The sequence below is a fragment of the Salmo salar genome, chromosome ssa25 (genome assembly GCF_905237065.1).
Source record: "Salmo salar chromosome ssa25, Ssal_v3.1, whole genome shotgun sequence".
NCBI lineage: Eukaryota > Metazoa > Chordata > Actinopteri > Salmoniformes > Salmonidae > Salmo > Salmo salar.
This window is the reverse complement of record NC_059466.1, coordinates 40,034,187-40,300,967: the sequence shown is the minus strand read 5'-3', so window position 1 is coordinate 40,300,967 and position 266,781 is coordinate 40,034,187. Positions and strand designations below refer to the sequence as shown.

Genomic DNA, 266,781 nt, shown 5'->3' with positions numbered 1-266,781 from the left:
GGGCCCCTCCGATGTCCAGGGGGGGCGGGGCGGCCTCCCGCACCTCAGCGTCCTGCAGCGGACCAGCTACCACCGGCCTGAGGAGAGACACATGAAACGAGGGGTTAATACGGTAATATGTAGGAAGTTGTAACCTATAACACACCTCGTTTATTCTCCTCAGGACTTTGAATGGCACCACAAATCGCGGACCCAGCTTCCGGCAGGGCAGGCGGAGGGGCAGGTTCCGGGTCGAGAGCCAGACTCTATCCCCCGGGTTAAACACGGGGGCTTCACTGCGGTGGCGGTCAGCGCTCTCTTTGTGTCGTTCTCCAGCCTTCTTTATACACTCCTGGACCGCCTGCCAGGTCTCCCTAGAGCGCTGGACCCATTCCTCCACCGCAGGAGCCTCTGTCTGGCTCTGTTGCCATGGCACCAGGACCGGCTGATACCCCAACACGACCTGGAAGGGTGACAGGTTAGTAGAGGAGTGGCGCTGAGAATTCTGGGCCATCTCGGCCCAGGGTACGAACCGCGCCCGCTCCCCTGGCCGGTCCTGGCAATATGACCGCAGGAACCTGCCTACATCCTGGTTAATGCGCTCTACCTGCCCATTACTCTCGGGGTGGAAACCCGAGGTCAGGCTGACCGAGACCCCCAGCCTCTCCATAAACGACCTCCACACCCTGGACGTGAACTGGGGACCCCGATCAGATACGATATCCTCGGGCACCCCGTGGTGCCGGAAGACGTGGGTGAATAGGGCCTCCGCGGTCTGTAGGGCCGTAGGAAGACCGGGCAACGGAATCAGACGGCAGGACTTCGAGAACCGATCCACAACAACCAGGATCGTAGTATTTCCCTGAGATGGCGGGAGATCCGTAAGGAAATCCACCGAGAGGTGAGACCAAGGTCGTTGTGGATGGGGAGGGGCTGTAATTTCCCTCGAGGCAGGTGCCTAGGAGCCTTACACTGGGCGCACACCGAACAGGAAGAGACATAGTGTGTTACATCCTCTACCAAGGTGGGCCACCAGTACTTCCCCCTCAGGCCTCGCACTGTCCGTTCCACCCCAGGGTGACCCGAGGAGGGTAGAGTATGGGCCCATCGGATCAAACGATCGCGAACACCCAGCGGAACGAACTTCCGACCCGCGGGACATTGAGGTGGAGTGGGTTCGAGCCGACCCGCCCGCTCGATGTCCGCATCCACCTCCCACACCACCGGCGCCACCAGACAGGACGCAGGGAGTATGGGAGTGGGATCGATGGTCCGCTCCTCGGTGTCGTAGAGACGTGACAGTGCGTCGGCCTTCCGGTTCCGAGAACCCGGGATGTACGAAAGGGTGAACTGAAACCTCATAAAGAACATGGCCCACCTGGCTTGACGAGGATTAAGTCTCCTCGCTGCCCGGATGTACTCCAGGTTACGGTGGTCGGTCCAGATGAGAAAAGGATGACGAGCCCCCTCAAGCCAATGTCTCCACACTGTCAAAGCCTTGACCACGGCTAACAACTCCCTGTCCCCCACATCATAGTTGCGCTCCGCCGGGCTCAGCTTCTTAGAAAAGAAAGCGCAGGGGCGGAGCTTCGGAGGAGCGCCCGAACGCTGCGAAAGCACAGCTCCCACCCCAGCATCGGACGCGTCCACCTCCACTATGAATGGCAAAGAGGGATCTGGATGCGCCAGCACCGGAGCGTTGGTAAACAGAACCTTCAGACGACGGAAGGCTCTGTCCTCCTCTGCCGACCACCGCAATTGCACCGGACCCCCCTTCATCAGTGAGGTAATGGGAGCTGCCACCTGGCCAAAACCCCGGATAAACCTCCGGTAATAATTGGCGAACCCCAAGAACCGCTGCACCTCCTTCACAGTGGTAGGGGTCGGCCAATTACGCACAGCCGTAACGCGGTCATCTTTCATCACCACCCCTGTGGTGGAAATGCGATATCCCAGAAAAGAAACGGCTTGTTGGAAGAACTCACATTTCTCAGCCTTGACGTATAGGTCATGCTCCAGCAGCCGCCCAAGCACTTTACGCACCAGAGCCACATGCGCGGCGCGAGTGGCGGAGTAGATCAAGATGTCATCAATGTACACCACCACCCCCTGCCCGAGCATGTCCCTGAGAACCTCGTCCACAAAGGATTGGAAGACAGCGGGAGCATTCTTTAACCCATATGGCATGACGAGCTACTCATAATGGCCCGATGTGGTACTAAATGCGGTCTTCCGCTCGTCTCCATCTCGGATACGCACCAAGTTATAAGCGCTCCTGAGATCTAATTTGGTGAAAAAGCGCGCCCCGTGAAATGACTCCACGGCCGTAGCAATGAGAGGTAGTGGGTATCTGAACCCCACTGTGATAGAATTTAGACCTCTATAGTCAATGCACGGGCGCAGGCCTCCCACCTTCTTCTTCACAAAAAAAGAAACTCGAGGAGACGGGTGATTTAGATGGCCGAATGTATCCCTGTCTCAAGTATTCAGTGACGTATGTCTCCATTGCCACTGTTTCCTCCTGCGACAGAGGATACACGTGACTTCTAGGAAGGGCCGCGCCAGCCTGGAGGTTTATCACACAATCCTCTTGTCGATGGGGTGGTAATTGAGTCGCCTTCATTTTACTGAAGGCGATAGCCAAATCGGCATATTCAGAGGGAATGTGTACAGTGGAGACTTGGTCTGGACTCTCCACCGTGGTTGCACCGATGGAAACTCCTATACACCTACCTGAGCACTCCCTCGACCACCCCTTAAGAGCCCTCTGCCCCCACGAAATCAGAGGATTGTGAGAGGCTAGCCAGGGAAGTCCCAGCACCACCGGAAACACCGGGGAATCAATAAGGAACAGGCTGATACGTTCCTCATGACCCCCCTGCGTTACCATGACCAGTGGCACTGTTTCCTCCCTCACTTGGCCAGACCCTAGTGGTCGACTATCTAACGCGTGCACGGGGAAGGGTTTGTCCAGTTTATCCAGGGGGATCCCTAACTTATCAGCAACACTTCGGTCCATGAAACTCCCAGCTGCGCCTGAATCGACTAGTGCCTTATACTGGGAGTGAGGGGAAAAACCAAGGAAGAAAACAGAGACATACATGTGGTCGACAGGGGGGTCTGGGTGAGACTGGTGCGGACTCACCTGGGGGGTCGATGGAGTGCTCTGCCTGCCCTCTGAGTTCCCGGGAGAACCTCTCCAGCACCGGTCCGCAGTGTGTCCTCTACGGCCACAGTGGGTGCAGGAGAGCCCCCCCCTCCGGTCCTCCTAGCAGCGGTCCCTCCAAGCTCCATGGGCGTTGGAGCAGGAGGGATGGGAGGTGGAATGAATAGGCCCCGATCGGAACGTCCCCGGGCAGTTAGCAGGTTGTCCAGCCTGATGGACAAATCAATCAACTGGTCCAGAGTGATGGTATGGTCCCGGCAAGCCAGTTCCCGGCGGACGTCCTCACGTAGACTACACCTGTAGTGGTCAATCAGGGCCCACTCATTCCACCCCGATCCGGCGGCTAGAGTCCGAAACTCCAGCGCAAAGTCCTGAGCGCTCCTCGTCTCCTGCCTCAGATGAAATAATCGCTCGCCCGCCGCCTTGCCCTCCGGGGATGATCGAATACCGCCCGGAAGCGGCGAGCGAACTCTGGGTAGTTGTCCTTTGCTGAGTCTGGGCCCTCCCAGACGGCGTTGGCCCATTCCAGGGCTCTACCCGTGAGGCACGAGACGAGGACGCTCACCCTCTCTTCATCGGAGGGAGAGGGCCGGACGGTCGCCAGGTACAGGTCCAACTGGAGCAAAAACCCCTTGCACCCAGCGGCCGTCCCATCGAACTCCCTGGGAGCCATTATCCGTATCCCGCTTGTACTGGGTTCGGTTGGATTCGGTAGGGGCGCAGGGCGATGAATTGGTCCTGGTGGGGGTGATGGAGCGACTCGCTCCCAGCTCTCCAGTCGGGTCAGCACCTGGTCCATGGCCGTGCCCAGTCGCTGGAGGAGACTGGCATGTTGGCCGACTTGTTCCTCCATTGACAATGTTCCTGTCCCTGCTGACTCCATAAGTGGTGCGGGATTCTGTCACGAGCGGAATGAACAGTTTAAGGAGTGAGTCAAACGCAGGAGACTGAGGTCTGTTGGAACAATCTTAATTTAATAAATCCACGGGTAAGTTTCACATACGGCTGGGAGCATAACAGTCAGAAAAATGGACAAAAAAAAGCTCAGTTCAAAAGGCAGACGGGGCGCAGCCCAGCAACCCTAATGCCTAGATAATAAAAGTAACACCACACGTAACAACGAACAAAATCCTAGCTAAACACAGACAGACTAAATAACCCCCCCACTAATGACAAAACACAAAACAGGTGCAAACAAAAACCAGACATAACTAATAGACACTGAAACACAGATCGGTGGCAGCTAGTAGGCCGGCGACAACGACTGCCGAGCGCCGCTCGACCGAGGAGAGGCGCCCCCTTCTGTGGATGTTGTGACAACCAGTCAGTCTGTTGGAAATCCTCCAGTCGTCCACATGGCTGGCTGTGTTTTGCTATCACCGGAAACTTTGGGAAGATTACCCAGAAAACGGCGGCAGTGGGAGAACCTATTGAAGTAAGTAAATATATTTAGAAAATGATAGCAACAGGAACTTTGTGTGCAGGCTAACTCAAATGAGCTGCTGATATAATATATGATGTAGATGTAACGCCCTGGCCATAGAGAGGGGTTTTTTGTTCTTTATTTTGGTTAGGCCAGGGTGTTACATTGGGTGGGCGTTCTATGTTCGTTTTCTAGGTTTTTTGTATTTCTTTGTTTTGGGCCGTGTGTGGCTCCCAATCAGGCACAGCTGAAGTTTTTTGTTGCTGATTGGGAGTCACACATAAGGAGCATGTTTTTCCTTTGGGTTTTGTGGGTAATTGTTTCTGTTAGTGTTTGCACCTGACAGGACTGTTTGGCTGTCAGTTTTCTCGTTTTGTTTTGTATAGTGTTCTTTCTGCTATTAAATATTCAATGATGAACACTAACTCCGCTGCACCTTGATCTACTCTCTCTCACGACAGCCCTTACAGTAGAGAAATTCTGAAAAAGAAATGTTAAACAATAAAACAAAATCTGTTTGGTTTATATTTGTTTTGCTTTCCATTATTTAGATCGATAAATGTTAATGTTTTAATTATTAAGTATTTCGTTCTAGGCTATTAAGTTTCATATCTGACTAATTAAACTAACTGTTCTAGTTTTTCGTTCCCGAGTGCCCTGCCTCAGGCTGACGCATCAGCTGAGATGGCATCAATTAGAGGTTAGTAACAATCACGCCTACCTTATTGGCGGTCTATTCAAGCTGACCAGGTCTTCTCACTCATCCAGCTACTGCTTTCTGTTACTGCTACTGCAGCCACCACCTGTTAGGTTTTGTGTTCCTGTCGGGGGATTGGTATAGCTTACCGCGCTCACTGCCTGTAGGCTATTTTATATTGATGCTTTGCTTGGGCAGCGAGCTACCCTGAAGGAGCAGAGCCTATATCACCAAGACTTGCATTATTCATTGCTTAATGAATGGTTAAACATATTTCTATATTTTCTTTCTGAACTTGCATATATTCAAATACCTTCAAATATTATTTGTTTTTCTGAGACCTGTATTTGAATACCAAAAGAAATAATTGCCAATAATTGACTTTAGTTGATTCTCTATATTCGACTACCTTGAGTCTTTTAAAAGTTGGTATTTTCAAATAATGCCCTGTATTTTTTTTAGAGCCAGGGTGGGGCTCAAGCTGCACCCCTGTCTCACCCCACGGCCTTGAGGAAACACATCTGTGTGTTTATTGCCAATTTTAACTGCACACTTGTTGTTTGTGTCATGGTTTTTCCCCATTACCGCTTTCCATCAATTTGTATAGCAGACACTCATGCCAAATCGAGTCAAAAGCTGGTTTGAAATCAACAAAGCATGTTTGTCAATAAGGGTTTGCAGGGTGTATAGGTGGCCTGTCATTTTGTCAATTTGACATTTGCTCAAAACATTGTTTTCACTGAGGAAATTGCTGTTCAACTGCTGTTGATGATAATGCGGAGGATTTTCAGTGATTGCCGTTGACGCAGATTCCACTGTAATTATTGGGGTCAAATTTGTCTCCACTTTTGTGGATTGGGGTGACCAGATCTTGGTTCCAAATATTGGATTCAGATGCCAGAGCTGAGACTAACCAATTTGAATTTGTATCTGTATATTTTATCATTTAATTTAGTATACCATCAACACCACAGGCCTTTTTGAGTTTGAAAATAAAGGGTATTTTGGAGGGTATTTTCTCCTAAAGCTCATCCAACGTAATTGGAGAGTTCAATGGGTTCTGGTAGTCTTTAATAGCTGATTCTAAGTTTAGTAAATTATCATGTATATTTTTTACTGTTTTCTACATCATAGAATAATAGTGAAGACATCAAAACTATGAAATAACACATATGGAATCATGTAGTAACCAATACAGATTTTAGAATCTTCAAAGTAGCCACCCTTCACCTTGATGACAGCATTGCACACTCTTAGCATTCTTGCAACCAGCTTCACCTGGAATGCTTTTCCAACAGTCTTGAAGGAGTTCCCACAGATGCTGAGCACTTGTTGGCTGCTTTTGCTTCACTCTGAGGTCCAACTCATCCCAAACCATCTCAATTGGGTTGAGGTCGGGTGATTGTGGAGACCAGGTCATCTGAATCAGCACTCCATCACTCTCCTTCTTGGTCAAATAGCCCTTGCACAGCCTGGAGGTGTGTTGGGTCATTGTCCTGTTGAAAAACAAAAGATAGTCCCACTAAGCGCAAGCCACATGGGGTGGCGTATCGCTGCAGAATGCTGTGGTTATCAGGAATCAAGGTAAGACCCAGATGCAGACTGTCGAAGTAACACTGTTTATTGTAGCAACAGGGGCAGGCAAAGACAGGTCAAAGCAGGCAGTGGTCGAAAATCCAGGGTAAGGCAAAGGTACAGGACGGCAGGCGGACTCAGGGTTAGGGACAGGCAGGGTTCACTAATCCAGACGTGGAGCAAAGGTACAGGACAGCAGGCAGGCTCAGGGTCAGGCAGAGAGGTCAGGAGGGCAGCTACAGGGTCAGGACAGGCAAAGGTCAAAACCGGAAGGACTAGGAAAGAGAGGCTGGGAACAGATAGGAGCTGACAGGAAAACGCTGGTAAGTTTGAATGAACAAGACGAACTGGCAACAAACAGACAGAGAACACAGGTATAAATACACAGGGGATAACTGGGAAGATGGGCGACACCTGGAGGGGGGTGGAGCCAAGCACACGGACTGGTGAAACTGATCAGCGGAACAGAGTGTTAGCCAAGCTCGTTAAGTGTGCCTTGAATTCTAAATAAATCCCTGATAGTGTCACCAGCAAAGCACCCCCACACCATCACACCTCCTCCATGCTACACGGTGGGAACTACACATGCGGAGATCATCCATTCACCTACTCAACATCTCACAAAGACAAAAATTTCACATTTGGACTCATCAGACCAAGGGACAGAATTCCACCAGTCTGTCCATTGCTCGTGCTTCTTGGCCAAGTCTCTTCTTCTTATTGGTGTCCTTTAGTAGTGGTTTCTTTGCAGCAATTTGACCATGAAGGCCTGATTCACGTAGTCTCCTCTGAACAGTTGATGTTGAGATGTGTCTGTTACTTGAACTCTGTGAAGCATTTATTTGGGCTGCAATTTCTGAGGCTGGTAACTCTAATGAACTTATCCTCTATATCAGAGGTAACTCTGGGTCTTCCTTTCCTGTGGCTGTCCTCATGAGAGCCAGTATCATCATAGCGCAGGATGGTTTTTGCGACTGCACTTGAAGAAACGTTCAAAGTTCTTGAAATGTTCAGGATTGACTGACTTTCATGTCTTAAAGTAATGATGGACTGTCATTTCTCTTTGCTTATATGAGCTGTTCTTGCCATAATATGGACTTGGTCTTTTACCAAATAGGGCTATCTTCTGTATACCACCCCTAACTTGTCACAACACAACTGACTGGCTCAAATTAAGTGAGGAAAGAAATTCCAAAAATGTGTTTTTAACAAGGCACACCTGTTAATTTAAATGCATTCCAGGTGACTACCTCATGAAGCTGGTTGAGAGAATGGCAAGAGAGTGCAAAGCTGTCATAAAGGCAAAGGGTGGCTACTTTGAAGAATCTCAAATATTAAATATATTTTGATTTGTTTAACACTTTTTTGGTTACTACATGATTCCATTTGTGTTATTTCATAGTTTTGATGTCTTCACTATTATTCTACAATGTAGAAAATGGTAAAAATAAAGAAAAATGAGTGAGTAGGTGTCTGTCGTAGAAATATTGAATCAAATATTTCTCAGATACCGGAGCTTGTGAATTCAAATAGACTTCATTACAAAAGTAACAAAGCCGAGCAATTCCATGTAAGAACTGATCTCTCCATTCTCAGTACTCTGCTTTTATACAGTTTTACTCTTACATAACATAGTCATTCCACTTTATGTAAATTATTAATGCCTTCTAGCCTTGGTCACCCCAATCTTGTTGTCTTGCTTAGTTTCCATTCTCTGATTGGCTCAGACATTAGGGCATAGATTCTATTGGTGGCGTGACACACAGACATGCACACTCCTACTGCAGGTCTAATGGTGCCTATAACTGATTAGCTATTGTTTCTGTCCAAAGGTCTTCACAAGTTCATGCCGATGTTGTCTATGTATGATTAACCCATGTGTATGTCCAGTAGCCTTCACAAGTCAGATCTGTGTTGGTCTACCTTGCCTCATGCATTCTGCTTACACATGTCTAATATTTAACCTTATATTGACTTTACTTTCTACTTCAAAGAAAGCAGTATAGCTACTGTAAAATTACCAGAGGACTGGAGATTCTCCAACATAATCCCCCATATGGAACTTTCAAAGTTTTGACTGGTACTCTGAACCAGCTTTATGAATAATGAGGAAGTTGAGGTGACTAAACTGCTTGGAGTAACCCTGGATTGTAAACTGTCATTGTCAAAACATGTTGATACAACAGTAGCTAAGATCTGTTTTTGCATGTGTAATGGCTAACTCGATGTTGATCCAGCTTTGTACATTCACATGGGTTCAGCCTTCATTCTGCTTACACATGTCTAATATTTAACCTTATATTGACTTTACTTTCTACTTCAAAGAAAGCAGTATAGCTACTGTAAAATTACCAGAGGACTGGAGATTCTCCAACATAATCCCCCATATGGAACTTTCAAAGTTTTGACTGGTACTCTGAACCAGTTTCATGAATAATGAGGAAGTTGAGGTGACTAAACTGCTTGGAGTAACCCTGGATTGTAAACTGTCATTGTCAAAACATGTTGATACAACAGTAGCTAAGCTTTACTATGGAAGTCTGTCCATAGTAAAGCACTGCTCTGCCTTATTAACTTCTTGCGGATTATTGGGATGCAAGAAGAGCGCCAAATTCAAATGAAATTACTATAAATATTAAACTTCCATGAAATCACAAGTGCAATACATCAAAATAAAGCTTAACTTGTTGTTAATCCAGCCACCATGTCAGATTTCAAAAAGGCTTTACGGTGAAAGCAAACCATGCGATTATCTGAGGACAGCGCCCAGCACACAAATGCATAACAAATCATTTTCAACCAGGGAGTTGCGACACAAAAGTCAGAAATAGCGATATAATATATGCCTTACCTTTAGAAGATCTTCTTCTGTTAGCACTCCAAAAGGTCCCAGTTACATTACAAATGGTCCTTTTGTTTGATAAAGTTTTTCAGTCAAAAATCCACTCGGTTTCCCTCCTTCAAAATGCATAAATCAAATCAAAATCAAATCAAATGTATTTATATAGCCCTTCTTACATCAGCTGATATCTCAAAGTGCTGTACAGAAACCCAGCCTAAAACCCCAAACAGCAAGCAATGCAGGTGTAGAAACACGGTGGCTAGGAAAAACTCCCTCGAAAGGCCAAAACCTAGGAAGAAACCTAGAGAGGAACCAGGCTATGAGAGGTGGCCAGTCCTCTTCTGGCTGTGCCGGGTGGAGATTATAACGGCACATGGCCAAGATGTTCAAATGTTCATAAATGACCAGCATGGTCAAATAATAATAATCATAGTAGTTGTCGAGGGTGCAACAAGTCAGCAACTCAAGAGTAAGTGTCAGTTGGCTTTTTCATAGCCAATGTTTGAGAGTATCTCTACCGCTCCTGCTGTCTCTAGAGAGTTGAAAACAGCAGGTCTGGGACAGGTAGCACGTCCGGTGAACAGGTCAGGGTTCCATAGAACAGTTGAAACTGGAGCAGCAGCACGGCCAGGTGGACTGGGGACAGCAAGGAGTCATCATGCCAGGTAGTCCTGAGGCATGGTCCTAGGGCTCAGGTCCTCCGAGAGAGAGAAAGAAAGAAAGAGAGAAAGAGAGAATTAGAGAGAGCATATTTAAATTCACACAGGACACCGGTGTCATGACGTTGGCCTGTGGGTAAGGTTTATGACTCCCCCATAAATACCTTTCTCCCTTCCCCTCCCTTCCCCTCTCTTTCTGACCCTACTGAAGGACTGCTGTCCTGAAGGACTGCTGTCCTGTTAAATATAGAGAGTCTGGGAACATCAAACAAATGGGGAAAGGAACCATATTTTGGTAATAAAACCAGTTGGAAATATGCTTTGGAACGTAATGAGTATGGATGTCAGTTCGGTTGTCATCTGAGACATTATGACTGATGACAGGACGACATAAACTGTACCTGGGAAAGTATACACCCTCTAGTTATCAGAGTCACATGGAATTGTTATGCAATTGAAATGTTTGATATTTAAATTGTTTGTTAGGAGATTAACCTGTTGGGTCTAGGGGGCAGCATTTGCACGTCTGGATAAAAAAAATGTACCCGATTTAATCTGGTTACTAATCCTACCCAGTAACTAGAATATGCATATACTTATTATATATGGATAGAAAACACTCTAAAGTTTCCAAAACTGTTTGAATGGTGTCTGTGAGTATAACAGAACTCATTTGGCAGGCAAAACCCTGAGACATTTTCTGACAGGAAGTGGATACCTGATGTGTTGTATTGACTTTAAACCTATCCCATTGAAAAACACAGGGGTTTAGGAATATTTTGGCACTTCCTATTGCTTCCACTAGATGTCACCAGCCTTTACAAAGTGTTTTGAGTCTTCTGGAGGGAGATCTGACCGAACAAGAGCCATGGAACGGTGATGTCCCATTAGACACCTGGCGCGCTAGTTCATGTTGGGTACCCTCGTTCCAATACGTTATAAAAGAGTATGCATTCGTCCACCTTGAATATTATTCATGTTCTGGTTAAAAAGGCCCTAATGATTTATGCTATACAACGTTTGACATGTTTGAACGAACGGAAATATATTTTTCCCCTCGTTCATGACGAGAAGTCCGGCTGGCTTACATCATGTGCTAACGAGACGGAGATTTTTGGACATAAATGATGAGCTTTTTTGAACAAAACTACATTCGTTATGGACCTGTGATACCTGGAAGTGACATCTGATGAAGAGAATCAAAGGTAATGGATTATTTACATAGTATTTTCGATTTTAGATCTCCCCAACATGACGTCTAGTCTGTATCGCAACGCCGTATTTTTCTGGGCGCAGTGCTCAGATTATTGCAAAGTGTGATTTCCCAGTAAGGTTATTTTTAAATCTGGCAAGTTGATTGCGTTCAAGAGATGTAAATCTATAATTCTTTAAATGACAATATAATATTTTACCAATGTTTTCTAATTTTAATTATTTAATTTCTGACGCTGACTTGACTGCCGGTTATTGGAGGGAAACGATTTCCTCAACATCAATGCCATAGTAAAACGCTGTTTTTGTATATAAATATGAACTTGATAGAACTAAAAATGCATGCATTGTCTAACATAATGTCCTAGGAGTGTCATCTGATGGAGATTGTAAAAGGTTAGTGCATCATTTTAGCTGGTTTTATGGTTTTGGTGACCCTGTCTTTGACTTGACAAAACATTACACACAACTCTTGTAAATGTACTGTCCTAACATACTCTAAATTTATGCTTTCGCCGTAAAACCTTTTTGAAATCGTAAAACGTGGTTAGATTAAGGAGATGTTTATCTTTCAAATGGTGTAACATAGTTGTATTTTTGAAAAATTTGAATTTTGACATTTATTTGGATTCAAATTTGCCGCTCTTGAAATGCACCTGCTGTTGATGGAGTGCACCACGGGTGGCACGCTAGCGTCCCACCTAGCCCCAAGAGGTTAAATGTAATTTTATCTTCCAAATGAGATAATTGGGTTTTCATAAGGAAAGTGCCCTGCTTGATCAGTGGCCCACCCCTGTGAAGAGACAGGGGTTATACACGATGAAACACACCCTTCCCCCTCTCCACTATATAAGCCTTTGACGAAAAGATAACCACATGTTCCAGTACGTGAGGTCTGCAGCCTCTACGTTAGAAGCACACATGTCAAGTACAGAACTAAGCCAACCTCGGCGTGAGCTTTGGTGGCGAATGGTATGAACTTTGAGCTTATTCACTACAGAAGTGACACTTCCTAGCCGTTGAGTTAGCAGCGGCCGCTGTAGACGTGGGCTAGGAAAGGACGGACGACGGATCCAGCCTAACAAACAGACGAAGATACCACCACGTATCCAATTTACCACCAGTGACATTCTTCCGAGGACAGGAAGATCTGTTGGCCAACCCGGCCAGCATCTACGACCAATATACCGAAGCGCAGCTCAGAGTAAATATTTATTGCATTTTCCTTTTCCAAATGGGCGGTAATTTAGAATGCATAAGATAATGTATTTACGATAGCATAGCTGCTGTTTCTTTGCTCCTAAGTCTTCCCGCTCTTTCATTCAAGCCCAACCCCCTTTCCTTTGTGTAACCAGCCATCATACAGGTTCCGTCCACCGGGACGTTTTCTGTATGACATCATTTGTATTCTGTGTATTTGTAATTCTGTGTGATTAGTTTATTTAGTAAATAAATAATTAAACCCAATTTTGTATTGCTGATTCAACTTGTTAGCCAGGGTTCGTGAAGATAGCCAAGAATTTACAACTTTCATTATGAGACTGAAAATAAGATAAGGGTTAATATTGACTGCTATCGATGTAAAATATAAATAGGTCTTTAACTTCTCTAGGGCCAGTGGGACGATTTCGTCCCACCTACGTAACAGCCAGTGGAATCCTGTGGCGCGTTATTCAAATACCTTAGAAATGCTATTACTTCAATTTCTCAAACATATGACTATTTTACACCATTTTAAAGACAAGACTCTCGTTAATCTAACCACACTGTCCGATTTCAAAAAGGCTTTACAACGAAAGCAAAACATTAGATTATGTCAGCAGAGTACCCAGCCAGAAATAATCAGACACCCATTTTTCAAGCTAGCATATAATGTCACAAAAACCCAGAAGACAGCTAAATGCAGCACTAACCTTTGATGACCTTCATCAGATGACACACCTAGGACATTATGTTATACAATACATGCATGTTTTGTTCAATCAAGTTCATATTTATATCAAAAACCAGACTGAAAATAAGATAAGGGTTAATATTGACTTCTACTTCAATAACAAATGTTGGTTTGGTCCCAAATAATCCATAGTTATATCCAAACAGCGGCGTTTTGTTCGTGCGTTCAAGACACTATCCGAAAGGGTAAAGAAGGGTGACGAGCACGACGCATTTCGTGACAAAAAAATTCTAAATATTCCATTACCGTACTTCGAAGCATGTCAACCGCTGTTTAAAATCAATTTTTATGCCATTTTTCTTGTAAAAAAGCGATAATATTCCGACCGGGAATCTGCGTTTAGGTAAAAAGACGAAAGAAAATAAAGCATGGGGTCGACTCATGCACGCGCCTAAGCCCATTGTCCTCTGATCGGCCACTTGCCAAAAGCGCAAATGTGTTTCAGCCTGGGGCTGGAATTACATCATTCAGCTTTTTCCCGCCTTCTGAGAGCCTATGGGAGCCGTAGGAAGTGTCACGTTACAGCAAAGATCCTCAGTCTTCAATAAACAGAGGTAAGGAATCTTCTCAGGTTTCTGCCTGCCATATGAGTTCTGTTATACTCACAGACACCATTCAAACAGTTTTAGAAACTTTAGGGTGTTTTCTATCCAAAGCCAATAATTATATGCATATTCTAGTTTCTGGGCAGTAGTAATAACCAGATTAAATCGGGTACGTTTTTTATCCGGCCGTGTAAATACTGCCCCCTACCCCCAAAAGGTTAAGAGTTTATTCGGAAGATAACGGCTCTATAAACACTCTTCCGTGGTGTCCCGACTTTCTAGTTATTTACATTTACATGATTAGCTTAATCAGGTAATATTAATTACAGAGAAAGAATTTTATAGGTTAGCATGTCATATCACTTAATCCGGCATAGCCAAAGACACGACACCGGATAAGACAAGAGAAATACTCCAGATGTAACAAACTGACCCTAGCCCCCTGACACATAAACTACTGCAGCATAAATACTGGAGGCTGAGACAGGAGGGGTCAGGAGACACTGTGGCCCCATCCGATGAAACCCCCGGACAGGGCCAAACAGGCAGGATATAACCCCACCCACTTTGCCAAAGCACAGCCCCCACACCACTGGAGGGATATCTCCAACCACCAACTTACCATCCTGAGACAAGGCCGAGTATAGCCCACAAAGATCTCCGCCACGGCACAACCCAAGGGGGGGTCGCCAACCCAGACAGGAAGATCACGTAAATGAATCCCAAATGAATCCCAAATGTTACCAATAAACTTATCCAAACAAGTCAATCAACATTTATAATCAAACCTTAGGTACCCTAATATGCAAATAAATGATCAAATTTAAGATGGAGAATCGTTATTGTCTTTACCGGAGAAAAATACCAAAGAACGCGCTCTCATTCACGCGCTTGGAAACACTACAGACAAAATGGGAGCCACCTAGAAAAACAACAATTTCTTGCTCATTTTTCCAAAAACCAGCTTGAAACTCTTTCTAAAGACTGTTGACATCTAGTGGAAGCCCTAGGAACTGCAATCGGGCACGATTTCGCCCTACTATGAAAGTGCCAGCCATTAAAATCAGTGGTGGGATGATTTTCCGCCTGCCATTTCAGTTCTGTTATACTCACAGACATTATTTTAACAGTTTTAGAAACTTTAGAGTGTTTTATATCCAAATCTACCAATTATATGCATATCCTAGCTTCTGGGCCTGAGTAGCAGGCAGTTTACTTTGGGCACGCTTTTCATCCAGACGTCAAAATACCGCCCCCTATCCCAAAGAAGTTAACAACACTATCAACAAGGCAGGTCCCACAGGCCCTAGTTTTGTCACACCTGGACTAATGTTCAGTTGTGTGGTCAGGTGTCAAAAAGAGGGACTTTTACAATTTGCTCAGAACAGGGCAGCCCGGCAGGCCCTTAAATGCAAATGGGAAGCTAACATTAATGATATGCCTGTTAATCTCTCATGGCTTAAAGTGGAGGAGAGATTGACTTCATCACTACTTGTTTTTGTAAGAAGTGTTGACAAGCTGAATGCACCGAACTGTCTGTTTAAAATACTAGCACACACCTCAGACACCCATGCATATCCCACAAGACATACCAACAGAGGTCTCTTCACATTCTCCAAGTCCAGAACAGACTATTTGGATGCGCACAGTATTACATAGAGCCATTACTACATGGAACTCTATTCCACATCAGGTAACTGATGCACGCAGTAGAATCAGATAAAAAACAAAACAAATTAAAATACACCTTATGGAACAGTGTGGACTGTGAAGAGACACACACACACAGGTACAGAAACACGCATATGCACACGGGCGCTAGCACACTCACTCTACACACACATACATTGTGGTATTGTTGTATGGGTTATCGTGCATTTTGTGTTGTGGGTTTCTAGTGGTGTACCTTTCTCTTTGTGTCAAAGTGCTTGTGGAGAAGGTCCATGTAGTTGGTGGAATAGCCCTTTAATTCATGGCTGTTTGCGAGGCTGGGCCATAGCGCTTTAATTAGGTTTGGTGGAAATGTCTGACAGATCTCAACTCATTAAAAGGAGGAAATCGCCACCGCTCGACCTCTCTGCTTTCTCTCCCCCAACTCTGTCTTATCCAGACATTGTGTGCATCCACAAATCAACGTAAATCCACCATATCTCTCATCTGAACTATCTATTTGTGCTCCCGAGTGGCGCAGTGGTCTAAAGCACTGCATCTCAGTGCAAGAGGCGCCACTACAGTCCCTGGTTTGAATCTGGACTGTATCACATCTGGCCATGGTTGGGAGTCCCATAGGACGGCGCACAATTAGCCCAGTGTCATCCAGGTTTGGCCGGGGTAGGCAGTCATTGTAAATAAGAATTTGTTCTTAACTGACTTGCCTAGTTAAATGTAAAAAAAAAATATATATATATATTGCGCTCAGGAGAGCGGGCCATCAGTTATTGTTTATAGTTATTACTGCAGAGTGTGACTTGGAGTGCACGCTTCAAACCTATTATGTTATATTAATGGACAATGATCACGGCACTACAGATCCTCACGGGACAATTATGCCAGTGATATATGGTTAAAATGTAACGAAATGATAGGTACATATGAAGACGAACCTGGAAGTAAGAAATATGAAACGTCATTATTGATTGATGATGCTGAGATCAAACTAATGGAGATTATAGATTGAATAACTGATAGCTGATCGATTTATTTGCATTATTGTTATCAGGATTATGAAGAATGGTTATGATCCTAAATGACTCAATCATACTTCGTATTGGTCCTCCCGAGTGGCTCAGTGGTCTAAGGCACTGCATCGCAGTCCTTGAGGTGTCACTGCAGACGTGGGTTTGATCCATAACCGGGAGTCCCATTAGGGCGGTGCATAATTGGCCCAGCTTTGTCCGGGTTAGGGGAGGGTTTGGCCGGGGGGGCTTTACTTGGCTCATTGCGCTCTAGCGACTTATGTTTTGGAGGACTTATGACTCGACCTTCGCCTCTCCCGAGCCCGTTGGGGAGTTGCAGCGATGAGACAAGATCGTAATTGGATATCACGAAATTGAGAAGAAAAAGGTGGTAAAATACTAACCCAAAAATAAAAAAAATCATGCTTCATATTGAACTGAATTGCTGCATTACTTCATTATGTTAATGATGAGAATTATTTTTATTATGATTTGGCTTTTGTGATTATGGATTTGATTTGATACATGTCATTCTGTGATTTTTGTTATGCATCAGGGTTGGGGTCAATTCCGATTCAATCCAGAAACCAAACTCCAATTGTAATTCAAAATGTTCCTCATTGAAAAGCATTGAAAACCCCAACCCTGCCATGTTGACCCCATGCCATGTTGACCCCAACCCTGCCATGTTCTATCTCAAGGCCATCAGACTGCTAAACAGCAATCACTAACTCAGAGAGGCTGCTGCCTACATTGACTCACTAGTCAATTTAAACAATGGCACTTTAATAATGTTTACATATCTTACATTACTCATCTCATATGTACAATTTTATACTGTATCTTATACCATCTATTGCATCTTGCCTATGCCGCTCGGCCATCGCTCATCCATATATTTATATGTACATACTCTTATTCCATCCCTTTAGATTTGTGTGTATTAGGTAGTTGTTGGGGAATTGTTAGACTACTTGTTAGATACTACTGCTCTGTCGAAACTAGAAGCACAAGCTACACTCGCATTAACATCTGCTAACCATGTGTATGTGACTAATACAATTTGATTTGATGTTGACCCCAACCCTGACTACTAGATGGCCATGCATTACTTTTAGATGGCCATGCTACCAAGGACATGATTGGCTATGTCATCACAACTATTCAATCAAGGACAACTACAACTTGAGGGTTAGGGGTGAGGTTAATTATGGAGTCACCTCTCAATGCTCAGAAGTTTAGAACCCATGAAGAACATTATAAAGAATGCTATAATCCAAGTCAAAATGCTGTTCCTGGTGTCCCTGCCTTCAGCCCATCTTCTAAGAGCCAAACCAGTTGTATCCGGACGGGTGTTGTGTTCAACACTGCTTTGTGACATGTTGACTCAATCAGTGGCGACACGCTAATCAGTGGAAACAGATGGGATGAAATGACCAGGATGACCGCCCAGATAAGATGGCTCCATCGCTATGGAAACGGCTATGCTCCTTTGCGTCGCTAACGGCCCTGATTACAGTGATGGCGAACGGCACGTTGGGATGGATCCGAGCAATGACCAGATGTTCAGAGGATGTTTAGAAACCAAAAATGAAGATGATACACTCCCTGACTCCATTATATGGTCATAATACTGAACAGAAAATTATGATGATGATGATGATGACAACGTTGAGAAAGAGAGCAGGAAGACGAGGACCACAGTAACATTGATGACATACATCAGTTAATGATAATGATGACATAGAGACTAATTCATTAGGAGATTAAAATGGAAACCACATTGGCGACACGCTAATCACACTCTCCTCACCCAAACACTGCTCTACAGCTTCAAAACATCACAGACAGGAAGCTACTGAACTACAGCACCAACGCCATCAGTGAGATGAAGTGAGGAAGCTCATCTGCTAATGAGAGAGGTGATTTCATCTCAAATGGGGGACATGAAAGAAGGAGAGTGTGTCTTTGGTAAGGAGAGTAATTTAAAATGGTGAGGATGAGCACAATCTAAAATGAGGTGAGTAATCTACGATGGTGAGGAGGAGAGAAATGTACGACGGTGAGGAGGAGGAGAGTAATCTAAAATGGTGAGGAGGAGAGTAATCTAAGATGGTGAGGAGGAGAGTAATCTAAGACTGTGACGATGATGAGAATAATCTAAGATTGTGAGGTGAAGTAGAACAATCTAAGATTGTGAGGAGGATGAGAGTCATCTAACATTGTGATGACGATGAGAAAAATCTAAGATTGTGAGGAGGCTGAGAATAATCTAAGATTGTGAGGAGGCTGAGAATAATCTAAGATTGTGATGACGATGAGAATAATCTAAGATTGTGAGGAGGAGGGGAGTAATCTAAAATGGTGATGAGAAGGGTAATATGGAGATGAGGAGAGTAATATGGTGATGAGGAGAGTAATATGTTGATGAGGAGACTAATATGGAGGTGAGGAGAGCAATATGGCGGTGAGGAGAGTAATATGGTGATGAGGAGACTAATATGGAGATGAGGAGAGTAATATGGTGATGAGGAGAGTAATATGGAGACGAGGAGAGTAATATGGAGATGAGGAGAGTAATATGGAGATGAGGAGAGTAATATGGCGGTGAGGAGAGTAATATGGAGATGAGGAGAGCAATATGGCGGTGAGGAGAGCAATATGGAGATGAGGAGAGTAATATGGAGATGAGGAGAGTAATATGGAGATGAGGAGAGTAATATGGAGATGAGGAGAGTAATATGGAGATGAGGAGAGCAATATGGAGATGAGGAGAGCAATATGGAGATGAGGAGAGTAATATGGAGATGAGGAGAGTAATATGGAGATGAGGAGAGCAATATGGAGATGAGGAGAGCAATATGGCGGTGAGGAGAGCAATATGGAGATGAGGAGAGTAATATGGAGATGAGGAGAGTAATATGGAGATGAGGAGAGTAATATGGAGATGAGGAGAGTAATATGGAGATGAGGAGAGTAATATGGAGATGAGGAGAGCAATATGGAGATGAGGAGAGCAATATGGCGGTGAGGAGAGTAATATGGTGATGAGGAGAGTAATATGGAGATGAGGAGAGTAATAAAGAGAATAGGAGAGCAATATGGTGGTGAGGAGAGCAATATGGAGATGAGGAGAGTAATATGGAGATGAGGAGAGTAATATGGCGGTGAGGAGAGTAATATGGAGATGAGGAGAGCAATATGGAGATGAGGAGAGTAATATGGAGATGAGGAGAGTAATATGGAGACGAGGAGAGTAATATGGAGACGAGGAGAGTAATATGGAGATGAGGAGAGTAATATGGAGATGAGGAGAGCAATATGGAGATGAGGAGAGTAATATGGAGATGAGGAGAGTAATATGGCGGTGAGGAGAGTAATATGGCGGTGAAGAGAGTAATATGGAGATGAGGAGAGCAATATGGAGATGAGGAGAGTAATATGGAGATGAGGAGAGTAATATGGAGATGAGGAGAGTAATCTAAGTAATCCAATAGGAGGCCAGATGCAGGTTCAGATGCAGATTCTTAAAGTAACTTAAAGCAGCCGGCCTGGTAAATTTCTATGTTCAAAGAAACGTCTCAGAGGAGTTACTGCATGTTGAAAGGTGAGATATTCTCACACACACACACAGGCGCACGCACACACACACACACACACACACACACACACACACACACACACACACACACACACACACACACACACACACACACACACACACACACACACACACACATCAGCCAATCACTATAATCCAAGCCCGGGTACAAAGGCAGGGATATGACATCTTGGTGATTGACACTCTGTACTGTACATATATGGACACTGGCATACCTGGATAAGATGATGAGCACCTGGTTCAGGAGCTCAGCTACCACACCTGACCTAGGGGTACAGGAGGGGGGAGGAGGAGAAAGAGGGGAGGTGAGAGGTTTCAGGATAGCCTAAGGCAACTTAATATGACTTATATCCTGAAACTGCTTAGGCCATACAGACAATTTACACAGACACACACACACACACTCTCGCTCACTCAGGTGGGAGAGAAGGTGGGAGAGAATTCACACGGTGACAGCTCAGTTGTGACATATGCTCTGAAGTGGTCTGTAGTCTTTGGACATCTATGAGTGTTTGAGTGTGTGTGTGTGCGTCTGTCCGTGCATATGTGTGTGTGTCGGGGGGACGGACTAATCACTCATTCATTTTCAGTAAATAGATCTGTACGTGTGTGTATAAATGGATGTTTCTGTGTAAAGGTTGTGAGTATTAGTGAGTTTTGGTGTTCTGTGATTTTGTGTACGTCAGTCTTTCAGGGCAGCACATCCTCTGTTAGTCCAAGCTGCATGGGTCATCTCTGCAGCTACTATTTATTCATCTATAACATGTTTTTCCTATAGGTCATTGCTGTACGACAATATATTTATTTTATTTAACCTTTATTTAACTAGGCAAGTCAGTTAAGAACAAATTCTTATTTACAATGACGGCCTACCCCGGCCAAACCCAAATATGCTCTAAGCCAGTATACAGTATCTGGTCGGCCCTATACCTGCTAAAACAAAGGTCAAATTAAATAAAAGGTATTGCTCTCTCTTTAAGTCCGATCTCTCTAAGTACATGGCCATCCGGCTGGCCAGCTTCTCTCTGTATAGCTGTGACAGTACATGGCCATCCGGCTGGCCAGCTTCTCTCTGTATAGCTGTGACAGTACATGGCCATCTGGCTGGCCAGCTTTTCTCTGTCTAGTGATTTATTATTCATGGTAATATGTCTGTGTTCTGTTGTAATTGCAGTGTGCTACAGCAGTGGCTGCATCTGATGGAGCACAAATGAATAAATAAATCGGAACGGTGGAGCCATTTGGACGTTTGACATTTACTGATGAGACAATTAAGTGAGCAGCGCACAAACACACAGGCAGCGGTGCAGGAAAACACACACACACACTCCCACAGACAGTTTAAACACACACCCACACTCCCACAGACAGTTTAAACACACACCCACACTCCCACAGACAGTTTAAACACACACCCACACTCCCACAGACAGTTTAAACACACACACACACACACACACACACACATGAAAGATGAACACACACAAACCAATAGTGGAGTTCAAACAAACACACACACGATATACACACAAAAGTACACACACGATGCACACAAAAAAGCACACATAGACGATATACACACAAAAGAGCACACATGATACACACAAAGGCACATACACACAAAAAAGCACACACACACACGATACACACAAAAAAAGCACACACACACTATGCACACAAAAATGCACACACACACGATACACACACAAAAGCACACACACATGATAGACACAGAAAAGCAGACACGATACACACACGATACACACACAAAAGCACACTCGCACACGATACACACGCAAAAGCACACACGACTGCATGCAAACTAATACAAACTATCATGTGATGTCCCCTCGCTAATTTGTACCTTTTTATTTCCCAGGGTCCCGTTCTATTCTGTAAGACACATGGACTCAAAGATATAGGGGCACCAGGTGATGCAGGGGCACCAGGTGATGTAGGGGCACCAGGTGATATAGGGGCACCAGGTGATGTAGGGGCACCAGGTGATGTAGGGGCACCAGGTGATGTAGGGGCACCAGGTGATGTAGGGGCACCAGGTGATGTAGGGGCACCAGGTGATATAGAGGCACCAGGTGATGTAGGGGCACCAGGTGAAATAGGGGCACCAGGTGATGTAGGGGCACCAGGTGATATAGGGGCACCAGGTGATATAGGGGCACCAGGTGATATAGGGGCACCAGGTAAGGTAAGTCTTGGAAAAGTCAGTAAGATACACACACACACAAACACATGCAGCGGCCATGCCTCCCTCCATGGGACTACATATAAATGTGACTTTGCTATTAAGCATCCTAGATATAATATGTATTCATCATGTAAGTGTAGGTCTGAATAATGATTTGACAGATTTAGCAGTCAAGCAAATTAGGCTGCAAGTTTTTCATGAAAGGCTATGAGTTGTCAACACACAAGCAGGCCTATGAGGGAAATATTTAAGTTTCAATTTCCTACATCAAAGCGTATTATTATACATTGAATGTACAAAACATTAAGAACAGCTGCTCTTTCCATCACATAGACCAATGCTTCCCAACCACAGGGGTACTAGGACCCCTGGGGGGTACTTGGCCTATCCACTGGGGGTACTTGAGAAGAGTCATGAGACTCTAGGCCTACTGGTAAAATGCTCTATGAGGGGGTACTACGGGCAAAGCAAAATTCAGTTGGCGGTACAGTAACTGATAAAGGTTGGGAACCACTGACATAGACTGACCAGGTGAATCCAGGTGAAAGCTATGATCCCTTATTGATGTAACTTGTTAAATCCACTTCAATCAGTGTAGATGAAGGTGATGAGACAGGTTAAAGAAGGATTTTTAAGCCCTGAGACAATTGAGATCTATGCCATTCAGATGGTGAATGGACAAGACAAAAGATTTAAGCACCTTTGAACGTGGTATGGTAGTAGGTGGCAAGCGGCCTGGTATGTATCAAGAATTGCAACACTGCTGAGTTTTTCACCCTCAACAGTTTCCCATGTGTATCAAAAATGGTCCACCACCCAAATGACATCCAGCCAACTTGACACAACTGTGGGAAGCATTGGAGTCAACATGGGCCAGCATCCCTGTGAAACGCTTTGGACACCTTGTAGACTCCATGCGCGACGAACTGAGGACAAGGTATTATTCATGTTTAGGAAGGCTTCAAATAAACTCTTGGTTGATCCCAAACACTCAAAGGCGCTATATTTCACGCTAGGTTACAACCTCAAAGCGAAAGAGACATCGAGACTCCACCCACCACTCTCATGCTGAGGCTGCATGAAAAAGGCTTCTGACAATGTGAGACGACACCGAATGTGCAGCTTTCATGAATCTGATTTCAAACAGCGCTGTGAAACCGGACCACTGCCCACACAGCTCGGTTAACGGAGGAAAAAACGGACACTAGCCTGCCTTCTAAAACAATGAAGACTGGCACATTTCCTAGGTAAGGCTTTAATGGCTCCCCGCAGGATTTGCAGGCAGTTGCTCCTCACGCTTCAGAGCGCTTTGTGCTAACAGCCCGCGGTAGACTACATTGTAATGACGAGCAGTCACTTGGCAAAATATGTGGCTACAAGAGATTCAGCCAGCGGTCGATTTGGTTTTTAGAATGGACATATAAATAAAACATAATTAAGCAAGAATATTCAATAGCAAATAAATAGCCTGAACGGTTTAGGTTAACGGGTTTATCTTTGCACGGTCAGAATGATGAAAGGACCATAGCCAACTGCACCGTTAAATTGTTTTTATCCTAGGCTATCAACATCAATCACGAGCACTACTACTTGATAGATTTAGAACAACCTTTGGATCATAAATAAAGCATGCAATACCTCGTGCGACAACATTGTAGCCAAGTCACACATTTAAACCACAGCCTACTTTGTATGGAATCTTTACGTAAATATTTGCCTGTTCATAGCTGTCCAATTGTATTACGCCTTCCTGTGTTTTACTCATTTGAGTTTAACACAGTACTGTTAGCTCATGAAATTAGACAATTTCATTTATTTAGACTGCATGTTAAATGAGCACTATTAGGCCAGAAGTTCCACAAATGTGTGTGTGTGTGTGTGGTGAAACCCTGTCTGTGGCATAAGAAGTACGTTTGATTAAGGAGGACCATACCTTTCTATAATGTGAGATTGGAGGTGTCCTGTCCTCTATCCAACTAACGTTACTAAAATCAAATCAAATTGTATTTGTCACATACACATGGTTAGCAGATGTTAATGCGAGTGTAGCGAAATCCTTGTGCTTCTAGTTCTGACAGTGTAGTAATATCTAACAAGTAATCTAACAATTCCCCAACAACTACCTAATACACACATCTAAAGGGGTGAATGACAATATGTACATGTAAGTATATGGATGAGCGATGGCCGAGCGGCATAGGCAAGGTGCAATAGATGGTATAAAATACAGTATATACATGTGATATGAGTAATGTAAGATATGTACACATTATTAAAGTGGCATTATTTAGAGTGCATTGTTTAAAGTGACTAGTGATCCATTTATTAAAGTGGCCAGTGACTGGGTCTCAATGTAGGCAGCAGCCTCTCTGAGTTAGTGATTGCTGTTTAGAGGTCTGATGGCCTTGAGATAGAAGCTGTTTTTCAGTCTCTCGGTCCCAGCTTTGATGCACCTGTATCGCCATCTGGATGATAGCGGGGTGAACAGGCAGTGGCTTGGGTGGTTGTTGTCCTTGATGATCTTTTCGGCCTTCCTGTGACATCGGGTGCTGTAGGTGTCATGGAGGGCAGGTAGTTTGCCCCCGGTGATGCGTTGTGCAGACCGCACTACCCTCTGGGTGTAATGGCTGTCGTGAGAGAGAGTAGACCAAGGTGCAGCGGAGTTAGTGTTCATCATTGAATATTTATTTAATTGACGAAAGAACACTATACAAAAATAAGAAAACCGACAGCCAAACAGTCCTGTCAAGTGCAAAACACTAACAGAAACAATTACCCACAAAACCCCAACGGAAAAACAGGCACTTATGTGTGATTGTAACGCCCTGGCCATAGATTGGGTTTTTTGTTCTTTATTTTGGTTAGGCCAGGGTGTTACATTGGGTGGGCGTTCTATGTTTTTGTATTTATTTGTTTTGGGCCGTGTGTGGCTCCCAACCAGGCACAGCTGAAGTTCGTTGTTGTTGATTGGGAGTCACACATAAGTGCATGTTTTCCGTTGGGGTTTTGTGGGTAATTGTTTCTGTTTAGTGTTTTGCACCTGACAGGACTGTTTGGCTGTCAGTTTTCTCGTTTTGTTTTGTATAGTGTTCTTTCTGCTATTAAATATTCAATGATGAACACTAACTCCGCTGCACCTTGATCTACTCTCTCTCACGACAGCCCTTACAGTAGAGAAATTCTGAAAAAGAAATGTTAAACAATAAAACAAAATCTGTTTGGTTTATATTTGTTTTGCTTTCCATTATTTAGATGCTAGCTTGAAAAATGGGTGTCTGATTATTTCTGGCTGGATACTCTGCTGACATAATCTAATGTTTTGCTTTCGTTGTAAAGCCTTTTTGAAATTGGACAGTGTGGTTAGATAAAGGAGAGTCTTGTCTTTAAAATGGTGTAAAATAGTCATATGTTTGAAAAATTGAAGTTTTCGGATTTTCGAGGAATTTGTAATTCGCGCCACGCCCTATCATTGGATATTGGAGCGGTGTTCCGCTAGCGGAACATCTAGATGTAAGAGGTTAATATAAGGAATTTGAAATGATTTATACTTTTACTTTTGATACTTATATGTATTTTAGCAATTACATTTACTGTTGATTCTTAAGTATATTTAAAAGCAAATACTTTTACTTGTCATAGTCCCTGTAAGTAGGTGGCAGGGAAGTCAGGCGCAGGAGAAAACAGAGTGGTTAAAAATTGAATATTTATTTACAAAAAAACAACGTAGAAAAATAATCCGGGTAAAACAATAACCCGTCGCACACCGATACAGAAACAACACGTACATAACAAACAAACAATCACCGACAGAGAAATGAGGGGAAGCAGAGGGTTAAATACACAACATATAATTACTGGGATATGAAACAGGTGTGTAAAGAGACCAGACAAAACCAATGGAAAATGAAAAACTGATCAATGGTGGCTAGAAGGCCGGTGACGTCGATCGCCGAACACCACCCGAACAAGGAAAACTTCAGTAGAAGTCGTGACATTACTCTAGTATTTTGCCGGGTGACTTTTACTTGAGTTTACTTGAGGGCTAACTTCAAGTTGGCTTGAAGTTGCTCTATTTTCTGGTCTCGTCCAAGAGGCAAGTGCAATTCCACCCCTGCTGTAAAATGTAGTGAAAGTTATTTATTTTTGTCCTTCATGTATTCTATTGAGTAGCCTTGATTATATCATATCTATAGGGCAAAGAGTGTTTCCTGACACACTATTGGTGTGTCTGCGCCATAATAAATGTAATCTATGGGTGAATGGTTCAAATCAAATTGGATTTGATCTCCTTCATTCAGTTCCGTTCAACACAGTGGCCATGCCAGTCCTGTGGACATTCAATGGGGGTTTGGCAGGCGGTCGTTGGCAGCTCACGCCCATCCTGGGAACCACGCTGTCCGTGCCAGGAGATGGGTGATTCGGACCATTTCAACCGTATCATTATTGGCTTTAACAGTTGTTTGAATCAAACCCAACAGTGTTATGGTCCATTATATTAGACAAATTGAACGAAGTGCCGGTAGTTACGTCATTTTGAGAGAAATTATGAGAAATGAAAGCACACAAGTGCCAAGGACGAAGAGTTTTAGGAATTATCCCCATAAGCTAGCTAACAGTTTTGGTTTGTGTGTGTGTGTGTGTGTGTGTGTGTGTGTGTGTGTGTGTGTGTGTGTGTGGTAGAGGCTTTGAAGTGGTCGAATTCCTTGTTTCTTTGTCTGGGATCTACAGACAGGTCTAGGTTTGTTTTAGAACAGTGAGACATTTTTATTAAATCGTCTAATAAATCAAAACCAAGACTCATCTGAGGTGAGGAATGTAAGAAACATGATTTCAGTGTAATATATTCAGCAGCATACACCAATCTATTTTTGGATCAACCTACAGTCCTTGAACCAACAGCATTTCTAAGGTGATGTGTGATGAATACAAAAACAATGAGTAAAACCCCCATACCAAAACAAAGTGTGAGTCACAGTTACACTCTTTTGAAATGGTGTCCTTCTGCAGCATGGGGAAGGTGAACCCCAGAGGGCTTTTACTGATTGTGGTTGCTGAGGGAACTCTGCTACCTTGGTAGTGTGTTCTTTGTAGTGATGGGGCAAAAAATCAATAGTTCAGTGTCACAATGTTATTTTAGACGATGATATATCAATACTTGTTTCTCATGGCTCACATAACAGTGAGCAATATGTTTGGAACATCGAATCGCATTAAAATCGCAGTATCGGATCACAATACATATTTGTAGAATTGTGATACAAAAATAATTGCAATACAAATTTTATCAGCTACTAAGTATCATGGTAATATTGTATAGTGAGGTCCCTGGCAATTCTCAGCCCAAGTTATTTGTGTGCAGCTGGACAGTTTAATGTGTGTGTCTTTGTATTGTTGATGAATGACAACAGGGGTGTGTCTGTGTTAAATTATAACAGTGGTGGGTGTTTGTAGGTTGTTGAGTTACAACAGTGGTGGGTGTTTGTATTGTTGAGTTATAGCAGTGGTGTGTGTTTGTATTGTTGAGTTATAACAGTGGTGTGTGTTTGTATTGTTGAGTTATAACAGTGGTGTGTGTTTGTATTGTTGAGTTATTGAGTTAGAACAGTGGTGGGTGTTTGTATTGTTGAGTTATAGCAGTGGTGTGTGTTTGTATTGTTGAGTTATAACAGTGGTGGGTGTTTGTATTGTTGAGTTATAGCAGTGGTGTGTGTTTGTATTGTTGAGTTATAACAGTGGTGTGTGTTTGTATTGTTGAGTTATAGCAGTGGTGGGTGTTTGTATTGTTGAGTTATAGCAGTGGTGTGTGTTTGTATTGTTGAGTTATAGCAGTGGTGGGTGTTTGTATTGTTGAGTTATAACAGTGGTGTGTGTTTGTATTGTTGAGTTATAGCAGTGGTGGGTGTTTGTATTGTTGAGTTATAACAGTGGTGTGTGTTTGTAGGTTGTTGAGTTATAACAGTGGTGGGTGTTTGTATTGTTGAGTTATAACAGTGCTGGGTGTTTGTATTGATGAGTTATAACAGTGGTGTGTGTTTGTATTGTTGAGTTATAACAGTGGTGTGTGTTTGTATTGTTGTTGAGTTATAACAGTGGTGTGTGTTTGTATTGTTGTTGAGTTATAACAGTGGTGTGTGTTTGTAGATTGTTGAGTTATAACAGTGGTGTGTGTGTTTTGTATTGTTGAGTTATAGCAGTGGTGTGTGTTTGTATTGTTGAGTTATAACAGTGGTGTGTGTTTGAATCGAACCCACAACCCTGGCGTTGCACACACCATGCTCTACCAACTGAGCCACAGGGGGGCTCAGTTGAGTGATAACAGTGGTGGGTGTTTGTATTGTTGAGTTATAACAGTGGTGTGTGTTTGTATTGTTGAGTTATAGCAGTGGTGTGTGTTTGTATTGTTGAGTTATAACAGTGGTGTGTGTTTGTATTGTTGAGTTATAACAGTGGTGGGTGTTTGTGTTGTTGAGTTATAACAGTGGTGTGTGTTTGTAGGTTGTTGAGTTATAACAGTGGTGTGTGTTTGTATTGTTGAGTTATAGCAGTGGTGTGTGTTTGTATTGTTGAGTTATAACAGTGGTGTGTGTTTGTATTGTTGAGTTATAACAGTGGTGTGTGTTTGTATTGTTGAGTTATAACAGTGGTGTGTGTTTGTATTGTTGAGTTATAGCAGTGGTGTGTGTTTGTATTGTTGAGTTATAGCAGTGGTGTGTGTTTGTATTGTTGAGTGATAGCAGTGGTGTGTGTTTGTATTGTTGAGTGATAGCAGTGGTGTGTGTTTGTGTTGTTGAGTTATAACTAGAGGTCGACTGATTAATTGGCCTGATTAATCAGCCTAGGGACGATTTCAAGTTTTCATAACAATCGGTAATGGGCCTTATGGCCGATTACATTGCAATCCACGAGGAGACTGCATGGCAGGCTGACCCCCTGTTACGCGAGTGCAGCATCTAATGGACCTTGTGGCTGCAAGGAGCCAAGGTAAGTTGCTAGCTTGCATTCATCTTATCTTATGAAAAACAATCAAGGTTTTTATCACAGCCAGACGGTAGCACTGGTTTGACTCATTGATTGATTAACAAGCCTTGTTCAAGATAAGTTTTTATCTTAAATGGGCAAGCACAGACATTACATCCTATGAGTGCCAATACACACAACACCTGATTCATGTTCTTTTAAATCCACAATTTGGATCCCTCCACAGCCTCAGAAGATCTAGATAATTTTTTGAACCTCTCTGGATTACAATCAAATTATGATAATCCATTATGATATTACGTATTGGATCACAAAAAAATAAATATATTTTCCATTACCGTGCAGTTTAACAGCAAAATGGTCTGACAGTAATCATATCCCGAAGGAAATAAATATATTTATATATTTTAATAGAAAGTTATCAGAAATAGATAAGATCTTGCTAGATGGAAAGGGAAATACCTGTCTCTTTGTGGAAAAATCCCTGATTATATCTTTAGTCATTTCCCAGTTTAGCTATTTTCTTATGGCCTGTCACATCCTGACCAGAAAAGGGGTCATTTTGTTATTGTAGTTGGTCAGGACGTGGCAGGGGTGTGTTTGTTTTGTGTGTTTCGGGTTTTTTGGGGTTATATTCTATGTTAATATATTTCTATGTTTGTTCTAGTTCTTATATTTCTATGTTTAGTTTATTGGGCTGACCTTCAATTGGAGCCAGCTGTTCCTCATTGCCTCTAATTGAAGGTCCTATTTAGTAGGGGTGTTTTTCTAAGGGTTTTGTGGGTAGTTGTTACGTGTATAGCTGGTTAGCCTTACAGGACTGTTTTTGTCGTTGTTTGTTATTTTTTGTTCTAAGTGTTCACGTTTATCCAAATAAAAAGGAAGATGAGCACGATACCCGCTGCGCCTTGGTCCACTTTTTACGACAAATGTGACATGGCCCTGCCTACACCTAATGACTTGTTTTTTAAATTATACGAACAAAAAAGATCAAATGTTATTTGGAATAGCAGGCAAGACTAAATTAAATGGGCCTATTTATATAATTAATATTAATTCGGAGGGCAGCAATTATTAAAGCATTAGACTTCTCACTAAAGGCTGCAGTCATACAAAAGCTATACTTAAATCCAAACGGGTTCTCTAGCAGATTAGTAATGGCCCACCCCATGTTCAAGAATGGCCTTTTTCCCTTTATTCAGATTACAACCTCTCACTTTCCATTATTTGAAAAGGAAATAATCTCCAAAATATCGCTATTTTTAAAACAAGCCATAGAAAGTTGGTTGCTATTTCAGTTTAATCCACCAGAAAAGACAGAACAAATATTATAGTAAAACTCAAATATACTAATTGATTTAAAATATTTATATATTTAATATTTTTGTGAAAAAATGTAAAAACGGCAATCTTTTTAAAATATATCATAAATAGGACTAGTGGAGTTGTCACACATGAAGCTAACAAAAATATATGGAAATGTCTCCTCTATCCAAAATGACATCCAACTAATTACATCATTTCTGCAAAAATGGATGAGGCAAGTGGAAGGGGGAAGGAACTTGTTTGTCGGCGCTGTATTAAAGACCAAAACTGGTAAAAGAAAATTGGCATAAATAAAAAAGTATACCAGTTTCACTTAAGGTCCAAAAAATGGACAGCTGTGCCATACAGGTTTCAAAATAGTTCACATTATTCATGTTTCATTCGGAACTATCCGTAATCATGGTAGCATCCATATTAATGTACAAGTGTTTACAAACATATTCTTATTTAGAACAAAAGTGACTCCAAAATGACACAATACATTATTTACCATTCATTTCTATTGGGGGAAAAAAATATCTGAAACACAACCAAAAACAAACAGCATTAGCCATGTCAAAATGCACAAAATTGCAGGAAATTAGCTTTAGCACTGCACAATGTTTTCTCAGCTCCATGTCAAAGGTGTCAAATCACAGGAAAGGTTTTTTAAATCCATAACATTTTCTGTCAGCTCCAAGGCAAAATGTGTAGAATTTCAGAAAAGGTGCTTTAAAAATGCAAACAATTCTCCACAAGGCCAAGCTGGGGGGCCTCTAAAATGTTCTCTAAAATTCAGTCGTGCCAACCGTGCCCATTGCCACGCCCCCTGCCACACCCACCACCTAAGCCCCTTTTTGATCCAGAGAAAACCCTGGAAGATAACAGAACAGAAGACAGACAAGACAAGAGTCCAGGCAGTGCATGGTCTCTCGTGTAATTACGACCTTCACAGCGCACCCTCTCTCTGATAAATCACACATCTTTTAATGACAGCCTTTGGGCTGCGGAGACAGACCGCTGAGTGCTCTCAAACGCAGCCTGGTCAGGAACAAGGTCCTGTGAAAGGATCCCAGCTCTACAGCAGCACTACATCTCCAATTCTGGCCCATAAATACAGGGGCTGGCAGCGGCACAGACATTTGAAGAAGTGGACTGAGTCAACTCACAGGGACACTTAAAGGACACTTCCCCCTGGCCGCTATGCGCCGTTCTCATCGTCCTCTGGAGGGCCATTTGGGAGTAATGACCATAGGAAGGGTGACCATCCGTAAACGCTCTGGGGGACCAGAATATCTCAGGTGACCTCACCCAGGGGAGTGGACTGTCTGGAGGCGATGACAGAGAAAAAAGCTGTTTGTGACAGTAGGAAAATAATGTTATGCCTCCCGAGTGGCGCAGCGGTCTGAGGCACCGCATCGTAGTGAGGTTTGACATTATTATATGTTTGGATAGAAAATGTTTTCAAATCCTGCAACACCGCAGGACAAGACGTCTAAGAAGTTGTCTTAGCCTGGAAGGCTGGGAAACTTAGCCATCTATTTTGATTGACTACGGCCCGTAATAAATTACCACTAATCACAGGACAAGAGACAGTCAATTACATAAGGGGCTTAGACGGGCTCGGATAACCTCTGATAGCCCCGGAGGTGAAGTGCGTGCACACACACACAGGTGCTCAAACATTATGTTCCAGCGAGAAGTTAACAGGATTTGAGCTGATTACATCACAGGCTTTCACATGTTAGGGTTAGCAGACTATACGAGGGTGTGTGGTTTCACTAAACTACGACCACAGAACACGACCGCTGAACTAGGATGCACATCTCTTCTGACAGCTTGACCTCTCTCTGCCAACTAGATGCATCTAGAAAAAGTAGTTTTTCCTGCTCTAGTTGTATTGCCCGAACTGGTCTTTACATAGACAGTATACCACACTGAAAAACAGATGAATTACACCTCCTGTCACCTAATAGAAAGACACAACAGCTAAACAAACGTCCCACTAAAGCTCCTATATGACTTCTCAGGGTGTTTATAACCAATTATTACTGTCTATGGCCCTCATGTCCTCATCCTCCTCCCCTCTCACACATACACAGAGACAGACAGACAGACAGAGTGAGGGCCACAGCTGGTCTTGGTGACTGCAACCCTCCTCCTTTGAAGGCTGGGCTCATATAACCGCTGCTCTTAAACCATAACCCTCCAATTAAGGACAGATATCTCTGCCCGTGTACTTGCACAAATCTTCAGACAAAATAGCCGAATGTTTCCTTTTCTACTGTACAGTGGCCCTGTAGTAACAGCATTATCCTGCTATTCAGAGCTGATGGGGAGGGGAAAGTCATGATAAGGTAATGTGCTGTACTGTAATGTGCTGTACTGTAATGTACTGTACTGTAATGTGCTGTACTGTAATGTAATGTACTGTAATGTGTTGTTCTGTAATGTGCTGTACTGTAATGTTCTGTAATGTACTGTAATGTGCTGTACTGTAATGTTCTGTAATGTAATGTACTGTACTGTAATGTGCTGTACTGTAATGTGCTGTACTGTAATGTACTGTACTGTACTGCATGAGCTATGCTGCGCTGAATATCCTAGTATCACACATCTGTCCCTCAGAGGACATCAGCAAAGAGTGTCCTTCTGTAGTTATACTGGGGGGTTGTGAGGTGGGGTGTGTGTGTGCAGGGGAGAGGTAGCACTGCACACCTGTGGGCTTTACAACACCCCCCCCCCCAGGGGGGAGCGTGGCCCAGCCCGTTCACCCCCATAAATAGCCAGCTACAAAGAGAAAGAGGTGCCAGCCTGCATGCCACTATAATGAGCTAGAAAATATGTTCTGGAACACTAATGCAGATGTTCTGTTGTGGAGATCACAGCCCTTCAGGGGAGCTGCTGCTGCTGTGTGTGTACGTGTGTTAGGGCTGGGCGGTATACCGTATTTTTATTAAATAATGGTATTGATGCACGGACAGGTTTGGGTTTTTACTTTACATTCTATAACAGTATTTCAATGTTTGGTTTGTTAAATGTGATACGCAACACTGACACGTGTCATGTCTGTTTTTATATTTGGTTTGCTACTTCAGTCATCTGTCTCCCTATTTTTCCGGATGCTAAATGCCGCTTACCACACTAAGCCCTGCCCAGTCATTGATGGAGAGAGCAGTTTCTCAACCACAGAGTCACGAGCACTTTATTGCAGTTCACTCTGCATGTAGTGATGGGAAGTGTCTCTTTATACTGACACATATCTTTGACTGGTTCAAGCAAAAAAAAAACAAATGGACTCATTTTGTTAATTTCAGTCAGTGATGCCCAGAGCATGCAGGATCACCCACCGGCGAATGACCAACTGATAACTTGAAAGAGTCATTATTCTACAAGCCTCTCATTCACGTGTCGTTCACCATAAGGGGCTTATTGGAGATGTCATTTGTGACTGAGACTTGTAAAAGTGTGCTTTAAAAGAATGTACATGTGTTGATTGCTACAAATACAGTTATTTCTTGATACATTTGTAACGAGGTCTAGTTTTGGCCGCAACCGGACGAGATTGTGAAAGACTCTTGTCGGAATGCTTCACTGCCATGAGGGTGAGAAACACATATTGTTCCAACTGCAGCGCCCCAAATGATTCGTATGAGTTTGTTGAGCAGAGGCTGTGTGCATGTTTTGATTCTACAAAGCTGTGACCCTCCTAACGTTCTAGAATGAATTGCATTCATTCTGGCACCATGCGATCAATTAGCAGTTGTAAACATGTATTATTCTTCTCTATAGTGAATGAAGCATGATCTATGTTATAGTTGTTGGTCGGAGCACGTCCTTTGGAGCCACTGAGCCGGAGGATGGAGTATTAATCATGCTGTAGTCATTGAGGCCAGCAGGTCAAACGAACTAACGACTAAAATGAACGAGTTACTCAGAAAAACGGATCATGACTCTCGAGTCAGTAAAAAGAGTTGTGCAACTTGCGAACGATTCGTTCTTTTTGAACATCACTATCTGCATGGTCAGATGAATGGAACAAGATGTCGGGGATAAGCTGCTGTCCACAAGTGTTATATAATTACACTGGGGCTGGGCGATATCCAATTCATTTCAATGTATGTTTACGATGTTCCAAATGCCTGTATCGCAAGAAGATTTTCTTTCTATACAATTTTCTTTAGGAGATTTTATATTTTTGGTCTCGTGTCCTTCGCTCTTTCTGTGCTTTGTGCACCTTCCCACTCACTCACAGACACCATAGTGTTAACTTTTCAACAATCCTTTTGAAATCAGAGCAACTACAATTTAACATCAAGAGCAAAATCTGCATTAGAGAAAGTTTGTTTAAATTTTTTTCTCTCGAGATATTGTGATTTGCCCATAAGTTATGAGAGCTGCACATTCTGTCACTGACTGATCGCACAGCTCCATCTCCATCTCTCTCCTCTCTTGGGGCACTGAATAACTGCTGATCCCACATTATAACAGACCCCAAGAGTTTAGATGATTTAAAACACACACACCCTTATTATAACTCAACAATACAAACACACACCACTGCTATAACTCAACAATACAAACACACACCACTGCTATAACTCAACAATACAAACACACACCACTGTTATAACTCAACAATACAAACACACACCACTGTTATAACTCAACAATACAAACACACACCACTGTTATCACTCAACAATACAAACACACACCACTGTTATAACTCAACAATACAAACACACACCACTGTTCTAACTCAACAATACACACACCACTGTTCTAACTCAACAATACAAACACACACCACTGTTCTAACTCAACAATACAAACACCCACCACTGTTATAACTCAACAATACAAACACACACCACTGTTATAACTCAACAATACAAACACACACCACTGCTATAACTCAACAATACAAACACACACCACTGCTATAACTCAACAATACAAACACACACCACTGCTATAACTCAACAATACAAACACACACCACTGCTATAACTCAACAATACAAACACACACCACTGTTCTAACTCAACAATACACACACCACTGTTCTAACTCAACAATACAAACACCCACCACTGTTATAACTCAACAATACAAACACACACCACTGTTATAACTCAACAATACAAACACACACCACTGTTCTAACTCAACAATACACACACCACTGTTCTAACTCAACAATACAAACACCCACCACTGTTATAACTCAACAATACAAACACACACCACTGTTATAACTCAACAATACAAAACACCCACCACTGTTCTAACTCAACAACCTACAAACACACACCACTGTTATAACTCAACAATACAAACACCCACCACTGTTATAACTCAACAATACAAACACACACCACTGCTATAACTCAACAATACAAACACCCACCACCGCTATAACTCAACAACCTACAAACACACACCACTGCTATAACTCAACAACCTACAAACACACACCACTGCTATCACTCAACAATACAAACACCCACCACTGTTATAATTCAACAACCTACAAACACACACCACTGTTATAACTTAATATCAATAATACCGTAAGTCATAACATAACAGTAATAATATAACCATAACAGTAATAAATCATAACATAATAACATCTAACTTTAATAACATAACAGTACAAACACAATACCAGTAATAACAACCATAACAGTAATAATATAACTGTAATAACAGTACTAACATAATAGCAGTAATGTCATAACAGTAATATCCTAACATTACTAACATAACCATAACAGTAATAACAAACACAGTAACAGTAATAACAAACAGTAACAGTACAACAGACCAATAGTAATAACATAACAGTAATAACAGCCGTAATAACCATAATAAGTCGCAAGATAAAAACAGTAATAAGTTAACCATAATAACAGTAACATAACAGCCACAATAACACTAACATAACTATAATGACAGTAACAACATAACAGTACTAAAATATAACAGTAATAATTTTAATATAAATAACATAATTACTATAATAACAGTACTGACCATAATAACAATATCATATCAGTACTAACAGTAATATCATAACAGTAATGACATGATAACCATAATAACAGTAATGACATGATAACCTTAATGACATGATAACCATAATAACAGTAGTAGATCAGCTCATTATGTTAGATCAAATCGCTTTCCTGAAACATCATGAGACCCTACCAGAGATTATGTAACCACATGGATGGGTGTGGGTTTTTCAAAGCAAGAGATGGCGAGTAAGCGTGCACTGCATTCTCTGTGTGTGATTGGAAGTGTGTGTATGTGCACTAGGCTGTGTCTGTGTGTGTGTCTCCTTGTGGCTGGCACCTAGCATGTGGAGCTGAGCTCACACTGCAGGGCACTGAGACCCACAGCTCATTCCAGCCATCACACCGCCTGCCACTCAAACACAGCACATACAGCCTAGTGCACATACGGTGCCTTCAGAAAGTATTGACTTATTCCACCTTTTATTGTTACAGCCTGAATTCAAAATGGCTTAAATGTATTTTTTGCTCACCCATCTACACACAATACCCAATAATGACAAAGCGAAATCATGTATTTACACATTTTTGCAAATCTATTGAAAATAAAATACAGAAATCTAATTTACGTACGGTGCATTCGGAAAGTATTCAGACCCCTTCCCTTTTTCCTCATTTTGTTAAGTTAAAGCTTATTATAACATATATTAAATAGTTTTTTCCCCTCATCAATCTACACACAATACCCCATAATGACAAAGAGAAAACCAGTTTGCACATTTATTAAACCCAAAAAACAGATACCTTATTTACATAAGTATTCAAACCCTTTGCTGTGAGACTTGAAATTGAGCTCTGGTGCATCCTGTTTCCATTGATCATCCTTGATGTTTTTACAACTTGATTGGAGTTCACCTGTGGCAAATTCAATTGATTGTACATTATTTGGTTAGGCACACACCTGTCTATATAAGGTCCCACAGTTGACAGTGCATTTCAGAGCAAAAACCAAGCCATGAGATTGAAGGAATTGTCTGTAGAGCTCCGAGACAGGATTGTGTCGAGGCACAGATCTGGGGAAGGGTACCAAAAAATGGCTGTAGCATTGAAGGTCCCCAGAACACAGTGGCCTCTTAAATGGAAGAAGTTTGGAACCACCAAGATGCTTCCTAGAGCTGGCTGCCCGGCCAAACTGGGCAATCAAGGGAGAAGGAACTTGGTCAGGGAGGTGACCAAGAACCTGATGGTCACTCTGACAGAGCTCTAGAGTTCCTCTGTGGAGATGGAAGAACATTTCAGAAGGACAACCATCTCTGCAGCACTCTACCAATCAGGCGTTTATGGTAGAGGGACCAGACGGAAGCCACTCCTCAGTTAAAGGTACATGACAGCCCGCTTGGAGTTTGCCAAAAGGCACCTAAAGGACTCTCAGACCATGAGAAACAAGATTCTCTGGTCTGATGAAACCAAGATTGAACTCTTTGGCCTGAATGCCAAGCGTTACGTCTGGAGGAAACCTGGCACCATCCCTACGGTGAAGAATGGTGGTGGCAGCTGTGGGGATGTTTTTCAGCGGCAGGGGCTGGGAGACTAGTTAGGATCCAGGGAAAGATAAATGGAGCAAAGTACAGAGAAATCCTTGATGAAAACCTGTTCCAGAGCGCTCAGGACCTCAGACTGGGGCGAAGGTTCACTTTCCAACAGGACAACAACCCTAAGCACAAAGCCAAGACAACGCAGGAGTGGCTTCGGGGCAAGTCTCTGAATGTCCTTGAGTGGTCCAGCCAGAGCCCGGACTTGAACCCGATCGAACATCTCTGGAGAGACCTGAAAACAGCTGTGAAGCGACACTCCCAATCCAACCTGACAGATCTTGGGAGGATCTGCAGAGAAGAATGGGAGAAACTCCCCAAATACAGGTGTGCCAAGCTTGTAGCATCATACTCAAGAAGACTTGAGGCTGTAATCACTGCCAAAGGTGCCAAAACAAATTTCTGAGTGAAGGGTTTGAATACTTATGTAAATGTGATATCATTGTAAAAAAAATGTTTATACATTTGCAGTACAGTCTTACCTGTTTTTGCTTTGTCATTGAAAAAATACAATTTAATCAATTTTAGAATAAGTCTGTAACGTAACAAAATGTGTAAAATGTCAAGGGGTCTGAATGCTTTCGAATGCACTAAGTATTCACACCGCTGAGTCAATACGTTATAATCACAGCTGTGAATCTTTCTGGGTAAGTCTCTAAGAGCTTTGCACACTTGGTACAATATTTGCCCATTTTTCTTTTGAGAATTCTTCAAGCTCTGTCAAATTGTTTGTTGATCATTACTAGCGAACCATTTTAAAGTCTTGCCATAGATTTTCAAGCAGACTTAAGTCAAAACTGTAACTCTGCCACTCTGGAACATTCACTGTCGTCTTGGTAAGCAACTCCAGTGTAGATTTGGCCTTGTGTTTTAGGTTATTGTCCTGCTGAAAGGTGAATCCCGGTTTTCCTCTCTGATTTTGCCTGTGCTTAGCTTAGTTTATTTTTTATCCTGAAACACTCCCTTGTCCTTAATTATTACAAACATGATGTAGCCACCACTATGTTTGAAAATACAGAGAGGGGTACTCAGTATTGTGCTGTATTGGATTTGCCCCAAACATAACACTTTGTACACATTTTTCGCTATATTACTTTATATATATATATATATATATATATATATATATATATTTTTTTTTTTTACTTTTCACTTTGTCAATTAGGTTAGTATTGTGGAGTAACTACAATGTTCTTGATCCATCCTCAGTTTTCTTCTATCACAGCCATTAACCTCTATGGGCTAGGTGGGACGCTTGCGTCCCACCTACTCAACAGCCAGTGTAATCCCGTGGCGCGTTATTCAAATTCCTCAAATGCAAAAACTTCAATTTTTCAAACATATGACTATTTTACACCATTTTAAAGATAAGACTCTCGTTAATCTAACCACACTGTCCGATTTCAAAAAGGCTTTACAACGAAAGCAAAACATTAGATTATGTCAGCAGAGTACCCAGCCAGAAATAATCAGACACCCATTTTTCAAGCTAGCATATAATGTCACATAAACCCAAACCACAGCTAAATGTAGCACTAACCTTTGATGATCTTCATCAGATGACAACCCTAGGACATTATGTTATACAATACATGCATGTTTTGTTCAATCAAGTTCATATTTATATCAAAAACCAGCTTTTTACATTAGCATGTGACTAGCATGTGACTAGCATTCCCACCGAACACTGCCGGTGAATTTACTAAATTACTCACGATAAACGTTCACAAAAAGCATAACAATTATTTTAAGAATTATAGATACAGAACTCCTATATGCACTCGCTATGTCCGATTTTAAAATAGCTTTTCGGTGAAAGCACATTTTGCAATATTCTCAGTAGATAGCCCGGCATCACAGGGCTAGCTATTTAGACACCCAGCAAGTTTAGCACTCACCAAAGTCAGATTTACTATAAGAAAAATTGTATTACCTTGGCTGTCTTCGTCAGAATGCACTTCCATGGACTTCTACTTCAATAACAAATGTTGGTTTGGTTCAAAATAATCCATTGTTATATCCAAATAGCGGCGTTTTGTTCGTGCGTTCAAGACACTATCCGAAAGGGTAAATAAGGGTGACGAGCATGGCGCAATTCGTGACAAAAGATTTCTAAATATTCCATTACCGTACTTCGAAGCATGTCAACCGCTGTTTAAAATCAATTTTTATGCAATTTTTTCTCATAAAAAAGCAATAATATTCCGACCGGGAATCTGCGTTTAGGTAAACAGACGAAAGAAAATAAAGCATGGGGTCGACTCGGGTACGCGCCTAAGCCCATAGTACTCTGATCGGCCACTTGCCAAACGTGATAAAGTGTTTCAGCCAGAGGCTGCCTCGATATCGTTCAGCTTTTTCCCGGGCTCTGAGAGCCTATGGGAGCCGTAGGAAGTGTCACGTTATAGCAAAGATCCTCAGTCTTCAATAAAAAGAGCCAAGATGAAACACAACTTGTCAGACAGGCCACTTCCTGCATGGAATCTTCTCAGGTTTTGGCCTGCCATATGAGTTCTGTTATACTCACAGACACCATTCAAACAGTTTTAGAAACTTTAGGGTGTTTTCTATCCAAAGCCAATAATTATATGCATATTCTAGTTACTGGGCAGGAGTAGTAACCAGATTAAATCGGGTACGTTTTTTATCCGGCCGTGTCAATACTGCCCCCCTAGCCCTAACAGGTTAAACTCTGTAACTGTTTTAAAGTCACCATTGGCCTCACGGTGAAATCCCTCAGTGATTTCCTTCCCCTCCAGCAACTTAGGAAGGATGCCTGTATCTTTGTAGTGACTGAGTGTATTGATACACCATCCAAAGTGTAATTAAAAGCTTCATCATGCTGAAACGGATATTCAATGTCTGCTTTTCTTATTTTTTTTTACCCTTCTACCAATAGGTGCCCTTCATTGTGAGGCATTGGAAACCTCCCTGGTCTTTGTTTTTGAATCTGTTTGAAATTCTCTGCTCGACTGAGGCACCTTAAAGATAATTGTATGTGTGGGGTACAGAGATGAGGTGGTCATTAAAAAAATCATGTTAAACACTATTATTGCACAGAGTGAGTCCACGCAACTTATTATGTGACTTGTTTAGCAAATATTTACTCCTGAACTTATTTAGGCTTGTCATAACCAAGGGGTTGAATACTTATTGATTCAAGACATTTCAGCTTTGATTGTTTTATTCATTTGTAATTTAAAAAACAATACAAACAATTCCACTTTGACATTATGGGGTATTGTGTCACTGGACTACACACATCTCAGTTTCATCCATTTTAAATTCAGGCTCTAACACAACAAAATGTGGAAAAGGTTAAGGGGTATGAATACTTTCTGAAGGCACTACACGCACACACAGAGGCTGTTGAATGCATAAATCTAAGCTTAATCGACTCTCCCCAGCCGCTTCGTCCCACAAGACCCAATAATAACAGGCACTCTGCTGGCCTGTTCCTGTCCTCGCCCTAACCCAGCAGGCTCCCCCAGCCTGAACCTACCCTCAGCTAAAGCTATGTCTCGCTCTCGCTCTCTCTCTCCAGACCCAACCCCAACAAGCTGAGAGCTGCTTCAACTGGTGTTAGGAACATTTGTTTCAAGGAACTGTTAGGCTATATATTTGACCTGTACAGTGTATCTCTGCAATGAAGAAAGAGGATACAAACATACATGCTCACATAAAAACACACCGTTTCCCAGCTATTCTCTTTGGAATCTAGCATTAGACCAGGGTTTCCCAAGCTCGGTCCTGGGGCCCCCCCTGGGGGCACGTTTTGGTTTTTGCCCTAGCACTACACAGCTGATTCAATTAACCAACTCAACATCAAGCTTTTATTATTTGAATCAACTGTGTAGTGGTAGGGCAAAAACCAAAATGTGCACCCAGGGGTGGGCCCAGGACCGAGTTTGGGAAACATATCTTTCCCTCTCTCTTCCTTTTTTTTACCCTTCTGACTGAAACATCAGAAATGTCACTCGTTCAGACCGTTGATGAGATGTGGGAGTTCTACTGTCTCAGTTAAGCCCTTCATTAACTCTTCTCCTCTCAGGTTCATATTGTTGTTCATCCTTCAAGTTTATCTTCAGTTTGGACACACACACACACACACCTGTACACACAAAGTATCAGGGAAGGAAGGAAGTGTTTTTATTCTGAAATAACGCTATTGTTGGCCGATGGATTAAGGTTTTGGCTGAGTGTGTGGGACGGATTTACCCTCCAATGTTTAGCTCATAGGAAGAGGAGGAGGAGGAGGAGGAGGAGATATGAACAACAGATTATCCCTCTCCAGCTGAGATCTGCTGCTCTGCTTCCCTCCATCTCCGTCCCTCAGCATCCCTCTCTTCCTCCTTCATCTCTCTTTCATCTTTCTTTCTCCTCACATCTCTCTCTCCTTCTTTATCTCTTTCTCTCTCTCTTCCTTAGTCTCTCTCTTGTTTTGTTGTATTATTTCCCCTAACCCTGCCACCCTAATTGGAATAAACTAATAGACATCAATACTTAGACTTCTACTTCCAACTTATACATATGCATATTACGGGCACGGAACATTTCACCTTTTAGTTATCCCTCTTTTTCTTTAGTCCCACCCTTCAGCCACCCTCAACCCCTCCCATCTATCTCTGAAAACCATCCAGTTTTGATTTCTATTCACCATCTATTTTTCAACTGTGCTGTGATGTTTCACAGAAGGTCTGAACCTTTCTATTCACATAGTTTCTACAGGTTGGAAATGAAAGATTAACATTTTAAGAGTATTATTATTCAAATGACTATAACTTTTCAGATCACCCAGCACTGCTATTTGCACAGTTTGTTTTAGGTAAATGTTTAGCTTTTTCAGCCATTCCTGAACCTGTGACTAAAAAATAAGCTACATATGGACAGTACCAAAACAAATGATCTAATGATTCTGTCTCTTCACAGCAAAATCTGCAGAACTGGGATGATTGTATCCCCCATATATATATAAATGAGGCAGAGAGAGAGAGAACGATAGGCAGAGAGAGAGAACAATAGGCAGAGAGAGAGAACGATAGGCAGAGAGAGAGAACGAGAGGCAGAGAGAGAGAACGAGAGGCAGAGAGAGAGAACGAGAGGCAGAGAGAGAGAACGAGAGGCAGAGAGAGAGAACGAGAGGCAGAGAGAGAGAACGAGAGGCAGAGAGAGAGAACGAGAGGCAGAGAGAGAGAACGAGAGGCAGAGAGAGAGAGAACGAGAGGCAGAGAGAGAGAGAACGAGAGGCAGAGAGAGAGAGAACGAGAGGCAGAGAGAGAGAACGAGAGGCAGAGAGAGAGACCGAGAGGCAGAGAGAGAGACCGAGAGGCAGAGAGAGAGACCGAGAGGCAGAGAGAGAGACCGAGAGGCAGAGAGAGAGACCGAGAGGCAGAGAGAGAGAGAGAACGAGAGGCAGAGAGAGAGAGAGAGAACGAGAGGCAGAGAGAGAGAGAGAGAACGAGAGGCAGAGAGAGAGAGAGAGAACGAGAGGCAGAGAGAGAGAGAGAGAACGAGAGGCAGAGAGAGAGAGAGAGAACGAGAGGCAGAGAGAGAGAGAGAGAACGAGAGGCAGAGAGAGAGAGAGAGAACGAGAGGCAGAGAGAGAGAGAGAGAACGAGAGGCAGAGAGAGAGAGAGAGAACGAGAGGCAGAGAGAGAGAGAACGAGAGGCAGAGAGAGAGAGAACGAGAGGCAGAGAGAGAGAGAACGAGAGGCAGAGAGAGAGAGAACGAGAGGCAGAGAGAGAGAGAACGAGAGGCAGAGAGAGAGACTGAGAGGCAGAGAGAGAGACCGAGAGGCAGAGAGAGAGACCGAGAGGCAGAGAGAGAGACCGAGAGGCAGAGAGAGAGACCGAGAGGCAGAGAGAGAGACCGAGAGGCAGAGAGAGAGACCGAGAGAGAGAACGAGAGGGAGAACGAGACGCAGAGAGACGCAGAGAGAGGGAGAGAGACGCAGAGAGGGAGAGAAACGCAGAGAGGGAGAGAGAACGAGAGGCAGAGAGAACGAGAGGCAGAGAGGGAGAGAGAACGAGAGGCAGAGAGGGAGAGAGAACGAGAGGCAGAGAGGGAGAGAGAACGAGAGGCAGAGAGGGAGAGAGAACGACGCAGAGAGAGAACGACGCAGAGAGAGAGACGCAGAGAGAGAGACGCAGAGAGAGAGACGCAGAGAGAGAGACGCAGAGAGAGAGACGCAGAGAGAGAGAACGAGAGGGAGAACGAGACGCAGAGAACGAGACGCAGAGAGGGAGACGCAGAGAGGGAGACGCAGAGAGGGAGACGCAGAGAGACGGAGAGAGACGCAGAGAGACGCAGAGAGAGGGAGAGAGAGAGAGAGAGAGAACGAGAGGCAGAGAGAGAGAACGAGAGGCAGAGAGAGAGAACGAGAGGCAGAGAGAGAGAGAGAACGAGAGGCAGAGAGAGAGAGAGAACGAGAGGCAGAGAGAGAGAGAACGAGAGGCAGAGCGAGAGAGAGAACGAGAGGCAGAGAGAGAGAGAGAACGAGAGGCAGAGAGAGAGAGAGAACGAGAGGCAGAGAGAGAGAGAGAACGAGAGGCAGAGAGAGAGAGAGAACGAGAGGCAGAGAGAGAGAGAACGAGAGGCAGAGAGAGAGAGAGAACGAGAGGCAGAGAGAGAGAGAGAACGAGAGGCAGAGAGAGAGAGAGAACGAGAGGCAGAGAGAGAACGAGAGGCAGAGAACGAGAGGGAGAACGAGACGCAGAGAGAGAGAGACGCAGAGAGAGAGACGCAGAGAGAGAGACGCAGAGAGAGAGAACGAGAGGCAGAGAGAGAGAACGAGAGGCAGAGAGAGAGAACGAGAGGCAGAGAGAGAGAACGAGAGGCAGAGAGAGAGAACGAGAGGCAGAGAGAGAGAACGAGAGGCAGAGAGAGAGAACGAGGGGGAGAGAGAGAGAACGAGAGAGAGACAGAGAGAGAGAACGAGGGAGAGAGAATGAAAGGCAGAGAGAGAGAGAACGAGAGAGACAGAGAGAACGAGAGGCAGAGAGAGAGAACGAGGGGGAGAGAGAACGAGAGGCAGAGCGAGAGAGAGAACGAGGGAGAGAGAGAACGAAAGGCAGAGCGAGAAAATGAGAGGGAGTGGGCGTGAGCAGGAGATCCATGCATACTTTTTAATTTTTTTACCAAACGGTTCACTTCACCACTCTACCTTATCCTATCCTCTACTATCTAGGAGTAATCCTATTTTAGAACATACTGCTGCTCAATCCATCCCTAATCCAATGGAACAGTCCTACTTTACTATAACCCTTTACATCACTGTACTCTGATGCAGTCCTATGCTATCCTGCGGCAGCTATAGGCAACTTGATGGTAATAGGAGCAAGCAGGGTTGCCAACTCGTACCAACCTCAAACCTGGGGATTATGGGATTTCTTTAACATTGTTTACATTTCAGTTATTTTATATTTCATTCAGGAATATTCCTGAATATCTCCAGGCCAAACTAGGGGGGCAGCATAGCAACCTTCTGAGCTGCCGTTTCCCTCCACTAGCACTCGAACTGGGAGATCCAATATGCCCTTTCAGCAAAATAAACTAAAATGCTAGCAGTTATTAGATACAGTATTGGATATGAGAGTAATATCACCTCTCTGGCCCCTGCAAGTGGAGTAGGGTGAACCTGTTGGTGAGGAGCAGGGAGAGAGTGAAGACGGATGCACTGTTCATGTAGTCTGGCAGGCAGGATATGACCTCATTGATTTATATTCTTCCTGTGCATCTTACCCTTCCTGTGTGACATCTACATTTCTTCCTCTCTCTTTCCTTTCCTCTTTGTTTGCCTACTCCCTCTCTCCACCTCTCTTTCTCTCCATCTCTCTCTTTCTTTATCCCCCTCACCCTCTCTTAATTACATTTATTCCATTCCATCCTTTGCTCGCTGTGATTTGTTAATTTAAATGTTCTAATATCCGAGCAACTCGGGTGTCTGCTCTGCTGTCATATACTGTGAGAGAATCGATACTCATAAAAATGCCTTTGGTCTAATGAAAGTCTGCTGTAATATGAACTCTTAATGTGAATGGATTCCAATATTGCATTATAGTTTTAGTACAAGGCTGCGATGGGTCATAGAACACGATTTGGTTTCAATAGCAATCTTATGACAGTGGCTGTTCCGAAGTGATGACTGGCAAACCTGAGTAGAAATAGTGTTATGTTTTATCTAGCCCTGCCAGACCGACCTAATAGAACAAATAGAACAGTCCCGAAAGTGCAAATTAGTTTAATCAAGTGCACACTGGGTCAATTCATGTCTTGACACCCTTATCTAAGTGACAAAAATGCTGAGGCACAGTGCATTCGGAAAGTATTCAGACCCCTTGACTTTTTCACATTTTGTTACGTTACAGCCTTATTCTAAAATTGATTAAATACAACATTTTCCTCATAGATCTACACACAATACCCCATAATGACAAAGTGAAAACTTATACAAACATTTTTTTAAATACTTTATTTACCTAAGTATTCAGACCCTTTGCTATGAGATTCGAAATTGAGCTCGTGTGCATCCTGTTTACATTGATCATCCTTGAGATGTTTCTACAACTTGATTCCACCTGTGGTAAATTCAATTGATTGGACATGATTTGGAAAGGCACACACCTGTCTATATAAGGTCCCACAGTTGACAGTGCATATCAGAGCAAAAACCAAGTCATGGCCTCCTGAGTGGCTCAGCGGTCTAAGGCACTGCATCGCAGTGTTGCGGCGTCACTACAGCCTGGGGTTTTATCCCAGGCCATGACCGGGAGTCCCATATGGGGGCGCCCAGCATCGTCCAGGTTAGGGGAGGGTTTGGCCGGGGGGTCTTTACTTGGCTCATTGCACTCTAGCGACACTTTGTGGTGGGCAGGGCGCCTGCAGGCTGACTCCGTTTGTCAGTTGAATGGTGTTTCCTCTGACACATTGGTGCAGCAGGTTAAGCGAGTGGATGTTAAGAAGCGTGGCCTGGCCGGTCATGTTTCGGAGGACGCATGACTCGACCTTCGCATCTCCCAAGCCTATTGGGAGTTGCAGCGATGAGACAAGATCTAATCACAAAATTGCGTAGAAAAAGGGGGTACAAAAAAAAAATGCCATGAGGTTGAAGGACTTGTACTAAGAGCTCAGAGACAGGATTGTGCAGAAGCACAGATCTGGGGAAGGGTACCAAAACATTTCCGCAGCATTGAAGGTCCCCAAGAACACAGTGGCCTCCATCTTTCTTTATTGGAAGAAGTTTGGAACCAACAAGACTCTTCCTAGAGCTGGCCGCTCAGCCAAACTGAGCAATCGGGTGAGAAGGGCCTTGAACCCGATGGTCACACTAACAGAGCTCCAGAGTTCCTCTGGAGATGGGAGAACCTTCCAAAAAGACAACCATCTCTTGAGCACTCCACCAATCAGGCCTTTATGGTAGAGTGGCCAGATGGAAGCCACTCCTTGGTAAAAGGCACATGATAGCCCGCTTGGAGTTTGCCAAAAGTCACCTAAAGGACTCTCAGACCATGAGAAACAAGATTCTCTGGTCTGATGAAACCAAGATTGAACTTGAGGCGGTAATCACTACATAAATGTATGCAGTTCTGTCCTTTAGCTGTTCTTGTCTATTGATGTTCTGTATTCTGTTTCATGTTTTGTGTGGACCCCGGGAAGAGTAGCTGCTGCTTTTGCAACAGCTAATGGGGATCCTAATAAAATACCAAATACCAATACCAAAGGTGCTTCAACAAAGTACTGAGTAAAGAGTCTGAATACTTATGTAAATGTAATATTTCAGTTTTTTATGTTTAATATATTTGCAAACATTTCTAAAACCCAGTTTTGTTCTTTGTCATTATGGGGTATTGTGTGTAGATTTGATGAGGAAAAATGTATTTTGTCCATTTTAGAATATGGCTGTAACGTAACAAAATGTGGAAAAAGTCAAGGGGTCAGAACGCTTTCCGAATGCACTGTATATAAAAGGATGTGTAAAGAGAAAGTGAAAGAGTGTCTATTCAGTTATCTAGTCAGTTACACGACTGAATTGCATTCAGAAGAAATGTGTCTTCCACATTTAACCGAAACTCTGAGGAGTTGTTGTGTGGGTTAACTGCATTGCTCAAGGGCAGATGAGGTGATTGGGTGGAGCCTTCCCTGTGGCTCAGTTGGTAGAGCATGGTGTTTGCAAAGCCAGCATGGTGTGTGCAACGCCAGGGTTGTGGGTTCGATTCCCATGGGGGGCCAGTACAAAAAAAAAAAGGTATGTATGTATTCACTACTGTAAGTCGCTCTGGATAAGAGCGTCATGTAAATGTAATCTCAGTTTAACCGGTTTGCGGTTTGAATGGAACTGTGAGCCAAGTGATTTTCCATACAGACTGTTCACATTTAAATCTCTCCCATCTTGGGTTCTTTGTGACTGTAGTTATGTCATGGTTCTTTACATGACTTTGGTACATTTTGGTTAAGTCTTATCAACCAGCTCATCAACTGGTGCAGCGGTCTAAGGCACTGGTTCAATTCCAGGCTGTATCACAACCGGCTGTGATTGGGAGTCCCATAGGGCGGCACACAATTGGCCCAGCGTCGTCCGGGTTTGGCCGGTGTAGGCCGCCATTGTAAATAAGAATTTGTTCTTAACTGACTTGCCTTGTTAAATAAAAAAAATAAAAAGACTGAGAGCCTCGTCTGTCTGTTTGACAGATTTGTATGGGTATATTTGTAGTTCTATATCTGTTGTATCTCGGTTGTATATTTGTCTGTGTGTCTTTTATTCCCTGTCATGCTGCCTTTGTCTTTTGTCTCTTCTCTTTCATTCCCTTGCTCTCCCACACCCTAATCCCCCTCTCTCATCCTAGTTCCTCTTTCTTTCTTTCACTCTCTTTCTCTCTCTTGCTCACCCTTACATACAATAGTCTCTCTCTCTCTCTCTCTCTCTCTCTCTCTCTCTCTCTCTCTCTCTCTCTCTCTCTCTCTCTCTCTCTCTCTCTCTCTCTCTCTCTCTCTCTCTCTCTCTCTCTCTCTCTCTCTCTCTCTCTCTCTCTCTCTCTCTCTCTCTCTATTTCTATTTCAGTATGTGGTTTTGTCTGCCATGTAAAGTAATTACCATGAACCTCCTTGGGCTAAAAGCCTGCTAACGCTTAGGCTAACGGTCTTAACTCTCTCTTTTTTTACTCAATGAGAGATTTTATAAAGTATTAAAAAGATGGTGATGAGCCTATAGCCCTATAGGGATTGGGTGAATGGTGAGAATGCTTCTGTAGATCTGGAACAAAAATGCAGTCCGGAATCCCAAGTGGTGCAGCGGTCCGGCGCCATTACAGCCTGTTGTTCGATCCCAGGCTGTGTCACAGCCGGCCGTGACTGGGAGCCCCATAGGGCGGCGCACAATTGGCCTCATACTTGACTAAAGGTAAAGATACCTTAATAGAAAACTGAAAGTCACCATGTAAAATACTACTTGAGTAAAAGTATTTGGTTTTAAATATACTTAAGTATCAAAAGTAAAAGTACAAATAATAATTAAAAAATACTTTTTTCTTACGGATAGCCAGGGTCACACTCCAACACTCAGACATAATTTAAAAACAAAGCATTTGTGTTTAGTGAGTCCGCCAGATCAGAGGCAGTAGGGATGACCAAAGTACAGAATTTTCTTTAGGAATGTAGTGAAGTAAAAGTCAAAAACATAAATAGTAAAGTGCAGATTCCCCAAAAAATGACCTAAGTAGTACTTTCAAGTATTTGTACTTAAGTTCTTTACACCACTGCAATTAGATGACGTAGTACGAAAAAAACGGGGAACCGTTTTGGCTCGTGAGCACCACTTTCAAAACTACTGGCTGAAAAGTTTTGGAGCATCACTTTAATTGTAAGTAATATGGTGACATTTAACAGGGCCTATCAGAAGACAATGTGAAGAAATGACCTTTCTGTTTAAACAGGTCAGATTTTCTCCCATCAATGAGACTGCACTCACTGTATATAGACTTTTTGTTTTCTTATTTTTCTACTGTATTATTGACTGTATGTTTTGTTTATTCCATGTGTAACTCTGTGTTGTTGTTTGTGTCGAACTGCTTTGCTTTATCTTGGCCAGGTCGCAGTTGCAAATGAGAACTTGTTCTCAACTAGCCTACCTGGTTAAATAAAGGTGAAATAAAAATAAAAAATAAGATAAACTGGGCTAGCTGATAGAGGCTAGGAGTGGATTTGAGGTTGAGCATCCAACAGCATGCTGCCCGCATGGACTGTTGACAGATAAATATTAAAGGAGAAGGGCTTGATGTTTTGGACAGAACACAATGTACTGTCCACCTTCACTTTAGAACACTCAAATAATGTATGAGGAACAAAATGCTTAGCCTGTGCTTTACCTGTGTGTAGTACCATTGATGTATATATACAGTAAAAGGAATTATAAACTGGGTGGTTCCAGCCCTGAATGCTGATTGGCTGACAGCCGCGGTATATCAGATCGTATACCACAGGTATGACAAAACATGTATTTGTACTGCTCTAATGACATTAGTAACCAGTTTTTAGAGCAGTAAGGCACCTCAGGGGTTTGTGATCTGCGTTGCGTTGTGCGTAAGAACAGCCCTTAGCTGTGGTATATTGGCCATATTGCTTAATTATACTCTACATGAAAGCATGTTGGTTTGTCTTTAACCCTCTACTACAGAACTCAACCCTACATTATACTCTTCTACACTCTTCGTCTTTCTTCCTCTCCTTCCTTCCTGTCTGCTTCAAGTCAGTGTTTTTAATGAGAAACCCAAATCTCCTGAGACTTAATTATTCTCTTTTCACTCATTTACAAACCACCACACATCTCTCTTCCACTTCCCACTTAGCGTAGGATACACAGACTCACGGCTGAGGGAGGGTTGGTACTCATAGAGAAGATGCCGTAATCCATGTTAGACTTTTTGAAATGTTTTCCTCATACAGTATTTGGGACCAAGTTCAAACAAACGACAACCCTTTATAAGCCTGTATTGATGCTTATATACAGAAAGGATGCTTCAGAAATCATTCATACGCATACTATATAGCATACATCATACTATATAAAAGCTGGCAAAATGATTATTTGATGATTATACAATATTTGGTAAAGACCACATTTATGGACCTTTTCTATCACCCTTGATGACTTTGCGTATAAATTAATTGTGAAACATCTATGTAGGGCACATGAATGCCCTATTAAGCATTTGTACCTTGGTTTGTTTGAAGTGCGACCCAATTTGGTCAATTATTTCCCCCCTTTCTCATTCTCCACATACGGTAAAAAACAGTAGTTATTTGTGTTAGACAACGGTGAGTGAAGTGTGTGCTTTGCATGTCGGTGGAAGTTCCAACAAAATAATTTACAGCGATGCAATTCACACAGTTTCCCTTCATTGTGTTTACCTGCTAGAGCAGTAGCAGCATGATCTTCCACACAACACGGCTGCCGATAGTAACACATTCTGGATAATCATTGAGCCTTCCAGAGCAGAGACAGAGTTCTACTCCGTATGTGTGATGTTGACCTGACTACTAGGGTCAGTTAATCAGTCCACTGCAGTGATGTGCTGCAGCAGTATTGGCAGGCCAGACAGTGACACCATTGTGGCTTCATAACACCCAGCAGGGGACAGTCCTAGGGCTCTGGCCCACTCTGGGGTGAGGGGATGGGGGTGAGGATGGGGCAATGAGGCGGGGTGGTACAGCAGAAGTGGAAGTTGTTGTGTGTGACCATGCTGGAGTGGGTTTAGCAAGAGAATGTGTCCTTGTAAATACACTAAATGGCAAAAAGTATGTGGACACCCCTTTAAATGAGTTAATTCGGCTATTTCAGCCACACCCGTTGCTGACAGGTGTATAAACTCGAGCACACAGCCATGTAATCTCCTAAGACAAACATTGACAGTAGAATGGCCCGTACTGAAGACCTCAGTGACTTTCAACGTGGCACCGTCATAGGATGCCATCTTTCCAACAAGTCAGTTCGTAAAATTTCTGGCCAGCTAGAGCTGTCCCGGTCAACTGTAAGTGCTGTTATTGTGAAGTGGAAACATCTAGGAGCAACAACGGCTCCTGGTAGGCCACACAAGCTCACAGAATGGGGTGCTGAAGCGTGTAGCGTGTAAAAATCTGAATGCCAAGCGTCGGCTGGAGTGGTGTAAAACTCGCCGCCATTGGAATCTGGAGCAGTGGAAACGTGTTCTCTGGAGTGATGTATCACACTTCACCATGTTGCAGTCCGACGGACAAATCTGGGTTTGGCAGATGCAAGGAAAACGCTACCTGCTCGAATGCATAGTACCAACTGTAAAGTTTGGTGGAGGAGGAAACACTTGACTGGCTTGCACAGAGCCCTGACCTCAACTCCATCGAACACCCCATGTCAGGTGGATGGATTGTCTTGGCAAAGGAAAAATGCTCACTAACAGGGATGTAAAACAATTTGTGCACAATATTTGAGAGAAATAAGCTTTTTGTGTGTATGGAACATTTCTGGGATCTTTTATATCAGGTCATGAAACATGGGACCAACACTTCAGATGTTGGTTTATATTTCTGTTCAGTGTATTTCTTTTAGATACTATTGGCCTAATTCCAATACTTCCAAAGTATAGAGCAAATAAGGGTGTTATTGTCATCATAAAAGGTGAATGATGGGTGTTTTTCAGGCAGAGTTAAAATGCTCGTTCACAGGTCTGATTTATAACTGGTGCCATGCGTATGAATGGAGTGCTCCAAGTTGAAAAATAATGTATAATCATATTTAGTTAAAATTTAACCAACGGTTATGAATGAAAGTCCCTAATGACTAGCCTTTTATTGATGATTGATCTACTAGGACTGCCACTGGCCACTAAGTTTTGTACATTTTCTAAAGCAAAGGTTCCCCTTTCTAACTTCTGCTAACCCTAACGGCTTAACCTTCTCACCCGAACTGTAATGTTGTTCACTGTAGATAGTTATTGCTAACAAACTAACACAAACTCATGTGTGATGTCTCCTCGCTAATTAGTACCTTTTATTTCCCAGTGCCCTGTTTTATTCTGGAAGACACATGGGCTGGGGAATAAAAACTAAAACATTCAGAGGTGGAAACTTTCCGCGGGAATTAATGGGAATATATGGGAATTAACAGGAATATATGGGAATTAACGGAAATATATGCAAATGAATATTAATACCATTTAAATGTAGATGTTTTTTGCATTGGATATATTTACCATATCATATGGAGACAGAAACATAAACCTTTTACCTTATAAGTAGACATAATTGCAAATGATTAAATCCTTCCAATAGAAATAAAAAAAACAATTTAGTTACGAACTTCAATTAAATGAGTTGACTCTTCACATGGGATGGTTTCACTGAACAACAAAAGAAAGGGAATATTGAATGATCCCCAATGATCCATCGCATCTCCCAAAAACGTTTTCAACATACATCTGTAAAATGATAGTCTAGAAACTAAAGCTTTGATTGTCTTCCTCTCAGGCTTCCATGTCTTCTCCCTGGACCTCCTCAATGTCCACCTTTTGAACATCAGACTGAGGCCTCATCTTCACTGTCACTTTCCAACCTTGTTGAGGATGGCTCATTGTCAGCCTCAAATTTGCCCGGATGGCCACCAATTTTTCAACCCTTGTATTGGTCAGCCTGTTGCGTGCTTTGGTGTGTGTGTTCCCAAACAAGGACCAGTTGCGCTCTGAGGTGGCTGATGTTGGTGGGATTTGGAGGATGATGGAGGCAACAGGGGAAAGAGCCTCAGATCCACAAAGTCCCTTCCACCAGTTGGCTGATGAGATATGTTGGCACGACTGCCATATTGTATCTCCATCCCAAAACCCTTGCTTGGAAGTGTACTTCGCTAGACTGCCAAGAACCTTGCCCTCATCCAGGCCAAGGTGGCGAGACACGGTAGTGATGACACCATAGGCCTTGTTGATCTCTGCACCAGACAGGAATGCTCTTGCCAGCATACTTGGGGTCCAACATGTACACTGCGGCATGTGTGGGCTTCAGGCAGAAGTCTTCACACTTTTTGATGTATTTCAGAACTGCAGTTTCCTCTGCTTGGAGCAACAGTGAAGTGGGCAGGGCAGTATGGATTTCTTCTCTTACATCTGCAAGCAGAGTCTGGGTGTGATGTGAGGGTAGGACTCCTCCACTTTAGACCAAGCAGCCTTTAATGTTTGCAGCATTGTCTGTCAACAGTGCAAATACCTTCTGTGGTCCAAGGTCGTTGGTAACAGCCTTCAGCTCATCTGCAATGTAGAGACCGGTGTGTCTGTTGTCCATTGTGTCTGTGCTCTTGTAGAATACTGGTTGAGGGGTGGAGATGATGTAGTTAATTATTCCTTGCCCACGAACATTCAACCACCCATCAAAGATGATTGCAATAGTCTGCTTTCTCTATGATTTGCTTGACCTTCACTTGAACACTGTTGAGCTCTGCGTCCAGCAAATGAGTAGATAAAGCGGGTCTGGTTGGAGGGGTGTATGCTGGGCGAAGAACATTCAGAAATCTCTTCCAATACATATTTCCTGTGAATATCAGAGGTGAACCAGTTGCATACACAGCTCGAGCAAGACATTCATCAGCATTTGTCTGACTACATTTCTCCATTGAGTCAAAAAAACTTCTGATTCCAGGAGGACCATGAGCTGTTGCTATCGATAAGGTGTCATTTTCACCTCAAATAGAAGTAGAAGGACTTTTGTCAGAGGTTGCTTGTTGTGAGCGCTGAGGGAACTTTATGCACTTGGCCAGATGATTCTGCATCTTTGTTGCATTCTCCACATATGATTTGGCAAAGTATTTGCAAATGTACACAGCTTTTCCTTCTACATTAGTTGCAGTGAAATGTCTCCACACATCAGATAGTGCCCGTGGCATTTTCCTCTAAAGATTTGAAAAAAATGAATAAAAAAAACCCAAATACAATTCCATAAATAGTTAGATTAAACAACTCCATTGTAAGATAAATGTTTTAAAATGAAACATGTATGGAAACAGGTGAATTAACACTCCTCAGTTAGCAGGCTCAAGCAAGCTAAAACCCACATGGTAGCAAAAACTAACTAGCAGGAATTGTTAACAAGTTAGAAATTATTTAAGCACACTTTGCTGTAGGCTGCTATTTACTAGTTAACAAAAAATAATGTATGTCATGTAAAATGCATATTCTGCATATTCACCCCACCCAGTATTATAATCAAAACTTACCAGAAAGCATGTAGTCCTTGGCTCAGACAGTGTAGTAGTGTGGGCTCAATAGCATCTCATTAGTGTGCAAGATCTTGAAAATCAGCTGTGATGGAGAATGCACTGTGCATGCAGAGGGTTGCAATTCCATTGAATTGGGGATAGTTTAACCAAAATATGCCACAAGCCCTAGAATTGCCTTATGTGTGTCCCACAAAAAAGGTTCACTGTTATAAGCTAACTTTTTTGGTTAATTTAAGAAAAATTCCCCAAATTCCAGGGCTTAACTTTCCAGAAATGTACCCAGAAAGTTTCCGACCCTTTGCAACCCTAATCACCATAAGTAATGGGAGAAGCGTTGCTTGAACAATCTTCCTTCTACTTTACAAAGTGAAGCAGTATTTATTCCTATAAAAAAAAAAAATCTTAATTGTCAACTTTGTGGTCAGTTATTCAATGTTTGTTTTAAAAGACAATTTGTCCTCAGTCGACATACCCAAGTACTTTAAATGGGGAACTTGCTCAATTTGGGCTTCCTTCAATGTGCCAATATGCATGTCCTCAGGGTCAATATTATGAGACCTAGAGAACAACATACACTTGTTTAATTAGCATTCAGCACTAGTTTAAAATCAGTAAGCAATTTTTGAATTAATTCAAAACCATGCTGAAGGTCATGAATGGCCTGCTGTACTGAGGGGTCACATGAGTAAATAACTGTATCACCCACGTAGAGATGAATGTTGCCGGTTTTAACAGATAGATCAATAGTATTTATACAGTATAAATAGTGAAGAGAACGGAGCCCAAAATTTACCCCTGCGGCACACCTTTCATAATATTGAGGAAAATAAATGTTATACCGTCAGTAAGCACACATTGTGTCCTGTCCGTTAGATCGTTATTGAACCAATTACAAGATGCCTGATCTAGGCCTATTTCAGACATTTGAACAAGTAAGAAATGGTCAACTGTATCAAATAGGTGGCCCGTTGAGGCACAGTGCTTGTTAAAAGCACAACAAACATTCGTCTTATCTGTTATGGGACCAGAGGCTGTCATAACCTGCTGGGGTAATGAGGGGGTGGGGTTTTGTTTCAGAGATTTGACTACCTTCCAGAAGGCAGCTGGATTCCCACAATTCTCAGATACACAGTTCAAGAAGAATATTGATTTAGATTTTCAAATCAAATGTTATTTGTCACATGCGCTGACTACAACAAGTGTAGCCCCTACCGTTAAATGCTTACTTAAAAGCCCTTAACCAACTATGCAGTTTTAAGAAAAATAAGAGTTAAGAAAATATTTACTAAATAAACTAAAGTGACTTTGTATAGATAATAAACTGCGAATAGCAGCAGCAGTGTAAAAAAAAGGGGGGGGGGGGTCAATGCAAATAGTACTGTTCAGTAGTCTTATGGCTTGGGGGTAGAAGCTGTTACAGAGCATTTTGGACCTAGACTTGGCCCTCCGGTACCGCTTGCCTTGCAGTAGCAGAGAGAACAGTCTTTGACTAGGATGGCTGGAGTCTTTGGCAATTTTTAGGGCCTTCTTCTGACATCGCCTGATATAGAGGTTCTGGATGGTAGGAAGTTTGGCCCCAGTGATGTACTGGGCCGCACGCACTACCCTCTGTAACGCCTTGCGGGCGGATGCCGAGCATTTGCCATACCGGGCAGTGATGCAACCAGTCAGGATGCTCTAGATGGTGCAGCTGTAGAACATTTTGAAGATATAAGGACCCATGCCAAAGCTTTTCAGTCTCTTGAGGGGGAATAGGCGTTGTCGTGCCCTCTTCACGACTGTCTGTCGTAGGTGTGCTTGGAACATGATAGTTTGTTGGTGATGTGGACACCAAGAAACTTGGAGCTCTCGACCTGCTCCACTACAGCCTCGTCCATGTGAATGGGGGTTTGCTTGGCCCTCCTTTTCCTGTAGTCCACGATCATCTCCTTTGTCTTGATCACATTGTGGGATAGGTTGTTGTCCTGGCACCACACTGCCAGGTCTCTGACCTCCTCCCTATCGGCTGTCTCATCGTTGTCGGTAATCAGGCCTACCACCATTGTCGCCGGCAAACTTAATGATGGTGTTGGAGTTGTGCTTGGTCACGCAGTTGTGGGTGAACAGGGAGTACAGGAGGGGACTAAGCACGCACCCCTGAGGGGCCCCTGTGTTGAGGATTAGCGTGGCAGATGTTGCTGCCTACCCTTACCACCTGGGGCTGGCCGTCAGGAAATCCAGGATCCAGTTGTAGAGGGAGGTGTTTAGTCCCAGGGTCCTTAACTTAGTGATGAGCTTTGAGCGCACTAAGGTGCTGAAAGCTGAGCTGTAATCAATGAACAGCATTCTCACATAGGTGTTCCTTTTGTCCAGGTGGGAAAGGGCAGTGTGGAGTGCAATACAGATTGTGTCATCTGTGGATCTATTGGGGCGGTATGCGAATTGGAGTGGGTCTAGGGTTTCTGGGATGATGGTGTTGATGTGAGCCATGACCTGCCTTTCAAAGCGCTTCATGGCTACAGACGTGAGTGCTACGGGTCGATAGTCATTTCAGCAGGTTACCATGGCGTTCTTGGGCACATTGACTATGGTGGTCTGCTTGAAACATGTAGGTATTACATACTCGGTCAGGGTCTGCTGGAAAATGTCAGTGAAGACACTTGCAAAACGTCCTGGTAATCTGTCTGGCCCTGCGGACTTGTGAATGTTGACCTTTTTAAAGGTCTTACTCACATCGGCTATGAAGAGCGTGATCACACAGTCATCCAGAACAGTTGGTGCTCTCATGCATGCCTCAGTGTTGCTTGCCTCGAATCGCGCATAAGTCATTTAGCCCGTCTGGAATCCTTGTGTCACTGGGAAGCTCACGGCTGGGCTTCCCTTTGTAGTCCATAATAGTCTGTCCCTTACCCTAAGTTTCTTGAATGGAGCATGCTTATCTGCAATAGAGTGTAGCAAATAAGTAAACCAATTTAGGGCCTGATCCAAGTCAGAGATATCTGACACAACCCCCCCCATTCATACAATCCCAGATCAGACAAGAATTGTTGCTCATTGAAATTACAATAATTTCACTTTGTAATAATGTGAGGCCGAGATTTAGGTAGCTTTCCATCTCTTATGCAGGCAACGGACAATGGTGACTAAACTCATTAGCAAAAATTCCATTGGCTGTATACCTGTAAAGGGCATTTGTCAAAATAATATGTACAGTGGCATGTGAAAGTATTCACCCCCCTTGGCATTTTTCCTATTTTGTTGCCTTACGACCTGGAATTAAAATGGATTTTTGGGGGGTTTGTAACATTTGATTTACAGTCGTGGCCAAAAGTTTTGAGAATGACACAAATATTAATTTCCACAAAGTTTGCTGCTTCAGTGTCTTTAGATATTTTTGTCAGATGTTACTATGGAATACTGAAGTATAATTACAAGCATTTCATACGTGTCAAAGGCTTTTATTGACAATTACATGAAGTTGATGCAAAGAGTCAATATTTGCAGTGTTGACCCTTCTTTTTCAAGACCTCTGCAATCCGCCCTGGCATGCTGTCAATTAACTTCTGGGCCACATCCTGACTGATGGCAGCCCATTCTTGCATAATCAATGCTTGGAGTTTGTCAGAATTTGTGGGTTTTTGTTTGTCCACCCGCCTCTTGAGGATTGACCACAAGTTCTCAATGGGATTAACTTCTCTAGGGCCGGCGGGACGAAACCATCCTACCTACGTAACAGCCAGTGGAATCCTGTGGCGCGTTATTCAAATACCTTAGAAATGCTATTACTTCAATTTCTCAAACATATGACTATTTTACACCATTTTAAAGACAAGACTCTCGTTAACCTCTATGGGCTAGGTGGGACGCTAGCGTGCCACCCGTGGTGCACTCCATCAACAGCAGGTGCATTTCAAGAGCGGCAAATTTGAATCCAAATAAATGTCAAAATTCAAATTTTTCAAACATACAACTATTTTACACCCTTTGAAAGATAAACATCTCCTTAATCTAACCACGTTTTACGATTTCAAAAAGGTTTTACGGCGAAAGCATAAATTTAGAGTATGTTAGGACAGTACATTTACAAGAGTTGTGTGTAATGTTTTGTCAAGTCAAAGACAGGGTCACCAAAACCATAAAACCAGCTAAAATGATGCACTAACCTTTTACAATCTCCATCAGATGACACTCCTAGGACATTATGTTAGACAATGCATGCATTTTTAGTTCTATCAAGTTCATATTTATATCCAAAAACAGCGTTTTACTATGGCATTGATGTTGAGGAAATCGTTTCCCTCCAATAACCGGCAGTCAAGTCAGCGTCACAAATTAAATAATTAAAATTAGAAAACATTGGTAAAATATTATATTGTCATTTAAAGAATTATAGATTTACATCTCTTGAACGCAATCAACTTGCCAGATTTAAAAATAACCTTACTGGGAAATCACACTTTGCAATAATCTGAGCACTGCGCCCAGAAAAATACGCGTTGCGATACAGACTAGACGTCATGTTGGGGAGATCTAAAATCGAAAATACTATGTAAATAATCCATTACCTTTGATTCTCTTCATCAGATGTCACTTCCAGGTATCACAGGTCCATAACGAATGTAGTTTTGTTCAAAAAAGCTCATCATTTATGTCCAAAAATCTCAGTCTTGTTAGCACATGATCTAAGCCAGCCGGACTTCTCGTCATGAACGAGGGGAAAAATATATTTCCGTTCGTTCAAACATGTCAAACGTTGTATAGCATAAATCATTAGGGCCTTTTTAACCAGAACATGAATAATATTCAAGGTGGACGAATGCATACTCTTTTATAACGTATTGGAACGAGGGTACCCAACATGAACTCGCGCGCCAGGTGTCTAATGGGACATCATCGTTCCATGGCTCTTGTTCGGTCAGATCTCCCTCCAGAAGACTCAAAACACTTTGTAAAGGCTGGTGACATCTAGTGGAAGCAATAGGAAGTGCCAAAATATTCCTCAGCCCCTGTGTTTTTCAATGGGATAGGTTTAAAGTCAATACAACACATCAGGTATCCACTTCCTGTCAGAAAATGTCTCAGGGTTTTGCCTGCCAAATGAGTTCTGTTATACTCACAGACACCATTCAAACAGTTTTAGAAACTTTAGAGTGTTTTCTATCCATATATAATAAGTATATGCATATTCTAGTTACTAGGTAGGATTAGTAACCAGATTAAATCGGGTACATTTTTTTTATCCAGACGTGCAAATGCTGCCCCCTAGCCCTAACAGGTTAATCTAACCACACTGTCCGATTTCAAAAAGGCTTTACAATGAAAGCAAAACATTAGATTATGTCAGCAGAGTACCCAGCCAGAAATAATCAGACACCCATTTTTCAAGCTAGCATATAATGTCACAAAAACCCAGAAGATAGCTAAATGCAGCACTAACCTTTGATGATCTTCATCAGATGACACACCTAGGACATTATGTTATACAATACATGCATGTTTTGTTCAATCAAGTTCATATTTATATCAAAAACTAGCTTTTTACATTAGCATGTGACGTTCAGAACTAGCATACCCCCCGCAAACTTCCGGGGAATTTACTAAATTACTCACGATAAACGTTCACAAAAAGCATAACAATTATTTTAAGAATTATAGATACAGAACTCCTCTATGCACTCGATATGTCCGATTTTAAAATAGCTTTTCGGTGAAAGCACATTTTGCAATATTCTGAGTAGATAGCCCGGCATCACAGGGCTAGCTATTTAGACACCCAGCAAGTTTAGCACTCACCAAAGTCAGATTTACTATAAGAAAAATGTTATTACCTTTGGTGTTCTTCGTCAGAATGCACTCCCAGGACTTCTACTTCAATAACAAATGTTGGTTTGGTCCCAAATAATCCATTGTTATATCCAAATAGCGGCGTTTTGTTCGTGCGTTCAAGACACTATCCGAAAGGGTAAAGAAGGGTGACGAGCATGGCGCATTTCGTGACAAAAAAATTCTAAATATTCCATTACCGTACTTTGAAGCATGTCAACCGCTGTTTAAAATCCATTTTTATACCATTTTTCTCGTAAAAAAGCGATAATATTCCGACCGGGAATCTGCATTTAGGTAAACAGACGAAAGAAAATAAAGCATGGGGTCGACTCGGGCACGCGCCTAAGCCCATTGTCCTCTGATCGGCCACTTGCCAAAAGCGTAAATGTGTTTCAGCCTGGGGCTGCCTCGATATCATTCAGCTTTTTCCCGGGCTCTGAGAGCCTATGGGAGCCGTAGGAAGTGTCACGTTACAGCAAAGATCCTCAGTCTTCAATAAAAAGAGCCAAGATGAACAACAACTTGTCAGAAAGGCCACTTCCTGTAAGGAATCTTCTCAGGTTTTTGCCTGCCATATGAGTTCTGTTATACTCACAGACACCATTCAAACAGTTTTAGAAACTTTCGGGTGTTTTCTATCCAAAGCCAATAATTGTATGCATATTCTAGTTACTGGGCAGGATTAGTAACCAGATTAAATCGGGTACGTTTTTTATCCGGCCGTGTCAATACTTAACCCAACAGGTTAAGGTCTGGGGAGTTTCCTGGCCATGGACTCAAAATATCTATGTTTTGTTTCCCGAACCACTTAGTTATCACTTTTGCCTTATGGCAAGGTGCTCCATCATGCTGGGAAAGGCATTGTTCATCACCAAACTGTTCCTGGATGGTTGGGAGAAGTTGCTCTCGGAGGATGTGTTTGTACCATTCTTTATTGATGGCTGTGTTCTTAGGCAAAATTGTGAGTGAGCCCACTCCCTTGGCTGAGAAGCAACCCCACACATGAATGGTCTCAGGATGCTTTACTGTTGGCATGACACAGGACTGATGGTAGCGCTTACCTTGTCTTCTCTGGACAAGCTTTTTTCCGGGTGCCCCAAATAATCGGGAAGGGGATTCATCAGAGAAAATGACTTTAACCCCAGTCCTCAGCAGTCCAATCCCTGTACCTTTTGCAGAATATCAGTCTGTCCCTGATGTTTTTCCTGGAGAGAAGTGGCTTCTTTGCTGCCCTTCTTGACACCAGGCCATCCTCAAAGTCTTTGCCTCACTGTGCGTGCAGATGCACTCACACCTGCCTGCTGCCATTCCTGAGCAAGCTCTGTACTGGTGGTGCCCCGATCCCGCAGTTGAATCAACTTTAGGAGACGGTCCTGGCGCTTGCTGGACTTTCTTGGGCGCCCTGAAGCCTTCTTCACAACAATTGAACCGCTCTCCTTGAAGTTTTTGATGATACGATAAATGGTTGATTTAGGTGCAATCTTACTGGCAGCAATATCCTTGCCTGTGAAGCCCTTTTTGTGCAAAGCAATGATGACGGCATGTGTTTCCTTGCAGGTAACCATGTTTGACAGAGGAAGAACAATGATTCCAAGCACCACCCTCCTTTTGAAGCTTCCAGTCTGTTATTTGAACTCAATCAGCATGACCGAGTGATCTCCAGCCTTGTCCTCGTCAACACTCACACCTGTGTTAACGAGAGAATCACTGACATGATGTCAGCTGGTCCTTTTGTGGCAGGGCTGAAATTCAGTGGAAATGTTTTTGGGGGATTCAGTTCATTTGCATGGCAAAGAGGGACTTTGCAATTAATTGCAATTCATCTGATCACACTTCATAACATTCTGGAGTATATGCAAATTGCCATCATACAAACTGAGGCAGCAGACTGTGAAAATGTATACTTGTTTCATTCTCAAAACTTTTGGCCACGACTGTACACAACATGTGTCACGGTTGTCGTAAGGATTGGACCAAGGTGCAGCGGGAACGTGTATACACATCTTCTTTATTTAATTTAAAAGAAGGAAAAACAAAAGAAATACGTATACAAAAAACAACGAACGACACTAAACAGTCCTGTCAGGTGCACAGACACAAAACAGGAGACAACTACCCACAAATCCCAATACAAAAACACCCCTATACATAGGACCTTCAATCAGAGGCAACGAGGAACAGCTGCCTCCAATTGAAGGTCAATCAAAACCCTAACCATAGAACTAGAAGGACTAGAACATAGAAATATACTAACATAGAACATAAACCAAAAACCCCGGAACACATAAAACAAACACCCCTCTACCTAAGTACATAGCCCAACTAACCCCGAACCACATAAAACAAACGCCCCCTGCCACGTCCTGATAACCCCTTTACTGGTCAGGACGTGACAGTACCCCCCCCCAAAGGTGCAGAACCCGGATGCACCCCAAAAACAAACCAAAAATAAATCCCCAACTAAAGGGAGGGGAAGGAGGGTGGCTACCGTCACGACGGCTCCCTTGCTACACCCCCCCCCTCCCTAATCCTCCAACTATGGAGGTGGCTCAGGCCCCGGCCTTAGTCCCCAACCTAACCTGTCCTCCCCCGCTGAAGACTCAGGGCTAAGGCGCGTCGCTGGAGACCTCGGACCGAAGTGCGTCGCTGGAGACCTCGGACCGAAGTGCGTCGCTGGAGACCTCGGACCGAGGCACGTTGCTGAAGACCTCAGATCGAAGCGCACCGCTGAAGACCTCGGGCCGAGGCGCGTCGCTGGACACCTCGGGCCGATGAGCGTCTCTGGAGGCTCAGGGCCGATGAGCGTCTCTGATGGCTCAGGGCCGATGAGCGTCTCTGCAGGCTCAGGGTTGATGAGCGTCTCTGATGGCTCAGGGATGATGAGCGTCTCTGATGGCTCAGGGCTGATGAGCGTCTCTGATGGCTTAGGGCTGATGAGCGTCTCTGATGGCTCAGGGCTGATGAGCGTCTCTGATGGCTCAGGGCTGATGAGCGTCTCTGGAGTTTCAGGGCTGGAGGGCGACTCTGGCTGCGCCGGTTCCGGACTGTAGGGCGACTCTGGCTGCGCCGGTTCCGGACTGTAGGGCGACTCTGGCTGCGCCGGTTCCGGACTGTGGGCCGTTGCTATCGGTTCCGGACTGTGGGCCGTCGCTGTCTGTTCCGGACTGTGGGCCGTCGCTGTTGGTTCCGGACTGTAAACTATCGCCGGACGCTCTGGACGGGGCACTGTTGCCGGACGCTCTGGATGGGGCACTGTTGCCGGACGCTCTGGACGGGGCACTGATGCCGGACACTCTGGACGGGGCACTGTTGCCGGACACTCTGGACGGGGCACTGTCGTCGGAAGCTCTGGACGGGGACTGCGCACTGAAGGCCTGATGCGTGGGACTGGCTTTGGAGGCGCCAGACTAGGGACACGCACCACAGGGCTAGTGCAAGGAGCAGGAACAGGACGAACTGGACTGGGCTGACGCACTGGAAGCCTGGTGTGTGGGGCTGGTACCAGAGGTACCACACTAGCAACACGCACCACAGGGCTAGTGCGAGGGGCAGGCATAGGACGTACTGGACTGGGCTGACGCACTGGAGGACTGCTACGTGGGGCTGGTACCAGAGGTACCATACTAGCAACACGCACCACAGGGCTAGTGCGAGGGGCAGGAACAGGACGTACTGGACTGGGTTGACGCACTGGAGGCCTGCTGCGTGGGGCTGGTACCAGAGGTATCTAGAAAAAAGAAACGCACACCTTTAAAGGCGAGGTGCTGGCTAGCGGAGTAGAACACTAGAAAATAAAGGAAAGCCGCACACTCTAAGAGCTCAGATGCAAAAATTTAATCACCAACGTTTCGACAGCGAAGCTGTCTTCATCAGGGTATCATCAAACACTGCGAGATGAGTCATTTATATAGTGTCAAGAGACACACAGGTGTTTGTAATCATGGCCAAGTATGGCCTAATATCATTGGTTAACTCAAATATTAAAAAAATGGCATACAAAGAACATACAAAAAGACAAACAAATGGATAGCATACGATCATAGCATTTGTAGTCTAAAATGTATCTAACAAACAATTACAATGGCAAAATCACAATTATCACAAGAATGGCTTCAGATCAAAGTCTATGTTGAGACCGAAGGGAGCAAGGGTCTTTAAATTAAAGATCCAGGCAGCCTCTCGTTTCAACAATAAATTATCAAGGTCACCCCTCTCCTCGGGAGGGTGACATGTTCAATACCAATATAACGCAGAGACGAAATCGGATGGTTTGCTTCCAAAAAGTGGGCCGCAACTGGGTAAGTTAAGTTTTTGCACCTAATGGTGCTACGATGCTCTGAGATACGTACTTTTAATTCACGCTTTGTTTTACCCACATAATTTTTACCACAAGGACAAGTTATAAGATAAATAACTGCCTTAGTGGAACACGTAATAACACCTTTAATTGGGATAGATTTCCCTGTTTGGGGGTGTTTGAAGGATCTACATTTATAAGTGCCATTACATTGAGCACAGCCATTACACTTGTAATTTCCATCCAGTATGGGCGCAAATAGACGTTGTTCAGGAATATCTTGGGGTGGTAAATCAGAGTGTACCAATTGGTCTCTGAGATTTCTTCCCCGCGAGAATACGACCAGGGGAAGATCAGAAAACACATTAACGAGACTATCATCATATTTCAGAATGTGCCAATGTTTGTGAACGATTCCTTTAATTTGTTCAGAGCACTTTGAATAGCGGGTAGTGAGAACGCAAGAATGCGTCTTTTGCGAGACTGACCTTGAAAAAGGTCATGTCTCGTTTTGTTTTGAATTTTCTCAATGGCAATATTAATCTGATCATTGTTGTACCCCCTCTCCTTGAACTTATCCTGAGTCTCAGCCATATTTCTGTCGAAATCTGATTGTTTAATACAAATTCTTTTGATTCGACAGAATTGGCTGTAGGGCAAACTATTTTTCAAGGGCAGTGGGTGACAACTATCAGCCCTCAACAAACTGTTACGATCAGTAGGTTTCCTGTAAAGATCAGTGTATAAAACATTATCTTCACACACGATCAGAAGATCAAGAAAACTAATTTGACGTGTATCAGATTGCATAGTAAATCTCAAATGTTCAGAACAGGAGTTAAGAAAAGCATAAAACGCCTGGAGCAGTTCTGCATCACCCCTCCATAGAACAAAAATATCGTCAATATACCGTTTCCAAATAATGATGTTAGGCAAGAAAACATTTTTGAGAGGGTTGAAAATGGATTGTTTCTCCATGTAACCCACATACAAATTAGCATAGTTAGGAGCCATGGGGGATCCCATAGCAGTACCCTTCGTCTGAATAAAGAAATCATTTAGAAACATGAAGTAGTTATGTGTGAGTACTATTTCAGCCAATTTTACAATGCAGGCACTGGAAGGTAGCTCATTAGGGTCACGTTGCAGAAGAAAATGTTCCATGGCTTCAATACCGCCCTCGTGTGGAATATTTGTGTATAACGACTCAACATCAAAAGTAACTAACAAGGTGTTCTCAGGCAGAGGATCAAGAGATTCAATGATAGAGATCATACTGCTGGTGTCCTTTACAAAGGAGGGGAGCTGTTCTGCAAGTGGTCTAATAAAAAAATCCACAAAAGTAGATAGAGGGGCCGTTACTGCATCAATGCCCGCTACAATAGGGCGCCCTGGAGGGTTTGTAACATTCTTGTGTAATTTTGGCAAAGTATAGAAAGTGGCAATTTTAGGGTGTTGAATGGCCAGAAAGTCATATTCTTTTTTAGTTATCTGACCAGAATTTAAATAACCATCTAGGACAGTAAAGAATTGTTTGTTAGATACATTTTAGACTACAAATGCTATGATCGTATGCTATCCATTTGTTTGTCTTTTTGTATGTTCTTTGTATGCCATTTTTTTTAAATATTTGAGTTAACCAATGATATTAGGCCATACTTGGCCATGATTACAAACACCTGTGTGTCTCTTGACACTATATAAATGACTCATCTCGCAGTGTTTGATGATACCCTGATGAAGAAAGCTTCGCTGTCGAAACGTTGGTGATTACATTTTTGCATCTGAGCTCTTAGAGTGTGCGGCTTTCCTTTATTTCCGCTGGTACCAGAGGTACCATACTAGCAACACACACCACAGGGCTAGTGCGAGGGGCATGAACAGGACGTATTGGACTGGGCTGACGCACTGGAGGCCTGCTGCGTGGTGTTGGTACTGTCTTCACCAGACGGCTAGCACGCACCTCAGGACAAGTATGGAGAGCTGACTCAGGTGACAACAATTCGAGGACACGCTCCGTAGGGCGAATGTCGTGCCTCATGCACCAATACAGCAGCTCTCTCATAGCTCTCTCCTCCAATTTCCCAATCAACTCCTTCACTGTCTCTGCTTCGCTCCCTTCGCTCACCTCCAACTTCACTCCGACTGGCTCTGGTTCCATCCTCGGCTCCGTCGACCTTTCTGTGTGCTCCTTCCCAAAGTTTTCTTGAGGCTGCCTCCCGGTCTCCTCTAGCTTCCTTCGTTTGTCCTCCCAAAATCTTCGTTCATCCGCCCATGTCCATCCTTCTCCCCGGTGCTCCAATCCCCGTGTTCCTGTATAGCGTTCCCGGACCTCTCCAGTCTTCCTCCATGGTCCTTCTCCCGCTAATATCTGCTCCCAAGTCCAAAACTCCTTATAGTCCCTCTGCTGCTCGGTCCGTTGGTGGTGGGTAGTTCTGTCACGGTTGTCGTAAGGATTGGACCAAGGTGCAGCGGGAACGTGTATACACATCTTCTTTATTAAATTTAAAAGAAGGAAAAACAAAAGAAATACGTATACAAAAAACAACGAACGACACTAAACAGTCCTGTCAGGTGCACAGACACAAAACAGGAGACAACTACCCACAAATCCCAATACAAAAACACCCCTATACATAGGACCTTCAATCAGAGGCAACGAGGAACAGCTGCCTCCAATTGAAGGTCAATCCAAACCCTAACCATAGAACTAGAAGGACTAGACTAGAACATAGAAATATACTAACATAGAACATAAACCAAAAAACCACGGAACACATAAAACAAACACCCCTCTACCTAAGTACATAGCCCAACAAACCCCGAACCACATAAAACAAACGCCCCCTGCCACGTCCTGACCAAACTACAATAACAAATAACCCCTTTACTGGTCAGGACGTGACAACATGCTTACCACTTTGAAGATGAAAAATATTTTAAATTGTGAAACAAACAAGAAATAAGACAAAAAAACAGAAAACTTGAGCGTGCATAACTATTCACCCCCCCCCCCCCAAAGTCAATACTTTGTTGAGCCACCTTTTGCTGCAATTACAGCTGCAAGTCTCTTGGAGTATGTCTCTATAAGCTTGGCACATCTAGCCACTGGGATTTTTGCCCATTCTTCAAGGCAGAACTGCTCCAGCTCCTTCAAGTTGGATGGGTTCCGCTGGTGTACATACCACAGATTCTCAATTGGATTGAGGTCTGGGCCTTGACTAGGCCATTCCAAGACATTTAAATGATTCCCCTTAAACCATGCGAGTGTTACTTTAGCAGTATGCTTAGGGTCATTGTCCTGCTCGAAGGTGAACCTCCGTCCCAGTCTCAAATCTCTGGAAGACCAAAACAGGTTTCCCTCAAGAATTTCCCTGTATTTAGCACCATCCATCATTCCTTCAATTCTGACCAGTTTCCCAGTCCCTGCCGATGGAAAAGCATCCCCCCTCATGATGCTGCCACCACCATGCTTCACTGTGGGGATGGTGTTCTCGGGGTGGTGAGAGGTGTTGGGTTCGTGCCAGACAAAGCGTTTTCCTTGATGGCCAAAAAAGAAATTCTCATCTGACAAGAGTACCTTCTTCCATATGTTTGGGGAGTCTCCCACATGCTTTTTGGTGAAGATCAAATGTGTTTGCTTATTTTTTTCTTTAAGCAATGCCTTTTTTCTGTCTACTCTTCCGTAAAGCCCAGCTCTGTGGAGTGTACGGCTTAGTGGTCCTATGGACAGATACTCCATTCTCCGCTGTGGAACTTTGCAGCTCCTTCAGGGTTATCTTTGGTCTCTTTGTTGCCTCTCTGGTTAATGCCCTCCTTCCCTGGTCCGTGAGTATTGGTGGGCGTCCTTCTCTTGGCATGTTTGTTGTGGTGCCATATTCTTTCCAAAAAAATGTATAATGGATTTAATGGTGCTCCGTGGGATGTTCAAAGTTTCTGATATTTTTTTTTATAACCAACCCTGATCTGTACTTCTCCACAACTTTGTCCCTGACCTGTTTGGAGAGCTCCTTGGTCTTCATGGTGCAGCTTGCTTGGTGGTGCACCTTGCTTAGTGGTGTTGCAGACTCTGGGGCCTTTCAGAACAGGTGTGTATATATACTGAGATCATGTGACAGGTCATGTGACACTTAGAAGGCACACAGGTGGAGTTTATTTAACTAATTATTTGACATCTGAAGGTAATTGGTTGCACCAGATCTAATTTAGGGGCTTCATAGCAAAGAGGGTGAATATGTGTGCACATATTTTTTTACAAAATAGGAAAAACTCTAAGGGCGATGAATACTTTTGCAAGGCACTGTAAAATCGTAGATTTTTCCGGGTGTTTAAAGTTGAGGCGGGTTGGTTCAGTTATCAACTGAGGCTGAAAGATATCAGCATATCAGAAACTGACATTAACTAATCCAGATTAATATCACCCAAAATTAATCGTTCAGATTCACCAAGTTAGATAGCAACTCAGACAATTGGCGAAGAGCACATGTTGAAAATGTAAGTTGTCTTTTGCAAATCTGACAACACCTTCACCTCTGCCAGCTCTGTCAGATCTATAACCAGCCAGAGACACATCAGTATCCGACACAGTCTTCTTTAGCCAAGTTTCAGATATTACCAGAATGTCCACATTAGTTTGACAGGCCAGAATTATATATGGGGCACCAGATGGTATAGGGGCACCAGGTGAGGTAAGTCTAGGAAAACACAATAAGATACACACACCAATTCCAAAACATCTGAAAAGACTGGGGATTTATTTTAATCAAAGTCAAAACATTCAGGTCCATTAAGGTGAAGACTAACTGTCACCTTTGACCTCTCACCTCTGCAGGCCCTCCGGCTGTCATCTCTGCTGTGTCCCGGCTTCTGACTGCTGATTGGAGCTGGCCTGGTGTGCGTATAGGTGTGTGAGAGATTGTAAGGAGATGAAGTCCAGTATGCATCAGTGGCGGAGGCTGCTGTTGGTGGGCATGTTGGTGTGGGCCCTCCTTTTCCTGGCTCTGCTCTCCTACTTCCTGGATACCCCCGTGTACAACGAGCCCCTGACCTCGGCCAGCTCCTCGCTCTCCCAGCACCCCGACACACGGCGCCTGGCCTCCATCCAAGGCGCCTCCCACCGGCAGCACCGCTCCATCAGGGGCTCCCAGCCCGAACCAACCTACACCACCTTTACCACAGCCTATCCAGACCTTAACCATTACCCAGACTCAGAGCCTAGCTCCTCCTCCACCAACCCTGAGCCTGGCCTGGAGCTGAGCTACGGGACCAGCCAAGAGACGGAGGGGGGCAGCCGCCAGCAGCAGGACTACCTGGACGCCCAGACCCTGGCTGCCTGGTCCTCCTCTAGCACGGAGAACGTGGGTTCCCACTCCGACCAGACGGTGACTCGAAACAGTGAGAGACCTGCCTGGACTGCCTCCGACGCCAGCCGGGGGCCCAACCAAACCACACGCCGGTCCTCACGTGAGGATGAAAAGGATGAGGAGGGGGTAGAGACGAACAACAGCCACAAGAGGAGGACCACGGTGGGGGATCATGGGGGGGAGAGGCGAGGAAAAGAAGAGGATGGTTTAGAGGAGGACTACTCCTCCAAGTCTGCCTCACTGGTGCAGCGACTCTGGCGGGGAAAAGTGTCCTCTGGGATGCTGTCCCCGCGACTGCAGCACGCCAAGCGGGACTACCTGAGCGCCAACAAGCACCATGTAACCTATAAAGGAGGCCGGCGGGCTGCTCAGAGCTCCAGGGAACTACTGTGTGAGCTGAAGGACCAGGCCCGGCTGAGGACGCTGGACGGGTCCGAGCAGCCTTTCTCTTCACTGGGCTGGGCCCGCCTGGTACCGCGCCTGGCCCTGGAGAAGCTCTACAGACAAGGGGGCCAGAGAGGCTTTAGGAGCTGTGCTGTGGTGACCTCTGCTGGGGCTATTTTGCACTCAGGCCTGGGGAAGGAGATCGGTGAGTGGAGGGTAGAGGGTAGAGGGGTCAGGGAGGGGAGGGAAAAGAGGTAGAGGGGAGCAGAGGAGGGGGAGAGAGAAGGGAGGTAAAGAGATTGAAGACAGGGTGATGGAGGGATGCAGGTTAAATGGAATTAAGGGATTAAAGAGAACTGGGAAACTTTTATCGGTACAGTAGATTAAAAAACAACAACTTTGTTTTCCCTTTACCCAATAGTTAATTAAAGGTTAAATAAAATGTTTTAAAATAATACCCTAATGAATAATACCCTATGTGTTGTGACTGTGTTGTGACTGTGTTGTGACTGTGTTGTGACTGTGTGTCTGAGTGTGAAATACATCATTGATCCTGATCAGCTTTCTCTGTGACAACCCTGTCTCTGTGGCAGTCTGTCTGTGTGAGGGGAGAATGATGACTCTTTACGCCGTGACATCCACAGCATTGATTGGAAAGTCAAATAGTCATGTAACTCTATCGACTTCCCCATTCGCCTCTAGCATAGTATTAGTTTATTGTAGCAGAGAGAGACGTTTTGGCTTGGGCTCTATACTGTCTCTCACACACTGAGTAGCAGACATCTGTCACCCTGTAGTAACAATCTCTGTGATTGGCTGAAATGGCTTTGACATAAGTAATTCAAAGCCAATCAGATCTCCAGAAGGGTCTTGATGAGTTAGTTTGGAGATCCTCTATAGACTTTTGGAATACTTTGGCCGACTGCATTGCGTTATCTGTGTGTGTTTGTGTGTTCTGTTCTCTGTGTTGGAGGCTCTATGGTGCATGGGGAGAGTGTGAACTCGGGGACAGATGGCTCACTTTGGGGGGAAAAAAGCAACCCTTCTGGTAACAAATCAAGTTAGTTCACATCACCCATGTAGATTAGGGATGCAAATTTCGGTAAATTTTGCTGCCGACTAACTGACCCTCATTAACCAGTCAACAAACTGTATTATTTTTTTTATAAAAGTAAAATGACATGACCAACAGAAAATACTATCAGAGATCTGTATATAATGACGAGATGCTTATGTTTCCGCCATTACAATGGGAGTCGTCCCAAGGCGGGAAGGCACAAAATAAGCCCATAAAACCACATTGGACTTATTTTGGACAGATTTTAGCGAGAGTGTAACCTCTCGCATTGCCTTTTCCTCTCTGATACTATGCATGCATACAAGGACAGGACATTTTTCATTAAGAGCTTAATGGAAACATTCAACAATGGGAAGCCTATCGTCTCACAGTCAAAAGGCTGTAACCTAATATTGAACATGCAACTCCTGTAATGAAGAAACGAATAAAACTTATTTTCAAACATTTGCCCAAATGCAATTCACTGGAAATGTCCAATTGTAAACTGCGGTCCTAATGCGAGCAGTTCCATATGTGACAGAGATTAAAATATTATTTCGAAATTTTATAAAACGGGGAATCTAATAGACCCCTTTCTGTTTTTGCAAACATTGCCGCACGAGGACAATACACTCATGTTGGTGGCAGAACTCGGGGGAGTTCTTATACAGTGCATTCGGAAAGTATTCAGACCCCTTTATGTTTTCCGCATTTTGTTACACTACAGCCTTATTCTAAAATGGATTAAATAAATATTTTCCCTCGTCAATCTACACACAATACCCCATAATGACAAAGGGAAAACAGGTTTTTAGACATTTTTGAAAATGTATTAAAAATAAAAAACAAATACCTTATTTACATACGTATTAAGACCTTTTGCTATGAGATTTGAAATTGAGCTCAGGTGCAGCATGCTTCCATTGATAATTCTTGAGATGTTTCTAAAACTTGATTGGATTCTACCTGTGATAAATTCAATTGATTGGACATGATTTGGAAAAGCACACACCTGTCTATATGAGGTCCCACAGTTGACAGTGCATGTCAGAGCAAAAACCAAGCCATGTGATCAAAGGAATTGTCCTTCAGGATTGTGTCGAGGCACATATCTGGGGAAGGGTAAGGAACAATGTCTGCAGCATTGAAGGTCCCAAAGAACACAGTGGCCTCCATCATTCTTCAATGCAAGAAGTTTGGAATCACCTAGACTCTTCTTAGAGCTGGTAAAAAGCGGAAAAACTGAGCAATCGGGGGAGAAGGGCTTTGGTCAGGGACGTGACCAAGAACCCGATGGTCACTCTGACAGAGTCCAGAGTTCCTCTGTGGAGATGGGAGAACCTTCCAGAAGGACAACCATTTCTGTAGCACTCCACCAATCAGGCCTTTATGGTAGAGTGGCCAGATGGAAGCCACTCCTCAGTAAAAGGCACATGACAACCCATTTGGAGTTTGCCAAAAGGCACCTAAAGGACTCTGACCATGAGAAACAAGATTCTCTGGTCTGATGAAACCAAGATTGAACTCTTTGGCCTGAATGCCAAGCGTTACATCTGGAGGAAACGTGGCACCATCCCTACAGTGAAGTATGGTAGTGGCAGCATCATGCTGTGGGGATGTTTTTTAGCGGCAGGGACTGAGAGACTAGTCAGGATCGAGGCAAAGATAAATGGAGCAAAGTACATAGAGATCCTTGATGAAAGCCTGCTCCAGTGCGCTCAGGACCTCAGACTGGGGCGAAGGTTCACCTTCCAACAGGACAATGACCCTAAGCACACAGCCAAGACAATGCAGGAGTGGCTTCTGGACACTGGTCTCTGAATGTCCTTGAGTAGCCCAGCCAAAGCCCGGACTTGAACCCGATCGAACATCTCCTGAGAAACCTAAAAATAGCTGTGCAGCGACACTCCCCATCCAACCTGACAGAGCTTGAGAGGATCTGCAATGAATAATGGGAGAAACTCCCCAAATGCAGGTGTGCCAAGTTTGTAGCGTCATACCCAAGAAGGCTCGAGGCTGTAATCACTGCCAAAGGTGCTTCAAAAAGTACTGAGTAAAGGGTTTGAATACTTATGTAAAAGGCTAATGTAAATGCTTTGCCATTATGGGGTATTGCATAGATTGATGGGATCTGAATACTTTCCAAATGCACCGTAGAACACCAGCAAACACAGCCTCTATTTGCATGTTGCTTATGAGTGCATTTCACACTACTTTTGGATTATAATTGGATTTTAAGGCTCGTATGAATGTCCTGCTTAATATTATGTTTGTGTCATCATCGCAAATCAACTGCACTTAAACTTCAACCAGTAAAATGGCTCTTTGTCTAGCTTTTGCTACAGCCTATGTTAATGAGTGTTAGCATTCTAGCTAACAACTGCTGCATCCAAAATAGTTATTTTGCCAAGATCACAACCAAATCTATGTTGAATGGGCACAGATGGCGATGGCTTTCTTACTGCCGCCAGGAGTCGCGTGTATCTGTGCGTTACGTCAGTGGTTCGTGCCCTGGAAAAGGCTTTATAGCAACTACTATGATGGGTTGCTATTATGACTAGGATTTTGCCTTTGGCTTCTGGACAATGAAAAAAATTTGATATAAAAATCAACAGAGCAGGAGAGAAATGCTGGTTAACCTCTATGGGCTAGGTGGGACGCTTGCGTCCCACCTACTCAACAGCCAGTGTAATCCCGTGGCGCGATATTCAAATACCTCAAAAATGCAAAAACTTCAATTTTTCAAACATATGACTATATTACACCATTTTAAAGACAAGACTCTCATTAATCTAACCACACTGTCCGATTTCAAAAAGGCTTTACAACGAAAGCAAAACATTAGATTATGTCAGCAGAGTACCCAGCCAGAAATAATCAGACACCCATTTTTCAAGCTAGCATAAAATGTCACATAAACCCAAACCACAGCTAAATGCAGCACTAACCTTTGATGATCTTCATCAGATGACACAACTAGGACATTATGTTATACAATACATGCATGTTTTGTTCAATCAAGTTCATATTTATATCAAAACACAGCTTTTTACATTAGCATGTGACTAGCATGTGACTAGCATTCCCACCGAACACTTCCGGTGAATTTACTAAATTACTCACGATAAACGTTCACAAAAAACATAACAATTATTTTAAGAATTATAGATACAGAACTCCTATATGCACTCGCTATGTCCGATTTTAAAATAGCTTTTCGGTGAAAGTACATTTTGCAATATTCTCAGTAGATAGCCCGGCATCACAGGGCTAGCTATTTAGACACCCAGCAAGTTTAGCACTCACCAAAGTCAGATTTACTATAAGAAAATTTTTATTACCTTTGCTGTTCTTCGTCAGAATGCACTCGCAGGACTTCTACTTCAATAACAAATGTTGGTTTGGTCCCAAATAATCCATTGTTATATCCAAATAGCGGCGTTTTGTTCGTGCGTTCAAGACACTATCCGAAAGGGTAAATAAGGGTGACGAGCATGGCGCATTTCGTGACAAAAAAATTCTAAATATTCCATTACCGTACTTCAAAGCATGTCAACCGCTGTTCAAAATAATTTTTTTTGCCATTTTCCTCATAAAAAAGCGATAATATTCCGACCGGGAATCTGCGTTTAGGTAAAAAGAGGAAAGAAAATAAAGCACGGGATCGACTCGTGCACACGCCTAAGCCCATTGTCCTCTGATCGGCCACTTGCCAAACGCGATAATGTGTTTCAGCCAGAGGCTGCCTCGATATCATTCAGCTTTTTCCCGGGCTCTGAGAGCCTATGGGAGCCGTAGGAAGTGTCACGTTACAGCAAAGATCCTCAGTCTTCAATAAAAAGAGCCAAGATGAACAACAACTTGTCAGACAGGTCACTTCCTGTATGGAATCTTCTCAGATTTTTGCCTGCCATATGAGTTCTGTTATACTCACAGACACCATTCAAACAGTTTTAGAAACTTTAGGGTGTTTTCTATCCAAAGCCAATAATTATATGCATATTCTAGTTACTGGGCAGGAGTAGTAACCAGATTAAATCGGGTACGTTTTTTATCCGGCCGTGTCAATACTGCCCCCTAGCCCTAACAGGTTAATGGCACGAGGAAGTCTTTATAAAATCATGGCCTTCACGTTTCTATGGATGGATTTTCTCAAGGCTACTTTGAAGCAAGGTAAGACATGACTCATTATTTGAAGTAAAGTAAATCGTTCAAGTTTCAAACAGTTATACTGCCACAAGCTCCCTTTGCAAAGTGGTGGGTGGAGCGCTGATAGTCAACGGGAGGCAGGTTATAGCCTTTGCATCCGAATCCGAATGGGCGGCGCACTTTACGAGTTGAGATTGAGAAATGAAAATAGCTCCTTTTTGATCGGGGCCACAAGTTTTTTACACTCGATTTGAATTTTGAATTGTTACTTGTTGCACAATTACTGGGCTTACAAAAGCAGGGTTCACTCAAGTAGCCTACAGTCTTTTTGAGGAGCTACTCTTGCGCTGTCTGACAGGTGGTAGGCTATCTGCTCCTCAAACTAGGCTCTGTATGCTGTGCGCGTGATAAATAAAACGCATGAAGACTAACGAAAATACACACGGTCCAATTTAATTCCACAAAATTATGCTAATTAACCTATAGACCGATAAGCATGGCCGGTAAAATGTATTTTCTGCCGGCTAACCGATTTAACATCCGTAATGTAGATTTATACACTCCTTGACCAAAAGTATGTGGACACCTGCTCATTCCAAAACCATGGGCAATTAATTTGGAGTTGGTCCCCCCTTTGCTGCTATAACAGCCTATACTCTTCCGGGGAGGCTTTCCACTAGATGTTGGAACATTGCTGCAGGGACTGACTTCCATTTAGCCACAAGAGCATTTGTGAGTTCGGGCACTGATGTTGGGCGATTAGGCCTGGCTCGCAGTTGGTGTTCCAATTCATCCCAAAGGTGATCGATGGGGTTGAGGTCAGGGCTCTGTGCAGGCCAGATGGTGAAGCGTGATTCATCTCTCCAGAAAACGTGTTTCCACTGCTTCAGAGTCCAATGGCAGGGAACTTGACACCACTCCAGCCGACATTTAAAATCTAATTTTATTAGTCACATGCGCAGAATACAACAACATTTCACCTTACAGTGAAATGCTTACTTACAAGCCCCTAACCAACAATGCAGTTTAAAAAAAATATGAATAAGAATAAGAAATAAAAGTTTACAAGTAGTTAAAGAGCAGCAGTAAAATAACAATAGCAAGACTATATACAGGGGGTACCGGTAGAGAGCCAATGTGCTGTGGCACCGGTTAGTCGAGGTAATTGAGGTAATATGTACATTTAGGTAGAGTTATTAAAGTGACTATGCATAGATGATAACAGAGAGTAGCAGCGGCGTAAAAGGGGGGGGCGAGGGGGCAATGCAAATAGTCTGTGTAGCCATGGCATCTCGCATGGTGATCTTGGGCTTGTGTGCAGCTCTTCAGCCATGGAAGCCATGGAAACCCATTTCATGGTTGGTTGGTCGGTTGGTTGGTGAGTGAGTGAGTGAGTGGGTTGGTTGGTCGGTCGGTGAAACCGGAATCTGGTGACTGTTGTGTTTGTGGTTATCAGTAACCATTGGATGGTCTTATCTCTGCTTTGTCTGTCATAGCAAGAATAGATGTACTGTACATACTGAACATACTGCTGTATATATAGTGTATATGGACACCCCTTCAAATTAGTGGATTCGGCTATTTCAGCCACACCCGTTGCTGACAGGGGTATAAAATCGAGCACACCGCCATGCAATCTCCATAGACAAACATTGGCAGTAGAATGGCCTTACTAATTTAACTAGGCAAGTCAGTTAAGACCAAATTCTTATTTTCAATGACGTCCTAGGAACAGTGGGTTAACTGCCTTGTTCAGGGCAGAACCACAGGTTTTTGTCAGCTCGGGGATTTGATCTTGCAACCTTTCGGTTACCAGTCCAACACTCTAACCACTAGGCTACCTGCCGCCCCACTAAAGAGCACGGTGGCACCGTCATAGGGTGCCACTTTTCCAACAAGTCAGTTCGTCAAATGTCTATCCTACTAGAGCTGCCCCGGGCCAACTGTAAGTGCTGTTATTGTGAAGTGGAAACATCTAGAAGCAACAACGGCCACTCACCAACCGACCAACCAACCAACCAACCAACCGATCTAGGGGGAGCTCCTGCATGATAAAGGCCTTTGTGATGAGCCACATAATAAACTCATTCAGTATTGAACCTCTGTGAGGTTAGAAGAGCCAAACCTTGTTTAATTAACTGTATAGATTGGCGAACAGGAAATCAAACCGCATTGATCTCACTTAGTTACGCCAAATTGAGAGCTTGGAACTAAAAGGTTCTATCTGCTAAAAGAAAATTCTGAGATAGTTGACTTTAATGTTCAGAACCCTCATTGGTTTGAACGGTGTCAGCTATTTTTTAAATCTTATTCTTTTGAACTTAACAACATAAATTAGGGTATTTATAATACTATATAGGTAGAGAACATTGAACGGAATAAGGCTATGTCAATAACTACATTTTGAGCAAAATCTAGATAGAACCTTACAGTCCCAATAGGTGTTTCTGATCTCCTGAGGTGGAAATGCCTTCCTGCCTTCCCATCCTTTCCTTCACGGCAAGGTGTGTGTGTGTGTGTGTGTGTGTGTGTGTGTGTGTGTGTGTGTGTGTGTGTGTGTGTGTGTGTGTGTGTGTGTGTGTGTGTGTGTGTGTGTGTGTACAAGCATGTGAGCGTGTGTTTGGGATTATAGTCTGTAAAGTGAGAGGTTTGTGAATCTGTTGTCATCTGTACTGTTGCTGCCACCATGTTGTGAATTGACTGAATAACACCCTCAACGGCCTTTTATGTTCAAGTCCTCTCACCACCTCACCGCTCTCTCCCTCCACATCTTTCCACCCCCTATCCCACACGTCCTTCTGAATTCCAAATAGACCCCCATTCCTTGGCTATCACTTACCTTTTCCACTATTAGAGCTATTACCATATGCTTTGTACATGGCTGTTCATTTGAAATCTAAGACGTACCTTTTGAGATGAAGACTGTGGATGCAGTAACATTACTCGATCAGGTATAGTCCTGGGACAAATGAATGGTCCCGTCCAGCGGCCGTACGAGCTAGAGGCATGAAGAACAAAACCTACACTTTGAATGTCAATGAGAACTTGGAGTCTGTCCACAGGGGTTAAGCTAAATGTTGATCTACTGAATGCCAATACCCTCCACATGGTTTACTGGTGTCATTGAGGAAGTGGAGGATAGCTTTGCTGTGGAAGCCCATCCTTTGAAGTGTCAGCTCAACCATACATGATCGTTCATCCATGTGTCATGTAGTCCTGCTGAAGTCACAATGGACTGCTCGACCAGTGGAGAGACTGATTAAGAGTGGCTGAGCATAGCCATGAACATCAGTCATAAGTGTGTGTGTGTGTGTGTGTGTGTGTGTGTGTGTGTGTGTGTGTGTGTGTGTGTGTGTGTGTGTGTGTGTGTGTGTGTGTGTGTGTGTGTGTGAATCCTGTTTATTCTAATTCCCCTGAGCCACCACCTTAACCAGCTAAATCATAGTATTTGACCAGAGGAAACAGTGTGGACCAGCTAAATCATAGTATTTGACCAGAGTAAACAGTTTGGATCAGCTAAATCATAGTATTTGACCAGAGTAAACCGTCTGGACCAGCTGAATCATAGTATTTGACCAGAGTAAACCGTCTGGACCAGCTGAATCATAGTTTTTGACCAGAGTAAACAGTGTGGACCAGCTAAATCATAGTATTTGACCAGAGTAAACCGTCTGGACCAGCTGAATCATAGTATTTGACCAGAGTAAACAGTGTGGACCAGCTAAATCATAGTATTTGACCAGAGTAAACCATCTGGACCAGCTGAATCATAGTATTTGACCAGAGTAAACAGTCTGGACCAGCTGAATCATAGTATTTGACCAGAGTAAACAGTCTGGACCAGCTAAATCATAGTATTTGACCAGAGTAAACAGTCTGGACCAGCTGAATCATAGTATTTGACCAGAGTAAACCGTCTGGACCAGCTAAATCATAGTATTTGACCAGACTAAACAGTCTGGACCAGCTGAATCATAGTATTTGACCAGAGTAAACAGTCTGGACCAGCTAAATCATAGTATTTGACCAGACTAAACAGGCTGGACCAGCTAAATCATAGTATTTGACCAGAGTAAACTGTCTGGACCAGCTAAATCATAGTATTTGACCAGAGTAAACAGTCTGGACCAGCTAAATCATAGTATTTGGCCAGAGTAAACAGTGTGGACCAGCTAAATCATAGTATTTGGCCAGAGTAAACCGTCTGGACCAGCTAAATCATAGTATTTGGCCAGAGGAAACAGTCTGGACCAGCTGAATCATAGTATTTGACCAGAGTAAACAGTGTGGACCAGCTAAATCATAGTATTTGACCAGAGTAAACAGTGTGGACCAGCTAAATCATAGTATTTGACCAGAGTAAACAGTGTGGACCAGCTAAATCATAGTATTTGACCAGAGTAAATAGTGTGGACCAGCTAAATCATAGTATTTGACCAGAGTAAATAGTGTGGACCAGCTAAATCATAGTATTTGACCAGAGTAAATAGTGTGGACCAGCTAAATCATAGTATTTGACCAGAGTAAATAGTGTGGACCAGCTAAATCATAGTATTTGACCAGAGTAAACAGTGTGAACCAGCTAAATCATAGTTTTTCGCCAGAGGAAACAGAAGACAGACTGTTGGATGCCATCTAGGAGCTGGTCCTTTGATTGATTGGCCTTCCATATTTCTCTTTGACTTAGTTTAATGACACTTGATTGTCTAAATTGAATGACGCTTGATTTTCCTAGCTGAGTGGCATTTGATTTTCCTAGCTGAGTGGCATTTGATTTTCTTTGCTGAGTGGCATTTGATTTTCTTTGCTGAGTGGCATTTGATTTTCTTTGCTGAGTGGCATTTGATTTTCTTTGCTGAGTGGCATTTGATTTTCTTTGCTGAGTGGCATTTGATTTTCTTTGCTGAGTGGCATTTGATTTTCTTTGCTGAGTGGCATTTGATTTTCTTTGCTGGGTGGCATTTGATTTTCTTTGCTGGGTGGCATTTGATTTTCTTTGCTGAGTGGCATTTGATTTTCTTTGCTGAGTGGCATTTGATTTTCTTTGCTGAGTGGCATTTGATTTTCTTTGCTGAGTGGCATTTGATTTTCTTTGCTGAGTGGCATTTGATTTTCTTTGCTGAGTGGCATTTGATTTTCTTTGCTGAGTGGCATTTGATTTTCTTTGCTGAGTGGCATTTGATTTTCTTTGCTGGGTGGCATTTGATTTTCTTTGCTGAGTGGCATTTGATTTTCTTTGTTCAGTGACATTAAATTGACTTATGTTGTCTTTGTCTATCCCCCAGATTCCCATGATGCAGTTCTGCGGTTCAACACAGCACCTACAGAGGGCTATGAAAGGGACGTGGGGAACAAGACCACCATCCGCATCATTAACTCGCAGGTGTGTGTGTGTGTGTGTGTGTGTGTCAGGGATGAAGGAAGGAGTTTTCACAGGGGTGCATATTATAAAATCATTTAAGCCCAATTGAGATTTTTCTGGTTATCATTTCTGACATTTCTACAGGTTAGAGGTTATAGACCTATAGGTAATATTATATTACTGTACAGGTTAGAGGTTATAGACCTATAGGTAATATTATATTACTCTACAGGTTAGAGGTTATAGACCTATAGGTAATATTATATTACTCTACAGGTTAGAGGTTATAGACCTACAGGTAATATTATATTACTCTACAGGTTAGAGGTTATAGACCTACAGGTAATATTATATTACTCTATGGGCTAGGTGGGACGCTTGCGTCCCACCTACTCAACAGCCAGTGTAATCCTGTGGCGCGATATTCAAATACCTTAGAAATGCTATTACTTCAATTTTTCAAACATATGACTATTTTACACCATTTTAAAGACAAGACTCTCGTTAATCTAACCACACTGTCCGATTTCAAAAAGGCTTTACAATGAAAACAAAACATTAGATTATGTCAGCAGAGTACCCAGCCAGAAATAATCAGACACCCATTTTTCAAGCTAGCATAAAATGTCACATAAACCCAAACCACAGCTAAATGCAGCACTAACCTTTGATGATCTTCATCAGATGACACACCTAGGACATTATGTTATACAATACATGCATGTTTTGTTCAATCAAGTTCATATTTATATCAAAAACCAGCTTTTTACATTAGCATGTGACTAGCATGTGACTAGCATTCCCACCGAACACTTCCGGTGAATTGACTAAATTACTCACGATAAACGTTCACAAAAAACATAACAATTATTTTAAGAATTATAGATACAGAACTCCTATATGCACTCGCTATGTCCGATTTTAAAATAGCTTTTCGGTGAAAGCACATTTTGCAATATTCTGAGTAGATAGCCCGGCATCACAGGGCTAGCTATTTAGACACCCAGCAAGTTTAGCACTCACCAAAGTCAGATTTACTATAAGAAAAATGTTATTACCTTTGCTGTTCTTCATCAGAATGCACTCGCAGGACTTCTACTTCAATAACAAATGTTGGTTTGGTCCCAAATAATCCATAGTTATATCCAAATAGCGGCGTTTTGTTCGTGCGTTCAAGACACTATCCGAAGTGTAAATAAGGGTCACGCGCACGACGCATTTTGTGACAAAAAAATTCTAAATATTCCATTACCGTACTTCGAAGCATGTCAACCGCTGTTTAAAATCAATTTTTATGCAATTTATCTCGTAAAAAAGCGATAATATTCCGACCGAGAATCTCTTTTTCGGCAAACAGAGGAAAAATCACAAAGACGGGGGCGGCCAGGGCACGCGCCTAAGCCCACAGTCCCTTGATCGGCCACTTGAGAAAGGCGATAATGTGTTTCAGCCTGGGGCTGGGATGACGACATTCAGGTTTTTCCCGGGCTCTGAGCGCCCATGGAAGACGTAGGAAGTGTCACGTTAGAGCAGAGATCCTTTGTAAAAGATAGAGATGGCAAAGAAGTTCAAGAAATGGTCAGACAGGCCACTTCCTGTAAAGGAATCTCTCAGGTTTTGACCTGCCATTTGAGTTCTGTTATACTCACAGACACCATTCAAACAGTTTTAGAAACTTTGGAGTGTTTTCTATCCAAAGCCAATAATTATATGCATATTCTAGTTACTGAGCAGGAGTAGTAACCAGATTAAATCGGGTACGTTTTTTATCCTGCCGTGAAAATACTGCCCCCTAGCCATAACAGGTTAAAGACCTACAGGTAATATTATATTACTCTACAGGTTAGAGGTTATAGACCTACAGGTAATATTATATTACTCTACAGGTTAGAGGTTATAGACCTATAGTCAGTTTCCAGATTTCAGTTACTATTCCATTTAGCCCGTCTAAGGTGTGCGGATACCAGGGGGTACGTTCACGCCACAAACCAAGAGGAACGATAACAGGTTTCACAACACAGCATGAATATGTGGCTGCAATCAAGTACCATTTCCAAGCAGTGGTTCAGCAACACAACAACATGCATCCAGTCATATCAGCCGATTTGCATATGAATGACAATGTGATTCAATCTAAGCATGGACACAGGCACGTGTGTGTGTGTGTGTGTGTGTGTGTGTGTGTGTGTGTGTGTGTGTGTGTGTGTGTGTGTGTGTGTGTGTGTGTGTGTGTGTGTGTGTGTGTGTGTGTGTGTGTGTGTGTGTGTGTGTGTGTGTGTGTGTGAACTAGCTGGCCTATTAGGGGGTAAGTGATCACCCTGCTTGATACCAGGGGCATTATGAATAAGGGGGAAATCACCACACTCTCAGCATGGAGTAAACACCTACACACACTCTACTACTGTCAGACTAACAATCAAAGCACCCACAGAGCACATTCCACTGTGGACCCACAGCTACCATAGATAGAGAGATAGAGCTAAAGAGTGAGTGTGTGTGTTTTCACTAGTATGGGCACTGCAATGCTGCATCTAGTTTCCTGTGTCAACTTTGACCCCTCCCCTTAACAGATCCTGACCAATCCTGATCACCGCTTCAACACCAGCTCCCTATATAGGAACGTGACCCTGGTAGCCTGGGACCCTGCTCCGTATGCTGTCAACCTACACAAGGTGTGTGTGTGTCTGTGTGTTTGAAGCAGACACTATTCTCTTACCTTGCCCACTCTGTCTGAGAAGCCCAGTAACGGCATCTAGAAGGCGATATGTAAAGAGCGTCACTCAGCAGAGCCCCAAAGTCCTGTTGAATGGGTGGAGGATGGGCCACGGTTACGATAGTAATGTTAATGAGGACCTGTAGTTGGTCCTCATTGCCTCGTTGGTCTCTCTAACCCACGGCCTGAAGGGACAGAGTGCTACATCATACACCCACACACTGTCTATTTATTACATGTCAACTTTCTATACCACACACTCCTCCTCCGTTCTCTTCTCTCCAATCCCCTCTTTCTTCTCCGCTTTTTATGTTCTTCTTTTGCTCTGACATTGCTTCCCTATTTTTCTTCTCTGCCACCTCTTCTTCCCTCTCTTCTTCCTCTTTTATATATTTTACGGTTCCCTCTTTATCGCCACCTACATGTATGTTAACAGTCATAAGGCTGCTAGTTTTAGGTTTCCCCCTTCTCTCTCTCCCCTCCTTCCCTCTCTCCCCTCCTTTTCTCTCTCTCCCCTCCTTTTCTCTCTCTCCCCTCCTTTTCTCTCTCTCCCCTCCTTCTCTCTCTCTCCCCTCCTTCTCTCTCTCTCCCCTCCTTCTCTCTCTCTCCCCTCCTTTTCTCTCTCTCCCCTCCTTTTCTCTCTCTCCCCTCCTTCTCTCTCTCTCCCCTCCTTCTCTCTCTCTCCCCCTCCTCTCTCTCTCTCCCCTCCTCTCTCTCCCCCTCCTCTCTCTCCCCTCCTTCCCTCTCCCCTCCTTGTCTCTCCCCTCCTTCCCCTCTCCTCTCCTTCTCTCTCCCCTCCTTCTCTCTCCCCTCCTTCTCTCTCTTCCCTCTCTCCCCTCCTTTTCTCGCTCTGCCCTCCTTCTCTCTCCCCCTCCTCTCTCTCCCCTCCTTCCCTCTCTCTCCCCTCCTTCTCTCTCTCTCTCTCTCTCCCTTCCCTCTCTCTCCCCTCCTTCTCTCTCTCTCTCTCTCTCCCTTCCCTCTCTCTCCCCTCCTCTCTCTCTCTCTCTCTCCCCTCCTATCTCTCTCTCTCTCTCCTCCTCTCTCTCCCCTCCTTCTCTCTCTCCCTCCTTCTCTCTCTCCCCTCCTTCTCTCTCCCCTCCTCTCTCTCTCCCCTCCTCTCTCTCTCCCCTCCTCTCTCTCTCCCCTCCTTCACTCTCTCTCCCCTCCTTCTCTCTCTCTCCCCCTCCTTCTCTCTCTCCCCTCCTTCTCTCTCTCCCCTCCTTCTCTCTCTCCCCTCCTTCACTCTCTCTCCCCTCCTTCTCTCTCTCCCCTTCTCTCTCTCTCCTCCCTCTCTCTCTCCCCTCCTTCACTCTCTCTCCCTCCTTCCCTCTCTCCCCTCCTTCTCTCTCCCTCCTCTCTCTCTCTCCCCTCCTTCTCTCTCTCTCCCCCTCCTTCTCTCTCTCTCCCCCTCCTTCTCTCTCTCCCCCTCCTCTCTCTCCCCTCCTTCTCTCTCTCTCTCCCCTCTTTCTCTCCCCTCCTTCTCTCTCTCTCCCCTCCTCTCTCTCTCTCCTCCCTCTCTCCCTCCTTCCCTCTCTCCCCTCCTTCCCTCTCTCCCTCCTTCTCTCTCTCTCCCTCCTTTTCTCTCTCTCTCCCTTCTCTCTCCCCTCCTTCTCTCTCTCCCTCTCTCTCTCCCTTCCTCTCTCTCCCCTCCTTCTCTCTCTCTCTCTCTCCCCTTCCCTCTCTCTCCCCTCCTCTCTCTCTCTCTCTCTCTCCCCTCCTCTCTCTCTCTCTCTCTCCTCCTCTCTCTCTCCTCCTCTCTCTCCTCCTCTCTCTTCTCTCTCTCCCTCCCTCTCTCTCCCCTCCTCTCTCTCTCTCCCCCTCCTCTCTCTCTCCTCCTTCTCTCTCTCTCCCTCCTCTCTCTCTCTCTCCCCCTCCTTCTCTCTCTCTCCCTCCTCTCTCTCTCTCTCCTCCTTCTCTCTCTCCTCCTCCTCTCTCTCCCCTCCTTCTCTCTCTCTCTCCCTCTTTCTCTCCCCTCCTTCTCTCTCTCTCCCCCTCCTCTCTCTCTCCCTCCTCTCTCTCTCCTTCTCTCTCTCTCCCTCCTCTCTCTCTCCCCTCCTCTCTCTCTCCCTCCTTCTCTCTCTCCCCTCCTCTCTCTCTCCCCTCCTCTCTCTCTCCTCCTTCTCTCTCTCCTCCTCTCTCTCTCCCCTCCTCTCTCTCTCTCCCCTCCTCCTCTCTCTCTCCCTCTCTCTCCCCTCCTCTCTCTCTCTCCCTCCTTCTCTCTCTCCCCTCCTTCTCTCTCTCTCCCCTCTCTCTCTCTCTCTCTCCTCCTCTCTCTCTCCCTCCTTCTCTCTCTCTCCCTCCTTTCTCTCTCTCCTCTCCTTCCCTCTCCCCTCCTTCTCTCTCCTTCTCTCTCCCCTCCTTCTCTCTCTCCCCTCCTTCTCTCTCTCCCTCCTTCACTCTCTCCGTCCTTCTCTCTCCCCTCCTGTCTCTCACCTCCTTCTCTCTCTCCCCTCCTTCCCTCTCCCCTCCTTCTCTCTCCCCTCCTTCCCCCTCTCCTCTCCCCTCCTTCTCTCTCTCCCCTCCTTCTCTCTCTCCCCTCCTTCTCTCTCTCCCCTCCTTCTCTCTCTCTCCCCTCCTTCACTCTCTCTCCCCTCCTCTCTCTCTCTCCCTCCTCTCTCTCTCTCCCCTCCTTCTCTCTCTCTCCCCTCCTCTCTCTCTCTCCCCTCCTCTCTCTCTCTCCCTCCTTCTCTCTCTCTCCCCCTCCTCTCTCTCTCTCCCCCTCCTCTCTCTCCCCTCCTCTCTCTCCCCTCCTTCCCTCTCCCCTCCTTGTCTCTCCCTCCTTCCCCCTCTCCTCTCCTTCTCTCTCCCCTCCTTCTCTCTCCCCTCCTTCTCTCTCCCCTCCTTCCCTCTCTCCCCTCCTTCCCTCTCTCCCCTCCTTTTCTCTCTCTCCCCCTCCTTTTCTCTCTCTGCCTCCTTCTCTCTCCCCCTCCTCTCTCTCCCCTCCTTCCCTCTCGCTCCCCTCCTTCTCTCTCTCTCTCTCTCTCCCCTTCCCTCTCTCTCCCCCTCTCTCTCTCTCTCTCTCTCTCCCCTCCTCTCTCTCTCCCCTCCTCTCTCTCTCCCTCCTTCTCTCTCTCCTCTCCTTCACTCTCTCTCCCCTCCTTCACTCTCTCTCCCTCCTTCCTCTCTCCCCTTCTCTCTCTCTCCCTCCTCTCTCTCTCTCCCCTCCTTCACTCTCTCTCCCTCCTCTCTCTCTCTCCTTCCTTCCCTCTCCTCTCCCTCTCTCTCTCTCTCCCCTCCTCTCTCTCTCCCCTCCTCTCTCTCTCCCCTCCTTTTCTCTCTCTCCCCTCCTTCTCTCTCTCCCCTCCTTCTCTCTCTCCCCTCCTTCTCTCTCTCTCCCCTCCTCTCTCTCTCCCCTCCTTTTCTCTCTCTCCCTCCTTCTCTCTCTCCCCTCCTTCTCTCCTCCCTCCTTCTCTCTCTCTCCCTCATTCTCTCTCTCCCCTCCTTCTCTCTCCTCTCCTTCCCTCTCCCCTCCTTCTCTCTCCCTTCTCTCTCCCCTCCTTCACTCTCTCCCGTCCTTCTCTCTCCCCTCCTGTCTCTCACCTCCTTCTCTCTCTCCCCTCCTTCCCTCTCCCCTCCTTCTCTCTCCCCTCCTTCCCCCTCTCCTCTCCCCTCCTTCTCTCTCTCCCCTCCTTCTCTCTCTCCCCTCCTTCTCTCTCTCCCCTCCTTCTCTCTCTCCCCCTCCTTCACTCTCTCTCCCTCCTCTCTCTCTCTCTCCCTCCTCTCTCTCTTCCCCCTCCTTCTCTCTCTCTCCCCCTCCTCTCTCTCTCTCCCCTCTCTCTCTCTCTCCTCCTTCTCTCTCTCTCCCCCTCCTCTCTCTCTCCCCCTCCTCTCTCTCCCCTCCTCTCTCTCCCTCCTTCCCTCTCCCCTCCTTGTCTCTCCCTCCTTCCCCCTCTCCTCTCCTTCTCTCTCCCCTCCTTCTCTCTCCCCTCCTTCTCTCTCTTCCTCTCTCCCCTCCTTCCCTCTCTCCCCTCCTTCCTCCTCCCCTCCTTCCCTCTCTCCCCTCCTTTTCTCTCTCTCCCTCCTTTTCTCTCTCTGCCCTCCTTCTCTCTCCCCCTTCTCTCTCTCTCTCTCTCTCCCCTTCCCCTCTCTCTCCCCTCCTCTCTCTCTCTCTCTCTCTCTCTCCCCTCCTCTCTCTCTCCCCTCCTCTCTCTCTCCCCTCCTTCTCTCTCTCCTCTCCTTCACTCTCTCTCCTCCTTCCTCTCTCTCCCCTCCTTCCTCTCTCCCCTTCTCTCTCTCTCCCCTCCTCTCTCTCTCTCCCCTCCTTCTCTCTCTCTCCCCCTCCTTCTCTCTCTCCCCCTCCTTCTCTCTCTCCCCCTCTCCTCTCTCCCCTCCTTCTCTCTCTCTCTCCCCTCTTTCTCTCCCCCTCCTTTCTCTCTCTCTCCCCTCCTCTCTCTCTCTCTTCCCTCTCTCCCCTCCTTCCCTCTCTCCCCTCCTTCCCTCTCTCCCCTCCTTCTCTCTCCCCCTCCTTCTCTCTCTCCCCTCCTTTTCCTCTCTCTCCCCTCCTTTTCTTCTCGCTCTGCCCTCCTTCTCTCTCCCTCCTCTCTCTCTCCCTCCTCCCTCTCTCTCCCCTCCCTCTCTCTCTCTCTCTCTCTCTCCCCTTCCCTCTCTCTCCTCCTTCTCTCTCTCTCTCTCTCCCCTTCCCTCTCTCCCTCCTCTCTCTCTCTCTCTCTCTCCCTCTCTCTCTCTCTCTCTCTCTCCTCTCTCTCTCCTCCTCTCTCCCCCTCCTTCTCTCTCTCCCCTCCTTCTCTCTCTCCCCTCCTTCTCTCCCCTCCTCTCTCTCTCCCCTCCTCTCTCTCTCCCCTCCTTCACTCTCTCTCCCCTCCTTTTCTCTCTCTCCCCTCCTTCTCTCTCTCCCTCCTCTCTCTCTCCCCTCCTTCTCTCTCTCCTCTCCTTCACTCTCTCCCCTCCTTCACTCTCTCTCCCCTCCTTCACTCTCTCCCCTTCTCTCTCTCTCCCTCCTCTCTCTCTCCCTCCTTCCTCTCTCTCCCTCCTTCCCTCTCTCCCCTCCTTCTCTCTCCCCCTCCTCTCTCTCTCTCCCTCCTCTCTCTCTCTCCCCTCCTTCTCTCTCTCTCCCCCTCCTTCTCTCTCTCTCCCCTCCTTCTCTCTCTCTCTCCCCTCCTCTCTCTCTCTCTCCCCTCCTCTCTCTCTCCCCTCCTTCACTCTCTCTCCCCTTTCATCTCTCTCTCCCTCCTTCACTCTCTCTCCCCTTCTCTCTTCTACCTTCTCTCTTCGCCTCCCCCTCCTCCCTCCCCCTCCTTCTCTCTCTCCCCTCCTCTCTCTCTCCCTTCCTTCCTCTCCTCTCCCCTCCTCTCTCTCTCTCTCTCCCCTCCTCTCTCTCTCTCCCTCCTTTTCTCTCTCTCCCCTCTTTCTCTCTCTCCCTCCTTCTCTCTCTCTCCCTCCTTCTCTCTCTCCCCTCCTTCTCTCCCCTCCCCTCTCTCTCTCCCCTCCTTCACTCTCTCTCCCCTTTCACTCTCTCTCCTTTTCTCTCTCTCTACCCTTCTCTCTCTCTCCCGTCCTCTCTCTCTCCCCTCCTTCTCTCTCTCTCCCTCCTTCTCTCTCTCCCTCCTCTCTCTCTCTTCCTTCCCTCTCCCTCTCCCCTCCTCTCTCTCTCTCTCTCCCCTCCTCTCTCTCTCCCCTCCTTTTCTCTCTCTCCCCTCTTTCTCTCTCTCCCCTCCTTCTTTCTCTCTCCCTCCTTCTCTCTCTCTCCCTTTCACTCTCTCTCCCTCCTTCACTCTCTCTCCCCTTCTCTCTCTCTACCCTTCTCTCTCTCTCCGTCCTCTCTCTCTCCCCTCCTTCTCTCTCTCTCCCTCCTTCTCTCTCTCCCCTTCTCTCTCTCCTTCCTTCCCTCTCCTCTCCCCTCCTCTCTCTCTCTCTCCCCTCCTCTCTCTCTCCCCTCCTTTTCTCTCTCTCCCCTCTTTCTCTCTCCCCTCCTTCTCTCTCTCTCCTCCTTCTCTCTCTCCCTCCTTCTCTCTCTCCCTCCTTCTCTCTCTCCCCTCCTTCTCTCTCTCCCCCTCCTTCTCTCTCTCCCCTCCTTCTCTCTCTCCCCTCCTTCTCTCTCTCCCCTCCCTCTCTCTCTCCCCTCCTTCACTCTCTCCCCTCCTTCTCTCTCCTCTCCTTCCCTCTCCCCCTCCTTCTCTCTCCTTCTCTTCTCCCTCCTTCACTCTCTCTCCCCTCTCTCTCTCTACCCTTCTCTCTCTCTCCCGTCCTCTCTCTCTCCCCTCCTTCTCTCTCTCCCCTCCTTCTCTCTCTCCCCTCCTCTCTCTCTCCCTTCCTTCCCCCTCCTCTCCCCTCCTCTCTCTCTCTCTCTCTCCCCTCCTCTCTCTCTCCCCTCCTTCTCTCTCTCCCCTCTTTCTCTCTCCCTCTCCTTCTCTCTCTCTCCCCTCCTTCTCTCTCTCCCCTCCTTCTCTCTCTCCCCTCCTTCCCTCTCTCCCCTCCTTTTCTCTCTCTCCCCCTCCTCTCTCTCTCTCTCCCCTCCTTCTCTCTCTCCCCTCCTTCTCTCTCTCCCCTCCTTCTCTCTCTCTCCCCTCCTTCTCTCTCCTCTCTCTCTCTCCCTCTCCTCTCTCTCCCCCCTTCCTTCACTCTCTCTCCTCCTTTTCTCTCTCTCCCCTCCTTCTCTCTCTCCCCTCCTCTCTCTCCCCCCTCCTTCTCTCTCTCCTCTCCCTTCCTCTCTCCCCCTCCTTCACTCTCTCTCCCCTCCTTCACTCTCTCCCCTTCTCTCTCTCTCCCCTCCTTCACTCTCTCCCCTCCTTCCCTCTCTCCCCTCCTTCTCTCTCCCCTCCTCTCTCTCTCTCCCTCCTCTCTCTCTCTCCCCTCCTTCTCTCTCTCCCCCCTCCTTCTCTCTCTCTCCCCTCTCTCTCTCCCCTCCTTCTCTCTCTCTCCCCTCCTCTCTCTCTCTCTCCCCTCCCCTCTCTCTCTCCCTCCCTCTCTTCTCTCTCTCTCCCCTCCTTCCTCTCTCTCCCCTCCTTCACTCTCTCTCCCCTTCTCTCTCTCTACCCTTCTCTCTCTCTCCCGTCCTCTCTCTCTCCCCTCCTTCTCTCTCTCTCTCCCCTCCTTCTCTTCTCCCCTCCTCTCTCTCTCTCCTTCCTTCCCTCTCCTCTCCCCTCCCTCTCTCTCTCTCTCCCTCCCCCCCTCTCTCTCTCCCCTCCTTTTCTCTCTCTACCTCCTTCTTCTCTCTCCCCTCCTTCTCTCTCTCTCCCCTCCTTCTCTCTCTCCCCTCCTTCTCTCTCTCTCCCCCTCCTTCTCTCTCTCTCCCCTCCTTCTCTCTCTCTCCCCTCCTTCCTCTCTCCCCTCCTTCTCTCTCCTCTCCTTCCCTCTCCCCTCCTTCTCTCTCCCCTCCTTCCCCCTCTCCCTCTCCCCTCCTTCTCTCTCCCCTCTTTCTCTCTCTCCCCTCCTTCTCTCTCTCCCCTCCTTCCCTCTCTCCCGTCCTTCTCTCTCCCCTCCTGTCTCTTACCTCCTTCACTCTCTCCCCTCCTTCTCTCTCCCCTCCTTCCTCCTCCCCTCCTTCTCTCTCCCCTCCTTCCCCCTCTCCCCTCCTCCCTCTCTCTCTCCTCCTTCTCTCTCTCCCCTCCTTCTCTCTCTCCCCCTCCTTCACTCTGTGTCCCCTCCTTCCCTCTCTCTCTCCCCTCCCTCTCTCAATCCCATCCTTCCTCTCTCCCCCTCCTTCCCTCTCTCCCTCCTTCCCTCTCTCTCCCCTCCTTCTCTCTCTCTCTCCCCTCCCCTCTCTCTCTCCCCTCCTTCTCTCTCTCCCCTCCTTCTCTCTCTCTCCCCTCCTTCACTCTCTCTCCGCTCCTTCACTCTCTCTCCCCTTCTCTCTCTCCCCTCCTCTCTCTCTCTCCTCCCCTCCTTCACTCTTCACTCTCTCTCCCCCTCCTTCCCTCTCCCATCCCTTTCCTCTCCCCCTCCTTCACTCTACCCTCCTTCCCTCTCCCTCTCCTTCTCTCTCCCCTCCTTCCCCCTCTCCTCTCCCCTCCTTCTCTCTCTCCCCTCCTTTTCTCTCTCTCCCCTCCTTTTCTCTCTCTCCCCTCCTTTTCTCTCTCTCCCCTCCTTTTCTCTCTCCCCCTTCTCTCCCCTCCTCTCTCTTCCCTTCTCTCTTCCCCTTCTCTCTCTCCCCTCCTCTCTCTCTCTCCCCTCCTTCACTCTTCACTCTCTCTCCCCTCCTTCCTCTCTCCCATCCTTCTCTCTCCCTCCTTTCTCCCTCCTTCTCTCTCCCCTCCTTCCCCCTTCCTCCCCTCCTTCTCTCTCTCCCCTCCTTTTCTCTCTCTCCCCTCCCTTTCTCTCTCTCTCCCTCCTTTTTCTCTCTCTCCCCTCCTTTTCTCTCTCTCCCCTCTCCTCTCTCTCTCCTCCCCCTCTCTCTCTCTCCCCTCCTCTCTCTCCCCTCCTTTCTCTCTCTCTCCCCCTCCTTCCCTCTCTCTCTCCCCTCCTTCTCTCTCTCTCTCTCCCCCCCTTCTCTCTCTCTCTCTCCCCTCCTTCCCTCTCTCTCCCCCTCCTTTCTCTCTCTCTCTCCCCTCCTTCTCTCTCTCTCTCTCCCCTCCTTCTCTCTCTCTCTCTCTCTCTCTCTCTCCCCCTCCTTCTCTCTCTCTCCCCTCCTTCCCTCTCTCTCCCCTCCTCTCTCTCTCCCCTCCGTCTCTCTCTCTCCCCTCCGTCACTCTCTTCCCTCCTTCTCTTCCCTCCTTCCCTCTCCCCTCCTTCTCTCTCCTCCTTCTCTCTCTCCCCTCCTTCTCTCTCTCCCCTCCTTCTCTCTCTCTCCCGTCCTTCTCTCTCCCCTCCTTCCCTCTCCTCTCCCCTCCTCTCTCTCTCTCTCTCTCCTCTCTCTCTCCCCTCCTTTTCTCTCTCCCCTCCTTCACTCTCTCTCCCCTCCTTCACTCTCTCTCCCCTCCTCTCTCTCTCTCCTCCTCCTCTCTCTCTCTCCCTCCTCTCTCTCTCTCCCCTCCTTCACTCTTCCTCTCTCTCCCTCCTTCTCTCTCCCCTCCTTCACTCTCCCCTCCTTCCCTCTCCCTCCTTCTCTCTCCCCTCCTTCCCCCTCTCCCTCCTCCTTCCTTCTCTCTCCCCTCCTTTTCTCTCTCTCCCCTCCCTTTCTCTCTCTCCCCTCCTTTTCTCTCTCTCCCCTCCTTCTCTCTCTCTCTCCCCTCCTCTCTCTCCCCTCCTCTCTCTCTCTCCCCTCCTCTCTCTCCCCTTCTCTCTCTCCCCTCCTTCCCTCTCCCCTCCTTGTCTCTCCCCTCCTTCCCCCTCTCCTTCTCTCTCCCCTCCTTCTCTCTCTACCCTCTCTCCCCTCCTTCCCTCTCTCCCCTCCTTCCTCTCTCTCCCTCCTTTTCTCTCTCTCCCCTCCTTTTCTCTCTCTCTCCCCTCCTTTTTCTCTCTCTGCCCTCCTTCTCTCTCCCCCTCCTCTCTCTCCCCTCCTTCCCTCTCTCTCCCCTCCTTCTCTCTCTCTCTCTCTCTCTCTCCCTTCCCTCTCTCTCCCCCTCCTCTCTCTCTCTCTCTCCCCTCTCCTCTCTCTCTCTCTCTCTCCCCTCCTGTCTCTCCCCCTCCTTCTCTCTCTCCCCTCCTTTCTCTCTCTCTCCCCTCCTTCTCTCTCCCCTCCTCTCTCTCTCCCCTCCTCTCTCTCTCCCCTCCTCTCTCTCTCCCCTCCTTCACTCTCTCTCCCCTCCTTTTCTCTCTCCCCTCCTCTCTCTCTCCCCTCCTTCTCTCTCTCCTCCCTCCTTCTCTCTCTCCTCCCTCCTTTCTCTCTCTCCCCTCCTTACTTCTCTCCCCTCCTTTTTCTCTCTCTCTCCCTCCTCTCTCTCTCTCTCCTCCCCTTCTTCTCTCTCTCCCCTCCTTCTCTCTCTCCCCTCCTTCTCTCTCTCCCCTCCTTCTCTCTCTCCCCTCCTTCTCTCTCCCCTCCTCTCTCTCTCCCCTCCCTCTCTCTCTCCCCTCCTTCACTCTCTCTCCCCTCCTTTTCTCTCTCTCCCCTCCTTCTCTCTCTCCCCTCCTCTCTCTCTCCCCTCCTTCTCTCTCTCCTCTCCTTCACTCTCTCCCCCCTCCTTCACTCTCTCTCCCCTCCTTCACTCTCTCCCCTTCTCTCTCTCTCCCCTCCTTCACTCTCTCTCCCCTCCTTCCCTCTCTCCCCTCCTTCTCTCTCCCCTCCTCTCTCTCTCTCCCCTCCTCTCTCTCTCTCCCCTCCTTCTCTCTCTCTCCCCCTCCTTCTCTCTCTCTCCTTCTCTCTCTCTCCCCTCCTTCTCTCTCTCTCCCCTCCTCTCTCTCTCTCTCCCCTCCCCTCTCTCTCTCTCTCCCCTCCTCTCTCTCTCCCCTCCTTCACTCTCTCTCCCCTCCTTCTCTCTCTCTCCCCTCTCTCTCTCTACCCTTCTCTCTCTCTCCTCTCTCTCTCTCCCCTCCTTCTCTCTCTCTCCCCTCCTTCTCTCTCTCCCCTCCTCTCTCTCTCCCTTCCTTCCCTCTCCTCTCCCCTCCTCTCTCTCTCTCTCCCTCCCCTCCTCTCTCTCTCCCCTCCTTTTCTCTCTCTCCCCTCCTTCTCTCTCTCCCCTCCTTCTCTCTCTCTCCCCTCCTTCTCTCTCTCCCCTCCTTCTCTCTCTCTCCCCTCCTTCTCTCTCTCTCTCCCCTCCTTCTCTCTCTCTCTCTCCCCTTCATCTCTCCCCCCCTTCTCTCTCCCTCCTTCCTCTCCCCTCTCTCTCTCCCCTCCTTCCCCCCTCTCCTCTCCCCTCCTTCTCTCTCCCCTCCTTCTCTCTCTCCCCTCCTTCTCTCTCTCCCCTCCTTCCCTCTCTCCCGTCCTTCTCTCTCCCCTCCTGTCTCTTACCTCCTTCACTCTCTCCCTCCTTCTCTCTCCCCTCCTTCCCTCTCCCCTCCTTCTCTCTCCCCTCCTCTTCCCCTCTCCCCTCCTTCTCTCTCTCCTCCTTCTCTCTCTCCCTCCTTCTCTCTCTCCCCTCCTTCCTCTGTCTCCCTCCTTCCCTCTCTCTCCCTCCTCTCTCAATCCCATCCTTCCCTCTCTCTCCCCTCCTTCCCTCTCTCTCCCCTCCTTCCCTCTCTCTCTCCCTCCTTCTCTCTCTCTCTCCCCTCCTCTCTCTCTCTCCCCTCCTTCTCTCTCTCTCCCCTCCTTCTCTCTCTCTCCCCTCCTTCACTCTCTCTCCGCTCCTTCACTCTCTCTCCCCTTCTCTCTCTCTCCCCTCCTTCACTCTTCACTCTCTCTCCCCTCCTTCCCTCTCCCATCCTTCTCTCTCCCCTCCTTCACTCTACCCTCCTTCCCTCTCCTCCTTCTCTCTCCCCCTCCTTCCCCCTCTCCTCTCCCCTCCTCTCTCTCCCCTCCTTTTCTCCCTCTCCCTCCCTTTTCTTTCTCTCCCCTCCTTTTCTCTCTCTCCCCTCCTCTCTCCCTTCCCCTTCTCTCTCTCCCTTCTCTCTCTCCCCTCCTCTCTCTCTCTCCCCTCCTTCTCTTCTCTCCCCCCTCCTTCCCTCTCCCATCCTTCTCTCTCCCTCCTCTCCCCTTCTCTCCCTCCTTCCTCTCCCTCCTTCCCCTCTCCCCCTCCCCTTCTCTCTCTCCCTCCTTTTCTCTCTCTCCTCCTTTCTCTCTCTCCCCTCCCTCTCTCTCCCCCTCCTCCTCCCCCCCCCTCTCTCCCCTCCTTCTCTCTCTCTCTCTCCCTCCTTCCCTCTCTCTCTCCCCTCCTTTCTCTCTCTCTCTCCCCCTTCTCTCTCTCTCTCTCCCCTCCTTCCCTCTCTCTCTCCCCTCCTTCTCTCTCTCTCTCCCCTCCTTCTCTCTCTCTCTCTCTCCCCTCCTCTCTCTCCCCTCCTTCTCTCTCTCTCCCCTCCTTCCCTCTCTCTCCCCTCCTCTCTCTCTCCCCTCCAGTCACTCTCTCTCCCCTCCAGTCACTCTCTTCCCTCCTTCACTCTTCCTCCTTCCCTCTCCCCTCCTTCTCTCTCCCCTCCTTCTCTCTCTCCCCTCCTTCTCTCTCCCCTCCTTCTCTCTCTCCCCTCCTTCTCTCTCTCCCCTCCTTCTCTCTCTCTCCCGTCCTTCTCTCTCCCTCCTCTCTCTCTCTCTCCCCTCTCTCTCTCTCTCTCCCCTCCTCTCTCTCTCCCCTCCTTTTCTCTCTCCCCTCCTTCACTCTCTCTCCCCTCCTTCACTCTCTCTCCCCTCCTCTCTCTCTCTCCCCTCTCTCTCTCTCTCCCCTCCTCTCTCTCTCTCCCTCCTTCACTCTTCATCTCTCTCCCCTCCTTTCTCTCCCCTCCTTCTCTCTCCCTCCCTCCCCCTCTCTCCCCTCCTTCTCTCTCTCCCCTCCTTTTCTCTCTCTCCCCTCCTTTCTCTCTCTCCCCTCCTTTTCTCTCTCTCCCCTCCTTCTCTCTCTCTCCCCTCCTCTCTCTCTCCCCTCCTCTCTCTCCCCTCCTTCCCTCTCCCCTCCTTGTCTCTCCCCTCCTTCCCCCTCTCCTTCTCTCTCCCCCCTTCTCTCTCTACCCTCTCTCCCCTCCTTCCCTCTCTCCCCCTCCTTCCCTCTCTCCCCTCCTTTTCTCTCTCTCCCTCCTTTTCTCTCTCTCCCCTCCTTTTCTCTCTCTCCCCTCCTTTTCTCTCTCTGCCCCTTCTCTCTCCCCTCCTCTCTCTCCCCTCCTTCCCTCTCTCTCCCCTCCCTTCTCTCTCTCTCTCTTTCTCTCTCTCCCCTTCCCTCTCTCTCTCCCTCCTCTCTCTCTCTCTCCCCCTCCTCTCTCTCTCTCTCTCTCTCTCCCCTCCTGTCTCTCCCCTCCTTCTCTCTCTCCCCTCCTTCTCTCTCTCTCCCCTCCTTCTCTCTCCCCTCCTCTCTCTCTCCCCTCCTCTCTCTCTCCCCTCCTCTCTCTCTCCCCTCCCTTACCCTCTCTCCCCTCCTTTTCTCTCTCCCCTCCCTCTCTCTCCCCTCCTTCTCTCTCTCCTCCCTCTTTCTCTCTCTCCCCTCCCCCTCCTTCACTCCTTCTCTCTCTCTCCCTCCTCTCTCTCTCTCCCTCCTTCCCTCTCTCCCCTCCTTCTCTCTCTCTCTCTCCCCTCCCTCTCTCTCTCCTTCTCTCTCTTCCCTCCTTCTCTCTCTCCCCCTCCTTCCTCTCTCTCTTCTCCCTCCCTCTCTCTCTCTCCCCTCCTCTCTCTCTCCCCTCCTTCCCTCTCTCCCCTCCTTCTCCTCTCTCTCCCCTCCTTCTCTCTCTCTCTCCCCTCCTTCTCTCTCTCCCCTCCTTCTCTCTCTCTCTCCCCTCCTTCTCTCTCTCTCTCCCTCCTTCTCTCTCTCTCTCTCCCTCCTTCTCTCTCTCTCTCCCTCCTTCTCTCTCTCCCCTCCTTCTCTCTCTCTCCCTCCTTCTCTCTCTCTCCCTCTCCTCCTCTCTCTCTCTCCTCTTTCTCTCTCTCTCCCTCTTTCCTCTTTCCCTCTCTCTCTCCTCCTTCCCTCTCTCTCCTCTCTCTCTCTCTCCTCCCTCTCTCTCTCCCTCCTTCTCTCTCCCCCCTCTCTCTCTCTCCTCCTTCCTCTCTCTCTCCCTCTTCTCTCTCCCCTCCTTCTCTCTTCTCCCCTCTCTCTCTCTCCCCTCCTTCCTCTCTCTCCCTCCTTTCTCTCTCCCTCCTCTCTTCTCTCTCTCCTCTCCCCCTCTCTCTCTCCTCTCCTTCTCTCTCTCCCTCCTTCTTCTCTCCCCTCCTTCCCTCTCTCTCTCCCTCCTCTCTCTTCTCTCTCTCTCCCCCTCTCCCCTCCTTCTCTCTCTCCTCCTCCTCTCTCTCTCCCCTCCTTCTCTCTCTCTCTCCCCTCCTTCTCTCTCTCTCTCCCCTCCTTCTCTCTCTCTCCTCTCCTCTCTCTCTCTCTCCCTCCTTCTCTCTCTCTCTCCCTCCTCTCTCTCTCTCTCCCTTCTCTCCCCCTCCTTCCTCTCCCCTCCTTCCCTCTCTCTCCCCTCCTTCCCTCTCTCTCTCCCCCCTCTCTCTCTCTCCCCCCTCTCTCTCTCTCCCCTCCTTCTCTCTCTCTCTCCCCTCCTCTCTCTCTCTCCCCCTCCTTCTCTCTCTCCCTCCTTCTCTCTCTCTCCCTCTCCCTCTCTCTCTCTCTTCCCTCCTCTCTCTCTCTCTCCTCCTCTCTCTTCTCTCTCCTTCCTCTCTCCTCCTCTCTCTCTCCCCTCCTTCTCTTCTCTCCTCCCCTCCTTCTCTCCCCTCCTCCCTCCCTCCTTCCTCTCCCTCCTTCCCTCTCCCTCCTTCTCTCCCTTCTCCCTCCTTCTCTCTCTCCCCTCTCTCTCTCTCTCCTTTCTCTCTCTCTCCCCTCCTCCTCTCTCTCTCTCTCTCCCCTCCTTCTCTCTCTTCCCCTCCTTCTCCCTCTCTCCCCTCCCCCTCCTTCCCCTCTCCCCTCCTTCCTCTCTCTCCCTCCTTCTCTCTCTCTTTTCCTCTCTCCCCTCTCTCTCTTCTCTCCTCTCCTCCCTCCTCTCTCCCTCCTTCCCTCCCTTCTCCCCTCCTTCTCTCTCTCTCTCTTTCCTCTCTCCCCTCCTTCCCTCTCTCCCTCCTTCTCTCTCTCTCCCCTCCTCTCTCTCTCCCTCCCCCTCTCTCTCTCCCTCTTCTCCCCTTCTCCCCTCCCTCCTCTCTCTCTCTCCCCCTCCTTCACTCTCTCTCCCCTCCTTCCCTCTCTCCCCTCCTTCTCTCTCTCTCTCTCTCTCTCCTCCTCTCTCTCTCCCCTCCTTCTCTCTCTCCTCTCCTTCTCTCTCTCTCCCCCTCCTTCCCTCTCTCTCCCCTCCCTCCCTCTCTCTCCCCTCCTTCTCTCTCTCTCTCTCCCCTCCTTCTCTCTCTCTCTCTCCCTCCTCTCTCTCTCTCCCCTCCTTCTCTCTCTCTCCCCTCCTTCTCTCTCTCTCTCCCCTCCTTCTCTCTCTCTCCCCTCCTTCTCTCTCTCTCTCCCTCCTTCTCTCTCTCTCTCCCCTCCTCTCTCTCTCTCCCTCCTTCCTCTCTCTCCTTCCCTCTCCCCCTTCCCTCTCTCTCCCCTCCTTCCCTCTCTCTCCCCTCCTTCTCTCTCTCTCTCCCCTCTCTCTCTCTCTCTCCTCCTCTCTCTCTCTCCCTCCTCTCTCTCTCTCTCCTCCTCCTTCTCTCTCTCTCCTCTCTTCTCTCTCTCTCTCCCTCTTTCCTCTCTCTCCCCTCCTTCCTCTCTCTCCCTCCTCTTTCTCTCTCTCCCTCCTCTCTCTCCCCCTCTCTCTCTCTCCTCCTTCACTCTCTCTCCCCTCCTCTCTCTCTCCCCTTCTCTCTCTCCCCTTCTCTCTCTCCCCTCCTCTCTCTCTCTCCCCTCCTTTCACTCTTCCTCTCTCTCCCCTCCTTCCCTCTCCCATCCTTCCCTCTCTCCTCCTTCCTCTACCCTCCTTCCCTCTCCCCTCCTTCTCTCTCCCCTCCTTCTCTCTCTCCCTCCTTTTCTCTCTCTCCCTCCTTTTCTCTCTCTCCTCCTTTTCTCTCTCTCCCCTCCCTCTCTCTCTCCCCCTCCTTCTCTCTCTCTCCCCTCCTCTCTCTCCCCTCCTTCTCTCTCTCTCTCTCCCCTCCTTCCCTCTCTCTCTCCCCTCCTTCTCTCTCTCTCTCTCCCCTCCTCTCTCTCTCCCCTCCTCTCTCTCCCCTCCTCTCTCTCTCCCCTCCGTCACTCTCTCTCCCCTCATCTCTCTCTCCCTCCTTCACTCTTCCTCCTTCCCTCTCCCCTCCTTCTCTCTCCCTCCTTCCCCCCCTCTCCTCTCCCCCCTCCTTCTCTCTCTCCCCTCCTTCTCTCTCTCCCCTCCTTCCCTCTCTCCCGTCCTTCTCTCTCTCTCCAGTCCTTCTCTCTCTCTCCCCTCCTTCTCTCTCTCTCCCCTCCTCTCTCTCTCCCTTCCTTCCCTCTTCTCTCCCCTCCTCTCTCTCTCTCTCCCCTCCTCTCTCTCCCCTCCTTTTCTCTCTCTCCCCTCCTTCACTCTCTCTCCACTCCTTCTCTCTCCCCTCCTTCCCCCTCTCTCTCTCCCCTCCTTCTCTCTCCCCTCCTTCTCTCTCTCCCCTCCTTCTCTCTCTCCCTCCTTCCCTCTCTCCCGTCTTCTCTCTTCCCCTCCTGTCTCTCACCTCCTTCACTCTCTCCCCTCCTTCTCTCTTCCCTCCTTCCCTCTCCCCTCCTTCTCTCCCCTCCTTCCCCCTCTCCTCTCCCCTCCTTCTCTCTCTCCCCTCCTTCTCTCTCTCCCCTCCTTCTCTCTCTCTCCCCCTCCTTCACTTTCTCTCCCCTCCTTCCCTATCTCTCTCTCCCCTCCTCTCTCTCTCCCCTCCTTCCCTCTCTCTCCCCTCCTTCCCTCTCTCTCCCCTCCTTCTCTCTCTCTCTCCCCTCCTCTCTCTCTCTCCCCTCCTTCTCTCTCTCTCTCCCCTCCTCTCTCTCTCTCCCCTCCTTCTCTCTCTCTCTCCCCTCCTTCTCTCTCTCTCCCCTCCTTCTCTCTCTCTCCCCTCCTTCACTCTCTCTCCCCTCCTTCACTCTCTCTCCCCTCCTCTCTCTCTCTCCCCTCCTTCACTCTCTCTCCCCTTCTCTCTCTCTCCCCCTTCTCTCTCTCCCCTCCTCTCTCTCTCTCCCCTCCTTCACTCTTCACTCTCTCTCCCCTCCTTCCCTCTCCCATCCTTCTCTCTCCCCTCCTTCACTCTACCCTCCTTCCCTCTCCCCTCCTTCTCTCTCTCCCCTCCTTTTCTCTCTCTCCCCTCCTTTTCTCTCTCTCCCTCCTTCTCTCTCTCCCTCCTTCTCTCTCTCTCCCCTCCTCTCTCTCCCCTTTTTCTCTCTCTCTCTCTCCCCTCCTTCCCTCTCTCTCTCCCCTCCTTCTCTCTCTCTCTCTCCCCTCCTCTCTCTCCCCTCCTCTCTCTCTCCCTCCTTCCCTCTCTCTCCCCTCCTCTCTCTCTCCCCTCTCTCTCTCTCCCCTCCGTCATCTCTCTCTCCCTCCGTCACTCTCTTCACTCCTTCTCTCTTCCCTCCTTCCTTCTCCCCTCCTTCTCTCTCCCCTCCTTCCCCTCTCCTCTCCCCTCCTTCTCTCTCTCCCCTCCTTCTCTCTCCCTCCTTCCTTCTCTCCGTCCTTCTCTCTCTCTCCCGTCCTTCCTCTCTCTCCCCCTCCTTCTCTCTCTCTCCCTCCTTCTCTCTCTCTCCCCTCCTTTCTCTCTCCTTCCTTCCCTCTTCTCTCCCCTCCTTTTCTCTCTCTCCCTCCTTCACTCTCTCTCCCCTCCTTCATCTCTCTCCCCTCCCCTTCTCTCTCTCCCCTCCTCTCTCTCTCTCCCCTCCTTCACTCTTCACTCTCTCTCCCTCCTTCCCTCTCCCCTCCTCTCTCCCCTCCTTCACTCTACCCTCCTTCTCTCTCCCCTCCTTCTCTCTCCCCTCCTTCCCCCTCTCCTCTCCTCCTTCTCTCTCTCCCTCCTTCTCTCTCTCTCCCCCTCCTCTCTCTGCTCCTCTCTCTCCCCCCTTCTCTCTCTCTCTCTCCCCTCCTTCCTCTCTCTCTCTCCCTCCTTCTCTCTCTCTCTCTCTCCCTCCTCTCTCTCTCCCTCCTTCCTCTCTCCCCTCCTCTCTCTCTCCCTCCTCTCTCTCTCCCCTCAGTCACTCTCTCTCCCCTCCGTCACTCTCTTCCCTCCTTCACTCTTCCCTCCTTCCTCTCTCCTCCTTCCCCCTCTCCCTCTCCCCTCCTTCTCTCTCTCCCCTCCTTTCCTCTCTCCCGTCCTTCTCTCTCTCTCCCGTCCTTCTCTCTCTCCGTCCTTCTCTCTCTCTCCCCTCCTTCTCTCTCTCTCCCTCCTTCTCTCTCTCTCCCCTCCTCTTTCTCTCCCCTCCTTCCCTCCTCTCCCCTCCTCTCTCTCTCTCTCCCTCCTCTCTCTCTCCCATCCTTTTCTCTCTCTCCCTCCTTCACTCTCTCTCCCCTCCTTCACTCTCTCTCCCCTCCTTCACTCTCTCTCCCTCCTCTCTCTCTCTCCCCTCCTTCACTCTCTCTCCCCTCCTTCACTCTCTCTCTCCCCTTCTCTCTCTCCCCTCCTCTCTCTCTCTCCCCTCCTTCACTCTTCACTCTCTCTCCCTCCTTCCCTCTCCCTCCTTCTCTCTCCCTCCTTCACTCTCCCCTCCTTCCCTCTCCCTCCTTCTCTCTCCCCTCCTTCCCCTCTCTCTCCCCTCCTTCTCTCTCTCCCTCCTTTTCTCTCTCTCCTCCTTTTCTCTCTCCCTCCTTCTCTCTCTCTCCCCTCCTTCTCTCTCTCTCCCCTCCTCTCTCTCTCCCTCCTCTCTCTCCCCTCCTTCTCTCTCTCTCTCCCCTCCTTCTCTCTCTCTCTCCCCTCCTTCTCTCTCCCCTCCTTCCCTCTCTCTCCCCTCCTCTCTCTCTCTCCTCTCTCTCTCCCCTCCGTCACTCTCTCTCCCCTCCGTCACTCTCTTCCCTCCTTCACTCTTCCCTCCTTCCCTCTCCCCTCCTTCTCTCTCCCCTCCTTCCCCCTCTCCTCTCCCCTCCTTCTCTCTCTCCCTCCTTTTCTCTCTCTCCCTCCTTTTCTCTCTCTCCCCTCCTTCTCTCTCTCTCCCCTCCTTTCTCTCTCTCCCCTCCTTCTCTCTCTCCCCTCCTTCTCTCTCTCTCCCCCTCCTCTCTCTCCCCTCCTCTCTCTCCCCTCCTCTCTCTCTCTCCTTCTCTCTCTCTCTCCCCTCCTTCTCTCTCTCTCTCTCCTCCTCTCTCTCCCCTCCTTCCCTCTCTCTCCCCTCCTCTCTCTCTCTCCTCCTTCACTCTCTCTCCCCTCCTCTCTCTCTCCCCTCCTCTCTCTCCCCTCCGTCACTCTCTCTCCCCTCCGTCACTCTCTTCCCTCCTTCACTCTTCCCTCCTTCCCTCTCTCCTCCTTCTCTCTCCCCTCCTTCCCCTCTCCTCTCCCCTCCTTCTCTCTCTCCCCTCCTTTTCTCTCTCTCCCTCCTTCTCTCTCTCTCCCTCCTTCTCTCTCTCTCCCCTCCTTCTCTCTCTCTCCCCTCCTCTCTCTCTCCCCTCCTTCTCTCTCTCTCTCTCCTCCTCTCTCTCTCCCCTCCTCTCTCTCTCCCTCCTCTCTCTCTCCCCTCCTTCCCCCTCTCCTCTCCTTCTCTCTCTCCCCTCCGTCCCTCTCTCCCGTCCTTCTCTCTCCCCTCCTTCACTCTCTCTCCCCTTCTTCACTCTCTCTCCCCTTCTGTCTCTCTCTCCCCTCCTCTCTCTCTCCCCTCCTTCACTCTCTCTCCCCTCCTTCACTCTCTCTCCCCTCCTTCCTCTCCCCTCCTTCCCCTCCCCTCCTTCCCCCTCTCCTCTCCCCTCCTTCTCTCTCTCCCCTCCTTTTCTCTCTCTCCCCTCCTTTTCTCTCTCTCACCTCCTTCTCTCTCTCCTCCTCCTTCTCTCTCTCCTCCTCTCTCTCTCCCCTCTCTCTCTCTCCCCTCCTCTCTCTCTCTCCCCTCCTTCCCTCTCTCTCCCCTCCTTCTCTCTCTCTCTCCTCTCTCTGTCTCCTCTCCTTCTCTCTCTCTCTCCCTCCTCTCTCTCTCCCTCCTTCCCTCTCTCTCCCTCCTTCTCTCTCTCTCTCTCCCTCCTCTCTCTCTCCCCTCCGTCACTCTCTCTCCCCTCCTTCTCTCTCCCCTCCTTCACTCTTCCCTCCTTCCCTCTCTCCTCCTTCTCTCTCCCCTCCTTCCCTCTCCTCTCTCTCTCCTCCTTCTCTCTCCCCTCCTTCTCTCTCTCCCCTCCTTCTCTCTCTCCCCTCCTTTCTCTCTCTCCCCTCCTTCTCTCTCTCTCCCTCTCCCTTCTCTCTCTCCCCTCCTTATCTCTCTCTCCCCTCCTCTCTCTCCCCTCCTTCTCTCTCTCTCCCCTCCTCTCTCTCCCCTCCTTCTCTCTCTCTCCCCTCCTTCCCTCTCTCTCCCTCCTTCTCTCTCTCTCTCCCTCCGTCTCTCTCTCCTCTCCTCTCTCTCTCCCCTCCTCTCTCTCTCCCTCCTTCACTCTCTCTCCCCTCCTTCTCTCTCCCCTCCTTCACTCTTCCCTCCTTCCCTCTCCCCTCCTTCTCTCTCCCCTCCTTTTTCTCTCCCCTCCTTCCCCCTCTCTCTCCCTCCTTCTCTCTCTCCTCTCCTTCTCTCTCTCCCCTCCTTCTCTCTCTCCCTCCTTCCCTCTCTCCCCTCCTCTCTCTCCCCTCCTTCTCTCTCTCCCCTCCTTTTCTCTCTCTCCCCTCCTCTCTCTCTCTCCCCTCCTCTCTCTCCCCTCCTTTTCTCTCTCTCCCTCCTCTCTCTCTCTCTCCCCTCTTTCTCTCTCCCCTCCTTCCCTCTCTCTCCCCTCCTTATATCTCTCTCTCTCCCCTCCTCTCTCTCCCCTCCTCTCTCTCTCCCCTCCTTCACTCTCTCTCCCCTCCTTCCCTCTCCCCTCCTTCTCTCTCCCCTCCTTCACTCTTCCTCCTTCTCTCTCCCCTCCTTCCCCCTCTCCTCTCCCCTCCTTCTCTCTCTCTCCCTCCTTCTCTCTCTCCCCTCCTTCCCTCTCTCCCTCCTTCCCTCTCTCCCCTCCTTCTCTCTCTTCCCTCCTTCTCTCTCCCCTCCATCTCTCTCTCTCTCCCTCCTTTTCTCTCTCTCCCTCCTCTCTCTCTCCCCTCCTTCCTCTCTCCCCTCCTTCTCTCTCTCTCTCCCTCCTCTCTCTCTCCCTCCTTCACTCTCTCTCCCCTCCTTCACTCTCTCTCCCCTCCTTCCCTCTCCCTCCTTCTCTCTCCCTCCTTCTCTCTCCCCTCCTTTTCTCTCCCCTCCTTCACTCTTCACTCTTCCCTCCTTCCCTCTCCCCTCCTTCTCTCTCCCCTCCTTCCCCCTCTCCTCTCCCCTCCTTCTCTCTTCCCTCCTTCTCTCTCTCCCCTCCTTCTCTCTCCCCTCCTTTTCTCTCCCCTCCTTCACTCTTCCCTCCTTCTCTCTCCCCTCCTTCCCCCTCTCCTCTCCCCTCCTTCTCTCTCTCCCCTCCTTCTCTCTCTCCCCTCCTTCTCTCTCTCTCTTTCCTCATTTCCCCCTCCTCCTGTCACCTCCTCTCTTTATTTCATGACTATTACGTCAGCCGCAGGACCAATCAGCTTCTCTCTCTGATCCTCCTCTTTCTTCATGTACTCCCTCCCTTTATCCCTACCTCTTTCTGAGCTGAGGTGCATGCTCAATAATAAGTCCTGGGGAAAAGGACAAGGCTATGATGATCATTGTGAATCACTGATTAATAGATTTCATGGGACTCCTGGCTCCAGCAGGTTAATCACCCCCCCCCCCCCCCTATTTCTCCCCTCTCCTCTCTTTTCTCCCCTCCTCTCTCTCTCTCTCTCTCTCTCTCTCTGGTGAATACATTTTACAATGGCTGTTAGACTAATACGCTGTTTAATTAAACAGGAGGGAACATAAGTGGAGACGGTTAGCAGGTGTTGCCTGAAATGTTGCAAAACCAACACACAGATCTACATACACTACTTTCAAGGCAGTGTGTGTTTAATAGTTTTACCTCAGTAGAGCCCAGACGTCAAGCTGTTAACTTGCTGACCCGGTCTCTCTCCATCGCTGTGCTGTCTCTCTCCTTCTCTCTGTCTCTGAGAGCTGCCTGCCATTCACCACTCAGCCCTTCTTAATTTAATGAACACTTATCAGCCCACAATTTGTTTAAACATTTATTCACACCACTAAAGTCCTCATAACAATTGTTTTTTCACCCTGCTCCAAATTGGTCTCACTAGAGTCCCAGCCGACAGAAAATAACAGCTGTAAAAGTGTGTGTGTGTGTGTGTGTGTGTGTGTGTGTGTGTGGTACTTGATTGCATGTCTGCTTGCCAGCGTCAAAATGTTTATATATGCATCCAGCTCGCTCTGTTCAATCATTTTAAAAGGCTAATTGATAGCCTTTTAAAATGATAAACTTGGATTAGCTAACACAACGTGCCATTGGAACACAGGAGTGATGGTTGCTGATTATGGGCCTCTGTACGCCTATGTAGATATTCCATTCAAAATCAGCCATTAGAAAACCCTTTTGCAATTATGTTAGCACAGCTGAAAACTGTTCTGATTAAAGAAGCAATAAAACTGGCCTGCTTTAGACTAGTTGAGTATCTGGAGCATCAGCAGTTGTGGGTTCGATTACAGGCTCAAAATGGCCAGAAATAAAGAACTTTCTTCTGAAACTCGTAAGTCTATTCTTGTTCTGAGAAATGAAGGCTATTCCATGCGAGAAATTGCCAAGAAACTGAAGCTCTCATACAACGCTGTGTACTACTCCCTTCACAGAACAGCGCAAACTGGCTCTAATCAGAATAGAAAGAGGAGTGGGAGGCCCCGGTGCACAACTGAGCAAGAGGACAAGTACATTAGACTGTCTAGTTTGAGAAACAGACGCCTCACAAGTCCTCAACTGGCAGCTTCATTAAATAGTACCCGCAAAACACCAGTTTCAACTTCAACAGTGAAGAGGCGACTCCGGGATGCCCATCTTAATCTTTTATTTTTATTGGTCAGTCTGAGATATGGCTTTTTCTTTGCAACTCTGCCAAGAAGGCCAGCATCCCGGAGTCACCTCATCAATGTTGACGTTGAGGACCCAATCGCACAGGGCGGGGCGGGGTTGAGACCCAGGGCTTCCAGCTTAATGATGAGCTTGGAGGGTACTATGGTGTTGAATGCTGAGCTGTAGTCAATGAACAGCGTTCTTACATAGGTATTCCTCTTGTCCAGATGGGATAGGGCAGTGTGATGGCGATTGCATCGTCTGTGGACCAATTGGGGCGTTATGCAAATTGCAGTGAGTCTAGGGTGAAGGTGGAGGTGATATGATATACTAGTCTCTCAAAGCACTTCATGATGACAGAAGTGAGGGCTACGGGACGATAGTCATTCAGTTCAGTTACCTTGGTGGACATCTTGAAGCAAGTGGGCACAGCAGACTGGGATAGGGAGCGATTGAATATGTCCGTAAGCACACCAGCCAGCTGGTCTGCGCATGCTCTGAGGATGCGGCTAGGGATGCCGTCTGGGCCGGCCTTGCGAGGGTTAACATGTTTAAGTGTCTTACTCACGTTGGCCATGGAGAAGAAGAGCCCACAGTTCTTGGTAGCAGACCGCGTCGGTGGCACTGTGCTATCCTCAAAGCGGGCAATTTTCTTTTGTCTGATTTTCTTTTTGTAGTCCGTGATTGTCTGTAGACCCTGCCACATACGTCTCATGTCTGAGCTGTTGAATTGTGACTCCACTTTGTCCTTATGCTGACATTTTGATTGTTTGATTGCCTTGCGGAGAGAATAACTACACTGTTTATATTTGTATGTGACAATCCCAGATGTCTCTCTGGAAAGCAACCCTTGCTCTAATTTCATCTACCTTGTTATCTAGAGACTGGGCATTAGCAAGTAATATACTCGGAAGCGGTGAGTGGTGTGTGCGCCTCCGAAGTCTGACCAGAAGGCCACTCCGTCTACCTCTTCTGTGGCGACGTTGTTTTGGGTAAATTCCTTGAGTGGTTTGAACAAAGGATCCACATAGGGAAGGTCGTATTCTTGGTCGTAGTGCTGGTAAGCTGACGTTGCTCTGATATCCAATACTCCATCATTCTCCTTCTTGGTCAAATAGCCCTTACACAGCCTGGAGGTGTGTTTTGGGTCATTGTCCTGTTGAAAAACAAATGATAGTCCCACTAAGCACAAACCAAAAGGGATGGCGTATCGCTGCAGAATGCAGTGGTAGCCATGCTGGTTAAGTGTGCCTTGAATTCTAAATAAATCACTGACAGTGTTACCAGCAAAGCACACCCACACCTTCACTCCTCCTCCTCCATGCTTCACGGTGAGAACCACACATGCTGAGATAATCCGTTCATCTACTCTGCGTCTCACAAAGACACGGCGGTTGGAACCAAACATCTCAAATTTAGACTCATCAGACCAAAGGACAGATTTCCAGCGGTCTAATGTCCATTGCTCGTGTTTCTTGCCCCAAGCACATCTCTTCTTCTTATTGGTGTCCTTTAGTAGTGGTTTCTTTGCAGCAATTCGACCATGAAGGCCTGATTCACGTAGTCTCCTCTGAACAGTTGATGTTGAGATGTGTCTGTTCCTTGAACTCTGAAGTATTTATTTGAGATGAAATTTCTGAGGCTGGTAACTCTAATGAACTTATCCTCTATATCAGAGGTAACTCCGGGTCTTCCTTTCCTGTGGTGGTCCTCATGAGAGCCAGTTTCATCATAGCGCTTGATGGTTTTTGTGACTGCACTTGAATAAACTTTCAAAGTTCTTGAAATGTTAGCTTAAAAAAAAAAAATCTTTATTTGACTAGGCAATGTTCCGGATTTACTGACCTTCATGTCTTAAAGTAATGATGGACTGTCGTTTATCTTAGCTTATTTTAGCTGTTCTTGCCATAATATGGACTTGGTCTTTTACCAAATAGGGCTATCTTCTGTATACCACCCCTACCTTGTCAAAAAACAACTGATTGGCTCAAATGCATTAAGAATGAAAGAAATTCCACAAATTTTACTTTTAACAAGGCACACCTGATAATTGAAATGCATTCCAGGTGACTACTTCATGAAGCTGGCTGAGAGAATGCCAAGAGTGTGCAAAGCTGTCATCAAGGCTAGGGGTGGCTACTTTGAAGAATCTCAAATATATTTTGATTTGTTTAACACTTTTTTGTTTACTACATGATTCCATATGTGTTATTTCATTGTTTTGATGTTTTCACTATTATTCTACAATGTAGAAAATACTAAAAATAGAAAACCCCTTGAATGAGTAGGTGTGTCCACACTTGTTGACTGGTCCTATATATGTGTGTGTGTGTGTGTGTGTGTGTGTGTGTGTGTGTGTGTGTGTGTGTGTGTGTGTGTGTGTGTGTGTGTGTGTGTGTGTGTGTGTGTGTGTGTGTGTGTGTATGTATGTGTGTATGTATATATATATATATACACACAGTTGAAGTCGGAAGTGTACATACACCTTAGCCAAATACATTTAAACTCAGTTTTTCACTATTCCTGACATTTAATCCTAGTAAAAATGTCCTGTCTGTCACAAGCGTCGTTTTGAACAGACCAAGGCGCAGCGTGTATAGTGCTCATCTTCATTTATTTAGAGAGAAAACTTAAACAAAATAACCAAACGACAAAACAGTACACAGACTAATACGGAAAACAACCACCCACAAAACCCAAAGGAAAACAGGCTGCCTAAGTATGGCTTCCAATCAGAGACAATGAAAGACACCTGCCTCTGATTGGAAACCATACTCGGCCAACCCTGGAAAACGAAACATAGAAAATGAAAACTAGAACACATTCCCCTAGAAACCAACAAACCCCAAAACACACAAAACAACCCCCCCTGCCACGCCCTGACCATTCTACTATGGCAAATGACCCAAATGACCCAGTGTCAGGATGTGACACTGTCGTAGGTCAGTTAAGATCACCACTTTATTTTAAGAATGTGAAATGTCAGAATAATAGTAGAGAATGATTCATTTAATCTTTCATTTCTTTCATCACATTCCCAGTGGGTCAGAAGTTTACATATACTCAATTAGTATTTTGTAGCATTGGCTTTGTTTAACTTGGGTCAAACGTTTCGGGTAGCCTTCCACAAGCTTTCCACAATATGTTGGGTAAATTTTGGCCCATTCCTCCTGACAGCGCTGGTGTAACTGAGTCAGGTTTGTAGGGCTCCTTGCTCGCACACACTTTTTCAGTTCTGCCCACACATTTTCTATAGGATTGAGGTCAGGGCTTTGTGATGGCCACTCCAATACCTTGACTTTGTTGTCCTTAAGCCATTTTGTAACAACTTTGGAAGTATGCTTGGGGTCATTGTCCATTTGGAAGACCCATTTGTGACCAAGCTTTAACTTCCTGACTGATGTATTGAGATGTTGCTTCAATATATCCACATAATTGTCCTGCCTCATGATGCCTTTTATTTTGTGAAGTGCACCAGTCCCTCCTGCAGCAAAGCACCCCCACAACATGATGCTGCCACCCCCGTGCTTCACGGTTGGGATGGTGTTCTTCGGCTTGCATGCCTCCCCCTTTTTCCTGAAAAACATAATGATGGTCATTATGGCCAAACAGTTATATTTTTGTTTCATCAGACCAGAGGACATTTCTCCAAAAAGTATGATCTTTGTCCCCATGTGCTGTGGCGGCTCTCGTTGGTGGTAGAAGTAGACCAAGGCGCAGCGTGGTAAGTGTTCATGATTCGTTTATTCAAGAGACACTAAAACAAAATAACTACAGCAACAAAACGAAAGCGCACAGACACTAAACAGAAAACAAGATCCTACAACCTCAGGTGGAAAACAGGCTGCCTAAGTATGATTCCCGATCAGAGACAACGATAGACAGCTGCCTCTGATTGGGAACCACACTGGCCCAAAAACAAAGAAACAGAAAACATAGAATTTCCCACCCGCGTCACACCCTGATCTAACCAACCATAGAGAATAACAAGGATCTCTAAGGTCAGGGCGTGACATGTGCAGTTGCAAACCGTAGTCTGGCTTTTTTTAATGGCGGTTTTGGAGCAGTGGCTTCTTCCTTGCTGAGCAGCCTTTCAGGTTATGTCGATATAGGACTCGTTTTACTGTGGATATCGATACCTGTGTACCTGTTTCCTCCAGCATCTTCACAAGGTCCTTTGCTGTTGTTCTGGGATTGATTTGCACTTTTCGCACCAAAGTACGTTCATCTCTAGGAGACAGAATGCGTCTCCTTCCTGAGCGGTATGACGGCTGCATGGTCCCATGGTGTTTATACTTGCGTACCATTGTTTGTACAGATGAACGTAGTACCTTCAGGCATTTGGAAATTGCTCCCAAGGATGAACCAGACTTGTGGAGGTCTCCAATTGTTTTTCTGAGTTCTTGGCTGATTTCTTTTGATTTTCCCATGATGTCAAGCAACGAGGCACTGAGTTTGAAGGTAGGCCTTGAAATACATCCACAGGTACACCTCCAATTGACTCAAATGATGTCAATTAGCCTATCAGAAGCTTCTAAAGCCATGACATAATTTTCTGGAATTTTCTAAGCTGTTTAAAGGCACAGTCAACTTAGTGTATTATAACTCAGTGAGTTATAAGTGAAATAATCTGTCTGTAAACAGTTGTTGGGAAAATGACTCGTCATGCACAAAGTAGGTGTCCTAACTGACTTGACAAAACTATAGTTTGTTAACAAGACATTTGTGAAGTGGTTGAAAAACTTGTTTTAATGACTCAAAACTACAATTTGTTAACAAGAAATTAGTGGAGTGGTTGAAAAACTAGTTTTAATGACTCCAACCTAAGTGTATGTAAACTTCCAACTTCAACTGTGTATACACACACACACACACACACACACACACACACACACACACACACACACACACACACACACACACACACACACACACACACACACCTGCAAATGACTGCAGAAGGAAAAGTACTGTCTGTGTCTGTTTGTATGTTTGTCTGTCAGTCTCTGCCTCTCTCTGTCTGTTTGTGTTGGTCTGTCTCTTTTTTTCTTAGGTATGTCAGTCTAGAGTAGACTATAACTACTACCCCCCTCTCTGTCTCCCTCTCTTTCTCTGCCCCCACTCTCAAACCTCTTTCCTTTCTCTATCTTTCACCCTCCCTCTCCCTTTCCCCTCTCTCTCTCGTGCTCTCAAACAGTGGTATGCCAGTCCAGACTATAACCTGTTCAGTCCGTACGTGGAGCACCGGAAGCTCCACCCCACCCAGCCCTTCTACGTCCTCCACCCCAAATATTTGTGGCATCTCTGGGACGTGATCCAGGGCAACACCCAGGAGACCATTCAGCCCAACCCACCCTCCTCTGGGTTTATAGGTGAGACTATGTATGCACACACATGCATACATGCACATACACACGTACAAGTGCACACACACATTACGCACACACACAAAAACACACACTCACACAAGTGTTCTATAAAGCTGGCTCTGTGGTTCTAATGTTAACGTTAGAGAGTCTGAGATGCGGCCAGTCCACTTCTCTATGTTGTGTAATAGAGTGTTGTATTATTTTAAAACAGCCATACAGGACCCGTCCTAAAGCACCACTGATTGGGCTATTCAAATCTAGTGAATGTCGTCATCAGAACAATGTAATTATTATTATATATTATACTCCTCCTGTCACCTCGGGGTCCAGTCGCCATGCCAACAACATAAGTGTGGGAGGGTTGGCATCATGTGCAATTTTCTATGCCCTAGATACAGCAATTATGACCATAGGAAGAGTGTGTGTGTGTGTGTGTGTGTGTGTGTGTGGAGTAGATAATGCAGACTCCAGTGGGTTTTTAATAGCCACAGGAAGTTGACGTGTCTTCTGCTGTAACTCCTCACACTCCCCTTCTCCCGACCTCTTAAGACGAGTTATTTCTGAATAGGTTATGCATGCATAACTGTTACAGGGGTATATTTTGTGTTGCAGTGGGATTTGGGGTGTTGTTTAGGTATACGGTAGTCGTTTAGTCCCATTTGGGGAGAACGATGTCTCAAAGATTTTATTGTCCCCAGTGATGTGGTGGTGTATTGCTGTGTTATATTACATATTGTTTAGGTAATTAGGTCAGTTTGGATTGCTCAGTAGACCAGTGAAACAACAAATCACACAAGAAACACAGAGAGACTGAATTCAGCACTTTCTTTGTACAGGTTTGGATGAAGGGGGGTGGGGGGGGTGGCACAAGACGTGGAGGATGGGGGCACCCCAAACGTCACACATGAATTCATGATTTGAAAGCCAATTCTCCCCAATGAAAATGCTGGCAGGTCTGGCAAAGTCCCATTCCCTGTATTTGAGATCCATGTAGTTCCTCAATAGAAAAGTTCAAGATCACCCACAGTCACCAGATCACCCACAGTCACCAGATCACCCATAGTCACCAGATCACCCACCAGATCTCCCGCAGCTGCCAGATCACCCACAGCCACCAGTGTAGCAGTCACCAGTATCCTCCTGGGCTGAACTGATCTATCTCCTGTAGAAAGTAGTCTTTGTTCTCTTGATAAACTTTCAGTCTTTGTAGCCTTTATCATCTCTTTACTGGATATCCCAATATAATATACCTAATATATCCCATAGCTTATTGCACTTTAGTCAGTGGCTGCATCTTATTCCCCTTACTTCTTTCCAGAGCCTTATGTAGTGCACTACTTTGGGGAATAGGGTGCAATTTGAGACGCAGCCTCAAACTCTCTCATCAGTCTTCACAGCTCGGACAGCACGGAGGCTGGGAGTAGGATACGCACTGGCTGTGTGTGTGTGGAGTGTGTCTGTGTGTGTTTGTTCGAGGCGTGGGGTCGGAGTGTGTGTGTGTGTGTGTGGGGGGGGGAATGTGACAGAGATACACCTTTTCACTTGGGCAGTGCTGTGTGTTTTGTGGTTTGCCAGTGTGTTGAGCGATGGTATTTACACCAAGACAAGCAGACTGTCAATAGAGCAGAGTGACATCAAATGGTACACACACACATAATTCATACACACACACAGATAATTCATACACACACACAATTCATACTCACACACATGCAGTACATATAATTCATGCACACACACACAGAATTCATACATACACACACACATGCACATAATTCATACACACACACACACACACACACACACACACACACACACACAGATAATTCATACACACACACAAAATTCACACACATAATTCTCACACATACAATTCATACACACACACAATTCACACACATGCACAGAATTCATACACACACACACACAGTATTCACACACACACATAATTCATACACACACATACACAGAATTCATAGACACACACAGACACAAAATTCACAGACACACACATAATTTATAAACACACACACACAGATAATTCATACACACACACATACACATAATTCATACACACACATACACAGAATTTATTTACACAGAATTGAACACACACACACACACACACACACACACACACACACACACACACACACACACAGACACACACACACACACACACACAGACACACACACACACACACACACACACACACACACAGAATTCATACACACACACATACACAGAGATACACACACTTCCTCTTATGCATGCAGGACACATGCTCACTATATTACAGCCTCTGCCCCATCCCCCATACACTCACATAAACTTACTTTCTCTTAGACACACATGGACAATTTCTCTCGCACATACACACACATGCACAGGTAAACACAGCGTTCAGTAAACAAATGGAAGTGGCTGGAGAGACCCCCGAGGGGTTTTATGCATGGGGCTTGGAGCGCTCACGTTGTGATGGCCTATTGGTTCACACAGTGCACCGCTCAGCTAGCTAGCTACTGTATCATCATCATCCAACGATCATTCACTCTTCCCCGTTGGTCTTCCCGGCGTGCCTGCTCAGGAAGTGACCTCGGGAGGGTTGTTGCGCTCAGTGGCCGGGGTGCTGCAGCCATGGTTGTGGATACCGGTGGAGATCTGGGCGGTGCACGCCACCGTGTTGCTGTAGACACGCCGGTTGAGCTGGATGACGGTGGTCTTGGAGGGCATGGAGGAGAGGCCGTTCTCCGTGGCGCGCCGTTCACACTGGAACAGGATCAGGAAACACCTGTAGAACTGAGAAAGGGAGGAGATATTAGTTGGGAGGGAGAGATTTGAGGGGGGAACGGGTAGGGCAGATATGGCAGAAGGGAGTGAGGTGAGCAGGACAGAAGGAAGAGGTGGAGGAGAAGGCTGTTGCTACAGCAATGAGAAGCAAAAAACATCATTATCCATCTTCTCTTTTTGCTCATTTTGGTTGCATGAACCAACCAGGACTCATACATGGAGATCCTTTTATCATTTTCTAAGAGCTTCATGTTTCTATTGTTCCATGTTACCATGGCAGCTGATGATTCTATGGCCTGTATCATGCAATGTCTCTGGGTTGTATGAACAGAGTGTTGATATGACGTCACTTCTATCCTTGGCCAATAACACTTCATCTGCACTTTGTTAATTTGGTGGCCTTCTCCGTTTTGTGTCTATAGAAACAACACACACTAGCAAGAGAGGTCGTGGAACGGTCACCCACAGAGTGAGTTGGTGTAACCTTTGCTCCGTCTCCCTCGAGAGGTTGGACAAATGTATCCGTTCCCTGAGTTTGACCTGTCACATTTCTCTCCGTCTCAAAGCTAAACAGGAACTGAGGTAGACGGAGAGGAAAAGCCCCTCTAAGGACCTCACTGCATCAGCAGAATAGCATCAAAGACAGTACAGTATGAAGATAGGCAGAAAGTGCTTCTCCAACAGAATTCCCAGATCACACTTGTTGGCGACGTGATGGCGACGTTACCTAGCTAAGCTCATGCACAGAAACACCTCATTGGGTCCAACGGTCGTGTGGCGCCGAACTCACATGTGCAGGCCGTCAAATCAAAGACGCTATTACGTTGGTTTTGATGATAATTAAAATAAGATAATTAAGATTACTACAAATCTTGTGAAAGTGACAATGACAGTTTCGGCTACTTAAAACTTTGTCTGGAATCTTTGCATTTAGATTTAGAGAAAATGACCAACTAAGGAGTGTGAAAACGGGGATGGATTTGGGGGTATCCAGACTCTAGTCTCTGTGTTGTAGGTGTGTTTGGGACATGTCAATGTAAACACTGTGTCCTGTTTAAATCAAATCAAATCAAATGTATTTATATAGCCCTTCTTACATCAGCTGAAATCACAAAGTGCTGTACAGAAACCCAGCCTAAAACCCCAAACAGCAAGCAATGCATGTATAGAAGCACGGTGGTTAGGAAAAACTCCCTAGAAAGGCCAAAACCTAGGAAGAAACCTAGAGAGGAACCAGGCTATGAGGGGTGGCCAGTCCTCTTCTGGCTGTGCCGGGTGGAGATTATAACAGCACATGGCCTAGATGTTCAAATGTTCATAAATGACCAGCATTGTCAAATAATAATAATCATAGTAGTTGTCGAGGGTGCAACAAGTCAGTAACACAAGAGTAAGTGTCAGTTGGCTTTTTCATAGCCGATGTTTGAGAGTATCTCTACCGCTCCTGCTGTCTCTAGAGAGTTGAAAACAGCAGGTCTGGGACAGGTAGCACGTCCGGTGAATAGGTCAGGGTTCCAGCAGGTCTGGGACAACAGGTCTGGGACAGGTAGCACGTCTGGTGAGCAGGTCAGGGTTCCATAGCTGCAGGCAGAACAGTTGGAACTGGAGCAGCAGCACGGCCAGGTGAACTGGGGACAGCAAGGAGTCATCAAGCCAGGTAGTCCTGAGGCATGGACCTAGGGCTCAGGTCCTCCGAAAGAAAGAAAGAAAGAAAGAAAGAAAGAAAGAATTAGAGAGAGCATATTTAAATTCACACAGGACACCGGAAAAGACAAGAGAAATACTCCAGATGTGACAGACTGAATCTAGCCCCCCGACACATAAACTACTGCAGCATAAATACTGGAGGCTGAGACAGGAGGGGTCAGGAGACACTGTGGCCCCATCCGATGAAAGCCCCGGACAGGGCCAAACAGGTAGGATATAACCCCACCCACTTTGCCAAAGCACAGCCTCCACACCACTGGAGGGATATCTCCAACCACCAACATACCATCCCGGGACAAGGCCGAGTATAGCCCACAAAGATCTCCGCCACGGCACAGCCCAAGGGGGGGCGCCAACCCAGACAGGAAGACCACGTCAGTGACTCAACCCACTCAAGTGATGCACCCCTCCCAGGGACGGCATGGAAGAACACCAGTAAGCCAGTGACTCAGCCCCCGTAATAGGGATAGAGGCAGAGAATCCCAGTGGAAAGAGGGGAAACCAGCCAGGCAGAGACAGCAAGGGCAGTTCGTTGCTCCAGCCTTTCCGTTCACCTTCACACCCCTGGGCCAGACTACACTTAATCATAGGACCTACTGAAGAGATATGTCTTCAGTAAAGACTTAAAGGTTGAGACTGAGTCTGCGTCTCTCACATGGGTAGGCAGACTATTCCATAAAAATGGAGCTCTATAGGAGAAAGCCCTGCCTCCAGCTGTTTGCTTAGAAATTCTAGGAACAATTAGGAGGCCCGCGACTTGTGACCGTAGCGTACGTGTAGGTATGTACGGCAGGACCAAATCAGGCAGATAGGTAGAAGCAAGCCCATGTAATGCTTTGTAGGTTAGCAGTAAAACCTTGAAATCAGCCCTTGCCTTAACAGGAAGCCAGTGTAGGGAGGCTAGCACTGGAGTAATATGATCAAATTTTTTGGTTCTAGTCAGGATCCTAGCAGGCGTATTTAGCAGTAACTGAAGTTTATTTAGTGCTTTATCCGGGTAGCCGGAAAGTAGAGCATTGCAGTAGTCCAACCTAGAAGTAACAAAGGCATGGATTAATTTTTCTGCATCATTTTTGGACAAAGTTTCTGATTTTTGCAATGTTACGTAGATGGAAAAAAGCTGTCCTTGAAACAGTCTTGATATGTTCTTCAAAAGAGAGACCAGGCTCCAGAGTAACGCCGAGGTCCTTCACAGTTTTATTTGAGAGGACTGTACAACCATCCAGATTAATTGTCAGATTCAACAGAAGATCTCTTTGTTTCTTGGGACCTAGAACAAGCATCTCTGTTTTGTCCGAGTTTAAGAGTAGAAAGTTTGCAGCCATCCACTTCCTTATGTCTGAGACACAGGCTTCTAGCGAGGGCAATTTTGGGGCTTCACCATGTTTCATTGAAATGTACAGCTGTGTGTCATCCGCATAGCAGTGAAATTTAACATTATGTTTTCGAATGACATCCCCAAGACGTAAAATATATAGTGAAAACAATAGTGGTGCTAAAACGGAACCTTGAGGAACACCAAAATGTACAGTTGATTTGTCAGAGGACAAACCATTCACTGAGACAAACTGATATCTTTCCGACAGATAAGACCTAAACCAGGCCAGAACTTGTCCATGTAGACCAATTTGGGTTTCCAATCTCTCCAAAAGAATGTTGTGATCGATGGTATCAAAAGCAGCACTAAGATCTAGGAGCACGAGGACAGACGCAGAACCTCTGTCTGACGTCATTAAAAGGTAATTTACCACCTTCACAAGTGCAGTCTCAGTGCTATGTTGGGGTCTAAAACCAGACTGAAGCGTTTCGTGTACATTGTTTGTCTTCAGGAAGGCAGTGAGTTGCTGCGCAACCGCTTTTTCAAAAATGTTTGAGAGGAATGGAAGATTCAATATAGGCCGATAGTTTTTTTTATAATTTCTGGGTCAAGATTTGGCTTTTTCAAGAGAGGCTTTATTACTGCCACTTTTAGTGAGTTTGGTACACATCCGGTGGATAGAGAGCCGTTTATTATGTTCAACATAGGAGGGCCAAGCACAGAAAGCAGCTCTTTCAGTAGTTTAGTTGGAATAGGGTCCAGTATGCAGCTTGAAGGTTTAGAGGCCATGATTATTTTCATCATTGTGTCAAGAGATATAATACTAAAACACTTTAGTGTCTCCCTTGATCCTAGGTCCTGGCAGGGTTGTGCAGACTCAGGACAACGGAGCTTTGGAGGAATACGCAGATTTAAAGAGGAGTCTGTAATTTGCTTTCTAATGATCATGATCTTTTTCTCAAAGAAGTTCATGAATTCATCACTGCTGAAGTGAGAGCCATCCTCTCCTGGGGAATGCTGCTTTTTAAGTTAACTTTGCGACAGTATCAAAAAGAAATTTCGGATTGTTCTTATTTTCCTCAATTAAGTTGGAAAAATAGGATGATCGAGCAGCAGTGAGGGCTCTTCGATACTGCACGGTACTGTCTTTCCAAGCTAGTCGGAAGACTTACAGTTTGGTGTGGCGCCATTTCCATTCCAATTTTCTGGAAGCTTGCTTCAGAGCTCGTGTATTTTCTGTATACCAGGGAGCTAGTTTCTTATGACAAATGTTTTTAGGGGTGCAACTGCATCTAGGGTATTGCGCAAGGTTAAATTGAGTTCCTCGGTTAGGTGGTTAACTGATTTTTGTTCTCTGACGTCCTTGGGTAGGCAGAGGGAGTCTGGAAGGGCATCAACGAATCTTTGGGTTGTCTGAGAATTTATAGCACGACTTTTAATGCTTCTTGGTTGGGATCTGAGCAGATTATTTGTTGCGATTGCGAACGTAATAAAATGGTGGTCCGATAGTCCAGGATTATGAGGAAAAACATTAAGATCCACAACATTTATTCCATGGGACAAAACTAGGTCCAGAGTATGACTGTGGCAGTGAGTAGGTCCAGAGACATGTTGGACAAAACCCACTGAGTCGATGATGGCTCCGAAAGCCTTTTGGAGTGGGTCTGTGGACTTTTCCATGTGAATATTAAAGTCACCAAAAATTTGAATATTATCTGCGATAACTACAAGGTCCGATAGGAATTCAGGGAACTCAGTAAGGAACGCTGCATATGGCCCAGGAGGCCTGTAAACAGTAGCTATAAAAACGTTGTTGTTGTTTTTTTGGGGGTAAATTTAAATTTGCTATCATAAATGTTAGCAACACCTCCGCCTTTGCGGGATGCGCGGGGGATATGGTCACTAGTGTAACCAGGGGGTGAGGCCTCATTTAACACAGTAAATTCATCAGGCTTAAGCCATGTTTCAGTCAGGCCAATCACATCAAGATTATGATCAGTGATTAGTTCATTGACTATAACTGCCTTTGAAGTGAGGGATCTAACATTAAGTAGTCCTATTTTGAGATGTGAGGTATCACAATCTCTTTCAGTAATGACAGGAATGGAGGAGATCTTTATACAAGTGAGATTGCTAAAGCGAACACCGCCATCTTTAATTTTGCCCAACCTAGATCGAGGCACAGACACGGTCTCAATGGGGATAGCTGAGCTGACTACACTGACTGTGCTAGTGGCAGACTCCACTAAGCTGGCAGGCTGGCTAACAGCCTGCTGCCTGGCCTGCACCCTATTTCATTGTGGAGCTAGAGGAGTTAGCTCTCATCTTATCTATGTTCGTAGATAAGATGAGAGCACCCCTCCAGCTAGGATGGAGTCCGTCACTCCTCAACAGGCCAGGCTTGGTCCTGTTTGTGGGTGAGTCCCAGAAAGAGGGCCAATTATCTACAAATTCTATCTTTTGGGAGGGGCAGAAAACAGTTTTCAACCAGCGATTGAGTTGTGAGACTCTGCTGTAGAGCTCATCACTCCCCCTAACTGGGAGGGGGCCAGAGACAATTACTCGATGCCGACACATCTTTCTAGCTGATTTACACGCTGAAGCTATGTTGCGCTTGGTGACCTCTGACTGTTTCATCCTAACATCGTTGGTGCCGACGTGGATAACAATATCTCTATACTCTCTACACTCGCCAGTTTTAGCTTTAGCCAGCACCGTCTTTAGATTAGCCTTAACGTCGGTAGCCCTGCCCCCTGGTAAACAGTGTATGATCGCTGGATGATTCATTTTAAGTCTAATATTGCGGGTAATGGAGTCGCCAATGACTAGGGTTTTCAATTTGTCAGAGCTAATGGTGGGAGGCTTCGGCGTCTCAGACCCCATAACGGGAGGAGCAGAGACCAGAGAACTTTCGGCCTCCGACTCCGACTCGCCTAATGGGGAGAACTGGTTGAAAGTTTCTGTCGGCTGAATAAGCGACACCGGTTGAGCATTCCTACAGCGTTTCCCTCCAGAAGCCATGAGAAAGTTGTCCGGCTGCGGGGACCGTGCGAGGGGATTTATACTAACATTACTATCTGTACTTACTGGTGGCACAGACGCTGTTTCATCCTTTCCTACACTGAAATTACCCTTGCCTAACGATTGCGTCTGAAGCTGGGCTTGCAGCACAGCTATCCTTGCCGTAAGGCGATCGTTCTCCTGTATATTATAAGTACAGCGACTGCCATTAGAAGGCATTATGTTACTTAGCTTCGGCTGTCGGAAGTCCTGACGAACCATGTCCAGATAAAACCTCCGGGGTGAAAAAGTTGAATGAAAAAAGTTGAGTGAGGGAAAAACTAAAAATATACGGTAATGAAAAAGTAAAAAATGTGAAGTAGTCAGGTAGCAAAGTAAGATCGGCAACAAAATGCACAGCAGCACGTAAACAAGTCTGCAATTTGTGACCGGATCACATTTCTTTTCATTTTCCCATGATGTCAAGCAAAGAGTTTACCTGCTGGTTCATGATTTGCCTGGTATCCAGACTGAATGTATGTTCCATTTCACTATAGTTAAGTGAAACAGTGCAACAGAGCTTTTATACTAGACAACTTCATAATTACATAATTCAATGTATGGATTGTAGGGCTGACCCGAATTAGTCCACTGGTGGATTGTTTGGTCGTTAAGCTGTTGGTTGACCAAAATGTATTTTAGTCGATCAGTAGCAAATATATATATATATATATACACACTGCTCAAAAAAATAAAGGGAACACTTAAACAACACAATGTAACTCCAAGTCAATCACACTTCTGTGAAAACAAACTGTCCACTTAGGAAGCAACACTGATTGACAATACATTTCACATGCTGTTGTGCAAATGGAATAGACAACAGGTGGAAATTATAGGCAATTAGCAAGACACCCCCAATAAAGGAGTGGTTCTGCTGGTGGGGACCACAGACCACTTCTCAGTTCCTATGCTTCCTGACTGATGTTTTGGTCACTTCTGAATGCTGGCGGTGCTTTCACTCGAGTGGTAGCATGAGACGGAGTCTACAACCCACACAAGTGGCTCAGGTAGTGCAGCTCATCTAGGATGGCACATCAATGCGAGCTGTGGCAAGAAGGTTTGCTGTGTCTGTCAGCGTAGTGTCCAGAGCATGGAGGCGCTACCAGGAGACAGGCCAGTACATCAGGAGACGTGGAGGAGGTTGTAGGAGGGCAACAACGCAGCAGCAGGACCGCTACCTCCGCCTTTGTGCAAGGAGGAACAGGAGGAGCACTGCCAGAGCCCTGCAAAATGACCTCCAGCATGCCACAAATGTGCATGTGTCTGCTCAAACGGTCTGAAACAGACTCCATGAGGGTGGAATGAGGGCCCGGCGTCCACAGGTGGGGATTGTGCTTACAGCCCAACACCGTGCAGGACGTTTGGCATTTGCCAGAGAACACCAAGATCGGCAAATTCGCCACTGGCACCCTGTGCTCTTCACAGATGAAAGCAGGTTCACACTGAGCACGTGACAGATGTGACAGAGTCTGGAGATACCGTGGACAACGTTCTGCTGCCTGCAACATCCTCCAGCATGACCGATTTGGCGGTGGGTCAGTCATGGTGTGGGGTGGCATTTCTTTGGGGGGCCACACAGCCCTCCATGTGCTCGCCAGAGGTAGCCTGACTGCCATTAGGTACCGAGAAGAGATCCTCAGACCCCTTGTGAGACCATATGCTGGTGCGGTTGGCACTGGGTTCCTCCTCATGCAAGACAATGCTAGACCTCATGTGGCTGGAGTGTGTCAGCAGTTCCTGCAAGAGGAAGGCATTGATGCTATGGACTGGCCCGCCTGTTCCCCAGACCTGAATCCAATTGAGCACATCTGGGACATTATGTCTCGCTCCATCCACCAACGCCACGTTGCACCACAGACTGTCCAGGAGTTGGCGGATGCTTTAGTCCAGGCCTGGGAGGAGATCCCTCAGGAGACCATCCGCCACCTCATCAGGAGCATGCCCAGGCGTTGTAGGGAGGTCATACAGGCACATGGAGGCCACACACACTACTGAGCCTCATTTTGACTTGTTTTAAGAACATTACATCAAAGTTGGATCAGCCTGTAGTGTGGTTTTCCACTTTAATTTTGAGTGTGACTCCAAATCCAGACCTCCATGGGTTGATAAATTGGATTTCCATTGATTTTTTTTGTGTGATTTTGTTGTCAGCACATTCAACTATGTAAAGAAAAAAGTATTTAATAAGATTATTTCTTTCATTCAGATCTAGGATGTGTTGTTTAAGTGTTCCCTTTATTTTTTTGAGCAGTATATATACACTACCGGTCAAAAGTTTTAGAACACCTACTTATTCAAGGGGTTTTATTTTATTTTTACTATTTTCTACATTGTAGAATAGTGAATACATCAAAATTATGAAATAACACATATGGAATCATGTAGTAACCAAGAAAGTGTTAAAACAAATCAAAATATATTTGAGATTCTTCAAATATCCACCCTTTGCCTTGATGACAGCTTTGCACAATCTTGGCATTCTCTGAGCTTCCAGCTTCATTAGGTAGTCACCTGGAATGCATTTCAATTAACCTGTTGGGGGTAGGGGGCAGTATTGACACGGCCGGATAAAAAACGTACCCGATTTAATCTGGTTACTACTCCTGCCCAGTAACCAGAATATGCATATAATTATTGGCTTTGCATAGAAAACTCCCTAAAGTTTCTAAAACTGTTTGAATGGTGTCTGTGAGTATAACAGAACTCATATGGCAGGCAAAAACCTGAGAAGATTCCTTACAGGAAGTGCCCTCTCTGACAAGATCTTGTTCTTCTTGTCTCTGTTTATTGAAGACTGAGGATCTTTGCTGTAACGTGACACTTCCTACGGCTCCCATAGGCTCTCAGAGCCCGGGAAAAAGCTGAATGATATCGAGGCAGCCCCAGGCTGAAACACATTATCACGTTTGGATAGTGGCCGGTCAGAGTACTCTGAGACTCAGGCTCGTGCACCAGGGCACGAGATGTTTTTATTTTCTCTCTCTTTGTACGTATACACGCTTTCCCGGTCGGAATATTATCGCTTTATTACGAGAAAAATTGCATAAAAATTGATTTTAAACAGCGGTTGACATGCTTCGAAGTACGGTAATGGAATATTTAGAATTTATTTGTCACGAAATGCGCCATGCTCGTCACCCTTATTTACCCTTTCGGATAGTGTCTTGAACGCACGAACAAAACGCCGCTATTTGGATATAACAATGGATTATTTGGGACCAAACCAACATTTGTTATTGAAGTAGAAGTCCTGGGAGTGCATTCTGACGAAGAACACCAAAGGTAATCAAACTTTTCTAATAGTAAATCGGAGTTTGGTGAAGGCTAAACTTTCTGGGTGTCTAAATAGCTAGCCCTGTAATGCCGGGCTATCTACTTAGAATATTGCAAAATGTGCTTTCACCGAAAAGCTATTTTAAAATCGGACATATCGAGTGCATAGAGAAGTTCTGTATCTATAATTCTTAAAATAATTGGTATGCTTTTTGTGAACGTTTATCGTGAGTAATTTAGTACATTTTTAGTAAATTCACCGGAAGTTTGCTAGTTCTGAACGTCACATGCTAATGTAAAAAGCTGGTTTTTGATATAAATATGAACTTGATTGAACAAAACATGCATGTATTGTATAACATAATGTCCTAGGGTTGTCATCTGATGAAGATCATCAGAGGTTAGTGCTGCATTTAGCTGTCTTCTGGGTTTTGTGACATTATATGCTAGCTTGAAAAATGGGTGTCTGATTATTTCTGGCTGGGTACTCTGCTGACATAATCTAATGTTTTGCTTTCGTTGTAAAGCCTTTTTAAAATCGGACAGTGTGGTTAGATTAACGAGAGTCTTGTCTTTAAAATGGTGTAAAATAGTCATATGTTTGAGAAAATGAAGTAATAGCATTTCTAAGGTATTTGAATAACGCGCCACGGGATTCCACTGGCTGTTACGTAGGTGGGACGAAATCGTCCCACTGGCCCTAGAGAAGTTAACCTCTCTAGGGAAGGAAATCGTCCCACCCTATTCAACAGCCAGTGAAAAATCAGAGCGCCAGATTTAAAACCACAAAATGTCATAATTCAAAGTTCTCAAACGTAGGACTATTTTACATCATTTTATAGATACACTTCTCCTGAATCGAACCACGTTGTCCGATTTCCAAAAGGCTTTACAGCGAAAGCATTACATTTACATTTAAGTCATTTAGCAGATGCTCTTATCCAGAGCGACTTACAAATTTCCATTGCAAAACATTAGATTATGTTAGGAGAGTACATTGACACAATAACTACACAGCCATTTTCTAAGCAACTAGCATGCATCACAAATACACAAAACACAGCTAAATGAAGCACTAACCTTTGACGATCTTCATCAGATGACACTCCTAGGACATTGTTATACAATACATGCATTTTTTTGTTCGATAAAGTTCATATTTGTATATAAAAACAGCATTTTACATTGCCGCGTGATGTTGAGAAAATATTTTGCCTCCAATACTGCCGGTGAATCAGCACCACAATCTACAAAAATACTCTTCAAAAACATTGATAAAATATTAAACTGTCATTCAAAGAATTATAGATTAACATCTCCTGAATGCAACCGCATTGCCAGATTTCAAAATAACTTTACTGGGAAATCACACTTTGCAATAATCTGAGTACTGAGCTCAGAAAAAAACACTAGGCGATACAGATAGCCGCCATGTTGGAGTCATCTAAATTAATAAATAGTATTAGAAATATTCACTTACCTTTGATGATCTTCATCAGAAGGCACTTCCAGGAATCCCAGGTACTCAACAAATGTTGTTTTGTTCGATAAAAGCCATAATTTATGTCCAAATAACTCCATGTTGTTTGCGCGTTCAGTAAGGTACTCCAAATGTAGGGCGCGCGAGGGAAATGTCACGACGAAAAGTAAAAACATTTTTTATTTACGTTCGTTCAAACATGTAAAACGTTGTAAAACATCAATCTTTAGGGCATATAGAACGTGAAGATTCAGTAATATTTCAACCGGACGGTTCCTGTGTCTTGAAAAAGGTTTTGGAACAAAGCCAACACTCCCATGAATGCGCACCAATGAAGTTATGTCATTCCTTGGGTTACCAACTTCCCAGCCTTCCAGTCGGGTCTCTGTTCATCGTAGACGCCTCAAAAAAGGTTCTAAAGACTGTTGACATCTAGTGGAAGCCAAAATTAATCCTTAGTCACTGTGTGTTCGATTGGCAAGACTTGAAAGGACTACAAGCACCAGAATTCTCACTTCCTGCTTAGATTTTTCTCCGTTTTTTGCCTGCCATATGAGTTCTGTTATACTCACAGACATCATTCAAACAGTTTTAGAAACTTCAGAGTGTTTTCTATCCAAATCTACTAATAATATGCGTATTCCAGTTCCTGGGCCCGAGTAGTAGGCCGTTTAATTTGGGTACATTTTTCATCCGGCCGTGAAAATACTGCCCCCTACCCTAGTGAAGTTAACAGGTGTGCCTTGTTAAAAGTGGAATTCCTTTCCTTCTTAATGCGTTTGAGCTAATCAGTTGGCTCAGTGATTAATGGTATACAGAAGATAGCCCTATTTGGTAAAAGCCCAAGTCCATATTATGGCAAGAACAGCTCAAATAAGCAAAGAAAACAAGAGTCCATCATTACTTTAAGACATGAAGGTCAATCAATACGGAAAATGTAAAGAACTTTGCATTTTTTTTCAAGTGCCGTTGATCCGGAGTTACTGCTGCTGCAGAGGATAAGTTCATTAGAGTTAACGGCATCTCAGACTGCAGCCCAAATAAATGCTTCACAGAGTTCAAGTAACAGACCCATCTCAACATCAACTGTTCAGAGGAGACTGCATGAATCAGGCCTTCATGGGCGAATTGCTGCAAAGAAACCACTACTAAAGAACATTAGACTGGTGGAGATCTGTCCTTTGGTCTGATGAGTCCAAGTTTGAGATTTTTGGTTCCAACGGCCGATTCTTTGAGACTCAGAGAAGGTGAACGGATGGTTCCCACACATGCGAGAATGCCAAGAGTGTGCAAAGCTGTCATCAAGGTAAAGGTTGGCTACTTTGAAGAATCTCAAATATAAAATCGATATTGATTTGTTTAACACCTTTTTTGGTTACATTATTCAATGTGTTATTTCATAGTTTTGCTGTTTTCATTATTATTCTACAATGTAGAAAATAGTAAAACAATAAAGAAAACCCCTTGAATGAGTAGGTGTGTCCAAACTTTTGACTTAATTCCTATCATTTCTAATCTACAATGTTTGTTTGGTTACGGTCATTTCTGTTAATGCATTCAATATATTATTATTCCAGTATTTTACTGTTCTTGTTGTCGGAGGGGACACATTGTTTTTCAGAGCGCACAACCTATGCTACACTTATGAGAAACAAGTTTTGGTTTATTTCATTCGATTTCCAAGTTTTGTCAATGTAGTCATTGTCTTTTGTTTGAAGCGCTTCTGTTGAGTAAGGACACGCCCCTGATTACGCATAGAAGTAAACCTATAGTGTCCATTTGAGGATCTGATGGTATTTCTGATTGGCATAACGCACCACCACTAATGAGCTGTGGAGCTTCTCAAAGTCTGTTTATACATCCATTGAGAATGACATCAGTTCCTCAATGTATTTGAAACATCTTTCCAGCGCTCTCCCTTTCGATAAGCTCTCAGCATGAAAGAGAAAAATGTCATGTTCTGATCCAGTGGAAACATCATAGAACAGGCCTACCTGATGACCTCTTATCCCTTGTGCAATTAGCCTACAGTTGTGTCTGTCCCAAGCTCACTGGCTCAGGAACCTCTGAGGGCCCAGCATATTTTATACAATGTTTCAAGTTAGCTAGCACCAGCTTTAGGCCATACCCAAGTTAATAGTTGATACAATGTTTCATGTTCGTTGCAGACAGGCCATGTGTAGCCAATGTGATTTTAGAGGATATTTATTTTTATCTGCAGTCTGCAATGTTTTTATTTGTTGGCTTTATTGGCTATTTTTACATAGTTGGAAATGGCAATAAGTTACTTTTTAGGTTTGTATCATTTTCATTCATTTTCATGACAATGAATTTGAGATACGAAGACATTATTATAAATTAAATTAAACTGTTCCATGAAAATGTGCACATGAAAACCATAACTGGCACGCAGGGTGGTAGAAATGTTAAGATAAATTGGGATTCCAGGTGAGAAAGGTTGCTGACTCCTCATGCAGCCTATGACCGGCAACTTCAGGAGAGTGAAGGCAGAATCTGTGAAAGCCAGTAGGAGCGGGAGGAGGATAGTCTGGTTAGGTTTTTTTCTTCTGCTTATCTTGATCTTTGGCTCCCTCTTGAGTCATTTGTGTCTTACTTCATCTAACAGTGCGCTTAAAGCATCAGACAAGCTCAATACATATTGCCCTACCCTATGCTTTGACCTCTTTCTCCCCTCTCTCTCCAGATGAAATCTTGCGTCTTGTGACGGCCGGCCGCCCAACAACCTGCCCGCTTGACCCTATCCCCTCCTCTCTTCTCCAGACCATTTCCGGAGACCTTCTCCCTTACCTCACCTCGCTCATCAACTCATCCTTGACCGCTGGCTACGTCCCTTCCGTCTTCAAGAGAGCGAGAGTTGCACCCCTTCTCAAAAAACCTACACTCGATCCCTCCGATGTCAACAACTACAGACCAGTATCCCTTCTTTCTTTTCTCTCCAAAACTTGAACGTGCCGTCCTTGGCCAGCTCTCCTGCTATCTCTCTCAGAATGACCTTCTCGATCCAAATCAGTCAGGTTTCAAGGCTGGTCATTCAACTGAGACTGCTCTTCTCTGTGTCACGGAGGCTCTCCGCACTGCTAAAGCTAACTCTCTCTCCTCTGTTCTCATCCTTCTAGACCTATCTGCTGCCTTTGATACTGTGAACCATCAGATCCTCCTCTCCACCCTCTCCGAGTTGGGTATCTCCGGCGCAGCTCACTCTTGGATTGCGTCCTACCTGACAGGTCGCTCCTACCAGGTGGCGTGGCGAGAATCCGTCTCCGCACCACGTGCTCTCACCACTGGTGTCCCCCAGGGCTCAGTTCTAGGCCCTCTCCTATTCTCGCTATACACCAAGTCACTTGGCTCTGTCATATCCTCACATGGTCTCTCCTATCATTGCTACGCAGACGACACACAATTAATCTTCTCCTTTCCCCCTTCTGATAACCAGGTGGCGAATCGCATCTCTGTATGTCTGGCAGACATATCAGTGTGGATGACGGATCACCACCTCAAGCTGAACCTCGGCAAGACGGAGCTGCTCTTCCTCCCGGGGAAGGACTGCCCGTTCCATGATCTCGCCATCACGGTGGACAACTCCATTGTGTCCTCCTCCCAGAGTGCTAAGAGCCTCGGCGTGACCCTGGACAACACCCTGTCGTTCTCCGCTAACATCAAGGCGGTGACCCGATCCTGTAGGTTCATGCTATACAACATTCTCAGAGTATGACCCTGCCTTACACAGGAAGCGGCGCAGGTCCTAATCCAGGCACTTGTCATCTCCCGTCTGGATTACTGCAACTCGTTGTTGGCGGGGCTCCCTGCCTGTGCCATTAAACCCCTACAACTCATCCAGAACGCCGCAGCCCGTCTGGTGTTCAACCTTCCCAAGTTCTCTCGCGTCACCCCGCTCCTCCGCACACTCCACTGGCTTCCAGGTGAAGCTCGCATCTGCTACAAGACCATGGTGCTTGCCTACGGAGCTGTGAGGGGAACGGCACCTCCGTACCTTCAGGCTCTGATCAGGCCCTACACCCAAACAAGGGCACTGCGTTCATCCACCTCTGGCCTGCTGGCCCCCCTACCTCTGCGGAAGCACAGTTCCTGCTCAGCCCAGTCAAAACTGTTCGCTGCTCTGGCACCCCAATGGTGGAACAAGCTCCCTCACGACGCCAGGACAGCGGAGTCAATCACCACCTTCCGTAGACACCTGAAACCCCACCTCTTTAAGGAATACCTGGGATATGATAAAGTAATCCTTCTAACTCCCCCCCCCCCCCCCAAAAAAAGATATAGATGTACTATTGTAAAGTGGTTGTTCCACTGGATATCATAAGGTGAATGCACCAATTTGTAAGTCGCTCTGGATAAGAGCGTCTGCTAAATGACGTAAATGTAAAATGTAAAAATATATAGTTGATTTTATTAATGTCTATGTATGTAAAAATGCACGTTTTAAAATTCCTGCCAATTGATTCGTTTAAAGAACAGATGACTTTCAGTCAATCAAAAAAAAATGTGTCGGGGACAGCTTAATGGATTGTGTGTTTTGTGGAATGTGTAACTTGTGTGTGTGTAACTTGTGTGTGTGTATGCTAGAATATGTAACACTTCATGCTCTGCCTTGTCGTTGTAATTACAGGCATCCTCCTGATGATGGCGCTGTGCGAAGAGGTCCACGTGTACGAGTACATCCCCTCGCTGCGGCAGACAGACCTGTGCCACTACCACGAGCGCTACTACGACGCTGCATGCACCCTGGGGGCGTACCACCCGCTGCTCTATGAGAAGAGTCTGGTGCAGCGCATCAACACAGGCCCTGTGAGAGACCTGAAGAGGAAGGGCCGTGTCACCCTCCCCGGCTTCAACACCGTCAACTGTGAACTCTGAACTAGGAAGCCACACATGGAACCACCATGACTCCACGCGTCTAAGGGAAAACGGTGCAATAAGAACCCTCTGGACTCTGACCTTAGGGGGAACCCGGAGGCAACCATGTAGAACCACGTAGAACAGTGGAGAACCTAAGCCATAGCCCCTCTGTGTGGGATGGGATCAAACCGGAGGGTACAGCTCTAGTCTAACTACATCTAAGTCAGGATTTATCAACAGAACCCACATCAGTCAAAACCTTGCCTTCCTCACAGGCAGGGTTGGGAACGTTACTTTCCAAATGTAATCAACAGTTACTAGTTACCTGTCAAATTGTAATCAGTAACGTAATTTTTGGGATTACCCAAACTCAGTAACGTAATCTGATTACGCTCAGTTACTTTTGGATTACATAGAAGACAAAAGGATCCATCAAATGCATTTGGTGTGTCATCATAGTGGTCTTTGATTGGTGGTCATCATTTGGTGTATCATCATAGTGGTCTCTGACTTGTGGTCAGACTCGCTCAGGTGGAACAAACTTAAACAACGCTTAATTGAATGTCACTGAGAAAACGGAAAGGTGTCGTAATGTATTTTTTCGCAAACATCCTTTCTAAATTTAAAAGTAATCCAAAAAGTAATGAGCTAGTTTTTCAAAAGTATTTGTAATCTGATGATAGTATTTTTGCTGGTAACGTAACTGATTACAGTTACCAGTTGTTGTAATCAGATTACATGCAATCAGCTACTTTTCAACCCTCCTCAGAGGGTTAACAAGCCCAAGACATGCCCAATGTGACCACCTCTATCTCTGCCATTGCTGAGCCGGAAGAGAGAAGAGCTGTCTAGGGTAGCAATAGAAAAGTGTTTTTAGATAGAGAAACGGTTTTGATATATTTGGATGTTTTTTGCTGTTGTGAAGTGTTGTTTCTCCAGAGCTCTGGTTGCTCTTCTTTCTTAAAAGGACAGTCCACAGTTTTTTAATGGTGGGTGTCTGTGTTTTTTTAATAGCGGGTTATGGCTCTCATGGGGTGGTAAATTAATGTTTGAGAAAATGAGCAGTGGTCCGCACTGAATGTCTCACACACGTCCATATCGAACACACACTTTTGAAAAGATACAAACTCTGCGTACACCAGCCACACACTCCCGACAACATGTAACACACATGAAGTTCTATTGGAAATGTACCTCCATATAACTTCAAAGACAATACATACACAACACACACCCGTACACTGTACATACACAGAGGGGCTATATGTTGCTCCATACAGGCACACTGGAACTACACCAAACCCTCTAAGTATTATCTAACCAAGATGGAGGTACATTGTTTTTGATCTACAACCGTCACATTTTGCTGTATTTGACATTCCTTAAATGTTCTTTTCTATTCTTATTTGTGAAGTCTTATTTGTTGTTGTCAATGATTTTGAGTGCTGTTTTGCTGCTGCTGCGCTTTATGTCACTCCTGTCCAATCCTCAAGCTTGACTGCACCAGACCAGTTGCCAATAAACAGATTGTCACACTCCCCACTTAGCACTTTAAGACTGGCTAATGACAGGCTGGTGACTGCCTGCCATTTCAAGGCTGCCACTTCAAATGCATGTCTGGTGGGTAGTTGGGTACCAAACCCTGGAAAACACATTGGTTGCCCATTCTTAGGTTTAATCCAGTACACCAAATGATGAGAGGCAAGTGGATAGGAGCTAGGGGGTAAGAGAAGGGACTCGCAACACTTTCTGAAAACAGCTATAACCCTGTGCCTAGTGGCCAAACGAACACTGGGTTGCCTTTCAAAACACCCTCAGACTGATCATTCACATATGCCATCCATTTAACTGCAGTGTCATTGTTGAACTTTTTGTTGCTTATTTAATTGTTTAATAGTTGAGATTTAAAGAAGCCTGCTAATCAGCCCATAGCTCAGACCGTCCTGTGTTCTGTTAGTGGCGAGTAGGAGAGATCACTAGTCAAACTCCCATACTGTCCAGTGTCCACCCCATGCCAAAAGGCAATTGAACCAACGCCCTCTCTCTGACGTCTCTTTAAAAGCAGCTGTAGCTACTGCGCTGATTGACCTGTCACTTTGAATGTAATCAAACCTCTCCTTAGGGCCCTTCTGTCTATGAGCACTACTCTGACTGTGTGCCATTTGATGGAGTCAAGAGAATGAGGGGTTCAGTCTGCAGGGTCCAGTAGCTAGACTTCCTCCCAGGCATACAGCAGAGCGTAGTCTAGTTCTACCTTGAAACTATCGTTCATTATGTCTTTACCGTTGTCATTTTGACTCAATAGTCCAATATTGGTCTGAAATTATTATTATGCCTGAGCTTGCAGCAGCCTGCCCTGGTGCGCTGCTGGAGAACATTTCTTATCGTGGCAGGGATTTCAAGCAGTAATATCTCCACACTCACTTTGTGTTTTAATGGCTTTGTTATTTATCCTGACTCTGTGCCAGACTTGCCTACAGTACATTTTAGCTAGCTATCTCGTGTGTGTGTGTGTGTGTGTGTGTGTGTGTGTGTGTGTGTGTGTGTGTGTGTGTGTGTGTGTGTGTGTGTGTGTGTGTGTGTGTGTGTGTGTGTGTGTGTGTGTGTGTGTGTGTGTGCGTGTGCGTGTGTGCGTGTGTGTGTGTGTGTATAAAGGAAAGGAGATGGGGGATTTCTCAGAGACCTATTCTAATAGTGATCCTATAGAATGACATATAGAGCCCTATAGAATGAACTATCTGGCCATGCTGGAATGGACAATGGAGGCTCAGTGGTTTCCAACCACAAATCCGCTTACAACTACTAAGCTTCACCTTGATCCCCAGCTGACCCAATGAAAACAAACAGATCATGTACTTGTCCATCTAACCTATTTGTCACTGTAGTTCTCTCTGTAGCGTCCAGCTAGTGACCATTCCCTGGCCAGGGAAAACATGGAAGGGGTTGACATTGGCAGTCAGTGACAGAACGCAAATAAGAGATGTGTGTTTGTGTATTAGCGTTTGTTATTCTGTAACTTGTTGCTATGCCCTTGCTCCAGGAACCATGCTTAACCAGAGTTGCAGAAAGGAATTTATTCAGTTCTACACATGGCAAACAAACGCTGCTTGGGATAAACCGAGGCAACTGTTGTTGTATTCAGGTGATAGAAGAGAGACCGAACAGGAATACCATTTAGGGTTAGAGCTGTTTTAAATCTGTGATGTGAAGGCTGTGTCGGTATGAGGGGAACTCTGATGGCTCTTTGCAATTTTATGAATTTCTTATAGTATTGTATGTTCTTATTACATTGAATGTTGTAATTGTTTTAATAAATTGTGTTCATGCAGGGCTCCCTTGGATAGAGTCCTTTGTATTCAATGGTACTCCCTGTAGAAATAAAGGTTAAATCAAAATAAATAAAGCCTTGGCAGTAGTTCGGGGAGCTAACGCAAGTTCAGGTCTCAGGCAAGGTTACTCAGCACGCAAGCGTGGTTCCGAATAACTGTTACACCGGCACCCCAGGCAAGCAAAATATCACACTGATGGAAAGAAAATATTGGCTTTGAGGAGCCAGATGCACCTCTGTGTCGCATGATCGCCTAGGGCCAACCTCTCACTGAGAGATCTGAGTGAAACAAGGCTGTTGTGAAGCTGTCTGGAAGAGTCTCTTACACACAGTGTATCAGAAGGCTCATCTCTGATTCATCTCCATGCATTATTATTGATGTTTACAAATCATCAACTTTAACTAGGGTTACAAGGGGAGGGTGCATTACTGGAATCTTTTGAAGTTATCCAGTAAAATACCAGAATTTTGGTATCTTACAAAGATTTTATGTACTCTTTCACAAGATATCTAATGGCCCATTTGGGTATTTCAGATAATATCGGGTGTCTGTAATTATCTCTGGCCCTCTGTGTGGCCTTATCACATGTAAAATATCTAAAATAATGAATTAAGAATTAAATAAGAATAAAAATGATGACAGCTGTAAAACATTATCCTAATTATAAACCATCAACTTGGTGAATACCACACTTTTTTTCTATGTATTTGTTAATGTTTTGGTGTCAAACTGGTGGCAGTTGTGAAAAGTCAATAAATGGCAGAGTTGCAGTTAATTGAAGATAATTCCCTTGTTGCTTAGATTCTTTTTTTCATTAATTGGGCTATTTTCTCTTGAACCTTCTGCTCTATCTACTAGAAACTCATGGATGATGTGGACACAGATATAATAAATGAATGCTATATATGAATACATTTTTACATGGTATAAACTACCAAAGTTACGATTGCCATATTTTCTGTAAATTACCAAAATGACTAAAGATCCAGTAAGTTTGGTAAATTACCGGTAACATTGCAACCCTAACTAACTGTAACTGTTACGCTTGTGATTGTGATTGTGACACAGTGATGGTGCAAAAAAATATGAAATTCATTTGTAATAACTTTGTTTATATTCCAATGGACAGAGCATGCAAGTCTAACCGGAGCAGGGCTAGGAGGTTTCAATTGTCCATGTATACTGTACTTTACTGTACTGCAATTGACTGTACTTTACTGTAATTTAGTATTTAGAGCTCCAAGTAAAAAAAAAGACCATGATGGAAAAATGTCCAATATTTCTACTGGCGCTGTGTATATTGTGTGCGTAGGGAAATTCCATCCAGCTGGAAACAAGAGAGCAGCTATTATTAGCATCTTCATATAGTCTGTAGAAGCACTCCTTGATCAAATGCAATGCTTTTGGCAACGGTAGTGGAATCTTGATACTGTTCCCAATGATTTATTTATTTAACGTTTACTTGCTGATGCAGGTAGGTGGTTGGGTGGAAGGGGGCTCTGTTTGTCTTCTAGCATGTGTTTAGGGGCGATAAAGACGACCAACATCTCTGTATGGACTGGCATGCCAGACATCTCTGTATGGACTGGCATGCCAGACATCTCTGTATGGACTGGCATGCCAGACATCTCTGTATGGACTGGCATGCCAGACATCTCTGTATGGACTGGCATGCCAGACATCTCTGTATGGACTGGCATGCCAGACATCTCTGTATGGACTGGCATGCCAGACATCTCTGTATGGACTGGCATGCCAGACATCTCTGTATGGACTGGCATGCCAGACATCTCTGTATGGACTGGCATGCCAGACATCTCTGTATGGACTGGCATGCCAGACATCTCTGTATGGACTGGCATGCCAGACATCTCGTTATGGACTGGCATGCCAGACATCTCTGTATGGACTGGCATGCCAGACATCTCTGTATGGACTGGCATGCCAGACAACAAAGAGAAAGAGTTTGTTTTGGAGGTCACTGCTTAACTTGATTCCTCCTCCACAGTATGTTTTTGATATCTCTCTCTCTCACTCGCTCGCATCCTTTTCTGTAGGGTGGAGATTCACAGCGCCACAACACTGCCTTTAAAATGGAAACATTTCATGGTTTTTAAGTTGTCCTCAGATTTCCAAGAGGGCTTTGAACAAAGGCTGAGAGGAAAGGGAGAGAGAGAGAGAGTGTGGGTGATTCATCATGACCAAAGTGTTATTGAAAAGCACATCTCATTTTCAGCCTTGGGATAAAAAATGTTATGACTAAAACTTTCCTTTTGATTTGTCATTACAGGTTTTTTACACAAAGGTATTTAAGTTGACTGTTGGTATAAAATTAAATTGTTGTTAATTCATTGTTATTTTTTACCATGTAAATAAAGACATTGTACATGTACAAAGGATTAGTCTGGAGTTATAAAGACTGTCGCTGTCACAATGCGCCATTTGAATGTAATTTCCGTTTGAGCCGGCATCTCCGTGTTTAGCGTAAATGCATTCAGGAACCTTGCCTTTAAAAGACACACTCAACAATGCGCGATCGGATTGAATCCCGGCCTTAGATTACCGACAAAACACACACACACACATTACCAAGCACCACCCAATACACATTACACCCCCCCCCCCCCCCCTCCACAAACACCCCCCGGCTGCCTCACCTGTTTGTTCATGAGGATGTAGATGATGGGGTTGATGACGGTGCTGCTCTTGGCCAGGAGGGAGGGCACGACGGCGGCCACGGGGGTGATGATGCCGGGCCGGCCGAATGTGGCCATCATGGCCACCACACCATAGGGCATCCAGCACAGTATATAACACACCACTGTGGTCAGCACCATAAACAGGATGTGGTGCTCTCGCCGCCGTGCCGCAGTCTTACGGATCTTACCCACCTAGAGACAGGAGAGATGAAAGGACAGTGTGAGTGAGGAGAGAGTGAGTGGGGAGGGGAGAGGAGGAGGAAAGGAGGAGGGGAGAGAGGGAGATAAAAGGGGAGAGGGAGAGGAGAGAGGAGGAAGAGAAGAGGAGGGGAGGGGAGAGAAGGAGAGGAGGGGGAAGAGGAGAGAGGAGTGGAAAAGAGGAGGGTGGAGAGGGGAGAAGAAGGGGGAGGAAGAGGAGAGAGAAGAGAGAAGAGGAGGAGAGAGAACAGCAGAAGAGGAGGGAAGATGAGAGAGAAGAGGAGGAGAGAAAAGGAGGAGGTAGAAGGGGAAAAGGAGAGAGGAGGAGAAGAGAAGAGGAGGAGAGAATGTGTTTTCACCCCTGGGAGAGACTAAAATAGTATTTTGTCCAAATAGACATTTGTTTGCTGTATTTGTTATTGTCAATCCTCTGGACACCACACACACACACCTAATGTAAGGCTCTGGACTCTAATACGTTTGATAAATGTGTAAATATTTGGGAGGGAATAGTATGATGATAGGGAGGGAAAAGGGTGTGTGTGTGTGTGTGTTTGAGCTGAAACAGCATGGTGGTGTTAGAGTTTAATAGATGTCCCTTTAGACACGACAGAGTCCCCGGGGGGTAAACACACAATCTGTTCAGAGCTAATATCTCTTTAACTATCTCACGCTGACAGGTCCCCTCCCTCCTACTCTCCCTCTCTCTGGTTGTGCTCCGTCCCTGCAGTGTGCTCATTGTTCTGCCTGAGGGCTTCTCTCCTAACCCACAGAGAGACAGTGATAATCAGTCCATCCGTTCTGTGCCGCTAACCTCCCATTTCAGCAATGGAATGCCTGACTCTCCATCCATCTCCCCCAGTATCCCTGTCAGCCCAAAGAACGAAAGGGACAGCAGAGAGAGAGATTCTATTCTCCTTCTTCCATTTTAGAGGATTAAGGCACTGTCCCACTCTCTATCCTGTTCGCCGTTCGCCAACATAAAGTGGCTTTTTATGACCAGATTCCCTTGTACCTCCCTGCATCAAATTAATCCAGAGACTGGACGTAATAGGCTACTGTCCCAATAACCTCCATTAGGCCTAAACCGTAGCAAAGGTAAAAAGGTGACATGATGGGAGAACGACTATGGTTTAGTTTCCTCCAAATCATTGATCAGTGATGCTTCGCTAACGGAACCTCAAAATGATAACCTATAGCAAGACTTGATTTGCTCTTTTGCCTGACTCTTTTAGAATGCAAACACATTCTGACCATTCTGATTGGTGCCAGAAACCGATGGGTTGGGCCAGAGCTTCCCTACAGAAATCATGAAACACGTCATTTTGACGTCAGCTCAAAATACTTATAGGATGGCAGGTTCAGATTTATGTATGGAACGATCGATAAAGCAGCGAAAGTAAATTCAGGATGAGTTGCCAGGGGCAATGTAAACACAGCTCTAATACCAGAACAGCTGTATCGGCATGGATTGGTCAGTTCTTCACACCATGCGGTGACCATGACCCTGACGCTCCATAGGGATGCTGTTGAGTAATGCTCTGGACTCAAATTCATTTGTCTATTGAGCCCCACAGTGCAGTGATTGCGTGAGCAAGTCACATTTAGTGAAAGCTACTTATTCTTATCAGAGGAGTCCTAACAGAAGAAAATTATTATTTAGAGGCGGGGGGGTTCAAGCGGAGGCGGGGTTCAAGCGAGGGGTCAGTGACTAACAACAGCGTTGGGGAAGCTACTCTGAAAACATAGTTCACCAAGCTACCAATTACTTCACTCTGGAATTTAAGCTACACTAAAGCTACTCTTAAGAAAAATATAGTTTACTTAACCAAAGTTACTTTGAAAAAGTACTTCACTATATCCCCAAAAAATATCATATGTACATATGAAATTCTAGACTACAAATTGTAATAACAAATTTCACTTTGTGGTCAAATGTTAACAGAATGTGTAATTTTGCCTACTAAACACAAAAACTATGTTCTGAGTGAGAATTAAGCAGGTCTGATGTGGAAAAAGAAATGAATTTCTTGCCTACTTCACCCATATCTTATTGTTTTCTACCACTACAAAGCAAAACAAATAGTAATTAACTGCTGAAAAAATTACCTAGATTTGAATTAAGTTAAACTACAGTACCACCAAGCTACTGCAAAAAAATTGAGTTAATTACTAGTTACCTCAATATAATTCACGACTCCCCAACACTGACTAACACACACTCACAGCAAAAAAGGGAAAGTCACTACAGAGAGTATGTGTGTGTGTATGAAGCACGTACGTTCATGCATGTACATGTTCACATGTTTCTCAGAGCATTTCCCTGCGCTCACTTGGAATGGCGTAGAGCTTTGTGAAAGCTGCTGGTTGTGAGTCCGGGACTCCGAGTCCCACTAAAAACAGATTGGTATTGGGAAATCCAGACAGCACTCAGCTAACCCCCTCATTCACTCATTCCTGGCCCTGGCTCTATCTGAGGGCATTAAAGTGTGATGGGTTGACATCAGGATCGCATACACAGACGTTTCAGCTTAACAGTCTTCTTCAGTACGAACCTACACTGAGAACGGTCCCTTAATCCAAACCCAAACACTCACACATCAACTACACACACTGGCTGAGGCTGGGGCAATATTTACACACTGCAGCAGCTTTACTTTAACATTTGTTTTGGCAGCATTAATCCCCCAGAAATGTGATCTTGGAAGATAATGGAGTATAAAATAACAAGGTTGAAATTAGTGATGGGGAAAAATCGATACAGTTACATATCGCAATATTAGTTTGAACGATATTATATCGATAGTTTGACTCCAAGTATTGATTTGTATAAAAAAATGTATGTATTTAAAAAAAAATCTCGCTGCCGCGGAAAGTAGGGGTTCTGAGGTTGCTGCAGCAACCCTGAAAAATCGGAATAAAAAATGATATATTAATAAAATAAAATATTTAAAAAAATGTTATACTAAAATTCATAAAAATAGTGCACTGGGCCTTTAATGGTGCTGTATTAGCAGCCCAATATAGCTTCTGTAGAGAGGGCAAACATGTTTTTTCAGCACCCCCCCTTGAAAATAAAATAAAAATCTATAAAATATACAGCACCCCCAAACTACTTCCTGCAGCTATGGGAAGTGTTAGTTAGCGCTAGTTGGCTGCACCTGTGCCAAATCCTTTTAAATCCTGAGCCAACAAGTTTTCACCAATTTATTTCCATTACTGATCAAAACTAATTTTCTCATGCTTTCTCTTGTCTCTCTACAGAACACATATAATGAACAATGTTCTGGTAACATAAAATTGCAATAAAATCACAGTATCGAATCTCAATACATATAGAATCGTGAGAATCGCAATACATAATCGGATCAGCACCTAGTATTATGATAATATGGTATCACGAGGTTCCTGGCAATTCCCAGCCCTAGTTGAAACAACCTACTTCTCCAGACTCACTAGGTGTTCTAGCAGGGTGATCTTGGAGTTAATTGACCCCCAGAATAAATTGAATGGGCAGGCGCATGGATCACACTAATCTTGATTAAAACACAATAAGGGTTTAGTTTAGTTGTGAGTATAGTGCTGAAATTGATCTCAATAGTGAGCCAGATTCAATTCAATTTGGAGGGCTCTCTAACACACGCACACATTACCAACTCTTTCACAACTCAGCATTTCGCTACACTCGCAATAATCTGCTAACCATGTGTATGTGACCAATAAAATGTTTTTTTTTTTTTTTACAAACACACATTCTTTCGTTTTCTCTCAGTCTCTCTTTTAGTACATTGTACATCTCTCAATGTCAATACTTTACTCTCTCCGCATCTGTCTCTGTCTCTCTCCCTCTCTCCCTCCCTCCCATCAGTCAACAGTATCTGTGTTCTTCTGGGATGAGGGGTTCCCTCAGCCCCACCCTCTCTCTCTCCATCTATCCTTTTATCCCCCACCCCACCTGTTTGACGGCCCACAGCAGCCGACAGTAGCAGTAGACCATGATGACGATGGGTAGGCCCAGGCAGAAGACGAACAGACAGATGATGTAGGCGTGGGACTGAGCTGTCCTCAGGGTCCAGGACACGGAGCAGCTGGTGCCGGCCCCCTCCAGGTCGTAGCTACTCCAGCCTAGCAGGGGGGGCACCGTCCAGATCAGGGAGTACAGCCAGGAGCCCCCCACGGCCAGCAGGGGCTTGCGGTAGTCGGGACCATGCTTGTTGTACACGGTCAGGGTACTGTAGCGGTCATATGAAAGGACCACCAGGGAGATCAACGACACGATACCTGGGGAGGGAGAGGAGAGGAGTGGGGGAGAGGAGAGGGGGAGCCGGAGAAAGAGTGGTAAAAGCAGCGGGAGAGAGAAAGAGAAGGAGAGAGACATTGGGTGGTAGTGAGGAAGGGAAGAAGGAGAGAAGACAAAAGAACGGAGTGAGGAAGGCAGAAGGGGGAGAAAGAGAGATTCATTGACCAATTATTGGCTGACTAAATGAGAAAGCAGATTGAGTTGAAGAGTTCCACAGATTGATCTATTGGGAGATGAACACACTCATAAAGGGTTAGTAATAAACAGGGCCTTGGGGAGACATGGGCTGCGGTCCAAACACTTCAAAGACGCACCCTATCCCCTCAGCCCTCAAATTAAGTGAACACATCTGATGATGTATCATGACGTCTGATGAGTTTACACTTGCAGGGCAAGGGGCGAGGGAGGAAGGAATGATTTTTAAATGGACCACCCTGGGCCGGGAAATTCGTCACTCGTTCATCGCGCAATGATTGTGTTTTCAGCCACCGGTAGCTTGTGGGTGCTTTATATCCGCTACATTCAATTATGAGTGCATGTCTACTTATACTAAATATATAAATATTAATATACGCCTACTGTATGATAGCTAGCAAATTAATTAGATAAATAACATTAGCCTGCCTAGCTGGAACTTCTGAAGAAGTAAAATGTTTTATTTCTACAATTTCCAAAAGATAACCAAACAAAAACATATTTACTTTTTACGTAGTAGCAAAATTTCGAACTTATTTGCATTCGTTTTTACTTACACTTGTATGCTGACTTCTCCATTGATGTTGTTTTTAAGTTTTCACTGACTTTTCTTAGCGGATGTACTATCGTCACAAATTGAATTATGGGGAGTTTCAGGTCCCGGAGTGAACATAATTGTACACTCGCAAAGCCGACTAAAAACGAGGGCTGAGGGGGTTACGTTGCAAACTTCCCTTGCTTGGCTAATCATTTGGACCACCATCCAATATGGCGATGGGGATTCCTCCAAGGGCATAAGGCGAGGGTAAGCGGACGAGGGTGTGTCTTTTAAGTGTTTGGACCGCAGCCATGGTGACCCTCTAAAGTCAGTGTGTGCACTAAACATAGGAGCTGGATGAGACGACAGATAGGTAGATGTCTGCTCGTTGATCCCTCTGGTGATATTTTAACAGCTCACCTCAATCTCTTTCTGCCCACAGTGATCCCCTAGCATTTTTATTAGCCGCTTTGATAAATCTTGATGTGACTGGCAGCACATCTCTCTACACTTCTTTTTTTTGGTGCTTGAACACATTTGAGGTGTTTTAACACTCAGATAGACAGTAAGGAAATTAGGTGGGGACACAAGCAAGTGGGAGAAATAGTGGATGCTGGGATTGAACCCTGATCTCCAGTGGGGAGTGTTACCACCACAGCTCTGCACAAAGATCTCTATTGGTAACCTCTTTCTACCTACTCTGTGTTTAAAGACAGTTCAGTTTAGACTGAACGTCTACAGACATTGTGAAAATGTTTGTCCCTGCAGGATTCCTTCTACAAAATCAACAACTTCCTGCATATTATGTGAGGGCTTGCAAATTTGAAAAATCACCACACTATTTCCACATAAAATTGTCAAATCATTGCAATATTATTGCATAAAACTGACCCACCACCGCTGTACAAAAAAGAGGGCTTGTATTTTAAACCAATCACACCACATCAATACATTTTCGCAACAAATTCATTGCAAATTGCCTTGCAAATTGTCAGAATTGTCACACCAAAATCAATCATTTTTGCCCGCAAATGTCACTAGAAATCCCCAGTAAATCCTGGCGGGTCTGAATACATAATTTCGTAGTACTTGGTGAAAAATGTGTGTTGTTTCTTCCTGTCTCGAAACGTGGAGGTTCTGCTCTGAATACCAACACCCACAGTTTGAGCTAGACTTTTTAATGAGAAACAAGTGGAAGGGATCACAAGAAGCAACAAATTGGGGACATTGACCATTGCTGTGACACAACTTTATTGGTGGGAGTCTTATGATCAACATTTTTTGATAATGAGCCAATGCTTCCTACATCGTACTGGTGTATTCAAGTCATCAGGTTAACATAAAGTACATTATAACACTATATCCTCCAAACAAAGTTGAAGCAATTTCATCAACATTTGATGTAAGCAGATGAGTGTGTGTGTGTGTGTGTGTGTGTGTGTGTGTGTGTGTGTGTGTGTGTGTGTCTTTAAGTCAAGGGAAACAATGAAAATCTGCAATACTGCTGAGTTTACCACCCCAGCTTTCCCTCTACAGAGAGGTGGGATTGTCTGTAAACTCCATCTAACCTTGGCCTTGGAGGCAGATTCTGCCCTACAGCGAGTGAGGAAGTCTTTCTCTCCCTCTTTTCTCTGCTCTTTTCATATCAGAGAGCTGCCAAATTCACAAATCACTTCTCCAAGAGGCTTTGATCTCAGCCACAGTCTAATCTAGCACAACATTGTGTCTAATTGTAACATCTGAATGTGAAACACATAGAGAGCACATGTAAATGTACTGAATATAAACATTAACAAATTAGCTGTCTCACCTCCATAGTTATGTAACAGTGCTTCTAGGAAGGTTCTGAACTGATTTAATAACCCATAAAGTCTCATATCAACAGAACGCAAGGGGATTCTATTAGGCACATCACTGACTAAACACACGCATACCACAAGCACACACTCTTTCTTTATCTCTCTTTCTCTGTCTCTCTCTCTCTCTCTCTTTCCATCTGTCTCGCTCCATCTTTCTTTCTCTGTCACTCTTTCTCTCTCTCTCTTTGTCTCTCTCTTTGTCTCTCTCAAATCACATTTTATTTGTCACATGCGCCAAATACAACAGGTGTAAATCTCTCTCTCTCTCTCTCTCTCTCTCTCTCTCATTGTGTCTGCCTAGAGAGCTGTCTACTATGGTGTGTCAACGGTAATTTTATGCTTTCTAAATCAATTTTATGTGCAGGCATATTAAAATTACAACATCTAGCCTTTCTGTTATTTTCAACAATGTGGAAATGTTTCTGACTATCATTATTTTAATTGCCTTGTTGACACAGGATTGATTATATCATAAATTACACTTGGGGATATTACAATATGATGATGTCGTGACGACACTGGTAAGGTAGGCAACAATGTGATAATGTCATAGAGACATGGTGAGTTCAGAATGTGATGACGTCATAAAGATTAGGATTATAGAGGTCCTATTAAATTACTAGAGGGTCTGTGTCAAACCCCAAAAGTTCCAGAATGGTCTGAAAATGGCAGCTCTTGTGGTCAGGGACGAAATCCAAAACCAGTGTGAAAGAGAGAGCCACCATGTCTCTGAAAGAGGTGCCAGTTTAGATTATAGTTACAACTGTCCAAGCACCCCGGTTAGAAGACGTAAATGACCAGTAGGAAACAGGGATATAATTCACACTTTATTTCCATAGACCAAACAGAGACACACACGGAAAACAGGAAGAGGAGAGAAGCAGGGCCGTAACTACATATGAGGACACAGAATGTTTGTTCTAATTTGGAAAAAAATATTATGAAAAAATATATTTTGTACACAATAAAGAAGATGAATTACGAGTCAACATGTAAATATTGCTCCCAGCGTAGATCAAAGCTCAGAACGCTTATATTCTTCAACTGACTGAGTTCTAATCGCGGCTACCCTCTTTGCAGGATGAGTGGAATCATGAACAGTGGTTTGTTAGTTATTTTCGCCTGTGTCCCCAGGATTTGCCTTTTTAGCGGCACATTCACCACTCAATTCAATTTCAATTTACGGGGCTTTATTGGCATGGGAAACATATGTTTAGATTGCCAAAGAAAGTTAAACAAATAATGAACAAAAGTGAAATAAACAATAAAAAATGTACAGTAAACATTACACTCACAAAAGCTCTAAAAGAATAAAGACATTTCAAATGACATATTATGTACAAATAAAAAGTACAAAGGGAATATAAATAAACATAAATATGGGTTGTATTTACAATGGTGTTTGTTCTTCACTGGTTTCCCCTTTCTTGTGGCAACAGGTCACAAATCTTGCTGCTGTGATGGCACACTGTGGTATTTCACGCAATAGATATGGGAGTTCATCAAAATTGGGTTTGTTTTCTAATTCTTTGTTGGTCTGTGTAATCTGAGGGAAATATGTGTCTCTAATATGGTCATACATTTGGTAGGAGGTTAGGAAGTGCAGCTCAGTTTCCACCTCATTTTGTGAGCAGTGTGCACATAGCCTGTCTTCTCTTGAGAGCCAGGTCTGCCTACGGCGGCCTTTCTCAATAGCAAGGCTATGCTCACTGAGTCTGTACATAGTCAAAGCTTTCCGTAAGTTTGGGACAGTCACAGTGGTCAGGTATTCTGCCACTGTGTACTCTCTGTTTAGGGCCAAATAGCATTCAAGTTTGCTCAGTTTTTTTGTTAATTGTGTCAGTAATTATCTTTTTGTTTTCTCATGATTTGGTTGGGTCTAATTGTGTTGCTGTCCTGGGGCTCTGTGGGGTCTGTTTGTGTTTGTGAACAGAGGCCCAGACCAGCTTGCTTAGGCGACTCTTCTCCAGGTTCATCTCTCTGTAGGTGATGGCTTTGTTATGGAAGGTTTGGGAATCGCTTCCTTTTAGGTGGTTGTAGAATTTAATGGCTCTTTTCTGGATTTTGATAATGAGTGGGTGTCGGCCTAACACTCTCAAACAGCTAACTCCGCCCTCTCGCAGCCGAGGCCCGAGGGCCCGAGACGTGAAATGTGAAACGAACTATCCCAGCTCGGAGTCGGCTCAATTAAGCAACTAGAGACGCTGCTGACACCGAGTGTTTACGAGATGCCGGACAAATGGCAATTTTAAAACCATCCGGCAATTCCTGACATGTCAACAGAGAATGAGTGTACAACTGGTAAATAAATAGTCGCTTATATGTCAGTCAGTTAGGTGGCTAGCTGCCAGCAGAGACTTCTATTGCGTTAACATTAAAGGGCTCTGGCTAGTATTACCTAGCCAGCTAGAAGGATGAAGTAAAAAGCTAACATTAAACGCAGCCTACCTCAGCAGGGGCAAAAAATAGGCTACTAAGTTCTCATAATAACTTTGCTTTACGGGGGTAGGCTATTAAGACAGACAGAGATGTGGTGCTCAGTGGTGAGGCTGAGGCAGGCTGCATTGCACCGTGGAGCAGGAGCCAGGTGGGGCTCTTCTACATTTTTAGCACAATGTTTATTTTTTTATGAAACATTTTTTGGGTGGGGGGTTTGTCTGTTTTGCATGTTATTTTGGCATTAATACATGTCACATATCAGTTTGCAAACAATGTACAAAATATATATATCATTGAGTTAATAAAGCTGCATACAAACATTGTCTCTTTTTTGTTTTCTTGAGTAAGGCAGCTCCAAAATGCAGGTGTTTCAGCTTAGCTCAGTGCTTTCTGTGGTGGTGGGGAAAGGCAGCAGAAAATACGGAGCGTTGCACAGTGACTCATGTGGACACTACGTCACAGACACTACGTCACAGCCAAGTATAAGGGTAGAGCTAGAAAATTCTAGCCTCTTAGGTGCTGCCATAGAGTTACATTAGAAGTGCCCATCAAAGAAGGCTCATGGTCATTGGCCACAGATAAAATGTAGTCAAATCACGTTATATGTACAGTAGCTTTGATTGGACTGATCATGTCAACATCATACTTTCAAAATATTAGCTAGCAGTCATCATCATGAATCACGTCGACAATCTACTGGCGAATACTTTTTAATCCTTGTCATATGAAGAGAAATAATGAAGAGAAATTATAAATAAAATGTATCGGTGCTCATCGGCCATTGGACACACAAGTTGGAAATCATAAATTCAACAATGAGTGGTTTGGAAGGAATCAGTGACAGTGAGTAACTGCAAGCATTGCAAAGCAATCACTAGCCTGCTATTCAGTGGAGTGGCTGTGTGGTCCCAAATCTGGGATTAAGGAGCTATTTTCCAAGTTTAAAATGATAAACATTCAACATTGGCCATGCTGTCAATGAAGCATGATTTGTGCTGCGCTCAAAACAACCGTTTACTCGGAATTGTGAAAACTGTTTTGGAAAATACGTTTTGAACGGTCATCCAACTCAGAATTATAAATCCGGCCGATTTCTAGAGCTACAACCTGAAGATCAATGACGTCATCATGATTCAACCTTGTTTTTTTCAGAGTTCCCAGTTGTTTTGAAAGCACCATAAATCCAGAGAATGCCAGACTTTGATGACAAAATTTGCCCATGAAGGACCGCCATGCCACATTCCTGTTCAAGTGAGCACAGCACAACAATGTCCAAAAAAATGCATTGTATGCTGCTGCAAAAAAGGATGTAATATGCCAGGGAGATATGTACACTGTAGCTAAGAAAGTAATACTGTGTATGTTGTGTAGTAAGATGTTAGTAGCCCATATGCCTCACCCTAATAATCTGGTCTATTTACCCCACTTAATTTGGCCTACTGTTCTAACTTGGTGGTGCACATGTAGCCTATAACCTGTTTTAGGGAAATGTCACCATCGAATATTGTAAGAGCTTTAATTGTCTGCATATATGCCCCCTTTATTTATCCTACTTGGTGTACAGGGAGAAAACTGTAAGAACGGCCCATGTTCTGAATTCTGTCAGTGTACATTTCAAAAGTGCTGAACAAATAGTTATATTTACTACGTCCGTCCTAGCTCACTCATTAATGTCTTAATTGAAATTACGGATTGCCTCTTATCCGCTCATTGTTCCCTTATGCCATAGTTTGTACATCTCAATTGTCAGTAGAAACCACATTTGTTTAAGTAAGTCAGCCATATCAGCTATGTTTTTTTAAAGGCAGTAAATGAGGCTGAATGAACTGTTTCGCTGCCAGACAAGGCTCCGCTGATAGCCAGGTGTAGCGGTGGTAAGGTGTTGGGATGGCTGTTGGGACAGATTTACGAAGGCCGTTTGTGGGCACCGTTTGTCACCGTTATAGTGCAATTCATGTATTGTTTAATGTTGTGTAATGGCTTTGCTGGCATGCATCCCACTTTTCTTCTTTGCCCCCCCCACAAATCGCCACTGCCGAGGAGGAAGAAGAGGAGACAGACAGAGAGAGAGACAGAGAGAGGAAGCAAGCAGAGAGAGGGTAGTACAGTGGTTCCCAAACTTGGGGTCGGAGCCCATGTTAGGACCCCTGAGAAAATCTGTACTACTCTTTTCAAACAAGTAAGGACATCACTGATATTAATACAGAATAGTAAGTAATATTCGAATAATTCATATTAATGTAATAATACGATCATCTGTGTGCTCCATTGATGTCTGTTTGTGCAGTGCTTGATTAGTAATGACTGGTAATACAAATGTGAACGCTATGTAATTTAAGAAAAGAGAGATCTATGTAAAGAGTTGATGAGCAATTCATCATTACAACTGACTGAGCAACAACTGATGCTACGTGTTAGTGTGATTCATTTATCACATTTCCCCCCTTTCAACTGCATAGCTAATAGGCTGTTTATTATCTATGAATAGTCACTTCACCCCTACCTACACGTACAAATTACCTCGACTAACAGGTACCCCCACATATTGACACAGTACCGGTACCCCCTGTATATAGCCTCGTTATTGTTATTTTGTGTTACTTTTTTATTCTTTTTTACTTTAGTTTATTTGGTAAATATTTTCTTAACTCTATTTCTTGAACTGCATTGTTGGTTTAGGGCTTGTTAGTAAGCATTTCACGGTAAGGTCTACACCTGTTGTATTCGGAGCATGTGACTAATAAAGTTTGATTTGATGTGTTTGTAGATGGACTGAGGTGAATGAACCTACAGCAGCCAAGTTGATAATGGCTGGGGTCATTTTTTCTGTTCTAAAAAAATCACATTTTGACATTCTTTAATTGTATACAAATGCAGTGAATGAGCTTCAACTTGTAAAAATGTCCTCTTCCGGACATCACAAAAACTAAAACAGTGGTTACGGCCCTGGAGAGTAGTAGTGTAAGTGGTTCATGGTCAGCCACGCGTTTATTGCCCATGTGGAAGGGTCCAGCTGATGAGTTGGTGTGGAGCCCTGGAGTTTATAGAGCTGTAGTCAACCTGGGCTCCTGGATGCAACTAAATAATTCAGGTGCAGCTGAAACCCCAGGCTAGGCCACTGATTGGCTAACCGGGTGTCACATGATTCTGGTTACCCATAGCAACAGAGTGTTCCAGGGGAAGAGGCGTGAAAGTTGGGGGCAGAGTGACTGTAGACAATGGAACGCCCATCCCCCCTACCTACATGTAATAAAGTGTCTTAGACTGAGAGTTAGAGAAGGACTCATGTGCAACTGTAAGGGTTTTCTACACAGTCTAATTGGAATGAACAGCAATAGCTTTGACTGATGCAGGAAACATACAATAGAGCATCTGATGCATCAGAAATTGTGTAATAGAGTTATTGTCAACCTAAAATATTGTCATATAATTATAAATACCGTTTATACAGGTTTTATACAATTGTTCTGTATAAATAGCCTCTAAAATATGTGTAACAAACCATAAATGCCTAAATGTTTTGTTTTGTTGGAAAGCTGTGAGTGTTATTATCAACTGACAGCGTATGGCTGTGGATTGACTGCACTTTAATAACTCTACCTACATGTACATATTACCTCAGTTACCTCGACACTGGTGCCCCCGCACAGTGACTCTGTACCTGTACCCCCTTTATATAGCCACACTATTATTATTTTACTGCTGCTCTTTAATTATTTGTTATTCTTATCTTACTTTTTTGTAGGTATTTTCTTACAACTGCATTGTTGGTTAAGGGCTTGTAAGTAAGCATTTCACTGTAAGGCCTGTTGTATTTGGCGCATGTGAGAAATTAAATTTGTTTTGATTTGGTTGAATGGCTTGTTGGCAGTTATTTTGACACAGTACTGGTACCCCCTGTATGTATTAGCTATGCATAGGGAGGGCAGGTAGCCTAGTGGTTAGAGCGTTGGACTAGTAACCGAAAGGTTGCAAGAGTGAATCTCTGAGTTGACAAGGTAAAAATCTGTCGTTCTGCCCCTGAACAAGGCAGTTAACCCACTGTTCCTAGTCTGTCATTGAAAATAAGAATTTGTTCCTAGGTAAATAAAGGTAAAATGGATTTTGAAAAATGTATTGAATAGTCCCAGTAAGTATTAGATAGAACGCCCGCCTGTGGGGAAAACAACCTGTGGTTACCTAGGTTGGCTCACAGCAAAAACTTGACCCCTTTTCAAACAATTTTCTTGTCTGGTTGTTTTAGCAAATTACAAAACTACATTTAAGAAAAGTACACAATTTCTAAAGATACTTTTGAACATTGCCTGCTCCAGAGCGTTCTCACTACTTAGAAATAGAAAAACGTAACATTGTAGGCTTTCCCTCATGCCCCTTTCATGACGGTGCTAGTAGCCATGTGCTAAATAGCTATCGACCAGATCATTAAGCAAGCCAAGACCAACAACACAAACACATGGACTATACAGCTACAAGTAGTGAGTGCAGTTACAAATTGACTATCCTAAACAAATTAAATGTCTTACCTGTGATGAAATGTTTTCTACACACATAGACGTGTACCCTACTTGGCCACTGTGTCCCCACATTTCCCACTCCGAATAGCCTGAAGCCACAGGGCTCTTCTCCCAGGCGTTATTTCCTTACGTGGGAGCATTACGATCCGTAAGTTTGGATTTTTCACCTGGTTACATGTACATTGAACAACACAGCAGCTTTTCAGCATGTTTTGTTATTTCTGTATAACAAAAAAACTATGACCCCCAATTTGTGGGCGTGGTCAAGGGAATTCATTATTACGTGAATATTGACTCAGCATATCGTTCCTCTAAAACTGGCTGGCTAGCTACGTAGCCAACAAACATACAATGCAAATAATCTTCCAGTTCATTGATTTGGGGCGGCAGGGTAGTCTAGTGGTTAGAGCGGACTAATAACCGAAAGGTTGCAAGTTCAAATCCCTGAGCTGACAAATCTGTCGTTCTGCCCATGAACAGGCTGTTCTGCCCCTGAACAGGCTGTTCTGCCCCTGAACCCACTGTTCCTAGGCCCTCATTGAAAATAAAAATTTGTTCTTAACTGACTTTAAATAAAGGTATAAAAATTACAGAATTGGTGATCCATGATTGACCAATTCCCTGACCAACATGGCTGAACTTTTATCCCATCATAAGAAAGTTGATGTCCATTCTAATATTCCTATTCCTAATTCTATGATTAGGATATGATGATATCATAAAGACTGATGTGATGATTTAAAGACTGTTTCTGAAATATGGCAATTTATCAGCAAGCTAAGTGAACTTCCTCAGGATGTTGTTCAGTTTAAATACTGACACCTGTTTGTTAATAGCCAGAGACTGTCATTTATTGAGATACACATTTTGAATAATGAAATAAGATTCCTTAATATGCAAACACACAGCCACCCACCCAACTGCCAGCCCACACACATACCCACACTGTGTCCTCTCCTGCAACAGCAATGACTGTCCTCATTAAAATGCCATTACCTGGGCTGCTGTGTATCCCCAGGAGCAGTGTCCTCATTAAAATGCCATTAGCTGGACTGTTCTGTATCACTAGGCTCAGTGAGGAGTGTCCAAATTAAAAGGCCCTTACCTGGGGTGTTCTGACTGTATCTCCAGGCTAGGTGATCCATAACAACACTTAAACCTGCCTGAAGACAATTGGAGCGTTTGTGTCCAACAGCAAATAAAAATACTTTTAGTGGCTGATACAGATAATTCCCATTCTCCATAAACCTCCATCATTCCCTCACTCTCTCCCCTCTTCTCTCCTTCCTTCAACTTGGCTTTTTTTACAGGAGAAACTGCCAGGAGAACCACTGTGTCACGTACGTCGTAAAGATGGGACCAATGCGCAGCGGGAATGTGAATACTCATCTTCTTTATTAAGATATGAAAAAAAAAAAAAAACACTTCAACAAAACAATGATGAGAAAACAGTCCTGTGAGACATAAAGCTACACATGGAACAACTACCCACAAATCCCATGGGAAAAAAACACCCCTATTAAATAGGATCTTCTATTAAACAACAAATTGACGACGTCTGTTCAATTACTTGAATTCCATTTAGTTCAGGTTTTTGTGAGCCCAACGTGTCGTTTCTCTGTAGAGAAATCAAATAATTCACGACAGAAATCAAGTCAACCATGTGGGACGCTAGGCTGAAGGGAGTTGTAGTTTTCATTAAGCAAATATTCAACCTAGTTCAGCTCAGAAACGTGGTAATTAACTGCAATACCATAATCCATTGACCCATTTTCTTCTGGCTTGGATGGAGATGGATCAGAGAAGAAGAGACGAAACAAGACGTTTTACTCTCGCCAAAATCTGAGCCCAATGCGTTTCTATGGGTTTATTTTGGACCTAAGCTTGTCGCCTGCCTTCCCGCCTTTGGGACAACAACTCCCATTGTTAGGGCGGAGACGTGAGCATATCGTCATTATATACCTGCTACCAAAGATTTTTTACAACTAAACCAAGATAGACCACAGCCAGTTGTTTCCAATGGGAACAATGAGTCATAGTGGGCAGAACAAGCAAGGAGGTGGGCAGAGCCAAGCACGAGCTAGTGAGATCCTATTGGCGCGTTCTAGCATGCATCTGCATATTCCCGTTAGGGAACGCCTGCTCTGTGAAGAGTGCGTGTAACTCAATTCACCTTTGCACTCCTTCTAAACACCATCATTTTTTTTTACTTCTGCAAAGTGTGAAGTCTACAAAACGTAGTCCACTCTGTTCATAACATATTCTAATTTTGGGAATAGAAAACTGTACTGAAATCAAATGTTTCATCGATGAGAAAATGTGCAGAATGTTGGCCAAAATTAATCTTGTTCCATCTTCTTCCACTACCAGCCAGTGGGCTTTCTCTCACTAAGCCAAGTGGATGCTTTTCATTTATGCATCCGGTTAAGTATCTGTCTTATTGTTCTGTCTGTGTTGCTATGTTAAGTTATATACAAACAGACCGCATGAGAGAGGAATGTACACAACACGATGAGAGGGACAGAGACAGTTTGTGAAAGTATGCTTTATCTACTTTGAAGAACTAGTAAAAGGATTTTGTCCAACAACTCTGCAGCGTAGGCTACTTGGGCAGGCTAGCTAAATAGGATGACTAAAGACAGTACAGTATGGGGAGCACATACTGTACATAACGTTAGGTTTGACTGGCAGACTGCTACTGTCTGAGCAGAGATTAAACAGATGATGACTTTACAGAATGAAAAATAATAAAGTCATCAAATAAAACTAAGTAATATACACAACTTAAATATTTTATTATTTCATAGTAATAATGGTTATAAAAAGACAATGTTCCTGAGCGGCCGAATTCGATTTTTGACTTAAACATTTAATTAATCCATTTTGAATTCAGGCTGTAACACATCAAAATGTGGAATAAATGAAGGGGTATTATCACTTTCTGAAGGTGTTGTATTACTCCTACCATAAGGTAGCATGCAGTAGTTGTTAAATTATGTCGTCATATACACTATATATACCAAAGTATGTGAATACCGCTTCAAGTTAGTGGATTTGGCTATTTCAGCCACACCCATTGCTGACAGGTGTATAAAATTGAGTACACAGCCATGCAATCTCCATAGGAGAGCTCGGTGACTTTCAACGTGGCACCGTCATAAGATGTGACCTTTCCAACAAGTCAGTTCATCAAATTTCTGCCCTGCTAGAGCTGCCCCGGTCAACTGTAAGTGCTGTTATTGTGAAGTGGAAGCATCTAGGAGCAACAACGGTTCAGCCGTGAAGTGGTAGGCCACACAAGCTCATAGAATGGGACCGCGGAGTGCTGAAGTGCGCAGCATGTAAAACTCGTCGGTCCTCGGGTTGCAACACTCACTACCCGGTTCCAAACTGCCTCTGGAAGCAACGTCAGCACAAGAACTGTTAGTTGGGAGCTTCATAAAATGGGTTTCCATGGCCGAGCAGCCGCACACAAGCCTAAGATCACACTGCTCAATGCCAAGCGTCGGCTGGAGTTATGTAAAGCTCACAGCCATTGCACTCTGGAGCAGTGGAAACAATTTTTCTGGAGTGATGAAACCCTAATTAGTGCTATGGTACAGTAATTTATGGTAAGGATCAAATCTAATCTTAGCTTCATCCAAAACAGAGACAAATGGCTCCTGGTTATGTACACTTGAACTCAGACAGCATTGCAAACCTGGGTTGTCTGCATTAGCTAAAGCCTAGGCATTAGCTCAGGGAGCTAACACAAACCTTCTGCTGTTCCAATTTCATTGTCTTGCTAATTGTGTACTTTCATATATGCATTTACTTAGTAATGTGTCCATGAGACTTGTAAAGGAGCTTTATGGATAATGTTTTTAGCAGACACTTATCCAGTAGTGAGTGTATACATTTTTGTTCTGGTCCCCTTTCAGAATTGAACCCATAACCCTGGCATTGCATGTGCTATGCTCTACCAACTGAGCCACACAGGAGCACAGGATAAAGAGCATCATCATTATGAACATTATAATGAGCAGGTCAGCAGATTTAATTTGAACTCCTGTCATTGACAGCTACAAATGGGTCCTGCATGAGTACACCAGAACAAGTTGACATGAAGGACATCTATTTAAAGTAGTTGCGTTACGCTTTCTCCCTTTGCCTTTTCTCCTACATCTTCTCCTCCTCCCCTCCCTACTTCCTCTCCTCCTCCCCTCCCCTCCCTATTCCCTCTTCCCTTCCCAACCTCCTCTCCTCCTCCCCTCCCTCCTCCCTTCCTCTCCCCCTCCCCTCCCTACCTCCTACCCTCCTCTCCTCCTCCCCTACCTACCTTGTCCCCGCCCTACCGCCATTCCTACCTTACCCCTCACTATCTCCTCCCCGCTTCCCTTCCCTACCTTGTCCCTGCATTACCTCCATTCCTCCATACCACCTCCCCTCCCTATCTCCTCTCCTCCCCCACCCTACCGCCTCTCCTCCTCCCCTCCCGCCTCCCTAGCCCCTCCCTCCTCCCTACCTCCTCCCCGACCCCTCCCTAACCCCTCCCCACCTCCTCCTCCCCTCTTTTGCTGATTCCTTTTCTTTTCCCTTTGTCTATTACTTTCTTCCCTCCGTTCCCTCCATTTCCACCACCATTTCTCTTTCTCAATTCTCCACTCTTTCAACACTGTCAAATATAGTATTAATCTTCATGAACTCTGGGCACCTACACAAACCCAGTTGATATTATTGATACAGAGCTGCATTCATCATGAGGTCCGTGACTGCTCCCTTCCATTCTCATCAGCTGTTTCTACATCAACAGGGATAACAACAGTGTGATGGAATCTGTTTAGAGCAATAATCCACACAGCCCTCCAACCATGCATGCTTGTGTAAAAAGAGTCCGGGTCTACTGCTCTGATAGAGTCGTCCAAACCATGCGAGTCAGAATCTAGAGGCCTTTGCAATGAACACATGCATGCACGCACACGCACACCCAAACACATCAACACACAAGTGCAAACCCCTCTCACTCGCACACACACAGTTTTCCTTCACATCAAATTTTAAGAGAAAGTTTCCCTTCGTCTCTTTTGACAGATGTGATGCTGACATATCAGTCATCCTGGGAGGTGTTAATGTTCACTCAGTGGTCTGCTGAGAGCTCATTCTCAATCTGAGCACAGACAACCCACAGACAACTCACATACAACCCACAGAGAACCCCTGGGATGCCTGTTACACATGAAGAGTGGTAGCAGCAGTAGTAGTGACTCTACATTCTGATGAGCAGATCAAGCCATGTGTATTCCAGGCAGTTTCTTCTGTTATTTACTCATTTGCTATGTGCTAACAGTCTTAATCGCTAACAGACTTAACCGCTAGGCTACCTGCCGTCCACTATATGCTAACAGACTTAACCGCTAACAGACTTAACCGCTAGGCTACCTGCCGTCCACTATATGCTAACAGACTTAACCGCTAACAGACTTAACCGCTAGGCTACCTGCCGTCCACTATATGCTAACAGACTTAACCGCTAACAGACTTAACCGCTAGGCTACCTGCCGTCCACTATATGCTAACAAACTTAACCGCTAACAGACTTAACCGCTAGGCTACCTGCCACCCACTTTATGTTAACAGACTGCTGTGTCCTCAGGAAACCTGCCTCTATTGCGGTTGCGTTAAGAAAGCAGCAGCTATTACATTGGTTAGAATTTCTTCTTCTGTCGATTACCTACATTGACTATTGTTGACAGTCCACTGTTCACCTTAACAGTGAACAGCAAAAAACAAGTCACCTGTTCAACCAAAAGCCCCAAATCGTCAATCAAAGCTTATACGTTGCAGTGTTTCGTGCTTCCTTCCCGATTGCAGGACTAAGATAGTGTTTCAGTAAATCAAAGCCTAAAAAGAAACATTCCATGTGCGATATAATCATTATGTATTGGAGCTTCTATCGATTGTGTTTTGGGGTACATAAAGTTTACAGACAAAAACAATCTACGTTGGACAACTACAGGTTATTCCAAGGACTCTGCCGGAGAGCTGAAGACAGAGAGTGTGTTTGATGATCTGAACAATGAGCTTAATCTTGGTGAAACTGCCACAGTCAGCCAAAGCCATGGACTGTCCCCAGTCAGCTAACTCATCAGGGGGAGCTTCCCTTCCAAGACAGAGTTTAGGGGTCAGTGATGATGATAATGATAACAATAATAATGCTGCTAAATGCATCATCATCATCATCATCATCAGTACATTATAAATGTAGGCATGACGATGGGGTGGCAGTGCCTAGTGGTTAGAGTGTTGGGCCAGTAACCGAAAGAGAAGGAGTCATTAGTCTGTGTGTAATACTACATAATACAGAGTACTCCTGTCTAATACTGCAGGAAGCTACAGCATACTTTTAAATACTTAACAAAACTACATATGAATGTATAATAGTGCTTAATTGTGTCATTCCATGACATAGACTGACCAGGTGAAGGCTAGTATCCCTAATTGATGTCACTTGTTAAATCCACTTCAATCAGTGTAGATGAAGGCAATTGAGACATGGACTGTGTATGTGTGCCATTCAGGGTGAATGGGCAAGACAACATATTTATGTACCTTTAACGTGGTATGGTAGTAGGTGCCAGGCGCACTGGTTTGTGTCAAGAACTGCAACGCTGCTGGGGTTTTCACGCTCAATAGTTTCCCGTGTGTAACAAGAATAGTACACCACCTAAAGGACATCCGGCCAACTTGACACAACTGTTTGAAGCATTTGAGTCAACATGGGCCAGCATCCTTGTTGCAACTCAATATTAGGAAGGTGTTCCTGATGTTTGGTATACTCTGTGTATTTTCAAATAACTTCCCTTTTTCTGGACTGCAAACTGATTTTGACTAACAAATCGATTTAAAAAAATACGTGCGGCCCTCTGTTTCTAAATCCCGATGTGGCCCTCGAGCCAAAAACTTTGCCCACCCCTGGAACACTGCACCAACTACGCAGCACTCTCAAAGACCAGCAGATCAGTTGTGGTACAACTGAAGCCATAGCTTCTCTCCCTAAATAGTAATGATGGGTGACACTACAGTCGTGGCCAAAAGTTTTGAGAATGACACGAATATTAATTTTCACAAAATCTGCTGCCTCAGTTTGTATGATGGCAATTTGCATATACTCCAGCATGTTATGAAGAGTGATCAGATGAATTGCAATTAATTGCAAAGTCCCTCTTTGCCATGCAAATGAACTGAATCCCCAAAAAACATTTCCACTGGATTTCAGCCCTGCCACAAAAGGACCAGCCGACATCATGTCAGTGATTCTCTCGTTAACCTGTTATGGCTAGGGAGCAGTATTTTCACGGCCGGATAAAAAACGTACCCGATTTAATCTGATTATTACTCCTGCCAGAAACTAGAATATGCATATAATTATTAGCTTTGGATAGAAAACACTCCAAAGTTTCTAAAACTGTTTGAATGGTGTCTGTGATTATAACAGAACTCATTTGGCAGGCCAAAACCTGAGAAGATTCCATGCAGGAAGTGCCCTGTCTGACAATTTCTTGCCCTTCTTGATTATCTCTATCCAATACAGGGGATCTCTGTTGTTACGTGACACTTCCTACGGCTCCCATGGGCTCTCAGAAGGCGGCAAAAAGCTGAATCGTGGCTTTGCAGGCTCTGGCTGAAAAACATTAGCGCGTTTGGATAGTGGCCAGTCACAGTACTATGAAACTGAGGCACGTGCACGAGTCGACTCCATTGTTTATTTTCTCTCTCTTTGAACAAAAACCACCACTCCCGGTCGGAATATTATCGCTTTTTTTACGAGAAAAATGGCATAAAAATTGATTTTAAACAGCGGTTGACATGCTTCGAAGTACGGTAATGGAATATTTAGAAATGTTTTGTCACGAAATGCGTCGTGCGCGTGACCCTTATTTACACTTCGGATAGTGTCTTGAACGCACGAACAAAACGCCGCTATTTGGATATAACTATGGATTATTTTGAACCAAACCAACATTTGTTATTGAAGTAGCAGTCCTGGGAGTGCATTCTGACGAAGAACACCAAAGGTAATCAAACTTTTCTAATAGTAAATCGGAGTTTGGTGAAGGCTAAACTTGCTGGGTGTCTAAATAGCTAGCCCTGTGATGCAGGGCTATGTACTCAGAATATTGCAAAATGTGCTTTCACCGAAAAGCTATTTTAAAATCGGACACCTCGATTGCACAAAGGAGTTCTGTATCTATAATTCTTAAAATAATTGTTATGTTTTTTGTGAACGTTTATTGTGAGTCATTTAGTAAATTCACCGGAAGTGTTCGGTGGGAATGCTAGTTCTGAACGTCACATGCTAATGTAAAAAGCTGTTTTTTGATATAAATATGAACTTGATTGAACAAAACATGCATGTATTGTATAACATAATGTCCTAGGGTTGTCATCTGATGAAGATCATCAAAGGTTAGTGCTGCATTTAGCTGTGGTTTTGTTTTTTGTGACATTATATGCTAGCTTGAAAAATGGGTGTCTGATTATTTCTGGCTGGGTACTCTGCTGACATAATCTAATGTTTTGCTTTCACTGTAAAGCCTTTTTGAAATCGGACAGTGTGGTTAGATAAAGGAGAGTCTTGTCTTTAAAATGCTGTAAAATAGTCATATGTTTGAAAAATTTAAGTTTTTGTATTTTTGAGGAATTTGTAATTCACGCCACGCCTATCATTGGATATTGGAGCAGGTGTTCCGCTAGCGGAACGTCTAGATGTAAGAGGTTAAACACAGGTGTGAGTTTTGACGAGGACAACGCTGGAGATCACTCTGTCATGCTGATTGAGTTTGAATAACAGACTGGAAGCTTCAAAAGGAGGGTGGTGTTTGGAATCATTGTTCATCCTCTGTCAAACATGGTTACCTGCAAGGAAACACGTGCCGTCATCATTGCTTTGCACAAAAAGGGCTTCACAGGCAAGGATATTGCTGCCAGTAAGATTGCACCTAAATCAACCATTTATCGTATCATCAAGAACTTCAAGGAGAGCGGTTCAATTGTTGTGAAGAAGGCTTCAGGGCGCCCAAGAAAGTCCAGCAAGTGCCAGGACCGTCTCCTAAAGTTGATTCAGCTGCGGGATCGGGGCACCACCAGCACAGAGCCTGCTCAGGAATGGCAGCAGGCAGGTGTGAGTGCATCTGCACGCACAGTGAGGCAAAGACTTTTGGAGGATGGCCTGGTGTCAAGAAGGGCAGCAAAGAAGCCACTTCTCTCCAGGAAAAACATCAGGGACAGACTGATATTCGGCAAAAGGTACAGGGATTGGACTGCTGAGGACTGGGGTAAAGTCATTTTCTCTGATGAATCCCCTTTCCAATTGTTTGGGGCATCCAGAAAAAAGCTTGTCCGGAGAAGACAAGGTGAGCGCTACCATCAGTCCTGTGTCATGCCAACAGTAAAGCATCCTGAGACCATTCATGTGTGGGGTTGCTTCTCAGCCAAGGGAGTGGGCTCACTCACAATTTTGCCTAAGAACACAACCATGAATAAAGAATGGTACCAACACAACCTCCGAGAGCAACTTCTCCCAACCATCCAGGAACAGTTTGGTGACGAACAATGCCTTTCCCAGCATGATGCAGTACCTTGCCATAAGGCAAAAGTGATAACTAAGTGGCTCAGGGAACAAAACATCGATATTTTGGGTCCATGGCCAGGAAACTCCCCAGACCTTAACCCCATTGAGAACTTGTGGTCAATCCTCAAGAGGAGGGTGGACAAACAAAAACTCACAAATTCTGACAAACTCCAAGCATTGTTTATGCAAGAATGGGCTGCCATCAGTCAGGATGTGGCCCAGAAGTTAATTGACAGCATGCCAGGGCGGATTGCAGAGGTCTTGAAAAAGAAGGGTCAACACTGCAAATATTGACTCTTTGCATCAACTTCATATAATTGTCAATAAAAGCCTTTGACACGTACGAAATGCTTGTAATTATACTTCAGTATTCCATAGTAACATCCGACAAAAATATCTAAAGACACTGAAGCAGCAAACTTTGTGTAAATTAATATTTGTGTCATTCTCAAAACTTTTGGCCACGACTGTACATGTCAACTTTTATTGGTGTTTATTTAACTTTGTGTTTATTTGTCCTTATCAATGTTCATTCCTCCTGACTACTTAACTCTGTTTTAAGGAGTGATGTAACAGATGTGACACAGTTTTTTGTTCTCTGAGTTTTTCTCTGCAGAGTTTTACCGCAGAAAATCCTCCAGCACTGTGGGGTTCTGTTGGATTACCAGTGGTTCGAAGGGTTCTTCATTAACATTCTATGGGCATCTAAGCAGTTATTTAGCCTGCACCTTAAATGTGGTATATATCCTGAAATAAACAACCAGGATATATATCTGACAGTCTTTGATGGGAAGGGCTATGTCCCACTATCTGGCCATTAAAACTTCTGCCTCTGCCTGGCTCGCTCTGATTACTAAAAATGCACTTTGATGTTGGGCAGGCAATTATGTGAATTTTTTGGCAGTGCCAGGTCTCCCGCTGTGCAAATTTGATTGAATTCCAGCAAATCAGAAACCAAGAAAATATGTTTTTCTGCCACAGCTGGGTGGAGGAGGTTTACTGTCAATATCTAAGGCCATAAAATGGATCATTATAGAGACTTATCTGTCCTCCCTTGCAGCTGAGACCTATTCTGCCTATAATCTGGATGTAGAAAACAGAGATTACCCTGCCGCACATGTCTGTGTGTGTTTTTTGTGTGTGTCTATGTGTGCTTGCAAGCATGCATGTGTGTTGTACAAAGGGCATTGTACTAGGATCTTCCCCCATTCTTACCCTGTAGAGTGCATTGTGTAGGAGAGATGAACAATCTAAGGTCTTCACCTTTTGCTGTTTACAGCCAAAACCATCCATATCCTCTAACCACCCATCTCCTCTAACCACCCATCTCCTCAAACCACCCCTGTCCCTGTCTGCCATCCATCCCCTCTAACCACCCCTCTCCCTTTCTGCCATCCATCCCCTCTAACCACCCCTCTCCCTTTCTGCCACCCATCTCCTCTTACCACCGAGCTCCTCTATCCACCCATCTCCTCCAACCACCCATCTCCTCGAACCACCCGCCAAGAGTGAGGGAGGGGAGAGTATGGAGTGATGAAGTGAGAACTGCCACCCATCTCCTCTATCCACCAATCTCCTCTAAGCACCCCTCTCCCTGTCTGCCACCCATCTCCTCTAACCACCCATCTTTTCTAACCACCCATCTCCTCTAACCACCCATCTCCTCTATCCACCCCTCTCCTCTAACCACTCCTCTACCTTTCTCACCCTTTCTCTTTTCCATCTCTTTCTTCTTCATCTCTTTCTTCTCCATCTCTTTCTTTTCCATCTCTCCAACCCACTTCAGTCAATCCCCATCCAAAACAGTGTGTGTGTGTGTGTTTTTTGTATTTATTTTACCTTTATTTAACTAGGCAGAATGGACAGTAAATGAACTGTAGAGTGGTAAAGAGCCAAGAGTGAGGGAGGGGAGAGTATGGAGTGATGAAGTGAGAACTGTTTTAATTGGTGGGAAAACACAGTGTCAGAGACAAACATTGGATAAGTCATACATAGATATGAACTTGGCCAACTTCAGATATGAATGCCATATTTCTGCTTCTGAACAAGCAATAATGTTCAGAGGCATTCCTAAGAAGCATGTGGATTCTGTTTTAGTTTAATCTTTTAAAATACGGTAATTGGTTAATAGACTGTAATAGTCTTCCAAAGTCTGTAATTGGTCAATATTGGCCAGAGGCGCTATTATATCTGGCGTAAAATTGTGTGAAGTCATTAAGTATTTACAAGTCATTAAGTAACTAGACGTCATTAACCCTTTACACTCTTGGGAATTGGCCTATATGGATAGGGCTATATTTAAATGTTTCCACAGAAGAAATATGAAAAGCATATGCATAACCATGGTAATAATTGAAAGGCAACAGTTTAGAGATAATGGGAAAATTACTAGACCAAATGTGAGTACACAACAGTTCACCTGACACAAGACTGAATCCAAACTTTACACTGTTTATTTTACATGAGAGAGAATAAAGGAGACAGCATCGGTCAAAATCGTGATTTATGACCCTATGTCCGGCTGGTTCGTACATGCCCAAATAAGGGCATCCGGTCTGGACATCCTGGCGGGAAGGTGTCACGTGGTTAGGGTCATATAGTTTTATCCTGTTCTGTCACGTGTTAGAGTGTGTGTTATATCTATATTGCATCTCTTTGAAGTTGTCATGATGATTGATGTGTAGGGCCCTCATTGAACTGGGGGGGTTGTGTTTGAACATTTCAAAGAGGATGACCCCACACCCCCCTATTTTATTGCTCTTATGGTTGTTGTCTATGAATTAGGAATGTCCGGGGGGTTATGTGTTGGAGGCAGACGTCTTATAAATACGCCCCAGACACACATGCGGCCCCAGAACACTAAACAAGATTTTAAAAATAAAAACCCTGAACATTAAACAGAAAATTATGACTCCTAGGCCAATTCTCGGGGTACTATGCGTCTCTTGTCGCGAACCCAATGATAAAAGCATCGAGGATCTTTGGGGTGAGGCCCCAGAATGTTTTAAAGAGTTTTTGGATACTAGTGATGGCCACATGACATATATGTTCAAACCTGAGGATTTAACGGTGAAGATTTTCACAGACAGCGGCCCCAGACCCCTTTATCATGCAAAAGCCGGGAGTTTTTCCCCTGCACTGCGTATGAGAGAATGGCTTAAGATACGGCTAGCACTCTGTCAAATTGAACAGGCCCTGAGTGGTACAGCCATGCCAGGCTATGCTATGGAAGAGAGGGTGGAGGGTCGCTATGATTTACAAGCCATCAGGATCTCTTCAATGGCTTATAGCCCCGACTCCAAAGTGACAATTTTAGCATGTGAACAATTTGATAGTACAAATGCTACTAAGTCTGTAAATTCATATGTATTATCGAAAGCCTGCAAGGATGTGAATTTTTTTATGCCTGTGTTTAGCTTTAAATGGAGGGATTACCCTATATTCATTACCCTGATGAATAAGCTGGAGAATCTTTTCAAAAATCGTGAACAATTACGTCGATGGCCGCTTCTATCCTTAAGACACACGGGCGAGAGTCTACAGGCCAGACGTAGGATATATCCCTGGGGTGAAAACTTACCGAGTCTTGACGCTGGGGAGTTGGACACAGACGGCGTTTGGGGTTCAGTGACAACCCTATAGACGGGCCCGTTATCCGTAAGAAAGGAACAGTAAAAATGTATTGTATTAATTATTCAAAGGTCTGTACTAAATATTATGAATTTAATAAAATGGTTTTAAAGCTACCCCTTAACGAACGGGAATCTGTCATTTCTTCAAACGTTGTTTATACATAAAAAACATTAATGAGTGTTACAATATTGCGCAAGCTGTTTTTAAAAAGGTCTGTACTAAATATTATGAATTAAATAAAATGGTTTTAAAGATGTATCTCACCTTTAACGAGCCATCCCCAGGCAGGGCTTGAGAAAAAAGTAATTCCGGAAAGACGTGTGCGTGCGCAGGGGGTGTGTGCGTGTGAGGGAGGGTAATTGTGTGTGTGTGTTTCAAAACAAAAAAGGGGGGTGTGTCTCTGCATGGGGGGGGGCTTTTGAAACCAGAAAAAGTGTGTGTGTACGTTTGTTTAGGACTGGCACGTGCGTAGGGGGGTGTGTGCGTGTGAGGGTGGGTAATTGTGTGTGTGTGTGGGTGTGTCTCTGCATGGGGGGGCTTTTGAAACCAGAAAAGGTGTATGTAAGTTTGTTTAGGATTGACGGCGTCTCTTCAATTGGTCTGGGCACTTTCCATTTTATTATCCCCCCAAGCCCTTTCAAATACGTATTTATCTCACCTTCAAACATGTGGGGGCTAAAAAAGTGAAAAAGCCCAGGCATAAGAGATCAGGTCTAGACGAACTCCTACTGTTTAAAACATATGTTATTTTCTAATCAGCGCATATACTGACGGTCCCCCACCCCGGGATATAAATTTACAACGGACACCCTATCGGCAGACCGAATATGTCAAGACACCCGCCTGTGGTTTTGGGTCTCTAGACATTAGAGTACTTTATATGGCCTTTTTTTTTGCATACAGGATGACGCCCGAAAAAACGGCACCCCCACTCTGTAAACTCATTGCAGAATAGTGAAACTAGCCAGACGGTAAGACATCCTATAGCGCACCTCAAAAGACTCCCGGCCAACAGACCGAAGAGTTATCAGGCCAACAGATAATCTCGGAATAGGTCCTAATGGAGCTTTCTGAAGGTGAGTTAGTGAAAATAATATATTAGATTTGGAGAGGTATTTTCAGGGAATTATATGGATATTAAAAATGTGATATCACTATTCTAAAACTGATGGACAATGATTTTAAGGTAATATGTCAAATGCCCGTATTCTCATATTTAAAAAATGTGTATATTTCGTATATATGTTAATATTATCTAACGTCTGTAGGCTCGCAATCCTTTACGCAGATGCTCCGTGGGCTAGATGATTTGGAACCGATTTTGTCAGAGAGGGATTCTCAGAATCAAACTGCGTGCAGCGCCGAAAGCAGCCAGTCTCCATCACACTATTGTAGACGTAAGTTCAATAATAATAAAAAAATCCCTAAGAAAATGTATACATTAAAAACAAAAAGTGTGAACCCTATATTAAAAGCTATTTTTTGTGTTTACAGCGGACAGACCCAAAAGAAGGATCACGGGTGCTTCATGTACTCTGAACGAGGACATCGATGCTATTCTGCCTTTCTGTTCGAACGGGTTTACCCTAACACCACCCAGGAACCAAGCGACATATTTCCGCCCCAAACAGGGCACAACATCGGCGCAAGTGCATTGCGCAGAATCTCCCAGGCCCAAAAAGTTACTTCTTCAAGAAACGGCCCTACACGGACATGGTATGAAGCCCTTATGTTATTAGTAATACAGAGTTTATTATAATTTATACATTTTTATGATTGAAAATTCTAAAACAATGACAAATAATGTTTTTACAGACTCCTCCCCGGCGTATAACGGCACAGAAGACCATACACACCGAGAACCCGCAGAGGATTTCGGAGCGCCTGACATTCACAATAAAACAATGAAACCGGGTGATTTCAACGTTTTAAATGACATTTCACAGGTAGACGACTGGCTATTCTGTAACGCAGCCAATCTTCTTGATTCCTCCAATTCTTATGTAGAAACACCCAAACCTGAAATAGACCAAGCAGAGTTTATCAAGGCCTTTTCAAAGGCTCTAAAATCCAGAAATGTCTTGCTACACCAACGAATGGTTGATTTACTCGAGCGGCAACACAGTCAGGATCTATCCTTCTGGCATTGAACAATGCCCCGGTTGTTAAAACGCAAATAACGGCGCTAAAACCAGTTACCGAAATGGACGTTCCTATAATTGAGACAGTTGAAAGCCTTTTGGCGAAAATACCCCCCCCCGATCTACAAGCTTTAATTGAACGGATGAACGAGGGTGGGGTATCAGACATAATTCCCATAGACGAAAATCTATTTTCCCAAATTCCCGCCGACCTAATTGAAATAATTAAACATATGAACGAGTCAGGAACAACATATGAAAACCAATTATCTCAAATCCCGCCAGGCCTAGTTTTTTTAATAAACCAGATGAACGAGAGTCTGAGATCTTCTACACCTGAGCCCCCAAGCAGCCCGATATTAATGCCCCTTTCAGAAGAGTCTGAAACGGAATATGATGTTTTTGAGGAATTGGAAAATTGTCTAATAAATCAGGAGGGAGATGGTCCTGATAGAAGTGTCAGGGTTGTGTACAGAAATAAATTCAGCAATACAGATTAGACAGTTTTTCAATTTCACATGGGTGAATCAAAATCTCGATTATGCTGTTTTTTACGTGATGATTTTGGATACTCTGAACGAACTGTTAGAGAGGGCAAGAGATTATGGCGAATCTCGTGATGTCTTACAGTTGGAAATTTGTGGAGATAGCATGCAAAACACTGTATCTCTTATTTTACCCAATGGTGAAGCAGATCTTGAACAATTTATAGCCCTGCTGGAACGACTTGTTCAATCAAGTTTATCCATCATAGCCGATAGGTCGCTGGAGCTTGTTGTGCAAATAATACGGCAACCCCTGGGTGGTGGGGGGGGGCAGAGAAGGAAGCTAGATAGCCTAATGCAATCAGAAATCATAAACAATAAAAGGGCATGCCTCATAAACGTTCCCAATCATGGTAATAAGCTATGCTTTGCAATAGGCCTAGCACATTTACTAAACCCTGGATGTACGGATCTAGAGGCGTTGCAAAAGGCTAGAGAGCTTCAAAATGCTGTCGGTCTGGGCATGCAGGATGCAATGGCATTCTCTGACATAGTCAAATTTGAAAACTTTCTGAACATCAAGATTGTGGTTTTGTACCACAGTAAAGCTAATGCTTCTCTCTTGAAATTCCAAAACAACCCCCAACCTCATCCTCAGATCCTGTACTTTTATGTGCAAAACGACCATTACTATGCAGTTACCAACATCGGAGCGTTTTTAGGCGCACCATATGTGTGTCCAGCCTGTCATACCGGCTACACCCGAAAGGGTGGCCACTCGTGCCGTTATAACTGTTCCGTATGTCTGGATGAAAAATGTCCGATGCAGCCCTTAAACCTGACACCCTGTGCCGATTGTCACAGGACATGCCGTTCGGCCTACTGTTACGAAAAACTCAAAATTGAATCATGGCACCCCAAGGCCTGTAAATCTGTAAGCAGTTGTGATATTAACAGGAAATGTCCAAAATGTCAATGCAATTACAACCTTAAAATAGACAACCCTAAACCTCATGTGTGTGGAATCATTCATTGCCCAATCTGTAAAGGGCCTTTGAAAAGCAGAGACTCTGAACTGGTTCAAGATGTGCCCCACGAGTGTTATATTCAACCCTTGGCTGAAGATGAACATTCAGAGAAATACGTTTTTTATGATTTTGAGACTAATCAACAATCAGGGGTTCATTTGCCTATTTTTGTATCTACCATGACTTTCAAGGGGGATAAGTGGTCAGCTGAGGGACCCAATTGTGCACTCCTCTTTCTAAAACACTTCAGAAAACCCCAGTACAGAAACTTTACGTTTATAGCGCACAATTCTAGAGCATATGATTCGTACCTTCTTTTGAACCCTCTGATACAGCAAGGCGTTGCGCCCAGTGTCATAGCTCAAGGTAGTAAAATCTTGTGTTTTGTTGACCCCGCTTTCAACCAGAGATACATTGACAGTTTAAGCTTCTTACCCATGAGATTGTCTCAAATGCCTGAGGCCTTGGGTTTTGAGAACTCTGTGAAAGGTTGGTTTCCCCATTTTTTTACATCTGAGGAGAATTTACACTATATAGGATCTTATCCGAGACCTGAAATGTACGGTTGTGATCAAATGTCTCCCAAAGAGCGAGAGAGATTCATGACATGGTACGAGACAGTATGTCACAGCACTTTTGACTTCCACAAAGAGATGGAGTCATACTGTGACAACGACGTGGTTATCCTTCGCGAGGGGTGCCTCAGATTCAGAGCAGAGGTCATCAAAGATGCAGGCATTGACCCCTGGAGTTGTACAACTATTGCATCGGCATGCATGAAAACCTATCGTACACACTTTCTACCTCTAGGATCTATAGCTATCCCCTCGCCTGACAACTACCGACGCCAATTTAAGTCATACTCTAGTGGCTCCATTCAGTGGTTGGAGTACTTGGCCCAGGATAAAGACATTTTTATTCAACATGCTTTGAATAGGGGTGAGAAGGCGTTTGGGCCTTATCATGTAGATGGATACACACAGATTGACGGTGTTGAGACCGTGTTTGAGTACAACGGTTGTTTCTCCCACGGTTGTAAATCTTGCTTTGAGCCACAGGCCCTGTGTGTCCTAAACCCAAAAGACTTTTGGTGAAATGTACCTAGAGTTTCAAGACAAATGTGAATCTTTACAGGCTACTTATGGTTTGAAAGTGAATGTTATGTGGGAGCATGAGTGGACTCCACTCAAAAAGTCTGATCCTCATGTTCGAGCTTTCCTTTCCAGCTTTGACACACCCGAACCCTTGGAGCCACGACAGGCCCTGTATGGAGGCCGTACCAATGCTTTGACCTTGCGGTATGTAGCGCAACCAGACGAGACAATAGGTTATGTAGATTTTACATCTCTTTATCCTCATGTAATGAGTTCCTCATGCTATCCTATTGGGGCATCCTGAAATTATTCACCGCGACTTTGACTTACCCCAAAACTATTTTGGTCTGATCAAAGCAATGGTCTACCCACCTAGGGGTTTGTTTATACCAGTGTTGCCTTACAAGGGACCTCAAGGAAAACTTTTCTTTCCCCTATGTCGCACCTGCAGTGAAAACAACAACCAGGAAAAGCCTTGTGATCACTCAGATCAGGAAAGAGCCCTTACAGCTGTCTGGGTTACACCTGAATTCACAAAGGCTCTAGAGAAGGGGTATCGTGTGGCCAAAATCTTTGAAGTGTGGAAATTTTCCAGGAAATCAGACACTCTTTTTAAAGAGTACATCAAGACCTTCTTGAGATGCAAGCAGATGGCTTCAGGTTATCCTTCATCGGTCACAGATCAAGAGAGCAAAGACAAGTACATTCGAGACTATCACGACAGAGAAGGCATTCTTCTTGACCCTGACAGAATAGAGGTCAACAAGACCAAACGAAATGTGTCGAAATTGTACTTAAACTCGCTTTGGGGGAAGCTTTCGCAGAGATGCAATATGCTAACAACGTCGATCATTAAAGACCCGAAGAATTTTTGGAATTTGTTTTTTCGGACCAATACGAAATTTCACATTTTTCATTCTTGAGTCAAGACATTGCCCTGGTGCAATGGAGACGTAACACGAAGTGGGTTCTACCCCCGGGTAATGTAAATGTGTTGCAGCATTTACCACGGCCTATGGCCGACTTGAATTGTACGCCCTCATGGAGCAGCTTCAGAGGTGGGTTCTTTACCACGACACAGACTCTGTGGTCTATGTAAGCAAACAGGGTGACTGGAGCCCCCCGCTTAGCAACTATCTGGGTGGTTTAACGAGTGAACTCAAAGATGGCGACCATATCACAGAATGGTCCTCCTGTGGGCCCAAAAGCTATGCTTTTAGGACTAAAGACAATCACGTGGTGTTGAAAGCCAAAGGCGTGACTCAAAACTACGAAAATGCCCCGCGTGTAAACTTGGAATCAATCACACGCTTGGTCGAGGGGTTCATAAACGATCGGAATAGTGACTTGGAGATTTTGAGCTCCTACAAAAAAATTGTTAGGGATAAAAAGGGCTTCCATCTCAGGAATGCCCCACTTACTAAAAGATTCAGGGTAGTCTATGACAAGAGAATGCTTTTACCTAACGGGACCACACTGCCCTTTGGCTACTGACTTATGCTACAAGCCCCAGTGTGTCTTAAAGCTTAAGATATAATGGCTGCTGTAGAAGGTTTTGACCCCCGGTTGCAACTACCATTTTCGGCCTTAATCGCAGGCCCCTCCAACAGTGGTAAAACTTGTTTTGTAAAAAGTATTTTAGAGAATTCTGAACATATGTTATCTCAGAAGCCTGACAATATTGTGTGGTGTTATTCATGTTATCAACCTATGTATGATGAATTGTTGAAGAAAATAAAAATCAAGTTTGTTGAAGGAATACCTCAATCCCTGTCTGATGATGAACTTTGACCTCCACATAAAAACAATCTGCTGGTTTTGGATGATATGCTATTTGCAGGTAGCGAACATCCTGAAATTGCACGAGCATTTACCCAATATACTCATCATAGAAACCTGTCTGTGCTTTACTTGGTGCAGAATGTGTTTCACCAAGGTAAAAACAGCCGTACCATTAGTTTGAACGCCAATTACATGGTTTTGTTCAAAAACCCTAGAGACAAACTACAAATTAACACTCTAGCTCAGCAGATGTACCCGGGAAGGAAATCCTACTTTATGGATAGCTATGAGGACGCTACCAAAGAGCCATTTTCTTATTTAATCGTGGATTTAAAAGCAAATACTCCAGAACACCTGAGGCTCCGAACAGGCCTGTTCCCGTGGGAGTGGCCGGCTGTGTACATTCCTAAAAAGTAACCGCTATGTCTCTGCGTTTAAAAAGAAACCTGCCCCTCTTGAGAAGCCTAGTTGGGGCTACAGCTAAAGAACGGAAGGCCATCTTGGATCACTGTTCTTCAGATCTCATATTATCCCTATGTGAGATTGCTTTGAATCTTCTCAAAGGGCGCATTCCACTCACCCTGACCCAATTAAAAAAATTAAAGAGACAAAAAACCGCGATCAAACTCTTTGCCAATAAAAGAGCCAGTCTTCGAAAGAAAAGACATAGCCTACAACAGTCTGGGGGTTTTCTTCTGCCGTTGCTGACTATAGCAGTACCCTTCATCACCAGCCTTATTGCTGCCAGGCAATAAGGCTGAACACAGAGTGTGATGGCAAATAAAATGTACTTGGTGCCTCAACAAGAGTTGGATAGACTTAAAAAACAAATGCAGGGTCCTGAAAATATCAGACAAACAGCGGGAAATGATTTGGATACGGCCATGAAGGATGTTTTGAACCGAAAAGGATTGAACCCCTATGATAAGGTAAAAAAATACACAAACCTCTTGCAAAGGTATTTGACCTTGGTAAAACAAGGTGAGAGAGATACCAACCATTTAACGCTTTCCCTACCTGAACCTTTAAAAGATGACGCGCTTAGAGAGAGCCATGCCCCTGTAATGCCTGTACCTGCGATCTTACTGGCTGAAGATCATATGCCTGTTGAAGATAATGTTATGCATGACATGTTGACACATGTTCCGGCACGTAACAGGAAAAATGCTAGATACATTATGAACAAGCTAAAAGACTCAAAGGGGACCGCTACTTGGAATGACAAAGGAGAGTTTATCCTTCAGGGCTCTGTTGTCAAGGGTTCACATATGTTTGACTTGCTTAGAAGTACCACGACAGCCCACAAGGTTGCTGATGACAGAAGACCACCAGGGTGGCGTCAGTTTCTTAAGGCCCTGGCAATCCTCAACATTCCCCTCTCGGGGGTACCCAACTATAAGCTTCGTCAACAGATTCAAGCTTTAAAACAAAACCCTTCACCGAGCTACAGCACCCCTAAAGATGTCCCAACAACCCCTCCCCCCTATGAAGGGGATGATGATGACTCATTTAGCCCCATGAACGCCTCCGGACCTTTTCCTAATCCCGATCTCTCGGGGTGGTTAGACTTTTGAATGAATTTTGAATGACTTTTGAACGACTATGATCAAATTCAATAAAGTTTATTAGAAAAATTAAGCAATTTAACATTTGTGGCATTCTTGAAACATTTGACGTGAGCATACGCCTTGATTACACGGTCTTAAAGGACACATATTTGAACACTTTTGATATTTTCTAACAAAACAATCTACGACGCTATCATTACTTCTTAAATCATCATTATAAAGAGACATAACATCTTCAAAAGAAACTCCACGGGCTCTTTGGCACAGGTAGAATACACAGTGTTGACCACATGTAGTGGAAAGGTTATCTTGCACTTGTTTGATGCTGTAGTAGATCTTTGATCCATTTTTGGTCAAAAAATCTTTAATAGATTTGGGAAAATGTGAAAAACCAGGGGGAAAGCCGTAGGAATCAAAAAAAGTTGAGATTTTTCTTCCTTCTTCATCTTCTAGTGTCACAGCTTGCCAGTGTTCACCTGGCATGTGTTTAGGATGGGTATTTCTCAATAGGTAATTCATCACAAGCCCACACTCCATAAAATTGTTTTCCAATCAAGCGGGTCATGAGCCCTTCCAACTCTTGGGTATTCATGTCTTTGCTCAACAATCCTTAATAATAATCCACTAAGACCTGTCTTCGGGCATTCACTTCCAAGATTGAATCAGAGCACGCATAAACAATCATGCTAACTGTACAGGCTAAAGGTGTACGGAAACGCATTTCCAGCCTGAGGTTGCCTTGGGACACCACAGACAGATTTCCTGAGGTGTCATCATCAGGGGATAAATTGAAAGCATACAATGTGTAACCCTCTGCAAAATCATTTCTGTCAATAGGTAAAGAGAGATCTTTTAGATGCCTCCCGGTAGCCAGGAATAGATTGTAAAATTCTCGCACAGATATGTTGTTATTAAATTGAGGTTGGAAAGCCTTAGCAGGGACCTGACGTCCGTCCTGACAGAGAGCTACATACTCTGCATTGAAGTGTTGAAAATTAAATGGGTTTTTATGTAAGCTGCCCGTATTAGAGGCGTGATCAACCAAACCTATAACCACATGGCAGGGTAAAGGGCCTAGAAAAAGGTTTTCTTGACTGCAGATTCTACTGCCCACAGGTATGCTAAAGGTTTTCATGGTAATTCTTTGGAGAGGGTAAAGGGCATTTCCTTTCATCAAAGCCTGTGTGTGACCCAGACGAACTGCCGGAGATACAGACACTTTTTTAATAAAAAGCGTTGCCCCCAACACTTTTAAACTAAAGTCCCCGTCTTGGGCAGACATCAGACAAAACTCATCCTTGGCCCTGGTTAATTTGAGTCTTAAATCAACCAAATTTAAGAGTAAACGTTCTTGAAAGAAAATGTCAGAGTGTATAGGCCCTAGCAGATGAAACTCTCGAGATTCGACACAGTAGCGAGCGCGTGCCTCCAGTCCTTTGTTTGCACCGGTGGAAGGGTCTATCGATTCCATAGAGACTCCTGCAGTATCCTTGCTAAACAGCCCGGCTCTGAATTGTGTCTTGAGAGTGTCTTCGGAGTAGTTGAGTAAACACTCTATGATGGCCCTATAGGGGTATGTGGCACTGCTTTGACTGATTAGACGTTCACCCAAAGTCACATCCACTTGGGAGAAGATGGTGGCCAAGGGGTAATTAATGAGACTCACTTTGGCATCGTTTGTAATATTAGTACCATCTCTTTTGGTCACTTTTAGACGTAAATGCACCAAGGTGTTGTTGAGGTCCAGATAGTTGTCACCGTGGCCTGGTATAAAAAATTCTATAGGACCGTTGTCGGTAATGGCAGAGAGTGGGGCTATCTCCACATAACTGGACCTGTCTATTGAAAATTGGGTTAAGGGGGCCGTGAAAAGATCGAGCTCTGTCTTTATAGCTTCAGAGGACATGCGGTGTAAAAGAGCCATGTTTCTTGGTTCTTTTAGAAAATACTTCCAAGTATTCTTTTTTTCGTTTTAGGTCCAGACCTCCTCACTTTACCACGTCTTTGACTTTCTGAGTTTCTTTTAACGGTTAACCTCTGCTTTTTAGGGGCAGGCCTGCACCTTATACCTGGAGGTCTCTTTTTTGGTCTTCGAGACAACATCATAAGCCCCGAGCCTTCTTGATGCTCGGCATCTGGTGACGCCCTTCGGGTCATAGCATTGGCTACAACCTCACTTACTATATTTTAAATGTGGTTTGGCTATGCTGAGGCCTCTCTTCATAAACGGTAAAACCATCCTAAAGAGGTTACGAAATATACCGCCTATCCCCGAACCGTACATGGTCGGGGATCCATGATAGCCGGGTAACCCATTACCCACTTGATCAACATAGTATGAGACGTAGCGGTTAGGGTCGAGATGGTGGTTTTGTTCCATAACCATTTTTTATTTATTTGTATTATGTTTATAAATAAATAAAAATAAAATAATAATATATAATACTAATAATATATTATATATGTAGAGAGGCTTTGGAGGGCCTAAAGTGGAGTTTTACAATCGTTTTACCATAAGTAAATTCAATGTTTTCGTTCTGATCCGTTTTAAGCTCAACCAGAATGTTCTCAATATATTTCTTGCTTACAGGTACGTAGTGTGGCTTGTCGTAGGTGACAGTGACTATCCCTCTATCCTTTCCCTCTATATGAACTGTTCTCAGGAGGGGCACACAACTGTCTCCTACCCTCTGATATGATATGATGTCGGTATACACAAATATGTTGTAAAACCCTGCATGTATATCCGCAGGGAATGGGGTTAATTTATCGTTCACATACGTCCATTTATTGGGAACCAGCCCCAGCATGTAGGCTAAATTACCGGTGGTCTTTATACCCCTATCCGCAGTCCCTGAGATTTGTACACGTTTATGAATAGGGTTGTAGCTCAAGAGTATTTCCGTATTGTTCTGGGTTAGGAGTTCATTCAACTCTGAGACGATCCTGTCGACGGTTCTATAGAACCCTTTTTTAATCTTTATAAGTTTCGCAGGTTCCGATATCCTTTTGCAATAAAAATCCCGGTCCTTCTCTTTGATATTATACCAGCTGTGGGGGTATGTAATCTCGCTGAGACCTACTTCCCAGGCCTCGGATAACTCTATAGGCTTTGGAAAATTGGTTGTATAATTAGAACTTTGGTTCTTACTATATATGTGTGCAGACGCATTACTGGGGAGGGTCAGGTATAAGCCGCTGTGTTCCATGATGCACTCCTGTGTACACGCGAATGACGTTGTATTTTTCATGCCTGAGGGTTTAAGTTAACCCCTGATGCCTCCACCACATCTTGCTCTAAAACCCAACTCTTAAACTTTTGGGGCCAGTTTTTCCAACGGACCAAGACCCATTTTTTACCCCTTTCTCTCTTATGATCTAGAATTTCCTCCACGTGAAAGACTTTGCCTTTAGCCACCTGTACCTTCTGTAGCTCCTTCTCGTAAAACGATCCCTCTATAAGCTCCCCGTCATAATCTTTTAATTTGTAGACAGGGGGTATGCGAGGTAGACATTCGGTAACGGTGAACACTTCGTCACTATAACCTTGCTCATATTTCTTGTCGAAAACACCCCTCAACTTTGATATACGTACCATGTCCCCCACTATGAATTTAAAATCAAATTTTTTCTTACGGCAAAGGGGGAACAAACCGTACACATTTTTAAAGACTTGAAAAGAGTTTTCAGAAGAGACCTCTGCGGGCTTCATCCTTATACTCTTATGGTAGCTGTAGTTGTAACTCTTTACTAAATCTTGAACTATATCGGTATATCTATGCGTGTTGTGAGCTGTAAAATATCTCCACATCCGCTCCTTCAGAGTTTGGTTAAAGCGTTCGACAACTGAAGCTTTCAAATCCGAGCCTGTAGCAAAATGTACTACATTATGCTTCTTCATGAGTTTCTGAAAAGTATTATTAAAAAAGTATTTTCCGCCATCAGTCTGCACTTTCTTGGGGACTCCTCCTTCCTTCAAGATAGAGTCAAAGGCCCTGGTCACCTCTGCCCCAATCTTATTTCTTAAGACCCTTACAAAGGCCATTTTAGAGAAAATATCTATAACCGTTAGCATGTATCGATTCCCATCATTTTTATCTGCATGGGCCTGCATGTCACATAGATCCGCCTGAAACTGGGACAAGGCATGAGTAGAAAAAACTCTATTTCTTGGAAATTGTTTTCGTACAGGTTTATGCAGAGTATAAGCATCCTGCGCGGCTAACCAATCATCCACTTGAGCAACGCCTAACCGGCTACCTGTTCCCTCGGCCAAAGCTCTCTGTAAACGCTCCTTACCCCCATAAGACCCAGGGTTAGAGGGGGTGTAATACACGTTTTTCAACATCTGCTCCGCCATCCTTTCTGCCTCTCTGAGGTACAATAACGTTAATGAGCCACTTTCAAATAACGACAACATTTCAGTTTCATTTTTTGTATTTTTATTTTTGCAAACATCATGTATTACATATACAGACAATTTAGGATTCGTTGCAGGATACTTGTCCCCGTTTTCTCAATGATCCCAGCATGCAACACCCTGTATATTTGGTTTAGATTTACAGGCTTTTGTCGCTGAATTTTTAAAACACACACATCAGATATATAAGTATATAAACAACACGTGATACATGTTACAATTAAACGGTGTTTCAAACAAATAAAGTAAAATCTTAGACAAGTTTGTTTCTAGTTCTTCAGAATCATCCACAAGACGGGAGACCAGTTGTGTCCATTGCATACTCTCGCCCGTCTCGTACATGATTCATGATTTGCTCCATTTTTAGCACACGCTCTACATTAGCCCAGGTATTATGGGTTGTGTAGAATGATACATTGTTCACTTTATTTTCAATAATTTGATGCATCACATTTGTAAGTTCTCTCAAAAGAAAAAACGTATTTATTCTCTCTAACACCGTATGTATATAGTTCCCCATTGCTTTACATCTAAATAACAAATAGGTATTGTCACTCGGTCTCTGGGGTTTTGTTGAGCCAGAAAGTCATCACGTCCTCCACCACAGCTTCCCGGTATTTGTTGTCGTCCACCAGGGTGTGTCGGATTTCTTTGAGTTTCTCGTGGATGTAGATCGCCTCCTTCAGTTCATGTAGGAAAGCCTCGGTTACCCCGTAAACTCTGGGAATAGAAGGCACAAGACCCATAGACTCCAGGGCTCTGACCAGCGCAGGTATAAACCTGCAGGACCACAGTCTTTTCACCAGCTCCTCAAAATGGTTGAAGAAGTAGTATTTTGGGGGCTCGTATAAACACGGATGCCGGCGCTGGCTGGGGTGATTGATCTCACAACCGATGCATTTTTCACGTATATACTCTCCAATCACCACGTTTAAAAGTGTGGCTACAGAGGCCTTGATGGTGTCCACAAAAATAGTACTGACCACCTCATCAAACACATCCTCAGGCTGTGGACATGTAGGGGGTGTCGAGGGTCTTGGCTGGGGGGAGTAGAATGGTTGGCTGCGAGGCATACAGTCCTTAGGGTCTGGCCCCCATGACGTATCAGAGTCCAGGTATGTTGTAGGAATATCCATGGTATATGCTGAAATGAAGAAGTGGATGCTTTAAGGGACCTCCTTTTATTGTAGAACCAGGCCTTTGGGTGGGGTCAGGGCGTGGTTAACGCAGCCGCGTACTTAGTTTTCTTCGGGGGCTGACCCTTCTGAGGATGACCCTTCTTGGGATTGCTTTGAATCATAATCCTCAGGATTCGTATATATTATGCATTTCCTTAGCCGAACAATGCTCTGCCACTGTTGGCTCTGTACAAAAAGAACGTCCAACAACTCTAACATGCTCAATTCCATTAGATCCCAACTTTTAAAAGGAATAAGCATGCGCAACCTGAAATCCCCAGTCAGGCCACCATCACGAATGTTTTGGTTGCGGATTTCCTCGTTGCTGATATAGAACTCCACGCAGCCACATGGAAGTCCATTCTTTCTCTGTATTTTCACCCTGTGAAATACTCTTCCTGAGGAGTCTGGGGTACCTTCCCAACGGGTCTCGTAGCCCGTGAACAAGCTATACCCCTGGGTGATAACTCTCAGTTCGGGACACAAAACCTTGCGAAAAACCGCCCAGTCTTCAGCCCCATAGTCCACTCCTAAAGTCTGGTCTGTATATTCTCCACCTTCGGCTACAGTATAGAGTTTCACTCTACGGGCCGGGTAATCAAACTGATACCCCCAGTGCTGTCCATTAGACATCATCACTTGATCTTTCAGTGCAGTTGCGGGCGGTATTTGGGTTCTACACACACATAGAAACCGCTTTTTTGGCGCGTCGTATATTGTTGCTTTATACTGGGTCTTTTCTCTATGTTTCAACCGAGGTCCTACTTCCGTTGTTACGGTCATCACGGCTTTACCAAAATCCATGTTTATTTTTAAAATCTTGTTTAGTGTTCTGGGGCCGCATGTGTGTCTGGGGCGTATTTATAAGACGTCTGCCTCCAACACATAACCCCCCGGACATTCCTAATTCATAGACAACAACCATAAGAGCAATAAAATAGGGGGGTGTGGGGTCATCCTCTTTGAAATGTTCAAACACAACCCCCCCAGTTCAATGAGGGCCCTACACATTATTCATCATGACAACTTCAAAGAGATGAAATATAGATATAACACACACTCTAACACGTGACAGAACAGGATAAAACTATATGACCCTAACCACGTGACACCTTCCCGCCAGGATGTCCAGACCGGATGCCCTTATTTGGGCATGTACGAACCAGCCGGACATAGGGTCATAAATCACGATTTTGACCGATGCTGTCTCCTTTATTCTCTCTTACATGCATTTTACATTTACTGTACTTTTTGCCGCATATGATGATAACGAAATCTGAAAATACTTTGGATGCATTCAGTAACATGATAACAATATCCTGGAACATGTGGGGTAGGTGTAACATAAGACAAAACAATTACGAGGGTTTGAGTGATACGTTTGAGGACTAAGTGGCCACACCCTTATAACAATTTACGCTGAGAGTCAGGAAGCAAGTTCAGGAAGTGAATACATTTAATATATAAACGAACATGAAACGACATGAAACAGATACAGAAACAATAACGCCTGGGGAAGGAACCAAAGGCTGTGACATAAATAGGGCAGGTAATACAAGGAGGTGATGAAGTCAAGGTGAGTGTCAACAAGAGGTGTTGCGCGTGACGATGGTGACAGGTGTGCGTAACAATCAGCAGTCTGGTGACCTAGAGGCCAGAGAGTGACCTAGAGGCCATCATACGTGACAACCCCTCTCCAAAGTGTGCAGCTCCTAAGTCATTTGAATGCACTTTTATGACTCAAAGAAGAGTCTTCAACTCTCTCTCTATATTTGTTTCTCTCCTAGCTGTGTTGTTGAGGAACTAGAGCACGTACACTTATAGTTGTTTTGTTTGGAACACAAACCTACATCACCGCCAGCACACAATTACTGTTGTTGTTTACGCAATCCAAAAACAGACAATTATACATGGCATTCTGGGTCAGGAGGGCATGATTTGAAAGCTTGTTCTATTGCCAACATGACTAGCTAAGTTATAAAATACAATCGTACAGTGTTAGGCTTTCACATGGCAATTCAGAGAAACAGATGGTCATTTTGGTGCACATAGGGAGGAGTCATGATGAGTGCATTCAGGTGTGTGCATCAGCAGCATATTTTCTTCACAATAAACAAACATAGGCTCATTCTGTTCAGAACAACCCAGGGTACGAAGCCATGTCATCTTGTAACTGTACATCAAACATAGTGACCATAAACGTTGACAATGTATATGACAATGAGTTTTATGATTTGGAAATGTAAAGTGCACATTTGGCTTCCTCGTATGACATCAAAGTGGTATTTATTATAATCCTCAACGTCTCATCTTTCAAAATACATTGAATTATCTTGATTTACAGCTCACACACACGCACACACACACACGCACGCACACACACATCTTCTTACAATTTCACAACACTATTTCATACTATTTTCATTTTAGCATGACACAGCTCATTGGGTGTTTGAGCTGTTTCCCCCTATGAGAACCTGTCAAACACAGACAGACATGTCAGTGAGAGACCGTCAAACACAGACAGACACGTTAGTGAGAGAATGTCAAACACAGACAGACACGTTAGTGAGAGACTGTCAAACACAGACAGACATGTCAGTGACAGACCATCAAACACAGACAGACACGTTAGTGAGAGACCTTCAAACACAGACAGACATGTTAGTGACAGACCATCAAACCCAGACAGACATGTTGGTGAGAGACAGTTAAACATTGACAGACACGTAAGTGAGAGACTGTCAAACAGACTGAACTGTTAGTGAGAGACAGTCAACACAGACAGACATGTTAATGACAGACCATTGAACACAGACAAACATGTTGGTGAGAGACAGTCAAACACAGACAGACACGTTAGTGAGAGACAGTCAAACACAGACAGACACGTTAGTGAGCGAACGTCAAACACAGACAGACACGTTAGTGAGAGACTGTCAAACACAGACAGACATGTTAGTGACAGACCATCAAACACAGACAGACACGTTAGTGAGAGACAGTCAAACACAGACAGACACGTTAGTGAGAGACTGTCAAACACAGACAGACATGTTAGTGAGCGAACGTCAAACACAGAAAGACATGTTAGTGACAGACCATCAAACAGAGACAGACATGTTAGTGAGGGACAGTCAAACACAGACAGACATGTTAGTGACAGACCGTTGAACACAGACAAACATGTTGGTGAGAGACAGTCAAACACAGACAGACACGTTAGTGAGAGACAGTCAAACACAGACAGACACGTTAGTGAGGGACAGTCAAACAGACAGACACGTTAGTGAGAGACAGTCAAACACAGACAGACACGTTAGTGACAGACCATCAAACACAGACAAACATGTTGGTGAGAGACAGTCAAACACATGTTTGTGAGAGTAGAAAGTCAAAGAAGCAGCCAGACCCAAAGACATGTTCCCTGAGTTCAGAGAAAGTCCCATCCGGTCACAGTGGAAGTGAGAATAATGAGAAAGGAGGATATAACCGAGAATATCTTCAAATATTCCTTCTTAAAGCCTTGGGGTTGGTCTTATGGAAAGAATGAGATATTCCCTGCTTGTCTGAGTTAGATAACGGAGTGGAAACGAATAGGGAAGGAAATGTTTTATTCACTTCAAACCAGTCTGCACTTTTCATGAAGACATCCACCTGCTGTTTCTTCGCTGTTGCAATTTCAGGGATGTACACTACATGGCCAAAAGTATGTGGACACCTGCTCCTCGAACCTTTCATTCCAAAATCATTCCAAAATTCCCCCGTTGCTGCTTTAACAGCCTCCAATATTCTGGGAAGGCTTTCTCCTAGATGTTGGAACATTGCTTAGGGGACTTGCTTCCATTCAGCCACAAGAGCGTTAGTGAGGTCGGGCACTGATGTTGGGCGATTAGGCCTGTCTTGCAGTCGGCGTTCCAATTCATCCCAAAGATCTTTGATGGGGTTGAGGACAGGGCTCTGTGCAAGCCAGTCAAGTTATTCCACACCGATCTCGACAAACCATTTCTGTATGGACCTCGCTTTGTGCAAGGGGGCATTGTCATTCCTAAACAGGAAATGGCCTTTCCCAAACTGTTGCCACAAATTTGGACGCATTTTCTAGAATGTCACTGTATGCTCTAGTGTTACGATTTCCCTTTAATGGAACTAAGTGGCCTAGCCCGAACCATGAAAAACAGCCCCAGACCATTATTCCTCCTCCTGTGTGTGTGTGTGTGTGTGTGTGTGTAGTTGAGTTGCGAATCAATTTCACTGCAGGATAGAAAATTCACTGGTAGACTGCCTTTGTCACGTATACTCCCTCCCCAGCCTCTAGGTCATCAGGCTGCTGATTATCCCACACACCTGTCACCATCGTCGCTCACACCTGCACCTCATGACCCTCACCTGGACTCCATCACCTCCTTGATTATCTTCCCTATATCTGTCACTCCCCTTGGTTCTTTCCTCAGATGTTATTGACTCTGTTTTCATGTCGGTGCGGTGTTTGTGTTTCGTGTTCTTTTATTTATTAAAACGCTCAGTTTTAAGGAGTGTTTTTTTATTTTTTTGTGTCAGAGTAATGACGTCGGGTCCAGGAACTGCTACAGGCTCTCATGTCTCAACCAGGTCGCCAGGCTTCCCTGCCTCAGCCGGATCGCCAGGCTTCCCTGCCTCAGCCGGATCGCCGGGCTCTCATGCCTCAGCCGGATCGCCGGGCTCTCATGCCTCAGCCGGATCGCTAGGCTCCCCTGCTTCCACCGGCTCGTCAGGTTCTCATGCCTCAGCCGGATTGCCAGGCTCCCCTGCCTCAACTGATCTGTCATGTTCCCGCGCCTCAGCTGACTCGACAAGTTCCCGTGCCTCAGCTGGCGTGACAGGTTCTCGCACATCTGTAGGGGTGACTGGTCTGCTCCTGATCCCCGGGTTTGTCCCCTTTGACGGCATCCTGCGGCTGGAGCCACGCGTTAGGGAGGGGGTACTGTCACGTATACTCCCCCTCCGGCATCTAGGTCATCAGGCTGCTGATTATCCCACACACCTGTCACCATCGTCTCGCGCACCTGCACCTCATGACACTCACCTGGACTCCACCACCTCCTTGATTATCTTCCCTATATCTGTCACTCCCCTTGGTTCTTTCCTCAGGTGTTATTGACTCTGTTTTCATGTCGGTGCATTGTTTGTTTGGTGTTCATTGTTTCTTTTATTTATTAAAACACTCACTCCCTGAACTTGCTTTCTGACTCTCAGCGCACTCGTTATAGCCTTGAATGATTTTAAAATACACACAACCTTAAAAGATTTTTCAATCTTACTTATGTAGTTCTCTTCACTTTTGTGTTAGAAAATATCTGACACATATTTAGTGACTGTAGATCAGGAATTCAAGTCCACAGAAACATGAAAATCTGAGGCAGCGGGTAGATCTATACACTGGCCTGAGATGAGCTGAGCAAGAAGAAAGTACATGTTTATAATAATGTTAACAACTGCCTCCTAGATTGAATCCTACTACACCGGCTTTGACGCTCGTCGGATGTGGCAGGGCGTAAAAACGATTAGGTACTACAAAGGGAAGCCCAGCCACGAGCTGCCCAGTCACTCGTTCCTACGGGACGAGCAAAATGCCTTTTATGCTCGCTTTGAGGCAAGGAACACTGACACATGTATGAGAGCACCAGCTGTTCTGGATGACTGTGTGATCACGCTCTCCGTAGCCAAAGTGAGCAAGACCTTTAAACAGGTCAACATTCACAAAAAATGTGTGGGGCCAGATGGATTACCAGGACGTGTAGTCAAAGCATGCGCGGACCAACTGGCAAGTATCTTCACTGACATTTTCAAACTCTTCCTGGCAGAGTCTGTAATACCTATATGTTTCAAACAGACCACCATAGTCCCTGTGCCCAAGATAGCAAAGGTAACCTGCCTAAATGATTACCGCCCGTAGCACTCACGTCGGTAGCCATGAAGCGCTCTGAAAGGCTGGTCATGGCTCACATAAACATAATCATGCCAGAAACCCTAGACCCACTCCAATTCGCATACCACTCCAACAGATCCACAGATGACGCAATTTAAATTGCACTCCACACTGCCCTTTCCCACCTGAATAAAAATAACACCTATGTGAGAATGTTATTCATTGACTACAGCTCAGCGTTCAACACCATAGCGCCCTCAAAGCTCATCACTAAGCTAAGGACCCTGAGACTAAACACCTCCCTCTGCAACTGGATCCTGGACTTCCTGATGGGCCACCCCCAGGTGGTAATTGTAGGCAACAACACATCTGCCATGCTGATCCTCAACACTGGGGCCCTCAGTGGTGCCTGCTTAGTGTTTCGTGTTTGGCCATGTAGTCGTGGGTTAACAGGGAGCATGTACTCCCTGTTGACCCATGACTGTATGGCTAAACATGACTCTAACACCATCATTAAGATTGCTGACGACACAACAGTGGTAGGCCTGATCACCGACAACGATGAGACAGCCTATAGGGAGGAGGTCAGAGACCTGTCCGTGTGGTGCCAGGTCAACAACCTCTCTCTTAATGTGAGAAAGACAAAGGAGCTGATTGTGGACTATAGGAAAAGGAGGGCCGTACAGACCCCCATTAACATCTACGGGACTGAAGTGGAGCGGGTCGAGAGTTTCAAGTTCCTTGCTGTCCACATCACCAACAAACTACGGTCCAAACAAATCAAGACAGTTGTGAAGAGGGCACGACAATACCTTTTCCCCCTCAGGAGACTGAAAAGATTTGGCATGGGTCCCCAGATCCTCAAACAGTTCTGCAGCTGCACCATCGAGAACATCCTGCCCGGTTGCATTACCACCTGGTATGGCGCTACAGAGGGCAGTATGTATGGCCCGGTACACCACTGGGGCCAAGATTCCTGACATCCAGGACCTATATACTAGGCGATGTCAGAGGAAGGCCCAAAGAATTGTCAAAGACTCCAGTCACTCCAGTCATAGACTGATCTCTCTGCTACCGTACGGCAAGCGGTACCGGAGTGCCAAGTCTAGGACCAAAAAGCTCCTTAACACCTTCTACCCCCAAGCTATAAGACTGCTGAACAACTAAACAAATGGCGACCCGGACTATTTACATTGAACCCCCCCCCCCCTTTGTTTTTACTCTGCTGCTACTCACTGTTTATTATCTATGCATGGTCACTTTACAAATGACCTTGATTAACCTGTACCCCTGCACACTGACTCAGTACCGGTACCCGCTGTATATTGTTATGTACAGTTCTTGTGTTGCCTTTTGACTGATTAGATTTTTTTGACTTTTGTTTATTTAGTAAATATTTTCTTAACTCTACTTCTTGAACTGCACTGTTGGTTAAGGGTGCATGTGACATACAATTTTATTTGATTAGATAACTATTTAATATGACAGGAATACATTTTTACTCTAGTGAGAATTTCCTTTCCCAAATACTTCTCCAACTCCAATACTGTGCATTCCTATTGCTATATTCTACGCTATGCTTCAGAACATCTTTTTTTCCCAATCTCTCATTCAGACTTCTTCACTTCACTCTGCCACCTCCTACCAAGGATCTCTGCACTCTGTTTGAGACGGAAGGACCCTTTCCACTGGGCACAGACGTCAATGCAATGCATATTCCACATTAATTCAACATCATTTTTGAAATGACGTGGAAATGATGTTGATTCAACCAGTGTGTGCCCAGTGGTTTGGCTTCCCCAGCAACCCTCCTCAGAGTGACGGATGCCATTACAAATAGCTATTCCTTTGATTAGCCTGGTTGCTATTTCGGATGACCCAAAGCAAATGGTTTTTACTTCAAAGCCTAGATGGAGTTGAACACATCACACGGAAGAGAAGATGGGTTTTTCTGCATAACATTACCGAGATAAATGAAATCAAAGAGTCAGTAGTCCACTTCAAAAGCATGACCATGTGGAGTTTTCTTTCTTCTCTTTCAAGCCACACTCCTCAATCCCTTTTCCCACCCACGCTATAGCTTTTGTGTATGTAAACGGATGGGTGGACCATGGCCATGTTACTGCCACTCTCAGTTCAGGGTAAAGACCAGGAAATGGCCGGGACGGTTATCACAGGATTCAGATAACTCGTTGTGACATTTGCCAAAACTCAGCCAGAACCACCTGTCTTGTTATAGCAAGGGAGTCATCTCAGAAATCCCAGACCTATAGCAACAGAACTAGATCTGGGAATCATTTGGGATTTTCTTGGCCACTTCAAAAGGGGAGAAAATACATCTGTCCAGAGAGACTTAAGAGTCTGCAGACTGCAGCCCACATGGCTAAAAGCTCCTCTACAGGAAATAGAATGTCTTAAGTGCTTGTTGGAGCTCTAACCTCAGTCCACATGGCACTTTTGTGTTGTTGTGGTCCCTGAGAGATTAAGGACAGCAACCTCTGCTCTGCTGACTCTGACTATTAAATTAAATGTTTATTTAATATGTAAATATCAACCCGAACAATATAAATGATTGGACAATATATAAATTCACAAAAGTTTTCTCCCCAGTTTGAGGTCCTGAGTGCTCTGGAACAGGGTTTCATCAGACCAGAGAATCTTGTTTCTCATGGTCTGAGAGTCTTTAGGTGCCTTTTGGCAAACTCCAAGCGGGCTGTCATGTGCCTTTTACTGAGGAGTGGCTTCCGTCTGGCCACTCTACCATAAAGGCCTGATTGGTGGAGTGCTGCAGAGATGGTTGTCCTTCTGGAAGGTTCTCCCATCTCCACAGAGGATCTCTAGAGCGCTGTCAGAGTGACCATCGGGTTCTTGGTCACCTCCCTGACCAAGACCCTTCTCCCCCGATTGCTCAGTTTGGCTGGGTGGCCAACTCTAGGAAGAGGTGGTTCCAAACGTCTTCCATTTAAGAATGATGGAGGCCACTGTGTTCTTGGAGATCTTCAATGCTGCAGATATTTTTTGGTACACTTCCCCAGATCTGTGCTTCGACACAATCTTGTCTCGGAGCTCTACGGACAATTCCTTTGACCTCATGGCTCGGTTTTTGCTCTGACATGCACTGTCAACTGTGTGACCTTATATAGACAGGTGTGTGCCTTTCCAAATCATGTCCAATCAACTGAATTTACCACAGGTGAACTCCAAGTTGTAGAAACATCTCAAGGATGATCAATGGAAACAGGATGCACCTGAGATCAATTCTCAAAACAAAGGGTCTGAATACTTATGTAAATAAGGAATTTCTGTTTTTTTATTTTTAATACATTTGCAAACATTTCTAAAAACCTGTTTTCACTTTGTCATTATGGGGTGTTGTGTGTAAATTGCTCAATTTTAGAATAAGGCTGTAAAGTAACAAAATGTTGAAAAAGTCTAGAGGTCTGAGTACCTTCCAAAGGCACTGTAAATATACTGTGTATAATCCAATAATTATATGGATTTATATATAATCCAAACATTTATCCATATAATTTAGAATGTATCTAACCGTTACTGTATATATACTATATATAAGTCCAATAAATAATAATTATTATGCCTTAGTGTAGCCTTTGCCTTCTATGTTTTATTACACAATGCATTGTGTGCTTATAATACAGTGCGTTGATGATTTTGTATGCTTGATGTAGACTATACCTTCTTCACTACACAGTGAATTGTAACCTACACTCTGCTTTCTAGCCGACCCCCGTCTCACGGTCAGAAACACCTGTAGCTAAGTGGCTATTATGATTCTGGACATCAACACAGAGACAAACTCGAAATGCTCCATTGACATTATTGTGACAAGTTGGGGACACATTTAGGAAACAACTTTTAGTTATTCATTTTTGTGAAAATTACTTATTTGAAGACATTTAGAATAATATTCCAAAAACTTGGGCGGCAGGTAGCCTAGTGGTTAGAGCGTCGGACTAATATCTGAAAGATTCTAAGATCTAATCCCCAAGCTTGGTCAAGGTAAAAATCTGTCATTCTGCCCCTGAACAAGACAGTTAACCCAATGTGGCTAGGCTGTCATAGAAAATAAGAATTTGTTCTTAACTGACTTGGCTAGATAAATAAATAAAACTTGATTTGAGTATAAGAAGCTGCTACCCAGTGATTTAGTTGCCAGAGCGGTTCAAATTCTTGCAGTATGACCAGATATAACGACCCTACATGAATAGGGCATGCTAAACCATCTGAAGGTTTTAGTGCAGGCTAAACGTTTTAGGACTATGAAATTACATTTTAAAGATGATAAAAGTTTAAAGTTCCATTAATTGAGTAAATATACAGTAGCTCTACTACTCTGTAAAAAAAATATTTGTTGAGTTAACTTAAAAAAGTTTGTTACCCTGCTGCCGTAAAAGTTTCAATTAAATCCTGTCTGAATGTCATGTTGCGATAACTTAATCTAAAGTATCTTCAACCTAGTATAGTAAGTAAAACTGACAAATGTGTATTAAATTTACATGTTGAGTGAATTTGATACTTTTAGTCAAAAGTAACATTCTTATAAAATTCTTCACCATGAGCAAGCACTATTGGGACTAAGCCTCATCTGGAGTTTGAACTCAGAACCTTTCGGGTGACAGCCACTGGAAAATCCTGCTATGCCACCAGGTCTGTGGTCAAGAAACAAATTGGCAACAGATTTACCGCCAATAATACATTAATCAATTTGCTGTAATTTCTCACTGACAGCCTGTAGAGACGCATCTCGGGTCGACTCACCGAAGCAGGAGTTGATGAAGCCATACCACAAGCAGCCGTGGCGGCCCAGGAGCCACTTTCCCTTGATACTGGAGGTGAAGCTGAGCGTGGTGCCGAACATGCACACCAGCATGTCGCTCACGCTGATGTTGAGCAGGAGCATGTTGACCGGAGTACGCAGAGTTTTAAACTTGCAGAAGAGGAGCAGTACGACGAAGTTGTTGAGGAAGCCGAAGGTCATGATCAAGCCCAGGAACACGGAGAGCACGATGAAGCCAGTCCTGGACAGAGTCTCTTTCGGCGTGTCGCGCCATTCCCGGTCCAGGAAACTGAACGGGTCGTCGCTCACGTTGTAGGTGTAGTTGATGCCAGCTAGATCGGAAAACATCCTGGATGATGTTCACGAACGCTCATATTACTCAGGTCGGGAGAAGTTTGGCTGAGTTGGGGCAGGCAGCGCGCGCGGAGCTCACACCATCATTACCTGGACATGTCTCTCTCTATCTCTCGCACCCCATGTCAGCGCTTCACATGAATGTCCAGACCTCCGTTTAATAGACTAGTCTACAGCTTGTCGCGTTAATCCACGGTGAAATATTACTCTTACTTTCCATCGGTACAATTTTATGTTACGTTAAAAACATATCCACTAGACTACTGCGCGGCGGTAGTTTTCTCTAGCTTTGAGCTTCACTTGAAAAAAAAAAGTGTTTTTCAAATAACGTTCTTACAAGTGCAAGCTCACAACAAACTTGTGGTGATACTGTGTCCCATCAACTCCACTGAAGATTGGAGGAGGTGATATCTCAACTGCGTGGCGATGGTGCAAGGCAATCCCGGGGTGTGCAGCGAGGCTCGTCCCGGGTGTCCATCGCCGTTACTCGCGGGCTTCACGGTTCATTCACAAATCTCGAATGTCACAGGGTGGGTGCGTAACGTGTTCACACACTGTTCCCAATTCCTAGGAAATTACTAAAATTCATGATTAATTATTGTTCATTATATTACTGCTGGCCCATATACTTTAAGAGTGCATTAACCATTTATCTTAGTTTGGCAGATTTCTTGCCAAATACTTGTAGATTTAGCCTACAGTATTATGTTTTTGTTCAAGAGAGTATGCCATTTCTATTTTTTGATTCAATGGCCAGGCGACTGTAAAAGTTGTCTTTGTGATCTAAATTCCATCTTCAGTTCTTGTGTACCGCGCTCCTTTGCTACTGTTGAATTTAGTGATCAGTGAGAGCGCGCGAGCCTGAGTCCTCGGTTCCAAGTACAGTGCAGATTATTATAGCCAGATTTTACGTCACGAGAGAGAGAGAGAATTGTCCAGCTCGAGTAATCGACTGGCATCGAACCCTAGCCGTCAGCGCTCTGCAATACAAAGCCAATCTTACCCACTTCCAGACATAAATGGACACTTTACCTCCAAATCCAAATAATCCATGGTTAAATGTTGTAAGCATTGAAAAGTCAGTTTAATTATGTGACAATAATAACCCACTGGGCACAGCCGTCAGTCACTTCAACATCTATTCCAAATTGGTTCAACAATTTAATTGAAATGAAGTGGAAACAACGTTGATTCAATCAATGTGCGCCCACTGGGAACATTGACAAAAAAACAGCAGTGATGGGGCTCCCGAGTGGCGCAGTGGTCTAAGGCACTGCAACGATCATGGGTTCGAGTCCAGGCTCTGTCGCAGCCGGCCGCGACCGGGAGACCCATGGGGCGGCGCACAAGTGGCCCAGCGTCATCCGGGTTAGGGGAGGGCAGGGATGACCCTGTCCCATCACGCACCAGCAACCCCTGTGGCTGGCCGGGCGCAGTGCACGCTGACACGGTTGCCAGGTGCACGGTGTTTCCTCAACACATTGGTTAAGTGGGCATTGTGTCAAGAAGCAGTGCGGGTTGGGTTGCGTTTTGGAGGATGCACGGCTCTCGACCTTCGTCTCTCCCGAGGCCATACGGGAGTTGCAGCGATGAGACAAGACTACCAATTGGGGAGAAAATGGGTAAAAAAAAAGGCTTCCGTGACACTCTAAGTGAACTCTGAAGGAAAATAACACTGGAGGGGAAATAACGCAGTTCTCTTTGTATTCACACTGCCCTTGCCTTTAAATGAGGACTCAACTCTTTTGCCAGTTCACTTCAACTATTGTATTTTGTGGACCGAGTCCTCTTTGCATTCACATTGCTATGTTAACAATAGAACCAAGATCTTTTCCCAAGATGTCCTCTGGGTTTTTACAAAGTGCTGGACAAGCCATTCAATCAGAATGCATTATATAGACAGCTAGATATACTGTACCTACTTACATTTAAAAATATAAGACATCATAATTGTAATCAGCAGATACTATTAACATGTCAATTTAATTGGTAACAGAATAAAAAGCAACAGAATAACTGCAGAATAAGTAATGCTGTAATTGAACATTTTACACCCAAGGTAGGTGCCCCTTTAAGAGCTAGAATAGATTTTGTACCCTATGTTGTGATTCTCACCAAATCTGTTGTCTTCTCACACTATTCAAACCCCACAACCAGTAAACAGTGTATGAAGCTCTCTTAGCCTTTAGATCACATATTGCGAACAAATAATCTGATAATCTTAATAGAAAATGACTCAAGTAAAAGTGAAAGTCACCCAGTAAAATACTACTTGAGTATAAAGAGTAAATGTAATTGCTAAAATGTACATAAGTATCAAAAGTAATAGTATAAATAATTTCAACTTCTTTACATTAATAAGCAAACCAGACAGGACTATTTTTTAAATATTTTTTTATTGACAGATAGCCTGGGGCTCACTCCACCACTCAGACATAATTTACAAACCAGCATTTATGTTTAGTGAGTCCGCCAGATCAGAGGCAGTAGGGACGACCAGGGATGTTCTCTTGATAAGTGTGTGAATTGGATAATTTTCCTGTCAAAAACAAGTACTTTTGGGCATCAGGGAAAATGTATGGAGTAAAAACTACATTGTTTTCTTTAGGAATGTAGTGAAGTAAAAGTAAAAGTTGCCAAAAATATAAATAGTAAAGTACAGATACCCCAAAAAACTACTTGAGTAGTACTTTCAAGTATTTTTAATTAAGTATTTGAAGTATTTTACACCACTGGCAGTAGTCTAGTGTGTGATGCGTCAAGTGTGTGGTGTGGGAATAATGACAAGCGAACCTGGGGAGCTTTGTGTTCACATTGTTCTCAAAAAGTGAAACAGACCACGGAATTCAAGCAAACTGAACTCAGACCACCTCTGGAGATGGTCTCAGTTCGGTTTGCTTTGGGGGCTCTTTTGAGGGGTCTGAGTTTGGAGTGTTCTAACTGCACAAAAAATTAAGCCAACCACATTGTTCACAAAACACAAAACAAATTGGCTGAAAGGGACCAAGTGTGAAAACAACCTAAATCTTTGGCATAATAAAGTGGAATTTAGACTTGTGGACAGAATGAGAGAAACCAATCTAGAGATGTACAATTAATATGAATGACTATTACATTTGATTAGTTCCCCCAAAAGGGTTTGGCAAGCTTATGGACATAAGCCTTTCTGTAACAGCAGAATTAGAGCTAAAAATGGGTAACTTCATCCAAAATAAAATCCTGAAGATGCTGTGAGCTGTAGGATTCATGAATATATTGTCTGAGTTTGAAACTAACATCCAGCATTCAGGTATACAATTACACAACTGAGAGCATCCTGTCGGGCTGTATCACCGCCTGGTACGGCAACTGCACCGCCCACAACCACAGGGCTCTCCAGAGGGTGGTGCGGTCCGCCCAATGCATCACTGGGGGCAAACTACCTGCCCTCCAGGACACCTACACCACAGGAAGGCCAAAACGATCATCAAGGACATCAACCACCCGAGCCACTGCTTGTTCACCCCGGTATCATCCAGAAGGCGAGGTCAGTACAGGTGCATCAAAGCTGGGACTGAGAGACGGAAAAACAGCTTCTATCTCAAGGCCATCAGACTGTTAAATAGCCATCACTAGGAGGCTTCCACCCGGTTACGTAACCCTGCACCTTAGAGGCTGCTGCCCCATTTACATAGACTTGAATATTTTTATATAGCCTTAATTCCATAATTTTACTTTTAGATTTGTGTGTATTGTTGTGAATTGTTAGATATTATTGCACTGTTGGAGCTAGAAACACAAGCATTTTGCTACACCCGCAATTACATCTGCTAAATGTGTGTATGTGACAAATACAATTTGATTTGATTGGATTTCCTACAGATAGCATGCTTAGCTCTTTTAAAATACTAAAATACTGTATGTCATATTCTTACTTTTCTTTTTCACTGGTTGTCTTGCATACACAAATGTGTTTTCCTAATTTAATTTAAGTGAATCATCTTCTAAATAACCATTTGCATCTTATATTGTGTACTGTACATTTTGATCTCTGTTGAGAGGTCTGGAGCTTTATAGCACAGGGGGTAGTGCGCTTGCCTTGTAATTGGACAGTGGTTGGTTCAAGGTCCAATGCCAGCTGTTTGATTTGATAATTGTAAATCTGTGCATGCTGTACATTCTCTATTCTAACTGTAATCAGTGTTCGGATATGCTCCTAGCCATACAATGGATTACTTTCAGTTAATGAAACCCTCTCTGTTCCATTATTCCTTCATATTTTATTGTGTTACATCAAGTTTTCCATTAACATATTGAACTTCCGGAGAAAGATAGTAGACTATTCTCGAAAACCAACTCATTTGAGTGGTCTTCGTTGACATGTTATGGCATCGATTGTTTTGCTTTCTTGGCCATATTTGGATATGTGCTGATGAAATACTTGGCTTGGAAGCCTTTAGGGGATCTTTCTGGTTTCACAGTTGACAGTGTGAGCTCTCAGATGTGAGAGGATAGTGAGCTGGTCTTGCCAGAGGCTGTGGTGCCAGTGTTGCTGTGAATTCCATCCCCAGCTGTAAGCCTTACAGAGAGAGAGAGAGAGAGAACAAGGAGGAATGACGCTCACCTCATCATCATCCTCCCGTATGCATCTAAAAGTCAAGCACGTCAAAAGGGATTTAAAATAAAAGAGAAACCTGCACACTGCTCTTGCTCGGATCACTTATTTGATTAAAGCTTACACGTCAGCCTCTTGGAAGGACTCTGAAGAAGGCCAAGAGGCCAACATATAAGGTTGAATAAAATAAATGATACAAGCAAGAGCAGTGTGCGGGTTTCTCTTTTCTCTGAAGTTATCACATTATTCCCATGTACCTGCAATGAGAACTCAGATGTGTGAGTGATTTTTGAATGTTAAGGTCAAGAGGGATTGACATGAATAACCAAATAAAGAGAACGAGGGTTGGGGAGTTTGAGATGACGTGTGTGTCTGTGCCAGGGAGAGAGAGGGATAGACAGATTTTATTTTATTTATTTATTGGACCTTTATTTAACTAGGCAAGTCATAGAGAGAGGTACGAGGGAGAGAGACAGGAAGTTGTACTTTATCTTTGGTCCAATGTCAAATCAACACTTTGCCCCAATGTGGCACCTCTGGATTCCCATTCCAGGATATGAGAGGCCTGGATAGGAATTGACTCAATCTAGCCTTGTGGCAGGCTGAGTGGATTTTCCACCATGTTGCTTATCCTTATCTATCCTGTCAGGTCTTACCTGCATGAGGTAAGAGAAGAAGGTATAGGTGTAGTGGCTCAGTTTGACATATTCCAGCCAGGTCACTAGAGATCCAAGGCGATATTCAACGTTTGTCCAGGTCCCCAGGATGTCAGGAGATGCCTTTAAAACCGGTCACTAGGGGCAATGGTGAGTGCTATTACCATCAAGTAGGCTTGCGGCTTGCTAGGGTGCTGTGGATGGGGATGACGGATGGGCGTAAGCCGCGAGCACTGGCTTTGAGTGTCACATGTTCAATCCCAGTTGGGTCGCATGTTCAATCCCAGTGCTATGCACTTGTTTTTGTATTTACATTTTTTAACCCCTATCCCAAACCTTAACCCTTACTTTAACCCTTACTTTAACCATTCGGAATGAATGCCTAAACTGTTGAAATTTGACATTTATCACCCCCCCGGACAAACGTTGAATACTGAAGTCAAACCGTGTCAAATTGTGAGATCTTGCTGAGCTATTCGATTAAACCTTTAATGTTTATTCAGTGTCCTTGTAACGGCTGTCGGTTAGAGGGGACCAAGGCGCAGCATGTTGAGTGCTCATAATTACTTTTATTAAACTCAGAACACTAAAGAAAATAACAAAGACAAAAACAATCAGCTAACAGTTCTGTCAGGTATTAAAGTCTACACAGAACACAACTAAACAGAAATCAACTGCCCACAAACACACCAGAAAATCCCCCAACTTAAATATGATCTCCAATTAGAGACAACGCGAACCAGCTGCCTCTAATTGGAGATCATCCCAAAAACCTCCAACATAGAAATAGAATACTAGAACTAAACATAGACATAGAAAACCACCCAAAACACCCCCTGTCACGCCCTGACCTACTCTACTATAGAAAATGACATCTTACAAGAGTCAGGATGTGACAGTCCTGGTTTGAAACGACAACCAGCACACTTACTCTTCTTACTCTGTAAACTGTAAACATCTATTGGAAACTGGAAACATCTACTGTAAACATCTACTGTAAACTGGAAACATCTACTGTAAACTGTAAACATCTATCTACCTGTATCTGTGGCCAGAGTCTACCACCTGGTAGTAGTGGATTTTTACAGTAACCAGTCTGTACTTTTACTTGACATTGGGCAAAATAGCTATTGAGTAAATACTACAATGCAGAATGGATTGATCCGCAGAGCCTTCCCACTGGGCCCAGACGTCAGTTCAACATCTAGTTTTGATTTACATTTGGTTGAGTTGTCAACTGAAGTGAATTCAATGGGAAATCAACAAACTAATCTTCTGTTTGTGCCAGATTGGGTTGAAATGCCTTCTGTTTCATTTTTCTGTATTTATTTTTGCTGTACATGTTATGCTATTGTAACAGTACTCTTCTTGCGTTGTGTACAATCAATCATCGACAGGAACTCCAACTTGTAACACCAGTCATGGAGCTTTATTCTGATAGGAACAGGACAAAATTGCACATCATGCAATGCACGACTCACCATCCAACTCTGCACTCACGCACGCTGGTTTGGTGATTGTTCACTGGGACGATTCTAACTGAAACATCCTCCCTCGTAAGCAAGCTACACAAACCAGCCAATAAGATGCCATGTTGAGTAGGTGAAGGCAAGACAAAAATAAAATCAAAGACCCATTGGCTTAACAATAAAGTGGCAAGGGGAATCACCAATATAACCCTGTTACACTATGCATGTATTTCAAATCAAATCAAATGTTATTAGTCACATGCGCCAAATACAACAGATGTAGACCTTACAGTGAAATGCTTACTTACGAGCCCCTAACCAACAATGCAGTTAATTTGTTTTTAGTAAGAATAAGAAATAGAAGTAACAAGTAATTAAAGAGCAACAGTAAAATAACAATAGCAAGACTATATACAGGGGGTACCGTTACAAAGTCAATGTGCGGGGGCACCGGTTAGTTGAGGTAATATGTACATGTAGGTAGAGTTATTAAAGTGCATAGATGATAACAACAGAGAGTAGCAGCGGCATAAAAGGGGGGGCATTGTAAATACAGTGAGGGAAAAAAGTATTTGATCCCCTGCTGATTTTGTACGTTTGCCCACTGACAAAGAAATTATCAGTCTATAATTTTAATGGTAGGTTTATTTGAACAGTGAGAGACAAAATAACAACAACAAAAATCCAGAAAAACGCATGTCAAAAATGTTATAAATTGATTTGCATTTTAATGAAGGAAATAAGTATTTGATAATTTCTTTGTCAGCGGGCAAACGTACAAAATCAGCAGGGGATCAAATACTTTTTTCCCTCACTGTTGTCTGGGTTGCCATTTCATTAGATGTTCAGGAGTCTTATGGCTTGGGGGTAGAAGCTGTCTTGAAGCCTCTTGGACCTAGACTTGGTGCTTTGGTCCCGCTTGCCGTGCGGTAGAAGAGAGAAGTGTCTATGACTAGGGTGGCTAGAGTCTTTGACAATTTTTAGGGCCTTCCTCTGACACTGCCTGGTGTAGAGGTCCTGGATGGCAGGAAGCTTGGCCCCAGTGATGTACTGGGTCATACGCACTACCCTCTGTAGTGTCTTGCGGTCGGAGGCCGAGCAGTTGCCATAACAGGAAGTGATGCAACCAGTCAGGATGCTCTTGATGGTGCAGCTGTAGAATCTTTTGAGGATCTGAGGACCCATGCCAAATCTTTTTAGTCTCCTGAGGGGGAATAGGGTTTGTCGTGTCCTCTTCACGACTGTCTTGGTGTGCCTGGACCATGTTAGTTTGTTGGTGATGTGGACACACAGGAACTTGAATCTCTCAACCTTCTCCACCACAACCCCGTTCGATGAGAATGGGGGGGTACTCAGTCCTCTTTTTCCTGTAGTCCACAATCATCTCCTTTGTCTTGATAACGTTGAGGGAAAGGTTGTTGTCCTGGCAGCACACGGCCAGGTCTCTGACCTCCTCCTTATAGTCTGTCTCGTTGTTGTCGGTGATCAGGCCTACCACTGTTGTGTCATCGGCAAACTTAATGATGGTGTTGGAGTCATGCCTGGCCGTGTAGTCATGAGTGAACAGGGAGTACAGGAGGGGACTGAGCACGCACCCCTGAGGGGCCCCTGTGTTGGGGATCAGCGTGGCGGATGTGTTGTTACCTACTCTTGCTACCTGGGGGCGGCACATCAGGATGTCCAGGATCCAGTTGCAGAGGGAGGTGTTTAGTCACAGGGTCCTTAGCTTATAGATGAGCTTTGAGGGCACTATTGTGTTGAATGCTGAGCTGTAGTCAATGAATAGCACCCTCACATAGGTTTTCCTTTTGTCCAGGAAAGGGCAGTGTGGAGTGCAATAGAGATTGCATCATCTGTGGATCTGTTGGGGTGGTATGCAAATGGTATGCAAATTCACATCCGACGAGCGTCAGAGCCAGTGTAGTACGATTCGATCGTAGTCCTGTATTGATGCTTTGTCTGTTTGATGGTTCGTCGGAGGGAATAGCGGGATTTCTTATAAGCTTCCGGGTTAGAGTCCCGCTCCTTGAAAGCGGCAGCTCTAGCATTTATCTCAGTGTGGATCTTGCCTGTAATCCATGGCTTCTGGTTGGGGTATGTACGTACGGTCACTGTGGGGACGACGTCATCGATGCACTTATTGATGAAGCCAAAGACTGATGTGGTGTACTCCTCAATGCCATCAGAGGAATCCCGGATCATATTCCAGCCTGTGCTAGCAAAACAGTCCTGAAGCATCTGCTTCATCTGACAACTTTTTTATTGATTGAGTCACTGGTGCTTCCTGCTTTAATTTTTGCTTGTAAGCAGGAGTCAGGAGGATAGAATTATAATCAGATTTGCCAAATGGAGGGCGAGCATCAGTCTGTGGTGGTATGTAGACGGCTATGAAAAATACAGATGAAAACTCTCTAGGTAGATAGTGTGGTCTACAGCTTATCATGAGATACTCTACCTCAGGTGAACAAAACCTAGAGACCTCCTTAGATATCGTGCACCAGCTGTTATTTACAAAAATACATAGTCCGCCGCCCCTTGTCTTACCAGACGCTGCTGTTCTCTCCTGCCGATAAAGCGTATAACCAGCCAGCTGTATGTTGATAATGTCGTCGTTCAGCCACGACTCCGTGAAGCATAAGATATTACAGTTTTGAATGTCCCGTTGGTATTTTAATCTTCTGCGTAGGTCATCAATTTTATTTTCCAAAGATTGCACGTTTGCTAGCAGAATGGAAGGAAGTGGGGTTTATACGCCTACGAATTCTCAGAAGACAGCCCGCACTCTGGACCCTTTTTTTTCTCGCCTTCTCTTCACGCAAATGACGGGGACCTGGGCATTTTTCCCGGGAAAGCAATATATTATTCATGTCGGGTTCGTCGGACTCGTTAAAAGAAAAAAAGGGTTCTGCCAGTCCATGGCGAGTAATGCATATTCTGACGTACTATAAGTTACAAACAATGCAAATAAATGAAAAAAATATATATTGTTCAGGAATAAGTAAAACGTCAGCCTTGTTCTCCGGCGCCATCTTTTATGTACAGACCAGTCAAAAGTTTGGACACACCTACTCATTCAAGGCTTTTTACTTTATTTGGACTATTTTCTACTTTGTAGAGTAATACTGAAGCTATCAAAACTATGAAATAACACATATGGAGTCATGCTGTAACCAAAAAACAAATACAAATATATTAGACTTTTCAAAGTAGCCACCCCTTTGCCTTGATGACAGCTTTGCACACTCTTGACTTTCTCTCAACCAGCTTCATGAGGAATGCTTTTCCAACAGTCTTGAAGGAGTTCCCACATATGCTGAGCACTTGTTGGCTGCTTTTCCTTCACTCTGCAGTCCAACTCATCCCAACCATCTCAATTGGGTTGAGGTCGGGTGATTGTGGAGGCCAGGTCATCTGATGCAGCGCTCCATCGCTCTCCTTCTTGGTCAAATAGCCCTTACACAGCCTGGAGGTGTGTTTTGGGTCATTGTCCTGTTGAAAAATGATAGTCCCACTAAGTGCAAACCAGATGGGTTGGCGTATCGCTGCAGAATGCTGTGGTAGCCATGCTGGTTAAGTGTGCCTTGAATTCTAAATAAATCACAGACAGGGTCACCAGCAAAGCACTCCCACACCATCACACCTCCTCCTCCATGCTTCACGGTAGGAACCACACATGCGGAGATCATCAGTTCACCTACTCTGCGTCTCAAAAAGACACTGTGGTTGGAACCAAAAATCTAAAATTTTGACTCATCAGACCAAAGGACAGATTTCCACCGATCTAATGTCCATTGCTCATGTTTCTTGGCTCAAGCAATTCTCTTCTTATTATTGGTGTCCTTTAGTAGGGGTTTCTTTGCAGCAATTAGACCATGAAGGTCTAATTGAATTTTGATAATTATTGGCCTAATTCTGCTCTCTATACATTATCTGGTGTTTCATGTTTGTCCCATTTTGTGAATTCTTGGTTGGTGAGTGGGCCCCAGACCTCACAACCATAAAGGGCAATGAGTTCTATAACTGATTAAAGTATTTTTAGCCAGATCCTAATTGGGATGTCAAATTTTATGTTCCTTTTGATGGCGTAGAAGGCACTTCTTGCCTTGTCTCTCAGCTCGTTCACAGCTTTGTGGAAGTTACCTGTGGTGCTGATCCTCACTCCCTCTCTCTGAAGGACCCACACCTGTGAACAGTCAGGGGCAGACTTAGTGATTTGGAGGCCCCAGGCAGAGGCCAGTCTGAGTCCCCTTCCCAGAGCCTCCTCTAGCCTTTTGGGGGCCGTAAGCGAGATTTCCTGCAATTCTCCACATTTTGCTATGGGATGGAGAAAAAATGTTGCCGTTTTATTAAAGCTAATTTCATGCAATTCTATTTTGCCTTGACTTACACCATGTTCATACGATATCTGGTTGATTAACACAATCAATAGGGGCCCCCAAAAGGCTAGAGGGGGCTCCCTGGAGGTGCCCTTTATGCCAGGAGGTGTGTTCTGGGTCATTGTCCTGTTGAAACAAATTATAGTTCCACTAAGCACAAACCAGATGGGATGGTGTATTGCTGCAGAATGCTGTGGTAGCCATGCTGGTTAACTGTGCCTTGAATTTTAAATAAATCACAGACAGGGTCACCAGCAAAGCACCCCTACATCATCACACCTCCTCCTCCATGCGTCACCGTGGGAACCACACATGCGGAGATCATCCGTTAACCCACTCTGCGTCTCAAAAAGACACTGTGGTTGGAACCAAAAATCTCAAATTTTCACTCATCAGACCAAAGGACAGATTTCCACTGGTCTAATGTCCATTGCTCGTGTTTCTTGGCCCAAGCAAGTCTCTTCTTATTATTGGTGTCCTTTAGTAGTGGTTTCTTCATAGCAATTAGACCATGAAGGTCTGATTCACGCAGTCTCCTCTGAACAGTTGATGTTGAGATGTGTCTGTTACTTGAACTCTGTGAAGCATTTATTTGGGCTGCAATTTCTGAGGCTGTTAAGTCTAATGAACTTGTCCTCTGCAGCAGAGGTAACTCTGGATCTTCCTTCCTGTGGGGGTCCTCATGAGAGCCAGTTTCATCATAGTGCTTGATGGTTTTTGAGACTGCAATAGAAGAAACGTTCAACGTTCTTGAAATGTTCCGGATTGACTGACCTTCATGTCTTAAAGTAATGATGGACTGTCATTTCTCTTCGCTTATTTGAGTTATTCTTGCCATAATATGATCTTGGTCTTTCATTTTTTATTTATTTCACCTTTATTTAACCAGGTAGGCAAGTTGAGAACAAGTTCTCATTTACAATTGCGACCTGGCCAAGATAAAGCAAAGCAGTTCGACACATACAACAGCACAAAGTTACACATGGAGTAAAACAAGCATACAGTCAATAATACAGCAGAAAAATAAGTCTATATACACTGTGAGCAAATGAGGTGAGATAAGGGAGGTAAAGGCAAAAAAGCCATGGTGGCAAAGTAAATACAATATAGCTGTAACGGTTGTCGTCGGATAAAGCGGACCAAGACGCAGTGGGGAAATGTGCACTCATCTTCTTTTTTAAATTTAGTTGGCAAAGAAGGTGAACCAAAAATAAACACATACACAGACGACCAGTCCTGTAAGGCTTGAAGCTATATACAGAAACAATCTCCCACAAAACACATACCTATATATAGGACTCTCAATCAGAGGCAACTAAAAACACCTGCCTCCAATTGAGTCCAACACCCAATACCTAGACATAGAAATACTAAACTAGATAGAACATAGAAATTCAAAAAACATAGAACATAACCCAAAACCCGGAAATAATAAATCAACACCCCGAACCACATAAAACAAATACCCTCTGCCACGTCCTGACCAAACTACAATACAAATAACCCCTATACTGGTCAGGACGTGACAATAGCAAGTAAAACACTGGCATGGTAGATTTGTAGTGGAAGAAAGTGCAAAGTAGAAATAGAAATAATGGGGTGCAAAGGAGCAAAATAAATAAATAAATAAATACAGTAGGGGAAGGGGTAGTTGTTTAGGCTAAATTATAGATGGGCTATGTACAGGTGCAGTGATCTGTGAGCTGCTCTGACAGCTGGTGCTTAAAGCTAGTAAGGGAGATAAGTGTTTCCAGTTTCAGAGATTTTTGTAGTTCGTTCCAGTCAAATAGGGCTATCTTCTGTATACCACCCCTACCTTGTCACAACACAATTGATTGGCTTAAACGCGTTAAGAAGGAAAGAAAGTCCACAAATTCACAAGGCACACCTGTTAATTGAAATGCATTCCAGCTGAATACTCCATGAAGCTGGTTGAGAGAATGCCAAGAGTGTGCAAAGCTGTCATCACGGCAAAGGGTGGCTACTTTGAAGAATCTCAAATATAAAATATATTTTGATTTGTTTTAACACTTTTTTGCTTACTATATGATTCCATATGTGTTATTTCTTGAATGAGTAGGTGTGTCCAAACTTTTGACTGATACTGTATATACATTTACATACCATTAAATACCATTAAATTCAATCAACGTGTCCCAATTGCAGCTGGGCTGAGCATGACAACAACAGTTGAACAAAATAAGAAATACATAATCAACATCATAAAAGATGACTCATACAACAAATCATCACACCCTCAGCCTAACATCTCACAACCAAGGGACCCTTTCTCCCTCAATCTCTCAATGGAAATATCTTAATGCCTGCACATTAGGATATCTGTGAGTAAGTCTCATCCAGTTTTCACTCCCATTTTCCTCAAAGCTGAGCCACCTGCTTGTTAGTGCTCGTTAAGCATGCTCGTTTAGAATTGATTAGTTATACGTTGCATTACATTGCAGAGAGCCTAGCAGTTAAGAGTGTTGGGCCAGTAACCAAAAGTTTGCTTGTTCAAATCCCAGAGCCAGCAAGGTGGAACATCTGCCGTTCTGCCCTTGAACAAGGCAATTAACCCCCAACAACTGCTTTCCAGGTGCCGATGATGTTGATTAAGGTGGTCCCCCACACCTCTCTGATTCCGAAGGGTTGGGTTAAATGTGAAAGACACAATTCAATTGAATGTATTCAGTTGTGCAACTTACTAGGTATCATCCCCCTTCCCCGAGTTACAATGGTGAAATGGCACTGTGCGTGATGTAAACCCCTAAACCTCTCTACTACTTTCTTCATGGTTCATTCTTGCTGGGTGGTGTGCTATTGAGAGTGAATGTGTTTTATATTCCACGTGGGAGTTGTAATGTTACATTAGTAGACCAGTGTTCGCTGGCGAGTCATGCTCCTATTGTACGATATGAAACATGTAATAAAGTGGCCTTCATGAGCTCATACAGTGACAGGACAGTGTCAACATCCATTAGATTATATCCGTTTATGATACCCAGAGATACAGTACACCTTTATGAGCATCATAAACTGACCTCAATGTGTTCTAATGTTATTTATCTATGATAACAGCTGACTGAACATGTCATTCACATCAAATCACACTTGTCACAAAGTGCTTATACAGAAATCTAGCGTAAAACCCCAAACAGCAAGCAATGCAGATGTAGAAGCACGGTGGCTAGGAAAAACTCCATAGAAAGGCAGGAACATAGGAAGAAACATAGAGAGGAACCAGGGTCTGGGTAGTGGTCAGTTCTCTTCTGCCTGTGCCGGGTGGAGATTATAAGAGTACACAGCCAAGACGTTCAAACGTTCATAGATTACCAACAGGTCAGCACGCCAGGAATAAATGTGAATTGGCGTTTCATAGCCGACCATTCAGAGGTCGAGACAACAGATGCAGTAGAGAGAGAGAGAGAGAGAGAGGAAGGGAGGGAGAGAGAGAGGGTTGAAAACAGTGGCTCTGGGACTAGGTAGCACTTCCAGTGAACAGGTCAGTGTTCCATAGCTGCAGGCAGAACAGTTGAAACTCGATCAGCAGCACGACCAGGTGGGCTGGGGACAGCCAGAAGTCATCAGGCCAGGTAGTCAAGAGGCATGTTCCTAGGGCTCAGGTCCTCAGAGAGAGAGAGAAAGAGAGAGAGAGAGAGAGAGAGAGAGAGATGGGAGAATTCTTAAGATCACACAGGACACCAGATAAGACAGGAGAATTTCACCAGATAGAACAGACTAACCCTAGCCCCCCGGCACATAGACTATTGCAGCATAGACACTAGAGAATGAGATGGGGGGGTCGGGGACACTGTGGCCCTGTCAGACAATACCCCCGGACAGGGCCAACCAGACAGGGCCAGCCAGGCAAGATATAACTCCACCCACTTTGCCAAAGCACAGTCCCCACACCACTAGAGTGATATTAACAGACCACCAACTTACTACCCTGAGACAAGGCTGAGTATAGCCCATGAAGATCTCCTCAACCGCAAAAACCTAGGGGGAGCAAAACCGGACAGGAAGATCACGTCAGTGACTCAAGTGATGCACCACTCCTAGGGATGCCATGGAAGAGTACTAGTAAGCCAGTGACTCAGCCCCCGTAATAGAGTCAGAGGCAGAGAATCCCAGTGGAGAGAGGGGAGCCGGGCCAGGCAGAGGCAGCAAGTACGGTTCATCACTCCAGTGCCTTGCAGGTCACGTTCACACCCCTGGGCCAGACTACACTCAATCATAGGACATACTGAAGAGATGAGTCTTCAGTAAAGACTTAAAGGTCGAGACCGAGTCTGCATCTCTCACATGGATGGGCAGACCATTCCATAAAAATGTTGCTCTATAGGAGAAAGCCCTGCCTCCAGCTGTTTGCTTAGAAATTCTGGGGGCAATAAGGAGGTATGTACAGCAGGATGAAATCAGAGCAATAGGTAGGAGCAAGTCCATGCAATGCTTTGTAGGTAAGCAGTGAAACCTTCAAATCAGCCCTAGCCTTAACAGGAAGACAGTGTAGAGAGGCTAGCAATGGTGTAATACAGTGGATTCGGAAAGTATTCAGACCCCTTCACTTTTTCTACAACGTAGAAAAGAGTAAAAATAAAGAAAAAACCTGGAATGAGTAGGTGTGTCCAAACATTTGAATGGTACTGTATATATACTGAAAAAATATATAAATGTAACATGTAAAGTGTTGGTCACCTGTTTCCTGTTTTGAAATAAAACATCCCATAAATGTCTCTAAAATGTTGTGCTCAAATCTGTTTACATCCCTGTTAGTGAGCATCCTTCGCCAAGATAATCCTTCCACCTGATAGGTGAAGCGTATCAAGAAGCTGATTAAACTGCATGATCATTACACAGGTGCACCTTGTGCTGGGGACAATAAAATGCCACTCTAAAATGTGCAGTTTTGTCACACAACACAATGCCACAGATGGCTGAATTTCAGAAAAAAATGTAGACCTTCACAAGTCTGGTTCATCCTTGGGAGCAATTTCCAAACGCCTGAAGGTACCACGTTCATCTGTACAAACAATAGTACGCAAGTATAAACACCATGGGACCACGCAGCCATCATACCGCTCAGGAAGGAGATGCGTTCTGTCTCCTAGAGAAGAACGTACTTTGGTGCGAAAAGTGCAAATCAATCGCAGAACAACAGCAAAGGACCTTGTGAAGATGCTGGAGGAAACAGGTACAAAAGTATTGTCATGACGTTGGCCTCTTTGAGTACAGGGAGGACAGTTGACCCCCTCCCCCCTTGCACCATCCCCCAACCTACCTCCCCCCACCCAGGCCCTGTGTGAAAGGGTTGTAAAACTCTAAGAGGAGAATCTCATCACACATGGCCCATAGAGAGACACAGGAAATTCTTCCAACTCACAGAATTGGGGAGCCAAGCGACATTTGTGTTCTGGAGAAGGTATGGAAGATTAGTGAAGAATCCAGCTACGAACTGGTCCGCTTGGTACAATTTTGTGATACTCAGAAGAGACAATATAGCCATATTACCATAAAACGGTTTATATAATAGCCTCAGCCTTGAGACTTGCATCCACATGGTTGTATAAAATGTATTAATAAGGATAAAGCTATTTGTAATACATTGAGATGCTATGTACTGATGTTAATGTGATAGAATTGTATTTCTGTACCAAGCTTAACTCAGTCATCGGCACGCCCCCAGGGACACAGACAGGACCAGGCGTCATGTGACAAGCTGTTCTATGTTCACTATAAAACTATACCCTGATCTACTTTCTTCAGACCAGGCCTCCACTCCATTGCGAGTTGGCCAATAAGTTTGACCATCCAAGTACTCTACTGAAAGTGAACTATACCACGTGGTTAACTTTTAGACTATTGATACTGACAGAATAAGAACAAGTCTTTGAAATTAATTAATAGTCTGCAGCTAGAAATTATATCATTGAACGCGAAGACCAACGAAACATCCATTCTATGACGACATTAATGAATGTCGCTTTGAAAGATCCATTCTAACCGAGAGAGAGAGAGCGAGAGAGAGAGAACGCGGACAAAACTCTCCAACAGAACGACGCTCCAACAAGGATCCCGACGACCCACTGAGCGTAAATTTATATTGATTGCAATTGTTCCCGAATGAGTGAGCATTCAATTGTCAATTGTTAATATTAATGAACTCTGTGTACCTCCTCAGCTGAACTTTTATGACCCATTGTTCAACAGGCCGCCAGGCCTGTTAGCCCACTAGGGCACATTACTCTACCAATTCTTTGTGACGATAATTACTGTTTGTATACTTTCTGTGAATTACTTAGTTTAGTAAATAAATGATTTTAAGACAATTGATGTATGGATGACTCTTAGTAAAGACTGGGTTCGTGCAGATACAACAATTTACGACGTTTGGAATGAGACTGGACGCGAGGTAAAATACACCATTTAAACCAGAAGATAATCGGCCTATACTATAATATAATATAATATATAATGTTATAATATAGGAAAGTTATATTAGGAAAATTATAACTTTGTAATCTGAATATTTTCCTTGGTGCCCCGATCTCCTAGTTAATTACAATTAAACGATGAATCAGTTTGATCGCGTGATAATAATTAAAGGGAGTTAATTGATAAACATGTCTTCAGTTTAATGGTACCCCAAAGACACGACAGTATCTATATCCACAGTAAAACGAGTCCTATATCGACATAACCTGAAAGGCCGCTCAGCAAGGAAGAAGCCACTGCTCCAAAACCACCATAAAAAGCCAGACTATGGTTTGCAACTGCACATGGGGACAAAGATCGTACTTTTCGGAGAAATGTAGTCTGATGAAACAAAAATATAACTGTTTGGCCATAATGACCATCGTTATGTTTGGAGGAAAATGGGGGATGCTTGCAAGCTGAGGAACACAATCCCAACTGTGAAGCATGGGGGTGACAGCATCATGTTGTGGGTGTGCTTTGCTGCACGAAGGACTGGTGCACTTCACAAAATAGATGGCATCATGAGGGCAGGACAATTATGTGAATATATTGAAGCAACATCTCAAGACATCAGTCAGGAAGTTAAAGCTTGGTCGCAAATGGATCTTCCAAATGGACAATGACCCCAAGCATACTTCCAAAGTTATGGAAAAATGGCTTAAGGACAACAAAGTCAAGGTATTGGAGTGGCCATCACAAAGCCCTGACCTCAATCCTATAGAAAATTTGTGGGCAGACCTGAAAAAGTGTGTGCGAGCAAGGAGCCCTACAAACCTGATTGAGTTACACCAGCTCTGTCAGGAGGAATGGAAGGTTGTGGAAGGCTACCCAAAACGTTTGACCCAAGTCAAACAACTTTAAGGCAATGCTACCAAATACTAATTGAGTGTATGTAACCTTCTGACCCACTGGGAAGAAATAAAAGCTGAAATGAATCATTCTCTCTACTATAATTCTGACATTTCACATTTTTAAAATAAAGTGTTGATCCTAACTGACCTAAGACAGGGAACTACGATTAAATTCAGGAATTGTGAAAAACTGAGTTTAAACCGGGCTATCTGCATTGTGTCCCGCCACCCACCACCCGCCAACACCTCTTTTACGCTACTGCTACTCTCTGTTCATCATATATGCATAGTCACTTTAACCATACCTACATGTACATGCTACCTCAATCAGCCCGACTAACCGGTGCCTGTATATAGCCTCGTTACTGTTATAGCTTCACTACTGTTATAGCCTCGCTACTGTTATAGCCTTGCTACTGTTATTTTTCACTGTTTTTTTACTGTTGTTTTTATTTCCTTACTTACCTAATACCTTTGCACTGTTGGTTAGAGCCTGTAAGTAAGCATTTCACTGTAAGGTCTACACCTGTTGTATTCGGTGCACGTGACAAATAAACTTTGATTTGATTTGGCGTATGTAAACTTCCGACTTCAATATATACACATGGTACAAATATTGAGTCGATGTGTAGGGGTACGAGGTAAATATGTACATATTGTTTTATTTATTTAACTTGGCAAGTCAGTTAAGAATAATTTCTTATTTACAATGACGGCCTACCCCTGCCAAACCCGGTCGACGCTGGGCCAATTGTGGGCTGCCCTATGGGACTCCCAATGACGGCCAGATGTGATGCAGCCTGGATTCAAATCAGGCACTGCAGTGACGCCTCTTGCACTGAGATGCAGTGTCTTAGACCACTGCACCACTCTGGAGCCCCATACAGTATAGGGAGGGATAAAGTGACAACAGGATAAATAATAAACAGTTGCAGCAGCGTGTGTGGAGTCAAGAGTGCATAAAGGGTAAATGCAGATTGTCCGGGTAGCTATTTGGTTAACTATTTAATTAGATATTTAGCAGTCTTATGGCTTGGGGTCAGAAGCTGTTCAGGGTCCTGTTGGTTCCAGAATTGGTGCATCTGTACCACTTGCCATGCGGTAGCAGAAAGAACAGTCTATAACTTGGGTTGCTGGAGTCTTTGACCATTTTTAGGGCCTTCCTCTGACACCGCCTGGTATAGAGGTCCTGGATGGCAGGGCTCGACCCCAGTGATGTACTGGGCCATACACACTACCCTCTGTGTATAACCTGGTGTTCAGTGAAATATCCATTTATATATTTACGACATCAGGACTGGTATTTCTTTTGTCATTTTCACAACTGTTCATCGTTGCAATGCACACACACAATGAGGTTTAAGGGGAAGAGGGATTTGGTTTGGGGAATGTAGAGAATAGAAGCCTCACTGTTCATCCAACAGACAATAGGAGGCCATTGCACACATGCTCTGCATTACATTTACATTTTAGTCATTTAGCAGACATTCTTATCCAGAGCGACTTACAGTACTGAATGCATAAATTTCATTTCATACATTTTTTTTCCCCGTTTTCTCTGCACACACACAGACAGACACACACACGCACACACGCACACGCACACACAGAGAAGGATAAAGAAGGGAAAATCAACAGGGACAACATTTTGAGTGCCCACTGCCTCCCACAGCTATACTGAAATGATAAACCATTTGTATTTGTATTTATTATGGATCCCCATTCGCATCATTATGGGTGCTAATGCAGCTGCTACTATTCCTGTGGTCCAGCAACATTAAGGCAGACAACAAACAGTAAATGCAATGAGTCCGTTTCACAATAGTCACAGTAGTCTACTAGCAGACCAATTCAAATCAAATCAAATTTTATTGGTCACATACACATGGTTAGCAGATGCTATTGCGAGTGTAGCGAAATGATTAACCTTCTAGATCTGACAGTGCAGCATTATTTAACAGGTAATATCTAACCATACCACAACAAAACCTAATATCTAACATATTCCACAACAAAACCTAAATCATGAAACATACACCCCCTCCCTTCTTCTTACCAGAGATGGTGGAACAAGCTCCCTCACGACTACAGGACAGCGGAGTCAATCACCACCTTCCGGAGACACCTGAAACCCCACCTCTTTAAGGAATACCTAGGATAGGATAAAGTAATCCTTCTACCCCCCCCCCCAAAGATTTAGATGCACTATTGTAAAGTGGTTGTTCCACTGGATATCATGAGGTGAATGCACCAATTTGTAAGTCGCTCTGGATAAGAGCGTCTGCTAAATGACTTAAATGTAAATGTAAATGTTTGTTCCTGTCGGCGCGATGCACTGAAAATCCCGTTGGCTGTACGGACTCCGACAGCATGTCCCCAGCTAGCCATGTCTCCGTGAAACAGAGTATGTGGATCTCTTTGGAAAGCAACTCTTGCCCTAATTTTGTTGACTTTGTTAACTAGGGACTGGACATTAGCGAGTAATATACTCAGACGCGGTGGGTGGTGTGGGCGTGTAACAGTATAGCTTCCGTCTCTCTCCTCGCCCCTACCTAGGCTCGAACCAGGGACCCTCTGCACACATCGACAACAGCCACCCTTGAAGCATCGTTACCCATCACTCCAAAAAAGCCGCGGCCCTTGCAGAGCAAGGGGAACAACTACTTGAAGGTTTCAGAGCGAGTGACTAGCTAGCCATTTCACATCGGTTACACGCGCATCCGAAGCCTCACTAGAAGATGAGAAGACCGCTCCGGCACACTCTCCGGCACCCCCTGGCACCCTCTCAGCCAACGGCGTTGTTTTGGGTCGGCCTCTGGAATCAGGTCGTGACCATGATGATGATAATGAGGACAGTGGTATTATAATTGGTGTTGAGGAGGCAGCCAGCCACAGTCTGTGTTCCCTAGGTGTTATTGAGACTCTAAGAGTACTGCTGGGATGACGTATGCTACAGTAATTATGCTAGATAGGGTGACTAGCTTTTAGCTCTGATGAAAAGATGATATTACTGTAATGACAACACTAGGGCATATAGTTTCAGCTAAACGGATAATTAAAATAATGACGATGACGTCTACGATGACAATGATGATGATTATCAAGCTGTTTCAGCATGCCGCAATCTTGTCAAATATAGTGTGTTATGGAACAGTTGCTGTAATAGTTATGAATGGTATGATGTGTTATGGAACATTTGCTGTAATAGTTATGAATGGTATGATGTGTTATAGAACAGTTGCTGTAATAGTTATAAATGGTATGATGTGTTATGGAACAGTTGCTATAATAGTTATGAATGGTATGATGTGTTATGGAACAGTTGCTGTAATAGTTATGAATGGTATGATGTGTTATGGAACAGTTGCTGTAATAGTTATAAATGGTATGATGTGTTATGGAACAGTTGCTGTAATAGTTATGAATGGTATGATGTGTTATGGAACATTTGCTGTAATAGTTATGAATGGTATGATGTGTTATAGAACAGTTGCTGTAATAGTTATAAATGGTATGATGTGTTATGGAACAGTTGCTGTAATAGTTATGAATGGTATGATGTGTTATGGAACAGTTGCTGTAATAGTTATGAATGGTATGATGTGTTATGGAACAGTTGCTGTAATAGTTATGAATGGTATGATGTGTTATGGAACAGTTGCTGTAATAGTTATGAATGGTATGATGTGTTATGGAACATTTGCTGTAATAGTTATGAATGGTATGATGTGTTATAGAACAGTTGCTGTAATAGTTATAAATGGTATGATGTGTTATGGAACAGTTGCTGTAATAGTTATGAATGGTATGATGTGTTATGGAACAGTTGCTGTAATAGTTATGGATGGTATGATGTGTTATGGAACAGTTGCTGTAATAGTTATGAATGGTATGATGTGTTATGGAACAGTTGCTGTAATAGTTATGAATGGTATGATGTGTTATGGAACAGTTGCTGTAATAGTTATGGATGGTATGATGTGTTATGGAACAGTTGCTGTTATAGTTATGAATGGTATGGTGTGTTGTGGAACAGCCGCCCAGTGACATGAGCCTACCAGACGAGCTAAATTACTTCTATGCTCACTTCGAGGCAAGTAACACTGAAGAATGCATGAGAGCATCAGCTGTTCCTGACGACTGTGTGATAAATCTCTCCGTAGACGATGTGAGTAAGACCTTTAAACAGTTTAACATGCATAAGGTCGCAGGGCCAGAAGGATTACCAGGATGCCTACTCAGATTATGCGCTGAAAAGCTGGCAAGTGTTTTCACTGACATTTGTTACCTCTCCCTATCCCAGTCTGTAATACTTACATGTTTCAAGCAGACTACCATAGTCTCTGTGCCCAATAATGCCAAGGTAACCTGCCTAAATGACTACCGCCCCGTCGCAGTCATATCTGTAACCATGAAATGCTTTGAAAGGCTGGTCACAGCTCACATCAACACCCAGAAACCTTGGACCTACTCCAATTCGCATACCGCCCCAACAAATCCACAGATGACAAAATCTTTGTACTCCACACTGCCCTTTCCCACCTGGACATAAGGAAAACCTATGTGAGAATGCTATTCATTGACTACAGCTCAGCGTTCAACATCATAGTGCCCTCCAAGCTCATCACTAAGCTAAGGACCCTGGGACTAAACATCTCCTTCTGCAACTGGCTCCTGGATTTCCTGACAGGCCGCCCCCAGGTGGTAAGGGTAGGCAACAACGCATCCGACACACTGATCCTTAATACAGGGGCCCCTCAGGGGTGCGTGCTTAGTCCCTTCCTGTACTCCCTGTTCACCCACGACCTCTATACCAGTCGGTGTCAGAGGAAGGCCCAAAAAATGGTACAATACTCCAGCCACCCTAGTCATAGACTGTTCTTTCTGCTACCGTATGGCAAGCGGTCCTGGAGTGACAAGTCTGGGACCAAAAGGCTCCTTAACAGCTTCTACCCCCAAGCCATAAGACTGCAACAGTTAATCAATTGGCTACCCGGATTAGTTGAATTGACCCCCTTACTTTATTCTTATCTATTTTTTATTTTTTTTGCACTGACTGTAATGACTTGTATGTCAGAGCAAAAACAACGCCATGAGGTCAAATTTAACACCGTAGAGCTCCACGACAGGATTGTGTCGAGGCATAGATCTGGAGAAGGGCACCAAAAAATGTCTGCAGCATTGAAAGGTCCCTAAGAACACAGTGCCCTTCATCATTCTTAAATGGAAGAAGTTTGGAACCACCAAGACTTTTCCTAGTGTCACGTTGGCATGAAGGGTTTTGGAGACAGGCGCAGGAATGTGTAATAGGGTTTTTATTAAACCCAAATTACGGCGTGCCGTGTAAAGGAAGGGGGACGAAGACCAAACAAACACGTAACGAAACACAGGGTAAAATCCCAAAACAAAAGAGCGATGAGTACCTCGAATAAATAACACATGTGCACAATGATTAACACAAAGGACGAGACCCGTAATCATCTGCGCAATACACAATGGCACGAAAGCCAAAACACACAGCACAGGTACTCACACGCACCAACGGACATAGTAACAATAATCGACAGCACCATGGCGAACCAAGGGCACATATACAGTTGAAGTCGGAAGTTTACATACACACCTTAGCCAAATACATTTAAACTCAGTTTTTCACAATTCCTGACATTTAATCCTAGTAAAAATTCTCTGTCGTAGGTCAGTTAGGATCACCACATTATTTTAAGAATGTGAAATGTCAGAAAAATAGTAAAGAGAATGATTTATTTCAGCTTTTACTTCTTTCATCACATTCTCAGTGGGTCAGTAGTTTACATACACTCAATTAGTATTTGGTAGCATTGCTTTTAAACTGTTTAATTTGGGTCGAACGTTGTGGGTAGCCTTCCACAACCTTCCCACAATAAGTTGGCTGAATTTTGGCCCATTCCTCCTGACAGAGCTGGTGTAACTGAGTTAGGTTTGTAGGGCTCCTTGCTCGCACACGCTTTTTCAGTTCTGCTGTCACGCCCTGGCCATAGAGAGGTTTTTGTTCTCTATTTTGGTTAGGCCAGGGTGTGACTAGGGTGGGCATTCTATGTCCTTTTTTCTATGTTTTGTATGGTTCTCAATCAGGGGCAGCTGTATATCGTTGTCTCTGATTGGGAGCCATACTTAGGCAGCCTGTTTTCCTTTGGGTTTTGTGGGTGGTTAATTTCTGTTTAGAATTGATGTTCCTGACAGAACTGTTTGGCTGTCATTCATTTTCTTGTTTTGTATAAGTGTTCTATTAAAATTAAATGATGAGCACTCTCCACGCTGCGCCTTGGTCTACTCCCTTTGACGGCCGTTACATCTGCCCACAAATGTTCTATAGGATTGAGGCCAGGGCTTTGTGATGGCCACTCCAATACCTTGACTTTGTGATCCTTAAGCCATTTTGCCACAACTTTGGAAGTATGCTTGGGGTCATTGTCCATTTGGAAGATCCATTTGCGACCAAGCTTTAACTTCCTGACTGATGTCTTGAGATGTTGCTTCAATATATCCACATAATTTTCCTTCCACATGATGCCATCTATTTTGTGAAGTGCACCAGTCCCTCCTGCAGCAAAGCACCCCCACAACATGGTGCTGCCACCCCCGTGCTTAATGGTTGGGATGGTTTTCATTGGCTTGCAAGCCTCCCCTTTTTTCCTCCAATTATAACGATGGTCATTATGGCCGAACAGTTGTATTTTTGTTTCATGAGCGGTATTTCAGGTTATGTCGATATAGGACTCGTTTTACTGTGGATACACATACTTTTGTACCTGTTTCCTCCAGCATCTTCACAAGGTCCCTTGCTGTTGTTCTGAGATTGATTTGCACTTTTCACACCAAAGTACGTTCATCTCTAGGAGACAGAATGCGTCTCCTTCCTGAGCGGTATGATGGCTGCGTGGTCCCATGGTGTTTATACTTGAGTACTATTGTTTGTACAGATGAAGGTGGTACCTTCAGGCGTTTGGAAATTGCTCCCAAGAATGAACCAGACTTGTGGAGGCCTACAATTCTTTTTCTGAGGTCTTGGCTGATTTCTTTTGACTTTCCCATGATGTCAAGCAAAGAGACACTGCATTTAAAAGTAGGCCTTGAAATACATCCACAGGTACACCTCCAATTGACTCAAATAGTGTCAAATAGCCTATCAGAAGCTTCTAAAGCCGTGACATCATTTTCTGGAATTGTCCAAGATTTTTAAATGCACAGTCAACTTAGTGTATGTAAACTTGTGACTGTCACGCCCTGACCAGAGAGAGTCGTTTTTCTCTGTTTGGTTAGGTCAGGGTGTGACATGGGATGGGTATTCTATGTGTTGTATGTCTATGTTGTTTTTGTATTTCTTTGTTGGGCTGAGTATGGTTCCTAATCAGAGGCAGTTGTCTATCTTTGCCTCTGATTAGGAATCATACTTAGGCAGCCTGTTCCCCACCTGTGTTTGTGGGTTATTGTTATTTCTGTGTGTGTACGGCACAGTGCGTTACGTTCTTACTGCGACCTGTTTATGGTTTTGATTTCGGTTTCCCTAAATAAAGATGTGGAATTACCGACACGCTGTGCCTTGGCTCCTTTATGACAGGGAATTTGAGGATTCAGAACATGACAGTGACCCACTGGAATTGTGATACAGTGAATTATATGTGAAATAATCTGTCTGTAAACAATTGTTTGAAAAATTACTTGTGTCATGCACAAAGTAGATGTCCTAACCAACTTGCCAAAACTATAGTTTGTTAACAAGAAATATGTGGAGTGGTTGAAAAACGGGTTTCAAACTTCCGACTTCAACTGTTTACAAATACAATCAGTGAGAATAGGGGCCAGGTGTACTCAATGAAAGATCCAAAGGGATCCGTGACACCTAGAGTTGGCCACCCGACCAAACTGAGCAATCGGGGGAGAAGGGCCTTGGTCAGGGAGGTGACCAAGAACCCGATGGTCACTCTGACAGAGCTCTAGAGATCCTCTGTGGAGATGGGAGAACCTTCCAGAAGGACAACCATCTCTGCAGCACTCCACCAATTAGGCCTTTATGGTAGAGTTGTCAGATGGAACCCACTCCTCAGTAAAACGCACAAGAAAGCCCGCTTGGAGTTTGCCAAAAGGCCCCTAAAGACTCTCAGACCATGAGAAACAAGATTCTCTGGTCTGATGAAACCAAGATTGAACTCTTTGGCCTGAATGCCAAGCGTCATATCTGGAGGAAAGCTGGCTCCGTCCCTATGGTGAAGCATGGTGGTGGCAGCATCATGCAGTGTGGATGTTTTTCAGAGGCAAGGACTGGGAGACTAGTCAGGATCGAGGGAAAGATGAACGGAGCAAAGTACAGAGAGATCCTTGATGAAAACCTGCTCCAGAGTGCTCAGTACCTCAGACTGGGGTGAAGGTTTAGCTACCAACAGGACAACGATCCTTAGCACACAGCCAAGACAACGCAGAAGTGGCTTCGGGACAAGTCTCTGAATGTCCTTGAGTGGCCCAGCCAGAGCCCGGACTTGAACCCGATCTAACATCTCTGGAGAGACCTTAAAATAGTTGCGCAGCGAAGCTCCCCATCTAATCTAACAGAGCTTGAGAAGATCTGCAGAGAAGAATGGTGTGCCAAGGTGTGTCAGATATACATGTGTGCCAAGCTTGTAGCATTATACTGAAGAAGACCTGAAGCTGCAATCACTGCCAAAGGTGCTTCAACAAAGTACCGAGTAAAGGGTCTGAATACTTATGTAAAGGTCATATTTCAGTGTTTTATTTTTTATAAATTTGCAAAAAAAATCTAAAACCCCTTTTTTTTCTTTGTTATTATGGGGGTTTGCGTGTAGATTAATGAGGGAAAAAACAATTTAATCAATTTTAATTAAGCCTGGCTCATTCTGCACTGGGCTGAGGGAGGGAGGGAGCAGGGCCTTCAGTAAAGCTCCATTTTGGTGTTATCCTGCCATTAGAAGCTGTCTGCTGGTTCATTACTAACCACACCAATAGACAGATGGGCCGTTCCAGATTTAACCGATCTGATTAATGAGCCCTCTCTTCAGCACTAATGGTAACATACCAGAAAGACGAACTAGCCGGAGAGAGAGAGAGAGAGAGAGAGAGTCATGTTTTTATTCCCTTCCTCGTCCTTGGAATGTGTGTGTTTCCCCCCCTCACACTGACTTTCAGTTCATTCCTGTCCTGTGATCTACTGTGGGACTCTGTGTTGAGATGGATGTAGACATAACCCTTTAATGACAAATCCTAGATGACATTGCATGCCATTGTGCCTTTGAGCAAGGCACTTAACCCCCCACAACAACAGCTCCCCGGGCGCCCAGCAGTGGTGGAAAAAGTACAGTACCTAAAAGTAAAGATACCTTAATTGAAAATGAGTAAAAGTGAAAGTCACCCAGTAAAATACTACTTGAGTAAAAGTCTAAAAGTATTTGGTTTTAAATATACTTAAGTATCAAAAGTAAATGTAATTGCTAAAATATACTTAAGTATCAAAAGTCAAATTTGAAATAATTAAAAATTCCTTATATTAGGCAAACCAAAAGGCACCATTATCTTTTGTTCTTTTTATTTATGGATAGCCAGGGGAACACTCAGACATAATTTACAAACTAAGTATTTGTTTTTGGTGAGTCGGCCAGAGGCAGTATGGATGACCAGGGATGTTCTCTTGATAAGTGCGTGAAATGGACCATTTTCATGTCCTGCTAAGCATTTAATGGGTGTCAGGGAAAAGTACATTATTTTCTTTAGGAATGTAAGTGAAGTAAAAGTAAAAGTAAACAAAATATAAAAAGTAAAGTACAGATAGCCCAAAAAAACGACTTAAGTAGTACTTTAAAGTATTTTTATTTAGGTACTTTCTACCACTGGTGCCCAGTGTGGCAGCCCCCCGCACCTCTCCAAAACCTGGATATGTATGTATGTGTATGTGTGTCTTTCGGGGGGGTTGGGTAATAAGCGAAGGTAACATTTTGGTTGTACAATTGACCAATAAAGTTATATTATGATATTATGGTAATTAAATTTAAACTACCGGTCAAACGTTTTAGAACACCTACTCATTCAAGGGATTTTCTTTGTTTTTACTATTTTCTGCATTGAAGAAAAATAGTGAAGACATCAAAACTATGATGTAAAACATAGTTTTTGATTTTATTTCAGCTATATTTAACTTTTTTATGTTCAACTGAACCTTTATTTAACTAGGCAAGTCAGTTAAAACAAATTCTTATTTACAATGACAGCCTAGGAACAGTAGGTTAACTGCCTTGTTCAGGGGCAGAACGACAGATTTATTCTGTGTACCATCCCCTACCTTGTCACAATACAACTGATTGGCTCAAACGCATCAAGAAGGAAAGAAATTCCACAAATTAACTTTTAAGAAGGCACACCTGTTAATTGAAATGCATTCCAGGTGACTACCTCATGAAGCTGGTTGAGAGAATGCCAACAGTGTACAAAGCTGTCATCAAGGCAAAGGGTGGCTGTTTGAAGAATCTCAAAAATAAAATATATTTTGATTTGTTTAACACTTTTTTGGTTACTACATGACTCCATATGTGTTATTTCATAGTTTTGATGTCTTCACTTTTATTCTACAATGTAGAAAATGGTAAAAATAAAGAAAACCCTTGAATGAGTAGGTGTTCTAAAACATTTGACAGGTAGTGTAAGTATTCAGACCCTTTACTCAGTACTTTGTTGAAGCACCTTTGGCAGCAATTACAGCTTCTTGGGTATGACGCTACAAGCTTGGCACACCTGTATTTGGGGAGTTTCTCCCATTCTTCTCTGCAGATCCTCAGATCCTCTCAGGTTGGATGGGGAGCATTGCTGCACAGCTATTTTCAGGTATATCCAGAGATGTTTGATTGGGATCAGGGACACTCGAGGACATTCAGAGACTTGTCCTGAAGCCACTTCTGCGTTGTCTTGGCTGTGTGCTAAGGATCGTTGTCCTGTTGGAAGCTGAACCTTCCCCCCAATCTGAGGTCCTGAGTGCTCTGGAGTAGGTTTTCATCAAGGATCTCTCTGTACTTTGCTCTGTTCATCTTTGCCTCAATCCCAACTAATCTCCCAGTCCCTGCCGCTGAAAAACATCCGCCCTGCATTATACTGCCTCCACCATTCTTCACTGTAGGGATGGTGCCATGTTTCCTCCAGACGTGACGCTTGGCATTCAGGCCAAAGAGTTCAATCTTGGTTTCATCAGACCAGAGAATCTTGTTTCTCATGGTCTGAGAGTCTTTAGGTGCCTTTTGGCAAACACCAAGTGGGCTGTCATGTGAGTTTTACTGAGGAGTGGCTTCCGTAGGGTCACTCTACCATAAAGGCCTGATTGGTGGAGTGCTACAGAGATGGTTGTCTTTCTTGAAGGTTCTCCCATCTCCACAGAGGAACTCTAGAGCTCTGTCAGAATGACCATCAGGTTCTTGGTCACCTCTCTGACCAAGGCCTTTCTCCCCCAATTGCTCAGTTTGGCCGGGCAGCCAGCTCTAGGAAGAGTCTTGGTGGTTCCAAACTTCTTCCATTTAAGAATGATGGAGGCCACTGTGTTCTTTGGGACCTTCAATGCTGCAGAAATGTTTTCGTACCCCTCCCTAGATCTGTGTCTCAACACAATCCTGTCTCGGAGATCTACAGACAATTCCTTTGACCTCATGGCTTGGTTTTTGCTCTGACATGCACTGTAAACTGTGGGATCTTATTTAGACAGGTGTGTGCCTTTCCAAATCATGTCCAATCAACTGAATTTACCACAGGTGAACTCCAATCAAGTTGTAGAAACATCTCAAGGATGATCAATGGAAACAGGATGCACTTGAGCTCAATTTCGAGTCTCATAGACAAGGGTCTGAATACTTTTGTAAATAAGGTATTTCTGTCCTTTGTTTTTAATACATTTGCAAAAATGTCTAAAAACTGTTTTAGCTTCGTTATTATAGGGTATTGTGTATAGATTGCTGAGGAAATTGTTTCATTTAATCAACTATTTAATGAATTTTAGAATAAGGCTGTAACATAACAAAATGTGGAAAAAGTGAAGGGGTCTGAATACTTTCCAAGGGCACTGTATGACCTATCCCCAGTAGAAGACTACAGCCCCTAACACTTGTGACGGCACTGTAGGTTTGCTTTCTGAGCTGAGATATTGTTGTTATCATCCATTAGTTTTTTTAAATATATATTTTGTTAAGCTATTTTCAAAGCTCTAAATTATTTCCGCTTCCTCTGCACACATGGCAGCTGTTGTAAGTAGGAACAGGTGGCCTTTGGACCTTACAGGTGGCCTTTGGGCAATTCACTTGTTTGAGGACCTCTTTAGTGAGTAATTGCTTGTTTTCCATGACTGTGGTTTTGTGTTTTTCTCGGTATATTTCCTGTGCTCCTATGCTGCTAAAATTAACTTAAGTCGGACTCACATTCCAGCTCAGCCTTCATCCATGTTATGAAGGTAGATATCTTCATTGAGACAATGCTGTAACATCAATCCATGGGCGAGTCAGTGCCACATTTACATTTTTGCCGGAATCAAAATGGAAGAGAAGTTAACCTGCAAATTGATCAGGCTATGATGTGAAATGGGCTACTCATTCTTTCTTTAGTGTGCTTTCGTGTGCTTATCAATGCAATAATTGTATTGCACCCTTTCATTACTAACTTGTGTTGTGTGATATGTATTTGAATATTACTAGTTTTAAAACACAAGAACATTTGGTTACTAAAATATGAAGGGAGAATGAAGGGATGACAACACACTCTTCACTCTACCTCTTCATTCTGTGTTCATAACCAAGTGCTAAGGCGGTATACGACTGGGAAAAATCCACTTGAACACCCCTCTAACTGGCCATTTCTATTGGGAAACTCGTCTATCATCCCTGAGCTCAAATGCAACAACAAAACATTATTCATAAAAAGCGGTCTAATAATATAGTTTTGAACACTATCATTTATTTACAGTAGATTCGTAGTACACCACTCTGAACAATGATCGAGAGAGACAGCGATGTAAAAATGTGTGTACGATGCCAGTACTTGTGCTCCAAACTGTAACTTGATGCTGTAATCCAACAGACAGCGTGAGTCAAAGCGCTAAGATAATTGATTTTGGAATTGAATTGCACATGGTTTGGTTAGTGGAATGAAGATAGAAGAGATGGGAATGGGGTCCGGGGGGGATGGATGGGGGAGAATGTTGCCTACAGTAAATACAATAGCTGGATAAGGTCGTTCAACTGCAGGAAATCCCTTGGTCACATCAAACACACAGGATTTGCTCTTTTACAGGAAAAATCTGCACTCATGTAGGCTTTATATATCTTTCTCTCTCCCTCGCGCCTGCCCTTTTTTCTTTCTTTCTCTCTTTTTCTCTCTCTTCCTCCTTCCATCTATCTCTATCTCTGGCTTTTCAGGATACGGCATGGATGAAAGAATGATTTTGTTGGTGGCCCTAACCTTCCTCTCGCCTTCACCTCACCTATTTCAAAGGCCCTTCAAAAAAACACTCCCTTCTTTCTGAGAGCTGAAAGTGGTCAGAGGTCAGAGGTTAAAGGTAGATAATGTTGTTACTGGGGTACAACAAAATGGCAGATTGAAAACCCTTTGATCACAGAGGCCTATGTTCTTACAGAGACATCTGCCTTTGATGTGTACAGGAATTATTACACTAGTCCTGTACTAGTCCTGTACGACCCATAAAACCATTCATGTTAGCTAATGTCTAAATAACAACAGGTTCTAAGGTTTTGAACATGGTATATGAATGGTAATTTAAAAGTTGTATTAATTTTATTTAAAAAATATGTATATTTTGTACTGTACTTTAATGTATTTAATTTAAATATGCATTTAATTCAGTGTAAACCCAGATTTTAGATCACTTACTCTTGCCTTTCTCTTGTAATTCTATGAAAAACAAGTGAAATGTATGAAGTTGGATTTAATTTGGACGAATTATGCACAATCACTGCACTGCATATAGGAGACCATAGCTAAGTCAGTCTGCGTACAGCGTGTACTGGACCAAATACCCATCTGAAATTACAAGCCAACAGCTTTGCATCTTTAAAAGGCATCCCACTAGCGGGACAACTTTTGGTGAAACTGGAGGGCACCCAATTCAAATAAATAATCATAAAAAGTATGGATATTAAACATTTAGGTACATACAAGTGTCTTATATCGGTTAAAAGCTTCAATTCTTGTTAGTATAACTGCACTGTCCGATTTACAGTAGGCTTTACAGCGAAAGCATGCCATGCGATTGTTTGAGGATGGCGCCCCAAATCAAAATATTTTTCCACCGTCACAGGATTCATAAATTCACAAATAGCGATTAAATATTCACTTACCTTTTGAAAATATTCCTCTGATTTGTCATCCAAAGGGTCCCAGCTATAACATGTAGTGTCGTTTTGTTAGATAAATTCCTTCTTTATATCCCAAAAAGTCAGTTTAGTTGGAGCCATCGAGTTGAGTAATCCACACGTTCAACATGCCAAGATTTGTTTCAACAAGTCAAAATACATTTCTATTTAATCCTCAGATACCCTAAAATGTAATTACACTATAATATATAATATTTCATACGGAAAGAAGTATGTTCAATAGGAAAGCGATATTAACAGGTGCGCGTCCTCTTCATCTCGCGCATACATGAATTTCCAAGTCTTCGTCCCTGTAGTAAATCTCATATTTCTTACTCGTTTTGAAAGAAACAAGCCTGAAACATTGAACAAAGACTACTGACACCCAGTGGAAGCCATAGGAATTGCATACTGGGAACGAGATTTCATTATTTCCCTATACGTTCCATTGGAAGACCATGGGCTCTCAAAAAAGAAAAATTCTGGTTGGTTTTTCTTTGGATTTTCTCCTACCATATCTATTGTGTTATAGTCTCTAACATTATTTTAACGTTTCTACAAATATCAGAGTGTTTTCCTTCCAATGGTATCAATTATATGCACATCCTGGCTTCAGGGCCTGAGCAACAGGCAGTTAACTTTGGGCATGTCAGTCAGGCGGAAATTGTAGAAAAATAGACCCTAGAATTAAGAAGTTTTTAACAACATTCCCCTAATGCTCTGGAGGGCTAATTAATCAGAGTATAACTCCTAACCATGATCAATGCACATTTAAAAATCCTCATCCTTGTATTCAGAATGAATTACATGAAGATTTTAAGAAAAATTGCTCCCACGCTTCACAGAATATTGTTCAACGTTTGAAGGTCTCACTTTATATATTTCATTATTTTATTTATTTTAAAGATGCTTCAGAGATGATTTTTAGTCCTGTGGAAAGACTATCTCAAAAACAGGATTCAAGCTGCTTAGCAGGAGAAATAGATTTCCAGGGGAAATGGATGTTTGAAGTGTTTGTCATGACAGCAAGAGAAACAGTATTTCACAGGATGATGATGATGATTGTCCATCTAATGGAGGTTGCTTGATGGAGACTGTTTGGTGAAGGATGTTTGACGTGACGGTGATGATGATGAAGATCATGATGATGATTGTCAATGTAATGGAGACTGCCCTGGTAAGCGTCACCAATAACCTCCTCATGAATGCTGACTCTGGGCCTGCGGGCATCCTCAAACTGCTTGTCCTCAGTGCAGCATTCGACATGGTCAGCCATGCCATTCTGTCCTAGACTGTTTCAGATCCTATCTCACTGATCACAACCAGTTTGTAGCCATCGGTTCTAGTAGGTCAGACACAGTTGTGGTCCGACAGGGGGTCCCCCAATGCTCGGTCCTGGGTCCACTACTATTTTGTATCTACATGCTTCCACTGGGAAACATCTTGAGGAAACACAGACTGGGCTTTCACTTTTATGCCGACAACACTCAGCTGTACGTCTCCACAAACACTGTCACTGCCAATGCCACTGCACTCCTGGTCAGTTGCCTGCAGGACATCAAAGCGTGGATGCAGTTGAGTTTCCTGAAGTTAAACTGCAAGAAGGCCGGAGGTCGTACTGATTGGCACTCGCACCATCATAAACAACAGCAGCAGCAACAGCCTCAATACTGATGGTGTTAAGGTCCTCCCCTCCAGGGATGTTCCGCAGCTACATCCACACTACTGATGGTGTTAAGGTCCTCCCCTCCAGGGATGTTCCGCAGCTACATCCTCACTACTGATGGTGTTAAGGTCCTCCCCTCCAGGATGGTTCCGCAGCTACATCCTCACTACTGATGGTGTTAAGGTCCTCCCCTCCAGGGATGTTCCGCAGCTACATCCTCACTACTGATGGTGTTAAGGTCCTCCCCTCCAGGAGGATTCCCCAGCTACATCCTCACTACTGATGGTGTCAAGGTCCTCCCCTCCAGGGATGTTCAGCAACTACAGCCTCAATACTGATGGTGTTAAGGTCCTCCCCTCCAGGATGGTTCCGCAGCTACATCCTCACTACTGATGGTGTCAAGGTCCTCCCCTCCAGGGATGTTCAGCAACTACAGCCTCAATACTGATGGTGTTAAGGTCCTCCCCTCCAGGATGGTTCCGCACCTACAGCCTCACTACTGATGGTGTTAAGGTCCTCCCCTCCAGGAGGATTCCCCAGCTACACAGCTACATCCTCACTACTGATGGTGTTAAGGTCCTCCCCTCCAGGAGGATTCCCCAGCTACACAGCTACATCCTCACTACTGATGGTGTTAAGGTCCTCCCCTCCAGGATGGTTCCGCAGCTACATCCTCACTACTGATGGTGTCAAGGTCCTCCCCTCCAGGAAGGTTCAGCAGGTACACAGCTACATCCTCACTACTGATGGTGTTAAGGTCCTCCCCTCCAGGAAGGTTCAGCAGGTACAGCCTCAATACTGAGGGTGTCAACCTGGGTGTGATATTTGACAGTCAGCTCTCGTTTGAGGCACACATCAAGAGTCTCATTTTTCCATCTACGGAACATTACCAGGTTACGACCTATGCTATCACAACCTGCAGCTGAGCGACTCATCCACGCCTTTAATCTCATCTGGACTATTGTAATGGACATGTTTGTTGGCGCATCTTCCAAGTTCTTAAACAGGCCAGAACTGTGCTGCACCTGTCCTCGCCCACACCTCCCCCCGAGGCCCATGAGGCGATGCACAATTGGCCCAGCATCGTCCGAGTTAGGGGAGGGTTTGGCCGACCGGGATGTCCTTGTCCCATCGCGATCTAGCAACTCCTGTGGCGGGCCAGGCGCCTGCACGCTGACACAGTCACCAGGTGTATGGTGTTTCCTTCGACACAACAGTTTTTTTGTGGATGGGTATATGTATAAAATGTATAATAGTAATATCTAAACTTACTAAATCGGGTGATTTTGTATACATTTATTTAAATTTGCATCGGGCCGCTTCTGGAGGGGATTCTGGTAAGATGCCGGCAAAGTCAGCTGAATTCCGGGAGACGGAAACGGCCGATGTACTTGGGCCGATTCTGGGCAGTCATTCATTTTGATACCGGGCCGAGTCCGACACCCGATTCTGGGCCGATTCAATCAGAGGGCCGCTTCTGTGTGACACCGGATGCAGTAAACACACACACACACACACACACACACACACACACACACACACACACACACACACACACACACACACACACACACACACACACACACACACACACACACACACACACACACACACACACACACACACACACACACAGACACAGACACAGACACACAGACGCACACACACTCCACCATTACCATACATCGTTCCTCTTGTGCTACCATTCAACAGGTGGACAGGCATAAAAACGAGGCTCCTCATTTCTCTGATTTGTTTTCTGCTCTGTGACAAACTGTTTTCTTATTACCAATCAGATGGAGGATTTCCCATCAGGAGCGAGCAGGCGGTGTTCTGAATCCTTATCATTCTCTGCCGCTCTGCTCCGGCATCGGATGGCATTCCACTTCCATCGTTCCTGCAGTAAAGGTGTTTTTCTGTAAACAACAACCACGATTGAGTTTCAGATCACATCTTTTGTTGGTGAGTGTGTGTTTTAGTCTAGTTATGATAAACACTGGTAGCTTGAGTTTCAGATCAAGTCTACTGTGGGTGTATGTGTGTTTCATGTCTACTGTGCGAGTATGTGTGTTTACGTTTCTGTGTGAGTGGGTGTTTGTGTCTATGTGTGTATGTTTTCTCAGAAGGCTAATTCCCTCTCATTCATATTTCACTGCACATCACCTAAAGAGCTTCCTGCTGTGTCATAATAAGATACACACTTATGCACACGCGCACACACACTCTGCTAAACAATGTAATGGTGTGAACTATGGCTTGTGAATGCATGGTGTGATTTTGTTTGCAATGCATTGTTGCACTGTTTACTTGTTAGAATCGGTCTAAACCCTCCCTTCTCTTGGACATATTAAAAACAGAAACTTTTGAGATAAATCCCTCTGCAACTTGGGCCTGTAATATGGTATTTTTTTAGCATTTCAGTGGACAGAAAATGTAGCTATCTCTAGCTAGGTTTCCATAGAATTGGCCTACAATTCCAACATACAATTCCACCAACAGCTCGCAGACACACTTCGGGTATAGACTATATGATGAGATTATTAAGGAAAAAAGAGCGAGATTATTTTTATTTGTCAAACGGCAGGCAAGCATCAATCATCGTGTCACATGATTAAGATCCTCAATATTTACTGGAAAAGAGCATCAAGCTCATCACCGTGTGAAGTTCATTATAAACAATGTAATCTGTTGCCTAATAAATTGCATGCTTTCCACACATAATATCAATGCGTGACTCCAGGTTTACTTCGATATAATGGTTATTATGTAAATATTTGCGCATAAAGGCTTTTCCACTGGCATTTCTCACATAATTCATTTTATTGACACAAAAAGATCCCACCTTGTCTAGCGTATTTTATTTTGTAGACATTTGGAAAGTTTACAGACAAATGTGCTGTTTCTATCAAGCCTGTCGTGACATTTGTTACCCGACATGTAGGCCAACTTTACTGGCATAAAAAGGTTGGATGAAACCTGGTTTCTGTTGTACACTTAAGGATGTCGTTCAAAGTTCTTCAAGTTGTTTCGTTGCTTATTTGCTTGTAAACACTCCAATGAAGTGTCTTGGGACAATTCCAGGGAACTTCACGCTTATATGCTGGTCTTCTGGCGATTTGTGAACAAAATGAGAAAAGACGAAGCTGTTAGCAGCATAATTCCATGTTACCGCGTGTGGGTTCCAGATGTGCGTTTGAGCAGTCTTGTTAATAGAGATTAGATTCGTGATACATTTCTAATGATATTAGGGTACAATAGTTTCCCTGCAAATCAAATTGAATAATTCAGGTTTATTGGAGGGGTGTAAACATTTAAACAGAGACAGGGGAATATTCGCGAAAACAAATTAAATCAAACACCTGCCGAAAAGATGCCGAAAATGAATGGGAGTAAATAGGCCCGTGTGTGTGTTTGAGATTAAACTTGCATTTCACATCAATGCAAGTCAGTGTAGGTGACGTGTACATGTGTGTTTTTGAGTACCACCAGTCAAGTGATTTACCACACAATCCACACAGTCTCTCTTTGAAAAGAGACTGACATCATTTGCTTCCCCTCCTGACCTGCCAAAATTGTTACAACAAATGTCTGCAAATGTGAAGTGTGTGTGATTAAGGTCGGCTGCTTGATTCATATATAGAAAAAGACAGGTACCTAACTGATAATGCACTACCTCCCAATAAAGCAAACTGGATCATAATGTAGTGAATAGATTTGTAATCTCAGTAGTTTAGGGTATGTTCTGTACAAAGGCTCAACATGTGTGGTTAGTAAATTCCACATCTGAGAGAAATGCGACAGCAGCAGCTTGCTTATTACACCTGGGTTTCAGGGGTGCTGGAGCAGTGCTTGATGTACCCATTCCTGAGACTTCTTACTTCTCTTACAGTGTAATTACATTTTAGATGAGAGTCCTTATGCTCAGTTCTAGTTTATTTTATGTTATGGCTTGCCTGGTTTCCAGGTGAAGATGAATACAGTCAAGCGAGTGTTATTGTGTGTGTGTGTGTGTGTGTGTGTGTGTGTGTGCGTGTATTAACTATTTGTGAGCGATTCTTTCTATGATGTTGCATTAGAACATTTTCACATTAGAAAATATCACAGTAGGAAACGCAGTGGGTGTAAGGTTTTCTTCCAGCCCAGCACAAACACACCTGATACAACTAAAATTACGATGACTTGATATGTTGAAGCATAATTAATGTTCTGCGTTTGTTAAGGGATTAAACAATGAACACTCTATGGCTCTCCAGACACAAGTCTGGCCCCTCCTGATGGATGGTCACAACACAGCGAGGAGGGTTGAATACAGCATGGACTCTGAAGTTCACCAGCATTCCGTGTCTCCGTCGCTAATGATCTTGTCAGCCTGTTTCACTGTTTCCCTAAATGTTCTTCACCACCGGTCCTTCACAAGTGCCCTTCTCTGCTCTTCACCAAACAATGTTGAAGACAAAGACAACTCCTACTCAACACCCATTCCTACTCTGTCTCTTAATCCCCAGAGGGTAAACCCAGGACAGAGAGAGGTAGGTGAATGAGGTAGCAGTCAGAGCAGGGCTGAGACAGTCCTGAAATGGACTTCCCACTGCTGCCATAGGCAGGCAATATCATGCATGTATAAAACCGCACTCAATATATTGGCCCACATAAGGCTAATGTGATAAGGCATTGCAAATGATACTTATGGACAAAAACATTTTCAAACATACTTTATTTGACCTTCATCCTATCAGGGTGGAGTACCATTAAGACCAAGGTATATTTTACAAGGGAGACCTGCACAAATAATGTTCTTCAGCAATGGGTTAAATCAAATTAAAGTTGATTATTCAAGTGCAGCGAAATATTTATGTTTCTAGCACCAACAGTGCAGTATATCTAGCAATACAATAACAATACACACATAATCCAAAAATAAAAAAACATCCCAAGAAATGAAGAAATATCAGAGCGAGCAAGATCAGAGCAATGTCAGAGTCAGTCAGGAATACAAACAAATATATACAGTGCCTTCAGAAAGTACTCTGACCCCTTGACTTTTTCCACATTTTGTTCCGTTACAGCCTTATTCTAAAATGTATTAAATAAATAAAACATTTCAGCAATCTACATAAAATACCCCATAACATGTTTTTAGAATATTTTGCAAATGTATTAAATAAAAAAAACAGAAATACCTTATTTACATAAGTATTCAGACCCTTCGCTATGAGACTTGAAAATTAGCTCAGGTGCATCCTGTTTCCATTGATCATCCTTGAGATGTTTCTACAACTTGATTGGAGTCCACGTGTGGCAAATTCAATTGATTGGATATGATTTGGAAAGGCACACACCTGTCTATATAAGGTCCCACAGTTGACAGTGCATGTCAGAGCAAAATCCAAGCCATGAGGTCGAAGGAATTGTCTGTAGAGATCCGAGACAGGATTGTGTCGAGGCACAGATCTGGGGAAGGGTACCAAAACATTGTCTGCAGCATTGAAGGTCCCCAGAACACAGTGGCCTCCATCATTCTTAAATGAAAGAAGTTTGGAACCACCAAGATGCTTCCTAGAGCTGGCTGCCCGGCCAAACTGAGCAATCGGGGGGAAAGGGTCTTGGTCAGGGGGGTGACAGAGAACCCGATGGTCACTCTGACAGAATCCAGAGTTTCTCTGTGGAGATGGGAGAACCTTCCAGAAAGACAACCATCTCTGCAGCACTCCATCAATTAGGCCTTTGTGGTAGTGGCCAGATGGAAGCCAGTACTCAGTAAAAGGCACATGACAGCCTGCTTGGAGTTTGCCAGAAGGCACCTAAAGACTCTCAGACCATGAGAAACAAGATTCTCTGGTCTGATGAAACCAAGATTGAATTTTTTTACCTGAATGCCAAGCGCCACTTCTGGAGGAAACCTGTCACCATCCCTACGGTGAAGAATGGTGGTGGCAGCATCATGATGTGGGGATGTTTTTCAGCGGCATGGACTAGGAGACTAGTCAGGATCGATGGAAAGATGAACGGATCAAAGAACAGAGATCCTTAATGAAAAACTGCCCTCAGGATCTCAGACTGGGGCGACGGTTCGCCTTCCAACAGGACAACAACCATAAGCACACAGCCAAGACAACGCAGAAGTGGCTTCGGGACAAGTGACTGAATGTTGCCCAGCCAGAGCCTGGATTTGAACCCGATTGAACATCTCTGGAGAGACCTGAAAATAGCTGTTCAGCAACGCTTGCCGTCCAACCTGACAGAGCTTGAGAGGATCTGCAGAGAAGAATGGAAGAAACTCTCCAAATACAGGTGTGCTAAGCTTGCAGCGTAATATCTAAGAAGACTCAAGGCTGTAATTGCTGCCAAAGGTGCTTCAACAAAGTACTAAGTAAAGGGTCTAAATACTTATGTAGATGTAATATTTCAGTAAAAAAATATATATAATTATACATTTGCACAAATTTCTAAAAACCTATTTTTGCTTTGTCATGATGAGGTATTGTGTGTAGACTGATGGGGAAAAAATGTCATCCATTTTAGAATAAGGCTGTAACGTAACAAAATGTGGAAAAAGTGAAGGGATCTGAATACTTTCCGAATGCACTGTAACTATAACTCTGGAATTGAACTATCACTGTAGGAAATACAATGGCTTTAGTCATAGTCATGGATAGGTTTAATTATTAATCTGTTGAAATATTCTAACCACCGATCATTCATCAAGTGTTATTCTGTAAATATAAATGTACTAGATATGAAGGTTATATAAACACAAGACTTCTCTCTGTGTAGAAGTGATATTCAGAAAACACTTAATCTCATTCTGCTTTGCAGAAGATCTATTCAATGTTTTGACTTCATAGCTAGTTCCTTTTCTTTTTATGTTCATTGCAATAGACACAGTGTTAAAGCTGAATCACTTTCCACAGAGAACACACATCCACATCACCACCAGACAGTAATGGCTCCTTTAAAAAAGCAGCCACCATGAACTAAAGCAGTTGTTCCCAACCAGGGGTACTAGGACCAGCGTAAGACCCTTACCGGTATAGACAGGGGAAAGAAAGTATATTTTATAATAACGCATGGAACAGAGAAGCGCCTTGAATGGGTGTGGACAATTACTCAACTGTGCATAGGTTTATGAATGAGCCACTGTGCATGCGGTGAATGATTCTGTGATCGACATTCTCTGCGTGATTAACACCTAAGGTTAAAGTTCATCATACACTTTCGCGATTTGTTTTTTAAATAGAGCAGCTGTAAATTTTGGGTGGGAATATTGTACATGTATAATATAATTCTAAGATATGTATGTACGCAAATAAATGCAAAAAATGCCACGTCTTCACTTACAAAAATCAGATGTTGAATATGTGCTATCGCGGCAGGCTGCTCAATCAAGGTCAGGAATACTCGATCACCCTGGACAGCTATCGGCCAAGTAGGGGAAGAAACTCTGAATTTCGTACAATTTTATCCGGATAAGTTAAACGTTAAGAAGATATTATATTTCTTCCTAACTTGTTTTGATTATAAGGTTGTTATGTTGTTATGCGGAGGTAATAGTAATGAAAGATAGCAGGTCTCGCTCATCAAGAAATTGCTAATGTTGTTTGTAACCAGGTAGATAGCTAGCTAGCTAATATTCAGTGCTTGTACAGAAATCTACTGTGTGTATTACGTACATTCTGAATTGAAAGCTGGCGAGGGTTTGCTGCACTGATAATGAAAGTTGTACCACGACTCAGAGAGATGAATAGCCACAAGTGGCAGTGAGTTTAACGTATACATGCTAAGCTAACTAGCTAACAATTAGCTGTGCTTTTACAGGACAGGAGGTAGCCACGTATGAACCTCTGTCCAGTCGTAGATGCCTAATTCCTGCTTGTAACATACTAGCTACAAAGTGTTCCTTTAGCAGGATATATATATTAGATAGCCCAAAAAAAAGTCTTAATCTAGAAGGAGCGCGCGTTTTGGTCCATAGTTCTGAAATGTTATAAACCGGAGCCTCGCGTGCTTCCGGGTTCGATGTTGCATTGAGCAGATGATGAAGCGGATCATCTGGGTGATCTCAGGACTAAACAGAAGGATGATGAAGCTACTGGTCGCCCTCGCGTTGATCGCCTACATTGCCTGTGAGTACAGTATGTCTGCAATACTATTGTATAGGCCTACTGTGTTGCAGTAGCTCAGCTCAATCAATACCTTTTGTGTCTGGTTCTCAGTCTCTCGAATCCAACAACAGGCTTTAATGGAAAGACTAACTTTTGTTTACATTGCCAAAATGGCCTGAACAGTAGGTGGTAGTATCCCACTTATACAATAATCAGGATGACAATAATGCTGGTGATGGTAGTTTTGATGATGTTATGGTGGTAATGATGATGAAGGCAATTCAGGTCTAACTGTCTGAATATTGTCTTCCTGAGTGTCTATGCAATGGAGTATGTTTGCAGTGAGTAGGCTAATATGGGTCTCATCTCAAGTCTCTACTGCTGGAAGGTCAATGGGCAGGGTCAGAGTACTCTCACATGAATAACAATATAGGTCTAGTCAATAGAAGGCTCTAGGCCTTGTTATTTCCCCTTCATGACTGGGAGGGTTGTTTGAGGGTGTGAGCAGAGCACACTAGTCCATTCAGTGATAGAACTGCCAGGGACCTAAAGATGCGATATTATCACTATACTTAGGTGCCCGATATGTATTGACATCACAATTCTTTAAACAGGTTAACATCCACAGACATTAAACTCTACGTTTAAAATCACCATTGGCCTCATAGCGAAATTCCTGAGTGGTTTCCTTCATCTCCGGCAACTGAGTTAGGAAGGACGCCTTTGGATACCCTGATGAAGACAGCCTCGCTGTCGAAACGTTGGTGATTAAATTTTTGCATCTGAGCTCTTAGAGTGTGCGGCTTTCCTTTATTTTCTAGGAAGGACGCCTGTACCTTTATAGTGACTGGGTGTATTGATACACCATCAAAAGTGTAATTAATAACTTCACCATGCTTAAAGGGATGTTCAATGTCTGCTTTTTTATTTTTTACCCACCTACCAATATGTGCCCTTCTTTGTGAGGCATTGGAAAACCTCCCTGGTCTTTGTTGTTGAATCTGTTTGAAATTCACTTCTCGACTGAGGGACCTTACAATTATCTGTATGTGTGGGGTACAGAGATGAGGTTGTCATTCAAAAATCAAGTTAAACACTATTATTGCACACAGAGTGAGTCCATGGAACTTATGTGACTTGTTAAGCAAATGTTTACTTCTGAACTTATTTAGGCTTGTCATAACAAAGGGTTTGAATTCTTAATGACTCAAGATATTTGAGCTTTAAATATTTAATTTGTTACAATTTCAAAAAACATAATTCCACTTTGACATTGTAGGGTATTGTGTATAAACCGGTGACAAAACATTCTTAATTTAATCCATTTAAAAATAGTCTGTAACACAACAAAATGTGGAAAAAGTCAAGGGGTGTGAATACTTTCTGAAGGCACTGTATATGTACAGTTGAAGTCAGAAGTTTACATACACCTTAGTCAAATACATTTAAACTCAGTTTTTCACAATTCCTGACATTTAGTCCTAGTAAAAATTCCCTGTTTTAGGTCAGTTAGGATCACCACTTTATTTTAAGAATGTGAAATGTCAGAATAATAGTAGAGAATTATTTATTTCAGCTTTTATTTCTTTCATCACATTCCCAGTGGGTCAGAAGTTTACATACAAATCAAAGTTTATTTGTCACGTGCGCCGAAGACAACAGGTGTAGACATGACAGTGAAATGCTTACTTACAGGCTCTAACCAATAATGCAAGAAAGGTATTAGGTGAACAATAGGTAGGTAAAGAAATAAAAACAACAGTAAAAAGACAGGCTATATACAGTAGCGAGGCTATAAAAGTAGCGAGGCTACATACAGACACTGGTTAGTCGGGCTGATTGAGGTAGTATGTACATGTAGATATGGTTAAAGTGACTATGCATATATGATGAACAGAGAGTAGCAGCAGCGTAAAAGAGGGGTTGGCGGGTGGCGGGATACAATGCAGATAGCCCGGTTAGCCAATGTGCGGGAGCACTGGTTGGTCTGCCCAATTGAGGTAGTATGTACATGAATGTATAGTTAAAGTGACTATGCATATATGATAAACAGAGAGTAGCAGCAGCGTAAAAAGAGGGGTTGGGGGGCACACAATGCATATAGTCCGGGTAGCCATTTGATTACCTGTTCAGGAGTCTTATGTCTTGGGGGTAAAAGCTGTTGAGAAGCCTTTTTTGTCCTAGACTTGGCACTCCGGTACTGCTTGCCATGCGGTAGTAGAGAAAACAGTCTATGGCTGGGGTCTTTGACAATTTTTAGGGCCTTCCTCTGACACCGCCTGGTGTAGAGGTCCTGGATGGCGGGCAGCTTAGCCCCTGTAATGTACTGGGCCGTACGCACTACCCTCTGTAGTGTGTACGGCCCAATTAGTATTTGGTAGCATTGCTTTTAAATTGTTTAACTTGGGTCAAACATTTTGGGTAGCTTTCCACAAGCTTTCCACAATAAGTTGGGTGAATTTTGGCCCATTCCTCCTGACAGAGCTGGTGTAACTGAGTCAGGTTTTGTAGGCCTCCTTGCTCGCACATGCTTTTTCAGTTCTGCCCACAAATTTTCTATAAGATTGAGGTCAGGGCTTTGTGATGGCCACTCCAATAACTTGACTTTGTTGTCCTTAAGTCATTTTGCACAACTTTGGAAGTATGCTTGGGGTCATTGTCCATTTGGAAGACCCAGTTGCAACCAAGCTTTAACTTCCTGACTGATGTCTTGAGATGTTGCTTCAATATATCCACATAATTTTCCTGCCTCATGACGCCATCTATTTTGTGAAGTGCACCAGTCCCTCCTGCAGCAAAGCACCCAAACAACATGATGGTGCCACCCCCTTGCTTCACTATTGGGATGGTGTTCTTCGGCTTGCATGCCTCCCCCTTTTTCCTCCAAACATAACGATGGTCATTATGGCCAAACATTTCTATTTTTGTTTCATCAGACCTAAGGACATTTCTCCAAAAGTATGATTTTTGTCCCCATGTGCAGTTGCAAACCATAGTCTGGCATTTTTATGGTGGTTTTGGAGTAGTGGCTTCTTCCTTACTGAGCGGCCTTTCAGGTTATGTTGATATAGGACTCGTTTTACTGTGGATATAGATACTTTTGTACCGGTTTCCTCCAGCATCTTCACAAGGACCTTTGCTGTTGTTCTGGGATTGATTTGCACTTTTCGCACCGAAGTATGTTCATCTGTAGGAGACAGAACGAGTCTCCTTCCTGAGCGGTATGATAGCTGCGTGGTCCCATGGTGTTTATACTTGCGTACTATTGTTTGTACAGATGAACGTGGTACCTTCAGGCGTTTGGAAATTGCTCCCAAGATGAACCAGACTTGTTGGAGGTCTACAAGGTCTTGGCTGATTTCTTTTGATTTTCCCATGATGTCAAGCAAAGACGCACTGAGTTTGAAGGTAGGCCTTGAAATACATCCACAGGTACACCTCCAATTGACTCAAATGTTGGAATTTTCCAAGCTGTTTAAAGGCACAGTCAATTGAGTGTATCTGAACTTGTGACCCACTGGAATTGTGATACAGTGAATTATAAGTGAAATAATCTATCTGTAAGCAATTGTTGGAAAAATGACTTGTCATGCACAAAGCAGATGTCTTAACAGACTTGTCAAAACTATAGTTTGTTAACAAGAAATTTGTGGAGTGGTTGAAAAACAAGTTTTAATGACTCCATCCTAAGTGTATGTAAACTTTGGACTTCAACTGTACATATGTACCTCCTGTACCTCGTACCCCAGCACATCGACTCGGTACTGGTACCCTGTCTATATAGTCAAGTTGTCATTACTCATTTTGTATTTATTATTACATGTTATTATTTGTCTATTTTTCTCTATTTTCTCTCTCTCTGGTTTGTTGGGAAGGGCCCCCGTAAGTAAGAATTTCGTTGTTAGTCTTCACCCGTAGCTTATGATGGACGTGACTAATAACATTTGATTTGATAGTATATGTATTGTGATTCGATACTGCTTGCAATTTGATGTTCCAAACATATTGCTCACTATATGTCTGCTGCAGAGACCAAAGAGAGCTTAGTTTTGATCAGTCATAGAAATGACATCACTACTAGCTGTAGTAGAACCACTTAATGGTGACTTGCTATTAAGTTGTAGTAGGGGTCCTACTTTACTGTCCTTACATAACAAGCCTTTGTCTGAGAATTCTTATTTCTGTTGTGTACTTGTTGTCATCATGCCAATCCTTTCAAGAGAATTTAGAAGAGAGATTTTATTGATACTTTTTCCAGAAGTGCCCCAAATCCGTCAATTCTCTTGCCTGTCGCTGCCCTCCTATACCCCACTCCTCCTATTGATTTCCTATAGAGTAGACAAAGACTGACACTGACTCTGTCCTCTGCTCCATTCTCTACAAAATGTCAGACGCCAGTCACAGGGCTCTGGAGCAGAGCAGAGACATCCAGGATGGACGAGACACAGCCAGGCTGGCTGCTGTCCCCTGGCCAGCTGTTCACCAGGGTGTCTGTCTGGAGAGGAAGACTGGGATGTAAAGCTAGTTATAGTTTTATGCATATTTTTAGACATTTGTTTAGGAGTTAGCCTTGGAAGTGTAGGGATTCATATTTTGCCTAAAATAAAAAAGTGTGGCAGTATCTGGGTGTTAATTAGGCTTGTTGTTGTTACACTTGTTTTGTTTTTGCCTCTAGGCCTAATGCACTGCTTTGTTCTCCACAGCTCATGTAAAAAAACAACACCTCTGAATTAAGAGAACATTGGAACCCATCTCATTATAATCACATACCCTGGCATTTTAAATGGATAAAATTGAAAAAACACACAGTCACATTCACAGAACTAGATTCATTCAATTATTTTCTTTGAACATTTATTTTCCAATTAGCCACTGTGTGTGGCCTTTGGCAAGCTGCCAGGTTTTGGAGGGAGAGTAAAGCCCCAGCTCCTCTTAGGACTAGGTCTGGGCAGTCCCTTACAAAAAATGATTGCAGTTTTGAAACTGCAGTAAAAGTGCAGTAACTGCAGTTGAGTCGACTTGTATTTTGGATGCAGTAATTTTACAGAATAACTGCAGTTATACTGCCCTCTAACTGCAGTTACACTGCAAAATTACTGCAGTTAAAAAAACGGTGTTATTTTGGACGCAGTATTTGCCGCATACTGCAGTTACACTGCACTCTTACTTCAAACTTTTTCCGTAAGGGTCATTAGATTAATTTGGCGCAATGAACCAATTGCCCGTATCACAAGAATTAACTTAGTGTGTTTAATTTTTTTATTGTTTAATTATTTTTGTTCTCGTCTACTTCTGTGCTGTGCGAACTGTGCACCTTCCCACTCATACACCAATACCAAACTCCTCCCCCGACACACAACAACATTGACGAAGGTTCACTTCTTCCTCTCTCACAACAAGCAGTTTCAACTCGCTATATGAGGTTTAGGACAACAGAATCGGTGATATGGACACCGAAACACATTGACATTTTACTGTAATAGAGGAGAAATTAACTTGTCTAACAATACCCTTTTATGTCTCAACTCCTAAAATTTAGAACAGGGCTGATCCTACTAAAGCGCGAGTGTCAATAACCATGATTGTGGAAAATTAAGGCTCAGTTTCTGTCGCGCGCGGTATTGCGGTACCACGTACTAGAGGTCTGCACTACAATGTTCTTACCGCTAGCAGCATTTTAGCCACAGACTTATGTGCTAGCTGTCTAGTCTGTGTTATACGCTTTAAAATACGCTTTCATATGAGGAATTGGCAACTCATTTTCGTTCTGAGAATTAAGCATCTTCTTATCCAGGTAGGTCACATGATTTCAACATCTATACAAAGTGAACAAGCCATGTTGTTCAAATAGTTGAAGATGGACAGGAGGGTGTATTCATAACAGTTAGACTGTTCCACCTTATTTGCAAGCAAATAGATCCCAAAAAATGAAATGAAGAAATATCAGAACGAGCAATGTCACAGACTGGAATATAAATATATATACATGTATATAAAACACTGACTGTACAAAACATGACCTGAATAATTCCATATCATTGTATCCCCCTCCCCCATCCGAGAGCCCTCGCCTCCTCCCTGTAGGCTGTCTCACCGTTGTTGGTAATCAAGCCTACTACTGTTGTGTTGTCTGCAAACATGATGATTGAGTTGGAGGCGTGCATGGCCACGCAGTCAAGGGTGAGCAGGGAGTACAGGAGAGGGCTGAGAACGCACCCTTGTGGGGCCCCAGTGTTGAGGATCAGCGAAGTGGAGATGTTGTTTCCTACCATCACCACCTCGGGGCGGCCCGTCAGGAAGTCCAGCTCAAGCTTAATGATGAGCTTGGAGGCTACTATGGTGTTGAATGCTGAGCTGTAGTCAATGAACAGCATTCTACATAGGTATTCCTCTTGTCCAGATGGGATAGGGCAGTGTGATGGCGATCGCATAGAATATGAACCTATTGGGGCGGTAAGCAAATTGAAGTGGGTCTAGGGTGACAGGTAAGTTGGAGGTGATATGAACCTTGACTAGTCTTTCAAAGCACTTCATGATGACAGAAGTGAGTGCTACAGGGCAATAGACATTTAGTTTAGTTCATTTAGTTCTTGGATACAGGAACAATGGTGGCCATCTTGAAGCATGTGGGGACAACAGACTGGGATAGGGAGAGATTGAATATGTCCATAAACACACCAGCCAGCTGGTCTGCGCATGCTCTGAGGACCCGGCTAGGGATGCCGTCTGGGCCGGCAGCCTTGCGAGGGTTAACACGTTTAAATGTCTTACGTCGGCCACGAGAGAAGGAGAGCCCACAGTTCTTGGTAGCGGGCTGCGTTGGTGGCACTGTATTATCCTCAAAGCGGGCAAAGAAGGTGTTTAGTTTGTCTGGAAGCAAGATGTCGGTGTCTGTGACGTGGCTGGTTTTCCTTTTGAAGTCCGTGATTGTCTGAAGGCGCTGCCACGTATGTCTCGTGTCTGAGCCGTTGACTTGCGACTCCACTTTGTCCCTATACTCACATTTTGCTTGTTTTATTGCCTTGCGTAGGGAATAACTACACTGTTTGTATTTGGCCATATTGCCAGTTGCCTTTCCATGGTTAAATGCGGTGGTTCGCGCTTTCAGTTTTGCACATCTATCCACGGTTTCTGGTTAAGGTAGGTTTTAATAGTCAAAGTGGGTATAACATCTCCTATACACTTCCTTATAAACTCACTCACCGAATTAGCCTATACCTCAATATTATTCTCTGAGGCTACCCAGAACATATCCCAGTCTGCGTGATCAAAACAATCTTGAAGCGTGGATTCCGATTGGTCAGACCAGCATTGAATAGTCCTTAGCACGGGTACTTCCTATTTGAGTTTCTGCCTATAGGAGCTGAGGAGCAAAATAGAGTCATGGTCAGATTTGCCAAAAGGAGGGCAGGGCAGGGCCTTGTATGCATTGCGGAAGTTAGAGTAACAGCGGTACAGCGTTTTTCCTGTGCGAGTGCTACAGATGATATGCTGATAGAATTTAGGTAGCCTTGTTCTCAAATTAGCTTTGTTCAAGTCCCCAGCTACAATAAATGCAGCCTCAGGATATATGGTTTCCAGTTTGCATAGAGTCCAGTGAAGTTCCTTGAGGGCCGTCGTGATATCGGCCTGAGGGGGGTTATACACGGCTGTGACAATAACGGAAGAGAATTCTCTTGGGAGATAATACGGTCGGCATTTGATTGTGAGGAATTCTAAGTTGGGTGAACAAAAGGGCTTGAGTTCCTGTATGTTGTTACAGTTACACCATGAGTCGTTTAATCATAAAACATACACTCCCGCTAGCACATTCAGCATTACTCACTCCAACAGCCACCCGCCCACCTAGTCAGTCAGTGTTCATGGGAGACAGCTTCTTACTGCCCTTGGGAGTCTCATTCAACAACCCATCACAAAGGATTTTTCCTCTTTCAATTAAAGACATTGTATGCTTCAATCAATATTTTGCTTGCACACGTACTGGTTGAATGGGTTGTGAATGTGTGACATCGATCACAATTGAGGGTGTTCCTAAGCCACTTTGATCCAGTTGGCACTACAATGGAAGTGCTTTGTCTTTTATTGTTTTGCATTCTCTCATGCACACACACACACACACACACACACACACCGCTAAGACTTAGGCTAGTCAACGGCGTATGTTTGTCACCAGGGTACAAAGTGTGGATTTTCCCTTGCATATCATCTCTCTTGCTCTCTCGCCCTCTCTCCTGCCTCTCCATGTCTCTGCCTTTCCTTTTGAGGCTCTAGTCCATTAGCGTGGAGATCCTGAAGGCCAACTGCTGCTTGTAGACTAAGTGGCTGGCTGCGACAACACATACAGCATAAGCTAGGTTAGCCGCTGGCCATGGTAGAGATAGAGATGGAGTTAGATCAAGTTCAGGGCCAGCCACTCTACTCCAAGTAGGGCAGATAGATGAGCCCCAGTTGGTTGGCAGGGAGGGGGAAGAGAGACACTTGCCCTGAGTTGTTTATGACTGGAGAGAGAGATGGATAGATGGCTATGGCAGATAAATATATGTGACAGTTATTGCTACAGTTTCCTTATTACATCTGGAGTTTGGCTATCTGTAACAGTAGGCTGTTGCTATCTCTCATGTTCCCCTGTGCCCTGTTTCCCTCGCTCCGTCTCTCTCTCCTCTCTCTCCCTGCCTGCCTGCCTCAGGCATTCCCTGGCACCAAGACTGGACTGGACTGTGTCTCCTGGTTTTGTGAGGCAGAGAAGCGCGAGAGAAGGCTAGAATCGGAGACAGGAGGAGAGTGAACTGCAGGCGAGCTGAATACAGAGTATCCATGTTTATAGGAACAAGGCTATCAAACTGTCACAGGCCACTAGCAGGTCATACTGTAGCAAGGGGTGTGTGTGTGTGTGTGTTCACCTATATGATTCACTCAGAAATACACAAACCAGAGCGCGTTGGGGGAGATTTCTCCTTTTCCCTAGCCATATTGATTTATTTACAGAGGATTGACACCCACCATCTCAGATTGTTCTGAAGTTGTTTCTGTAGTTAGAAACAGATTAGCATTTCTGATACATTATTTTGATGAAATATAATTTGATCTGAGATATTGAGCTAATTGATTGCACCCATATTGGCCATTTTAATTAATTGGATTCATATAATCGTAAATAAATATACTACCTAACATCTGATTTGGACCATAATTATTCTTAATAATGTGTAAGACATGAGGAGTCCAATTACAGTGGGCATCAGAACTATTCACCCCCTCAGATTTTTTTCACATTTTGTTTTGCGTTACAAAGTGGGATTCAATTACATTTAATTCAGTTTTTTTTCTTCCATTTATATATATATTTTACAAAATAATACAAGTTAAATAACAAAAATATAGTCGTTGCATAAGTATTCACCCCCTTTGTTTAGACAAGCCTATTTTAGTTCTGGAGTAAAATTTGCCTAAACAAATCACATAATAAGTTCCACGGACTCAGTATGAAATAATAGGGGTTAACATGACTTTTTAATGACTTTTTTTCCCTCTTTCCCCCACATATACAACAGCTGTGTAATGTTCCTCAGTCAAGTAGTGGATTTCAAGCACAGATTCGAATACAAAGACCAGGGAGCTTTTCGAAAGCCTCATAAAGAAGGGCAGTGATTTGTAGATGGGTAACAATAACAAGTCAGACATTGAATATCTCTTTTAAGCATGGTAAAGTTAATAATGTTGCTGTGGAGGATGTATTAAACCACTCAGATACATCAAAGATACAGTCGTCCTTCTGAACTGAGCTCAGGACAGGAAGGAAAATGCTCAGGGATGTCCATGATGATGATTGGTGATTTTAAAACAGCTACGGAGTTCAATGGCTGGGATGGGAGAAAACAGGATGGATCGACAACATTGTTGTGACTCCACAATAACGACCTAAATGACAGAGTGAAAAGAATGATAAAAATATGCAAAATCCTGTCTGCAACAAGGCACTAAAGTAATACTGAAGGGGAAAAAAGCACGGCAAAGGAATACAGTTTTTGCCCTAAATGCAAATTATTATTCTTTTTTTCTTTAACCTTTATTTAACTAGACAAGTCAGGAAAGGACATGCAAACAAAGCCTTATTTTTGGGGCATGCTTGACATTGGCAAAGAATGGGGAGTTGTTCAGGATAAAAAGAAACGGAATAGATCTAAGCACAGGCAAAATCCTAGAGGAAAACCTGCTTCAGTCTGCTTTCCACCAGACACTGGGAATGGAATTCACCTTTCAACAGGACAGTAATTTACAACACAAGGCCAAATCCACACTGGAGTTGCTTACCACCAAAGTTAGTTTTGACTTATATCTACTTTAAAAATCTATTGCAAGACTTAAAAACTGCTGTCTAGCCATGTTCCCCAACAATTTAGAAACAAATAAGATTAGCATTCCTGCAACATTATTTTGTTGAAATATATTTTGAACTCGGAGAAACTAAGCTAATTGATTGCACCTAAATTGGCCATTTTAAATTATAGGATTCATATAATATTCAATAATTATAGTACCGAACATCCGATTTGGACCAAACTTTTTTCTAACAATGAGTAAGACATGAGGAATCCAAAAAAGTGGACATGAGGAATTCAAAACACCACAAACCCCATGCCAATTCTACCCCATCAACAGGTATATTAGTGTCAGTTCTATATGTTTGATAAGTAGCATGGAGCTGCGGCTTGAAGTATTGTTTCTTCAACCTATAGTGTATTCAAAGAATTTGGTGCTGGTTTTTATGCACCTATTCAGAGAGAGAAAGAGTTGTAGACCTGTATGTATAGTAATATGAGAATGTGGACGTACAAAACCACTAAACCAGAACACTAAGCCTACACCATGTCATTGTGTGGAAGGTCATTTTGAAAAGCACCTTTTAGTTAATGTTATCTTCCCCTTCTCTCATCCTTCTTTGTAGCTGTCTGGGGAACCTACACCAATATGAGGTACAGTATGCTTTAATGACTATTTCCTTTCTTCATAAAACAAATGCATGGATACCAGGAAATTACTACACTGTCAGTCCCCTCTTTCATGCCGTTCCTTTTTTATATTTTGTGCTATTCCTTTTCTATCCATTCCATTCTGTTACAATCCATTAGACCTTTTTTTCCCTTCTCACTTTACTCCCTTCACCCTTAATTGCATTGGATAGACTCAAAACACACTCGACAACCCAGGACTGTTAGGGAGTTATACCCATACTCAGTCTCAACAATCTTTGTTACGTTAGAAGGAATGCACCAAAAGCACTTTAAATCATTTTTCTCCTGGCTGCTAGTGTTCATGTTTTGATTCTTATAGCTTGTAATCGGGGTAGGATTCAGACTGTAAACAGCACACGAGTTGGCTTAGCTAGCCAACTAACCATGTTACATCACTGAGTTGGTTGTTGATGTGAGCAACCAGGTGTGCTACTGTTTGATATATAAATGGACTTGGAGAGAGAGAAGAGCAACCATGTAGGACCAGCAGTGCAGATTATATAACTAGGGGTGTAGAAAGCACACGCGTGCATGCACTCTGGATTTCCCTATTTTTCTGTCTTCTTATTTTCTCTTTCTCTATCTCTGTCTCACTGTGTGTCTCTCGCTCTTTCTCTCAGTCTCTGTCTTCTCCTCCTGATCCATGTGTGTTCATAGCCTTTGTGTGTCTGTATTATGTCTGTCTGATTCTTAGGTGTGTCTGTGGGCCGGTTCGAAGTCAGGGATGGAAAGATGCACTTTCATGATGAGGGGAGGGTGATGTGGGTCTTTCACTGTAATTGTATTGACATGGGGGGGGTGGGGGGGGAGTAGGGCTGTTGCGGTGATCATCTTACCGCCACCCCGGCAGTCATGAGTCGTGACCGCAGTAAAATTCCACGTGACCGTTGAGTCACGGTAATCTCCTCTTATGCACTCTGGACTTGCGTTGGTAGCAGCCAACTTGCTGACGACCATCAGGTCGCTAATTGCCTGGTACTCAGGGCTCTATTGTCTCTCTAACCACTCTGAAATCAATGGAAAATCACATCAAACACTTATCATCAAAACAGTATAATGCTTTTAAAACCCTCACTGTGATGATCAATTTGAAGAAATTCAACAATAGGTTGAAACAGTTATTGTGGATGTTGTTTCAAAGCCTAACACAGCGAAATAGACAGCTCTTTCAAAAGTGATGACTAATTCAAACACCCATATGCATGTTAGAGCTTCTGCATAGGCTTATTCACTGAGTGAACAAAAGGAATTGTCTGAAGAGCTCCATTCTCCAGATCTGTGCCTCGACACAATCCTGTCTCGGAGCTCTACGTACAATTCCTTCGACCTCATGGCTTGGTTTTTGCTCTGACATGCACTGTCAACTGTGGGATCTTATATAGACAGGTGTGTGCCTTTCCAAATCATGTCCAATCAATTGCATTTACCACAGGTGAACTCCAATCAAGTTGTAGAAACATCTCAAGGATGATCAATGGAAACAGGATGCAACTGAGCTCAATTTCTTGTCTCATAGCAAAGGGTCTGAATACTTACAGTGCCTTGCAAAAGTATTCACCCCCTTGGCGTTTTTCCTATTTTGTTGCATTACAACCTGTAATGTAAGTGGATTTTTTTATTTGGATATCATGTAATTGACATACACAAAATAGTCCAAATTAGTGAAGTTAACTTTTTTTTTTTCAAGAAATTCTAAAAAATTTAAAATGGAAAGGTGATGCATGCATATGTATTCTTCCCCCTTTACTATGAAGCTCCTAAACAAGATCTGGGGCAACCAAGTCCACCTGTGTGCAATCTAATTGTCACATGTATGTCCCATGATCTCAGTGTATATATACACCTGTTCTGAAAGGCCCCAGAGTCTGCAACACCACTAAGCAAGGGGCACCACCAAGCAAGCTGCACTATGAAGACCAATGAGCTCTCCAAACAGGTCAGGGACAAAGTCATGGAGAAGTACAGATCAGGGTTGGGTTATAAAAAAAGATCAGAAACTTTGAACATCCCACGGAGCACCATTAAATCCATTATTAAAAATGGAAAGAATATGGCACCACAACAAACCTGCCAAGAGAGGGCCGCCCACCAAAACTCACGGACCAGGCAAGAAGGGCATTAATCAGAGAGGCAACAAAGAGACCAACGATAACCCTGGAGGAGCTGCAAAGCTCCACAGCGGAGATTGGAGTATCTGTCCATAGGACCACTTTAAGCTGTACACTCCACAGAGCTGGGCTTTACGGAAGAGTGGCCAGACAAAAATAAGCAAACATGTTTGGTGTTTGCCAAAAGGCATGTGGGAGACTCCCCAAACATATTGAAGAAGGTACTCTGGTCAGATGAGACAAAAATGTAGCTTTTGGCCATCAAGGAAAATGCTATGTCTGGCGCAAACCCATCACCCCGAGAACACCATCGTCAGGGACTGGGATATTGGTCAGAATTGAAGGAATGATGTATGGCGCTAAATACAGGGAAAATTGAAGGAAACCTGTTTGTCTTCCAGAGATTTGAGACTGGGACGGAGGTTCACCTTCCAGCAGGACAATGACCCTAAGCATACTGCTAAAGCAACACTTGAGTGGTTTAAGGGGAAACATTTAAATGTCTTGGAATTGCCTAGTCAAAGCCCGGACCTCAATCCAATTGAGAATTTGTGGTATGACTTAAAGATTGCTGTACACCAGCGGAACCCATCCAACTTGAAGGAGCTGGAGCGGTTCTGTCTTGAAGAATGGGCAAAAATCCCAGTGGCTAGATGTGCCAAGCTTATAGAGACATACTCCAAGAGACTTGCAGCTGTAATTGCTGCAAAAGGTGGCTCTACAAACTATTGACTTTGGGGGGTGAATAGTTATGCATGCTCAAGTGTTCTGTTTTTTTGTCTTATTTCTTGTTTGTTTCACAATATAAAATATTTAGCATCTTCAAAGTGGTAGGCACTTTGAAGTGGTAGGCACCCCCAATTTTTGTTTTAATTCCAGGTTGTAAGGCAACAAAATAGGAAAAATGCCAAGGGGGTGAATACTTTCACAAGCCATTGTATGTAAATAAGATGTCATTTTATTTTGAGTACATCGCTTTGTCATTATGGGGTATAGTGTATAGAGAGAGAGAGAGAGAGAGAGAGAGGGGGATTGAAGGAGAGAGAGAGGGGGATTGAAGGAGAGAGAGAGGGGGATTGAAGGAGAGAAAGAGGGGGATTGAAGGAGAGAAAGAGGGGGATTTGAGGGAGAGAAAGAGGGGGATTTGAGGGAGAGGAAGAGGGGATGGAGGGAGCAAATGATGCAATGTAGGGAATGAGAGGAAGTGGAGAAGTAAAGGGGGAGACAACCAGACACAGCCAGACAGGGGAGAGGAGGAGGTGGAGGAGTGGGGGACAGATAGACATACGGAGGCAGCATGGGTACGAAAAGCGGGCTTTGTGTGGTGAGCTATTGACTCTGGGCTGAAGTGATTAGAGTTTCAATCGCGCCTCACTGTATGGCTCTTTCTCTCTATCTCTCTAGATCCATACAGGAACATGGAGAGATGAAGATTGAGGAAAGGATTGACGAGGTGAGTTCTCTCTTCCTCACCGCTTTACATACATCATGCAATGTAGGATCAATATGAATAATATAATGTCCCCAGCACAAAATCTTACGTCACACACACACACAGTGTACACACTGACATGTCGCTGTGTGTGAAGGCATTTTAATTCAAACTCCCAGTCAGAGGCCTGACACCCGAGGTGTTCAAACATCTCGCCGCTTTTCTCGTTGTGCTGCGGTCAGTTTTTAACCTCTTTATCTGTCTCTTTGTTATATTTACCCAGAAGGCCCAAACACCCGCTGAGGGAGAGCTGTAAATGATGCCGATATAGACAGACCGACAGGCCCAATGGGAGGCCTTACTAATGATGATTTAGAGCAGGAATGGATGTCTAGAGACTCTTCCTCCTGGCGGGCCGCACTGTGCTTCTGTTCCAGCTCAGCACTAAACACACCTGATTCTAGTTGTCCTGTATACTGGACATTGTGTCACCCTGGGATGTGTTTAGCATTGTGGACAGTTTGTTACTACAAGTGTTACTACAAAGTAGTGAATATGGATTGGCTATCACTGTGCGGGAGAGAGAGAATTACCAGTCTGTTACTGAATCAAAATGGTGTCTTTATCTCTGTCAATTTCCTCATTAGAATAGGGCTCTTTCGTATCTGGCTGACCTTACGGTTCAAAGTGGCTCTGAAGACTCATTTCTGGGTGTCTGCGCAGGCTTTTATCCAGGGTGACATTTCTCCCCAGACACACTGATCTCTGATTAGAAGTCTCACGCCAATGGGGGTGAAGGTGTTGTCTGGGAATGTAACAAGCAAAACAGTGTGTGTGTGTGTGCGCGTACAATGCAAGCTTAAGGGAATACAACAAACTAAATGATTGATGTGTCACTTAGTCTTGTCGTCGGGTGCGTTTGTAAACCCGGCAGGCAAAACAGTTCCACATGAAATCACACATTCCTCAGCAGATGAGCAGCCAAAACCAAACTGCTCTGAATGACTATTTAGCATTACCTTTACACTATATGTGTCCTTACAGTAGGATAATACCATGGTAACACATTATCCCTGCAGGATCAGTCTAATCTGTCTTTATATTCTTCTGTCTCTCTTTCTCTCTTTCTCACAGGCAGTTGCTCCCCTCAGAGAGAAGATCCGGGATCTGGAGCTGAGGTATGTCTGCTTCATCACACACCTGCAAACAAACAAACACACAAACACACGCACGCGCACGCACACGCACACAAACGCACGTAAACACACACACGCACACAAACGCACGTAAACACACACACACACACAAACGCACGTAAACACACACACACAAACGCACGTAAACACACACAAACGCACGTAAAACACACACACACACACACACACACACACACACACACACACACACACACACGTACACACACACACACGTGCACACAAATGCACGTAAACACACACACGTACACACAAACGCACGTAAACACACACAAACGCACGTAAACACACACACGTAAACACACACACACACACACACACACACACACACACACATTAACCTCTCTAGGGTATGTGGGACGAAATCGTCCCACCTACTCAACAGCCAGTGGAATCCCGTGGCGCGATATTCAAATACCTTAGAAATGCTATTACTTCAATTTCTCAAACATATGACTATTTTACACCATTTTAAAGACAAGACTCTCGTTAATCTAACCACACTGTCCGATTTCAAAAAGGCTTTACGACAAAAGCAAAACATTAGATTATGTCAGCAGAGTACCCAGCCAGAAATAATCAGACACCCATTTTTCAAGCTAGCATATAATGTTACATAAACCCAAACCACAGCTAAATGCAGCACTAACCTTTGATGATCTTCATCAGATGACACTCCTAGGACATTATGTTATACAATACATGCATGTTTTGTTCAATCAAGTTCATATTTACATCAAAAACCAGCTTTTTACATTAGCATGTGACGTTCAGAACTAGCATACCCACCGCAAACTTCCGGTGAATTTACTAAATTACTCACGATAAACGTTCACAAAAAACATAACAATTATTTTAAGAATTATAGATACAGAACTCCTTTATGCAATCGCTATGTCCGATTTTAAAATAGCTTTTCGGCAAAAGCACATTTTGCAATATTCTGAGTAGATAGCTCGCCATCACGGGCTAGCTATTTTGACACCCACCAAGTTTGGCCCTCACCAAACTCAGATTTACTATAAGAAAAATTGGATTACCTTTGCTGTTCTTCGTCAGAATGCACTCCCAGGACTTCTACTTCAATAACAAATGTTGGTTTGGTTCAAAATAATCCATAGTTATGTTCAAATATCCTCTGTTTTGTTAGTGCGTTCAAGACACTATCCGAAGGGTGACGCGCCGGCGCGTATCGTGACAAAAAAATTCTAAATATTCCATTACCGTACTTCGAAGCATGTCAAACGCTGTTTAAAATCAATTTTTATGCGATTTTTCTCGTAAAAAAGCGATAATATTCCGACCGGGAAACCCTGTTTTTGTTTAAAGACTCAAAGTTGAAAATCGCCTCGTGCACGCCAGTCTCATTGTTCTCAGATCGACCACTTACCAAATGCGCTACTGTTTTTCAGCCATGGCCTGCAAAGTCATCATTCAACGTTCTGCCGCCTTCTAAGAGCCTATGGGAGCCGTAGGAAGTGTCACGTTACAGCAGAGATCCTCAGTTTTCAATAAAGAGAGTGTAGAAGGCCAAGAAATGGTCAGAGAGGGCACTTCCTGTTTGGAATCTTCTCAGGTTTTTGCCTGCCATATGAGTTCTGTTATACTCACAGACACCATTCAAACAGTTTTAGAAACTTTAGGGTGTTTTCTATCCAAATCAAACAATTATATGCATATTCTAGTTTCTGGGCAGTAGTAATAACCAGATTAAATCGGGTACGTTTTTTTATCCGGCCGTGCAAATACTGCCCCCTACCCTAGAGAGGTTAAACAATTTTAAAGGCAATGCTACTAAAAACTAGTATATGTAAACTTCTGACCCACTGGGAATGTGATGAAATAAATAAAAGCTGAAATAAATCATTCATACACACAGTTGAAGTCGGAAGTTTACATACACCTTAGCCAAATACATTTAAACTCAGTTTTTCACAATTCCTGACAATTAATCCAGGTAAAAAAATCCTCGTTTTATGTCAGTTAGGATCACCACTTTATTTTAAGAATGTGAAATGTCAGAATAATAGTAGAGAGATTTATTTCAGCTGTTATTTATTTCATCACATTCCCAGTGGGTCAGAAGTTTACATGCACTCAATTGGTATTTGGTTGCATTGCCTTTAAATTGTTTAACTTGGGTCAAATTGTCATGCACAATGTAGATGTCCTAACCGACTTGCCAAAACTATAGTTTGTTAACAAGACATTTGTGGAGTGGTTGAAAAACGAGTTTTAATGACTCCAGCCTAAGTGTATGGTAACTTCCGACTTCAACTGCACATTCCAATGCATACTCAAACACATTCGTGTCACACACACACACACACACACACACACACACACACACACACACACACACACACACACACACACACACACACAATCAGTCCTTAGAGGGGGGAATGACTCATGTTCTGTTAGGTAACACAATTACCTTGAATGGGCTGTGTGATTAGGGTGAAATAGTAAACATGTCTCCCTCTCTTCTGAAGGGTTTAGTGGGTAGATAGTTTGCAACTCCCCAAAGAAAAGAGTGTTGTCACACTGGTAATGTGGTTTTTCCAACTCCTGGCCCAGTCTTCCCTGGGGCCCAGTCTTCACTGGGGGGATATGGAGGGCCACGACACACACACACACACACACACACACACACACACACACACACACACACACACACACACACACGGCTCCCTGCCAGGAACACACACACACACACACACACACACACACACACACACACACACACACACACACACACACACACACACACACACACGGCTCCCTGCCACAACCCACACTGCTCCCTGTAGCGACCCACACTGCTCCCTGCCACAATCACACTGCTCCCTGCCACAATCACACTGCTCCCTGCCACAATCACACTGCTCCCTGTCACGACCCACACTGCTCCCTGTCACAATCACACTGCTCCCTGTCACGACCCACACTGCTCCCTGCCACAATCACACTGCTCCCTGCCACAATCACACTGCTCCCTGCCACAATCACACTGCTCCCTGCCACAATCACACTGCTCCCTGCCACAATCACACTGCTCCCTGCCACAATCACACTGCTCCCTGTCACGACCCACACTGCTCCCTGCCACAATCACACTGCTCCCTGTCACAATCACACTGCTCCCTGTCACAATCACACTGCTCCCTGTCACAATCACACTGCTCCCTGTCACAATCACACTGCTCCCTGTCACAATCACACTGCTCCCTGTCACAATCACACTGCTCCCTGTCACAATCACACTGCTCCCTGCCACAATCACACTGCTCCCTGTCACAATCACACTGCTCCCTGTCGCGACCCACACTGCTCCCTGTCGCGACCCACACTGCTCCCTGTCGCGACCCACACTGCTCCCTGTCGCGACCCACACTGCTCCCTGCCGCGATCACACTGCTCCCTGCCGCGACCCACACACTGCTCCCTGCCGCGACCCACACACTGCTCCCTGCCGCGACCCACACACTGCTCCCTGCCGCGACCCACACACTGCTCCCTGCCGCGACCCACACACTGCTCCCTGCCGCGACCCACACACTGCTCCCTGCCGCGACCCACACACTGCTCCCTGCCGCGACCCACACACTGCTCCCTGCCGCGACCCACACACTGCTCCCTGCCGCGACCCACACACTGCTCCCTGCCGCGACCCACACACTGCTCCCTGCCGCGACCCACACACTGCTCCCTGCCGCGACCCACACACTGCTCCCTGCCGCGACCCACACACTGCTCCCTGCCGCGACACACACACTGCTCCCTGCCGCGACACACACACTGCTCCCTGCCGCGACACACACACTGTTCCCTGCCACAATCACAGTGTTAACCCACAGGCCAGAGGGGCCAAGCCTAATAATAAGCCCAGATGATGTCCCTAAAGAAGTCCTCTACTGTTCTGTTCTGGACTGTTACTCATCTCTCAGCATGATAGACCCAGTAGCCTTACAGCTCTCATCAACATGATGCTAACACATGACTTATAGATGGATTTCATGGCTTTGATTTGTATTAATGTACTTTCCTCCTATCAAAGGATTAATTTGTGGAATGTTTATCCTGATTTCCAGTTTCTCTCAGAAATACCCCCCTGTGAAGTTCCTCTCAGAGAAGGATCGGAAAAGGATTTTGGTGAGTGTTTCAAAATGCATACACCCCACACACAAACACACACACGTTCCTCTCTTATCTCTGAGATCAGAACCCTGGACTTAAAGCATTTATCTGTTCCACGGTGCCATCTCCACCTCTTCTACCATCCTCCTTTCCTGCTGCCCTCAGCCTGTCAGCCCTCTTAGACGTCCAATTACTTCTCAATTAAATGTTTTCTCTCTGGTTCCCTGGCTTTAAAAAAAATATATATATATTTAATATATTTTTTTAATATATATATATCTGAGGTGGCAGACATTGCGCTGTGGAGAATCATACTTTTTGATCAGATCTCTGAGCTGAAATCCTGTCAGGGAACGTGTGTGTGAAATGTGTGTGTGAGATGAGTGTGTGTACGTTACTATACGCCTGTGGAGCTGCTCTGAGGCTGAGAGCCCCAACAGGGTCATGATTTCCTGGGCTTGCGTAAGCCACCACTCACTGGACAGTTGAGTCGACTCCCCACTGAGTTGTCTGGCTGGCAAACCTCCTCATCCAGAGTTCCATACTAAACACATCCTCTCTTATACATCTAATCATTGCCCACTAGGGATTACACTTTAGGACAGGTCTGTTGTGTCTGTCTAGCTGGCTGGCTGGCTGCTAGACCCTTATCCAAACATATTACACTTGCTCTTTAATGGACAACCAGCTGCAACTAGCTTCAAGGCATACTAGGGATTAGGTCTATGCTTCAGGACAGGTCTGTCTGACTGAAATGCTGCTTACCCAATCTCAATATAAACAGCTTTCTATTAACCTCAGCCTATACTATTATTCTCTTGCTCCCCATGTTATGCTCCCCCATGTTATGCTCCCCCAAGTTAGATGTCCGAAGTTGTCTCTTGTATCTGAAGTTAAGATTTTACCCAAATTCGGACACACTGAAAGTTTGCTCTCTCTCCCTTCTTCCCTCTGAAATGGTTATCCTGAATTAGATCCATCTTACTCTGTCATGGTTATCCTGAATTAGATCCATCTTACTCTGTCGTGGTTATCCTGAACTAGATCCATCTTACTCTGTCGTGGTTATCCTGAATTAGATCCATCTTACTCTGTCGTGGTTATCCTGAATTAGATCCATCTTACTCTGTCGTGGTTATCCTGAACTAGATCCATCTTACTCTGTCGTGGTTATCCTGAATTAGATCCATCTTACTCTGTCGTGGTTATCCTGAATTAGATCCATCTTACTCTGTCGTGGTTATCCTGAATTAGATCCATCTTACTCTGTCGTGGTTATCCTGAACTAGATCCATCTTACTCTGTCGTGGTTATCCTGAATTAGATCCATCTTACTCTGTCGTGGTTATCCTGAATTAGATCCATCTTACTCTGTCGTGGTTATCCTGAACTAGATCCATCTTACTCTGTCGTGGTTATCCTGAACTAGGTCCATCTTACTCTGTCGTGGTTATCCTGAATTAGATCCATCTTACTCTGTCGTGGTTATCCTGAACTAGGTCCATCTTACTCTGAAATGGTTATCCTGAACTAGATCCATCTTACTCTGTCGTGGTTATCCTGAATTAGATCCATCTTACTCTGTCATGGTTATCCTGAATTAGATCCATCTTACTCTGTCATGGTTATCCTGAACTAGATCCATCTTACTCTGTCATGGTTATCCTGAACTAGATCCATCTTACTCTGTCTAGATGTTTTTTGTGCCCTCTATCTCCTCCCCTCCCCCTCTCATGGTGGGGTCCCTTTCTCTCTTTCTCTGTGTTTCTCCCTCCCTCCCTCACTCATGGTGTAACCCTCTATCCCCTAGATAACAGGCGGCGCAGGCTTTGTTGGCTCCCATCTGACTGATAAGCTGATGATGGACGGCCATGAGGTGACGGTGGTGGACAACTTCTTCACGGGCCGCAAGAGGAACGTGGAGCACTGGATCGGCCATGAGAACTTTGAGCTCATCAACCACGACGTGGTGGAGCCGCTCTACATCGAGGGTGAGTGAAGACGCACACAGACACACACACACACGCACAGAAACACACACGTACACAGAATTCATACAATCACATATAGTGGCACATATAATAGGGACACTGTATAAACACTGATTGCCACACAGTACTGTAATCTCCAGCTTCGCTTAACTTGTGTTTAGAAGACCAGGTGTGACAATATACCACTAGATAGACTGAAATCTCTCTCTCTCTCTCTCTCTCTCTCTCTCTCTCTCTCTCTCTCTCTCTCTCTCTCTGTGTCTCTCTCTCTCTCTCTCTCTCTCTCTCTGTGTCTCTCTCTCTCTCTCTCTCTCTCTCTCTCTGTGTCTCTCTCTCTCTCTCTCTCTGTGTCTCTCTCTCTCTCTCTCTCTCTGTGTCTCTCTCTCTCTCTCTCTCTCTGTGTCTCTCTCTCTCTCTCTCTCTCTCTGTGTCTCTCTCTGTGTCTGTCTGTAATATTTGATCAGTCAGTCTGTCCAACAGGCTTCTGGGCTGTTCCACCAATTTGGTGCCTTTCGAGATGTGTAACTTGGTGAACAAATAAGTTTGATTTCATCTAGTTTTAACAGTCATAAAGAGCAAATGTTTTTCCCATCAAGATGTTCAATAAATGACTATAGTAAATACCTATTAAGGTTTTTCCATCTCAAGAGGTTAAATAAATGACTATACTAACTGCCTATTCAGTGCCAAATTAATAGGGCCTCCTGAGTGGCGCAGAGGTCTAAGGCATTGCATCGCGGCACTAGGGGTGTCACTAGGGGTGTCACTACTGACTCGTGTTTGCATCTCAAGGTGAAAAAAACTGTCTGCATGTTCTTCACAAAGAGAGCAACAGATGCTACTGAGCCAGATGTCTGTGTGTCAGGGGAGAAGCTCCAGGTGGTATCTGATTTTAAGTACCTTGGAATCATACTTGATTCCAACCTCTCTTTTAAAAAGCATGTGAAAAAGGTAATTCAAATAACCAAATTCAACCACGCCAATTTCCAATTTATACGAAATTGCTTGACTACAGAGGTAGCAAAACTGTACTTCAAATCTATGACACTCCCCCACTTAACATACTGCTTGACTAGTTGGGCCCAAGCTTGCTGTACAACATTAAAACCTATTCAGTCTGTCTACAAACAGGCTCTCAAAGTGCTTGATAGGAAGCCCAATAGCCATCATCCCTGTTACATCCTCAGAAAGCATGAGCTCCTGAGTTGGGAAAATCTTGTGCAATACACCGACGCATGGCTTGTATTCAAGATCCTAAATGGCCTGGCTCCCCCTCCACTCAGTATTTTTGTTAAACAGAAAACCCAAACCTATGGCAGCAGATTCACAAGGTCTGCCATGAGAGGTGACTGTATAGTTCCCTTAAGGAAAAGCACCTTTAGTAAATCTGCTTTCTCTGTGAGAGCTTCCCATGTCTGGAACACACTGCCATCAGACACACATAACTGCACCACCTACCACACTTTCACAAAAAAAATGAAGACATGGCTAAAGGTCAATCAGATTTGTGAACATAATCCCCTGTATTGCCGCTTTCCATGTTGTCTGTTGTCTGTAGCTTGTGAGGTGTGGAAACACTTTGTTGCTTTTATGGATTTTGTCTTGTTGCTTTTTGTGCTATGTTGCTGTGTCTTGCTTGTCCTATGTTGCTCTGTGTGTGCTCACTGCTCAATGATTGTCTGTATTGTAATTGTTTTAAATAACCTGCCCAGGGACTGTGGTTGAAAATTAGCCGGCTGGCTAAAACCGGCACTTTTACTGAAATGTTGATTGATGTGCACTGTCCCTGTAAAAATAAAATAAATTCAAACTACAGATACGGGTTCAATCCAGGGCTGTGTCGCAGGCGGCAGCGACCGGGAGACCCATGAGACAGTACACAATTGGCCCAGCGTCGTCCGGGTTAGGGAGGGTTTGGCCGGCTGGGATGTCCTTGTCCGATCGCACTCTAGCGACTCCTTGTGGCGGCATGCAAACTGACTTCGGTCGTAAGTGGAACCACCAAGACTCTTCCTAGAGCTGCCCGCTAGGCCATACTGACAAAGCGGGGGAGAAGGGCATTATTCGTGGAGGTGACAGAGAATCCAATGGTCACTCTGACAGAGCTCCAGAGTTTCTCTGTGAAGATGGGAGAACCTTCTAGAAGGAAAACCATCTCTGCAGCACTCCACAAATCAGGCCTTTATGGTAGAGTGGCCAGACGGAAGCCACTCCTCAGTAAAAGGCACATGACAGCCCGCTTGGAGTTTGCCAAAAGGCACTTAAAGGAGACTCAGACCATGAGAAACAAGATTTTCTGGTCTGATGAAACCAAGATTTAACTTTTTGGCTTGAATGCCAAGCGTTACATCTGGAGGAAACCTGGCACCATCCCTACGGTGAAGCATGGTGGTAGCAGCATCATGCTGTGGGGATGTTTTTCAGTGGCAAGGACTGGGAGACTAGTCAGAATCGAGGGAAAGATGAACAGAGCAAAGTACAGAGAGAGATCCTTGATGAAAGCCTGCTCCAGAGCGCTCAGGACCTCAGACTGGGGCGAAGGTTCACCTTCCAACAGGACAATGACCTTAAGCACACAGCCAAGACAACGCTGAAGTGGCTTCGGAACAAGTTTCTGAATGTCCTTGAGTGGCCCAGTCAGAGCCCGGAATTGAACCTGATCGAACATCTCTGGAGAGACCTGAAAATAGCTGTGCATCAATGCTCCCTTCCATCCTGACAGAGCTTGAGAGGATCTGCAGAGAAGAATGGGAGAAACTACCCAAATACAGGTGTGCCAAGCTTGTAGCATCATACCCAAGAAGACTCAAGGCTGTAATCGCTGCCAAAGGTGCTTCAACAAAGTACTGTGTAAAGGGTCTGAATACTTATGTGTGCGCAATGATTGTTGCCAGGACCGGTGGTTAGACCAGCGACATCGAACGCTGGTGAGGGGGAGTAGACGTGACAGAAAGTACTGGAATCACTGCCTTTTAGGGGGTGGTAGAATTGAACGGATCTTTTCTAGATTTTAATAATTAGCGTGTATTTTCCTAATTCTGCTCTGCATGCATTGTTTGGTGTTTTACATTGTACACAGAGGGTATTTTTTGCCAAATTCTTCATGCAGAGTCTCAATTTGGTGTTTGTCCCATTTTGTGAATTCTTCGTTGGTCAGCGGATCCCAGACCGTACAACCATGAAGGGCAATGTGTTCTACAACTGATTCAAGTTTTTTTTTGTCATATCCTAATTGGTATGTCGAATTTTATGTTCTTTTTGATGGCGCAGGAGGCCATCTCATCTCTCTCAGATCGTTCACAGCTTTGTGGAAGTTACCTGTGGCACTGATTTTTAGGCCGAGGTACAGTTAAAGTCAGAAGTTTACATACACCTTAGCCAAATACATTTAAACTCAGTTTTTCACAATTCCTGACATTTAATCCTTGTAAAAATTCCCTGTCAGTTAGGATCACCACTTTATTTTAAGAATGTGAAATGTCAGAATAATAGTAGAGTGATTTATTGCAGCTTTAATTTTTTTCGTCACATTCCCAGTGGGTCAGAAGTTTACATACACTTAATTATTATTTGGTAGCGTTGCCTTTAAATTGTTTAATTTGGGGCAAACGTTTCGGGTAGCCTTCTACAAGCTTCCCACAATAAGTTGGGTGAATTTTGGCCCATTCCTCCTGACACATTTTCTATAGGATTGAGGTCAGGGCTTTGTGATGGCCACTCTAATACCTTGACTTTGTTGTCCTTAAGCCATTTTGCCACAACTTTGGAAGTATGCTTGGGGTCATTGTCCATTTGGAAGACCCGTTTGCGACCAAGCTTTAACTTCCTGACTGATGTCTTGAGATGTTGCTTCAATATATACACATAATTTTCCTACCTCATGATGCCATCTATTTTGTGAAGTGCACCAGTCCCTCCTGCAGCAAAGCACCCCCACAACATGATGCTGCCACCCCCGTGCTTCACTATTGGGATGGTGTTCTTCGGCTTGCAAGCATCCCCCTTTTTCCTCCAAACATAACGATGGTCATTATGGCCAAACAGTTCTATTTTTGTTTCATCAGACCAGAGGACATTTCTCCAAAAAGTACGATCTTTGTCCCCATGTGCAGTTGCAAACCGTAGTCTTTTTTTTGGGGCGGTTTTGGAGCGGTTGCTTCTTCCTTGCTGAGTGGCCTTTCAGGGTATGTCGATATAGGACTCGTTTTACTGTGGATATAGATAGTTTTGTACCTGTTTCCTCGAGCATCTTCACAATGTCCTTGTGTTCTTGGATTGATTTGCACTTTTCGCACCAAAGTACGTTCATCTCTAGGAGACAGAACACATCTCTTTCCTGAGCGGTATGACGGCTGCGTGTTCCCATGGTGTTTATACTTGCGTACTATTGTTTGTACAGATGAACGTGGTACCTTCAGGCATTTGGAAATTGCTCCCAAGGATGAATCAGACTTGTGGAGGTCTACACATTTTTTTTCCTGAGGTCTTGGCTGAATTCTTTAGATTTTCCCATGTCAAGCAAAGAGGCATTGAGTTTGAAGGAAGGCCTTGAAATACATCGACAGGTACACCTCCAATTGAGTCAAATGATGTCAAATGATGTCAATTAGCCTATCAGAAGCTTCTAAAGCCATGACATCATTTTCTGGAATCGTCCAAGCTGTTTAAAGGCACAGTCAACTTAGTGTATGTAAACTTTTCACCCACTGGAATTGTGATACAGTGAAATAATATGTCTGTAAACAATTGTTGGAAAAATGACTTGTAGATGTCCTAACCGATTTGCCAAAACTATAGTTTGTTTACAAGACATTTGTGGAGTGGTTGAATAACTAGTTTTAATGACTCCAACCTAAGTGTATGGTAACTTCCGACTTCAACTGTATGTGTCGTTTCTTTGTGTGCTCTAGGGCAACGGTGTCTAGATGGAATTGTATTTGTGGTCCTGGCAACTGGACCTTTTTTGGAACACTGTTATTTTTGTCTTTCTGAGATTTACAGTCAGGGCCCAGGTCTGACAGTATCTGCAGAATATCTTGCTGCTGCTGTAGGCCCTCCTTGGTTGGGGACAGAAGCACCAGATCATCAGCAAACAGTAGACATTTGACTTCAGATTCTAGTAGAGTGAGGACGGGTGCTGCAGACTGTTCTAGTGCCCTCACCAATTCCTTGATATATATGTTGAAGAGGGTGGGGCATCCCTGTCTCACCCCACTGCCCTGTGGAAAGAAATGTGTGTTTTTTTTGTTGATTTTTAAATGCGCACTTGTTAATTGTGTTCATGGATTTTATAATGTTGTATGTTTTTCCCCCAACACCACTTTACATCAATTTGTATAGCAGACCCTCATGCCAAATTGAGTCAAAAGCTTTTTTGAAATCAAGAAAGCATGAAAATACTTGGCCTTTGTTTTGGTTTGTTTGTTTGTCATTTAGGGTGTGCAGGGTGAATATGGTATATTAATTATAATATATGTGCAGGGTGGTCTGTCGTACCGTAATTTGGTAAAACGCCAATTTGACTAATGGTAATGCAGAGGATTTTCCCACAGTACTTATTGGAGTCAAATTTGTCTCCACTTTTGTGGATTGGGGTCCTTGTTTCCAACTATTGGGGAAGTTGCCAGAGCTGAGGATGATGTTACAAAGTTTAAGGGGAGCCAATTGGAATTTGTGGTCTGTATATTTTATCATTTAATTTAGGAAACCATCAAAACCACAGGCCTTTTGGGTTGCAGAGTTTGTATTTTGTCATGTAGTTCATTCAATGTAATTGGAGAATCCAGTGGGTTCTGGTAGTCTTTAATAGTTGATTCTAAGATTTGTATTTGATCATATATATGTTTTTGCTGTTTGTTCTTTGTTATAGAAACAAAAAGACTGGAGAAGTGTTTTATCTATACATCTCTGTTTTGGATAGATAACTCTTCGTGTTGTTGTTTGTTTAGTGTGTTCCAATTTTCCCAGAAGTGGTTAGATTCTATGGATTCTTCAATTACATTGAGCTGATTTCTGACGTGCTGTTCTTTCTTTTTCCGTAGTGTATTTCTGTATTGTTTTAGTGATTCACCATAGTGAAGGCTCAGGTTTTCTGGGTCTCTATGTTTTTGGTTGGATAGGTTTCTCAATTTCTTTCTTAGGTTTTTGCATTCTTCATCAAACTATTTGTCATTGTTGTTAATTTTCTTAGGTTGTCTGCTTGACATTTTTAGATTTGATAGGGAAGCTGAGAGCTCAAATATATTGTTTAGGTTTTCTACTGCCAAGTTTACACCTTCACTGTTACAGTGAAACATTTCGTCCAGGAAGTTATCTAGAAGGGTTTGAATTTGTTGTTGCCTAATTGTTTTTTAGTAGGTTTCTACACACTTTCCTTCCATCTATAGCATTTCTTAATATTATGCAATTCCTTTGGCTTTGAAACTTAATTGAATATTGCTCTGTTCAAGTAGACTGGGGTTTTGCTGTGCTCTGATAGGGGTGTCAGTGGGCTGACTGTGAACGGTGTGAGAGACTGAGTTGAGGTCAGTGATAAAGTAATCTACAGTACTACTACCAAGAGATGAGCTGTAGGTGTACCTACCTCGAAGCCTACCATTGACTATGTACATACCCAGCCTGCGACAGAGATACAGGAGTTGTTACCCATTTTTCTTTGTTCTGTTGTCATAGTTGTGGCTAGGGGGGCATATTTGGGAAGGAATGCTGTCACCTCCAGGTAGGCGTTTGTCCCCCTGTGTGCTAACAGTGTCAGGTTCTTGTCCACTTCTTGCATTTAGGCTGCCACAGACTAGTACATCCCTGGGCCTGGAAACAGTTGATCTCCCCCTCTAGGATGGAGAAGCTGTCGGGGTTAAAGTATGGGGATTCTACTGGGGGGATATAGATATACAATTTCCTTATTCATTTCTAGCCAGATGTAAAATGTTCCTGTTTCGACTAATTTAATAGTGTGGGTTAGGGCTCGCTGCCCTCTCCCTCGCTGCCCTCTCCCTCGCTGCCCTCTCCCTCGCTGCCCTCTCCCTCGCTGCCCTCTCCCTCGCTGCCCTCTCCCTCGCTGCCCACTCTCTCGCTGCCCTCTCCCTCGCTGCCCTCTCCCTCGCTGCCCTCTCCCTCGCTGCCCTCTCCCTCGCTGCCCTCTCTCTCGCTCTCTCTGACCTCGCTCTCTATGCCCTCTCTCTCTCGCTCTCTATGCCCTCTCTCTCTCGCTCTCTATGCCCTCTCTCTCTCGCTCTCTATGCCCTCTCTCTCTCGCTCTCTATGCCCTCTCTCTCTCGCTCTCTATGCCCTCTCTCTCTCGCTCTCTATGCCCTCTCTCTCTCGCTCTCTATGCCCTCTCTCTCTCGCTCTCTATGCCCTCTCGCTCTCTGACCTCTCTCTCTCGCTCTCTCTGACCTCTCTCTCTCGCTGTCTCTGACCTCGCTCTCTCTGACCTCTCTCTCTCGCTCTCTCTGACCTCTCTCTCTCGCTCTCTCTGACCTCTCTCTCTCGCTCTCTCTGACCTCTCTCTCTCGCTGTCTCTGACCTCGCTCTCTCTGACCTCTCTCTCTCGCTCTCTGACCTCTCTCTCTCGCTCTCTGACCTCTCTCTCTCGCTCTCTGACCTCTCTCTCTCGCTCTCTGACCTCTCTCTCTCGCTCTCTGACCTCTCTCTCTCGCTCTCTCTGACCTCTCTCTCTCGCTGTCTCTGACCTCGCTCTCTCTGACCTCTCTCTCTCGCTCTCTGACCTCTCTCTCTCGCTCTCTGACCTCTCTCTCTCGCTCTCTGACCTCTCTCTCTCGCTCTCTCTGACCTCTCTCTCTCGCTGTCTCTGACCTCGCTCTCTCTGACCTCTCTCTCTCGCTCTCTGACCTCTCTCTCTCGCTCTCTGACCTCTCTCTCTCGCTCTCTGACCTCTCTCTCTCGCTCTCTGATCTCTCTCTCTCGCTCTCTCTGACCTCGCTCTCTCTGCCCTCGCTTTCTTTGCCTTCTCTTTCTGTGCTCTTTCTGCTCTCTTTTTCTGCTCTCTCTTTTTGCTATCTCGCTCTCTGTCCTCTATCTCTATGCCCCCTCTCTCTCTGCTTCTCACCTGCCAACTCAACCATTTCTCTCTCTTCTCTTTCTCATTTCCTTAGTCACACCTCTCTCACCTGTTTATTCCCTCACTTCTTTTCACCCTTCTAGCCACGGTGATCCCTCACCCACCTCATCTCCCTCTTGTCCTCACTCTCCCCTCTTTCCTTCTCTCTCCGTCCCCTCTCTCCATAGAGCTATCCCCATGTCAGCGGCCGAAACTGATTGCAATGACGTCTGTTACGATGTCTTGGTCAGGTTGAATACTGGTTGTATAAGGGCGATTTATCAATGTAATTTTAGCAACAACAAAAATGTTTTTATCTGGTTGTAATCTAACCAGATAACAACCAAAATATGACATATTTCCCATAGCATCTTGATCTGGTCATGAAAAAGACATAAGAGGGCCACATTTTGCCCACTGGGACAGAGCTTTCAGGTCAGTGGTCTGCTGGGAAAAGCTGATTGTTAGATCACTTGTGTCCCTGAGATAATACTTTGAGGGGAATCTATGTTCCCCTGACAGAAGGTCTCAAAAGAAGCCTAAAACCTGCTCCACTCCTCCACCCATTGACCTTGGTGAGCGGGATAGAAGGAGCGTTGATAACAGGGCCTACCCTGCTGTGCCTTCAAGTCTTATCAGGAACACGTCACTACACACCCATCTCCCCTACAGAGCCAGCCGCGCTCTACTCATAACCATCAAAGCACTACAATTACAACTTTAATGCTTCTTTTTACCTCAGTAGTTCCTTCTCGCACTCTCGCTCGCTCTCGCACTCTCTCTCGCACTCTCGCTCGCTCTCGCGCTCTCGCTCGCTCTCGCGCTCTCGCGCTCTTGCTCGCTCTCTATTTCCCCTCTTGTTCTCTCCCTCTCTATTTCCCCTCTCTCCCTCTACCTGGGGGAGAGTGGTTAGAGCGTTGGACTTGTTGCAAGTTCGAATCCCCAAGCTGGCAAGGTAACAATCTGTCGTTCTGCCTCTGAACAAGGCAGTTAACCCACTGTTCCTAGGCCGTCATTGAAAATAAGAATTTGTTCTTAACTGACTTGCCTAGTTAAATAAAGGTAAAATAAAACATTTCCCCTCTCTCTAGAGGGCTGTTTAAAGAGAGGCAGAATGTGGAGTAAAACGGAGAGACCAAAAGACAGGGTAAATAGAAAGGGGATTGATACTGTTTTACTCTGTTAGGATCTATTCATTTATGCCTTTCGCTTTAGGCGTACACATAATACACACAGACGCACACAGACACACATAATACAGACAGACAGACAGACAGACAGACAGACAGACAGACAGACAGACACCCACCCACAGACAGCCACCCACCCACCCACAGACAGCCACCCACCCACCCACAGACAGCCACCCACCCACCCACAGACAGCCAGCCACCCACCCACAGATAGCCAGACAGCCAGCCACCCACAGCCACCCAGCCACAGACACAGCCACCCAGCCACAGACACAGCCACCCAGCCACAGACACAGCCACCCAGCCACAGACACAGCCACCCAGCCACAGACACAGCCACCCAGCCACAGACACAGCCACCCAGCCACAGACACAGCCACCCAGCCACAGACACAGCCACCCAGCCACAGCCACCCAGCCACAGACACAGCCACCCAGCCACAGACACAGCCACAGACACAGCCACAGACACAGCCACCCAGCCACAGACACAGCCACCCAGCCACAGACACAGCCACCCAGCCACAGCCACAGCCACAGCCACCCAGCCACAGACACAGCCACAGCCACCCAGCCACAGCCACCCAGCCACAGACACAGCCACCCAGCCACAGCCACAGCCACCCAGCCACAGCCACAGCCACCCAGCCACAGCCACAGCCACCCAGCCACAGCCACAGCCACCCAGCCACAGACACAGCCACCCAGCCACAGACACAGCCACCCAGCCACAGACACAGCCACCCAGCCACAGACACAGCCACCCAGACACAGCCACCCAGACACAGCCACCCAGACACAGCCACCCAGACACAGCCACCCAGACACAGCCACCCAGACACAGCCACCCAGCCACAGACCCAGCCACAGACCCAGCCACAGACACAGCCACAGACACAGCCACAGCCACAGACCCAGCCACAGACCCAGCCACAGACCCAGCCACAGACCCAGCCACAGACCCAGCCACAGACCCAGCCACAGACCCAGCCACAGACACAGCCACAGACACAGCCAACCAGCCACAGACACAGCCAACCAGCCACAGACACAGCCACCCAGCCACAGACACAGCCACCCAGCCACAGACACAGCCACCCAGCCACCCAGCCACAGACACAGCCACCCAGCCACAGACACAGCCACCCAGCCACAGACACAGCCACCCAGCCACAGACACAGCCACCCAGCCACCCAGCCACAGACACAGCCACCCAGCCACAGACACAGCCACCCAGCCACAGACACAGCCACCCAGCCACAGACACAGCCACCCAGCCACAGACACAGCCACCCAGCCACCCAGACACAGCCACCCAGCCACCCAGACACAGCCACCCAGCCACAGACACAGCCACCCAGCCACAGACACAGCCACCCAGACACAGCCACAGACACAGCCACCCAGCCACAGCCACCCAGCCACAGACACAGCCAGCCAGCCACAGACAGCCAGCCACCCACAGACAGCCAGCCACCTACAGACAGACAGCCACACAGCCACAGACAGAGAGCCAGCCAGCCAGCCACACAGCCACAGACAGAGAGCCAGCCAGCCACAGACAGACAGCCACAGACAGACACACAGCCACAGACAGACAGACAGACACACAGCCACAGACAGACACACAGCCACAGACAGACACACAGCCACAGACAGACACACAGCCACAGACAGACAGACAGACAGACACAGACAGACACAGACAGCCAGCCACAGACAGACAGACAGACAGACAGCCACAGACAGACAGACAGACAGCCACCCACCTACAGACAGCCACCCACCCACAGACAGCCACCCACAGACAGCCAGCCACCCACAGACAGCCAGCCACCCACCCACCCACCCACAGACAGACAGCCACCCACCCACAGACAGCCAGCCACCCACAGACAGCCAGCCAGCCACCCACAGACAGCCAGCCACCCACCCACAGACAGCCAGCCACCCACCCACAGACAGCCAGCCAGCCACCCACCCACAGCCAGCCAGCCACCCACCCACAGCCAGCCAGCCACCCACCCACAGCCAGCCAGCCACCCACCCACAGACAGCCACCCACCCACCCACAGACAGCCACCCACCCACCCACAGACAGCCACCCACCCACCCACAGACAGCCACCCACCCACCCACAGACAGCCACCCACAGACAGCCACCCACAGACAGACAGCCAGCCACCCACAGACAGCCAGCCAGCCACCCACAGACAGCCAGCCAGCCACCCACAGACAGCCAGCCAGCCACCCACAGACAGCCAGCCAGCCACCCACAGACAGCCAGCCAGCCACCCACAGACAGCCAGCCAGCCACCCACAGACAGCCAGCCAGCCACCCACAGACAGCCAGCCAGCCAGCCACAGACAGCCAGCCACAGACAGCCAGCCACCCACAGACAGCCACCCACACAGCCACAGACAGCCAGCCACAGACAGACAGCCAGCCACAGACAGACAGCCAGCCACCCACAGACAGCCAGCCACCCACAGACAGCCAGCCACCCACAGACAGCCAGCCACCCACAGACAGCCAGCCACACAGCCACAGACAGACAGAGAGCCAGCCAGCCACAGACAGACAGCCACACAGCCACAGACAGACAGAGAGCCAGCCAGCCAGCCACAGACACAGCCACCCAGCCACAGCCACCCAGCCACAGCCACCCAGCCACAGACACAGCCACAGACACAGCCACAGACACAGCCACAGACCCAGCCACAGCCCCAGCCACAGCCCCAGCCACAGCCCCAGCCACAGCCCCAGCCACAGACCCAGCCACAGCCCCAGCCACAGCCCCAGCCACAGACCCAGCCACAGACCCAGCCACAGACCCAGCCACAGACCCAGCCACAGACCCAGCCACAGACCCAGCCACCCAGCCACAGACCCAGCCACAGACACAGCCACCCAGCCACAGACCCAGCCACAGACACAGCCACCCAGCCACAGACCCAGCCACAGACACAGCCACCCAGCCACAGACCCAGCCACAGACACAGCCAACCAGCCACCCAGCCACAGACACAGCCACCCAGACACAGCCAACCAGACACAGACACAGCCACCCAGCCACAGACACAGCCACAGACACAGCCACCCAGCCACAGCCACCCAGCCACAGACACAGCCACCCAGACACAGCCACCCAGCCACAGACACAGCCACCCAGCCACAGACACAGCCACCCAGCCACAGACACAGCCACCCAGCCACAGACACAGCCACCCAGCCACAGACACAGCCACCCAGCCACAGACACAGCCACCCAGCCACAGACACAGCCACCCAGCCACAGCCACACAGCCACCCAGCCACCCAGACACAGCCAGCCAGACACAGCCAGCCAGCCACAGACACAGCCAGCCAGCCACAGACACAGCCAGCCAGCCACAGACACAGCCAGCCAGCCACAGACACAGCCAGCCAGCCACAGACACAGCCAGCCAGCCACAGACACAGCCAGCCACCTACAGACAGACAGCCACACAGCCACAGACAGAGAGCCAGCCAGCCAGCCACACAGCCACAGACAGAGAGCCAGCCAGCCAGCCACAGACAGACAGCCACAGACAGACAGCCAGCCACCCACCTACAGACAGCCAGCCACCCACCCACCTACAGTCAGCCACCCACCTACAGTCAGCCACCCACAGACAGCCAGCCACCCACAGACAGCCAGCCACCCACCCACCCACCCACAGACAGACAGCCAGCCACCCACCCACAGACAGCCAGCCACCCACCCACAGACAGCCAGCCACCCACCCACAGACAGCCAGCCACCCACCCACCCACAGCCAGCCAGCCACCCACCCACAGACAGCCAGCCACCCACCCACAGACAGCCAGCCACCCACCCACAGACAGCCAGACACCCACCCACAGACAGCCAGCCACCCAGCCACCCACCCACCCACCCACAGACAGCCAGCCACCCAG

At 44.6% G+C, this 266,781-nt stretch overlaps 3 protein-coding genes across 4 annotated transcripts; all 3 read left to right on the top strand.

Moving 5' to 3' along the window:
- Positions 1–23,408: 23,408 nt before the first annotated feature.
- On the top strand, positions 23,409–136,774 carry LOC106586768 (beta-galactoside alpha-2,6-sialyltransferase 2). The gene is made up of 6 exons (XM_014174374.2): positions 23,409–23,802; positions 70,615–71,735; positions 82,022–82,119; positions 84,669–84,770; positions 112,368–112,542; positions 130,817–136,774. The coding sequence occupies exons 2-6, from the start codon at positions 70,709–70,711 to the stop codon at positions 131,062–131,064; spliced, it is 1,650 nt and encodes a 549-aa protein (XP_014029849.1). The 5' UTR covers positions 23,409–23,802; positions 70,615–70,708; the 3' UTR covers positions 131,065–136,774.
- Positions 136,775–165,314: 28,540 nt separating this feature from the next.
- LOC123730532 (uncharacterized) lies at positions 165,315–170,867 on the top strand. 2 transcript variants are annotated; one of them, XM_045707686.1, is made up of 4 exons: positions 165,315–165,436; positions 165,629–165,757; positions 165,855–166,076; positions 166,176–170,867. In XM_045707686.1, exon 4 carries the CDS (start codon positions 166,943–166,945, stop codon positions 169,106–169,108), a length of 2,166 nt encoding a protein of 721 aa, XP_045563642.1. In that variant the 5' UTR covers positions 165,315–165,436; positions 165,629–165,757; positions 165,855–166,076; positions 166,176–166,942; the 3' UTR covers positions 169,109–170,867. The 2 variants fall into 2 exon arrangements, with proteins under 2 accessions (XP_045563642.1, XP_045563641.1); XM_045707685.1 differs by having other exon boundaries at positions 165,317–165,436; positions 165,649–165,757.
- Positions 170,868–230,976: 60,109 nt separating this feature from the next.
- uxs1 (UDP-glucuronate decarboxylase 1) lies at positions 230,977–254,211 on the top strand. Its single transcript, NM_001141613.1, is given in 7 exon segments — positions 230,977–231,709; positions 242,634–242,661; positions 246,213–246,261; positions 247,375–247,418; positions 251,549–251,609; positions 253,405–253,585; positions 254,050–254,211. Coding segments are annotated over 7 exon segments (531 nt in total). The 5' UTR covers positions 230,977–231,618; the 3' UTR covers positions 254,127–254,211.
- The last annotated feature ends 12,570 nt before the right edge of the window (positions 254,212–266,781 follow it).

Bases quoted from the DNA above. Each gene is read 5' to 3' on its own strand.
- LOC106586768 (XM_014174374.2), top strand. From the start codon at position 70,709: ATGAAGTCCAGTATGCATCAGTGGCGGAGGCTGCTGTTGGTGGGCATG. The intron at 71,736-82,021 runs GTGAGTGGAGGG...TCTATCCCCCAG, and splicing joins AGGCCTGGGGAAGGAGATCG to ATTCCCATGATGCAGTTCTG. The intron at 82,120-84,668 runs GTGTGTGTGTGT...TCCCCTTAACAG, and splicing joins TCCGCATCATTAACTCGCAG to ATCCTGACCAATCCTGATCA.
- LOC123730532 (XM_045707686.1), top strand. From the start codon at position 166,943: ATGGTCCTGATAGAAGTGTCAGGGTTGTGTACAGAAATAAATTCAGCA.